The following is a 254,030-nucleotide window of genomic DNA, read 5'->3' as shown; positions in this document are numbered from 1 at the left end:
AATCTCACACTAGGATTTGTAATATCGAACTAAACGCCAATAATGGTACATAATCCATTGTCATAAACAAAAATCCGCATCTTTGTAAGTGTAATAACGAATCAAGCGCCACGAATAGTCGGTTAATTCTTTATTACAAAACATAACATATTTACTAACGTTTAAGATATCGAATTAAAAGGCATCATTTGTCAGGTAGCATCAGATTAAGCGCCAAATATGTCTCTTAATCCGGTATTCGGATCTTAACTCATGCATATCTTAAAAAATCATTAACGAATTAAGCGACATTTGATCGAAAACTTTTAAAATATAAATTATTTTTAAAAAATTTTAAACACATGTAAAAGTCTATTTACATTTGCATTAATATATTAAATATGAAACATGTCAGTACTATATTTTAGAAATAGTACCAAAAACAAATTTAAAATCTTTAAACCGATTTATCTCAAAACTACATTTTGGCGCTTAATCCGCTATTACATAACGCGGTCCATTTAAGGTAAAAATATATACCACAGCTTTGACCAACTAATATTTTTTATAATTAATGTTTTTAATTTTAATTTTACATTAATCACTTTGACATTTATGTCAAATTTCCGGTAAACGTTTACAGACTTGCCACTACTGTCGCTCGAGAATTTGTAAATATCCCCTCTACGTACGAGCTCACAGCGGATATCCTAATTTTGGCCAAAATTGACATTGATCGTTTTTCGTAGTGACCCTTTAATTACATTGCCAAATAAACTTGTTCGGTCTTCATTTAACGGGAAAAATATTACCAAAATATGGCTGTATTAATTGTTAATTCAATATAATGAACTGTTTTTAATGTTGAATGTTTTTATTTATTTTAAGCCATATGAGTTATACAGGGTGTCCCGAAAAGATTGGTCATAAATTATACCACACATTCTGGGGTCAAAAATAGTTCGACTGAACCTAACTTACCTTAGTACAAATATGCTCATAAAAAAAGTTACAACCCTTTAAAGTTACAAAATGAAAATCGATTTTTTTCAATATATCGAAAACTATTAGAGATTTTTTATTGAAAATGGACATTTATTATTCTTGTGGCAGGAACATCTTAAAACAAAATTATCGTGAAGTTTGTCCACCCCATAAAAATTTTATGGGGGTTTTGTTCCCTTAGACCCCCCCGAACTTTTATGTACGTTCCAATAATTTATTATTGTGATACCATTAGTTAAACACAACGTTTTTAAAACTTATTTGCCTCTTAGTATTTTTTCGATAATCCAGTTTTTATCGAGATGCGGCTTCATGGGGGTTTTGTTCCTTTAAAGCCCCCAAACGTTTGTGTACGTTCCAATTAAACTTTTATTGTGGTACCATTAGTTAAACACAGTGTTTTTAAAACTTTTTTGCCTCTTAGTCTTTTTTTGATAAGTCACCTTTTATCGAGATGTGGCTTCTTTTTCAAAATATACCTAAAATGCAAATTATAAATAAATTTTCAGATTATTAACAGGTCTCTATAATCGTACTTAACCATATACAAATATGTGGTGGATTCGATAAATATCCAAAATATGTCGATAAACACTGGCTAATTGAAAAAGTACTAAGAGGCAAAAAAGTCTTAAAAACATTGTGTTTAACTAATGGTACCACAATAATAATTTAATTAGAACATACACAAAAGTTTGGGGGGTTTAAAGGAACAAAACCCCCATAAAGTTTTTATGGGGTGCACAAATTTCACTTTAATTTTTTTATAAGATGTTGCTGCCATAAGAATGCCACATATATCCATTTTCAATAAAAAATTTCTAAGAGTTTTCGATATATGAAAAAAAATCGATTTTCATTTTGTAATTTCAAAGGGGTGTAATTTTTTTTGTGTGCACTATTGTATATAGGTAAGTGAGGTGCAATCAACTTATAGTCTAAGAGCTAGTGAACCCTCCGACTAACGGTCGTCCTGTAAGGCTAGAAATTTTTCTAGTGATAATTCATAGCACACCAAGGCTAAAAACCATGACCTGGCAGGCCTCAGCGGTGCACGTGTATCTACCAGGTGAATAGAAAAGTGCAAATTTAGGGGGTAAAATAAACTTTCTCCTGTAAGGTTTAAATTTAAGTATGTGTTTGAGTAAGTCATTTAGAAGAAATGTGTACAATGACAGGCAATTCTGAAGAGCATAAGACCTTGCCAGGCGAGGGGAAAGAGTAGGGGTGTTTCCTAAAATTATTCTCTTTGCATCGAACAAATTTTTTTTAGGTTTTTTGATACATTCCAAACAGAAAACGTCTTTAGTGATTTTTCTCTTAAGTTAATAGTTTTTGTTATATAAGCTATTGAAAATTTTGAAAATTGCGAAATCAGCCATTTTTAACCCTAAATCGGACATTTATCTAAAAATTTCAATGTTGCCAAGATACGTAGATATTCTTTAAACATTGATTGATGAAATCCCGAAGAGTTATTTACAATAAAATATCGAAAACCCCTTTGTTTTTTAATTGCTAATCAAGCGGGCGCGTCACTGTAGTATAAGTGAGGACGTTTGAGTTTGCATAAATTCATTATCTCGAGAATGGGCAAATTTCAAGAGAAATCCTCAGATAGGTCGATTTTTATTTTTGAATTAGGACTTTTTGGCATATATATAATACTAGTGACGTCATCCATCTGGGCGTGATGACGTCATCTATCTGAGCGTGATGACGTCATCCATCTGGGCGTGATGACGTAATCGATGATTTTTTTAAATAAGAGTAGGGGTTGCGTGATAGCTCATTTGAAAGGTTATTTAATTCTCTATTCAGTAATATAAACATTAACATAATTATTTATACAGGGTATACAAAAAAAAAATTCTTCTATTTGTCAAATTTAATCAAAGTTAATTTAATAAAAAAAATTTTTTTGTACACCCTGTATAAATAATTATATTAATGTTTATATTAGTGAATACAGAATTAATTAATTAATAATTTAATCAAAGTTAATTTAATAAAAAAAATTTTTTTGTACACCCTGTATAAATAATTATATTAATGTTTATATTAGTGAATAGAGAATTAAATAACCTTTCAAATGAGCTATCACACAACCCCTACTCTCTTTTAAAAAAATCATTGATTACGTCATCACCCTCAGATGGATGACGTCACTAGTATTACATACAGCGTGTCTACTTGAGTTGGAAACATATGGGAAACTTTTTTATTATTAATTTTACGAAAAAAAGTTATTCTTTATAAAAAGTTCTGCATGCCCCAAAACCTAAAATTCAATTATCAGATATCAAATTTTCTCAATATTATACGAGGTATGTCAAAAAATATGAATTTCGGCTAAGGGTAAAGTACCTTTATTTCTCTCAATATCGAAAATTCTTATGATAAAAAGTTGTTTGGAATTAAAAACTAAGATGAAATATGCAATTACATGCTTCTTATTGAAAAAAAAAAAAATTTTCTCAAATTTATGGATACCCGACATCGTTTTTAATTATTACAAATATCATAACTCGTTTATTATTCATTTTACGAAAAAAAGTTATTCTTCATAAAAAACTTTGCATGGTCTAAAATCTAAGACACAACCATGATATATCAACTTTTATTAATTTTATACGAGGTGTGTCAAAAAATATGAAATTCGCTCAATATTATAGCACCTTTATATTTCACAGTATTTCAATTAGAAGGATGTAATTGCATATTGACACATAGTTTTTAATTCTAAACAACTTTTTTAATAACCGTTTTCAATATTGTGAAAAATAAAGGTACTTTACTCTTGAGTGAAATTCATATTTTTTGACATAACTCGTATAAAATTAATAAAATGTCATATCTGTTGGTTGAATCTTCGGTCTTAGGACATACAGAGATTTTTATAAAGAATACCTTTTTTTCGTAAAAGTAATAATAAAAGAGTTATCGGATGTGTAATGAATAAAAACGAAGTTAGTATCAATAAATTTGAGAAAAATTTGGAAAATATTTTTTTCCAATTAGAAGCATGTAATTACATATTTGAGCTTGGTTTTTATTTCCAAACAACTTTTCATAATAAGAATTTTCGATATTGAGAGAAATAAAGGTACTTTACCCTTAGCCGAAATTCATATTTTTTGACATACCTCGTATAATATTGAGAAAATTTGATATCTGATAATTGAATCTTAGGTTTTGGGGCATGCAGAACTTTTTATAAAGAATAACTTTTTTTCGTAAAATTAATAATAAAAAAGTTTCCCATATGTTTCCAACTCAAGTAGACACGCTGTATATGCCAAAAAGTACTAATTTAAAAATAAAAATCGACCTGTCTGAGGATTTCTCTCAAATTTGCCCATTCTCGAGATAATGAATTTATGCCAACTCAAATGTCCTCACTTATACCACAGTGTCGCGCCCGCTTGATTAGTAATTAAAAAACAAAGGCGTTTCTGATATTGTATTTAAAAAAACTCTTTGGGATTTCATCAATCAATGTTTAAAGAATATCTACCTACCTTGGCAACTTTGAAATTTTTAGATAAATGTCCGATTTAGGGTTAAAAATGGCCGATTTCGCAATTTTCAAAATTTTCAATCGCTTATATAACAAAAACTATTAACTTAAGAGAAAAATCAGTAAAGACCTTTTCTGTTTGGAATTATTCAAAAAACCTAAAAAAAATTTGTTCGATGCAAAAAGAATAATTTTAGGAAAAACCCCTAATCTTTCCCCTCGCCTGGCAAGGTCTTATGCTCTTCAGAATCGCCTGTCATTGTAAACATTTCTTCTAAATGACTTACTCAAACACATACTTAAATTTAAACCTTACAGGAGAAAGTTTATTTTACCCCCTAAATGACATCGCACACATCTTATGGAAAATATAATGTCACTCAAATTCAATAAAATTTATATGAATAGATGCGTTTTAAATTAACGGTCAAATCTTATCATTGCGCCAACTCTATATTTTCAATAATAAGAGCAGAAATTGATATAAATAAATCTGAAATCAAATGGATACGTACATAAGCACCCAGAGCAATAATGATGGTAACTGACACTTTTACTGACTCAAAAAATGTGATTTCGATAAACTTTAATTGCAATTTGCGCCGTAATTAATCATAATTAAGAGTTGGCGCAATGATAAGATTTGGCCGTTAATTTAAAACGAATCTATTCATATAAATTTTATTGAATTATATTTTCCATAAGATGTGTGCGATGTCCTTTGCACTTTTCGATTCACCTGGTAGATACACGTGCACCGCTGAGGCCTGCCAGGTCATGGGTTTTAGCCTTGGTGTGCTATGAATTATCACTAGAAAAATTTCTAGCCTTACAGGACGACCGTTAGTTGGAGGGTTCACTAGCTCTTAGACTATTATTTTTGACCCCATAATCTGTGGTATAATTTATGACCAATCTTTTCGGGACACCCTGTATATTATGACAAGTAGACAGTTGTAAGTGCCATACAAGGTTTGATCAGTTGAGTCTGTATGAGGTGCTCATCAGCTGTATGATGGTCCCTTGCAGGTTGTACCGGTGCAATTAAACTAAGAGTCATTAATATTCAGATCAGCAGGGTGCTTTTCTTCAAGGTGTGAAATTCTATCAACAAGGGATCTACCTGTTTTTTGGAATGATCCCTTGTTTATTTAAGTACACATTTCCAATAATAGTACCCCAGTGAGCTGAATGTTAATGAATCTCTTAGTTTGATGATTGCAGAACTATACAACAATTTTAGTTGTTTATATTCTTTTACTTGTGGCTGTTTAATAATTTGCTAAAACTTCTTTCAGTTCTATTTTTTGTTATCAATTATTATTTTAACATTTAAGTTGTTATTAAACCTTCTCGGTACGGCACCGGTTTACACTGGTGTGGACAGTGCTTTCGTGTAAACTATGATATATTGTACATAAAAGTGATGAAATCGCATGTAACGCGATATCATTGACAAATTATAGGTATAAGACTGTAATATTATCACCCATAAAACATGCTTTAGCAAGTAATTTTAATTGTCAATGACTCATGTACTGAATGAATCAAGTCCTCTTTGTATTTGACTTGAGTCATTTCCTGTCTACCGGTCACCTAAAGTTTTAGCAGCTACAGTTGTTTCCCGCTGCGAAAAGGTTAACAATGATTTAGCTCCTCCCAATAAAATTAAACATAATGGTGAGTTAAAGGTTAAAATGGTCATTGAGTCATTATCATATCAAGTATGTCATCCGTTATTGGAGAAATGATTCCAATAGGCTGCATCTTTACTTAAGTACAAAAATATATCTAATATTTATAGAATCTATAAAAAAAGGTTTTTTTGTTACCAAGAAAGGATAACAATTGTGACAGAGTCTTGTGAAGAATTTTTATCTACTACAATATTGGGATCCACATTTCAAAAAAAAAGTGTGCAATAAGCCAAGAAAGCAAGGAGAGTGATATGCAATCAGAAAGTTTTGCATCTCATATACATAAAAAATATTGACGCTGGTTGTCTTTAAAGCAAGTGGATCACATGATAGATTTTGTTATACATGAGGCAACTCTGATGGCAATAGGGGAGCGAATAAAATCTATTCCAAAGTATTTAATTATCTGAAAAGTTAAATATTGTTAAAAAAAAAGTTGGTCTATGCCCATTGAACTGGCAAGTACCTAGCATTTTCGAGCAGGGAACCATGTTGCCCTTTGAGCATGTGTTCTATTATATCTAACAAAATTGACTTGTAGCCACCATGTTCTAGTAAAATAAGATATTTAAAATTATTTTATAGCATCCGCCCAAGAAACTTATTATTCTGACGATGATTAAAGTAATAATTGAAATGTCACCATGAATTTTAATTTAGTTATGGGTTTTATCTTTAAGTTTATTATTTTTATCAAATTCTTATTATGTCCTTTTTTCAAAATTATGCATTCTAAACCGGTCAAAATTCTTGAAATTATTACTTATGCTAATATAAGGAAATTATTATAAGGATTACCATAAATTTTAATTTTTGTGGAAATGGTCTATGTTTTATTTTTCACTTTTTCCTAAAAAATTCAAAAGGGTTCTTTTATTTTCATCATAACTTGCTTAATTTTAATGCTATTAACTTCTTCTGGAGCTCAGTTGAAAGGTATTCCAAATTACTTTGGCAGGTGCTTAGCAGGTATATTTTATAAAATGCATCGTTTTCCCGTTATTTAAGCTTGAATACTTAGATTTGAGTACTTGTCGAAAAAAATATACATTCAATTACTCGTAACTCACTTTGAATTAACATTAGTTTAGTTCCTTAAGTGAGGACTGTATTCAATTTTTTATTGTCTTCAATTTTGGTAATAATAACTTTTTTGTAGAAGATTATAGTTTTTGAGTTATATGTGAAAAACAGCTTTATAACATGCATTTTTTTACGAAAAAATAAAATCTTTGATCTTTAATAACTAAGTAAAAAGTATTATTGATTTATATAATAACTTTATGTAACAAATTTTGTTTAGAATTTGTCCCTCTATCAGTGGCGGCTTTTCTTTATGTGCTGCTGAGCTGCAGAACTACCAAACAACCATAGCAAATCTTAATTATTAAAGAATAATTAATATAGTTTTATTTCAAATCTGCCATATTATCATATTAAACATCAACTGTTAATAATAATTCACCAACAACGATGATTAATATTATTTTTTTTACGTATTTACTCCTCTAGTGAAACCGTATAATTTTTTTACGTATTTGGTGCTCCAGTGAAGCAATCTTTTTACGTATTTGCTGCTCCAGTGAAGCCGCGTCGATAACAACCGAAACACTGGCAGCGGTAAAATGCATTTATTAGGCAAACGGCGATCTTAGCCGATGTGCTTCGGCAATCGGCTGATTAACGGCCTCGGAAATGTGTTTGCGAGCTGCAATTCACGACAGTTATTCGTGACCGTTGCATCTGTGCCGTGTTTAGAAATTCTTAGGTTACAATTTTGTTTAATTTGTTTTGTTCGAGCGTGTTTAAAACAATGGAGTTTCAATTTAAATTAGGTGTAAATAAATTTCAAAAACTTCACTATCAACAACAGTTGATTATAAAAGAACGTGGCCGTCCTATGCCTGATCTTAATATTGAAGTGTCCGGTAAAAGCCGTGGAAAAACATATACGCGTAAATTTAATAAAGACATGTATCTACGAAATCAGTGGATTTGTGGATGTTCCGAAAAAAATGCTTTTTTCTGTTTTCCGTGTGCATTATTCGGCGCAGATAAAGAGGAAAAATTGTGGCGCGAGACAGGAGTGCGGGATCTAGTGCATTTAAGTGAAAAAATAAAGAAGCATGAAAACACGCAAACTCATATGAACAATGAAATGCGATTTGCATTATTTGGGAAACTTAATATACAGGCCCAACTTGACTCTGCTTATTGGATAAATATACAAAAACACAATGAAGAGGTGACGAAAAACAGGTATGTTTTGTCAAAAATAATTGACTGTATAAAATTCTGTGGGGCTTTTGAGCTCGCCTTACGAGGACACGATGAATCTGAAACATCAGATAACCCTGGAATTTTTCGTGGTTTAGTGAATTTTTCTGCTGAACTTGATAAAACACTTAGTGAACACCTTACAAATGCGACAATTTTCAAAGGTACCTCAAAAACAATACAAAATGATATTTTGGATTGCATGCTAGAAGTATACGCTGAGGAGATTTTAAACGAAATCAATGAAGCCCCATTTTTAGCAGTGATAGCTGATGAGACAACGGATGTTTCTATGAAATTTCAAATGGTCATTGTTTTTCGTTATGTAAAAAACGGTGCTCCAGTTGAAAGGTTTTGGACTTTTTTGCTTCCAGAAAAACATGATGCTGAAACCTTAGCTAACACAATTTTGAATGTTTTAGACCCAATATTAAAGAATAACAAAAATAAGCTCATTGCACAAAGTTATGACGGAGCAGCTGTTATGAGTGGGATACATGGCGGAGTGCAAACAATAATTAAGAGAAAATATGAAACTGCTCATTTTGTGCACTGTTACGCCCATCAATTGAATCTAATAATGTCAAGAGCATGTTCTATTAATTCCCAAGTACGCGTATTTTTTGGAGATTTACATGATATACCTGGATTTTTTAGTCATTCACCTCAAAGAATAGCTGTCTTAAATCAAATAGTTGGAAAAAATATTCCTCGTTCAATCCCTACACGCTGGAATTTCAATATTCGTACAGTAAATGTCGTTTACGAATATAGAGACTTTATTATTGAGTGTATGGAGCAACTAGAAGAAGAGTCAAATGCTATTACTTCCAAGGAAGCAAGAGGACTTAGACGTATTCTGGAAGATCAAAATTTTACTTTCTGGCTGACTGTTTTTCATTATATTATGCCACATGTTGACGTTTTGTACAATAATCTTCAAAAAAAGAACATGGACCCAACCGAAGCACAGAAAGCTATACATGTTTTTGAGCAAAGTATTAACAATGTCCGAAATAAAATAGACCCTATCATACATCAAGCTTCAAATTTAAATGCGGCGCCTAGTGTCCAAAAAAGGAAACGCCCAAATAACAGCCAACAGGATCACCGTATTGCCTGTCTAGAAGTTTGTGATGTTATTATAAACAATGCAAAAGAACGGTTTGCATATACAAATCATCTAGTTGCCGCAACACTTTTATCTTCAGAACATTTCGAAAAATATAATAATAAGTTTCCTGAAAATGAATTGGATTTAACTTGTACAGCTTATAACTTCTTTGATAAAAACCGTTTGCGAACAGAACTGTCAGTTTTGTATTCCAATATCGAGTGTAGAACATTAAAAGGTGCAGTGCCTTTACTAAAATTTATAATTTCTAATAATTTAGAGGACACATTAACAGAAACCAAAAAGTTGATACAAATTCTGGTGACTACGCCAATGACCACAGCAGAAGCTGAACGTAGTTTTTCAACTTTAAAACGGATCAAAACATTTTTAAGAAATTCAATGCGCGAAGACAGATTAACAGCCCTTTCCACACTCTCGATAGAAAAAAAGTTCATCGCTTCAATACCGAACTTTAACGATAAAGTAATCGAAAAGTTTGCGACAAAAAAGGACCGGCGTATTAATTTCCAATTTAGAAAAATGCAATAAATGTAAGTTAATCAGATTTTTATAGCATGTCGTTATTAGTTACTATTAATTAGTATTAAAGCTAATTTTATTGTTTTTGTTTTCGTATGTTATTCTATTTCTATTATTTTATATTGGCCGTGGTTCATGCAGCACACCCTATAGCAGATGTCACGAGCCGCCACTGCCCTCTATCCATTTGTGGTATTATTTTTAATATAACAATTTTCATCCCCGAGAAGGGATGGCATCCACCCCCAGGGTAAAAGCGCAAGTTGGCATCATGTCACCTTTGTTGCTTGAGGTATCCTCTCACTACTAACCAATTTTCATGAAAATTGATGGAGGTTCAACGAAATCAGAGGTGAAAACCTTCAGTAACTGTACTAATTGTGTGTAGTGTATGATGGAGATAAGTGCTTCAAATTTCCCTGTCTTCTATTATCGGTATGTTTTTGTTGTTCACTTCTTCTTTGAGTATTGGCAACCAAATTCTGATGCATTCTGCTGATAGATTCGCTACATATTTTTTTTCATTCACTAGGATGAGGGCCGCTTCTTTGATTTTTCTCTTTTTCATGTCTGTTTCCTTCATGACTATTGATGCATCTTTCCACCGTGGTCTGTGTTGATTATCCCAGGCATGCTTGCAGATCTGTGATTTGTCGAAATCCCTCTTTTTGATGTATGTTTCATGTTCGTGGATCCTACTAGGAATATTAGTCAAACTTTTCAGTGATGTTTATTCGACTGGTGATATCCCTGAAGATTGGTTAAAGTCCGAATTCATAACCCTACCAAAAAAACAACGTCCCAAAAAACTGTAGCGATTATAGAATGATAAGCCTTACGAGCCATACTTTGAAAATCTTTTTACGTATCATCCACAGTAGAATCAGAGATAAATGTGAAGACTAGGATGGAACACAATTTGGCTTCAGAAATGGACCGGGAACCCGGGACGCACTTTTTGCACTAAATGTATTATTGCAGAAATGCCGAGATCAAAGGAAAGACTTCTTTGCTGTATTTATTGACTATGAGAAGGCCTTTGATCGAGTACATCACAAATTAATTAAAATATTAAAGGATAAAAGAGTTGATAGTCAAGATGTACAAATCATAGAAAAATTACACTGGCGTCAAACAGCGACAGCTTGCATAAATGGAAAATCAACAGAAATATGCAAAATACAAAGAGGTGTAAGACAGGGTTGTATACTGTCACCACTGTTATTCAATTTATATTCAGATATAATATTTAAGGCAGCGCTGCATAATTTGGAATGGGGTGTGAAAGTTAATGGAATTCTGATAAATACAATCTCAGATATGCAGACGATACAGTTATTTTAAGTGATGATATGAATGGATTACAACACCTTTTAAATGCCATTGACACAGTGGGAAGAGAGTTTGGCCTAAACATAAACTGTTCAAAAACAAAATATGTGATATTTAGCCGTTTGGCCCATTAAGATTCACAGTTATATCGTCGGCTTAGGGACACACAAACCTAACTACATTTCGGGTAAGGGCGAACTTCCTATGATATTATCATAGGAAGTTCGCCGTGAAATGTAGTTAGGTTTGTGTGTCCCTAAGCCGACGATATGTTGATGGTCATATAATTCAAAGAGTACCCAGTTTTAAATATCTTGTTTGCCATATTACTGAACAACTAGATCCAGATAAAGAGATAAAATGCAGAATCGAGATAGCCTGCACGACATTTTTAAAAATGAGGTCATTCTTCTGTAATGATAACTTGCAACTTCAAATTTCGGTAGGCTGGAAGGGATTAAGTTTCTAGATATTATGAGATGATTCACTTGGCAAATATGTCTATTTAGAAATTTACGTTTTTAATTTTAAACACACAACGTAAAATAGTATAAAAATAACAGATTTTTACATAATATCAGATGACAAGATGGGGCCCCTAAGCGATTGGGGCCTCTGTTACGCCCCTGTGTATGATGGTCCCTTGCAGGTTGTACCGGTGCAATTAAACTAAGAGTCATTAATATTCAGATCAGCAGGGTGCTTTTCTTCAAGGTGTGAAATTCTATCAACAAGGGATCTACCTGTTTTTTGGAATGAACCCTTGTTTATTTAAGTACACATTTCCAATAATAGTGCCCCAGAGAGCTGAATATTAATGAATCTCTTAGTTTGATGATTGCAGAACTATACAACAATTTTAGTTGTTTATATTCTTTTACTTGTGGCTGTTTAATAATTTGCTAAAACTTCTTTCAGTTCTATTTTTTGTTATCAATTATTATTTTAACATTTAAGTTGTTATTAAACCTTCTCGGTACGGCACCGGTTTACACTGGTGTGGACAGTGCTTTCGTGTAAACTATGATATATTGTACATAAAAGTGATGAAATCGCATGTAACGCGATATCATTGACAAATTATAGGTATAAGACTGTAATATTATCACCCATAAAACATGCTTTAGCAAGTAATTTTAATTGTCAATGACTCATGTACTGAATGAATCAAGTCCTCTTTGTATTTGACTTGAGTAATTTCCTGTCTACCGGTCACCTAAAGTTTTAGCAGCTACAGTTGTTTCCCGCTGCGAAAAGGTTAACAGTGATTTAGCTCCTCCCAATAAAATTAAACATAATGGTGAGTTAAAGGTTAAAATGGTCATTGAGTCATTATCATATCAAGTGTGTCATCCATTATTGGAGAAATGATTCCAATAGGCTGTATCTTTACTTAAGTACAAAAATATATCTAATATTTATAGAATCTATAAAAAAAGGTTTTTCTTGTTACCAAGAAAGGATAACAATTGTGACAGAGTCTTGTGAAGAATTTTTATCTAAGTACTACAATATTGGGATCCACATTTCAAAAAAAAAAGTGTGCAATAAGCCAAGAAAGCAAGGAGAGTGATATGCAATCAGAAAGTTTTGCATCTCATATACATAAAAAATATTGACGCTGGTTGTCTTTAAAGCAAGTGGATCACATGATAGATTTTGTTATACATGAGGCAACTCTGATGGCAATAGGGGAGCGAATAAAATCTATTCCAAAGTATTTAATTATCTGAAAAGTTAAATATTGTTAAAAAAAAGTTGGTCTATGCCCATTGAACTGGCAAGTACCTAGCATTTTCGAGCAGGGAACCATGTTGCCCTTTGAGCATGTGTTCTATTATATCTAACAAAATTGACTTATAGCCACCATGTTCTAGTAAAATAAGATATTTAAACCATATATTACGGGGTTACCACTTTAAATAGTGTGCTAGTTTCAAACTACTCAGCAGAATGCACTGAAGATGTTCTGAATTAGAACAAAAACGTTTTGCAATCCATTTGGATGAGTTTTAAATAGTTTTTTAATAAACGATTTTATACCAGAATACAAGTTGAAGTTTTTTACTTCTGTATGAGTTTTTTATAAATATTGTTCTTTTGTGACAGTTGCCCTGGGCAAAATAAAAATCACCAAACGCTGGTAATGCTACACTATTTTGTCAAGGGATCTAAAACCGTGGAAAAACTAAATGTTACCTATTTGCTTCCAAATAGGTAACTTCTGTCCGTGGGACAGAATATGGGCGAAAGAAACCTGCAAGAGTGGTTAGACTGCGGTGCTACCTACCCGGGATTTGTGCATCTAACGGATGAAAACATCCTAAGAAAATGCTGAAGAGAAAAAGAGGAAAGTGATGAAGAACAGTAGCTTGTACCTAGTGGACAAGTGACTCACAAAGCAGCCTTGTGTCACGTGAATGAATTTCTAGAATACCTAGAGACAGTGACGGCTCTACCTAACTATACCTAACTAAAAATCTAGACAAATTTGCACTAGCCAAAAAAAAATCCGCCAAAAAAATCTAATTTAAGGCCCCATTTTTTTGACCATTTTTTATTTACTTTTATAATATCATCATAATTCACAATTTCATAATATCATATCATTTTAAAAATAGTTAGTCTAATTGTAAAAGTGTATTACCAAAGTTTGTGTCATTTATTTGTTAACAATTCTATCTCTGTAAATAGATATGCATATCAAAATAAATACAGATTTGAAGTTTTGCAGTCCATTCAGGTTGAAGGTTCACATTTTTTAAGATACTCAACTGAATTTTTTTAAAAATACGAAGCAAGTTTTCAATCCTAATAGCAAATAATTAATATTGAAAAATATCAAAAATCACTAAAAGATTTTTAAATTGAAAACTTACTGGTACATCCCCATGTATACGCCTCCAAGACTTCTACAATTTGCAAGTCATATGGATGCTGCAGTAAAGACGATAGGGAAGGAATTCTAAACCTTGCAATTCAAATCCCCCGTCTGCAGCCGGCTAGGAACTGAAAGATGCACCATAGTTACTCTACTGAGTAATACGAAAATAAAATAATAAAAATGTTTACCATTTTTATTCGGCTGCAATACGTAGGAAAAACAATCTTACTTTTTAATTAGAATAAGGAGTGCAGCCAGTCCCTTTAACTGCAGTTTTCTGCTCTTATTGGAGCGTCATCAGAAGGAACGTAGGCACTGTTCTCCTTAATCCAATCAAATTGCATCGAAAGGTTTTCCCAAATATTGCAGCCAAAGTGATGGTAATGGGTGGCTAGCGCCATCTGGCCGTAAAAATACGAAGCAAGTTTTCAATCCTAATAGCAAATAATTAATATTGAAAAATATCAAAAATCACTAAAAGATTTTTAAATTGAAAACTTACTGGTACATCCCCATGTATACGCCTCCAAGACTTCTACAATTTGCAAGTCATATGGATGCTGCAGTAAAGACGATAGGGAAGGAATTCTAAACCTTGCAATTCAAATCCCCCGTCTGCAGCCGGCTAGGAACTGAAAGATGCACCATAGTTACTCTACTGAGTAATACGAAAATAAAATAATAAAAATGTTTACCATTTTTATTCGGCTGCAATACGTAGGAAAAACAATCTTACTTTTTAATTAGAATAAGGAGTGCAGCCAGTCCCTTTAACTGCAGTTTTCTGCTCTTATTGGAGCGTCATCAGAAGGAACGTAGGCACTGTTCTCCTTAATCCAATCAAATTGCATCGAAAGGTTTTCCCAAATATTGCAGCCAAAGTGATGGTAATGGGTGGCTAGCGCCATCTGGCCGTAAAAATACGAAGCAAGTTTTCAATCCTAATAGCAAATAATTAATATTGAAAAATATCAAAAATCACTAAAAGATTTTTAAATTGAAAACTTACTGGTACATCCCCATGTATACTATAAATCTTTTAGTGATTTTTGATATTTTTCAATATTAATTATTTGCTATTAGGATTGAAAACTTGCTTCGTATTTTTACGGCCAGATGGCGCTAGCCACCCATTACCATCACTTTGGCTGCAATATTTGGGAAAACCTTTCGATGCAATTTGATTGGATTAAGGAGAACAGTGCCTACGTTCCTTCTGATGACGCTCCAATAAGAGCAGAAAACTGCAGTTAAAGGGACTGGCTGCACTCCTTATTCTAATTAAAAAGTAAGATTGTTTTTCCTACGTATTGCAGCCGAATAAAAATGGTAAACATTTTTATTATTTTATTTTCGTATTACTCAGTAGAGTAACTATGGTGCATCTTTCAGTTCCTAGCCGGCTGCAGACGGGGGATTTGAATTGCAAGGTTTAGAATTCCTTCCCTATCGTCTTTACTGCAGCATCCATATGACTTGCAAATTGTAGAAGTCTTGGAGGCGTATACATGGGGATGTACCAGTAAGTTTTCAATTTAAAAATCTTTTAGTGATTTTTGATATTTTTCAATATTAATTATTTGTTATTAGGATTGAAAACTTGCTTCGTATTTTTACGGCCAGATGGCGCTAGCCACCCATTACCATCACTTTGGCTGCAATATTTGGGAAAACCTTTCGATGCAATTTGATTGGATTAAGGAGAACAGTGCCTACGTTCCTTCTGATGACGCTCCAATAAGAGCAGAAAACTGCAGTTAAAGGGACTGGCTGCACGCCTTATTCTAATTAAAAAGTAAGATTGTTTTTCCTACGTATTGCAGCCGAATAAAAATGGTAAACATTTTTATTATTTTATTTTCGTATTACTCAGTAGAGTAACTATGGTGCATCTTTCAGTTCCTAGCCGGCTGCAGACGGGGGATTTGAATTGCAAGGTTTAGAATTTCTTCCCTATCGTCTTGACTGCAGCATCCATATGACTTGCAAATTGTAGAAGTCTTGGAGGCGTATACATGGGGATGTACCAGTAAGTTTTCAATTTAAAAATCTTTTAGTGATTTTTGATATTTTTCAATATTAATTATTTGCTATTAGGATTGAAAACTTGCTTCGAATTTTTACGGCCAGATGGCGCTAGCCACCCATTACCATCACTTTGGCTGCAATATTTGGGAAAACCTTTCGATGCAATTTGATTGGATTAAGGAGAACAGTGCCTACGTTCCTTCTGATGACGCTCCAATAAGAGCAGAAAATTGCAGTTAAAGGGACTGGCTGCACTCCTTATTCTAATTAAAAAGTAAGATTGTTTTTCCTACGTATTGCAGCCGAATAAAAATGGTAAACATTTTTATTATTTTATTTTCGTATTACTCAGTAGAGTAACTATGGTGCATCTTTCAGTTCCTAGCCGGCTGCAGACGGGGGATTTGAATTGCAAGGTTTAGAATTCCTTCCCTATCGTCTTTACTGCAGCATCCATATGACTTGCAAATTGTAGAAGTCTTGGAGGCGTATACATGGGGATGTACCAGTAAGTTTTCAATTTAAAAATCTTTTAGTGATTTTTGATATTTTTCAATATTAATTATTTGCTATTAGGATTGAAAACTTGCTTCGTATTTTTACGGCCAGATGGCGCTAGCCACCCATTACCATCACTTTGGCTGCAATATTTGGGAAAACCTTTCGATGCAATTTGATTGGATTAAGGAGAACAGTGCCTACGTTCCTTCTGATGACGCTCCAATAAGAGCAGAAAACTGCAGTTAAAGGGACTGGCTGCACTCCTTATTCTAATTAAAAAGTAAGATTGTTTTTCCTACGTATTGCAGCCGAATAAAAATGGTAAACATTTTTATTATTTTATTTTCGTATTACTCAGTAGAGTAACTATGGTGCATCTTTCAGTTCCTAGCCGGCTGCAGACGGGGGATTTGAATTGCAAGGTTTAGAATTCCTTCCCTATCGTCTTTACTGCAGCATCCATATGACTTGCAAATTGTAGAAGTCTTGGAGGCGTATACATGGGGATGTACCAGTAAGTTTTCAATTTAAAAATCTTTTAGTGATTTTTGATATTTTTCAATATTAATTATTTGCTATTAGGATTGAAAACTTGCTTCGTATTTTTACGGCCAGATGGCGCTAGCCACCCATTACCATCACTTTGGCTGCAATATTTGGGAAAACCTTTCGATGCAATTTGATTGGATTAAGGAGAACAGTGCCTACGTTCCTTCTGATGACGCTCCAATAAGAGCAGAAAACTGCAGTTAAAGGGACTGGCTGCACTCCTTATTCTAATTAAAAAGTAAGATTGTTTTTCCTACGTATTGCAGCCGAATAAAAATGGTAAACATTTTTATTATTTTATTTTCGTATTACTCAGTAGAGTAACTATGGTGCATCTTTCAGTTCCTAGCCGGCTGCAGACGGGGGATTTGAATTGCAAGGTTTAGAATTTCTTCCCTATCGTCTTGACTGCAGCATCCATATGACTTGCAAATTGTAGAAGTCTTGGAGGCGTATACATGGGGATGTACCAGTAAGTTTTCAATTTAAAAATCTTTTAGTGATTTTTGATATTTTTCAATATTAATTATTTGCTATTAGGATTGAAAACTTGCTTCGTATTTTTACGGCCAGATGGCGCTAGCCACCCATTACCATCACTTTGGCTGCAATATTTGGGAAAACCTTTCGATGCAATTTGATTGGATTAAGGAGAACAGTGCCTACGTTCCTTCTGATGACGCTCCAATAAGAGCAGAAAACTGCAGTTAAAGGGACTGGCTGCACTCCTTATTCTAATTAAAAAGTAAGATTGTTTTTCCTACGTATTGCAGCCGAATAAAAATGGTAAACATTTTTATTATTGAATTTTTTTAATTTTTAAACGCGGCCTACTGCAGAAATACAAAATACGGTAAATTACCGATTTGCTGGCCGGAGCTGCTTTGCCCAATCTCCGGGCAGCGTGTGCGTTAAGCGATAATGCAGCTCTAAGGAGACCGGGTCTCCTTAAACTACCATGCTTAAACGCTGCTGGGCTGGGCGGAGCATTAGCAAGTGAGATTTTCCGGCCAGCAGCCTCCTCTGCGATTTTAGGATCCTGACTACAGATAATGAAAAAACTAAAAGTGCGAATTTTGTGATGAAATTTGGTATGTGGGGTTAGAATATTATTTGGAATAACTTGTTCAAATAACTTTTTCCGATATCTCTAACGCGAAGCAAAATAGCATAGTAAACAAAACAGTGTAGCACGTGTAAAAAATTTATGGGGAGGCTAAGCCTCCCTTGCGTCCTCTGACCATCCGCCACTGCCTAGAGGGCCAAGACGATGCGCTACTTGCTGAAAAACTGATGCTGAATAAAGTGCAATATATTTATTTATTTATTTATTTACTACGGGATGTCCCCATTTTTACAAATAACAAAAATAAAGTATCCTAACTATAACACAAATACTAAACTAAGCATTAAATAATCATTAAATATTGTTAAACAAATGATTATAATTTAAGAAAATTAAATTTCCTGAAAATATTATTAAAATGAAAATCTCTGACAATATCAAATGAAATGAAGACTCCAAGGTAAAGATCACTCATCTTCGATTCCTAACATACTCAGTCAGGCAGTGCTTACCTAAATCTAATATCCAGCAGACCATAAGATTGACTAAAGTCATTTCCCAGTGTCTGATTCCTGTTCATTTGAGAGAAATTGCCATAATAGTTTGTCTGATAGTGTTTTATAGAAAATTCGGGCATGTCTCTAAGAATTCTAGTGCGACATCTAAAGTTAATAAGACTTAATAAATCAGAACAGTCGGTGGTATGGTCAAGTAGTTTATAGAGAAAAATTAAATCACATTTAGTTCTGTAGTCTTCTAAGGAACTGATATTTAGCCTTGACCTTAATTCCACCGAAGACATGTTCTTTAGGTTTAATCTATAAGCACAAATCCGGGGAAACTTATTTTGAATTTTTTCAAGGGTGTAAATATGGTTAAAATAGTATGGTGACCAAGTGACCATACTATAGAAGCATAAGACAGGATGCTACGGACGAAAGTAAGATATAAACTTCTATATGTGGGTACGGAAAGATCTTGAGAGTTTCTTGTGATAAAACCTAGATTACGGTATGCTTTATTTGACAAATTGTTAATGTGTGGGATAAATGACAAGGAACTGTCAAATAACACCCCCAAATCTTTTATTTCAGTTACTCTTGATAGAAGGCTTGTATTAATGTGATAGTCAAACACAACATTATTTTTAGATTTGCTAAAGGATATAACAAAACACTTATCTTTTTTCAACTGGAGACAATTGGAAAGAGACCAATTGTATAGAGAAGTCAAGTCTTCCTGGATCCTTAGACAATCAGACAGATTTGAAACTTTGAAATATAGCTTAAGGTCATCAGCAAATAGTAAAAACTGACAAACTTTTATTACCTCAGAAATATCATTAATAAACAAGTTAAAGAGAAGAGGACCCACATGTGAGCCTTGTGGGACCCTTGAATTGACCAAGATAGGAATCGAAAGTGAGCCCTTTATAAAAACAAACTGAACTCTTTCATCAAGATAACTAATCAACCATGAAAGAAACCACTCAGGAAAACCAATACATCTTAATTTAAATATGAGTAAAGAATGGATCACTGTGTCAAAGGCCTTCGAGAAATCAGTATAAATGGAGTCCACTTGGTACCCATCTTCGAAAGCCTTGACAATGTAATCATGATATCGCACCCTCAGTGCAAGACTGCAGTAAGTCAAAATAATTAAGTTTCGAGATAAAGACGATTTTGTTTATTTTCGTGCTAATATCGGTGAAATAAGACACAAGTTTTAAGAAAAATTAACATTTGATTATGATTTTGCATGCTTTTCAGCCTATATTACATTAACCAAAAATAGAAATTTAAATAATAGTATATTAAGTATGGAGAACGGTAAGGGTTTTATACCGATCGAAGACAATTGTTTGGAGGAGGAGCGGAGCGACGACTCCAATTATCGTCTGAGATCGGTTACCCTTAACGTTCGACATGCTTATAACGTTTTTTGCACGATTGATACCATTATAAATTATAAAATTAAACATTTTCGTCATATTGACTAGTTTCATTCATTTTATCAAGATAGATACTTTGGTTGTTAGGTAGTAACTAGGGTGCATAACAACAATGGAGAATTGAGTTTTTATTTAGTTGTCAATAATTTTAAGTACAATTTTGATTATTATAAATTAAAATATGAGCGAAAGTGAATTTGAAGAAATTGAACGGGCTTGGGAAGAAGGGTATTCCGCAATTATTCCCGAAAAATCCAAAATCCGTTATCAAAATACCTACCAAAGTTTTAAAAAATGGTGCGAAGGCAAGAATTTAAGAATCGAAGAAAAGACTATTGGCATATTTCGTTCAAAGACATATGCAGTTGAAAGCTCCTGGAAGCCTCTGGGCAGAATATTCAATGATTAAATCCACCGTTTTTCTTTATGATGGCATTGATATTTCCAAGTTTTCAACTTTGATCGCATATTTGAAGAGAAAAAATGTTGGCTATAGGCCTAAGAAAGGGAGCATTTTTACACGGGAGCAATTTGAAAAATTTCTGATGGGATTTCATTAAATAATTTAACAAATTGTACCATAAGTTTCAATATTAATAAATAATTCGTTAGTTTTCTTTATTCTTTCAAAAAATAAATTAAAATTAAGAGATTTTTTAACTCGACGGTAAGTGAATTACTTACCGTCGAGTTGGATTACTTACCGTCGAGTTGCTAGTAAATGTCACCTACTGACGTAAAATCTGTCACGGTAAATAGTCAAAAATGATCAATCGTGCAAAAAATAATATTAATGCAAAAAAAATTAAGAATTCCAAAGTTACAACACTTGCACGGAAAAAATTGTTAATCACTACACATTTAGTATTAGAATTTCAAAGTTGCAACAGTTTTGCACGGAGAAAATTGTAAAAGTGTAGACACATTTACTTTTACAGTAAAACCTGTGTTACCGGCCACCTGTGTTACCGGCCAAAATTCCCCAAACCAATTATGTATATCTAGACTACAAAAACTGGCAATACCGGCCACCTTTCTATATCGGCCAATAGTTCTTTCATTTTTAGTGGCCGTTGCTGACAGGTTTTACCGTAGTTGTTGTCCTATTCTCGTACATCATCTTGTGCCAAAATATTTTTATAAAAACTATGGTGGGCTTCTGGTATCATACCCGAATGGCATAAGTATACCAAATCTTTCTTTTTGGCCATTTGAATTTTTGGCTGTTCTTTGGCAAGTTTTCTGAGAATAGATATTTTTGACCTCTCAGTATTGTCAATACACAAGTTTTAAGATCACTGTTTTTCCTTTCATGAGAAAAAATACTTTTTGGTCGTAAATAATTAGTCTTAATTTATGTGGTTTTAATCCAATCTAACAAATAAATGGTCAAACGACATCGCACACATCTTATGGAAAATAAATATAATATCACACAAAGAAGGACATAAAATTTACATGAATAGATTGGTCTCGAAAATCTTTGTTTATTGTTTCAGCCGTTAATGGATTACGTAGACGCGCTGTATATAAAAATTAAACACCACAGATATATATATTAAAATAACAAATATCTTACTTTTTTCATTGCTTGTTATTGCTTGTTATCGAATCCGTTGCAATGTTCCCATGTTCCGTGCAAAAACGCAAAATAGTTAAACTGTTGTTATAATATTTAGCCCATTAAGCATTTGAAAGTTACTAAAGTTTTACAGGGGATAGATATGCATGTTTACAATCGAATTCCATGATTACTTCATTTTCATAAAATTTTGAGTTACTGCAGTCTTGCACTGAGGGTGCGATATAAAACAAGATTTGTAGACGTAGATTTACCCTGCCTAAATTCATGTTGCTCATTAATCAAGAGATTTCTACAGTGCCAAGTAAGATATTTGTTTAAAATTAATTCAAAAAGTTTGCGGATGGCAGATAACATAACAACAGGCCTATAATTTTTTATATTGTCTCTGTCACCGTTTTCAAATACCGGAGTTATATAACTGTCACGCCACTTACTAGGGAAGGTATGTAGTCTCAAAGATAAATTAAATAATACATGTAAAGGTTTAGATAAACTGTAGACACATCTTTTTAAAAATTGGAATGTTATCAGGGCCATAACTGGGTTTATCCTTGAGACCATTTATAGACTCAAATACTTCAGAAATTGAAAATTGAATAAACGGAATGTCGACCGAATTTTTTAATTTAAAATTGTAGTTACTTAAATTAACTTTGTCTGAGCGATAGACACTAGAGAAATGACTCGCATATAGAGTAAAGAAACACGTTTTCCACTCAAAGATCCAGAAAACTACTTTCAAAAAGTGTAAAAATGTAGGTACACATTCAAAATTGTAAATTAAAGCTTTAGGTGACACTATTTTTTTATTTTTGCATTTATGTATTTGACTTTAAGTTACGGCTTATCTGCGATTTTCGTTATCTGCTACAACCATGCCACTCAAACCCACATATAAATTGGAGTTGACTGTATATCATTTTTAAATGTAGATTTGTTTATTAATTTTTCCTGTTTCTATTTTAGAAATTCAAAATATCAACTAAGAGAAGACAAATTTTGGAAGAAGGGCCAATGACACCCAACTGTGCAAACACACCTTATACAAGACAAATTTTGGGTCGCACTCCAACAAAATTATATAGTCCCTTTGACATAGACAGTCCATATAACGCTACAACATACAACAAAGAAAACTTCCCCCCTAAGAAAGTTGCTTCTTGATTCATGAAATATTTTCAATAATTTGGTTGGACAGTTTTTGAGAGCATCACAGTATTAATTTGATTTATTGGTGTGTTAGAATTATTGAACGCTTTTTTTTTTGTTAATGGGACCTTATATTGTTCTCCATTTGTTTTTATTCGCATATTTGTGAAATTTGAGTATACATTTAGCGTTTTTTGTGTAGATGCAGACAAATTTTCTGGTTACATGAGTGTTCTTCTTGTCAATTTTTTCTTCTAATTATGCCATGCTCAGAATTTTCTTATAGTTTATTAAGTGTCTCTATTGTTAAATTTTGCACCCATCCACATTTTTTAACTTTCAAATTGTAATTCATATTAGCAGCTAATTATCCTAGATATATGTTTTTTTTATATTCCTTTTTATTTGTCGAAAATGCTAACAATTTGTGCATTGGACATATTATTGCACAGCGGGTAAATAATGAGCTTCAATTAATTTCGTAATTCAGTTGACATTTTGTTATGCTTTTTCTCATGAGGATCTTTCAGTGCGTCACAGTTTTTCGATTTCTTTCTAAGCATTAAATTGCATGTGACAGAAAAAAACGCACGTCGGTGATTACATTTCGTCGGTGACATTTATAACATTCTAGTTGTCAATAGATGGCGCTATAATCGAAAAAAAATTATTTGTAAAAAAATTTATAAGACTATACAAATCAAAGAAATTACCATTTTATAAATGCAATAAACACCATTGATTTGATTTTTATGCCAAATTGCAAATAAAATGTGACAACTGTCAGATTTAACTAAAATGTCATGTCACTAAAATGAATATTATCACGGACTTACCTTTTTTTCTATCATTTGTGACGCACTGAAAAATGCTCATGAAAAGAAGCGTATTACTCATTATTGGTTACTGATGCTGTTTCTGATCATGGTTATATTATTGTATGTGTTTTCATATCATTCTCGGTTTTTTGCTTTTTTGTTATATATAATCATTATTACTCTGAAATGTTTAAAACTTAATGGTAAAAATGTAGGTGGCAATTACAAATTTAGTGTAATAGTAGAACATTGAGGACCAAGTAACATTGAGAGTGTATGTGCAAAATTTTGGGCCAATGCTCTTTAAATGCATTAATTCTTTCGAATCCTGAGAACACTAATAAGTATTTTTGAAAAATTTAAATGCAGAATGAAAGATTACATTATTACCGAGGACCGAAAGTCCCTGAAAATTTCTACAGATAATATTTGAGTGTGATTTTTAATTTCAAATATCTTATGCAAAAGAAACTTTTTGTTTATTCTAAGAGACTTTCGGCTCTCGGTAATAATGTAATCTTTCATTCTGCGTTTAAATCTTTCAAAAATATCTATTAGTTTTTTCAGGATTCGAAAAAAATTGATGCATTTAAAAATCGTTGGCCCGAAATTTTGCGCCTACGCTCTTAAATTTTTTGTTAATGTCAAATTATAAAGGATTAGTGAAACCTAATAGCATTAAAGGATTGGTAATTATTTACAATGTTATAATAATTAATGTAAGGCTGAAATGCTTACATTTTATAAAAATGTTTATAATTAAGTTCTATTAAACAAACCTTAAAAAATGTGATAAACCATGAATGGTTTTTCAATAGTAAACTTATAATAGTTAGTATATAGGGTGTGCCATAATTATTAATTGTACAATACCTAAGAGGTGATTCTAGGCATTAAAATTTTTCTTTACCATTGTCGACCTTGAAGTGAAGTGCGGTCAGCCGCTAGTCCCACTGAGCTCTCCGATCGACTATATCTTACATACAAACGTTTAATTTAAATGCCAACTGTCACCATATTAACCTTAGGAAATGTCTAGATAAATATAAAACACCCTATGTAGTATTTATGTTTAAGTTATATTTTCGTAACATTCCTTTATAATTAATTTTTATTTATTTATTTACAAACTTGAGATGTTTGCAAAAATGTATGGTATAAAAAAAACAAAATTAATTGTAAAAAATATTGTGCTCTTTTGCTATTCCATCGTTCAATGTTTCTGTAACGTTGATTTACTAGTATAATAATAATTTGATTACGTTATTATGAACTGAAAGGTTTTTCTTGAAATCATGTCATTACTGACCATCTGGTGGTGTGTATGTATTCCTCTTGAAGGAAGAGTCCTAAAGTATTTAAACTGGATCCATTGTTTCCTCTTGGTCCAAAGAAAAGCCCCATTGATTTTAAAGCCAGTATGGAATGTGGCAAGGCTCATAAAAGTTACGGGTAACTTAAGGTTGAGAGAATAAGTCTTGAAATTTAGATTTCAAAAATACATTTTCTCAAACAGTTTTTCAGAAAATTGTATGAGCGATTTTAGTTGAATATTGAGTGAGTAAAAAATTGTGAATATATTATTTAGATACAGTCCATCTAATTTACTTACCGTTGCACGTCATTATCTACGCCAGAGATCTAAGTTGACATAGTTGCCAAAGTATAAAAAAATCCTGAATCCATTTTAAATCAAATATATCACATAATTATTGTAAACGTGGATTATACAACAACACAAATTAATATTCAATGTAAATAAGTAAAAACTTAAGAAATAGAGAACAAGAATTAAGTTATAATCTTGAGATTTGCAGTGCAAGCGTTTTTGCACAGCATTGCTAATAATAATTAAAAAACGGCTCCGAATTCTTGGCAAAAAGCCGGTAGGTTTCTTTGAATGTCTGCAATAACAACTAAAACAGTTGTCAGATACCTCGATTATTCCAAGTCGTTATAAAATTAGGTGAAATTTATATTTTTATAGTAGAGGATCTTTTTATAGTAAAGTAAATAATAAAAACAGTAAATATAATAAATAAAACAGATACTTATAGTAAAGAATATAAACAAATATGAAGTGTCATCACGGCAACTGTCAAATAAATGTTACCAATTTATTCTAAAATGTCACCTTCGTTCGATTACAGTTACAGTGTGATCCGAACAAATCTGCTTCATAAAAACGCTTTATAATCCATTTATACAAATTAAATTAAACATATTATTGTGTATTTCTTTAGGTTAACATTAATAGAAATCTTCAAATATTATTTTTACGCGTATATAATAAAATATGTCTAGTGGCTGTAATTCCAGTGTACTCGGCAAAGTGATTCTAAAAAAGAACACACCTACCGCCTAAATATTTCGTGTTGGTATCATGCGACGTCACAGGCTATGACGCGGATGACGTGCAACGGTTAGTAAATTAGACGAAGTATATGTTTACATCTGATCATTAGATGTAGCTGGTTTGCATCTAATATTAGTGTTAAATAATTAATTGTTAAAACTGTCACCTTTTTGTAATTCATAAACACTTTCATTGTAGTGTTAAATTTTACTAACCTTACGAATTGTTTCATGTAAATGCATTAGGTTGAAGTATTGTTCAAGCATATAGTTCAGTTCATGGCTGAAAGAGCTTCTTTGAAACACTTCCTACCTTCTATGTTGCAAAAATACCAGGTTTTTGTAAAAGGTATATTTTATAATATTTTAAAATACCCTAAATAAGGATCACAATACAAAACGTTTTCGGATTAAGAAATCCATTATCAGTGTTTAAAAGCCCTAAAATTAAGTACAACCTAATTAATTGAGATGAAAGTTAAAAAATTGACAGAGGTTTAAAAAAACAAGAGGCTATACTTTTGCATGCCTGAGCCACCAAAATGTATTCGGTAAAAACCCTTTAAATGTAAACGATTTAGTTGTTTTACATATTTATATAAAACTCATGTGATGTCAAAGATATGCCTGGATGTTACCCAGGGCAACACAAGGCTCTTCCCACGTGGTTGGAATTTTTTTGGAGAAAACCTCACATATTGTATTTCAATGGCCAACTGACAACTGAATTCAAGAGCAACCCAAAATGACATTAAGAACTGTCAATGTATCCTAGTTCTATGATTACTTCAGGCACAACGTTTAAACATTATTTTAATATTTAAGATAAAAAAACAGTATCAAATTTGATACTGTTGTCTTATCTTAAATATTAAAATAATCTTTAAACGTTGTGGCTGAAGTAATGATATAACTAGGTTACATTGACAGTTCTTAATGTCATTTTGGGTTGCTCTTGAATTCAGTTGTCAGTTGGCCATTGAAATACAATATGTGAGGTTTTCTCCAAAAAAATTCCAACCACGTGGGAAGAGCCCTGTGTTGCCCTGGGTAACATCCAGGCATATCTTTGACATCACATGAATTTTATATAAATATGTAAAACAACTAAATCGTTTACATTTAAAGGGTTTTTACCCAATACATTTTGGTGGCTCAGGCATGCAAAAGTATAGCCTCTTGTTTTTTTAAACCTCTGTCAATTTTTTAACTTTTATCTCAATTAATTAGGTTGTACTTAATTTTAGGGCTTTTAAACACTGATGATGGATTTCTTAATCCGAAAACGTTTTGTATTGTGATCCTTATTTAGGGTATTTTAAAATATTATAAAATATACCTTTTACAAAAATCTGGTATTTTTGTGATTTATGATATACAGCCAGCTACAGGAAGTTTATTTTCCTCGTGGATCCCTATGTTGCGTTTTTCAATGAAATTTGTCGACGGTTACCTACCAAAGTTGCATCTCTATTTTGAATGTAATATAATATTATGTTATAATGAATACCTCTTTGTAACGATTGATCTTAGCTTCATCTATTTTCCCTTAATTGTAGCAGCTAATATATTTCACGCCTAAATAAACATCTTAAATAAAAATGTTTAAGATGTCTATTTATATTTTTATATTTACTTCTTGAATATCATCTATCTATGTATATTGCGTCTTGTATTTATATATACCTATATTCAGATTGAATGTTTCGAGTTTGGATTGAAGTAGATGTCGATAATTAAATTTATAGTTTATTTTTGTACATCTACAAATTCGCTTTAATGCTATCGTTTGACGGATATGAAATGCATTACTTTTATTATAATTTTGTTCTATGTATTTAGAACGACATAACGATTATGAGATTTTTGTATTCTAGTGTAGCTTTTGTAATATATTTTTCTATATTTATCTACTACATTCGTGTTTTTCTATAACTCAACATTTTTATAATAATCTTGTGGTATAGCCACTTTCATTAACAAACACAAGAACGGATCCGAGAGCCCCCATGGCCCCTCCGAGAAATTAAAAAACATTTAAAATTTGTCGAGACAAATAACGATAAGTTGTGAATGTCTTTATGGCACTCAAAAGTATGTGAAAGTTGCCGTACAACTCACCATTTTAACCCTCATTTTAAAAAAATTTCCCAGACCCCCCAGTATCCTCCCCAAAAAAGTTCATGCCCCCTTGTCGGGGGATGGATCGGTTCTGGATCCACCCTTGAACAAACAACCGATATTGTGTGATAATAGCGAACATTTGTACATCTTATTAAAAAATAATCGAAAGAAAGAATTAATTGGTCATGGGACGACATGGATTGAAGCTTCACCCTTTGTAAAATATGTCAGGTTGATGTAGAAATAAATATATATATCGCTTCAAATTAAGCTATTAAATATCGCTAACGAATTACTAAAATATTCTGCAGCAGCAATGACAATGACTTAACAAAATCATAAAATACCGGAAAAATGGAGAAGGAGCGAACTAATTCTACTATTCATCAAAAGAAATAAAAACAGTCAGAAAATACAGAGGTATCAACTTGTTAAATTAATACTACATACTTACAATTAGAATTTTACAAAAACTAACGAATCAGAGGATAAGTTTAGCAGATGAACAACAGGGTTTTCGTGCTGGAAGATCGTGTACAGATGCAATATTCGTCATAAAGCAATTTATTCAGAAATCACTAGAATATGATAGACCAGCATTTCTATGTCTGATTGACTTGAAGAAAGCATTTGACAGAGTAAGACTCGTATAATAGATATCCATCTTCTGTATAGTAGAGAAATTCCTCTAAATATAAGAACTATTTAAAACATCTTCCAAAACAACAAAATGGAAGTCAGAATAGATGGACTACTTTACAGAACAAATAGACATGATCAGCGAAATACGACAAGAGCACTGATCGAGCCCTATTCTCTTCAATTTAATCATGAATGAAATCATCAAAAGCGTCAACAAAGGAATAGTCCAGAAAGCCACTGCGCATCCGCTAAAAAAAATATTCCGATTCGGATTTTTTGCACAATCTTACTCAAAAAGGACCCCTTTTAACAAATTTGCATGTTGCCAGGAACAAAAGTGGGTCAAAAATTTTTTAAACGTTTTTTTTTTTGTTTTTTTTTTCTAAAATTATTTTTTTTTGCATGGAACAAAGTTTTTTTAGGTTTTTTGGATCATTCCAAACAGAAAAAGTCTTTAGTGACTTTTCTCTAAAGTTGATAGTTTTAACATAAGCGATTAAAACTTGAAAAATTGCGAAATTGGCCATTTTTAACCCTCAAAAACTATGTGAAAAACTGAAAATTTGAATGTTGCCAAGGTAGGTAAATATTCTTTAAACATCGATTGATGAAATCCCGAAGAGTTTTTTGCAATACAATATTCAAAACTCCTTTGTTTTTTAATTGCTAATCAAGCGTGCGCGACACTATTTTCCACCGACAATATAGTGCAAATGACGGGAATAAATTCGTTATTTCGTAAACCAGCGACTTTAAGGAAAAATCCTGAAACGGGTCGATTTTTATTTTTAAGTTATGATATTGTGGCATATATGGTATACTAGTGACGTCATCCATCTGGGCGTGATGACGTAATCGATGATTTTTTTAAATGAGAATAGGGATCGTGTGCTAGCTAATTTGAAAGGTTCTTTCATTCTCTATTCAGTAATATAAACATTTATATAATTATTGATACAGGGTGTCTTTCTACTTCTTTTTTTGTCAAATAATTTAATTCAATAAAAATTTTTTGGACACCCTGTATAAATAATTATGTAAATGTTTACATTACTGAGTAGAGAATTGAAGAACCTTTCAAATGAGCTACCACACGACCCCTATTCTCATTTAAAAAAATCATCGATTACGTCATCACGCCCAGATGGATGACGTCACTAGTATACCATATATTCCACAATATCATAACTTAAAAATAAAAATCGATCTATTTCGGGATTTTTCCTTAAAGTCGCCGGTTTACGAAATAACGAATTTATTCCTGTCATTTGCACCATACTGTCGGTGGAAAATAGTGTCGCGCACGCTTGATTAGCAATTAAAAAACAAAGGTGTTTTGAATATTATATTGCAAAAAACTCTTCGGGATTTCATCAATCGATGTTTAAAGAATATCTGCCTACCTTGGCAACATTCAAATTTTCAGTTTTTCACATAGTTTTTGAGGGTTAAAAATGGCCAATTTCGCAATTTTTCAATTTTTAATCGCTTATATGTCAAAAACTATCAACTTTAGAGAAAAGTCACTAAAGATCTTTTCTGTTTGGAATGATCCAAAAAACCTAAAAAAAAAACTTTGGTCCAGGCAAAAAAAATAATTTTAGGAAAAAAACAAAAAACGTTTAAAACATTTTTGACCCACTTTTGGTCCTGGCAACATGCAAATTTGTTAAAAGGGGCCCTTTTTGAGTAAGATTGTGTAAAAAATCCGAATCGGAATATTTTTCCTAGCGGATGCGCAGTGGCTTCCTGGACTAGAAGAGGATACAGAATGGGAAAAAAAGTTGTAAAAATACTATGTTACGCTGACGATGCAATTATGAAATATATACAGTGCGTCCATAAAGTAACGCATAAATTCATTATTTCGTAAACCGGCGATATTAAGGAAAACTCCCGAAACAGGCCGATTTTTATTTTTAAATTCCGATTTTTTGGCATATATATCATACTAGTGACGTCATCCATCTGGGCATGATGACGTAATCGATGTTTTTTTAATGAGAATAGGGGTCATGTGACAGCTCATTTGAAAGGGTAATCAATTCTCTATTCACTAATATGTATAAACATTTACATATTTATTTATACAAGGTGTACAAAAAAACATTTTTTAATTAAAATAATTGAGACAAAAAGAAGAATGTATGTAATTTATTTAATTCAAAATACGTTTTACTGTTGTCAGAAAACAAGAAAAAAATGTTTATTTGACAAATAAATATTGTTTTTCGCTTAAATTCAATGTTAAAGCTGCCACCCACCTGTCTCTTGGCAGTTTGAACATTTCGTTTAAACGAAAATCAATGTTTATTTGTCAAATAAAATTTTTTTCTCTTTACTGATAGTAGTAAAATGCATTTTGAATTAAAATAAATTACATATATATTCTTTTTGTCTCACTTATTTTAATTAAAAAAATGTTTTTGAACACCCTATATAAATAATTATGTTAATGTTTATATTATTGGATAGAGAATTGAATACCCTTTAAAATGAGCTATCACATTACCCTGTTCCCATTTAAAAAAAAATCATCGATTACGTCATCACGCCCAGATGGATGACGTCACTAGTATGATATATATGCCAAAAAATCGTAATTTAAAAATAAAAATCGACCTGTTTTGGGATTTTTCCTTAAATTCGCCGGTTTACGAAATAACGAATTTATGCGTTACTTTATGGACGCACTGTATTGTGGAACAGGTTAAAAATTTGGAACGTCCCATATATTTTGTCGGACAGAACTTCCAATTGATTTGTTACCCTTCCATTAAACTCTTACGTAAATGTCAGACTGGTGTTTATCATTAACTGGTCATTTTAATGAGTGGAACACGAAGAACATGTCAAATGACAGGAATCATGTTGGTTAGTAATAGCAGTCTGATTTTTGCATGAGAGTTTAATGAAAGGGTAACAAATAAATTGGATGTTCTGTCCGACAAAATACATTTGACGTTTTCGTAGTCTGACGTTCCAAATTTTTAACAGGTTCCACAATTAAAATTTCCCCTGTTTCAGTGTTACATTTCAATATACATCAAAGTTTGTCCGACGAGACACCGTTAAGCTATTAACAAATTTTCAGCTTGCTGTTAATCAACTTTTTTGAAGTGAAAACTTCTTTTAGGACGTTATGCACTTTTTAGACGGGGAAAAAGCATTGAATTCGCGACGGTCATCGCTTTTTGTACGTTTATATTATGTGTATGTATATGTAGGTAAATTATGTAGAAGTAGTTAAATTTAAAATAAATGTAAAACCTATTTTTGGATGGGGAAAAAGGATTGATTTCGCGACCGTCATCGCTTCGGTGAAATAAACTTTGTACGTATGTATATATCTGCATAACTGAGTAACTTGGAACCATATGGGACTGCAACTTTTTTATTATCAATTGTACGAAAAAAAGTTACTCTTCATAAAGTGCTCTGCATGGTCTAAAACCTAAGATTCCATCATCAGATCTCAAATTTTATCAATAGTATACGAGGCATGGCAAAAATATGAATTTCGCTTAAGCGGAAAGTATCTAACTTTATAGTTCATAATATCAAAAATTGTTATTAAGAAAAGTAGTTTGGAATTAGAAATTATCTTATAATGTGCAATTACATTCTTCTATGTAATTGAAAAAAAAAATGAATTTTATTTTTCAAATTACGGATATCCAACATCATTTTTATTACGATACCTCCGTTATTATTAATTTTACGAAAAAAAGTTATTCTTTATAAATAGGTCCGCATAGTCTAACAACTAAGATCCAATTAAAAGATATCAAATTTTATCAATTTTGTACGAGGTATGTCAAAAAATATGAATTTCGCTCAAGAGTAAACAACCTTTATTTTTCAAGTAGAAGAATGTAATGTCACATTGAAACACAATTTTAAATTCTGAATAACTTTTTATAATGACAATTTTCAATATTGTGAAAAATAAAGGTACTTTACTCCTTAGCGAAATTCATATTTTTTGACACACCTCGTATACAATTGATAAAATTTGATATATTATAATTCTATCTTAATTATTGGACTATGTAGACCTTTTTATAAAGAATAACTTTTTTTGTAAAATTAATAATAACTGAGTTATCGTAATAAAAATGATGTTGGGTATCCGTAATTTCAAAAAAAAATCATTTTTTTTCAATTAGAAGAATGTAATTGCATACTAGGCTTAATCAACTTCAAAGAAACACAAGAAATAGCAGAGAAAAGAGAATATAAGCGACTAGAATATGCAGAAGAAAAAAAGAGAGGCTTTAAAAAAACAGGTACAAGAAATCCTAGAACATAATAACAACAGACACGACAGCAGACAATTCTATAAAAGAATAAAAGAAAGCACGCAGTCATTTAGACTAGAACAAAATTGACAATATGCAAAGACAAGGACGGAGAACTATTAACAGAGAAACGAAAAATTATAATGCGATGGAAAGAATGAGATTTAAGGAAAACCTAAATGCAGACAATGGAAATGATCAAAACGAGACAATATATTTTACGGCGGAGCAACCCATTGAAAATCCGAGTTATGAAGAAGTTTGACTGCTTATAATGGTTGGAGGAGGGATAGAGTGTGTACCCGAAGGAGCTTGCAAAGCAAGCGCAATAGGGTCCACACTATCCCTACTCCAATCATTATAACTGATCAGTGTTTAAAATATTTTTGAAGTGAAAACTTCTTTAGCGACGTTGTGCACGTTTTGGATGGGGAAAAAGCATTAAATTCGCGACCGTCATCGCTACGGCGAGATATTAGTAAATACAATAGGTTGAATTGCGCATAACTTCGAATGAAGTTATAATGGTTGGATAAGGATTAGAGTGTGTACCCGAAGGAGCTTATGAAGCAAGCTCATGAGGGGCCACACTATCCCTACTCCAATCATTATAACTGATTAATGTTTAAAGTATTTAAAATGAAAACTTCTTTAGCGACGTTGCGCACTTTTTGGATGGGAAAAAGCATTGAATTCGCGATCATCATCGCTACGGCAAGTTATTAGTAATTTATATACAATATGTTGAATTGCGTATAAGTTCGATGGAAGTTATAATAGGCGGAGGAGGGATAGAGTGTCTACCAGAAGGAGCTTGTGAAGCTAGCGCATGTGGGGGCACACTTCCTTATACTACAATCATTATAAGTGATTAGTATTTAAAGTATTTTTGAAGTGAAAACTTCTTTAGCTATGTTGTGCACTTTCTGGATGGGAAAAAATCATTGAATTCCGTTTCGACCGTTTATCGCTTCGCCGAAATAAATTCTGTAGGTATGTTTATGTATTATGTGTATGTATATATAAATAGTATGGGACGTACCCAGCACGTATATTGATATATAGGTATAGCACTTCTCTTTGGATGGGGAGAAAGCATTCATCTCGCGATCGTCATCGACACGACGTGATATTAGTAAATTATATACTATAGGTCGAATTGCGTATAAGTTCCACCGAAATTTTACTTCGTAAGAAGTTTTCACTTCTGTCGGCACTCACCCGATTGCCTTAAATTTTTTTTGGTACGCGGGATCCAGGCCTACAATAGGGCTTTTCATCTATTGTCATTTGTTTCGAGCTTCTGTCATATGTCACATAATATTAATATATCTCCGTCATACGTCTTTGGTTTGTATCATTGGTATATACCAATAACGTATGACGTAGATATAGTAATATTATGTGACACATGACAGAAGCTCGAAACAAATAGGTAATGACTGTGAATGAAAAGCCCTATAGTAATCAGCAAAAATAACCAACCAGATGTAAAATAGAAGTTTACGTGTCCAGCTACGAAGACCTGGACAAAGAAGTGAGAAATCAAGTACAAAAAGCAAATAGACTGGCAGGTTGCCTTAGTAACAATGTATGACGAAACTGACATATCAACACCGAGATGAAGTCAAGAATTTATGAAGCCAGTGTAAGACCAATAATGAGATATGCATCAGAAACAAGACCCGGCACAGCCACAACACAAAGACTGCTGGAAATGGCAGAGAGGAGAGTAATGAGAAAAATCGTTGGAAATACCTACGCTGATAGATCGGAAGAGGAGTGAAGACATGAGAGGAAAATGAAACGTACAGTGTATAAACGAATGGACACTAAATAGAAAACAGAATGGAATAACCACATAAGTAAGCAGTATGTTGGAGACCCGTGTGGTCAAAATAGCAAGAATAATTCTCACCAATCGGTAGAAGAACAATGTATGCTGATGATGAAGAGGAACGATGAATCAATGTGGCGAAAATGTGAATGCAAGTGGAGTAACAAAAAAGGATAACATTAAGAAATAATGTATGAGGGGAAGTCTAGAGGTGGCACCGGTCGTTGCCAAAATGAGGAAGCATCGGTTAGAATGGGTTTGGACATCTTCAACATCGAGACGTTAATCACCCATTAGTACGAAGAATTGCTGATCTGTAGGTTCCTGGAAGGAGTAGGAGAAAAATATCAAAGAAGACCTGGGGGGAGATGCTTAGGCAGGGCATGTCGGTAAAGGGGATCTATGTGATCCAAGATGGAATCTTTTCTTCTTCTTTGTGTGCCGTGCTTGTTTTCAAGCATTGGCTATCGTCGTATTAACAAACTGATGAAATGTTTCTCGGTCGGCAGCTGTATGAAACAATTCCTCGACCATTCGACCTGTCCATTGTCTAATGTTATGCAGCCAGAACAGTTGTTTTCTTCCAACCTAGTGTTTTTTCTTCGATTTTGCCCTGAATGATCAACCGGAGTAAGCGATATTTAGGTCCTCTCATTATATGACCGAAGTATTGAACCTTTCTAATTTGTATGATGTTGATCAATTCTCGCTCTTTGTGCATGGTCTCTAGCACACGTTCGTTGGATATGTGTGCTGTTCACGGGATTCCGAGCACGCGACGGTAACACCACAACTCAAATGCTTCTAATTTGTTAAGATTCTTCATTTTTATTGTCCAAGTTTCACATCCATAAATCAATACGGACCAGACGTAGCACTTCAATACTGCTAGACGTGTGGTAAATGACAGGCTTCTACTGCACCATACAGAAGGTCAGCTAATAAAGCTTTTTCGTTCAAGTTCTATTCTGGTTGAAATTTCCTCATCACTTTCAACCCTGCAGTAAATTCAGCTACCCAGATATCTAAAGTGTTCCACCCTTTCCAGGACTTTGTTATCTAATTTTAGTACTGAGTCTTCGATATTAATCTTTGCGACCACCGACCACCATCCATTTTGTTATCTTTGCGTTGATTATTAAGCCCTTGCAGTACATTCGTTGTTTACAGCGTTCAACAGGGTTTAAAGGTCTTCTAGACTCTCGCTGTCGGTACATAACAGTGTCGGTAACATAACACATCTCTGTCTGATACCACACGCTCAATAGAAACTGTAGCTGCGAAACTTCTTGGTCCTACTTAATACAAGCTGTCTGATTGTAGTAAAGATTTCTGAACAATCTAATGTAGTACGTGTCCAGACCAACTATAAGTCCAAGCATTGAAATAGTAATGTACGTGTGGTAGGTACTCTATCAAAGGCTTTTTCGAAATCTATAAAGCATACGTAAATATTTTTCCTAAACTCAATGCTCTTTTGTAAGAGTCTTCGCATGCAAAAAAGCTTCCCGAATACCAGATGGAACCTTATCTCTCTCTCTCTCTTGTCGTTTCCCCATTACTGAGGATCGTGATTTCTTCCAATATTCCTAACAATGTTTCTCCATTGGTCTCTATCTTTAGCTGCTCTAAGAGCTTCGCAGAATGAGTTTCCAGCTGAATGCTTTATTTGGTCAGACCATCTAGTTGGTGATCGTCCTCTTGATCTTCTCCCCGGAACGTTTCCAGAAACAATTAATCTCTCCAAACTGGCATCACCTCTGCGAACCACGTGACCAAAGAATTGCAGAATTCGTTGCAGACATATTGTGGACAGTCTTTTTTTAATACTGAGTTGGTTTAGAATGGAAACGTTTGTCCTATGAGCTGTCCAAGGTATGCGCAGCATTCTTCCCCAGCACCACATCTCAAAGGCATAAATTTTTTAGCGCTCGCATGCGCGAAGATTCCAAGTCTCTGCTCCGTATAGAAATATTGAGAATACAAGGGCATTCACCACGCTCATATTGATATTTTGAGAGATAGATCTGTCTTTCCAAACTTTAGTTAGGCGACTCGATCGCATTTTTTGCCATACCAATACGTATCCGCACTTCTGATTCACAGTTACCATCGTTAGTTATACTAGACCCGAGATAGACAAATGTGTTTACTATCTGGTATTCCTGTAACATGTTAGTCAGTTGAATAGTGTCAAATCTGTCGACCACCATTATTTTTGTCTTAGCTTTATTGATTTTCAGACCAACTTTATTGCTTTCGTACTCAACTCTTCGCAGAAGATCAAACATTTCTTGCTCTTTTGCTGCTATAAGTGTCGTATCATCAGCAAATCTTAAATTGGAGATTTTCCTACCAGCTACTGTTACTCCACCGGCCCATCCTTCTAAAACCATCCTAATGACATGTTCACCATAAATGTTAAATAAGTCAGGTAACAACACGCATCCTTGTCTAACACCTCTCTCGGTCTTGAATTGGTTTAAGAACTTCTGATCTAGTCGTACTGTCGCTATATTAGACTGGTACAGATTTTTAATAAGCGTCACCAGGTGTATTGGTGCGCCCATTTCTATTAAAATTGACCACGTATTTATCCAGCTTACACAATCAAATGCCTTTTGGTAGTCAACGAAGCATATAATCATAGGTACTTGAAATTCTCTAGAATTTTCAATGAGTTGTCTCAGGTTCAGGATTTGTTCCCTTGTACCTTTACCCTTTACAAACCCCGCTTGTTCCTGAGGTATTTGGTAATGTAGATTGGTTTTTAATCTGTTTTTGATGATATGTAACAAGATTTTACTAGCATGTGTTATTAGTGACAGTGTGCGGTAGTTTTCACATCTGGTAGTAGTTCCTTTTTTGTGTAGTGGGATATAAATTGAGGTACACCAATCAGATGGCCATTTTCCTGAATTCCAAACAGCGACACAGATAGAATGGATAATATATAATCCTTTGTCACCTAGTAACTGTAGTATTTCACATGGTATTGAATCAATGCCTGGGGATTTATTTCTCTTTAGTGATTTAATTGCATCGTTGACTTCAGCGAGTAAGACAGTAAGGTTCTCTAGCCCTAGCGTAGTCAGAAGGCCACTGATTTTCTGCTGATACCTCGTTATTTTTAGGTTTATTCCAACTCGATACAAAACCGTTCTTGAACGGTTACGAGTATGCGTAGTAACGAAAAATGTGTTACTGCGCATAATTATTTGTTATTGAGCATGCGCGTGACGATTCAAGGACGGTCTTGTATCGAGTTGGAACAAACCCTATATATAGCTCGCCACAGTATAGTTTCGCCATGTTTCCAATATTTCATCAGTATCGGTCTTTAAATTACCTTCCTTATCTATTACAGACCACGTTTGAGGTTTAAATTCTCTGGTAAGGAGTTTGATCTTCTGGAATAAGTCCGTCGGTTCATTTCGACAGCCATGTTCTTCCATCTCTCTGCAATGGAGAGAGATGGAATCTTATGGAGAAATGAAATTAGGAAAACCGATCTGGTATAGGGATAAAGGCAAAGAGATTCATGGTGAGATATTTCGCATTTTGACTTATCACAACAGTGTCCTCCGTATATCGTAGATTCCTGATGCTCTCACTATTGATTTCGTTGTAATCTCTTATTCCATTGATGGCTTTGCTGAAGATCATTTTCAAATATGTACCTACCTATTGAATAGTGTCAGTGGAAAAATTGTGCCTAGACGAATCTCCCATTTTATTACACATTCTTGTGATGTTTCGTTACCTAGACGGACAGTGGTGCTTTGTATATGTATAATTTTGTTTATTCTTATCTAGAAGAAACTAAACAAACATTACTTGAAGTTTGAAGAACTGCTAGTTACATATTTGTATTCTTAATATATCATTTATGTAAGATGGGCACCAGAGCTTTATCAAATATTTTCTTCTTCCAATGACGCTACAGAGCAAATTGATTACTGGTCTCCGATAATTTTTGTCCTATATACCCTATATATCCTCGACATTAATTTGATTTCTGTTTTTCTTCGTTCTGCTCTGTTAGTGCTTTTGTCACTTGTATGTTTAATTTAAGTCCAATCTTCTTGACTGCTCTTCTCAATTATTGTGAATATATTTCTGTCGCTTACCTACTTCACTCTACGTAAGATGGCAAGTTGAATACTGATTTGTTTGTACTGGTGATTTGCTCTTCCGACATTATTCTCTCTTATGATATTCAAGAGTCACATCGAACACTTGTAATGGATACGCTGATACGCGGAACACACATCGACAGTTGGAACCGTGGGATTCTCTCAAATTGCGCAGATGCCCCACCCAGTTCCTCCTCTCCGAAACAACACCGGCACACGGATATTTAAGGAGGCCGCAAGCAGAGATTCGTCCCCGAACAGGGAGAAGTTGGTTTTTTGCGGTTTCCCAACTTCATTGCACAATTATACCTGTTCGTCCCAAGAAAATAGCCGCAACTATTTTCTCCACTCGAACACTCACTGTCCACGCTGCGCTCATAAGCCACCTCCTGACCGCCCACGAGGGACGCAGGTTCGCCTGTCGTTGTACAATGGTTTCTAGGGAGACTGGTCGAGAGCAAAGCACGGACAGTACACGTAAATGTCTATGGAACCAACAACAATCCATCAAACTTTCTTCTCTGTTGTCTTCTTAGCCTTCTGGACACCACCGTCCGGCATAACCCAGGAATCCAAAAAACACCAGGATACAGGCACTTGCCCCAGTGTGTTTTTCGGACTGTTTGCTTTTGCTGCCAACATTTTACATTCACTACAAACCCTGAAGAGGACTAAATCCTAAACGGGGACAATCATTGAACGCATTTCTACATAGCATTATATCTATACACGCAAATCAAACAATGATAGTAGTAGAGATTCGACAGTCCTGAAACGACAGTTCTGGGCTCAAAATACCAGCCAAGCGAAGTGAGCTAGGCAGGCCGACCTGAGTAGCAAGGTGCACCGTACTGACGTGATTCGCAAACTTTTAGGCAGGCCAACTTGAGCCGCAAGGTGCACCGTAGTGAAGTGATTTGCGGCTTATAAGTAAACGGAGGCACGCGTAGTGAGCGGGCCCCCGATAAACGTATATATTTGAATAACATTGTTAATTTTGTTCTTCTTTTCCAGACGTCTACCCGGAGGAGGACTTCGCTGCGACGAATAGAATGAGATATAATTTTTTTATTTATTTTGTAAATAATTAGACTGAATAGATTTATTTTGTTTTAACCTGTGTTTTACTGAGTCTGTCGTCTTAGAAGAACTAACCATCACACACTGTTAAAGTGTTTTCACACTTCGCCTTGTTTTAGACCATAGATTATTTCAAACCTTTGGTAGGTACCCTCAAGGGTGCAATAGAATAAACAATAACCACAGTGCTCATAATGGTACAAGTACCTAATCGAAAAATTTAAGAAAAAAAAACTACGGTGCATTAGGTGGACACTTTGTTATTGCGAAGACTCTGCAAAAGGTTCGAGAACGGTTATATTGCGTGATCTGTAAACAGTGCTTGCGTTTATGGCCTTCGTTCTGATGCGCTTATAGATACTGGAAGCTCTGTCAGTTTGGTTAATGAAGACTTCGCTAAACTGTGCAAACTCCTTAGGAAGCCATTTACGCAGACTGTGTCTATGGTCTCATTATCACACACCTCTCAAGTTAAAGGTGTACCTAGTCAAAATATTAAAATTGGTGACCACTCCTATGACAACATTAATTTACTTATATACAGTGGGTGATCATATTATTAGAGCCACCTAGTAAAATTCAATGTTTTAGAGGAAGGGTATATAATTGAGCTGTTTCATATAATAATGGATTTGTTTCCATTTGGCTGTCTTGTTACACTTTATGAAAGTGCAATAAATAGTCTGACAATAGTGGCAACACGCATGTGTGGCAATGCGTAACTCAGATGCCATTGTTTGTCAGTGCTGCCCAGCCTAGCTTGCAACTCGTGTACCTATTATTTTGTATTCTTGGTGTTTAGAGTTATAATAAACTTTGCGAGTTTACATTGCTCTCTACTGATATTCTGACAGGCCTATAGTATTTTTTGTGAATTTAGTAAAAATTGCGCGTTCGTTACACTAGTGTTACCAGAACATAGGAAAATAGCAGAAATAAAAACTTAAATATTCAATACCAATCACTCCAACAGAAACATATCATCTATTTCTAAAGTTTTAAAGGTAACGTGGACCGTATAAAGAAAAAACTTACATACCATTATTAAACAAAAGTAAAATTTTCTGAGGTGGCTCTAATAATATGATAACCCACTGTAATAGTTAAAATCTCTGTGCTGATATGATAATTGGTCATGACGTTCTATCTAACCACTTAAGTCTAGAGTTTGAATTTGGAGGACCTATATGAAGTATTCAAGGTACAATATTTAGTGTAGTTGAAGTCTCAGCTCCTGCAGTTCCTATATTTTGTAACCTGACTTCAAATTGTAAACCATTCGCAGTAAAATCGCGCAGGCATATAGTGCTGAAGATCAGATTTTTATTAAAAATGAGATAAAGAAGCTTTTAAACGATGGCATTATTGAAGAAAGTCAATCAATCCCCTTGGAGAGCGCAAGTCCTTATCATCAAAAACGAAACTCACAAGAAGTGCCTCGTTATTGATTATTCTCAGACAGTCAATCGATCCACACAACTTAATGCGTATCCACTACCAAATATCGAGGAATTGGTTTCCAAAGTATCACAATTCACTGTCTTTAGTGCCATAGATTTTTAAAGTGGTGCATACCTACCTACTATCAGGTTTCAATACTTCAACAAAAAAAGCTGTACACAGCCTTTGAAGCCGCTGGTAAACTGTACCAATTTCATCGTATTCCGTTTACTGTTACCAATGGTGTAGCCAGTTTCCAAAGAAAAATCATAGGTTTTGCTTTATCATTTCACCAGTAGACCTCATAAGGTAACAATCCCTTGAACTGTTGTTGTAGTTCGATTGCAGACAGATTGGTTTTATGTTTATGAGTTGAAAAGGCGTGCAAAACCTGAAACCAGAAAATGAACTAACTCGAACACAACAAATGAAATTATCTTTAACATCCAAACAATTATTAAAAAATTACAAGATCAAAAAAAATTTATAGAATTCTTCTGGGTTAAAGCACACGTAGGAATAGCAAACAATGAAATTGCAGATAAAATTGCCAAAGAAAGCATAGAAATGGGGGAACAGATAAATTGCGAATTAACTACGGATGAACAAATAAACATATCAAAACATAAAATGATGAGAAAATGGTCCTACTTGTGGCAAGATACACCTTTACAAATCCAACACATTACACCAAACTAGAAACCAAATTGAGGAAAAAACCTTGGTACACTATTAGTAGAATGAAGTTTGGTCACGCATGGTATCCAGCACACTTATGTAGGTACATAAAATAAAAATACTTGAGAGTGCTTTGTGAAGTTTGTAATAAAATTGGTGACATGGACCACATCTTTTTTGATTGCAAAAAATATAGGGCTCAATCCAATGAGCTGTTCAGAAAACTTCTACAATTGAACATTGAAAGCCCATATAACATAATGTATCTTCTTGCTTTAGACAGAAAAGAGATTTACGATTGTTTGTTATACTTCGTCAGAATAACAAAAATACAAATTTCACAATACCTTTTGCTGCTACCTTATGTCTTTCCTTAATGTATATATACCTTATCTATCCGATGCCTACTTTTGATCGTTTATAAAATGCCCTGATCGGTCCCTGGGCGAGAAGAGTGTAATCCTTGTGTTAAATCCTTGTACTCTCTTTTACAAAATTTGTATCTGGCTGTGTGGGTTTTACCTTAAAGCAAAAAAAAACTAGAAAATAATCAACTGTAGAGGCTGTCGCTACAGACTTCAGAAAAAATCTCGCTACTACGAATATAACTTCTGCTGAAGTGTACTTCAGAAGACAGCTGTTATTCTATATTTTTAATGTTCACCACATTTTGTCAAATCGTGCTTCTGTCATGTACCTACACTTACAACCAACCCATCACAAAAAGGGGTTAGATAATGTTTCCTCAATGTTCCTACCATTTTTTTAACACACCTACCTGAATCCTGACGCTAAAAAAATTTTTAAGGCACTCGAGGGAGTGCCTTAGGAGGAGTTTATCGGAAAATCACTCCAAGCATGCTTCTCACAATCTTTTAATCCATATTTTCTAAATCTTTGGCAAAGCCAAATTTTTGATGTCATAATTACACATGATGTTCTTCAAATTAGTTAGAGCGCGCCATTTGTTATAGGTTGCCTTGTCTGTATAAGACTTCCTGGTCATCATATACAGCAAAGATCGAGGACCATCTTCTGCAGTATTCTTCCAACTTTAGGCTGCTGGTTTCGTAACTCGTCCAAGCGACCGAATTTCCTATTGAATACCGACGAGATTTATTTAGTAATCTCGAGGTCTTGAGCAACACAGTGGGCTAGAGAGTTTCCGGAACACCAAAATGATCTTGCTGAAATTTGTGGTCACGCCGAATCTAGTACTCTTTTTTTCTGCTTCTTCTTCTTCTTCTACGGCACTACAGCCCAAATTGAGCCTTGGCCTCCTTTATTTTTTGCCTCCACCTTTGTCTGTGGCTGCTCTTCTCCATACAGGGACTCCTAAAAGGGCTTGTGCGTCGCTGTTTACTGTGTCTTCCCAGCGCTTTCTTGGCTTTCCAACCAGTCTCTTTCCATGCATTCTAGCATTTAGTGCTCTTTTTGGTAGCCTATCTTCTATTCTTATCACATGTGCGGCCCATTGCAATCTTTGTATTCTAATGAAGTCTAACAGGGGTGTTTCCTTATAAAGTTGATAAAGCACGTTGTTGTATCGACTTCTAAAGATTCCGTTTTCCCTCACAGTTCCTAGTATTCTCCTCAGTACTTTCCTTTCGAATGTGTCGAGTTTGTTTTTGGATGTTTCTTTCAGGACCCATGCGTCACTACCATAGCATGCTATTGGTCGAGTTAAGCTTTTGTGGATTCTCATCTTTGTATTTCGGTGGACACTTTTAGACCGAAATATATGGGAGAGGGCAAAATAAGCTCTGTTTGCCTGCGCTATTCTCTTCCGTATTTCTCCATCTTCTGATCAGTCGGTATATATTTCTACCTACTCCCAGGTATGTAAACCTTCCAACCATTTCAATGTAATCTGCATGTATGTTTTGTGGGACTATATTTCTTCTCGTGTGTGTCATTATTTTTGTTTTTCTGTGTTAATTTCCAGACCTAGCCTTTTTGTTTGCGTTTTTAACTTTAACTCTGCGTATGTTTCCTCTGCTCCCGTTGATGTTCTACTCATAATATAATACCATCGGCATAAGCGGCCAGTTCAACCTTTCGGTTGGTCAGTAGCTTTCCTCGTCCAGTTTGCATTTGCCTAACTGCATAGGTACTCTAGTGCCAGGTTAAACAATGTTGAGGCCAGCCCATCTCCCTGCTGCTTTAGTCCCTGCGAAATTTTGAAAAAGCGTGTATTGTGGTTTTGTATTCGTAGGACATGCCCGAGTTTCATCCATTATGACTTTAATGAGTCTAATTAGCTTATGTGGTATTGCCAATTCAGCCAATATAGGGTGTCCCAAAAGTAGTGGAACGGTCGAATATTTCGCGAACTAAACATCGGATCGAAAAACTGAAAAATACGTGTTCAATCATTTTCAAAAATCTATCCAATGACACCAAACACCAACCCCCACTACACCCCCTGGAGGTGGGGTGGGGGGTAACTTTAAAATCTCAAATGGAAACCCCTAGTTTTTCTTTCAGATTTGGATTCGTTACGTAAAAGTAAGCAACTTTTATTCAAGACATGTGGATTTCGAACTGTGGATAGATGGCGCTATAATTGGGAAAAACAATTTATCCTGATACCATAGGTAAATTATAGAAACGGTCTAATATCTCGAGAAATACACTTCCAAATGAGAAACCAAAAAACAGGTTTTTAATATTTTTCGAAAACCTATCGATAGACACCAAAAATGACCCTTTAACCCACCCCCTGGAGACGGGGTGGGGGGTAAATTTAAAATCTTAAATAGCAACCCCCACTTTTTATGGCAGATTCGAATTCGTCATGAAAAAATAAGCAACATTTATTCGAAACATTTTTTATAATTGCTGATAAATGGCGCTAATAAATCGTATTTTTCCAATTAAAGCGCCATCTATCAACAATTCTAAAAAATGTTTCGAATAAATGTTACTTAATTTTTCATGACAAATCCGAATCTGTAATAAAAAGTGGGGGTTGCTATTTAAGATTTTAAAGTTACCCCCCACCTCACCTCCAGGGGGTGGGTTGGAGGGTCATGTTTAGTGTTATTCGATAGGTTTTCGAAAAGTATTAAAAACCTTTTTTTTGGTTTCTCATTTGGAAGTGTATTTCTCGAGGTATTAGACCGTTTCTATAATTTACCTATGGTATCAGCATAAATCGTTTTTCTCAATTATAGCGCCATCTATCCAAACTTCGAAAAAATGTCTTGAATAAAAGTTGCTTACTTTTACGTAACGAATCCAAATCTGCAAGAAAAACTAGGGGTATCCATTTGAGATTTAAAGTTACCCTCCACCCCACCTCCAGGGGGTGTAGTGAGGGTTGGTGTTTGGTGTCATTGGATAGATTTTTGAAAATGATTGAACACGTATTTTTCAGTTTTTCGATGCGATGTTTAGTTCGCGAAATATTCGACCGTTCCACTACTTTTGGGACACCCTGTAGTATAGTTTGTTCCTTTTGACTGAGTCGTATGCCTGTTTGAAGTCTACAAACACGTTGCGAACATCAATGTCGTGTTCCCATGATTTGCTCAAGATCTGCTTGACTGTAAATATTTGATCCAGTGCCGATCTTCCCCGTCGGATGCCCGTCTGATACTCTCCAATAATATTTTCTGCTAGTGGTTGAAGCCGCTCGTTTATAATATATCTACGTGAGGACTTTATATGCTTTATACGCCTTCTTTCAGCGTAATTTGACAAATTAATTAAAATCTGGCTGTCAGTCATCTTTTATCTCATGTTAAGGTGATACAGTAGCGATCAACAGGTAGCTAAAACGCGTTCCATGATTGCGGCTGTAATTTTGAATATTTTTTCGAGATATTTGGCACACGTATTCGTAATATAATAAAGAATGGCGGTACAGAGCCCAATTTGAAAAATATATTAATATGTGGAAATTACTCTGTAATTAAATACAATATTAAAAAAACGAGCCTGTACCGCCATTAAGAAGAACAAAAAAATACACTTTCTTCAAATAAACTTTTTTATCCGATGCCTAGATTTTGTGTCACTTTGGAATTACTAATGAAATAAAAAATTTTAGTAGTTCCAAAATGACACAAAATCTAGGCATCGGATAAAAAAGTTTATTTGAAGAAAGTGTATTTTTTTGTTTTTCTTAATGGCGGTACAGGCTCGTTTTTTTAATATTGCATTTAATTACAGAGTTATTTCCACATATTAATATATTTTTCAAATTGGGCTCTGTACCGCCATTCTTTATTATATTACGAATACGTGTGCCAAATATCTCGAAAAAATATTCAAAATTACAGCCGCGATCTTGGAACGCGTTTTGGCTACCTGTTGATGGCTACTGTTTCCTCTTAAAGGACTCATACTTACTTCGTTTCATTTGAACCAGCATAATATATGATGCAAGATGATTTAGATGAACAACTTTTTGTATACCTTTTGGAAACTTCCTAATTCTGTATATTACATCATTTATTTTCTTTTTAACTTCATACGGACATTGGGTCTTTGTGGTTTAGGAAACAACCTCGACGACGTTGTGGATTATAAAGCTAGATAAGATCACCTACTGCAATGCTTTCATTCTTGCATCGAGAAGGAATGAATCTGGATATGTTGTCTGCCAAGTTCATGAATGTCGTTCATTCATACCTTCAGGCGATCGACATATATATTTCGCCTGCAACATGTTCTTCGGAGGGTCTGCAGACAACCTCTAGGTCCAACGAACTTCACGACCCAAAATCAGGCAGGTTGGGGTCTGGGGGATCTGGGGGAAACCTGTAGTTTCATTCACGGCCGAGTGGTAGGCCATTAGAAATAAATGAATGTGCTGGTCTGATGCTTAGATACAACTTTGGACAAGTGTTTACCCATAGTTCGGTTCATCCTCTCGACCAATCCATCTGATTGAGGATGTATAGTCGTTTTGGTCTTATTGACACCAATTAATTTGCAAAAATTTTGGAAGAGGGTTGACTCAAAGTTTCGCTCTTGCCAAGGGAACACCAAATCGGCTGAAGAAGTCCTTAACAAGTACCTCTACAACACTAGCAGTTTCTTGATTTGGTAACGCATAGGTCTCTTGCGAGATTGGTATAACGTTGATACAAGCATGTTATTTAGGGTGGCAATGAATACAATTAAAATAGCTATGATGGTAACCAACGTTCTGAAAAGACATGGTACATGAAAAAGATAGCCCTCGGTCTATTTCGAAAAAAAATCGATGGCTACCTGGATATATTTATTTCCAGCATCGGTTTCTGGAAATGGGCCCGCAATGTCGATTGCTACTCTTTCCATAGGACTACCAACATTGTACTGTTTCATGGATACTCTCTTCTTACTGACTGGACCATTACTGGCTGCACCCAGTACACATTTCCGGCACCATCTTTCTACATCATCTTACTTATGGTACCTATGTAGATGTACCCATGATGTATCGATTACATTGACGGCCATGTTTTTTCGTCGCTGTCAGACATTTTAAACACTAAAACGTTCAAAAAGACTCTTAAGACTGAAAAATACTGAATACTTCTTAATAAATTTTCTTCACTAAACCTGTCAAGACACCAACTAACAAACAAAGCTGAGATGACGAGTGAGAGACGAATTTTATGGACTGTGTTGGTTTGCCCATGTTTAATGTTGACTATGTTGGGTTTCCCTGCAATAGAATAGATGTTTAAATCCTTGAATATCTCAGAACTCTGTTTGTTGTTCCCCTTGACGATTTGCCAAGATAACCGTTTATTTTTAATTTTTGGACTATGTTGGCTTTTTCCCTGTATACTTCAAATGCTTATAAACATTCTCATTCTAGTAAAAGAATTATTCTCGCACCCCGGCGGTAGATACCTACCCTAGGAACGGCCCTGTTCATCAGCATTCTTTAATACAGAAATTTTGTTTATTTTCTTCTGTTTTTAATGTTTTTAATTTTGTAATTTTACTTTTCAATATTTTCTCCCTTGTTATTCCCGAAAGTGCAGGAATGTTTAATTATTCAAAAACAAAAATATTCATGTAAGCCGGTTGAGGTTTATTGCGCAAGAAAAGAAAATAAAAAGAATACATGCAAAATGGTGATGCAACCATTGACATATTAAGCGTAGACAAGGCATATTCACTAAAAAAGCGTAACGCGGACACAGCATGGAAACAGTCTATCGGTGGTCTATCTATCTCTTTTAACCAAACGATCCCGCGCGTGTGACAGACAAAGATGGCTAGACCACTCAATCCTATGTCGGCGGTACACCTCGATGTATTGAGTGGCATATGACTAGCCGGGTCTATCCTTAACATGACTCTGGATACAACTGACGTTCAAAAGGGTTTTGATCAGCTGATTGGTGTTTAAATGAGCGCGCCAAATTCAAAATAATGCAGTAAAATGGGTATGTTTCCATGGCGAATATTGCAAACCGCAGCTACAGACACAAACTGTAAATACCCGATAACGCTCAGCCCAAAAACATTTCTAATCAATTCCGAGTAATACATCGAAAGCCACAAGAAATATCTACGGGAAACATGTTTTCTTTTTGTTTTAGTTACCTATTTATTAAAATGACAACATAGTGGTGAAACACGATAGAATAATGGTCTAGTTTTAGATTAAGTAATCACTTATTTCCTTGATAAGCCCCAATAAAAGTATATAAATACGAAGTGGGGATACAAGAAATTGTTAAGTTCAATTTTAAATACGCAACTTGTGGTTTCTATTCCATACAATTTCAGCAAAAACTCAAAAGATGTCTACAATAACAGCTGATCAAAAGCAAGCGTTAGATCAGCAAGCTGTCAACAATTTTCGTGAATATCTTCAAATTCCCTCGGTTCATCCTGATGTAGATTATGGTAAGTTTTAAACAAGTCCTTTCTAAATATTTTAGGTATATTTCTATTTTCTATATAGGTAATATTGGGGTTGTGTTGTTAATTGATTTCGGAATAAAAATAGGGAAATGCAGTGTGTTCAGATGTCAGTTGTTTGAAAATTTCCTTGGCTTGGCTTCACTTCGTGGGTGTGGAGTTTGTTCGATATATTAAGGAAATTTCTTTGATTCTTGTGTTGTACAAAGTTATTTCAAGCTTTTCTATCAGAAAATAGCTCGAGAAACTTGTGGTAAGTTATAGATTTCTTAAAAGCCATGTAAAATGCTAAGCAAGAGACATCATAAATAACTATATCAAACTGTGTTTTAGAATAGAATTAACAGGATATGCATCTATCTATTTGTTTCAATCTGTAGATCTTGAATTTTCTTTATATTATATTGTGTTCTTGGGTTATTTAGTTATTTTGATCATGACCACATAATTTTCCTAGTTTTTATTCTTTTGGTGAAAAAGTACCCTAAGTCTCTCCTTTCATAATTTTTCATTGTGTATCTGTTTTCCAAAATTTGTTCTCTTGGTCTCTTCTTTATAAGATGCATTGATTTATTTCAGGTAAGTCCTGTGATAAATGATAATTGTTAAGTTGTACTGAACTCCTCCTTGCTTTCTCTTTCCCTATTTAGAACTTATATGCAAGGTTTTTATCTAGCAGAGTTAACAAATCCACTAGAATCCTGGCCATTATGTATTTTTTATTCCAGGTAGTTACGAAGTATTAGATACTTTTTGATAATTTCTTTTGTACCATTCATTAGAAGGCTTACCATTTCAGTCAATGTACTGTACCCTGTACCACTCGTTCTTTCTTTTCTATCCAGTCTGTTCCAGGATGTTCTGGAACTTCTGAGGTAGGCCTTTCTGGAATGCTATGTACCTACTAAAATATTATAAATTTCAGAGTTTTATCTTATTATTAATTAAGCATTTAGAAGAAATCATGAAAGAAACTACCGAACTGTAAATCAACAGAAAGCAAATAACTGTTCTGTATGTACTTAAGTATATAAGTTACAGTTCAAGTTGATTACCCAGTTTCAACTCAACTGGTTTTAGTAAAAGTTGATTTTAAATATAAAATGAAGACTTTTATTTAACATAAAAGTAGACTCCAACTAGGAAAAGTATACTGTTATCAATGTCATTTAGTATGATTCTTTCCCAATCATTAGATCAACATTTACTAGTCAAAGTACACTCCAACTAGGATAAGTATATATGGGTCTAAAGTGTAGACTTAACTTTATCTGGATAAGAGATCATAAGAAGATAGTCTTATCCAGTCTAGCTAATATATCTGTGGAGATGAACAATAGATAAATATAACAGTTAAATAAATAATAGCTTGAATAAAATGTTTATTATTTATTGCTACATGGCAAATAGCGGTGGCATTTTGAATTGCATTTCACATTTTTGATCTTGCAGAAACATTTGCTGGGCATGTACTTTGTCTTGCAGGAGCATCTGAAAAATCCTCATCCACTTCATGATGATTGTGCTCTGCAACTGTTCTTAAGGCCACTTCTGTATCCATTGGGACTTTGGACATGAAAAGACCTGAAAAGATAAATATTTCATTTCAAAAAATCTTTAAAATGCCAATTGCTAAGTTTTAAAATTAATTTGTAGCTTCAAAAACTGTAAAATAAGGCACAGTCATTAATTGTTTGTAACTATTCTAAAAATCAACCTAGATATTTGTTATTGCACCCAAAGTTGTGTAGTGTAATCCTAAACAGACTCAAAATTTCAGATCTATTCGTCAATTAGTTCAAAAATAAAGATATGATCATTATATGCATACTGTTATTTTTTAAATTATTCTCCTGAGTATTGGCATCACAGCATATTATGAGCCAAAGCTTTCTTCAGAATAATAATTCTCCATTCGCCCTTATCTCCGGCAACTCTTCTTTATGCTCTAACTCCAATAAATTTTAAATCAGTGTTTAGGTTGCCTTCTGGCTCGTCCGATCAACCCTCTTCAGTCAAAAACTTATCTGACTGTGTTGCACCTCTTGCCTGATTACTTGCCCTATCAATCTAAGGCGGGCTACCCAAATGAATTTTACATCAGGTTCGCCAAAACTGCAACATAACTCAATGTTGTAACACCAGTTTCTGTTTACTAAGAAACCACAGACAGTTTTGATACATCTTACAACTACTAAAATAATTCAGAGAGTTTTTCTTTTTCTGTCTCCTAATCATCTCTTCTCACAGTATACCAAAAGACAGTAGTACATTACTAGACATACAAGACAGTAGACATTTTAATTCGCTTCTTCTTCTTCTTTTTTTCTTTTATATAGGTAGTACTGCCTGTTTTTCTTCAACAGTGCCTTTCATTTTGTCCCTAAATTATCATTCCATCTTTTCCTTGGGCGTTTTGTACTTCTGCCTAACAGTGACTTGTCCCTGGCTATTCTTACTATCTTTGATTCAGACATCCTGCTTATGTGTTGATTCCACTTTTCTTTTCTGTTCTTTACCCAGGTATTTATATTGTCTACCCCACATGTGCCTCTGATTTCCTCACTTCTTACCCTGTCCTGTAGTCCTTTTCCAGCAATATACCAAATATATATACCAAAGACAGTAGTACATTACAAGATATACAAGACAGTAGACATTTTAATTCACTTCTTCTTCTTCTTCTTTTTTTTTTCTTTTATATAGGCAGTACTGCCTGTTTTTCTTCAACAGTGCCTTTCATTTTGTCCCTAAATTGTCATTCCATCTTTTCCTTGGGCGTTTTATACTTCTACTGCCTAACGGTGACTTGTCCCTGGCTATTCTTACTATCCTTGATTCAGACATCCTGCTTGTGTGTTGATTCCACTCTTCTTTTCTGTCCTTTACCCAGGTATTTATATTGTCTACCCCACATATGCGTCTGATTTCCTCACTTCTTACCCTGTCCTGTAGGCCTTTTCCAGTAATCCTTCTTAAGATTTTCGTTTCGTTGGTCTCCAGATGTCTTTGTGTTTTGCTTTATCTGGTCTTGTTTCAGTTGTGTAAGTCATAACTGGTCTAGACCAGTTGTGACATTTTAATTCTCAATATTTTATAATTCAGGAGCACTGATGTCAGCTAAAACCTTATTTTTTTCTGTTAATAACATAACTTAAAAATATAAGTTAAGAATGGTGATATTTTTACATACAAGTAATAGGTACACTTCCCGTCATAAAAAACTGGTACACTTTTTTTCCCAATGTAAACCTGTATTCAGACTGGATACAATAGTTCGTGAATCACTTCGTTGTTGTTATAATAGATAACGGAATTGCACTAAATCTAAATACAAAAAATGATGTTTAAAAATGTATAAAGGTTTTAGATAGGTAATATTTTTATCACTACCAATTGACCATCATTGAAGAAACCTGGAAAAGCTTGGACGAAGATGAAAATTTATAACTAAATTTATTTCTCAGTGCCCAGAAGATTACAAGAAGTGATTAATAATAATGGAGCTATGACAAAATATTAATATTACAACAGCAGTTTCGAATTGTAATACGTATATTTAAATTCCACACTTGTTCACTGTAAAAGTTATTCTCATATTGTATTAATTTCAAATCAATTTTTTTATTTTTCACGTGTTTATTCTAGTATCCCATAACTCCATAGAGTTTTGTATTTACAGTACAATTTACGAGAAACTAATCACGCTTCTCGATTTTAATTTAAACATAATAATTTAAAGTTATGTCTACATAGATTTATTAACTGTCATTATTTTTGAATTGAAATATAAATTATAAAAAAACACGAATCAATGTATGGGTACTTAATTGAGATGACTGGCAACGTTGCCCTAGAAATTAGAATGACACATTTGACAAGATCAACTTACACAACTTGAAGAACGCGATTTTCGGTCAGAGATATGTCAACAAAAGATCTGGCTAGGGATATGCCACTCAATTGCATCCGGATGTAACACCAATATCAAGTACAGTGGTCTACAATAGGAAAAATGAAAGAATACCCATGAACGATCACATCAATCACTTATTTTGTATTTGCTCTCTTTTTCTATAACAAACGTTTGTCATTTATAGAAAAAGACAGCAAATACAAAATAAGTGATTGATGTGATCGTTCATGGGTATTCTTTCATTTTTCCGACTGTAGCTATCTTTGTCTGTCGTGCGAGTGTGAGCGTATTTACCAAGAGGTGGGAGTAATGGAACGACAGTGACACAGAGGTGGCAGCCATCATATGCTAGCTGCTAGAGAGAGAAAGCTAAGCGCCGGTAGAGAGAGATAGATAGACCACCGACAAGAACTGCTCCACGTTACGCTATTTTTCGGACCTGGTCTAATCTATTATGGTGTTATTATATCTATGTTTTCGGTTATAAGAGTTGTACCACCTTTTTCTGACGCGAAGTGTACATGCAAAAAAATGTGATAGGCGTAATAGGTCTGGATCCCGAGTATGAAAAAAAAGTTGATTAATAGCAAGCTGAAAATTTGTTAATAGCTTAAGGGTGTCTAGTCGGATAAACTTTGATATATTGGAACACTGGAACAGGGACAGTTTTAATTGTGGAACAGGTTAAAAATTTGGAACGGTCAGAACACAAAAACGGCACGTTTATTTTGTCCGACAGAACAGACTTAAACTCTCCGAACAGAGATTAAACTCTCATGCAAAAATCAGACTGCTATTTATCACCTGTCATAATTCCTGTCATTTGACATATTCTACATGTTCCACTCATTAAAACGCCCATTTAGTGATAAATAGCAGTCTGATTTTTGCATGAGAGTTTAATCTCTGTTTGGAGAGTTTGTCTGTTCTGTCGGATAAAATAAATGTGACGTTTTCGTGGTCTGACCATTCCAAATTTTTAACCTGTTCCACAGTAAAAACTTCCCCTGTTCCAGTGTTTGTCCGACTAGACACCCTTAAGCTATTAACAAATTTTCAGCTTGCTATTAATCAACTTTTTTTTTCATACGCGAGATCCAGACCTATAATAGTTTCTGCTAACATTGTTCGTATTGCTTCTGATATGTAGATTCATGGTAAAAATATAATTATTTTTATAAGATTTGTCCATCAATACAGCACTGTTATTCATAAAGATCAGAACAGCAGACAAATTTATAAGTCATTTATTAAAATAAGATACGAGATGGACAATAAAATGATGCTCAAGAAACAATAAAAAAGCAGGATGGCCACTGTAAAGGAAATGAACTAAAAAGTGGAAGATCTATCATAAGTGGATAAATGGCATCATAACATAATCACATAGTTGAAGTTGGACCATTCATACAATATCCAACAAGAAATAAAAAAAAGTTGAGACTCAAATATTGCCAAAAAAGATATTAAATTGGCAAAAATTGCGTATAAGTTATTTCCAAAATATGTAATGATGTAAAGAATGTGATACGTTTTTTGTTTCTGTGTAATAATTTTGCAATCTAGTTCTGTCAGAAAAATATTCAAAACTTTACAGTGCTGATGTTTTTGTATTAATGATGAATTAAATTGCTGATGTTTTTGTATATGGAAGAACAAATAATTTTTCAAACCCATTTTCAAAAATTAAAATTGATTAATTAGGTGAGTTTGTGGAATTGTTGAACAGGATTATAAGATTCATATCTTTTCATTTTTGTTTTTTATTTAATAGTTTTTTAATTAAGTCCTTATGTATTGTATTTTTACAGAACCATGTGTTACGTTCTTGGAAAAACAAGCAAAAAGTTTGGGTCTTCCTGCAAAGGTTATATCTGTGGTAGCTGGCAAACCAATTGTGATAATAACATGGCTTGGAAAGGAACCAAGTTTACCAGCCATTCTATTAAACAGCCATATGGATGTTGTGCCTGTATTCGAGGTAAGATTTTAGGTATTTTCTTTTTATGTTAAGGCTATGGGTACATAATTCGCAAATATTTTATGGCTATCCCTACCTTTTCTCTCTTTACATGGCAAATTACGTGTAGTAAAATTCACACTGGTATGTAGTACATATTACTAGAATGTCATTCTACTTGACAATGTCATAACTAGCTTAAAGAGATGGCTTTTGAATGTTCTTGGATAACTGTTATTTTTTGTATAATTGCAAATTATTAATTCAGTTAATAAATGTGATAATTTTTACACTAGCTATGTATTCAGTGATTGTAATAATTTATATGTACCTACAACAAAAACTAATACTCAATCGAGAAAAGAGGAAAAGTGTTATAGTGATTTTTAATAATATATTGTTACTATGGAACGCTTACAATTTTGAACATCTTTAACAACAAAATACTTGGATCCAGGGGCGTGCGGTGAAATTTGAAACAGGGGAAGCAATTTATAAAAAAATTGTAAAAACACCTATTTATAATGTAATTCAATACTTCTACCTGAACGAAAGTCTCGGTCATCAAAATTCTTAAACCTGTTTTCCATTCGTTGGCATATTTGATTTAAAATCTGATAATATAGTCGGCGGTAGCACGATTGGACATCTCCAACATTATCAGTGCGTATGCGTTTCCTTTTTAGGCTCAAAACTTCTTGTCATCATATTATTCCAGCATTTTTCAAAGTCATCTCTCTCCTTTTGTTAATAACATCTTGAAATTCGCAAATTACACAGAAACCAATCTCGTTTATCTGGCATTGCAATACATTAAATAAATTATCTGAGAATGGAAATATTTCTGGAAAAAGCAAAGTTAAAAAATTAAAATTAAAATAAGTTTTTAAACTATCCAAAAATCCTCTCGAGGTATTTATGGTTTCTGTATCCCACTTTCATATTTTTACCATTCTCCAAAACCCTAATACATATATATTTATAATATATTTATATAAATATATTTATAATATATATTTAGTATTTATAATGTAAATAATTCTATATATTTATTTATATAAATAATTAAATAAAATCAATCTTCATAATTCCACAAAATCAGTCGACGAAGCCCCTCATTGTCAAATGCTGGTAAATCCCATTTAAATTCACGAAAACAGCTCCTTGTATGCAACTGACAGAATTGCTTATAAGCGGTACATATGCTCGAAATTTGAACTGGTCACTCAGCGTGTAACCCCCGTGATTTTTACATGGGCCGAGAAGAAGCAAATTTGAAATCAGATTATCTGCCGACATGACTCCGAATACCGACGTAGAAATACGATCATGGCCTACGGGCCCGCGTACGGAAGGAAAGCTAGATATATGCAGCATTCAGCGCTGCTTATGAGAATTCCTTTGCTTTGTTGTTTACTGTATGACAAAAATAGAGTAAAATACGTTTTTATTTTATTACTTACTGCTTGTATTACATAATTAAATATTCTGGTATGCAACTTAAAATCTTGCTTATGTGTTTGTTCATTTTTTTTTAAATAATCTCAGTTACTCAGTTGGTACGGTATTACCTGCGGAAACCAAGGGAAGCAATGCTTCCCTTGCTTCCATGGACCGCACGCCCCTGCTTGGATCACAGAATATATCTTGATGTATTCTCTGCTTCTATCTTCCATAAATAATACACAATAAATAACTTTTTATAAAGTTCACCTCTTACATCAAGTATTTATCAAATACACTATATATCAATATTATTTAATCAACAACTAAAAATATTCCCGATTCATGTCAAATAATTATTTAAAATTGTCACGATTGTCAGTGTCTGACTGACAATATTCTATTCGACTAAGTGCGTTGTATGACAAAGATAGATTTGGAAAAATTACCACGGACATTGTGTTCATTTTTTTCGAATCCTGAAAAAACCAATAAATATTTTTGAAAAATCTAAACACAGAATGAAAGACTAAATTATTACCGAGGGCCGAAAGTCCCTTAGAATAAATAAAAAGTTTATTTTGAATGAGATATTTTAAATTAAATATAACACTAAATTTTCTCTTAGATTTTCACCCCTGTAACTTATTAAAATAAACATTATATAAGTTCTCCGGGACTTTCGGCCCTCGCTAATAACGTAATTTTTCATTCTGCGTTTAAATTTTTTAAAAATACTTATTAGTTTTCTCAGGATTCGAAAAAAATGAATCCCCATTTGAATAGCATTGCAGCCGAAAAAACGTACCGATCCTCTTAAGGTAGAATTCCGCACCAAGCGACCGAGACAGGAGACCGCGACAGGCGACAGATAGGCGAGGTCTCCCCACGACTGCTCTCAATGCAATTATATCAGGGTAGTTCTGCAGCCCGCGACCGAGACCAGCGACCAACTATCGTCTATCGCGACCTATCTGTCGCCTGTCGCGGTCTCCTGTCTCGGTCGCTTGGTGCGGAATTCTACCTTTAAGGGTAACGGAGAAAAATGCAAAATTTTGACACATGTCAAAATTTTCAATGTGTTTTACATGTATTAATTTTTTTCGAATCCTGAGAAAATTAATAAATATTTTTGAAAAATTTAAACTCTTACTAATGAAATAAAAAATTTTAGTAGTTCCAAAATGACACAAAATCTAGGCATCGGATAAAAAAGTTTATTTGAAGAAAGTGTATTTTTTTGTTCTTCTTAATGGCGGTACAGGCTCGTTTTTTAAATATTGTACTTAATTACAGAATAATTTCCACATATTAATATATTTTTCAAATTGGGCTCTGTACCGCCATTCTCTATTATATTACGAATACCTGTACCAAATATCTCGAAAAAATATTCAAAATTACAGCCGCAATCTTGGAACGCGTTTTCGCTACCTGTTGATCGCTACTGTTTCCTCTTAAAATACTACAGTCCCTGCTCAATCTATTAGACTCACCCTAGAAATATGAGTTTTTTAATTTCAAGAGTATTTTCAAACTGATACCGAACTGCTAAATGGGTTAAATAACAATTACTTAATAATCATGCTACATAATTAAGTTAAAATGGTGAAATTTTTTTTTTAATTTTGAAAACTTGACAGATGGTAATAGAACATGCTAAAAGTGGGCAATGAGTCGATTTTTTTTTCAACTTATAGTTTTTTAGTTAAATTAGTGATTGGCGTTCAATCTTCGTAAAATTTGCAGTGGTGAGTGTTAATATTGTTCCATATTAATGTAAGTTTTTCATTTGTTTGATTTATTTTAAGATATTAATTTAAATATGTTAATTTCTAAAAGATTAATATCTTCGATTTAAATTTTTTCATATGGGTGATTGTAAAAATCTTTCTGTTGAGCAAATCTCTTCTGTTACTGCTCTATTAGAAAATACCACATGTAGTCAAAGAGAAACAACCAAAAAATGTGGTGTATCTTATCTTAATCGTCAGTTCGAAGATTGATTCAAAAGAGATCGGTTTGGAGGGGTCGGTATGGCAGAAATATTTCAGTCACACCCGGAGGGCAACGAATTTTAAAGAATTTGGCTGTCAAACACAGAATAATCATCCATAGTGATATAAGGAATAAATTGGAAGAATCAGAGTGTTCAGTATCTGAGTCCACTGCATGCTGAAATTTGTAGAGTATGGATTCAAATGTCCTAGGCCAGTTAAGGCACAGCCCTAGGCCAAAACCATCACCACAAATGCTCAAGATACGCTTAATTTCGGCCAATTTGCATAAATATTATGTGACTACAGAGTTTTTATGCAAATTGGCCCAAACTAAGCGTTATTTGAGCATTTGTGGTGATAGTCGGTTGCTTGGTTGGTTCCTTAACTGGCCTATAACATTGGAATCCCATACTATACAAATTTCGGCGTGCAGTGGACTCAGATACTGAACACTCTGATTCTTCCAATTCATTCCTTATATCGCTATGGATGACTCTTCTGTGTTTTACAGCCAAATTTTTTAAAATTCGTTGCCCTCCGGGTGTGACTGAAATCTTTCTGCCATACCGACCCCTCCAAAACGATCTAACAGGATGTTTCTCTTTAAGTTTTTGACTTAACCTTCGAACTGACGATTAAGATACACCACATTTTTTGGCTATTTCTCTTTAACTACATGTGGTATTTTCTAATAGAGCAGTAACAGAAGAGATTTGCTTAACAGAAAGATCTTTACAATCACCCATATTAAAATATTTCAATCGAAGATATTCGTCTTTTAAAAACTAACATATTTAAATTATCTTAAAATAAATTAAACAAATTAAAAACTAACATTAACATGGAACAATATTAACACTTACCACTGCAAATTTTACGAAAATTGAACGCTAGTCACAAATTTAATTAAAAAACTAAAGTTGAAAAAAATCGACCCATTGTCCACTTTTAGCACATTCTATTACATACCATCTGTCAAGTTTTCAAAATGCAATAAAAATTTTTTATCATTTTTAACTTAATTATGTAGCACGATTATTAAGTAATTGTTATTTAACCCACTTAGCAGTCCCACATCACTTTGGAAATACTTTTAAGGTGCTTGAAATAAAAAAAACTCATATTTCTAGGGTGATTCTAATAAATTGAGCAGGGACCGTACATCAAAGATTATACAAAAAATGTGAATGGGACATCAGTGATTCTCAGTTCGGGTTTTTGACAAGGTTGAGGAACAAGAGAAGCAATAGTAACAACACAGGTGCTGGTCCAAAATTGTTATGACCAGAGGAAGGATGTGTTCCTATGCTTTTTAGATCACAAAAAAGCGCTTGATCGTGTCCAACACCACAAGTTAATGCAGATCCTCAATAAACTTGATATAGACCGAAAAGATGTAGGATGCATTGAAAACTTGTACTGGTTTCAAACGGCACGGGAACATGGCGTTTTGAAGACTGGGCATCAGACAGGGAAGTAAAATGTCACAAGGTTTAGAAAAAGTGAAGAAGGTACTGACTTGTTCAGAGTTCGATCTTCAACTGAGACTAAGGTTTACTAAGTGCTACGTATGGTCGGTGCTGCTATATGGCGTAGAGGGCTGGACAGCTGGACACTCAAAACGAGGGATATAAATCAAATTATAAGCTTTCGAAATGGGGCTTTATCGTCGTATCCTAAAGATACCATGTAGATGTCCTATGTCCTTAAAAGAATCAACCAAGAATGCCAACTTTTCGAAACCATCAAGAAAAGAAAAAGAGCGTATTTAGGTCACATCATACGAAAAGAAAAATACCAGTTCCTCCAACTTATAATCGAAGGTAAAATTCAAGGCAAGAGAGGACGCAAGAAAATGTCCTGGTTTCGAAACATAAGGCAATGGATAGGGTTTAACGACATACAATCTCTGATACATATTGCAAGAAACAGAGAGTTAATGGAAAATGTGATTGCTAACATCCATTAATGGATTGCATCTGAAGAAGAAGAATGAGTGTAAAAAAAGAGAAGAAAAGAAGAATCGTTTTTGCTCAATATCTCCATTTTCAACTTTTCGACAAAAATGATAACAACTAAAATTGTTGCACATGCGATTTCCTACAATGTTGCAAATGCGAAAAAAATTAATTTTTTGCAAATTTTGTTGTGTGGTTTTCGTTTTGAGTGACAAAGCAAAATTATTGTTTTTATCTTGTTTATTGTTAACTTTACGACACTAATGTACATAAACAAAAATGGAGAGAATAAAAATATATTTTATATTTGAATTTCTTTCAATTTTTAATTCATTAGATTCGTTTCTGTTTATGACCTGCTGCTGATGACGTCAGCGTCATAGGCGTAGCACCTTAAATTTTGATTATAGTACAAAAAATCAAAATTTTATAAAATATAACTCTCTCCCTTTTTGTTTATGTACATTTTATGTGGTAATGTTAATAATAAACGAGTTAATCCAATAATTATTATACTTAGTCACTATTTTCTCCCTTCTGAGAAATCGATAGCACCAAAAAATTTGGAAAGAAGAAATTGCAAAAAATCGCATTTATATAATTATAAAAGTCGACACGTCTCAGCGTTTTTTATTTTTTTTTTTAGACAGGGACAGAAATAATTTTCCACCCTGTATATAAACTAAATAGCATGTTAAAAGACATCTTATATCCATGTATTTTGGATAAATTATTTTATTTGTGGCCAATTGTTTTTCATTAATATTTACGAATAGTAATAAAATAACCTTTAATTATATGAAAAACCTTAAAATAAATCAAACCTAATTTCATAATAAACGAATCTAAACTTTGGATCGGAATCGTGTCAATGGCAAATCGATCTTCTTTTAAACATAATATAACGAAATTCAGGTTTGTTATTGGAACACAAATACACGCTGGCACCAAATCACCTTCGGAATTTTATTTTTATTCTCTTAATTTGAATGTCGTTAATGATCATTAAGGATTTACTATCGGGTTAAAACTTAAGGGGCTATCCTAGTGTAAAGGTACGAAATTCATATACTTTTTTCGAAATTTTTAAAATAAAAAATACTGTACCAATTGTTTTGAAAATTTGCTTGAGCATTTATTATGAAAAGAAGTACATGTAAAACAATTTTCGTAAAAAAATATTGAAAACTAAACGATTTATGCGCCATCTACTGGCACCGTGAAAATAAAAACATAGCTCCACTTAGAGATGGTACAGAATAGCATTTTTCTGTAATAGGTTGGAACCGAACCTATTGCAAACAAATAACTATTCCAGAAACCTAATGCGAGTTTCTGATTCCGAGGTGAAAAGACGATATATATCGATCGCTCTAGCTTGTTCCTAGTTGTGCCACTATTGTTTGCGCTGCATCAAATTTAAACGATCAAACTAGTGGGTACCTATAATTTGGTATTTTTAATCTAGAGGATGTATTTAATTTGATTTTTAAATATATCTATACTTCTTACGGTGTTTTTCCTACAATTCGTAATCTATAATAACAACTATTAAAACAAATTTTTCTTACATGTAATTATGGGTTTTTAAATTACCTAAAGTCGAGGTTTATTCAGAATTCGTTTATGCAAATGGCAAATGAAGACACTAAGTTATTAAAGAAGATAGGATCGATTAGATTATAGTCATGTAAATAAAAACATAATGCGAAAGATTAAAAATTTTAACAGTTTTAAATGACAACTATACGCGCCATAAATTAGAAATCTGTTACAGCCGTATCGACCTGAAATTCTTTTGAACCCATCACATTAAACAGATGTGAGAGGTTGGAATCGAAACAGACGCCGCCGATTCGTTTCTCTATGTCTATGGTACCTATTCCGAGAGATCAGTTCAAGTTTAATTTAAAATCTCTTGCCCGGTCGTTCCGGAAAGTGTACTCAACTACGAACGGCCGACGCAGGAATCGAAACCGATGCCGTCAAAGTTTTGTCACTTGTAATAGATACGTGGAATAGTCGATTGAAACATATTCCGACGTACCCGCTCCAGTTCCATCATGCCATCCCTAATCGAAACGAACGTAACCGATGCGTTCCCTGTGGCTTACGACGGTGGCTTTTTCGATGTCTAAATGGCTGTGCTAAAACTGGCTAAAACCTATTCCGAGCGAGAATCCAGTTCGAGTTTATTGTAAATTGCGGATTGCGGTCGATGCGGCGCCGCGCCGTTGGAATCGAAACCGATGCCGTCGACTTTTTGTCACTGGTGCGTGGAATAGACGATTGGAACCTATTCCGTGGTACCTGCTCCAGTTCCATCATACCATCTCTAGTCCACTGCTGCAGTGATTGGGACTAATAGAGATCCTGAAACATAAAATTTTAAAGTTATTGTTAAAATATGTTATTTTCTATACCATCAACTAGGGGTTTTTGATCGGATAAAAAATTTCAATTTGGCGGTTTTTGAAACTGAAAATGTTTTAGCTAATTTTAAAATTTTTTTTCAACACTTCGTCATTTTTCCAAATTTTAATATTTTTCAAAAATCCTAGTTGATGGTATAGGTATAGGAAATAACTCATATTTCAATAATCACTTTGAAATTTTATGTTTCAGGATCTCTATTAGTCCCAATCACTGCAGCAGTGGAGCCATGTTTTTATTTTCACGGTGCCAGTAGATAGCGCATAAATCGTTTAATTTTCAATATTTTTTTATGAAAATTGTTTTACATGTATTTCTTTTTATAATAAATGCTCATGCAAATTTTTAAAACAATGGGTAGAGTACTTTTTATTTCAGAAATTCCCAAAAAAGTATATGAATTTCGTACTTTTACACTAGGATAGCACCTTAACTATTTAAATATTTAAAATTTTAAAATTAATAACAAGTAATTGGACTTCGTAAGTCCTATTTTCACTCAAGAAAGTAGAATCTGAAGTCGAAAATTTAACTATTTGTGTTACTTTGCGTCGATTGTTATAATTTCACTAACTTTGTGTCATTTTTGCCAAACTTCCGGTCATAACTTTTTAACCGGAAATAAAGATTCAAGCTCGACTTATCAATACGCGTCTATTGATATATCACATGTACTATTTATGCGACTAATATGGCACTTCCGGTTATAACTTTTTAGCCGAAAATTATATAAAAACCAAAATTATACATTTGTTCCCATCTTCCTAAAGCACGTGGAATAATATATCGCTTGTACTATTTCGGCGACTTAGTATTTCCGGTTGCAACGTGCAACTTTAAAACCGGAATTCCAAGGTCAAATTGATAATCTCTAATACCATCTTCGCCTAGTGCCAAGCAAAAGTATTCGTATAATCGGGATATTCTAATAACCGGTCATTGGTTGCTAGTATATTTCCTCAATAGACCTCAAATTTCTATTCCTTAAACCGGGATATTCCCTTAACCGGTATTCTAATAAGCGGGTTCGACTGTATGTATGTTTGTTTAATTCAATAGTTATTTATGAAACAGTTCGTGAAATATGCTTTTTGCGAACGCACGAGATTTTTAGAGCACGAGCGACAACGGAGCGAGTGCTATACATCGCGTAAGTTCGCAAAAAGTACTTCACGCACAGTTTCATACAATATTTTATCTACGATAAACAAATAAAAAAACTGCAACTCTTCGTCACTGGAATTCATTTCTAGTCTACAATTTTTAGAACTTTGACATTTAAAAATTCTAACTACTTTCAAATCACAAAACTGTCAAAATTTTTGTTGTAAGTCATTGCTCATATTGTCATCACCATGACAACGCAAAAGTTAAGGATATTTGATTGTATGAAAGTGTGCCAAAAAACCCATTGAAAGTGTGCGAAAAAGTAAATCCCATTTAAAATACATTGTTACTTCACGCACACTTTAAACCCTTCACGCATTGATATCTATAATGACAGTTTTCACAAACTAAAAACTTATAATACATAATATGACATATAGTAGATAAAATACATTTTACTTCTGCCAGAAAACAGAAAACCATGTTTTATTTGAAAAATAAAGTTGCTGTCAACACTGGTAGCAAGTTCATCAGAAACTTGTAACGTAAAGACTAACATGCGGACTATGCGGTACGTGATACCGCAAGAACTGTACGTCAACTTAGCCCAAAGACTAAACCATATTAAAAATGCAGCAGTTGAGAGCAAGTACAATTACACACTTCTCACTACTTAAAGGTGCACAGATGGTGTTTTAGAATCCTCTTTAAAATACGTTTTACAACAAAATATATATTCGGTGCGGTATGGCATACCGCATGTCAGTGGTTAAAGTTTAAATTGTTGCTGCATACGTTGTAAATCATCTTCACTTTAAGAGATTAGTATTGCGTCGTCTACATAGTTGTCGTTTTGCGTCGTTTTCTCCACTTTGTATTCGTTTTTAGTTCTTAATATTTTTCTGACAATTAATTAGCTAAAACTAATTTGGGCTCAAAAGACAGCTAGTACATTCAGAAAACTATAATTTTCTTTTTAAGTATAATTTAATTGTCTTAATAAAAAAAAGAGAAACTGTGGAATGAAAATAGCTCATAAAAACTAATTACGACAGTAATAATAATAGACATAAAGACTTTATGGAAATTTTTGATAAAACACAAATATTATAAATATTTTATGTATAGGTAATTAGTTAATTACATTATTATTGAATGCATACTTAAAAATCTTAATAACAATAATTAATAACAACTTTAAAAGATATCAAAATAAAATTTAAACGGGAAAATTCCAGTGGTTGGTTTTATTACCTACCCTAGTTTTACCTTACTATGAAGTAAAAACTTCTTTTGTAAAATAGTATTAAAATATATTAAGAACTTTAAAATTCTATTTAGAGCCCATAATAATATATTCCATATAGAGCCCATCTTTTGCTCATATAGTAACTACATAAAAACTCATATTGTGAAATGTTTTAAATATTTTTAGTGTTTATTTTAATCTTATTTATGGTATGGGAGCCCAAGCGTCAGATTATTATAAGGGGAGACAGATGTACCTCTACCATATATTGGTTCTTAACACAGGGGAGTTCGTTAAGGGGGGTCCGAAAAAAAATATATCCTTAGAAATACTCGAAATTGTGAGATTAAGATAAGTTAAGTTATACATGCAAAAGAGTGTACATATATTTAAAAAATATGACGATTTGAGCGGGTTCAATATTCATCAAAAATCTATCGAATTAAACCAAACACGACCCCCCACGCAGAGGGGTGGGGGTAAATTAAAAATTTTAAATACGAACCCCGCGATATTTCGCGAAATGAACATCAGATCGAAAAACTTCAAAATACACTTATTCAATAATTTTTAAAAATCTATGAATGGTACCAAACATGACTTCCCACGGAGGTCGGAGGTTATTTTATAATCTTAAATAGGAGCTCCAAATTTTTATTGTAAATTTTAATCCTTTACGTAAAAATAAGCAACTTTTATTCGAGACATTTTTTCGAATTATGGATAGATGGCGCCATAATCGGAAAAAATGATTGTTGGAAATGAAAAATTAAATTAAAAAATGGAAAGTCCCCACTAAAATGGAAAACTTTACTTAACTTTTTTTGGTTTCATTACCTACTAATCACAACCAAATAGGTCCCCATAACGCTCGAGTGACTGCAGCATACTTTCCTCCCCTACTATTAATTTTATAAAAAATTGAAAAAGTGCTTACTTTCGAGCTTAATTTGCAATAGCTTTTTTGTTTATCCACATGTTTTAATTAAGAAAATTTCATTTTAACCTGGGAACAGTCGCGCTCTCTTCTGTAACGTAAGTAGTCGCGCGTTAGATTAAATCTAACAATACGAATTTAAAACAAATTTTTATTTTACAATATTTTTATTTACTTGTTATTTTAAAAATATTTATTTCTAACAATTTAAAAAAAAATTGTAGTAAAAGCTACACATTACTACAATCTTCGTCGATGCACTTACGAGTGAAAATTTTTCATTAAGTTCGTCACGGAAAAGTAAAATGTGTTAGATTTTTTCTGGCGCGACTGCTCCCGGGTTAAAGAGCAAGTTTTTTTCAAGAAAGTCGTCTGCCAAGCGTTTTCATCTACAATACGTTACAGGTTACAGTTGTTTCACAATATTGAAATGAATAAAAAAATGTCGCTCTTTTTGCTTAAATGTGTCGCAAATAAAAATTATGACGTAGTAAAAATTTCGGTACCCACGAGATATGGTACGCCTTTTTGTATTGACTTATCCCAGATACTCCAGTTAAAAATAGGTCTGTATTTTTCGATTTTTAAATGCTTCATTTCCTGAGGCAAAAGAAAAACTGTTAAAACGTAGATTGTAACAATTAAAAAATGAAGTTGGGTATAAATTTACTACAACTTAGATTGGATGTTTATTCCAATCACACTGATACTGTAAAACTAATTATGAATAAGTATAAATATTCTAAACTAGTATTATTTGGGGATTATAATCTACCAAATCTGATATGGGACGGTGAGACGACTGCTATAAATATAAGTAATGATACTGAAATTTTGTTTTGTGATGAGTTCAATTTTTTAGGATTGGGTCAATATAATTATTTTAAAAACCAGTATGACTCAATTCTTGATCTGTGTTTCTCTGATACTTATTTAAATCTAAAAAAAGCGGAAGCTTTAATGACGTGTGACAGGTATCATCCCTCACTTGAAGCATTAATATTATTTGATAATCGATATATCAGTTTGGAAACTAATATTTATTATAAATTTCACAAGGCGGATTATGGTGCCTTGAATAATTATTTGCTTCAGATCAATTGGATTGAGTTGTACTGTTTAGAGGATATAAATGACATTTTTAGATGCTTTTTATTCCATTATTTGGAACGCAATTGAACTTTTTGTACCAAAGATATCTGTAAAAAGATCGAATTTTCCTGTTTGGTTCTCATCTGAACTTAAGAGTAAAGTCATTGCCAAAAAGATTGCGCATAAAAAATATAAAACTACAAATAAGTATCACCACTATATTGAATTTAAAAATTTGAGAGATGAATGCTCATCACTCACTGAGCAGTCTTACAATGCTTACGTTTCAAAGATGGAAGTGAGAATAAATGAGAACGCTGGTGAATTTTGGAAGTTGATCAAAAATAAAACCAACGGACATGGTGCTCTCCCTGGCTCTATGTTTCTAGGTGAGGAAAGTGAGAATGACAAACAAAAAATAACAGAGTTGTTTGCGAAACATTTTGGTACTGTATACAGCACTTTTAATGGTAAATCTCTGGATAACCTGGAGAGTAATGAAATTTTCTCACAACAGCTGGAGGTGGAAATTAGTAACCTCGAAGTCACTTTTGACAATTTACTGAATGTGTTGTTGTCATTAAATGTCAATAAAGGGGCTGGCCCTGATTTGATACCGAATTTGTTCCTAAGAGAAAGTGCAGTGTCCTTGTGTGAACCATTAGTATATGTTCTTAATAAATCTCTCCAGACGGGAATTTTCCGGAACAGATGGCAACATTCCTTTGTGTGTCCTATTTTCAAGGCAGGAGATCATAGTGATATCAAAAATTATCGGCCAGTTTGTATTCAGTCAGCCTTATCTAAAGTATTTGAAAAAATGGTTTTGCCAAGTTTGGATAATTGTTTTAGGAACATTATTACGGACAACCAACATGGATTTGTAGGCGGACGTTCTACTCTCACTAACCTCTTTTTGTATATCGATAGTATAGGTACAGCAATGGATGAGGGTTACGAGGTGCACTCTATATACACCGATTTCAGTAAGGCCTTTGACCTACTAGATCATAATGTCTTAATTACAAAGCTGAGAAACTTTGGTATCACCGGTTCTTTATTAGCTTGGTTTACTTCGTATTTGCAAGGAAGAACATTGCAAGTAAGATCAGCAGGATGTGTTTCTAATGGATTTGAAGCCGTGTCAGGGGTTCCGCAGGGTTCCCATTTGGGTCCTAAGCTTTTTCTGTTGTTGGTAAATGATATTGGTAGGAACTTTAAATCTGAATATCTGATATTTGCAGACGACTTAAAGATATTTAAATGCATTAGGTCAGAATCTGATTGTGAGGGTTTGCAGAGAGACTTGGATTCTTTAATACATTGGTGCCAGGAAAATAATCTTAGATTGAATGCTTCGAAATGCTCATATATTATTTTTTCACGTAATAAGACCACCAGTGATTTTAAATACAAGATAGGAGATGTGGATTTATCTAGGGTTCAGGTAATTAAGGATTTTGGTGTGTTACTGGATAGTAAGCTAAGTTTCGTGGACCATTATGATGCCATTATTGCGCGTGCTAATCGGACATTAGGGTTAGTCATCAGAATGTCATATGATTTTAATAATTTGTTTGTAATTGTGAGATTGTTTTTGAGTTATGTTCGTTCATTACTAGAGTATTGTTTAGTGATTTGGAGTCTAAGTTATGAGAATCACAAATATCGAATTGAATCGATTCAAAATAAATTCGTTAAATATCTGCAGTATAGATTAGGTACTAGAGGAATGCAATTTAATTCCAGTCAGGTCATGCAGATGTTTCATTTGCACCGTCTAGAGGATCGCAGGCGACACTTTGACCTTAATTTCGTATTTAAGGTGTTAAATGGTATTATTGTTGCACCTAGCATTCTGGGTCGAATAGATTTTTATGTTCCAGCTAGGAATTTTAGAAGATGTCCCTTGCTATCCGCTAGATCGTGCAATACACGTCATGCAGAAAATATGCCTTTAAATAGAATTGTTTCTAGTGTAAATGAGTTTCCAAATATAGACTTTATGGGAGTCACACTAAATGCTTTTAAAAGGACTATTTCACGTGAATTATTTTAATTTGATTTTAATTTTTTGATGTCGTTAGTTTAATTGTAAGTAATGTAAGTTAACTTGTGTTCAATGTTTAATTTTGACTTTTAATTTTAATTGTAAAATGGAGTTTTCCGTCAATAAATATTAATTAATTAATTAACTTCTACAACTAAGATAATACGGACGTAACACAGTATTTTGATTAGAACAAGCTAGGTGGACAAAATTATTGAAGTTATACTTCTTTAGGCGCGATTGAGAGTAAATTTTTATTATCCCACGCGCCTGCGCACACCGACACTATGGTGATAGTCGCTAAATCTTTTAGGCTATATAGCGCAAATAAGGTGTGCATGAAAAGAATATATTAGTGTTTTTAGTAAATATATTTATAATAATTTTTGTGTCTTCGTCTTTGGATTTGTCTTCCTCGGGAGTAAGATAACAAGTATTATTGAAAATGTTTATTCAATTGATCTATTTGTCACCGTGATTGTAATTATGTCCGAGAAATGATCGTATGTAAATAGAACGGTGGTAGCTCATCGGTAGAGCAATCGCCTACAGATAGAGGTTCCGCGTTCAAATCCGGACAATTAAATTTTTTTTTTAATTTTTGGTATTCTTTTTGTTCTTTATAAAATTAGTCTAATATTTAAATACAATACAAAAAAAAAACTGTTTAAAGTAGATATATTGATTTCGTTGAAATCATAATAATAGAAGTATAACTTCTTACGTGCGTACAAAGTACACACACATTTTTTTTTTCATATAGGTACATATTTAAATTTTTATATAAAGCAATTAAATAATTTGATAATAAAATAAACTATTTTTACTAGTTAAAAAGTGAATCAAAGAGGTCTAAAGGCCTAGCGAATAAATAAAAAAATTTAAAATGTTTTTCCATATTTAATACATTGATGATGATATTTTATATATCGAAAACGTTCTGTGATTGATGTAGCCCTTGAAGAGATTTTAATAAAATTTTATAACTTTTATAAAGAATTTTTTAATAATTTTTTTAATTCAACAAATATACATATTTTGGAATAAAACATGGCAAAAATTCTTATCTAAAATTCTTCTTTTAGGTACTTGATGATTACAAAAATAATATTTTTTATTTGTGTTAGAGTAAAAATTATAAAAGACCTTTTTTGTTTCGAATGGATCCAAAAAATCTAAAATAATATCTACCTACCCGGGCCGAAAGAAATATAGTAGAATTTGTATAAAAAAAATAATTTATAATTATTAATTAATTATGTTCTGGACAAAATTATATCGGGCACCCCTTTTTTTTTTGTTAATTTTTAACATACTAAATTATATTAAATAATATTTATCCATTAAACAGATCAGTGAAGGTCGTTCTTATGGTTCCTCTACTATATGTAATATGAATATCATTTTGATTAAATCAACGACAATTTAACGAATGTATTTGTAAACAAGATATTATAGGTAATGCTTTCTGTAACGTTCAAGGCCTTGTAAAACATTAACAATTTACGAGATAGACCCAAGGACGTATCGATAAATTGTACACCTTGAAAAAGAACACGTTATACAAACTATTTTAAAACCCATTTGATTCCTCAGGATAAATGCTTTTTACACCCATTTAGATAATAAACGGACAAGAATCGATAGTTAGAATTAGTTCTTGGAAAAAGAATAACTGAAATAGATCATTAAATACTAGCTACAACATAAAGTTCTGGTCTAGTTACTTTATACGCCAGTCAATGAGAGCAAAAATAGAATATTACCTCCGAATTCTAATTCGAATCTTAATTCATGGATTTTAATGAAATTTTTTAAATAGCCTCTACTTACCTCCTAATTCAAATTCTACCCTAGGTCTAAAATTAAGTATTTTCGATGGGAAATAAGCCACAATTTTACAAAAAAAAATGTATTTATTAACGTTTCGACGCCCAAGTCGGGTGTCGATTAGAAAATACCACGATTAATAAGTCATTAACATATCTAGTTAGTACATATTTTATATTTTAGTATATTTATATAATATTTATGTATTATTAATATTAATTATAATTTAAAATAGCATATATACATTAAAGTCAGAATTTGGTATTAGTTTTGAGAGTAAACTAAATGTAAGCCCAAATGCTTACGATGTCGGGATAGTATCACGAAGTTTTTTTCCTGGTTTTCCCTCGTGATTTACTATGGAATCTCTAGCGTGAGAATTTTACTGCCATCGTTGCATTTGGTTGACTTTTTAAAGACAGATCATATGCTATGATTTTTTGGGGCGGATATTCTTGAGTTGGGGTTAATTTCATGTAATCGAATGAACTATCTTTTAGTAAAGTTATCCCAGGAACGCAACTCATCAATATTGGCAATATCATTATAAAGTCTTCTACTTTAAAATGTATAATACATGCCTGAATTGTCGATATAAATGAGTCAGATTAAATAGATTATTAGAATTTTTTTACTAAGCAACAACACTTTTGTTTATTTAGTATTATTTTGTATTTTGACAACGACACCCGACTCGGGCGTCGAAACGTTAATAATAAATTCATTTTTTTGGTAAAATTGTGGCTTATTTCCCATCGAAAATACTTAATTATAAAAATGCCACAAGGAAATAGCTTCAGAACAACCCGTGTTGAGCCCGTGATTAGCCCTGATTTATGAGCTATTTATGAGCTCTCATATTCCGCAAATTAAAAATTTTGAGCTCGTTCTACTGAGCAGGAATTTAATATTTTAGTGGGGGGGGGGCTGACTCAGCCCCCCCCCACTTAAATAAATTTAAATTATTTTAAGTACAACTCTCTCTTAAGCCGGGAATATGGGATTGTTTTCTTGCGAAGGGGTTTTAGCTCAATAGCCGAAATGCGCGTGATTTAAGAGTTTATTCTTAGAATATAAGCTATACGAATTAAACTACTATCAACTTTTTTGTAAAAACTTACAGTTTTTCAGTGATTTACGAAAAACCGCTTCAAAACATGCATTTTTTCACGAATAATTAAAATCTTTGATCTTTAATAACTTAAAAAGTATTGACTTATTTTAATAACTTTATATTACAAATATTGCTTATAATTTGTCCTTTTATTGATTTGTGCAGTTATTTTTTATAAAATAATTTTCACCCCCGTGAAGGGGCGGTATCCACCCTCAGGGTAAAGGCGCAAGGTGGCACCATGTCACCTTTGTTTCTTTAGGTATCCTCTAACCACTGACCAATTTTCGTGAAAATCGATGAAAGTTCACCGAAATTGAAGGTAATCGTTGATTTTTACCTTCAGTGACTGCACTATACAAAATAAATTGCAATTTACTGATCTAAATGCGCGTAATTTGGGAGCTCATAAATTATTAAATGATATGTAGTCGCCAAATAATTAATTTAATGCATTTTAAGTACAACTCTCTTAAGCCGGGAAGATGGGGTAGTTTTCTTGCGAAGGGGTTGTAGCTCAATAATCGAAATGCACGTGATTTAATACTTTATTCTTAGAATATAGCTATAGGAATTATATCCGCAATACGATATATTTTAAGTTTTCTCAGCATTTTTCTCTAAAGTTAAATCAATTAAAAGGTTGTTTGGGGGTGAAGGGATGAGCTCAAAAATCGAAACTATATCATTTCAAGAGCTCATAAATAGCTCGTAATTTTGAAACAAAAATAGGTTCAATATTCCTATTTTTAAGTAGTGGAAGTCAGCCCCCACTAAAATATTAAATTCCTGCTCAGTGGAACGAGCTCAAAATTTTTAATTTGCGGAATATGAGAGCTCATAAATAGCTCATAAATCAGGGCTATTTGTTTTTTAATTTTTGCAAGTGGGGGGGGGGGGGGCTGCTCAACACGGGTTTCAGAACAACACTACCCTATGTCGATTTGCGCTTATTATTTTTTAGAGGTGAAAACTGCCCCTCATTCCCAAAATTGAATGAAACTTGTTGTAACATAAATCCAAGTACTTTAGGCTTTAATAGCGTTTGATGAAGTTAAATAAAGGTACATTAGCTACATAATTTAACCCTTATAAACCACCCACCTCCACCAAAATTGTTAATAAAATGTACAAAAAAGTGTTTTTTTAATATTTTTAGTTTATTTAACATATTTATAATTTAAAACAATTTTATATCGGTATTTTGGGTCAATGCTATTTTTCTTTGTTTCATTTGTTAACCCTTAAAACAACCCATATCTTTATAAAATAAAAAAATACATTTGAACATATCATTTTATCTCTTTACTTACATAACACTGATTCTTTCTTGTTATTTACAATAATCTTTTTATAATCGTAGAAATAGAATGTTATTTATCATAATTTAGTAGGGTGTATAAATAGTAGCCAAACTTGCTGCCAAGTATGATAAGGATACGTCAATTGGTTTTAAAGTATGTACTGGGTAAAAATAGTTATTAGAGAGATTAAAAAGGTTAACGTTAATACCGTCTCAAGACGTTAATAACAGATAACGGTCTATTTCAACACAGGCATCAAGACAGTAATCGCAAATGCGGGGTTTAATGTTATTATGACAACCGACGTTTGAGATTAAATGTAACCTAGAAATTAATGTTGAGGAAGGAATACTATAAATGTTTTTTTATTAAAAAATTAATTTGGATACTGAGCAGGTTGACATGCATTTTAATTTTAATGATTTAACCAACAATAAATATAAATAATCATCCCAAATCCCAAATGTCAAATTAGCGTTAACGTTATTAGTGTCCCTTATTTCGACGTAAATAGCGGGCCACGTTATCCGGTATTAGCGTAACATTCACTCTGCGCTTGCGTACATGTCAAAATTATTAGCGTGCGATAAAAATGCCTTTGCGATATCTCTCTATTAACTTTTTAAATAAACACCTTGCAACTCAGTAACGAGCCACATTTTATTTAAGTGATTCGGGTTAAATCTTAATATTTTGCGGTCTAGAATCAGAGTTTGGACATTCTTAATGAAACCCGCTGTATAATTATATTTATAGACTATCAAGTAACTTAAAAGTAAAAGAGTAAAAAGTGTTCTTTTGGGAATATTATGTAGTATAAAAAATTATATCAAATACACTTTATAAAAGTTGTTGTTGACAACATTTAATATGTAAAAGATATATTTAATTAAAGCTAATTCATAATCTTTATTACAATTCAAGGGCACAAAACAGGTTATCTGTGTAGAGAATATAGTACTTAATACAACAATAAACATAACGATTTGTTGCCAAGTAATACGGTTATCTTATTAACAATAATCACCTAAGTTGTGTTAAATGTACCAATTATACACTCACCGGCACAATTAACCGCCCACCTTGTATTTTTTCCAATTTGCAGAAATTGTTAATCTCAGGAAAAGAAAACAAAATTTTTGAAAATTCGTTTATCAAGGGATGCATACCAGAAATCGACTGTTTAAAAATCTTTGAAGAAAATTAAAGCAAACATAATTTTGAAAATCGTAGTCTAATTCAAAAAAATTATGAGTATCAATAATGGGTGTTACCGCCTCTGGCCCTTTAGAACTTTTTGGAGCCGGTTCGTCAATCCATTCATTAGGTATATCTTGGATATCTTATTGGCACCGTGCAAGTTCGGCAAAGCGACCCCTATTTCTACGCTCTGCAACTTTATTCGCACTTTTAATTATATTGTCCAATTATATTAGTCCTGGTTACTGGATAATTGTCAAGGCCATAGCCCAAAAAAATAACAAGATGAAAAAATAAGATTCAGGTTATGTTATCAAAACGTAAATAATCGTATGTAGTAAATAAAATTAGTTATTAAAATGCATTACTGCAAGCAAAATACAATTAATTAAATTTACCTTTATATAATAATTGCATATCATATCAATATTGTGGAGCAATATATAATTTTTCTGCTTCAATGACAGAAGGTATGAAATAAACGTCAATTTGACAATTTCAATTGACAATATGAATTATTTAAGATAGTTGCAATATTTCTCCGCGACTCGCGCACAATCGTTTCTCGTTTCCCTTCCAAGTACTTGCACACCGTGAATTGGGGGATATTGTACCACTCCTCTACCGCAGTCGTCTTGACCTCTCCGAAGGATGTAGGGGTTGGTACTCTTGCTCTTACCCATTTTTTGAGGTTGTCAATTGGGTTAAGATCGGGACTGCGTGCCGGTCTGCACTGCAATTTCGAGATGACAGATTCATTTTTCAACCGAAGAGCAAGAGTACCAACCCCTACATCCTTCGGAGACCTTAAGACTACTGCGGTAGAGGAGTGGCACAATATCTCCCAATCGGATATACAGAATATCATGAATGGATTGCTGAACCGGCTCCAAGAAGTCCTAAGGACCAGAGGCGGCATATATGATGCCGCCTGGATTTTTATATACATAGTTTTAAAGTTTCAATTTAATGTATTTCTCTGTTATCACCATTTATTTGGTTTGGTTATATCATCGCGGTTTCCCACACTAAGAATTTTGAACGTGCGATGGTTGAAATGCACGATGACATTCCAATAGTGGCTCGAGAACCTTTCTCCCTTCACCGCCCTTCACCAAACATTTCAAGCCATCGCACGTTCAAAATTCTAAGTGCTGTTTCCCATTATAAGAATTTAAACGTGCGAGCGTTAGAACGCACGACAACATTCCAATGGTGGCTCATGTAATCATGGGCTGTTTCACATTATAAGAATTCTGAACGTGCGAGGGTTTTCTCGTGCGATAGTTTTGACGCACAATACGCACAATGAAGCCTTTTCACACAATAAGAATTGAGTCGCACGAAGATATTTTGCTGTGTTGTTTGGTATATTAAGTTTATTTACACTATATTATTATATAGAAATATATAAAGATAGAAACTTGACGAGAAATGCTTGGAATGGTGTATATGTGCACTTAACAGTGAATTTGACGAATTAGGTGATAAAGAAAAAAAAAATTTGGTAAGCACAGCAAAATTAATTATATGTTTCTGATAACAACAGTAATTAAAACTGCTAAGTATATTATAATAAACTTTATTTTACATACATAGTTGCAATTAACGTTGAGTATAGAGGGTGTTCCATCAATATGTGTGAATATAAAAATCTATAAATCGTATCTTTTTGCGTTCATAGGATGGATCCAATGAACTCGGTTCCTCTCATTTCTCTTTCTTCGACAATAAAGTAACCACAACGCTATAATGTGATTTCGCTCCATATAATATAACCATACCTTTTATTCTACGAAATTATATTTAGTTTTATAGGGTAAACGACTCGGAAGATTGGAGTAGGGCGGCCGTCGCGTCTTGCGTGAAATTATCTAAAAACAACATTTAAAACGAGGGGAAAAACATTTAAAAACGAGTGGACGACGGAGGGTCTTTTAAATTCTGTACATGAAAAACATAGATTGTAATGTTGTTCTGAAGCTATTTCCTTGTGGCATTGTTGTAATAAACTATACTAAATGGAAAATAAGCCACAATTTAACTAAAAAATGATTTTATTAACGTTTCGACGCCCAAATCGAATGTCAAAACGATAATAAAATACTTTTTTTAGTTAAATTGTGGCTTATTTCCCATTTAGAATAGTTTATTATATATATTGTATGAGCTAATCCAAGATCCCACAAATAACTTAGTAGAACAACGATTATAAAAACAAATTAAGATTTTTAATTAAAAACATAAGAAATAATAACTGACAAAATAGAAATTGCAAATGAATTAAATACGCATTACAGTACATTAGGACAAAAGTATGGACAAAAAATACCCATTTGTAATGATACATCGTAATGATACATATCAGACATCGTATCATGTACCGACCTCAGCTACAAAGTGTAAATAAAACTAATATACCAAACAACACAGCAAAATATCTTCGTGAGATTTAATTCTTATTGTGTGAAAAGGACAAGTGCGTCAAAACTACCGCAAGAGAAAACTCTTGCACGTTCAAGATTCTTATAATGTGAAACAGCACTTAGTGTTTATAAAGCTCTTTCCCATCAGTTCAATATTTGGTAATTGTGGTGGTCAAATAATATTCTCTTTATGTGACTAATGTACTCTAAACCAGCGGTGTTCAACCTTTTTGAGTCACGTATCACCTACAAACAGTTCTTTTTATTATTTTTGGTATCACCTATATTTTTAGATTGTATTATCAAGACTTACTAAGTACTACTATTTTAATTTTTTTGTGTTTTCTGTACCACCGCAAATAATGATATTTATCACCAGTCACGGTTCCCGGGAAGGGGGGTTATCGTGGGAGGTCTTGTCACTGAGAATTTTCCGGCGTCAACTTATTTCTTAATGATTCTTTAGTCAAAATTCACTGAAAGCGAAATCGCATCACGTTCTTTTTTTAATTAAGCGCGAAATGCATTTTTTCTGCACAAAGCTCTACTATTCCGTAGGTATTTTACTTCGTTTGAAATTCATATTGTATTTCCAATATTTTTTTTTCCTCAAAAACTATCAGAAGTAGTTTTGGGGACATTAATACATTAGCCGGATTTTTTTTCAGATTTTCTGACTACTCTAAGACCACTTTTTCAGGCTTTGAAAATGATTGTTTTACTTTTTTGACACTTTGAAACTCTTTTTCCGGGTGTGAGTATATAAATATATCTTATTCAATTTAATTATTAGTATATATATAAACACAGAATACAAGCTTAAATTAGGCGCCAATTTGAAAAATAAACTAATATACACTCACGGACAAAAACGTTGCATATTTTGAAATTAACGTATGAAATAAATAAATTTGTGCTGCCCCCAGTGTCATAGAAATAGGATTTCTTTTCAGAAACCGATGTTTTAATGTCTCATATAAATTGTATAATCGGATTTAAATTTAATGTGGGCTATATGGTGGCCAATATAATTTTTAAATTGAATCTCATCAAGGTAAGTATTCACTATTCTACCGACATTAAGACCTGCGTCATGGTACACGAATTTGTTATCCAATATGACTGGTAAATGGTAAAACATGATCTTCTAAAATGTTTTTAATGTACATATCAGCTGTCATTCACCCAATCATCTCCACAAGTTCAGTATCTCCTTACCAAGAAATACCACTCCATAGCACTATGCTGCCACCACCAAAATTAACCCTCTGTATGAGGTTACATCTGGCATACCGTTCACCATATGGAAGCAAGATTTACAAGACTTCGTCTACAGAAGAGTTGGCGAACAGTATGTCAGTTGTAACCTCATACTGAACGTTAGTTTTGGTGGTGGCGACATAGTGCTACGGAGTGGTATTGCTTTGAAAGGACATACCGAACACGTGAAGGTGATTAGGCGAATGTCAACTGATATGTACATTGAAAACATTTTAGAAGATCATGTTTTGCCATTTGAAAGCTATATTGGATATGACATATTGGTGCTAATCCACTTCTTCTTGTCGTCAGCATGATGAATACTTATCTTGATGAGATTCAATTTAAAAATTATATTGGCCAGTATATAGCCCAGATCAGATTTAAATCCGATTATAGTATTTATGTGATAGAAGGAATCCATAGGGAAATCGGAGAAAGAGGCTTGAACGAAGACATGTGCTACGATCGAGAGCAATGGCGATTGGGAATCGGAAGACGTCGTAGAACGTTATGAACCGATTATATATATATATATATATATATATATATATATATATATATATATATATATATATATATATATATATATATATATATATATTGTTATATTTCTATTTGATATGAAAATTAAATTTTGATAATTATAAACAGAATTCAATTTAATATAAAATATTTTCAATTTTCTCAACCACGGGCATATAAATTTAAAACAACCTGTATACAACAAATTGTTATATTTAATTTTAAGAAGTGATTAGAATAAGCGTACGAAACTCGGAACAATGTGCTTAGATAAACAAAGTGAATGACGCGTACCATTATCGTTCTTCTCGGAAGGTCGATCATTAGCCTATGCTAAATAAAACTCAGTGAAATAGATGATAGTTCATTATCGTTTTTCGCGGAAGGTTTCGATCATTAGCCTATGCTAAATAAGACTCATTTGAAAGAGAGAATAGGTCATTAAAATTTGTAAATAGTTAGAAAGTATTTTAGAATGGGAATTAAATATTTTCTTTTGAAATCCATTAAGCATATTTAGAAAGATTAAAAATTGGTTTTGAGGAATATTACGAATGAGAGTTGGTGGTGGAAGATTGATTTGTGAATCTGGAAGGGATATTTAGAAAGTAGGGGAATGGATGACAAAGTGAGATCAGAATGTTTTGAGCTGTCGAGAAGTGAAGTCGAGTAGTAGACGGTAGTGTTCGAGGAGTGAGAAAGCCGGTGTAGTTCCGTGAGTGTGGAGTATCTATCGTGGAACGAGAAGTAGGCCAGGTCGAGAGTAAAAGAACCTCCTTGAGCCCAGAGTGTCCCGGTAGCTGATAGCAGTTTCGAAAAAGGTAGAACACAGCATCACGACAAAAGCAGGAACGAGAGCTATTCGAGCTAGTTTTTCAAAGGAGAACATCACTGGAAGCCAGGACGAGGTTTGATCGCAGCCAAGGATAGCAGGAAAGGGTCTTGTGTGAGGACATTTTCAGTTCACCAGGAAAAGGTCAGTCTCATTTGTTTGGACATGAATGTATGGGTTTTCGTATTAAATTCCACATAAAAAATTGAATAACATAATCAATAATATCAGAAAAGCTTCATCAAACTTAAATAGAGTTGTTCCTAATAACTCCTAATAGTTAAATGTTAATAAAAACTTTCAATTGAAAACCAAAAGGAAATAAGATTCCCATTTGTAAATGTTATGTTTAAGAATAATAAGAAATAGCAAATATTAAGCATTGATTGCCTTTTAAATAAAATAAAAAATATTTTGATTATAATTGTAACCCATATGTGTATTTTTTTTCTCTTTTCTTTTCTATCCCGATTAGGAACCATTAAGAAATATTTAGAAGCCACGGAAGTAAGTAATTAATTTATAATTCGCCCTGAGATTGAAAACATATTGATATGTGATCTGGTTAATTAATTAGATTAGTATTAATACATTGATTAAATTAAGTAACATATAAGAATATTATCTCATATCAATAATCAAGATCACATCAATATATATAGTAATGTTTGAATAACGGCAATTCGGTCAGTTGAAAGAAAACTCTATTTGTTTTAAGTCTCAATATTTCGTCACTATTTGGTGACTTCTTCAGGAGAAAACTGCAAATTTATTAATATTAGACATGGACAAACTTAAATATTTCGATACTTACAACTATAAGAGTAAAAATTTAAATTTCTTTAACATTATTTTGAAAATTGATTTAGAAAATGACAGATTTTATTTTGACTTATTGGGGAGTTATGGTAACTGCAATATATTTTATATTAATAGAATGTTATCTGATATATACAATTTTTAGTGAATAGGTCAAAGTAAAAAAGGAAATTATACATTTACGAAATTTTAAGGTGGAAAGGTAATAGTAGAAAACTAAGAAAGGACCTAGAGTAAGTTAAATTGATTTATAAAATGTAATTGATGGTACTTCATGAGTTAGTGTAAGACTGGTATTTAGAAATTTAAATAAAATTGAGGTAGATTAACTATTAGAAGATAAATTGGGTAATTTGTTTATTTAAATGTTATGTATTAGTTAGAATATTACAGTAGATATTACTTAAATGGTTAGTGTCAGTCTTATAATTAATTGATTCTGGAGTTTTGTTAATATGTACCATCTCAAGGAAAAGTCGCTTTTTATAATTATCAACTTGTTCCAATATTTTTACATTATTAAAATCAAATTTATGTCCTGTATTTATGTGGTGATCTACTAAGGCACAACAGTTCTTTCTTATATTGCAGTCACTTTTATGTTGAGTGACACGTTGCTTAAGCCATTGTTTACTTTGACCAATATAACAACCTTGACATCCAATGCAATTTATTTTGTAAATTATGTTGCTCTTCAATGTGTTTGGAGTATTAGCTTTAGTTTTTGAGAACAAACTTGAATTTAGAAGTGGATTGTACTTAACTAATTTGATGTTGGGAAAAGTTTTTAAAAGTGGGACAATTTTGTCTGTTAAATTTTGGACATAAATTTAACAGACAAAATTGTCCCACTTTTAAAAACTTTTCCCAACATCAAATTAGTTAAGTACAATCCACTTCTAAATTCAAGTTTGTTCTCAAAAACTAAAGCTAATACTCCAAACACATTGAAGAGCAACATAATTTACAAAATAAATTGCATTGGATGTCAAGGTTGTTATATTGGTCAAAGTAAACAATGGCTTAAGCAACGTGTCACTCAACATAAAAGTGACTGCAATATAAGAAAGAACTGTTGTGCCTTAGTAGATCACCACATAAATACAGGACATAAATTTGATTTTAATAATGTAAAAATATTGGAACAAGTTGATAATTATAAAAAGCGACTTTTCCTTGAGATGGTACATATTAACAAAACTCCAGAATCAATTAATTATAAGACTGACACTAACCATTTAAGTAATATCTACTGTAATATTCTAACTAATACATAACATTTAAATAAACAAATTACCCAATTTATCTTCTAATAGTTAATCTACCTCAATTTTATTTAAATTTCTAAATACCAGTCTTACACTAACTCATGAAGTACCATCAATTACATTTTATAAATCAATTTAACTTACTCTAGGTCCTTTCTTAGTTTTCTACTATTACCTTTCCACCTTAAAATTTCGTAAATGTATAATTTCCTTTTTTACTTTGACCTATTCACTAAAAATTGTATATATCAGATAACATTCTATTAATATAAAATATATTGCAGGTACCATAACTCCCCAATAAGTCAAAATAAAATCTGTCATTTTCTAAATCAATTTTCAAAATAATGTTAAAGAAATTTAAATTTTTACTCTTATAGTTGTAAGTATCGAAATATTTAAGTTTGTCCATGTCTAATATTAATAAATTTGCAGTTTTCTCCTGAAGAAGTCACCAAATAGTGACGAAATATTGAGACTTAAAACAAATAGAGTTTTCTTTCAACTGACCGAATTGCCGTTATTCAAACATTACTATTTAACACAGTACGGTCGATAATATTTGTACAATATATATATATATATATATATATATATATATATATATATATATATATATATATATATATATATATATATATATATATATATATATATATAGTAATGTTTGAATAACGGCAATTCGGTCAGTTGAAAGAAAACTCTATTTGTTTTAAGTCTCAATATTTCGTCACTATTTGGTGACTTCTTCAAGAGAAAACTGCAAATTTATTAATATTAGACATGGACAAACTTAAATATTTCGATACTTACAACTATAAGAGTAAAAATTTAAATTTCTTTAACATTATTTTGAAAATTGATTTAGAAAATGACAGATTTTATTTTGACTTATTGGGGAGTTATGGTAACTGCAATATATTTTATATTAATAGAATGTTATCTGATATATACAATTTTTAGTGAATAGGTCAAAGTAAAAAAGGAAATTATACATTTACGAAATTTTAAGGTGGAAAGGTAATAGTAGAAAACTAAGAAAGGACCTAGAGTAAGTTAAATTGATTTATAAAATGTAATTGATGGTACTTCATGAGTTAGTATATTTATATCGAAATATTTAAGTTTGTCCATGTCTAATATTAATAAATTTGCAGTTTTCTCCTGAAGAAGTCACCAAATAGTGACGAAATATTGAGACTTAAAAAAAAATAGAGTTTTCTTTCAACTGACCGAATTGCCGTTATTCAAACATTACTATTTAACACAGTACGGTCGATAATATTTGTACAAATATATATATATATATATATATATATATATATATATATATATATATATATATATAATAAAGTATTTGATTTATTATCGACCGTTTATTATTTAAACAAAATTTTGGTATTTTTCGGGTTCTGTCGGTCAGGAATTAAAACAATTCTATTTTTTTGTCACTTAATATTTCGTCAACTGATTGTTGACTTCATCAGAAGTGCACTACAAATTTACAAGAAACAAAGGTATAAGCAACATAAGAAAAATTACATAAAACACTACTTACAATGTGGAATTGTTGACAAATGAACAAAACAAACATTGGTCACACACTCTTACAATTAGACTAACATTTTTGAAATGAAACAAATTAAATATAGATAAAATGATAAAAAAATGTACACTAATGACTAGTTTATGTGTATAGATAAAATAAGTATAATTGATAAATGTTGTATCAATAATCTAATTAAATAGATTGCAGAATATTGCAGTATATATTGCTGAGTTGGTTGGTGTCAGCCTTATAATTAATTACATTTTTTGTTTTTGTGATGTAACACATTTCGAGAAATAGCCTGTTTTTATAGTGTTGTACTGTTTGTAGTATTTCAACATTGGTGTAGTCAAACTGATGACCTGTGTTGATGCAGTGATCGACTACAGCGCATGTATTTTTATATTTCTGGCAGTCACTTTTGTGTTGAGTAATACGTTGTTTCAGCCATTGGCTTGTTTGTCCAATATAGCAACCGTCGCAGCCTAAACACGGTAGTTTATAGATCGTATTGGTTGTGTACATAGTTGGTGTATGATCTTTTACACGAGAGAATAAACTTTTGTTATTAATACAGCTGTACTTACCAATTCTGATATTAGAATGTGGTTTAAAGAGAGCCGTAATTTTGTTCGTGAGATTTTCAATAAAGGGTAATCTTCTGTATTTAAAATCTTGTGGAGCATCTCTATCCAATTGTCCATCATAATATTCGGAGTTGTAAATTAGTTGTTTTAATATAGACCTCGGGTAACCGTTGTTGATAAATATGTCAAATAGTTTGCGTTTATTGGTACTTAGGAACTGATCATCACATATATGTAGTATTCTATTTTTCATAGCAAGAACTGTACTATATTTTTGGTTTTTGGGGTGGTTGGATGAAAAATTTAAAAATCTTCCTGATGCAGTAGGTTTTTGATACCAATCTAGGATGACGTGATTGTCTTCTGTACGAATTACTTTTGTGTCCAAGAAGGGTACGCTGTTATTAGTTTCTCTTTCAACAGTGAATTGTATCTTACTATTGAAAGAATTGAAAGTGCTTAAGATGGTGTCGACCTGATTAATTGGTACGGAACAGATGATGTCATCGACATATTTATATAGGAAAGGCAGTGTGAATGGAAGGTTGGCTATGGTGTTTTCTATTAGATAATCTAAAACAATAAGTGCCAGTATATTGCTTATCGGACTACCCATAGGAGTTCCAAAGGTTTGACGATAAAATATGTTGTTGAATGAAAAGTAAGTATTTTTAAAAATGAATTTTAACAACGTCAAAAAATTGTCTCTAGTTAGAATTGTGTATGATGTTATTAGTTCCCATTTTAGATCTATAATTGAATATACTAAGTCTTCTGGAATATTAGTGAATAGAGAAATTGCATCTAGGGAAATTAAGACATGATTATTAGGCAGTTTTTTACCTCTGATCCTATTTACAAATGTGAACGTGTCTTTAACATTAAAATCTGTCATATCTTCAAAGGCATTCTGTAAGATGTTACATAAAAACTTTGATATATTATAAGTAACAGAATTTATTGAGCTAGTTATGGGACGTAGAGGGAAATTTTCTTTATGTACTTTTGGTAGACAGTACAGTTTTGGAAAGGACGAATTGTAGATAGTAAGTTCTTTTGCCTGTTGATCAGTAAGTTGTTTTTCGGATTTTAGTCTTTTTATTATATTGTTGAATGAAGTCTGTATTGATGATTTTTAGATTATCTAATAGAAAACACCATAGCCAACCTTCCATTCACACTGCCTTTCCTATATAAATATGTCGATGACATCATCTGTTCCGTACCAATTAATCAGGTCGACACCATCTTAAGCACTTTCAATTCTTTCAATAGTAAGATACAATTCACTGTTGAAAGAGAAACTAATAACAGCGTACCCTTCTTGGACACAAAAGTAATTCGTACAGAAGACAATCACGTCATCCTAGATTGGTATCAAAAACCTACTGCATCAGGAAGATTTTTAAATTTTTCATCCAACCACCCCAAAAACCAAAAATATAGTACAGTTCTTGCTATGAAAAATAGAATACTACATATATGTGATGATCAGTTCCTAAGTACCAATAAACGCAAACTATTTGACATATTTATCAACAACGGTTACCCGAGGTCTATATTAAAACAACTAATTTACAACTCCGAATATTATGATGGACAATTGGATAGAGATGCTCCACAAGATTTTAAATACAGAAGATTACCCTTTATTGAAAATCTCACGAACAAAATTACGGCTCTCTTTAAACCACATTCTAATATCAGAATTGGTAAGTACAGCTGTATTAATAACAAAAGTTTATTCTCTCGTGTAAAAGATCATACACCAACTATGTACACAACCAATACGATCTATAAACTACCGTGTTTAGGCTGCGACGGTTGCTATATTGGACAAACAAGCCAATGGCTGAAACAACGTATTACTCAACACAAAAGTGACTGCCAGAAATATAAAAATACATGCGCTGTAGTCGATCACTGCATCAACACAGGTCATCAGTTTGACTACACCAATGTTGAAATACTACAAACAGTACAACACTATAAAAACAGGCTATTTCTCGAAATGTGTTACATCACAAAAACAAAAAATGTAATTAATTATAAGGCTGACACCAACCAACTCAGCAATATATACTGCAATATTCTGCAATCTATTTAATTAGATTATTGATACAACATTTACCAATTATACTTATTTTATCTATACACATAAACTAGTCATTAGTGTACATTTTTTTATCATTTTATCTATATTTAATTTGTTTCATTTCAAAAATGTTAGTCTAATTGTAAGAGTGTGTGACCAATGTTTGTTTTGTTCATTTGTCAACAATTCCACATTGTAAGTAGTGTTTTATGTAATTTTTCTTATGTTGCTTATACCTTTGTTTCTTGTAAATTTGTAGTGCACTTCTGATGAAGTCAACAATCAGTTGACGAAATATTAAGTGACAAAAAAATAGAATTGTTTTAATTCCTGACCGACAGAACCCGAAAAATACCAAAATTTTGTTTATATATATATATATATATATATATATATATATATATATATATATATATATATATGTGTGATACTTTAAAAAATGGCATTCCGAAAATAAATCCTATTCCTATGATACAGGGGGGCTGAGATAGTAGCACAAAAAATTTCATTCCACATGCATATGCAATATTTTTGTCCGAGAGTATATAAGTGAGATACGTATTTTTGCACTATAGATGTTACAGGTAGAAATTCGATAACATACATACCTAATTATAATATAATATTATTTATTTATTATATAAATAAATATGCAGATATATGTTGACCACTAAATATTAACAATTATTAGAGATATTAGATGTATAATAAATTGGCAAACTGTTACAACATTTTTTGTACTGAAAAAGAAAACATTTTTTTTTAAATAATAATATTATTATGACATTATAATGCCATTTTAAATATACGTTCCATTATACCTTTGCACTAATTTTTTGTCGAATTCGACATGGTTATTGAATTTCTACCTGTAACACCTGTAATGCAAAAATACATACTTCTCTTATAGTTCATTTTTTAAATTGGCGCATAATTTAAGCTTGTATTTTGTCCTTATGTAATACATAATATATACTAATAATATCATTAAATTGAATAAAGTATATTTATATACTCACACCCGGAAAAAGAGCACTATCTCAAAAGCGTTTAAAACTGTTAAGAAAGTGAAAAAATAATTTTCAAAGCTTCAAAAAGTGGTCTTAGAGTAGTCAGAAAAATCTGAAAAAATTCAGGTTAATGTATTAATGTCACCAGAACTACTTCTGATAGTTTTTGAAAGAAAAAAATATTGGTAATACAATATGAATTTCAAACGATGTAAAATGCTTACGGAATAGTAGAGCTTTGTGCAGAAAAAAATGCATTTCGTGCTTAGTTAAAAAAAGAACGTGCTGCGATTTCGTTCTCAGTGAATTTTGACTAAAGAATCATTAAGAAATAACTTGACGCCGGAAAATTCCCAGTGACAAGACCTCCCACGATAACCCCCCTTCCCGGGAACGTGCAGTGGTACATGTAGAGTCCTTTTTATGAGCATTTTTCAGTGCGTCACAAATGATAGAAAAAAGGTAAGTCCGTGATAATACACATTTATTCTAACATGACATTTTAGTTAAATCTGACAGTTGTCATGGTATTTTCTTTGATTTGTATAGTCTTATAAATTGTACAGATTATATTCGTAGATATATTATATACTCATGGACAAAAATATTGCATATTTTATCTTCAATCGTTATTATTTGTTTATTTTTTATCTTTGAAATGTGAAGTATTTTTTTTATTTATTTATTTTTCTATTTATTTTATTTATTTATTTATTTGATGTATTTTATTTTATTAGAAATAAATAAATGGTTAAACATAGTCTTTATAACTGAATATGCAATAATGTTACAAATTAACAAACATTGCATAGTATGGAAAGTGTGCTCTGGCGACTTGACAATTCTTGTTTTGTTGAATTGTCAGTTAGAATATGTCAGTTGGAGAGTTTTATTTTTCGATTCTGCAGTTTTCTTGCTGATATGCCACATTAAAGCCAAGCGTCCACAGACCCGCATCGTACGCAACGGATTTTAGTTTGCCTTACAATGATTGCCGATAATGCGATCCGTACGATGCGGATCAGTGGACGCGGTTACATAAGTTTCTGTACAAGGCAAACTAAAATCCGTTGCGTACGATGCGGGTCTGTGGACGCTTGCCTTTAGTGAGGTAGTGTGTGCTAGAATTGTTACTTTAAGAAATGAGGGTTACAGACAAGAGGATATTGCGTGGATAGCGAATATCCATCAGTCGACTGTTTGTCGTATAGTAAAGCGATACAATGAGACTGGGTGAATACAAAAGGCGACCTGGTCAAGGACGAAAAAGATGTACAACGACAAGAGATGACCAATATTTAAGACTTAAATCTTTGCGAAATCGTACACTTACAGCTTCTTATCTCAAAAATTAATTACTGATCACAAGACAAGTTAATGTAAGTGCCAAAACTGTGACTCGAAGACTTAAAGAGGTTGGTTTGAATCCAAAACGGCCTGCCAGAGTTCCACTTCTTCTACCACGGCATAAAACTCAAAGGTTGCACTTTGCAAGAGCCCACGTTAACTGGAACGAACATCAATGGAGAAGAGTTCTTTTCACAGATGAAACGAGGATACAATTATGGAAGCCAGATGGACGTGATCGAGGATACAGAAGGTCTGGGGAACGTTTCGCAGAATGTAATCTTGAACAACATGTTAGTTTTGGTGGCGGTTCCATAATGCTATGGGGTGGCATTAGTTGGGAGAGTCGTACGGAACTTATTGAGGTGAATATTTGAATGAATGCTGACTGGTACATACGGAACATCCTTTAAGATCATGTTTTTCCTTATGCTGGCTTCATTGGGTATGATAACTTTGTGCTAATGCATGATAATGCCCGTGCACATACTGCAGGAACAGTCATACAATATCTTGAGGATGTTGGAGTTGAGGCTCTAGACTGGCCACCAATGAGCCCTGATGCAAATCCCATAGAACATAATATAGGACATCCTAAAAAGACGTATACGAGCAAAAAATCAAGCTCTAAACTCAATTGCAGAATTAAGAATTGCTGCACAGGAAGAATGGAATCGACTTCCGCAAGAACCCATCCAAGATATTCTGCGGAGCATGCCTAGAAGGTTGCAGGCAATCATTAGAGCTAGAGGAGGAAATACTTGGTTCTAAATTGTTACAATGTTGCCGAAAAAAATTGTTGTATTGTCGTTATTGTTTCTTTTTCTAATTAAATGTTATAAGCAAAATCAGACTATTTCATTAATTTTTCTACAAATTAGTTGTGACTCTGCAATATGCAAGTTACTTGACAATAAATATACGTAGGATAGTTCAGCTCAACTTATTTAGCAATAAAAAGTACAAAATTTTTTAAAAGGAAAAAGATATACTTCAAAAATAAAATATGCAATATTTTTGTCTGTGAGTGTATAATTCGTAAATAATTTTTTCTTCGATTATAGCGCCATCTATCGACAACTAGAATAACTAGAATAAATGTTATAAATGTCTGTACTCACAGACGTGCCTTTTTTTCTGTCACATACAATTTAATGCGTTAGAAAGAAATCAAAAAACTGTGACGCACTGAAAAATGCTCATGGAAAGGACTTTAGAAAATACCACAGATTGAGAACCGCTACTCTAAACTATGAAGCTGAAAATCTGAAGTCCCGTTTTTTTAATTTTAGGAGAAATGGACGTACAAGCCTTTCAGTGCCCATGTAGATGAAAAAGGTAATATTTATGCAAGAGGATCTCAGGACATGAAGTGTGTAGGAATTCAATATTTGGAAGCAATCAGAAGACTAAAATTACAGGGTGTTACTTTAAGGAGGACTATTCATGTTAGTTTTGTACCAGGTAAATTTAAATTCGCTTTTTTAAACAATTTTTGTTCTTAATTTACATCGGTTAAAATTAATTTTATAAACTCTAGGATAATTGTGCGTTACTATACAGATACCTTATAGTCTAAGAGCTAGTGAACCCTCCGACTAACGGTCGTCCTGTAAGGCTAGAAATTTTACCCCAGTTAATAGGGAAAAAAACATGAAAAAATGTTAAGCAGGGTTTTGAAGGTGCTAAACGGTAGATAAGAGATAAATGATGATAATTCCGTGAAGACGTACAGCTAATTTTTCTTCTTCTTTTTTTTAAACAGGTAAAAAGAATGACAAACTCAGTTTTTGACTATAAAACGTTTCTTGAAAATGTTAGAAAAAAATGTTTTAAATAAGTGTTGTAGATCTTAAAAAGTTCTTGAATTTGATAGTACTCATATTAATATACATAAACAATTGACCTAGATAATTGCAAATAACTCTCATTTTTGCACTAATTTTTAAATATTAATAACTTTACTTTTTACATAATGATATATAATTTAACTACTTTAAATTATGCCATTTAATGGTTTCTTTAAGTGCACTAAATTTCAACCAGATTGACCAAATAGTTTATAAGTTATTCAATTTGTTTATCCCAGAGAGCAATTGTTTATACAACTGTTCTTGCCCTAACAGTGAATCTAGAGATATTTAGCAAATCGCAATCAACTATCCGAGAGTCTACTTTTAAGATGCATTAAGAAAAAATTAACATTTTATTAAAATTGTTATTAAAAAACTCGTTTGAAAAAGACCCTACTTTCTAGGTTATAAACAATTTGAATAACTTTGACAGTTTTTATGTCACACGCTTGCATGTAGGCTCACTGAAAAGCTGGTGAAAAAATACATATTAAAAAAGAAAAAATAATTTTATATGACAAATAGGAATCAATTTAGTATTTTTTTTATAAATCAAATTTTGCATTGTTTATAAACATCTATATTTTACGATCCAGTTTATAGATTGCATATGCAGTTAAATAATAAAAACTTATGACCTGTTAAACTGATGGTACTCGTGAAACACCTCCAACGAAAGTGAAGGTGGGAATTGTTCAAGCTTCGCTTCCTTTTTTGGGAAAAAACTGCAATATATTATCACCTTCCATAGCATGCACAACCTTCTTTTTTAACTGGAGTAGCTCAAGAAAATACTAAAAATTGTGTAAATTTCACCTTGCACAATTGGAAAATCCCGTGAAAATCAATTAATTGAATTTTATTATAAAAGTTATTGAACTCTACAAGTATTCCTTAAAAATTATTTAAATTATTAATTAAAGTATATTTTTTATATAAATATAAAATAATTATAAATCAGTACAATACATTATTTTTTTTATTTGAAATAATTAAAAAGTATTTAAAAGTCCTTAATAGTTTTTAAAAAACTAATTTTTGTTTTATTTTGTTTTTGAATTGTTATGAAATGTTATTTAATTTAATGAAGCTATTAATATTTGTTTAGATAGGCATCTAATAAGTATAAATATGTAATATGTTTGCACTATTATTTAATTATGTATGTTAAGTTCAATAATTAGAATAAAATTCGTATATTTGTTTTGATAGTAATATATATATTTTAATAAATTCATATAATTAATTATAAAAATAAAAAAGTAAAACATTGTTTATGAATTTTAATTTGATTATTCTAGTGAACGTCTATAACTTCTAAATCGCTTCTCGGCAAGATACAGTTTATCCTCTACAAAGTCTGACTCGACATCGTCAAGAACCACTGCAGCGCGATTACAACATTTTTTCTCCTCTTCTTCCACTGCACAGTTTGTAAAAAGATCCGTACAGTTTATACCATATTTTTTACAGCCACATCTTGTACTTTTGCAACCCGTTGAACATTTACATGTAATTTGTTTTAATATCTCTTTAGGTATCAAACAATCTAAGGTGTAAATAGGTTCAAAACCCGTATCAGTTTTTTTCCATCCATACTGGGTAGCATCCAGTTTTTTACCTAACCAGTGTTAAACGCGAAGTACATGCTGATAACCTGCACCTTCTGTTGGGGGCAAATTTTCCAATTTAAAAGATTTTTTCCCTGTATTTCTTATAAATTGTAAAAAACGTAACTAATTTAATGCCAATATGTTATTATTTTTTTTATGTAACATCAATTGCAGCAGAATACAAAGCAACAATTATATCACATCCGTTTTTCATGATGTCCTCCTTGTTAGCATTCTCGTCATAAAAAATATTTATCAGATCTACAATTTCTGACGATGCAGTTAATAATTTGAATTTTCCTTGATTAAAAAAGAGGAAGTTGTATCACACTCAGTAAAAATATATAAGAACCCAACGTATTTTCTTAGATGAGAATGTTTAAAACTATTACAACTATAATAGATAGATTTTCCTTTTGCGCCTTTTTTTCAAAATATATGTTATTGTCCGGAGCATAGAGTTGCGTCAATATTATGAGTATTCTTGTTCTCATGATCATTTTTCAGTGCGTCACAGTTTTTCGATTTCTCTCTAATACATTAAGTTAGATGAGACGAAAAAAGCGGTAGCTCCGTGATTAAACACAAAAAGAATGCAGCATTATAATGGTTATACATATACATAAGATGTCTATTCTTAACCTACGTTTGATTCGTTGATATTTAGAATGCGCGTTTTTTCTAGCCAATCAAATACACGTATTACGAACATTTGACGAAAACTTCGTCCATTTTGGCCATTTTTTAGAAGTGTCAAAGAGTCAAGTGACGGTTATTATTCAGGTCATTATTTTGTGTACCTATCATTTTGAAATTTCGAATTCGACTTCCCTTGTGTTTCACAACGTTTTTGTGCATTATTTTGTGTTTTGGTTTAGAATTTAGTTCGTTAAAAGTTAGTCATTGGCGTGAGGAGGCTAGAGACATTCAAGATGTACCGAAGAGTGCTAAATATCTCATGAGTAGGTAGAATAGCCAACGTGGAGGTAATGAGACTTACGCATAAGGAACGAGAAAAACTAACAAATAAGAAGAAAACTGAGATATATGGGACAAGTGATGAGAGATGTACATATATCTAATACTCCAGATAATTATGCAAGAAAAAGATCCATAGTAAGGAGACGTAACTCATGGCTGAAGAACCTTAGGGACTGGTTTGGATGTAATAACAATGAATTATTTAGAGACGCGGTTTCAGAAATAAAGATCTCTCTGATGATTGCCAACTTTTGAAGCGGAGACAGCACCTAGAGAAGAAAATAAAAACATAGTTTATGGATAGTTTTGTGTCATTTTTTGTTTCCATATTTATAAATTTAATTAACAATATTGTTTACTTTTTAATTTTATTCCCCTTTATAAAAAATACCTACATGTTAACATATTGTGTAAAAATCAAATCTACTAAATTACTAATTAGTTTAATTCCACAAGCTTTTCACCTATGGCTAAGTACGATTCTGGCATCTGTCAGATTCGTCAATAATTACATGAAATAAGTCTCGACACACCCAATACAGTATATGACGTCATAATTAATGACGCACTGAAAAATGATCATGAGAACAAGAATATATCAGTATCATTACCAATTATTACAATGGTCTTGTTAGTTTCATATGTATGTTAGTGAAGAGCTGTCTGCACTATTAATACGTCTGTATCTTCATCTGCTACTTTAGTTCGGTACCCAGATTTGTTGAGCTCTGCACATAAAAGTTGAATCAATTGCTTTTTATTTTTACTAACTGCCAAAAATATTTTTTGTTTTATGGATAAGATCGTGTTTTCAACCAATTTATTTTCTGGGCCTGAGCTAATTATTATTGTATATTTATATAAATAATATTCTTTAATTAGTAAAATATAAGTAATTCTTACGAGAAATTATTGTAAAATTAAAGCAAGTAATAGCAATTAAACTGCAAATTTTTTCAACATGTTTCAAATTGGGATTCCATTCTAAAAAATAAAACGAAGCTATTCTCACCTTCACATTTGTTGGCGGTGTTTCACGAGTACCATCAGTTTAATGAGTCATGACTTTTTATTTTTTTTACTGCATATGCAATCTATAAACTGGATCGTAAAATATAGACTTTCTTAAACAACTTATTCAATTTTCAGCTCTTAATGTTTATAAAAAATGGAAATATGATTTATTGAAAAAAAAATTCTAACTCGATTTCTATTAGTCATATAAAATCCACTTTATTATTTTAATGTGTATATTTTCACCAGCTTTTCAGTGAGCCTACATATGAGCGTGTAACGTAAAAACTGTCAAAGTTATTCTAATTGTTTATAACCTAAACTCTCTTTTTCAGGCGGTTTTTTTAACAACAATTTTGATAAAATCTTAAAACATTTTCAATACATCTTAAAACTAAAGTCTCAAATAATCGATTGCGATTTGTAAAATATCTCTAGAGTCACTGTTAGGGCAAGAACAGTTGTTTAAACAATTGCTGTCTGGGATAAACAAATTGAATAACTTATAAACTATTTGGTCGATCTGGTTGAAATTTAGCTCACTAAAATAACCCATTAATTGGCATAATTTAAAGTAGTTAAATTAAATATCGTTGTGCAAAAAATACAGTTATTAATATTTAAAAATTAGTGCAAAAATGAGAGTTTTTTACAATTATCTCGGTCAATTGTTTATATATTGCAATATGTGTCACACCAAATTGAAGAACTTTTTAAGGTCTATAATATTTATTTGAAACATTTTTCTCTAAAATGGATAAGAAACGTTTTATAGTAAAAAAACTTAGTTTTTCATTCTTTATAACTGTTTTAAAAAAAGAAGAAGAAAAATTAGCTGTACGTCTTCACGGAATTATCATCATTTATACCTCATCTATCGCTTAAAACCTTCAAAACCCTGCTTAACATTTTTACGTGAAATCGATGATTTTTTTCCCTATTAACTGGTGTATTTGTATAGTGATAATTCATAGCACACCAAGGCTAAAAACCATGACCTGGAAGGCATCAGCCGTGCACGTGTATCTACCAGGTGAATCGAAAAGTGCATAGTTTAGGGGTAAAATAAACTTTCTCCTGTAAGGTTTAAATTTAAGTATGTGTTTGAGTAAGTCATTTAAAAGAAATGTGTACAACGACAGGCGATTCTGAAGAGCATAAGACCTTGCCAGGCGAGGGGAAAGATTAGGGGTTTTCCTAAAATTATTTTTTTTGCATCGAACAAATTTTTTTTTAGGTTTTTTGAATCATTCCAAACAGAAAAGGTCTTTAGTGATTTTTCTCTTAAGAGGCTACAGTAGCGATCAACAGGTAGTCACAAACGCGTTCCAAGATTGCGGCTCTAATTTTAAATATTTTGTCGAGATATTTGGCACACATATTCGTAATATAATAAAGAATGGCGGTACAGAGCCCAATTTCAGAAGTATGTTAGTACGTGGAAATTACTCTGTAACTAAATAAAATATTGAAAAAAGGAGCCTGTACCGCCATTAAGAAGAAAAAAATAATAAACTTTCTTCAAATAAACTTTTTTATCCCATGCCTAGATTTTGTGCAATCTTGGAACTACTAAAATTTTTTATTTCTAATAAGAAATCGAACATATTATAACTAAATAACTAATTAGGCAACATAGAGAAATTATCACTGTCATTTTGACAAACCTGCGTTAGATTTTCTCTAATCTGTTCTGTCATCTTTATCTATATCTGTTCAGTGCAGTAGTGTGTTAATTTAAGAATTCGTTATTGTTGTTTCAGAGGAAAGAAGTGTTTATTGATAGTTAATTTATTATTATATTTGTTGTTGTATAAGTTGTTGGCCTCTTTGAAAGAATAGATTGTTGTTAAGTGTGAGTTTTAGTTATATGTAGGTAGGTAAGTATATTTTACGTAAAAATATTTCGAATTCTAATGCGAGTATATAAAGTTTTAGGAGGATTTTTTATTCTTAAAATATTATCAATAGTTTAACAAAATGGAAAAAGTAAATCAAACAAAAAATAAAGTGAAACCTTCCAAGAAAAAGTCCATTAAAAACCGTGCCAAAATTATGCGAAAATCGAAATTTGTTTCGCTTCACAACAAAAAATTATTATTTATTATTGTTTTATTATTAGATATTTCATGCACATACCTTTCTAAATACTTATCTTAACATAAAATTTTCACCCATTTTGGGTTATTTTCATAAATATGTATTTATTAATAATAAAATCGTTTTCTATTACTTCCATTTAGCGCGACTATGATATTGTCAAAATATTAATCTTAGAAAATGTCAAAGATTACCACTGTTGCCAAAGTTTATGATACTATATCCCGAAGTTATATTTTGTTGCCATCTGTTGATTGCTACTGTTTACTCTTAAGTTAATAGTTTTTGTTATATAAGCGATTGAAATCGGACATTTATCTAAAAATTTCAAAGTTGCCAAGGTAGGTAGATATTCTTTAAACATTGATTGATGAAATCCCAAAGAGTTTTTTGCAATACAATATCGGAAATCCCCTTTGTTTTTTAATTACTAATCAAGCGGGCGCGACACTGTAGTATAAGTGAGGACGTTTGAGTTGGCATAAATTCATTATCTCAAGAATGGGAAAATTTCAAGAGAAATCCTCAGACAGGTCGATTTTTATTTTTAAATTAGGACTTTTTGGCATATATATAATACTAGTGACGTCATCCATCTGAGCCTGATGACGTAATCGATGATTTTTAAATGAGAGTAGTAGTTGTGTGATAGCTCATTTGAAATGTTATTTAATTCCCTATTCACTAATATAAACATCAACATAATTATTTATACAGGGTGTACAAAAAATTTTTTTTATTAAATTAACTTTGATTAAATTTGACAAATAGAAGAAAAAAATTTTTTGTACACCCTGTATAAATAATTACGTTAATGTTTATATTACTGAATAGAAAATTAAATAACCTTTCAAATGAGCTATCACACAACCCCTACTCTTATATAAAAAAATCATCGATTACGTCATCACGCCCAGATGGATGACGTCACTAGTATTATATATATGCCAAAAAGTCCTAATTCAAAAATAAAAATCGACCTGTCTGAGGATTTCTCTTGAAATTTGCCCATTGTCGAGATAATGAATTTATGAAAACTCAAACGTCCTCACTTATACTACAGTGTCGCGCCCGCTTGATTAGCAATTAAAAAAACAAAGGGGTTTTCGATATTTTATTGCATAAAACTCTTCGGAATTTCATCAATCAATGTTTAAAGAATATCTACGTACCTTGGCAACATTGAAATTTTTAGATAAATGTCCGATTTAGGGTTAAAAATATCCGATTTCGCAATTTTCAAAATTTTCAATCTCTTATATAACAAAAACTATTAACTTAAGAGAAAAATCACTATAGACATTTTCTGTTTGGAATGATTCAAAAAACCTAAAAAAAATTTGTTCGATGCAAAAAAAATAATTTTAGGAAAAACCCCTAATCTTTCCCCTCGCCTGGCAAGTTCTTATGCTCTTCAGAATCTCCTGTCATTGTACACATTTCTTCTAAATGACTTACTCAAACACATACTTAAATTTAAACCTTACAACGTGCACGGCTGATGCCTGCCAGGTCATGGCTTTTAGCCTTGGTGTGCTATGAATTATCACTAGACAAATTTCTAGCCTTACAGGACGACCGTTAGTCGGAGGGTTCACTAGCTCTTAGACTATTACTACTTTTATAACTATGTATTAAAGCTTTATAATAACACTGACACTGTCATCTTAGCCGAAAATATTGAAGATTTTCAGTGAATAGCGGAGTATGATCAAGATACGGTCTAACAATGAAGATCAAGAAGACAAAATTTATGCGAATATCTAAAACTCGAAGGAATAACGAGAATCTCCTCGTAAACGGAACCAATGTCGAACTAGCAGACCAATATGCATATCTTGGAACCAATGATCAACTTCACAAATGATTACTTCCAGGAAATTAAAATTACTTAAAATACAGGGTGATTGATTAGTGGGGTAAAGCTCAATAGATCCGCTGTAGTAATAGATATCAATAAAAGTTAATAAAAAAAGTTTTAGCCACCTTTGAGCTTCACATTACAAAATTAGTTAAAATGTTACAGGGTGTTAGATAACACAGTGGCAGACCAAACTTATGTTTTTTTAAATGGAACACCCTATATTTTATTATAAATTCGAAATCCTGTTAACTTCTCCATCACAAAAATATAAAGGTTTGCTATGTTATGTTATACAGGGTACCTATTTACAAAGTTATTATTTACCAATTTTTTATGAAAGTTCAACTCCCTGTATAAATAAAAATAAGCAAAACAGCAATGGTTTATTAATGCCATAAAGTAGTGTTTAATTGTCTTTACAAAATGTATTTTGTGTTTGTGTGTTTTTTTGCAAAATTTATTACAATTTTCTTTCTTTATTTGTTACATTTACATAAAAAAGTAGTTTTTAATTGTTTCAAAAATGTTGCATGTCGTGGTTGTGTCTTTTTTTTGTAGAATGTATTACTAATAAATTATTTTTATTTCTTTATTTGCTACATTGTTACATTGATTACCGGATTGATATCAGTAATCGTCAATTGTCAATTCAGTCATGGCTTAATTAAAATTTAGATAAATTTAGACACCTAAAATAATTTGCTCTGAAAAATGAAAATATCTCGAAAACTAATAAATTTAGACATAGTACATAGTTATATAAAAATTAAAGTACGGTAATGTTACTTTTCAATAATGATATAAAATACAGGGTGTTCCATTTGACATTACTGAGAAAATAATGTACTTGCGTTTTGACTCACCCTGTATTTGATATAAAGAAAATTAGCAATCTCAAAAATTCTTGAAAATTTTGACAATAAATAAAAAAACATTGCTGTTGTGCTTATTTTTATTTATACAGGGAGTTGAACTTGTTACGATTTTCATACAAAATTGGTTATAACTTTGTAAATACCCTGTATAACATAACAAACCTTTATATTTTTGTGATGGAGAGTTAACAGGATTTCGAATATAAAATAAAATACAGGGTGTTCCATTTAAAAAAACATAAGTTTGGTCTGCTACTGTGTTATCGAACAATCTGTAACATTCTAACTAATTTTGTAATGTGAAGCTCAAAGTTGGCTACAATTTTTGTTATTAACTTTTATTGCTATCTATTACTATAGCGGATCTATTGAGCTTTACACCACTAATCAATCACCCTGTAGAAAAGGCTAGGTTGGCTAGGTGCTATGTTTTCTCGACTTTGTTTTATGAAGTGGAAGCTTGAACTTCGAATGCGTCATCAATGAAAAAATTGGAATCATTCGAGTTGTGGGTGTACAGATGAATTCTGAAAATATCATGGACAGAACATGTCACAAACAAAGATATTCTGAGAAAGATGAATAAAGAAATGGAAGTCTTAAATACAATCAAAATAAGAAAATTTGAATATCTCAGACATATTACACATGTAGAGAGATATAACTTGCTCCAATTCATTATACAGGGAAAGATCCAAGGAAAAAGAAGCATAGGGAGACGTAGAACATCATGGCTGCACAACCTGAGAGAATGGTACGGATGTACATCCGATGAACTTTTCAGAGCAGCCGTCTCTAAAGGCCGAATAGTTATAATGACTGCCGACCTCCTTCACGAAGATGGCACTTGAAGAAGAAGATTAAAGCTTGAATAATCGTTACAAGGTTTTCAATTAAAAAACTCCATATTAGTAAATATAAAGTCCAAAGAATAATAATTTTGTTTTTATATAATGCTATATGTAATCTAGGTTATAATTTAAACGTTTTTAATATATGTATCTGTGTTCACTCGGCTTTGTTTTAGTGCTACTCTCTATATTGGTCAATCTGTGTAAGTCTAACTGAATCATATAGTGTAGGAAACAGAGGTTGAACCTTGCAAAATGGACACAAGTCCGGTTTAATTTTTTTCTGGTGTATTAAGGGGTGCTTATTATAGGACTAACTTTTTCTGAAAAAATTTCGCCCCGGAATCCCCCTTTTCACCCCTTTAAAGGGGGTAATTTGTGGTTTTTGCGGAACGTAGCCCTTCCTGTACCTTTTACAAAAAATTTCTTTTATAGAAATATAAAGAGGACTATATTTTCTACGATTTGTTTTCAACAGCATATGTCTATCATCCACCGTTTAGCGGGGGTAGCGCCCCAAATTTGACAAGTTTTTAAAAAAGATGTTTTAAAAAAAAAAAATTTTTCCCTAACTGTAACGGAAATTAAGAAGAAATCTAACCGCAATTATTCGCAAATAATTGATTGATTTTTTGGTATAGGTTTCACTTAAGGGTAGTTACCCTTTTTTTAATTACAGGGTGTTATATTTTAAAAAACCCATTTTTATACCATCTGAACCGTTTATGCTAGAGTTTAAAGACTTTCAACGATTACCCATGTACTGGTGCTATTTACAAATTTGTATAATGCACCCCCATTTTTTTCCCGGAACCACCCCAAAAAAAAAGAAGAATTAATAAATAAAGTGATTTTCTTGGAATCCTTCGCACACAATGCCCTTTATTAATATGCTTCATATATCATTTTGTGCACGTTATTATTACCCATGCATGGACACCAAAAGCGATTTGCTACTGCAACCCCTGCAGCCAAAAAAAAAATAAATAAAATGGAAGGTTGAATTTTTTTTTTGTTTTTTGCTTTTTGATCCATATGGGCATATGCTTCATCAATAGTGCTTTTCAAAAATATATATGGTTATTGCAACATCTCTGCGGAAACCACCCCTATCCTTGAAAATATACTGCAAAAACTACCCCTATCCCTTGGCGAGGATGTTTTTACGATTTTCTCATTACCTATGCCTTCCTTTTAAACAAAAGTTTTACAATAATAAAGACCACTATTTACTCTAAAAATTAGGTCCTATTCATTTTTTTCGTATAAGCAACCGTTACGACACAGTGGCGCCGTAAACCTCATATATGCTTTGGCAGGCTCCAGTTTTTGTTTTCTTTTTCGTCATCTGTTTGTTTTATTGATAAAGTACTTATGTAAAATAAAACAACACAGTGTAACCTACAAATTATGACCTATGCACATTTTACGGTATTTGCGCCCCAAAGCCACAGTGGTGGCTCAAAATCAATTTTTGCATATTTTCGCCACCTACACGTATTTTATTGCATTAATGCTACCTTAATAGCACAATATTCACCCTTAAGTGGTCGCTAAGTACTGGAGTATCCAGGAAGGGGTGATGGGGGGTGATCACCCCCCCCCTCTCAAACCAAGTGATATTATATTTAAAGATTATAAAAAATTCATTTATTTTTATAGAAATACTTATATTATATTATTATTTTTATAAAAATGGCGTACTTTTTATTCTTTAGCGACAGTGGCGGATCCAGCATCGTTAAGAGGGGGGTGCCAATTGGTTAAATTTCTATAAAAATAAATGAATATTTTTATAAACTTTTAAACTTTTTTTTATCTCAATAATTTAGTTAATTAATTTTAGTATAAGTTAATAGAAAATTTTATTTCTAAATATAATATCACTTGGTTTGAGAGGGTGGGGGTGATCACCCCCAGCTTCCCTCCCTGGATCCGCCACTGCTTAGCGACCACTTAGGGTTGAATATTGTGCTATTAAGGTAGCATTAATGCAATAAAATGCGTGTAGGTTGCGAAAATATGCAAAAATTGATTTTGGGCCACCACTGTGGCTTTGGGGCGCAAAGATTGTAAAATGTGGTTAAGTCATAATTTGTAGGTTACACTGTGTTGTTTTATTTTACATAAGTACTTTATCAATAAAACGAACAGATGACGAAAAAAAAAAACAAAAACTGGAGCCCGCCAAAGCATATATGAGGTTTACGGCGCCACTGTGCCGTAACGGTTGCTTATACGAAAAAAATGAATAGGACCTAATTTTTAGAGTAAATAGTGGTCTTTAACCTTGTATAAGTTTTGTTTAAAAATAATGCATAGGTAATGAGAAAATCGTAAAAACGTGCTCGCCAAGGGATAGGGGTAGTTTCTGCAGTATATTTTCAAGGATAGGGGTGGTTTCCGCAGGGAGGTTGCAATAACCATATATATTTTTGAAAAGCACTATTGATGAAGCATATGGCCATATGGATCAAAAGGCAAAAAACAAAAAAAAATTTTCAACCCCCCACTTTATTTATTTTTTTTTTGGCTACAGGGGTTGCACTAGGAAATCGCTTTTGGTGTCCATGTATGGGTAATAATAACGTGCACAAAATGGTGTATGAAGCATATTAATAAAGGGCATTGTATGTGAAGGATTCCAAGAAAATCACTTTATTTATTAATTTTTCTTTTTTTTTGGGTGGTTCCGGGGAAAAATGGGGGTGCATTATACAAATTTGTAAATAGCACCAGTACATGGGTAATCGCTGAAAATCTTTTTACTCTAGCATAAACAGTTCAGATGGTATAAAGAGGGGTTTTTTAAAATGTAACACCCTGTAATTAAAAAATCAGCAATTACCCTTAAGTGAAACCTATACCAAAAAATCAATCAATTATTTGTGAATAATTGCGGTAGGATTTCTTCTTAATTTCCGTTACAGTTAGGGAAAAATATATATTTTTTTAAAACTTGTCAACTTTGGGGCGCTACCCTTGCTAAACGGTGGATGATAGACATATGCTGTTGGAAATAAATCGTAGAAAATATAGTCTTCTTCATATTTCTATAAAAGAAATTTTTTGTAAAAGGTACAGGAAGGGCTACGTTCCGCAAAAACCACAAATTACCCCCTTTAAAGGGGTGAAAAGGGGGGTTCCGGGGCGAAATTTTTTCAGAAAAAGTTAGCCTTATAATAAGCACCCCTTGATATACCCGAAAAAAAATAAAACCGGACTTGTGTCCATTTTGCAAGGTTCAACCTTTGTTTCCTACACTAATAAGCCTCAAGTGAAAATGATTTTGCACATTTTTATGAGGCGAGATTGTTTTGAGTTTAAACAAAATGTGAATCTTAAACTATTGTTAAAAGTTAGATAAGTAAGTCATAGAAAATGCCCGACGTGTATAAACACGTCCCTGGTATACAGGGTGTAACAAAAATACAGGTCATAAATTAAATCACATATTCTGGGACCCAAAATAGTTCGATTGAACCTGACTTACCTTAGTACCAATGTGCACATAAAAAAAGTTACAGCCCTTTGAAGTTACAAAATGAAAATCGATTTTTTCAAATATATCGAAACCTATTAGAGATTTTTTAACGAAAATGGACATGTGGCAATCCTATGGCAGGAACATCTTAAAGAAAAATTATAGTGAAATTTGTGTGGTTTTGTTCCCTTAAACCCCCCCAAACTTTTGTGTACGTTCCAATTAAATTATTATTGCGGTACCATTAGTTCAATTCAATATTTTTAAAACTTTTTTGGCTCTTAATATTTTTTCGATCAGGCAGTTTTTATCGAGTTGCGTCTTCTTTTTTAATATGTTTACATAAAAATTTTATGGGGGTTTTGTTCCTTTAAACCCCCCAAATGTTTGTGTACTTTCCAATTAAACTATTACTGCGATAAAATTAGTTAAACACAGTGTCTTTAAAACTTTTTTCCTCTTTGTATTTTTACGATAAGGCACCTTTTATCGAGATGTGGCTTCTTTTTTAATATGGTTCAAAATATATCTAAAAATGTAAATCATAAATAAATTTTCATATTATTACTAAGTCTCCATTATCGTACTTAACCATATACAAATATGTGGTGGATTTGACAAATATTCAAAATATCTCGATAAAAACTCGACTCTTCGAAAAAGTACCAAGAGGCAAAAAAGTTTTTAAAACATTGTGTTTAACTAATGGTACTACAATAATAATTAAATTGGAACGTACACAAAAGTTTGGGTGGGTTTAAAGGAACAAAATCCCCATAAAACTTTTATAGGGTGTCTAAAATTCACTATAATTTTTTCCTAAGATACTACTGCCATAAGAATGCCACATGTACATTTTCAATAAAATATCTCAAATTGTTTTCGATATATTGGAAAAAAATCGATTTCTATTTTGTAAATTCAAAGGGCTGTAACTTTTTTTATGTGCACATTGGTACTAAGGTAAGTCAGGTTCAATCGAACTATTTTGGGTCCCAGAATATGTGATTAAATTTATGACCTGTATTTTTGTTACACCCTGTATTATTTGTGTTGCGCATTGTACCAAAGTAACCTCTTAATTGGACTAAAGGATGAAAATACAAATCGGAAAATAAAATTTTTTAATTTGAATTTTTCTTATTAGAACAGATTAGTTTATGTAGTTGGTTATTAAAGTACTTTTTTACGTTAACCCATTAAGCGCTATTGATGCAAAACGCAACATTTTGAAAGGAATTTTTTTTGATAACTAAGTATTATTTTCTTAGAAAATGTTTTATGTGTTTTAATTCTTAAAGGTTTAATGATATTGAAATATATTTTATAGAACAAAGAACCCCGCAGAAACCTTATGGGAAATGGCTCCCAGCCAAATGCTCTGAAACTTTGGGTTCTGGTAGTCCTTGATGTGTAGAACAAAAGACTCACTGGGCGCGTAGCTCCAAAAAATCATGGTTTTAAGATATAAGCCTCTGAAGTTATAGGTACAGTGAGGACATTTGAGTTGGAATATATTCATTTTCACGAGAATGGGCGACTCTGGAGATAAATTACGAATCAGATCGATTTTTATTTTTAAATTATAATTTTTTGGCATATTTATATATCATGCTAGTGACGTCATCCATCTGGGCGTGATGATGCAATCGATGATTTTTTTAAATAAGAATAGTGGTCGTGTGATAGCTCATTTGAAAGGTTATTCAATTCTTTATTCACTAATATAAACATTAACATAATTATTTATACAGGGTGCCCAATTTTTTTTTAATTAAATTAATTGAGACAAAAAGAAGAATGTATATAATTGATTTGATAAATAAATATTGTTTTTCGCTTAAATTCAATATTAAAGCTGCCACCCACCTGCCTCTTAGCAGTTTGAACATTTAATTTAAGCGAAAAGCAATGTTTATTTTTCAAATTAACATTTTTTTCTGTTTTCTGACAGCAGTAAAATGTATTTCGAATTAAATAAATTATATACATTCTTCTTCTTGTCTCAATTAATTTAATTCAAAAAATTTTTTGGGCACCCTGTATAAATAATTATGTTAATGTTTATATTAGTGAATAGAGAATTGTATAACCTTTCAAATGAGCTATCACACGACCCTTATTTTTATTTAAAAAAATCATCGATTGCGTCATCACGCCCAGATGGATGACGTCACTAGTATGATATATATGCCAAAAAATTATTTAAAAATAAAAATTTACCTGATTCGTAATGTATCTCTATTCCAACTCAAACATCCTCACTGTACCTATAACTTCAGAGGTTTATATCTTAAAACCATGATTTTCTGGAGCTATGCGCCCATTGAGTCTTTTGTTCTACACATCAAGGACTACCAGAACCCAAAGTTTTAGAGCATTTGACAGAGAACCATTTCCCATAAGGTTTCTGCGGGGTCCTTTATTTAATTGTTTATAATTTATAAAAGACTTACTTTAGAAATTTTTTACATTGTCCGTCATGACCATATAATCTTCTTGTAAAATTTTCACTTTTGATTAGAGGGCATGGAATTTTTTCAGTAGAGGGCACTATAGTTGAGGATATTGAAAGAAAACAGCTCATGGTATAGGCATGTGAGCCGAATGGAGGACGAAAGATTGCCTAAAAAAACTATGATGTGGCAACCCCCAGAGAAGAAAAAACAAGGAAGACCACCACAGAGCTGGAATCTGGGAGTTAGGAAAGCGATTAGCGCTCGAAATCTAAATGAAGACCTAACTCAGGACAGAATACAGTGGCGTTTGGGAGTCGGACAACGTCGTAAGACGTTATGAAACCGAATATAAATATATTTATAAAATTTTCACTTTGCTTATGTATAATATAATGGTTTACATGATTTTTATAAAGTATAAACTACAGATTTAGCAATAACCAAACAAAAAAATTTAATAATTTTATCAAAAAAAAGTTACATTCGTTCAAATTTAATGTTGCGTTTTCACATCAATGGCGGAATCTGTTAATAAATTAATGAAATACACTTTTATGGATTATGAGATTTATTTCAAAATTATAAGTACGAAAGTAGTAAAACTAAATAAAATATTTCTAAAAAACTATAAAATATTCCAATTTATGGAAGCTGTCAAAACATGTAGAGTGTAAATGTACATTGCACTTTTGACACATATATGGTTTGGCTTTTACATTGTCTGCATCTTCTTATTGACTTTTCAGGGTGCCGTATTACGATGAATGTGGTTCACTTTTGTTAGTTCTCATTTCTTTCGGTAATTCTGAATTTGTTGGCCTTCCTCGTCCTTTGGATTTAGAAGCTGATGTGAGGTGGCAGAGCCTGGGATCGGCATCTATGCAGCCGAGCCAGGTGAGGGAGTTGCCTTTTAAGAGACTTGTGGCTTTCTGTGAGGCCATAAGGTTTCTGGGGGATTAGACGTTCGGGGTGGCATCGGCAGGAGGAGCTCAGATTTGCAGATTCTGCACATTCCGCTGATTCTGATAGACATGGGAGCCCGGTGCAGCCTGGGTCCCAGAAACGCCGAAGACCAGGTTCTTATGGACCTGGTCCGTAAGATAGGGGTGATACAATGAACCCGCCGTAGGAGGTCTAAGTGTCTGAAGGGCTCACAAGTGGGCCCTGTCCCGACGACGTACCATAACCATAATATGTGCCCCAAAAGTGCAAGGCACATGTACACCCTGCATGTTTTAAGAGCTTTCATACATTGTAATATTAAAGAGAGGCAGCGCTGAAAAATCTCTTTGAATTTTCTAAAGCTAAATTTTTCACAGTTGATTACTGTGATTGTGTAGAGAAACATACTCCGGTCAGTCAAGCGAAACGTAGAACAGGGGTTACTGAGAGGGTATCAAAGTTGCTTTCCTACGAAGGTAATTAAATCCATTTACTAAGGCTGAAAATCAGTACACACATTCTAAATTAAATATAAGTAAAAGTTATTATAGTCGGTCAGCTGTATGACGGGACAGAGCCGGTCGATCGGCCCCAGTGAATGTACAGGGGTATTCACTATATTTTGACCCCCTTGTAAACTGCTTTATTTACAGAATTAGAAAAAAATGTAAAATATTATTCGATTTTTAAATTACCATTTTTTTGACATATATACCGTACTAGTGACGTCATCAATCTGGGCGTGATGCCGTAATCGACTATTTTTTTAAATGAGAATAGGGGTCGTGTGCTAGCTCATTTGAAAGGTTATTCAATTCTCTATACAGTACTGTAAACATTAAGATCATTATTTATACAGGGTGTCCAAATTTTTTTTTAATTATTAATTAATCAATTAATTTAATAAAAAAAAATTTTTGGACACCCTGTATAATTAATCATGTTGATGTTTATATTACTGAATAGGGAATTGAATAACCTTTCAAGTGAGCTAGCACTCGACCCCTATTCCCATTTAAAAAAATAGTCGATTACGTCATCACGCCCAAATGGATGACGGCACTAGTACGATATATATGTAAAAAAATGATAATTTAAAAATCGAATAACTTTTGTATTATACATTTTTTTCTAATTCTGTAAATAAAGCAGTTTACAAGGGGGTCAAAATATAGTGAATAACCCTGTACATTCACTGGGGTCGATCGACCGGCTCTGTCCCGTCATACAGCTGACCGACTATAATAACTTTTATTTATATTTCATTTAGAATGTGTGTACTGATTTTCAGCCTTAGTAAATGGATTTAATTACCTTCGTAGGAAAGCAACTTTGATACCCTCTCAGTAACCCCTGTTCTACGTTTCGCTTGACCGACCGCAGTATGTTTCTCTACACAATCACAGTAATCAACCGTGAAAAATCTAGCTTTAGTAAATTCAAAGAGATTTTTCAGCGCTGCCTCTTGACTATAAGTTTTATAGTGTTTTTAGAAATTGATGGTGCAGAATGGAAACTTCTATGTCAAAAACCTCAGTTTTTCAGGAGGAAGAAGTAACTCTCTAAAATTCCCGAAAAACTGAGGTTTTTGACATAGAAGGTTTTCATTTCCATAGAAATATCATTTCTAATTGTATTAAGAAATCAATTGCTGTGAAATAATTGGCCCAGAAGCTATTTTAGAGAGTTATACTTTTGTACTTTTAATTTGGAAATAAATCTCATAATCCATAAAAGTGTATTTTATCAATTTCTTAACAGATTCCGCCGTTGATGCGAAAACGCAACATAATTTTTTAAGAACACCCAATTTAAAAATTGTAACTTAAAAAAAATTATCAAAATTTGTTTTTTAAATACCATAAATAACTAAGCCTAATATAATTTTTATAAAAAATTGACATATTTCATAACTTGGTGGTTAATGGGTTAACTAAAACAACTAAATAATTTATTACTTTTAGATGAGGAAACTGGAGGTGTCGATGGAATGAAAGCATTTGTCAAAACTAATGATTTCAAAAATTTAAACATAGGATTTGCCTTAGACGAAGGTATGGCAAGCCCTACTAATGAGTACCCCGTATTTTATGCAGAAAGAATAATTTGGCGTAAGTATTTAGCGTTATATATTGACATATATACTGTTATGTAAGTGTTTACTAAGCAAAAACAAAAATTAATTAAACAACTAAATGGTATATGTTCCAAGAGGAGAGAAGATAAGAATATGTATTGGGACCGTGCAAGTTCGGAAAAGCTTTTTTCGCACTTTTAATTATATTGGCCAATCATATTGGTCCTGGTTGCTGGATAATTGCCAAGGCCGTAGCCCAAAAAAAATATAAGAAGCAAAAGTAAGATTTAGGTTATGTTATTAAAAGGTAAACAATTGTATGTAGTACATAAAATTAATTATTAAAATGCAGTATTGCAAGCAAAATACATTTAATTAAATTTATTTTATATAATAATTGCATATCATATCAGTATTGTGAGTAACATATAATTTTCCTTCTTCAATGACAGTAGGTATGAAATATACGTCAATTTGACAATTTCAATTGACAATATGAATTATTTAAGAAAGTTGCAAGATTTCTCCGCTATTCGCGCACGATCTTTTCTCGTATCCCCTCCAAGTACTTGCACACCGCGAATAATGCAGTTTTAAATGTATGTAATACATCGAATGACAAGTCACGTCAAATTAAGTCTGTTCCGTTTTCTCTTCTGTCAAATAGCTTATTGTTTAAAATTGTAGGATTTCAACAACTGGCCATTAGACGTGAACTTCTGTTATAGTCGGTTCGTTAAACTCAGACCCAACTGGCTAGTGATTTTAGTAAGTAATTTCGCCAATTTGGTAAAAGTGGCAAAAAAAATTACTAAATGATTAATAATTACTAAATAGTTAGTAATTTTGCCAATTTTGGTAAAATTGGCCAAAAACAAAAAATACCTACTAAAATTATAGGTCTGGATCCCGCGTATGAAAAGAAAGTTGATTAATAGCAAGCTGAAAATTTGTTAATAGCTTAAGGGGGTCCAGTCGGATAAACTTTGATATATGGGAACACTGGGACAGGTACAGTTTTAATTGTGGAACAGGTTAAAAATTTGGAACGGTCAGACCATGAAAACGGCACATTTATTTTGTTCGACAGAATAGACTTAAACTCTCCGAACAGAGATTAAACACTCATGCAAAAATCAGATTGCTATTTATCACCTGTCATAATTCCTGTCATTTGACATATTCTACATGTTCCACTCATTAAAACACCCATTTGGTGATAAATAGCAGTCTGATTTTTACATGAGAGTTTAATCTCTGTTCGGACAGTTTAAGTCTGTTCTGTCAGACAAAATACATGTGCCGTTTTCGTGGTCTGACCGTTCCAAATTTTTAACCTGTTCCACAATTAAAACTTCCCCTGTTCCAGTGTTCCCATATATCAAAGTTTTTCTGACTAGACACCCTTAAGCTATTAACAAATTTTCAGCTTGCTATTAATCAACTTTTTTTCATACGCGGGATCCAGACCTATTACTAGCGAGTTGTGTCTGAGTTTAGCGAACCGACTATACCCGATTTCTTTTATTAAATACACATATCCCACTTCTTTCAATGAAAACAATCAGCGTCTTTTGATGTTAAATTTTGTTCCATAATCCGTTGTTTTTTTGGTTCATAATGTATTCCATAATTTGTCCGTATTTACAATCCCATATAACGATAATACATGTAACTTTCCCACACCTATTGGGACCATGCAAGTTCGGCAAAGCGACACCTGGTTTCTACGCTCAGCAACATTTTTCGCACTTTTAATTATATTGTCCAATTATATTAGTCCTGGTTACTGGATAATTGTCAAGGCCATAGTCCAAAAAAAATAATAGTAAAAAATAAGATTCAGGTTATGTTATTAAAATGCAGTACTGCAAGCAAAATACAATTAATTAAATGTACCTTTATGTAATAATTGCATATCATATCAATATTGTGGAGCAATATATAATTTTTCTTCTTCAATGACAGTAGGTATGAAATATACGTCAATTTGATAATTTCAACTGACAATATGAATTATTTAAGAAAGTTGCAAGTTGCAATATTTCTCTGCTATTCGCGCACGATCGTTTCTCGTATCCCCTCCAAGTACTTGCACACCGCGAATATACAACATGCTGCCAATGCTGCCCCAAATCATAACAGACGCAGAACATTTGACTTTCCTTGTGAGACAGTCGGGATAGAAAGCTTAATTTTTTTCTTTCGCTATGATGTTAAAAGTGGATTTTCTTTAGCCTGAAAAAAAAGAAATTTGTCAAAAACAAGTCGTACTATTTTTTTCAACTATAGAACTTAGTTTGTAAATCCCAAATCCTAATTTGTTGGCCTCTCGGTGACATCTAGAAACGTGACTTCCAACAACGTTATTGCACAAAACACTTAACTTCATATAAACTGCAGGGTAATTTTTCACTATAGTCGGTTCGCTAAACTCAGACGCAACTGGCTAGATATTTTAGTCGATATTTTTTTTGTTTTTTGCCAATTTTGCAAAAATTGGCAAAATTACTAACTATTTAGTGATTATTAACTATTTAGTGATTATTAACTATTTAGTAATTATTTTTTGCCAATTTTACTAAAATTGGCAAAATTACCGACTAAAATATCTAGAAAGTTGCGTCTGAGTTTAGCGAACAGACTATATAGTACCCTTCGATCTGTTTCGATTATTTTATTTTTTCGTACATTTCTAAGTTTTATCACGACCGAACCTATCGTTTTGTATCTTCTGACTATATTTCTTACGCAATACCGTGATCATTGCAACATATTCGCGATTTCCAAATTGTATTTTCCAGAATAAAAAAATCACAATGATTGAACAAATTTTCTCATCGATAACTTTACCTCAACCCGTTTTAAAATCCACAAACGGCAAGAAGCTTTACTGTATTAGAAAATACATTTGTTATTGCATTAATTACAATTATTTTAATGTCATTTTTCCTTTGCTACCTTTGGTCTTAAGGTAATTATGAAAAAATCGATTTGGTGATTTTAAGACACTGTACCTATCTAATGTGCTTTACAGAATTGAAATTGGACTATTTAAGCGGCCTCAAGAATATTTTAAAATTATAAACATTTTTTTGGCTTATTAACAAATAGAATATCTCGGGAAATATTAAATTAAATCAAACGGTATTGGAAAAAAGCGGCAGGACGCTTCTATTAAAAGAAAAAACGTTTAATTGTGATGAGTGGTTCCTGAGATACAACCGGTCAAAGTTGACCGGCATTTATGGCAAAGATACAAACAATAGGATCATAATTTTTGAACCATCACCTTTTTATTTCGGTCTCTTTCTCCACACCAATTTTCATATCTTTAACAATACTCATAACATATATTATTATAATAAAAACTATCGATATTACGAGTGACAATTGTCAAAAATAGCAAAATTCCAATCAAAAATTAGGTTGGAGAAAATGTAATCTCAAAGTTCAAAATCGGTATACGTTAAAAAATGCCTTTTCTCAGCTTCCCATGGAGCAATTTTCTTTATTCTTTTTTTGTTCCCAAGTAACTCGAGTAGAGCCATCTAACTAACGCATTATTAAATGTCAAAGTTGCTTTTGTTTTGTTACAAAAGGTACACTTGTAGTAAGTTTATCTAAAAAAGTCTACAACTGGAAAAAATATGTAGTTCTATTATTTTGTAAATAAATTAATGTATTATAACAAAACAAAAGCAACTTGGACATTAATAATGCATTAGTTAGATGGTTCTACTTGAGTTACTTGGGAACAAAAAAAGAATGAAGAAAATTGCTCCATGGGAAGCCGAGAAAATGCATTTTTTAACGTATACCGATTTTGAACTTTGAGATTACATTTTCTCCAACCTAATTTTTGATTGGAATTTTGCTATTTTTGGCAATTTTCACTCGTAATATCGATAGTTTTTATTATAATAATATATGTTATGAGTATTTTAAAGATATGAAAATTGGTGTGGAGAAAGAGGACAAAAATAAAAAGGTGACGGTTCGAAAATTATGATCCCATTGTTTATATCTTTGCCGTAAATGCCGGTCAACTTTGACCGCTTGTCTCTCTAGAACCACTCATCACAATTAAACGTTTTTTGAAGTTATACTTCTTTAGGCACGAGGGTGAATTTTTACATTCCCTGGCGCATGCGCACACCGACACGTGTGCGTGAAAAGAATATATTATTAGTGTTTTTAGTAAATACCTATATTTATTATAATTTTTATGTCTGTGAATTTGTCTTCCTCTTTATAATTATTATTGAAAATGTTTATTTTCAATTAATGTATCTGTCACCGTGATTGTAATTATGTCCGAGAAATGATCGACTGAATACAAAAGCGGTGGTAGCTGATCGGTAGAGCATTCGCCTAGGGATCGAGAGGTTCGAATCCTGACAAAGTCATATCTTTTTTTTTAATTTTTGGTATTCTTTTTGTTCTTTCTAAAATTAGTTTAATATTTAAATACAATACACAAAAACTGTTTAAAGTAGATAGGTATATTGATTTCGTTGAAATCATAATATGAAGTTAGATTATATTATAATAGAAATATAACTTCTTACATGTGTACAAAGTACACACACATTCTTTTTCTTTTAAAAGAAGCGTCCTGCGGCTTTTTTCCAATACCTTTTTAATAATTTAATATTTCCCGAGATATTCTATTTGTTGATAAGCCAAAAAATTGTTTATAATTTTAAAATATTCATGAGGCCGCTTAAATAGTCCAATTTCAATTTTGTAAAGTAAATTAGATAGATACAATATCTTTTTATACAAAAATCATAGTTATTCTTATGTATCATAATTATTGTGGTTATTATAGCGATCGTAAATTTTTAATTAACAATTTAATTGTTGCTAAACTGTTCATTCAATTTCCATCGGCTTCTGGAATTATAATCTATACGAAAAGAGCTTTTATATTACCAAGTTATTTAATTATTGATAAACAATTACTTATCTAAAATTTTAGTTGAAAATTAAAGATTTTGTTGGAAAAGCCCGCATTTTCCGGGGAAAATTTTCGTCGAAGTAAATCGGGAAACACACGTCTCTATGCAGAATTTAATTACGGTGAATTTTTATTTGGGTGTTTTTGCTGTAAAGTTAAAATCTTTGGAGTTATAGAGCAAAACTTGAAAAAAAAACACAATTTTCGGGCGCCATCATAATATTCGATTCCAGCAATAAAATTGCTGGTAAATAACTTTTCCTTGTGTTTTGCTAATTAGCCCAGAGTACTAGAAGTCAACAAAGGAAAACCAAATACTTGTGCATTGGAAGACAACAATAAGATCCCATATTAGACAGCAAAACCACGTTAAAGCACTGCTACTACTACAAATATCTGGGTATCAATATTTCGCACGATGGATCAGTAGACAGAGCCATAAAAGAAAGAAATACGACAGGTAGAAAATCCATTACAATGTTCAACAGTATTTTATGGAACCAATCCATCGACAAAGGAAATAAAAAGAATAAAAATTAGACTAGAGTACCGTTTAATGCTAATTCAATTCACTCTCGAATTTTGACGGTTCCAATTTTGCAATGCACTCCTGAGACAAAGTTTTGAATGCGCGACGATAACCACCAATCACGGCAAATACGCAACGATGACGACCAATCACGGCAAATGCCCGACGATAACGACCAATCAAGGCAAACGTAGGATGCCGCTGACTGTCGTTAATCTGCGCAAATGACTACAATTTTTTATGCGCCGTCACCAAAATAGAAAGTAGAGAACAAAGGATTTTCGCGGAGTGACTGAGTCTTTAGCAATATACTGTGACTATAGTAAAAAGTATCACTCTATATAGTTGTGAGGTATTGCCACTGAAAGAAAAAAATTGGTAACGCCGAGAACAACAGAAATGGTTTTTTTGGAGAAGAGTGACAGGAATATCTAGAAGAGAAAGGAGTAACAACGATCGCATCAGAGAAATAATGGGAATCACACGAACAGTCACAAGTGACTTATCAACAAAATAACTTAACTGGTTTGGACATTTACAAATAATGGATGAACAACGAATGCCAAAGGAAAAAAATAAAATGGCAACCAGAAGACAAGAGAAAATGAGGTAGACCGAGAACAAGTTGAAGAGAAGAAATAGATGTTATAAACTGACATGTAGTAATATTTATCACACATACAGTCGGAAAAATGAAAGAATACCCATGAACGAACATATAAAACACGCTGTATTTTCCTGTCACCGTGTCTCAAAGAAAATTGTCCAGTGGAAATACATGTAACAATAATTGTTACATGTACTTGCGCTGGCCAATTTTTTGTGTGACACGGTGACAGGAAAATACAGCGTGTTTTATATGTTCGTTCATGGGTATTCTTTCATTTTTCCTACTGTACATTCGTTTCATATGTTATTAGATTTAGTAGTATGTATACTACCTTCTAGTAATATTGCCTTAAATGAAAAACATTAAGTTATTAGTGAAAAATTATAGCAAGTTACAAAAACAGTTCAATCTAATTTTATTTTTTTAGAAATGCATATTCATTGTCCCGGACACCCAGGACATGGGTCTTTATTGTTGGAAAACACCGCTGGAGAAAAAGTTGCGCATTTTTTAAATAAATTATATGAATTTAGGAAAACACAACAACAAAAATTGAAAGAAAATCCTAATTTTACAATTGGAGATGTAACGACTGTCAATTTAACCCAAGTACAGGTAATGTTTATGTTTTCTTTAGAGATAAGACCCCGTGCACTTATATTATCATCATCTTGGTGCTACAGAACTTAGAGAGCCTCGACCTAGATACTTAAAGTCTTCTACTTGTGTAATGATCTCATTATTTATATAGCTTTACATTTATATTTTCTTGAGTTTTCGATATTACTAAAGCTTATATTTTTCAATATTTATTTTCATCCCAATTTCTTAAAAGCTTCATTCCACACATTCACATTCACTTGCAAGTCTTCTGATTTTGCTACAATGGCAGCTATGTACGCCGTTGCCTCCGCTTGGCGGCGCTAGTATAGTTGGGGGTCAACGTTTTGACAATTCGTAAAGTTTGTATATGGTGTTTTTGTTTACGATTTAATAAATTATGACACAAAATACGGATCTTGGACTGTTTGTACGTTGAAAAACGAATTGAGGAGAAGGAATGCGAGAGTTACTGGAAAAAAGGGAGCCCTTTAACAGCCTCTACTGTTTATATAGCTATCTATTTCTTAACTGCCCTGTCCCAGTTTCTTAGTCTCTTGTTGCCACAAGATCAAATTTATATTTTTTGGCTTCGTTTACTAGATGCTTCAGTTTTTCTTCCTAGAATGATCCTCTTATATTCCACGTCGCTATTTTAACTAGTTCTTCTTTATTGCCATTATCTCGTTTATTATTTTTCGATTCTTATTTTCATTTTCTTTGGCGGGTCATCTTTGTTGGGTCTCCTAATAGTGCATTCAATTCTAGTTTTTTGCAATGTCTTCCTCTATTCTTTCCAGCTGCTCCTTTTCTTTATTCCATTTCCATAATTCATTGTTTATTGTCAGCCTTTGGTATTCTGTTTGTGTGCTATTTCCTTTGATTTTCTCTTCCTTAGCAATTCTTCTTATTTTGGACATTATTTCCCTTTCCGTCCTTCGTCAGATCATCATTGATGTATATTCTTTCTCTCAGTTGCTTGAGTTTCATCTTATTTTGCATTACTTTGGTCTTTTCTGTCTTGCTATCCATATCTACCAAATATATTTTGTCTCCCAGCTTTCTTGCTTCATTAACGTTTACTTTTACTCGCATTTCCTTTTCTATGAATTTTTCTACCTCATTCCCTAGCAAGAGTGGTTGATCGGTGTCAATCTGCAGTCATTGAATCACAATATTTTTCCTTCTTCCCTCTCTTTCTAATTTTTGTACTCTTTCATTGGAGATCTTTAGTTAATTTCGTAATTGATTAATATCTTGAAGCGCCTTTTCATTAATAAATTTCAGTTCTTCCATTTTTTTTGGATATTCTTTTTGCTGGAAGGCGAGAGTTACTGGAGAAAAGGAAGCCGTTATCGAAGGGTAAGCTGTATTAATCATCGTCTTAATATTTTATTTCTAAGCTCAGACCAAAATAAAAATATTCATGTTGATCTGACTTTTATAGTGAAGTATTTGATTTTTTACAGTCGGATCCAGGGGCAATACGTAATAGGGTGGAACGAAAAATTCGAAGTCATTATTTTTTATGGGGCTAGTGCGAAAAAGTTGTGTTTTGATGTATAGTAAAACTGTAAGAAATCTTTTTTGTATTGGAACCTATCTTCAGGTTCCATATTAAATTAAAATTTTTGAGAATAACAAAAAAAATTTAAAAATTTATTTTTTTATCAGTTCTTTGAATCTAAATAATTGTTTTATGATACAATATTCATTTTAAGATTGGTAGTCTGATTTTGTGTTAAAAACGGCATAATATTTCTAGACTGCAACCTTGAACGAATAAAGCCATCCCTTGATTCTGGTCCACAACCAGTAGCTGATGCTTCAGTTACTAACTTAACAGTTCTTTCCACGGATTTTGTATGACAAGGGCAGTTTAAGACCTCTATGTTGTTGTAATTCCCAGAATCAATCATATCCCTTACATCTTCATTAGAAATATGTTTTAGGGAAGGAGGAGCCATAACTTTGAATCCAGAAATAGAAATTAAGTCATTATAATCTGCAGCACTAAAATTTAATGTTGGTATTTTGAATCTTCGGATCTTTTTTTTTTCTGACTTTCTCTAGCTTTCGACACTCTGCGCGTAGTCCCATATATGTTTTCGTTCATCTTTCATCATACCGAGTAATACATTTTCGGGATGGGCAAAATAAGCATTCCTTTGAATAATGGCATCGACATTTTTTTTTTGGTCAACTGGTAGAAATCGTGAATAATGGATCATTCGCCATAAATGTTTTGAACCATCAGAACAGCTAGGATACAGTTTTATATAGAACCAAACTGGTGCATACACTTTTTGGATGAAACTTACTAACATAATTAATTTAGGGCTGGGACATTCAGTTCCAACATACAATCGAAGCAACCGATTATCAACTGTCAGCCACCTTGCGTGTGATATTTTCCAGGTTTTTGAAGGCTCAAATCATTAGGACATTTTCCCGCAGCAACTGCTTGACTGATTTGGTACAAGTACTTCTGATCGGTACTAAGGTCTGTTGTTTCTAATAATATTGCTAGGTTGTTTTCTATTGCGACAAAATCGACAACAGCCTTCTCTTCACAGCGTTCCAGAAGTTTCCCTATTGACCCTGAAAAACCAAGTGGTCCACTGGTGCGTCCATCTAACTGTTGAATTAAATGACGTAGAGGTAGCTCATTGCAATGAAATAAGCGTTACTAGCCATTGAAGTGAAGTGTCGCAGTATTTGTGACGTAGATGGTTGGACTGTAACTGTTGACAAAGGAGCAATGAATTCTTCTTCATGATCATCTGCATCAGAAGAATTTGAGTCAGACAAGCTCCTATTCTCCTTTTCATGAACATTTTTCAGTGCGTCACAAATTATAGAAAAAAAGGTAAGTCCGTGATAATACACATTTATGACATTTATTCTAACGTGACATTTTAGTTAAATCTGACAGTTGTCAAATTTTATTTTCAATTTGGAATAAAACCAAATCAATTGTGTCTATTGCATTTATAAAATGGTATTTTCTTTCATTTGTATAGTCTTATAAATTGTACAGATTATATTGATAATATTATTATTTTATTTAATAAATAATTCTTTTTTGATTATGGCGCCATCTATCGACAACTAGAATAATCACCGAACTAGAATAATTACCGAAGTATTCCCAGACGTGCCTTTTTTTCTGTCACATACAATTTAATGCGTTAGAGAGAAATCGAAAAACTGTGACGCACTGAAAGATGATCATGAGAAAAAGAATACTTATGGAAGGATTAGAGAAATCAATGGTACATGCTTTAAGAACAATTTCGTCAGTATTATATTTTTGAGAACTTGCCTTTGTCTTCATGCTTCTTTCCATTTTCTTTCTTATTGCTGCAGATGTTGCAATATCCACTGATCCAATTACCATTTTTCGACAGGATCGTTGATCTTGAAGAAAAATTCGCTCATTTTGTGGTACTTTCTTGATTTTATTACAAGTACACACACAGTTCCAGTCATGTTGCACTTGCAAGCCGCAATATTCAATAACTTTTTACACTCCTTTCGAAACTGGCAATTTTTTTCTATTTATGAATCAGATGCTTGTTGAGTTTTTGTGTACCTATCGCTTAAGATTTTGATACTCTGTATAAATATTTTTAATCATATCTTGAATGCACTTATGCGATAATGTTGAAATAGAAGATTTTATTCATATTTGTTCTACTTTCGTTGCAATGGCATTCAAGACGTCGGCGATAGATGGATCTTTATTATTATTTGTCAACTTAAGTTCATTACGAATAAAGAGAAAGCACTTTATAATGTCACACTTAGTTGGTAAAACACGATCATTGAAATTTGATCAGAGCCATATTGATTTTTTCGACAAAAATAATTTTTTTGTTTTTTCATTTTTCAAATCCAATATGGAACCTCAAGATATTTTTTTATTTCAAAATGCTCTCGCATCAATTGTTTTCATCACCTGACACAACTTTTAAACGGTAGCTACAAGAATTTTTCTTTTCTTTTATTTTTTTGACCTTTTTCGTTCCACCCTAATACGTAATCTGTTTCAACAAAATGTTTATTGCAGATATGTGCATTTATTGTCAGAAGATATTTATCCCTTCTTATTGCTCCAATCAACTTTTTTCTCATCAAACTATCTTTGGGCAACCTGTATCCTGATGTTCTCAATAAGCACAAAGGCACAGCACAACATTGAGGCCTTTTATTTTCTCAAATTAAATTCACACAGTGAAACAAATGTGCAATATTTACTTAGAAATAGATTGATTTGAATAGTTGACGTAAGTTGACGTGACCTCCAACTACACAAGCGCCATCTACGTTGAGCTTTCCAGATTAGCTGCCATTGCCAGGTCATCGGCATATATCAACTGTGACACGTATACTTGTCGAAGTTTATACACCCTTGCCCTAGTTCTGTTTACCTTACCCCTGCACTCTTTTGCAATTTCGTCCATTAGAGTGATGAATAACAAATAACTCAAAACACCTAAACACCACCTTGTGTTACACCTGTCCTTGTGTAGAATTTTAGAGATGTTCGTTCTTACATTATTGCGTGTACATTTATATAATATATCGTGGTGCACGATCAAATGCTTTTTCCAAGTCCACAAAACAGAGAAACAACTTATTGTTATGCTTTAGGACTTTTTCTGCTGTCTCACTTCTGCTTCTTTTTCTCTAATATTATTTCGTAGATTTTACTAGCAACTACCAACAATGATATTCCCCTGTAGTTAGAACACTTATGTTTATCACCTTTTTTGTGTAATGGGAGAATAGTTGCAAGAGTGTATGCTATGTATACTAGGTATACATCCGGTATGCCAACAGCTCCTTATGATCTTCCATAGTAATTGTAATCCTTCTCCTTCCATATATTTAATTAGCTCAACCGTAATATTATCGTGTCCTGCAGCCTTGTAGGCCTGGATCCCGCGTACCAAAAAAAGTTGATTAATAGCAAGCTGACAATTTCTTAATAGCTTAACGGTGTCTCGTCGGACAAACTTTGATGTAATGGAACACTGGAATACGGAAAGTTGTAATTGTGGAACAGGTTAAAAATTTGGAACGTCAGACTACGAAAACGTCCCATATATTTTGTCGCACAGAGCTTCCAATCGATTTGTTGCCCTTTCATTAAACCCTCATGCAAAAATCAGACTGGTATTTATCACCAACTCTGCATTTTAATAAGTCCGACACACAGAACATGTCAAATGACAGGAATTATGACAGGAATTCAATTGGAAGTTCTGTCCGACAAAATACATGGAATGTTTTCGTAGTCTGACGTTCCAAATGTTTAACCTGTTCCACAATTAAAACTTCCCCTGTTCCAGTATTCCCGTACATCAAAGTTTGTCCGACTAGACACCGTTAGGCTATTAAAAAATTTTCAGCTTGCTATTAATCAATTTTTTTTTGGTACGCGGGATCTATGCCATTTTTTAATTTTAAAACTGCTTCCCTGAATTCTTATGTCATCATCATGTTGTTGTTCATTTAAATTGTACTGCACCTTGTCATTACCTATTTCGTTGCTGTTTCCTGTTAATAATTCCATAAAATGTTCTCGTCATCTTTCGGTAATCCCTTCATATTTTTTAATAATGGTGTTTATACGTCCATGGTTACCCTCTTTATTCTCTAAAACTGTTTCTGATTTCTTTTGTCCTAGATTTTATAGGGTTCTATAGATAGAGCAACTTCGCATTACCCTTACTATCAATTTCCATTTTATTTTCAAATTCTTCTCATTGACGATTCTTAGCTTCTTAATTTTATCTTTCACCAGTATTCTCTGTTTTCTGTATTCATCAAGCGGTACCTTTCAGATTACACCACATACTTTACTCTAAGTTGCATTCACCAGCTCCTTAAAAATATTTCGTAATATTTTTATATCCTCCTCATTTTTCCAATTTGTTTTTTGTACATCTTCATATAATTTACGACAGTATTATTTCCTAATATTATGATAGCTTTAATATTCTTAAAAAAAAACTGTAAATGTTCAATTTTTTAGGGTGGTGTTCAACCAAATGTAATCCCTCCCGAATACATTCTAACTGTTGATGCTCGCATATCAATTACAACGTGTTTAAAGAAGTTCGAAGAAATGGTTAATAAATGGTGTAGTGAAGCAGGACAGGGAGTTTATGTTGAATTCGAACAAAAACAGCATTTGGTTACACCTACAAAAGTTGACAATTCCAATTCCTATTGGATAGCATTCAAATCAGCGGCTGATGAACTGTAAGTATTCTGAATTATAATTGATTTATGGGCTAGTATAGTAGTATTGTTTGTGGTTTGACATGTAATGGTAAAGGTATTTCCAGTATTTACATATACTTTGAATGTGCCATAAAACTAATATTGTGATAAGCTCATTACTCAAATGCGGGAAAAAATGTGTAAAAGTCAGAGGACAAGGAAGGTCTTGGAATGAGGTGAAGACCTTAGCGCATAATAGAACTCAATAGCAGGTTTTCATTGAAGCTCTATGACTAAGAGGAGCATAAAACTTCAGTGAAAACGCGCTATCGAGTTCAATTATGCGCCAAGGGATTCACCTCATTCCAAGAATTTCCTCGACCTGTTATCTTGTTGAACTCCCTTTCAGGCGCCTTATATTATGTATTGCTTGTCATGTCAAATTCTTGTTTTAATTTGGACTTCATTTCTTATTGTATCCAGTTGAATTAAAATCGGTAATAACTTTATTTTAGGAATATAGTGTGCCAAAGCCAATTGGAATACATTCTTTATTTCGCGAATGAGCGATTTTGGAAATAAATCGCGAAACAGGTCGATTTTTATTTTTAAGTTATAGTTTTGTATCATATACAGGGTGTTTGGTAAAGAATGGGCCATGGCCTAACCTTAGATTCCTGAGGTTAAAATAGGTCGATTTAAGCTAACTTACCTTAGTACGAAAGTTGATAATAACAGAAATACAGGGTGTCAAAGTTAAACTTTTATTTTATTTATTTTTGAATGTCCTGACAGGCATGAGATAACAACACAAAATTTGGTAAGTGGGGGTCTTTTAGGACGGTAAACTTGAATTCCCCATCAAAAATTGTATATTATCCAGAAGGCGCCACATACGCCTTTCAGCGCTCATTTAATACGTTCAATTTTTTTATCTCCCACTCTACATAATTTTGAAATAAAAAAAACTTTTATTACTCTATTATTTTTACTTAAAAAGGGTATACTACATGTATCTCGCTAAACTCAACCGTTTTCGAGATAAACGCATTTTAAATCTACTATGCAAAATTAAATTTTTGAATTTCATTGTAGTTACTAAAAACAATTTGACATATCCTTGTCATACTTACCAGCAAGTGTAAGTACTATACACTAGGGTGGAGCGTAAATTTATTTTTTCGAATTTCATTTTCGCGGGGTGCGGAATTGATGCGTCTTTCATTTTCGAATGAAAAACTTAGATGACTTTTTTCGTATTTTCAGTCTGAAAAGTGCCCCACAGTGATTAAAATTTTGGAATTTTGTAAAAGAAAAATTTTCTAAAAAAAATTCGATAGAGTCAACGATAATTCATTTATTTAAGCTATTAGGACTATAATATGAAAAAAAAAGAAAAATAGTCAATACAAAGTAAAAAAAAAATGTTTACAAATTGAAGAATAACATAAAAACTCATTGTGAATGATAGTATTGCTTAGTATCAAATTTAGGCATAAAAAGGCATGATTTGAGCTTATTGTTAATGAATCCGCCTCTCCTCCGTGACCCACAGACGGCAGCACTTGCTTCTGTAACTAATTTGACACACCTTTTAGAGGATTGTGTGTGACACGGAATTTTTCCGTGATGGCCTATGATGGCCTGAGATATCCTTTCGGTACTTAAATTCTTCGTAAGTGGAGGTTCTGTCTTGGTTTTCCAATCTATCATATCGATGTAATCATCAGCATCCATATTTAAAGTAGGTACTTGGAAAATATGTAAGGCTCCTATGTATGATGTCTCTCTGATCTTCAATATTCTGCGAGTGCAACTTCTCTGACGTACTGTCTGTTGTCGGCTAACATTCCTAGTAGTAGATTCTCTGAATGTCCAAAGAATGCATTTCTCTGTATGACTGGGACAATAACATTCTTCAAGTGGTTTGGCAAATAGCGCGACAGTTTTATCGTATCATATAAATGTTTGGCACCAAAAATACAAATTGGCCTAGTCTTGATCCTGAACCACATAGGAGCATAGACTGTTAAAATAAATGTGCTTAGTATAATTAGGTTTTCTGACGGAGTTTGGCTTGAGACATATAATCTCAATATCCGATTAACCATTGTCAACCATCTAGGGTGAACTAGTTTACCAGGATTTTTTTTTACAAAATTTTCATCACAATGTCCACTATTGATATACTGACATATTTGTAGTATAGTTAATCGGTGCTTAATTCCTGTGTCGATTTGGTAATATCGGGCAACGTACATTTAATTGCATGAAACGGAACAATGGGTAATACTTCACAGTTAGTAGCTGCCTTGCCAATGGGACCTGTGAAACCTTTTGGTCCACTTCTAGTGTCATCTAGATGTTGAAAAAGATGACGCAATGTCAGTTCATTGGCGTGTAGTTGGCATATGAACCATTGGAGTGGAGGTGGAAAGTTTATTTCCAACAAACGAATAACGCCACCTTTAACGACAGTCCCATCACAACCAACAGCCATTATTTGATTTACATCGATAGAGTTCGAGGAAAGAAATGTCAGAATAGAGTTACAAAGTAGTCCTAGCTTTAGAACGAGTTTTCGAACTCTATTTCTGTCTATAACCCGTGATGAATCGTTTTCAGTAATGAGACCAATGTCGTGGAAAGCTGCAGAAATGATTGCTACTCCAGCACGATCTGAAACCCCATAACGATCTAATGTTCTGGCAACAACCGGAAATGTGACATCAGTCATTGTGAGTGAAGAAGTGGAAATAATCGATTGCGATTGAAAGTCCTCAATTTCACCGTTTTTGTTTAATGTATCTGGCTGTTGAACATTCGGTGTATCTTTGAAGTTGTAGATAATCTAGAAGTACTAGGAATGGATTCCACCATGATACTATAAATAACAAGATAATATATTGCACATTCGGAAGTCGTGACGTAACTGGAGACCGGCAAGTTCGTAATGGTTCGTAATCATTCGTAATGTCCGATTAGTTTGAATTGTTCGCGGTTGTAAGCTAAGTGTATTTTGTATTTTATTTTTGACAGTTATTTTGACAGGAATCTCGACAGTAAATTTTTTTCGAATACATTGAAGTTTAATGTTATTTAGCTAATTGAATAATTTCATCACAGAATGCATACAAATCCCATTTAACTTTAACAAGAATTCAGATTCAACTTCCGGTCTCCAGTTACGTAATCATGCGCAAACTCGGACATATTTGCGCAAACGAGAAGATACTATCTCGTTATTTATAGTATCATGGATTCCACCCCTATTTGCAAGACTATCTGTTCTTCACGTTGCTCTTGTTGGTGTAATCTATGTAAATCCATCTCAATTTTTTTCGTCGCTTCACGATCTAAACTATTAATCATTATTTATATATATATATATATATATATATATATATATATATATATATATATATAAAACAAGGTTGAACTATTGGGGTAGCAGCAATCTCAAAGAAAACTCTTTATAATAGTTCCAAGCTTTCGAAAATGTTTATTTTCATCATCAGGGATATATATATATATATATATATATATATATATATATATATATATATATATATATAATTATCATCTAGTCTGTTCGTTGGTCGATTAAGAAATTTCGATCAGGTATTGGAGTCTTTCGGTTTCTAGGACAGTTGCAATCTCTGAACTCCAAACATTTGCAAGTTGCAATATCAAACAATTTCTTGCTATCCTCACCAAATCTAATAGCTTCTCTTTGTAACCGTCTTCGTCCTTCCTGCCTTCATAAGGTTTCAATAATGTTATATACTTATCGTGGAAAACTATAATAAGTCTAGCGAATATTGTTTTACTTACTTATAATTGAAATTGAGTGGGAGAGTGAAGGACGACTCCTGTGGCAGGTTATAACTCTTTGGTTGCAGCCATGATACTATAAATAACGAGATAGTATCTTCCCGTAGCGCAAATACGTCCGAGTTCGCGCATGACTACGTAACTGTAGACCGGAAGTTGAATTTGAATTCTTGTTAAAGTTAAATGGGATTTGTATGCATTATGTGATGAAATTATTCAGTTAGTAAAATAACATTGAACTTCAATGTATTCGAAAAAAAAATTAGTGTCGAGATTCCTGTGAAAATAACTGTCAAAGATAAAATATAAAATATAAAATACACTTAGCTTACAACCGCGAACAATTCAAACTAATCGAACATTACGAACCATTACGAACACGAACTTGCGGGTCTCCAGTGACGTCACGACTTCCGGATGTGCAATATATTATCTTGTTATTTATAGTATCATGGTTGCAGCGTTAGGTCGGGGTTGGCGCGAAATTCAAAATAGATCAATTTAAGTAGCGCCTGGGGCAGTTATTCTGATAAAAATAGAAATAAGTGTTATTGAAGTTTTCGATTCATATCCTAGAAGCGAATTGATACCGCACCCCGCGTAGGTAAAAATGCAAAAAAAAAATTTTCAAATTTCAAAATTTTAATCACGTTGGGACAGATGTTAGAGTCATAATATAAAAAAAGACAATTAACTTTTCCAATCCTTTCCCACAGTAGCGTCGATTCCGCACCCCGCGTTTGTAAAAATTATTATTTCATTTTTCTCCATATAACAGCGCTCCACTCTACTATACACCCTACTAAATTGTATTAAACAAACGTTTCTAGCTACTACCAGAGGCGTACGACGGGGGAAAGTGAATGGTTGACCCTTCCCAAATTCTACGCCACTGGAAGAATTGCTATTTTAGTGCAATTTTTGGATTCTCCAATACTTTATATGTCAATAATATACTCTTCATTTGAAGTTGAAATAAGTATCTCAAAAACTAATGACTTGATCGTTACAAGTGAAGAGTTTATTATTTTCATAGAAAGTATTGGATAATCTAAAAATTATGCTAAAATGGCAGTTTCGTCAGTGGCGTAGAATTTGGGAAGGGTCAACCATTTACTATCCCGTGTCGTACGCCTCTGGTAGTAACCATAAACGATTATTTAACATAATTTAGTAGGGTGTACAATACCTACTCTTTCTACCAAGTATGATAAGGTTATGTCAAATAGTTTTAAAGTATTGTTCTGAAGCTATTTTCTTGTGGCATTTTTTAATCAACTATTTTCAATGGGAAATAAGTTTTAAAGTACCGGGTACAAATAGTTCTTCAAGTTTTAAATAAAGAATGAATTAAAAAAAATAATACTTTAAAACTATTTGACATATCCGTGTCATACTTGGCAGAAAGTGTACATACTGTACACCCTACTTAGTTATGCTAAATAATCTTTTCCGGCTACCACCAGAGGCGTACGACAGGGGAAAGTGAATGGTTGACCCTTCCCTTTCCCCCCGGCGTACGCCTCTGGTAGTAGTCAGAAACGTTTGCTTAACACAATTTAGAAGGGTGTACAGTACTTACAATTTCTGCCAAGTATGACAAGGATATGTCAAATGGTTTTTAGTAACTACAATGAAATGCAAAAAATTGAATTGTGCATCGTAGATTTAAAATGCGTTTATCTCGAAAACGGTTGAGTTTAGGTATATGAAAGACGTATACCTTTTTTAAGTAAAACTAATAGGAGAATAAAAATTTTAATGTCAAAATTATGCAGTGTGAGGGATAAAAAAAATTGAACGTAATGAATGAGTGCTGAAAGGCGTATGTGGCGTCCTCTGGGCAATACATAATTTTTGGTAGGGAATTTAGTTTTCTCGACCCAAAAACCCCCACATACCAAATTTCATGTTGTTATCTCATACCTGTCAGGAAATATTCAATAATAAATAAAAAAAAAGATTAACTTTGACACCCTGTATCTCGGTTATTATAAACTTTGTACTAAGGTAAGTTAGCTTAAATCGGCCTATTTTAACCTCAGGAACCTGAGGTTAAGCTATGGCCCATTCTTTACCAAACACCCTGTATATGCCAAAAAATCATAATTTAAAAATAAAAATCGACCTGTTTTTGAATTTATTTCCAAAATCACTCATTCACGATGTAATGAATTTATTCCATAGTAACTTGACTGAAACGAAAAGTGCGATACGGTTGCCCACTCAGCTAGTTCGACATCAAAATTTTTAATTTCAAACGCATTCAGTAGGAAATGCAAAAGATCTGCTGCTTTGAAGTGAAGGCTACAAACGAAATAGAGCTGGCAAATTCTTTTTTATAAAGCAGTTCTGTTTAATTTTTTTAAAATCATCGTAAAGTACCAACATCATCAGTGGTACTACAACTCTGATTTAGCGTCAACCTTTTTGTTCTATCAGTCTTGACCTATATTTATTCCTATTCCTCTTATTTTTACATCCACGTTATCTGCTATCTTTTATAAGAACTCAAAATTGTATCGCCTACTCAGACGCTGTTTTCACAGCTTGCACTAACTATTCTTAGATCTTTCATTCGTAGGTGAGCAGATCATTACCTGTTTTAGAAATTGTCTGTTTCCAATCCATATGCCAGCACTGGTAGAATGTGAATAATTTTTCGTGAGCCGCAATAAACATTTATTTAAAAAGTGTAAAAAGGTATTAAATTTTTCTCTCAGTGTTTGGATTTCACGAATTTTAAAGTGAAATAAAATGGTTCACATCGTTGTTTCAAATATGCAAATAATTCTACAAGCAGCCTTTACTATTGCAGGATACTGCGATCCTTCATCATCTTTCCATCCTTTTCTGGGACGGCCTACTGGTCTTCTACCGTCTGTTCTATAAAAAAACACTGTCATCAACACTCTGTTGCCATCTGATCTTACCACATGACCTGTCCATGTTATGCGGTTAGCTTTTATATGTATTGTATGATGATGTTTTCAGTACCATACAGTCACCAATTCAGCTTTGCGACACATTCTCCACTCTCCTGTCAATTCATCTCTTTGAGGGCCAAATATCATTCTGAGAACTTTCCTTTCCTGCTGGTGAAAATCAGCACCATATTTATTTCCCGCTCATGTAGAGTCCATGTTTCAGTTCCATTTGTAATAATTGGGCGAATAATTGGCATGCACAATCTTAATGTAGATTTGTCTTTTCACCAGCTTAGATCTTAATAATGATGATAGGGATTATAATGTTCTATTCCACGCAGCCATCTGTGATTACCACCACTAGATTCTTAAACTCTTTTACTACTTCGAAGTTGTAGTCATTAATAGTTATGGTCTGCTTAACTCTTGGTCTTGTATAAGCCAAATTGAATAGCAACGGTGACACGGGGACTCCTTGTCTAAGTCCTGATGTTACACTTAGATCGGTTTCACCAACAACAAATAAATCATCGAATAAAATTTACATTATTAGTGTATTATTTACATTAGTGTATTAGACGTTTTTATATTTTTATTTTGTTTCAATATAATTTTGATAATTTTAAGTTAAACTGACGAATTTACTGTCTTATAGATATTTACAGTGAAACTTACCAATTAATCCGAAGAGTAAATATTTATTTGATAAATCAATAAAATAAGTCTTACTTGACGTTAGTAAAATTGAGAAATGTCAGTTTATTGGTCGAATAACTTTAATCATAGAATAAACTACTATTTGTCGTTGGTGAAACCGGCCATTGTCTTTTATATTTGTTGACAGTAATTTAAGACATTTTGAAACACCAAAATTAAAAGAAATGCAGGTACATTTATTGAGAGCCACAAATAATCCTTCAAGAGTCACGTGTGGCTCGCGAGCCACAGTTTGGCCACACCTGTATGTTAGTTTATTTTTTGGCTTAAGTGTTTGTTTTTTTAGATCGTTCCTTAATCGAAAGTAACGCCTGCCCGTTTGTAGTATCTTTCAATGTCTAATTATCACTGCATGCATTGTCCTAAAAAACTAGGTTTTTGATCAGTGTTTCTATATTTGGTTGTGGTATTCGTATTTGGCATCATTCTTCTTCACGTGCCGTAGAAGAATTGTCCGATGTTGCCGATTATTGGTGCAAAGGTGTCTCGATCTTCTGTCAAATGGAATAATATTATCCTGTCTTTGATATTCAAGTCCATTCACAAAATGTTTTTTAGCCAAGAAACCTGTTTTCTTCCTACAACTCTCCGACCTTCTATTTTGCCTTTAAGAATTAGTTGTAATGTTCTATATCGAATTCTCCTCGATATATTTATGTTTCAGATATATGTCCGGTGTTTAACAGTGTTTAATAATTTTCTATATTTGTATACTTCCTCATTAGCTTTCCTTGCTGTCTTCAACATCCGTCTATATGAATCCACATTTCTAATTCTTCAATTCCTCTGTTATTTGTCATTCACCACTTGTTTCAGCCTTTGATAATGATGTGGTAGATTTAGTTAAGTATCTTGTTCTTGAGAGGCTTAATTCCATTCGTATAGATACTGATCATACTTAAATACTGTGTACAGTTACTCTAAAAAATTTATTTTTGATCAGTAATGCTAGGATATGTTTACCATTACGTATTATTATACATAGTGTGACCAACTTCAATTCAGTTGAATCCGGGACAAGGCTGAAAAAAATACCTGAAATCCGGGACTTTTCAAAGAAAATCGTGCAATTTTTTTTTCAGAAGACGATAATTGTAATACAGAAACGAAAAAAAGTCCGCCCTTTTAGTTTTCGTAGAACTATAATACCACGATATAAAATGCATGCATTTTGGATGTGGTATTAGTATGTATTACACTCTAGAAATTGTCCACTTTTTTTCGTCCCACCATTTCAATTTGATGTGAATTCTTAGAAGAATAACGTATTCAAAATTTCAAAATAGAATTTTACCAAAACGTTGAAAATTCGGATGGCCCGGAAGCCTTTTCCGGGATGCCGGGACACGACTTCGTAATTCGGGCCATGTCGCGGATTTTTCGGGCTAGTTGGTCACACTAATTATACAGCTTAAAATTTTCATTTCTGCTTTAAAAACATTTTAAATATTTATTCCATGAAACATCTAAGAATAGGCTCATTGCTATAATGTGTATCATGTGTTAGTGTCAAGTGTTCTCAATGACAGAATCATCACAACTAATCTCTCGGATGGATGTATGCATTAATTATTTACATAAACCACGCAAGGATTTTTTTATTGAAAAAAGATCGCCTTTTGGGTTTGCTTGGAACAAGTAATAAAAACTTTAAAATGTAAAATATGATACAATCAGTCACTGATAAGGGAAATAACTTGTAGGGATTTATCATAAGTATTTGAGAGTATTTAGTTTTAATAAAGACATTCTTTAAATTTCTTCTTTTGAACATTACAGGCCGCGATTTTAGTAGCTTAGTGGTGTTACAATGATTTTCAATTGTTGAAATATATTCTTTTCTGATGCCAGATTAAACCGTTATGACGCCACTTCATACTAAGTTGTGCATATAAATATATAAATTAGCTCTTCAGGCCTAGTTAGCTCACGTCTTGGTGGATTATTTTTTCCAACCTTTATGTCTGGTTGCACCAACAGATCTTAAGCTCCAGCTTAGAGCCCAGCTCAGCTTATAGCTAGGGCTGCCTGCAGTCTAACTTACGTTGAACTATAATTTTCGATTCTTATCTTATTATAAATTATATATATTATTATATAAAATAAAATTATGTTGAATAATCTAGTACAAATATAAATAAGCAAAATTATTGGCTAATACTCGTAAAGTGGATGTGAATTTAAATGGAAATATATAAAATGATAAAGGGTCATCATTCCATACATTTCTGGGCAACTATATACACCGGTGTTTCGGCCTAATTGGACCTCATCAGTATAGTGTAGCAAGTTAAAAAAGTTGTATGTTAACTTGTAAAAGGATCGCTACAGGAGCAATGTTACCATTTTTGGTCATATTGTTAGAAGACCCGCATATCGCAAGGCTACAACTAACACTGCCAAGGAGGTAAGGCTACCTGAGAAAATGAAAAGCCATAACATTATTAAATAAAATGATGTTGAATAATCGAGTACAAATATAAATAAGCAAAATTATTGGCTAATACTCGTAAAGTGAATGTGAATTTAAATGGAAATATTATATAAAATGATGAACGGTATCATTCCATACAAGTTACCATACAACTTTTTTTAACTTGCTACACTATACTGATGAGATGAGGTCCAATTAGGCCGAAACACGTGTAGGTCTGGATCCCGCGTATGAAAAAAAAGTTGATTAATAGCAAGCTGAAAATTTGTTAATAGCTTACGGGTGCCTAGTCGGACAAACTTTGATATATGGGAACACTGGAACAGGGGAAGTTTTAATTGTGGAACAGGTTAAAAATTTGGAACGGTCAGACCACGAAAACGGCACATGTATTTTGTCCGACAGAACAGACTTAAACTCTCCGAACAGAGATTAAACTCTCATGCAAAAATCAGACTGCTATTCATCACCAAATGGGCATTTTAATGAGTGGAACATGTAGAATATGTCAAATGATAGGAATTATGACAGGTGATAAATAGCAGTCTGATTTTTGCATGAGAGTTTAATCTCTGTTGGGAGAGTTTAAGTCTATTCTGTCGGACAAAATAAACGTGTCGTTTTCGTGGTCTGGCCGTTCCAAATTTTTAACCTGTTCCACAATTAAAATTGCCCCTGTTCCAGTGTTCCCATATATCAAAGTTTATCCGACTAGACACCCTTAAGCTATTAACAAATTTTCAGCTTGCTATTAATCAACTTTTTTTTCATACGCGGGATCCAGACCTAGTGTATATAGTTGCCCAGAAATGTATGGAATGATGACCCTTCAGCATTTTATATATTTCGATTTAAATTCACATTCACTTTACGAGTACATATTAGCCAATAATTTTGCTTATTTATATTCATATTTGTACTCGATTATTCAACATCATTTTATTTAGGGCAGGTTGTTCGAACGCTAATCAAAAATGATCATTATCAAATATTTAATTACTGTCACCAACTGTCAATGTCAACTTTGTTTGGGTTGCTGAAAACATAATTATGGATTACAATTATGAAATTATTTAATCAATTATGTTAATAATTGTTATGTTAATTGATTAACTAATCTCATAATTATATCAATTATGTTTTCAGCAACCCAATCAAAGTTGACATTGACAGTTGGTGACAGTAATTAAATATTTGATAGTGATCATTGTTGATTAGCGTTCGAACAACCGGCCCTTAATAATGTTATGGCTTTTCATTTTCTCAGGTAGCCTTACCTCCTTCTCAGTGTTAGTTGTAGCCTTGCGATATGCGAGTCTTCTAACAATATGACCCAAAATGGTAACATTGCTCCTGTAGTGATCCTTTTACAAGTTAACAATATAGTCCAAATAATGAAGCTTAAAATAGGACGAAACCTCGCAATTTTTACAGAATGGATCGATTTGTTTAAAAATTTGAGAATAAGTAGTGGATAGTCCAAGGATCAAAATCTACGTCATGCCGAAAGGCGCTTTTACCATGGGGGTGGTTGCCACCCCATCTCGGGGTGGAAATTTTTTATTATATTTTAATCGCAAAAGTTGGTAAAAACGTTCATTCTAAGCAAAAAACGTTCCATACATTTTTTTGGTAAAATTGATGGTTTTCGATTTTTTCGCTATCGAAAGTGTTAGTTTTATATCGAAAAAATCAAAGTTTTTAATAAGTTTTCTGCTCAAAAAGTTTTCGTTTTATCAAAACAACTTTACCTAACAAAAATGTACTTTTTGAAAAAATAAACAAAACCATTTTTTAAAATTTTCTTTAAGACTAATAGTAATCGAGCTATACTTTATTATATGTGGGCTCTTCTTCGTCAAATGCTAAATATTGTAGTTTCAAAGTCAATAGACGGGAAAACTATGCATTTTTCGAGGACAACTTGTTCAAACTAATTTAAAGTACTTAAAAATATCTATCTCCAGAAATAAAAAAAGTCTCTAGCTCAAAAATTAAGTGACTTATGATGAAAAGAATGTCAGTCCCCATTTTTTTCAGCGAATTTTCGCAAGCAACCTCCCAATCACCACCCTAACAAAAATTAGTCATTAACCTTATTTGGTCTTTTTATTTATGTATTATTAATAGGTTCTAGAAGTTTGACCGGCTTAGCATGATTAGTTTAAAAAAAAATGGAGTTAAAAGCGAATAACGAATTTTTGTAGTTTGGAAAAAAATGGCATTTTCTTCAGAATAGCAAGATTAGCATCAGAGATACGAAAAAATGTTTAAATATATAATTGTAGCTTATTTAATTCCCAAGAACCTGGTTTGCAAAAATTTTTTGTACGGCAACAATTAAGTGAGCTATTGACAATTTAAAAACCCTTTAAAAGTCACCTCTTTTTGCGACTGAGGATTTTAAAAAGATTTAATATTAATAGACTTATAGATCTTGCAAAAATTTACAAAATTATTTTTTACCAAACTTTCTAAGATAAAAAATAAAAAGTTACGGTTAAAAAATCAAGATATTTTTTTGAAAAAAAAAAGGAGAAATCCAATTGGAAGCATAATAATGTAAGTTGGCGGTGTTTTTTAGTCATTGGCCTTATTCAGTCTTATTTATTTATGTATTATTAATAGATTCTAGAAGTTTGACTGGCTTAGAATGATTAATCTAAAAAAAAACTGGAGGTAAAAGCGAATAACGAATTGTAGTTTGGTAAAAATGCCATTTTCTTCAGAATAGAAAGATTAGCATGAGAGATACGAAAAAATGGTTCAATATAAAATTGTAGGTTATTTAATTCCCAAGAAATTGGTTTGAAAAAAATTTTTCTACGGCAAAAATTGAGTGAACGGTAAATGAGTAGGTATATTGAAAAACATTGATTTTTTCTATACAAAACTAACACTTTCGATAGCGAATAAATCGAAAACTATTAATTTTATCAAAAAAATGTATAGAACATTTTTTGCTTAGAATGAATGTTTTATCAACTTTTGCGGTCAAAATATAATAAAAAATTTCCACCCCCGAGATGGGGTAGCAACCACCCCCATGGTAAAAGCGCCTTTCGGAATCATATAGATTTTGATCCTTGGACTATCCACTACTTATTCTCAAATTTTCAAACAAATCGATCCATTCTGTAAAAATTGCGAGGTGAAAAGCTTCGGTTCCTGGCCTAACGACAACTTTTTTAACTTGCTCCACTATACTGTTGAGGTCCAATTAGGCCGAAATACGTGTATATAGATGCCCAGAAATGTATGGAATGATGACCCTTCATCATTTTATATATTTCCATTTAAATTCACATTCACTTTACGAGTATTAGCCAATAATTTTGCTTATTTATATTATTATATTATACATATTATATTATAATTATATTATATATATTATATTACAATTATATTATATTAATACTTATCTTATTTTCTTCTTAAGCTTAACATCTGTTGGTAGAACCAGGTACTAGTGTTTCTTGCTTTATTTTTCCACTTAATTTTTCCACTTAAAACAGGTTTAATTCTACCTTTTTTGTTTTTTTCTCCGATTGCTCCATTTGATATTATTTTAGGTCTCCGGCACATTTTGGATGTGACCATATCTGCCTTTATTACTCATAAAATAGTTCTGAAACCATAGTGAAAGTAGAATAGAAGAACTGTGTGTATAGGATGTTATTCCACAGAATTCGCCAGCTCTCTGAGGCAATAGTTAGGCAACACTTTTCCCTTTGTACCATGTATCTTTCTGGTTTTTCTCATACAATTAAGTTCTCGGTTTTTTCTAAGGCCGCATTTGGTGTACTCCTCTTCTAGTTTGCTAAGCATATAGACTATGTCTTATATAGACTATATCTTATCTTGTGAGCGGCCGTAACGTAACGGCATAATCGCTGGCTTCATACGCCAGTGCACGTGGGTTCGAGCCCTGCCAAAGACACAATTTTTCATTTCTAAAAATGATACGAACCGTCTCACCGTGCCTCGGAGAGCACGTTAAGCCGTCGGTCCCCGTGGGCTAGTGTACATCGACACTAGTTACTTGAAACAGGGTTAAAGATTTAAATGGCGCCGGAACAATCCGAAAGGATCTCCCCGGCAAAAATGCCGTAAGATATTATTATTATTATTATTATGACTTATCTTATTTTTCAACTAGAATGGCTTGGACATCAACGAAGTGTATAGTGTATAATCTCTCGTCTTCGATTGGAATCAATACTTTCTTCTCCACAGTGAGAGGGCCTGATATATTTTCTTGAAGAGTGTAGGTGCTATTCAGCAGTCTTACTTTAGAGAAAACATCTGTCTCCTTTTTTGTAGATGTTGTTAATAATGTGGTTTTGTCTACTTCGGTAGTAAGTCATGTTCTTTTAGAATAAGGTGTACACATTTTTTAGAGTTCTTATTGCATCTTCGACTTCTTGTACTGTTATTTCATCGTCAGCATCGTATTCCATTTCATAATATGTTGTTGTGACGGTATCATGAATTTGTGGTCTTGTTTCAGTCAGAAGTTATGAGTTATGTTTGATCCAAGGTCTCTTCTATAAATACAAACTTTACTCGTTTCTTTGTCTTTATTCTCAGCAGTGGCGGCTCGTGATTTTTATAATAGGGGAGGCTTTAATTATAATATATCTATCCAAAAATATAATTTAAGTCCCTATTTGTTTTTGACCATTTTTTATCTGTGTGTCGCATAAGATGAAGACAGCCCTATATTTCGGCTATCAAAATACATACAGATTTGCAGTTTTGCACTATCATACAGGTTGAAGGTTCACATTTGTTAAGATACTCAACTAAAATGATTTTGATAAACGCGAATCCACAAACAAGGTAAATTTCTGATATTTTGCTTCGCGTTAGAGATATCGAAAAACGTTATTTGAACAGTTTGTTCCAAATATTATTCTAACTCCATATACCAAATTTCATGACAAAATTCTCACTTCGTTATTTGTAGTCAGGACCCTGTCCTGGTGGTCCCGAGAACGTCCGCGCAGCGCGGCAGCGTTTAAGGAGACCGGCGGCAGCGTTTAAGGAGACCCGGTCTACTTAAACGCTGCATTATCGCTTAAGCACACGCTGCCCGGAGATTTAGCAAGTGAGGCTGGCCAGCCGGCAGCTTCCTTCTCGGGACCACCAATTTTAGGGTCCTGACTACAAATAACGAAAAAACTAAAAGTGAGAATTTTGTCATGAAATTTGGTAGGTGGTGTCAGATTAATATTTGGAAGAACTTGTTCAAATAACTTTTTTTCGATAACTTTAACGCGAAGCAAAATAGCAAAGTAAACAAAACAGTGTAGCGTGTGTAAAAAAATTTATGGGGAGGCTAAGCCTCCCTTGCCTCCTCTGAACAGCCGCCACTGTTTTTACTGTTTTCTGAGAAGTGGGATGAATCATATGAAAGTGACTTTGTTTTTAGTGTTGACATTAGTAACAAAATAAATCGATCTACTATTAGTTATTTCCCCCTTCATATTTAGTGTCCATGTATATTCGTGTTTCCACACATACCATATAATATGTAAATATAAGTTTTTCTCATTTCAGTCATTTCAAAGCTTTTGTGTTAATTAACCTTCTATTATTTTAAACAATTTTTCATCGGCCACCCAATCAATTTTGTTTTTCTTTTAATTTTTTCCAGCGGCTTGAAACTAAAAACCCAAGTTTTTCCTGGCGGTACCGACAGTCGGTACGTTAGGAACGCGGGAATCCCAGCGATAGGATTTTCGCCGATCTCCAACACGCCCGTATTGTTGCACGACAACGATGAGTATTTAAATACTGACGTATTCTTGAGAGGAATCGAGGCATACGTTAAAATTGTTCCTAAAATTGCCAATATAGCAGACAAAACTGGATAAAAACCAAAAGACCCGTCGTTTTATAATGAACATTTTATAACGTAACATGAAAGTAACACATAGGTATTTTATAAAGTTTTTGAACGGCTTGACTATGTACATTTTCATTTTTTTATTTAATGACTTACAAAATATTAAAAACAATAACTTACAAATGAGAAAAGACAAAAATTACCTTTTTTGGGTCGGAATGCAGAATCCTTGGTAACAATCTATTGTCTGAGTTTTTTACAATTTATAAAGCAAACAGACCGATAAATAGCAGACATGGGAGAATCTACAATTTGCATTCATCACCTATCCGCTTATTTAGGTAAATAATTCTGTATCCTTAGTAGGTACTCAAATATGAGTAAAATAAAATAAGGAAAGACAGCTTTAGATTTAATTTGATTCAGGGGCCACCACCTTCGGTTGACATAATATGGTTCTTCTTTTTAGAGTCATCAGAACCGCCTCACCACAGGCGATGATGGTCATCTGATGGTGGTGGCCCCTGAGTCCATTTAAATCTAAAGCTGTCTTTCCTTAATAACTTACAGTTAAACTAAAAATTGTCAAGAAGAGTAAAAGTTGTCACTTTTTGAAGTTATAATTCTTTAGGCACGAGGGTGAATTTTTACATTCCCTGGCGCATGCGCACACCGACAGTATATTCAACTATTTTTAATGGGAATAAGCCACAATTTTACCAAAAAAATGATTTTATTAACATTTCGAAGCCCAAATCGGGTTTCGTTGTCAAAATACAAAATACTACTAAAATAAACAAAAATGTTGTTGCTAAGTAACAAAATTCTCTAATAATTTATTTAATCTGACTCATTTATATTGGCAATTCAGACGTATATTATATATTTTAAAGTAGAAGACTTTAAAATGATATCGCCAATATTTATGAGTTGCGTTCCTGGGACGACTTTACTAAAAGATAGTTCATTCGATTACATGAAATCAATCCCAACTCAAGAATATCCGTCACAAAAAAAATCATAGCATGTGATCTGTCTTTAAAAAGACAACCAAATGCAACGATGACGGTAATATTCTCGCGTTAGAGATTCCCTAGTAAATCACGAGGGAAACCAGGAAAAGAAACCTCGTGATACTATCCCGACATCGTAAGTATTTAGTCTTACATTTAATTTACCTTCAAATAACGAATACCAAATTCTGACTTTAATATGTTTAAATTATCAATAATATTAATAATACATAGATATTATTTTCTTGTAAAAATGTGCTTCATTTTTGGTTATTTCACGTTAAAGTATTCCATTTGGAATTTATATGAACCTATTTTTCATTAGCTACAACTCTGCTTCTGCTAGGTATAGAGACGTGATATATGCCCCATTTTTTAAAATTTTCTACAGGCTATATTTTTGCTAAGAATGTTTTTTCGACAAAATACTTACTATTTGAGTTATTTGCGAAAAACCGTCTAAAAACGTGGGTATTTTGTTGAAAAATGAACATATTCACTGGCAAATAACTCGAAAAGTATTGACTTAGTGAAAAAACTCTGTAGAACAAAAGTTACTTAAAATTAGTCAGTTTATCCATTTCCGGACTTACTTTGGACGAATATTTTTTCACCCCCAAGAGGAGGTGAAAACCACCCCCAGGGAAAAGCACATATCGGCACAACTTGTTAGCTATGTGTATGCCAAATTTCATGTCAATCCAAGCGGTTCTTTAAAATTTTGAGGTTTTACAATATTTTACCGTTAAAGAACATACTAAAAGTGAAATGGTTTCGTGTGACTATTCAAATTAATTTTGGAAATGTACTTCGATGCCATCGTCGCATTCGTTTAAATCGTCTTTATGTCATCAAAGCTTACTCTGTCGTCACACTTTAAACAGCATTTTTAGTTTTTGATACACGAGAAAGTCACAGTTTACTCTTTCGGAATTGTATGGAGACTGACGGAGTTCCGATAGTAACATGTTATTAAAATCACTTTATCAATTTTTATCTTTTCTCGGTTATCAGTTTTTATTACATAGTATATAAATTATTATTATCACTGAATACATAGTTAGTTAAAAATAACCCTATTAATTTAATTAATTAATGATTTAAGCAATTAAGAAGTAACAATTTTCCAAGAATATTCATAACAATAAAAATGTATACCATTTTTATTCAGTTGCAATGCGAACCCAAAACTGTCTTAATTTTCACTTAGACCAGAGAGCGCAAACCAGCATTCTAATCGACGATTTCGCCTATTATTAGAGGCTCATCAGAGAATGCATAGATTGCTATCTCTGACCCAAGTTAAAATCATCTAGTAATCTAGTCTCTTATTCCCCGCATTGCAACTAACGTGATGGTAGTGGTACTCTGGGCTAATTAGCAAAATTCATGGAAAAGTTATTTACCAGCAATTTTATTGCTGGAATCGAATTATAAGATCCTATATATTAATAATATAGGTATGCAAAGTCCGCAGATAGTGTGCTACTTTTTTTATAAACAAAATGGCGCCGACAAATCGTATTTTTTTCAATTATTGCTCTATAACTCCGAAGATTTTAACTTTACAACTAAAACACCTTAATAAAAATTCACCGCAATTAAATTCTGCATAGAGATATGTTTTTCACGATTTGCTCCGACGAAAATTTTCCTCGGAAAATGCGGGTTTTCCTAACAAAAACTCTAATTTTCAAATAAAGTTTTAGGTAAGTAATTATTAATCAATAATTAAACAACTTAGTGACATCAAAGCTTTCTGGGTATAGATTGTAATTCCAGAAGCCGGTGAAAATTAAACGAATATTTTAGCAACAATTCAATTGTTAATTAACAAATTACGATCGCAATAATAACCAAAATAATCATGATACATTGATCAAACTTATAAAGATTATAAAGATGAGATGCTTATTTAATATTTTATCGACAAAATATAAATTTTTCTTTTTTTTGCATAATCTGTAAATTTTGAAAAAAAAAATAGTTATAATACGCTGGTCTAATTAGTAAAGTACAAAGAAAGGTTATTTACCAGCAATTTTATTGCTGGAATCGAATTATAAGATCCTATATATTATTAATATAGGTATGCAAAGTCCGCATATAGTGTGCTACTTTTTTTTATAAACAAAATGGCGCCGACAAATCGTATTTTTTTCAATTATTGCTCTATAACTCCGAAGATTTTAACTTTACACCAAAAACACTCAAATAAAAATTCACCCCAATTTAATTCTGCATAGAGGCATGTTTTTCCAGATTTGCTCCGACGAAAGTTTTCCTCGGAAAATGTGGGTTTTCCCAACAAAATCTCGAATTTTCAAATAAATTTTTTGGGCCAGTAATTATTTATCAATAATTATATAGCTTGGTGAAATAAAAGCTTTCTTGTTATAGATTATAAATTCAGAAGCCGGTAAAAATGAAACGAACATTTTAGCAACAATTCAATTGTTAATTAACAATTTACAGTCGCAATAACAACCAAAATAATCATGAGACATTGATCAAACTTAGAAACATTATAAAGGTGTGATGCCTATTTAATATTTTGTCGACAAAATATAAATTTTTCATTTTTTTGCATAATCTTTAAATGTTTAAAAAAATTGTTATAAACAAATTAACATTTCTCAGAAATTGTTTATTATATTCTAATTTAAAAAAATACTTAAAATGCGTATTTCATAGGTCTTGAAAATGAATGCTTTAAAAAAATTTTCCAACCATTTGCAAAAAAGTTATGAAGCAGCAAAGTAAATATACGAAAACTCCGTTGTTTATAATTTGTTTTAATTGTTTCAAAGCTTAAAAGTGAGTCTATGGTACAACCTAATTACTCACAAAGAATGTCAAAAATTAGTGCAATTTGTTATATTTTAATCAAAGATTAAAAATACTTTTTTTTGTAATTTTTAGCGCAAACGTAGGCCTGATACAGAGTCGGAGCTAAAATGTTCACTCGAAGCGACTGACACGCAGCATGCATTATTTATTAAAAGTGTACATCACGCGGCTGGTCGTCGCTCAGAGTGAAAATTTTAGCTACAGTACTGTGTTACTCTACTTTCGCGCGTGTAAATTACAAAAAAATATATTTATAATCTTTAATTAATATATAACCATTAAACTGAGATCGATATTTTTTTTGTAAATAATTAGCTTGTACTTTAAACTCACTTCTACGCTTTGAAAGAATTAAAAAAATATATAAACACAGTAGTAATCGTATGTTTACTTATTGTTCATAACTTTTTTACAAATGGTTGCAAAAAAGTTTTAAAGCATTCATTTTAAAGATATTTAAAATGCACATTTTAGCTATTTTTTAAAATTATAATATAATAAAAACTTTCTGAGAAACGGTAATTTGTTTATAACTATTTTTTTTAAAACATTTAAAGATTATGCAAAAAAATAAAAAATTCATATTTTGCCGACAAAATATTAAATAGACATCTCATCTTTATAAGATTTCAAAGCTTGATCAGTGTATCATAATTATTTTGGTTATTATTGCGACCGTAAATTATTAATTAACAATTGAATTGTTGCTAAAATATTCGTTTAATTTTCATCAGCTTCTGTAACTATAATCTAAACCAAAAAGGCTTTTAAGTCACCAAATTATTTAATTATTGGTAGATAATTACTTATCTAAAACTTTATTTGAAAATTAAAGATTTGTTGGGAAAACCCGCATTTTCCGAGGAAAATTTTCGTCGTAGCAGATCGGGAAAAACGCGTCTCTATGCAGAATTTAATCACGGTGAATTTTTATTTGGGTATTTTTGTTGTAAAGTTAAAATCTTCGGAGTTATAGAGCAATAATTGAAAAAAACACGATTTTCGTGCGCCATTTTGTTTATAAAAAAAGTAGCACACTATCTGAGGACTTTGCATATTATTAATATATACAATCATAAGATTCGATTCCAGCAATAAAATTGCTGGTAAATAACTTTTCCCAAAAATGGCCTATTCTCCGGTAATCAGCCCAGACTATAGGTGCAATGCGGGGACTAATAGACTCGATGATTTTAACTTGGGTCAGAGATAGCAACCTATGCATTCTCTGATGAGCCTCTAATAAGAGGCGAAATCGTCGATTAGAGTGCTGGTTTGCGCTCTCTGGTCTAAGTGAAAATTAAGACAGTTTTCTATTAGTATTACTCCTATTGAGTAACTAGGTCCATTTTCTGTTGAAATTTACCACGCTGAACAGACGTGACGTTACAAAATGCGACGAACGCAAAAAAGGCAATATACAGATTTTTAGAAACATACTATATTTTAATTAATAAAGATAAAGGTGTGATGTAACATCTTGTTACAGTTCATGTATTTGTCTAAGTTATTGTTTCTTAAATATTTGTATTTTATTCGTATTAGGTAGTAAAAAGCCAGTTTATTCTTAGTTGCTTGTTACGTCATGAAGTGTTTATTGTAATACATTTTAGAGTTAAATAAAAAGATAATATATATTTTTTGGAATTGTAAAATTTTATTGACTGTTTCGTTTTGAGAGATTTATTTGTGGTTGAGAAATAAATATTATATTATAAAATATACGTTCATTAAAATCCTTAAAATAACTAAACCTTGTTTAGAACATCAGGTTAAACTTTATTTTAAGCTAAAAATATAAATTACTATGCATATTTCTTATTACGAATAATCTATATATTTATATGAAATATGGTTGTTTATTTAAATTATTCAAAATTTAAAGTTTTTCTGATGGAAAAAAATTGGAGAAGATGAATAAAGTATAAAAATCCGTACAGGAATTTCGAATGCCAAGAAAGTGATAGGCGTCAAACAAAACAACAAACTTCCCAAAGATTCCTAAATATTGGAAAAGTAACAAAACTATATTGAAAATAAAGACAATCTAAGAGGTTCTAATAACTCGCGAACAGTGGAACGTGTGTAGCAATAATATTCAAGAAGCAGCATGCAACATCCTAGGATCACAAATACCTTCACAACGTAATGGCTGCTTCGATGCTAATAAAAATAACAATGCATATAAATTTTTGCATAAAAAAAACCGACAAAAAGAACAGACTTGTAATTAATAAAATTCTATAAAATACTAAATAATAAAAAACAAGGAGAGACAAATAGTCAGCAAATAGGAAGAAGTATTAAATAGATGTGTTGATGAATGCTTAAAAAACTGCTCTCCGCGTAAGGAGAAGGCAAAACAGCGTTACATTAATGAGCTAGAAACAATACACCATTTTAACACGTTGACGGACAGAATAGACGTCTAATTTCCATTGATGTAATGTGACACAACGTCTAGGCCCGGCGCAAATTGAACCTAAGCCAGACACAACCTGCGCCGGTGGGACGGGTGACCCGTGCATTTATTTTTCTAGCGTGCCGCATATTGAACACAACGTAACCCAACCGTTGGCTATCGACCTGGCGAATAGAGACAGGCAAAATCAGTGCGGACATGTAACGGTTACTTTTGATACCGGTTCTCAGTGGTACTGAGTACAAATACTGATTACAAAATACTGATGTATTTTGGAAATTGGTATTTCCGTACTTGTAACTAGTAACGTTTTAAAAATATCTTACACGTCCCTAGTAGTCGTAGCGGTATGACTTTCGAAAACATCGAATTTGTTCATAAGCGGAAGCATAAAAATGTAATATGTAATAAACAAAAATGTAATATGCCGACAAGTTGAATTTGAGGGTAATACGATATTTTTATCGATCACGGTTTTAAGTAACATGAAATTTTTCTAATAATGTGTTTTTGTAAAGGCATAACTTTGATTATTAATTTCGTATCGCCGCTTATTTAGTCTACCAAAAGTTATCAGAGTTTAATGACAAAGACAACGCAGTTTTCACTCGGGGTGTTGACTATGCTAATATTTTTATTTATCATAATAAATTGTACTTAGGTACCATCCGTATTCATTTCAGATAAGTCCATCTCGTAAAAAAAAACAAGTAAAAATAAACATCTGGCGGTGCGTCACGCGTCCCACGGCCGAAGAAAACTGTACGCCGATGACAAACGTTCCCAAGCGAGACCTGCGAACGAATGCAGTGATAGTAGGATGCGCAGAACTGTCTACGCAGTTAGCCGGTGCAGGTTGTGTCTCGCTTAGGTTCAATTTGCGCCGGGCCCTATAGGCGTTGCATTTTTCTCTATTCTACTTTGCAAAATACATATAGTGTCACAACACTTGCTTATACATTTGACGCACTGTCCGTCAACGTGTTAATATTTTTCAATACAAGACCTTCAGGGTGCAATTCTTCTTTGGTGATATTCCATAATATGTTCCTTCATTTCTCTCTATCTTTTGCCATTCTCACACTCTTCGACAGTGAAAAATCTATGGTTGCAACAATGTGGTCCACGTATATTGTGTGCCTCTATTTACGAGTTTTTAGTTTAGTTTTTGAGCCTCGTAGTTTAGTTTTAACATTTCCCTATATGCAAAGCTTCTCGAAATCTTCGAAAATCTTCCCCTAAATAGTCTAATATTTGTTTTTTCAGTTGCCTTATTAGTCTTTTATTGATTTTTGGTTGCTTAGTATTGGCCCATTTGTTCTCTAGACTACTCAGGAAATTCAAACATTCCTCTCTTACATAACATATCTAATGCATCTATGATATTTATATTTCTCTTTGAGAGTCCAACATCCATCAGTACATAGAAACCTGGGACAACCAAGCTTCTTACAAGTTTGATTTTGGTGTTGACAGACACTTATTTCATGACTTTTCCTATTTTTTGTTAATTTAGCCGTAGCTTTTTTGCAATCGCTGATCCTAGCTTTATTTCTTCAGTGCACACTCCGGAATTTGTCATAAAGAACCCTAAATACACAAAAAGATCTACAACGGGAATACTGTTGATTTCTGACGAACGACATTGATTTTTATTAGGTCTGTCTATGATTGTGATCCCGCCGTTGTACTGACAACGATACAATAGCACACCTAAAGAATAGCTTAGAAAGAAAGATGACAGTCTTTTTTCGCAGTGAGTGGCCCGCTGAAAATCTGAATTTGGTTCGACCGTCCTCTTTAAGGCTAATTTTTCTTAGGACGGGACGTGGAAGAATCGTGGCATATGAAAGATATTGGCTAGTTTATAGTACACAGGGACGAGCGACAACGGGGACGTGTACCGTCTATTGTTCCACGTACACGCCCCGTCCTGACATAAAGCCGGATTTTACCCAGGAACAAAATGAAATACAGTTCAATATATCCGTTCAATTGCTCATTCGGAGAAACTTTTTGTGTTACCAAGAATATTTTTGTGTTAAGGCAAATTATCAAAGAAACCAAATCAATGTAATGAGCAGCTCATGATGACGTACAAAAAAAATATTAAGTTATGAACAAATTCAACATCCCCAGCACGTCAATAAGACTTGCGAAGGCTACTAGACGTAATTATCGGACAGTACAAACACACGACCAACGTCCACAAACATTTAAAACACATATCAGACTAAGATAGAGTATTGCATAGACTAGGCAAACAATGAGAACTTTTTCAACACAGTGAAAGTTGGAAAACATCATACCTAGACCACATACTGAGAAATAATAAGTACCAATATGCTCAACTAATAGTGAAAGGAAAAGATTTAGGAAAAGAGAGGACGAAAAAAGAAAATACTTTCGTGGTTAAGAAACATCCGACAATGGGCAGGGCTAAATTTTGAACAGCTAATAAGAACAGCTGAAGACAGAGAAGCGTTTGCCATTGTTGTAGTAGCCAACCTCCATTGATGAGAGGGCACTTTAAGAAGAAGAAAGACTATTTATTTAACAATTTAACGGTACCCCATTGATCCTACTGCCTTTGGGTTCTCCATCCATTGATCTCATCGATGCAGGCCACCAAAGCAAAAACTACAACATGAAATATAATTATATTGGCCTACCATCATGGACAGTTTTAGTCCATCTGTGAACCAAAATTAAGTATCCAAATGATTAGGACTTTTTGTTCTGTAGATGGTATAATAGTGATAATTTTCTCGGTGAAGATTAATTTTGGTGTCTTCATATCTGAGTTCACCCGAAAGATGGATTCTGTAAGTATACGTGATGGACGTTGAGGGGTGACTCATATTTTTTTGCAGAAATTACTTGGAATTAACTCATATAATAATAACTGAGTTATCCTGCCACTCAAAAAGGCCCGGAACATTGTTTAAATAATCAAAATGTAAAAAAATAAAGGAAAAATTCGATTTTTTTCTTAGATTTTTGATTATAACTTTAAAAGCATTCATTTCCGAGAAAAGTCACACTAGCATAAAAGTTGAGTAATTAAATTTCATACAACATAAGATTGGTTAAAATTTTTAAAAATTGTCACCCTTGTTGCAAAATAGCAATAATTGTGAAAAAACCATAAAAAACAAGTATTCGCATTTTACGTTTTTCAACCAAATATGCTACACTTAGGACCTTCATATTTCACCCAGAAATACTTTAGCGTATAGTAAAACAATACTGTAAATTTCATTAAGATCGGTTCAATAGATTTTGCAAAATAAATTTTGCAATCCAGCTTCCGCAAAAAAATTGCATTTTTTCAAAATGTTGCAGAACTAAAAATAAAACAGATAGCAAGTTGAAATTCTTTTTACGTATAGAAGAATACTGTACCTTTCATTTGCAATTTGCAAAATTAAAATCGGTTAACTACCACGGGGTCAGGAATTTTTTTAAATAAACATTAATTTTTGTTGCTACGCGCAGGACAGCGTATATATTTGCTCTGATTGAGCATTCCAATGACCTGTCAAAAATTATCGAATATTGCATTGTTAAGTTGGTGTTTTAGTTTTTATTGTTGAGAACAAAAGTAAGTTGATACTTCTTGTAGCTTGTGCTTGTAGTGACTTTTTAAATAGTTTTTAAAAGCAACAGGTATTTAAGTGCAAATATTTTAGCATTGTAATGAAAAATTATATACTCTATTTGGAAAATGTAAAATGTTCGATTCACACAAGTTAATTTCCACCAAAATTTCTACCAATCTTTATCTAATATATTAGTTTCTTACCCTATATTTTGTTGTACATATTTTAATATTTTAATTTCACAAAAATCAAACTAATTTGATTATTGTTTGTGAAATATTGTTTAAACAATTGCATATGTTTAAAAATAATAAACTGTTATTCTCTATGTTAAAATATATGGAAAAAGAAAGTTTTTGCTAAAAAAAGTATTATTGCAAAGGACAGAGTATTTGTTTTTATTTTGCAATAAACAAATTTATTTAATTATATCCAAATGTACTAAAAATTAAAATTTATCAATCATTATCAAAGGTCATTGGAATGCCCAATCAGAGTAAACGTATCCGCTATCCTGCGCCTAACGCCAAAAATTAATGTTTATTTAAAAAAATTCCTGACGCCGTGGTAGTTAACCGATTTTAATTTTGCAAATTGCAAATGAAAGGTACACTATTCTTCTATTTGTAAAAAAACTTTCAACTTGCTGTCTGCTTTACTTTCAGTCCTGCAACATTTTGAAAAAAGAAAATTTTTTGCGAAAGCTAGATTGTAAAATTTATTTTGCAAAATTTACTGAACCGATCTTAATGAAATTCACAGTGTTGTGTTACTATATCACAAAATTTTTCTGGGTGAAATATGAAGGTCCTAAGTGTAGAATAAATGGTTGAAAAACGTAAAATGCGAATACTTGTTTTTTTATGGTTTTTTCGCAATTATTGCTATTTTGCAACAAGGGTGACAATTTTTAAAATTATTAGTCAATCCTATATTGTAGGAAATTTAATTGCGCAACTTTTATGTCAGTACAACTTTTCTCGGAAATAAATACTTTTATAGTTATAATTAAAAAACGAAGAAAAAAATCGAATTTTTCCTTAATTGTTTGACATTTTGATTATTTAAGCAATGTTCCGGACCTTTTTGAGTGGGAGGATAACTCTAGTCAGTCGTTCGAGTGAGCGTGTACGAGCAACACGTTCGCAGAGCAGCCGATACTGAAATCGGCGCGTCGGGGTCTCGACCACGTGGTGAAGAATTTGTTGGAAAATTGTGAAATAATTGGCTTGCTGATCTTTTTAGATCAACTGTGAGTAAGACACAGTCAAGCAGGCCAATATTTCTCGGTTGGAAAACGAAATAGAAGAAAAATCTGTATCCTGGATGTGACTAGCCCTGGAAACTTGCATTTATTGAGTTTTCAAGGAGGTTACACTCCTAGATACAGGTAGAGACGAAGAAAGCGGGCCTAGTGCCCTCGGGATATAACTGTGCCTCCGCAGGAATGACACTGTAAGGAGTGGAATTATAGAAACCACTTCGTGCAGAAACGGACACCTGGGTCAGTTATTGAGAACAGCAAGAGGAACCCTACTTATCGCAAATTAAGTAGTGAGACAACCGTGAAGGTCCCTGGGACGGCACCCAGAACTTGGTTGGACAGCGGTCCAACCAAAGGAAAAAAACAGATTCGTCTAAATAGTTAATCCTGATAAGTCGATGGACAATCTTTCGTCCACTGAGCTCCATACTTACGATTTAATTGACATCACCCATTCACAACCCTCACCCATCCCAAGGACAGAGTCAGTGACTGACATAGCCACTACTCCAGTCCAAAATCCCACACACAGCCCGAATCTCTCGATCATAAACGAAGACTCCGAAATGGAGGATATAAACTCAGATTCTTCTATCAAAGAAAATATCGAAGAAAATATCAGAAACCCAGAAGGCTATCAGCTAGACGACCCTGATGATTTCACAGACGAAAGTAACCCTGCATCCCCTCAGGATAGACAAAATGGTTTGGAAATACCCCCTCAGGGAACAAGTAATGAAACAGAACCACTTCTAGACGCTGGATACGACAGCAGAAGATGTGACGGGAAGAAACCCAATAAAAGGCCTTGTAGCAGTCCAGATTCAGATAGAGGACAACCAGACCTGGCCAACACGGTCCAGCAACTAATGGTACAGCTGGATAGAAGGGACAAAGAGGCAAAAGCAGAACAACGTGAGTTCAAGGAAATACTCGAAAAAAGAGAAGCAGAAAATAAGCGCGAACAACAATCGCTCAGAGAACTGATAACTGAATTAAGAGCCATTATAGGTACAAAAGACAACGAAGCCAGACAAATGATGAGTCAGATTATGGAACTGACTAAAACAATCCAAGAATTGACGAATAAACAGACAGTAACCATAACAAGTATAGAAAACGAAATGACTTGGGAACCAACAGAAAATGGTTCAACACACGAAGTAGGACACGCCTCCAACGCTAAAGACACGCCCTACAAAAATAAAGCTTATGAAAACGCAGTCCTGGTAAAAAGGAAAAAACAGGAAGTTACTGAAAGAATAATGCCTAACAAAAAGGCAAGACAAGAAGTAGATGAAAAACCAATCGAAAAGACAACAAAAGACACAGACAATAAAAAAGCAGAAAAGCATAAGGCAGACGAAAATACCGAAGATGATGGCTTCACAATAGTGAAAACAACAAACAAAAGGAAAAATAAGAACAAAGCTGATAAAGAAAACCCAGCTAAACAGCAAAAAGCCTCGACAGAACAAGATAACGACAAAAAGAACGAAAAAACAAATGAAAAAAAGAGTCCAGAAAATCAAACGGCCGAAGCCTCAACTCAAGGGGAAACTACACAACAAAAAAGTACCCGAAAACCGCCAGCAATAATATTAAAAACAGTAGCGGCTGGCCAAGATATACTAAACGAGGGTGCAAAACGAGGCATCATTACAGAGAACAAGTTTGCAAAGTCCGGTAGAAGCATTGTAATACAGACCAAAAATAGAGAGGACTACCACGGTATGCTGAAAATTCTAGAAAACATGGGAAATCAGATAGAGTATATAGCATATCCTCTGGACGAAGACATCGACAGGACAAAAAGAGTCGTTATAAGAGGTCTGACAATCTGGACAAACATAGACAACCTAGGAGACGAAATAATCAACCTAGGAATTAAAATAGCGAGGCTGAACAGAATGACGTCGAAAAAAGACGGCAGAGAGCTCCCTCTGTACATGCTCACGTACTATGAGAGTGATATAGAAAAATTAAGGAAAATCACCAACCTATGTCACATGAAAGTTGTTCTAGAAGACGAACACAAAAATAAAAGCGAAGTTTTGCAGTGTTACAACTGCCAGAACTTCTTCCACGGCTCCAGGGCATGCAAATGTTATTCACGTTGTGTAAAATGTGGTGAAAACCATGCCACAAGAAACTGTACCAAAGAAAGCGACACACCAGCAAAATGCGCAAACTGTGGTGAGGCACATACAGCTAGCTACAGAGGCTGCAAAAATGCACCTAAGAAAAAGGGTAGCACAAAACAACAAATACCCAGAGACATAGCCACACATAATGTACAAACAAAAACAAACATTAGCTATGCCGCGGCTACACAAGGAAAGAAAGATACGACACTTACAGAAAACAACGTACTAGCAGCGGTACAGGAACAAATGAAAATGTTCACAAGCATGTGTGAACAAATGACACAGATGTTTCATGCACTGGGGCTAGCTAAAAACGTTTAATGTCGGAACAGTTGGTGGATTTACGAGTTGGGTCATGGAATTCTGGCGGCTTACGTCGAAAGCTAAACATACTTGACGAGTTTATCAACAGACTCGATATAGATGTCATGGCGCTGCAGGAAACTAAACTTACAGAAAAAGTAAAAACTAAGTTCCCGGGCTATGACATCTATAGAAAAGACCATAGATCTCTCTCGGGGGGCACGGCCATTATGGTTAAAAAAGGAATAAAACACCAACACATTCCGACTCCAGATGGTCTGGTCACCCTAGAAGCATCAATAGTTCGGATCATTGCGGCTGACGAAGCGCTGAAAATAGCCTCAGTGTACGTCAGACCGCAGGATCCGATCTTCGCAGAAGATCTAAACCTAATACTAGACTCAGACGAGCCAACAGTCATCATAGGCGACCTAAACGCGAGATCTCCCAACTGGTTTTACAGAAAAACAAATCGAAATGGTAAACAACTTTGTGGCTATCTAGAAAGAAAAGAAAACACCTTTGCAATCGGACCAGTTAAACCAACACACTTCCAAGGATTAACAGCAACTTACTTGGACATTGCAATCATACATAATATAAGACAACAATACGAGATAGAAACAGTAGATGAGGGAGACAGTAGTCACAACCCAATCATCCTGACCCTTGGTGCATTAGAACTTAATCACACACAACCATACAAGAAGAAAAAGACAAACTGGTCTAATTTCAAAAGAGTCACTAGCGAAAACATAGGAGACATTCCAAACATCAAGAACAAAAGGGAACTAGAAGACAGCGTGATTAAGTTAGAACAAACAATACAGAATGCCATAACAGTCAGCACCAAAGAAGAAACAACAACAATCAAAAGAGGTAGGTTCAAAGACATATCAGATGAACTAAAGGAACTAATACAAGAGAAGAATAGAAAAAGAAGAAGAGCCTACAGAACAAGGGATCAGGAAGACAAAAGAATTGCAAATGAACTGGACCGAGAAGTTAAAAAACAGCTGGAAAACCATAGAAACGAATGCTGGAACAAATATATCCAAGAACTAGATCCAAATAAATCCGGGTTCTGGAAGGTATCAAAAATATTAAGAAATGAAAGGAAACCAATACCTGCCCTACACGGACAGCAGGGCTTAGTATACACAGAAGAAGAAAAGGCAGAAGTAATGAAAGACACCCTAGAAGTGGGTAATGAGCAAAACTTCCACGAAAACGAAGATATTGACTTTACAATAGAAGTAGAAAATAATGCAAAAAGAATAAGTAGAAGAATGGGAAGAATAAACCTAGAACACACGTCTCCTGAAGAAATTAAAGAATTAATAAAAAAGACAAATGCAAAAAAAGCGCCAGGGCCTGACAACATAACAAACAGAGCGCTAAAAAACCTGCCAACAAAAACAATAGTCTATATTACGAACATTGTAAACAGTATACTAAGATTAAGATACTTCCCGGATAGATGGAAAGAAGCAAATGTTATTATGATAGGAAAACCGGGGAAAAATGGGACCTTTCCACAAAACTATAGACCAATAAGCTTACTACCAGCGATAAGCAAAATAGTGGAAAGAGTAATCCTGAAAAGACTAAAAGAAGAATCAGAAGCATTAGGAACTATCCCAGAATCGCAGTTTGGATTTAGATCAAGGCATTCATGCGAATTACAAGTATTAAGATTAACTGAATATATAACAAAAGGATTCAACGAAAAAATGTATACAGCGGCAGCTTTCCTTGACGTAAGTAAGGCCTTTGACAAAGTTTGGCATGAAGGACTACTGCACAAAATGCATGAAAATGGTTACAGTGAGGCGATGACATGCCTCCTTGCGTCATACCTTGCGAACCGTAGGTTCAGAGTTCGGATAGGGTCCACCCTGTCCGGGGTCGGAACCATGGAGGCAGGTGTGCCCCAGGGGGCGGTGCTGTCACCTTATCTGTACACCATATACACAGCAGACACACCAACAGTCCCACGAACCCTACTAAGCCTATATGCAGACGACACAGCAATAGCAGCTAGTAGTAGCGACCCAAACCTAGCCAGGAATCACCTACAAAGAGCCCTAAACCAACTGCAAAAATGGTGCATAAAATGGAAAATAGCACTAAACCCCGATAAAACACAGGCAGTAGTATTTCAATATAGAAAAGGCAGACCAGAAAGACAACTAACAATGAACAATACCCTGATAGAATGGAACAACCAAGTGAAATATCTAGGGGTCACACTAGACAAAAAACTTACATATACGGAACACGTAAAACAAACGGTCTATAAAGCTAAAGCCTTAAGAAGTCAACTCAGCCACCTGATAGGAAGTAGGAGTAAATTAAAATTTAAAACGAAGATCAGGATGGCTAATAGTATAATAATACCAACATTAACATATGCATCTGCAGCATGGGGATACACATGCAAATCAAACAGAAAGAAAATTCAAACAATACAAAACCAGATAATAAGAGACGCCCTAAATGTACCTAAATATGTACCGATAAAATATCTTTATAACAAAGACACAAAGCAGAAAAAGATCCTTAGAACGATGGATGAAAAAGCATATGCAATATTCAACGAAATAAGAGACCATCCAAATAGAATACTAAGAGAGTTGACAGAATACGATGAAAATATACGTACTACACACAGAAGGCCTAAACATCAAATAACAGGATATAGGGATGTCCCAGAAGAAGAATAAATAACGAACTCATGAAAAAATAGAAAGTCACAAAGTCGTAGGATCATGCAAAATAGAAGTGGGAAAAAAAAAAAAAAATAGCATACGAAACTTCTATCTAGCCTTCAGCTCTATAAAATATTAGTACTGGCAAAATCAAGGAGACAACAACATAAAATGAAATAATGGACCCATCAGGCCCATTATTCAAGCCACTTAGGCTATAGGCCCATCAGGCAGGTCAATGAGAGACCTAGCGCGATCCTGATCATTGAGACCGTGTCCGGCAAGCACGAGCTTGGTGATCAGACCTGCGGCTGCCCAGCTGGCGAGGAGAACAATACGAAAGTATTGTCAAATTGGCAGCTGTGTGGCCGACACACACAGAGGCTCCGAGCGGAGAGACGCCAATCTAGGTTGGTGTCTCCCCGCTGGGAGCACACACTTAGGGACTCCAGTCCAAAATCATGTTAACAATAGTAAATTCAGTAAAGTAAATAGGGAGAAAAGCTAATTAGCTACCCCTTGAGATAGGTGGCTTAACCACAACCAAGAATAGACGGAGGGTGTTATCATTACCCAATCACCCGAAGTAAAAGTTCAGCCTCCCCCTCGTATTCACGTATGGGGGAGGGGTGGAGGAAAAAAAAAGCCTGGGGGTCAGGCGGGTACCGATCCAAATGATTCGCTCTTTGGGGCGTGACCTGTCTGATTTTCGGACATGCAGGTTCCGTCGACTGGTCGGCGGTACACGCATGTTCCTAGAGGCAGGGTTGAACGCGTGTGTGTGTGTGTGTGTGTGGAGGATAACTCAACTATTATTATATGAGTTATTTTCAAGCAATTTAATTGTGCAAAAAAAATATGAGTCACCTCTCAACGTCCAAATGCACTAATATTTTTATAGATGCGCCTGGTCTAGTATAGTCCCAGTAGTATTTATGTTCCAAGCATTGTTTGCTTTAAATCTCAGGATGTTCATAAAGTCTACCTATACTCTGGGCTAATTAGCAAAATACAAGGAAAAGTTATTTACCAGCAATTTTATTGCTGGAATCGAATCTTATTATTGTATGTATTAATAATATAGATATGCAAAGTCCGCAGATAGTGTGCTACTTTTTTTATAAACAAAATGGCGCCCGAAAATCGTGTTTTTTTTTTCAATTTTTGCTCTATAACTCCAAAGATTTTAACTTTAGACCAAAAACACTCAAATAAAAATTCACCGCAATTAAATTCTGCATAGAGACGTGTTTTTTCTGATTTACTTCGACGAAAACTTTCCCCGGAAAAAGCGGGTTTTTCCAACAAAATCTTTAATTTTCAACTAAACTTTTAGATAAGTAGTTGTTAATCAATAATTAAATAACTTGGTAGCGTAAAAGACCTTTCCATATATATTATAATTCCAGAAGTCTATGGAAATTGAATGAACAGTTTAGCAACAATTAAAATGTTGATTAAAAATTTACGGTCGCTATAATAACGACAATAATACTGATGCGTAAGAATAACTATGATTTTTTCATAAAAAGATAGTATACCTATCTAATGTACTGTACAGAATTGAAATTGGACTATTTAAGCGGCCTCGGGAATATTTTAAAATTATAAACAATGTTTTGGTTTATAAACAAATAGAATATCTCGGGAAATATTAAACTAAATTAAATTGTGAAAACGGTATTCGAAAGACAGCGGCAGCACGCTTCTTTTAAAAGAAAAACGTTTAATTATGACGAGTAGTTCCTGAGATACAACCGGTCAAATTTGACCGGAATTTACGGCAAAGATATAAACAATAGGATCATAATTTTCAAACTATCACCTTTTTTATTTTTCTTCTCTTTCTCCGCACCAATTTTCATATCTTTAAAATCCTCATAACATATATTATTATAATAAAAACTGTCGATAATACGTGTGAAAATTGCCAAAAATAGCGAAATTCCAATCAAAAATTAGGTTGGAGAAAATGTAACCCTCAAAGTTCAAAATCGGTATACGTTAACAAAATGCATTTTCTCGGCTTCCCATGGAGCAATTTCCTTCATTCTTTTTTTGTTCCCTAATAGCTCGAGTAGAGCCATCGAACTAATGCATTATTAAATGTCAACCTTGCTTTTGTTTTGTTATAATAGATTAATTTATTTATAAGAACAGAAAATTACATATTTTTTCCAGTTGTAGGCTTTTTTTTTAGATAAACTTACTACAAGTGCACCTTTTAAAGTTAAAAACATAAATATTCTCATTTGAAAGCTGTATAATTATTTAAACAATTTTTATTTAAACAAATTAAAATATTTTGTTATAATAAATAAATTAATTTATTATAACAAAACAAAAGCAAGTTTGACATTTAATAATGCGTTAGTTCGATGGCTATACTCGAGTTACTTGGGAACAAAAAAAGAATGAAGGAAATTGCTTCATGGGAAGCCGAGAAAATGCATTTTTTAACGTATACCGATTTTGAACTTTGAGGGTTACATTTTCTCCAACCTAATTTTTGATTGGAATTTTGCTATTTTTGGCAATTTTCACACGTATTATCGATGGTTTTTATTATAATAATATATGTTATGAGAGTTTTAAAGATATGAAAATTGGTGTGGAGAAAGAGGACAAAAATAAAAAGGTGATGGTTTGGAAATTATGATCCTATTGTTTATATCTTTGCCGTAAATTCCGGTCAACTTTGACCGGTTGTATCTCAGGAACTACTAATCATAATTAAACTTTTTTCCTTTTAAAAGAAGCATTCTACCGCTGCCTTTCGAATACCGTTTTCACAATTTAATTTAGTTTAATATTTCCCGAGATATTCTATTTGTTTATAAGCCAAAAAATTGTTTATAATTTTAAAATATTTCTGAGGCCGCTTAAATAGTCCAATTTCAATTCTGTAAAGTACATTAGATAGGTATAGTGTCTTTTTATGAAAAAATTATTATTCTTAGGCACCATAATTATTGTCGTTATTATAGCGACCGTAAATTTTTAAATAACATTTCAATTGTTGCTAAACTGTTCATTCAATTTCCATCGGCTTCTGGAATTATAATATATACGGAAAGGGCTTTTACGTTACCAAGTTATTTAATTATTGATTAACAACTACTTATCTAAAAGTTTAGTTGAAAATTAAAGATTTTGTTGGAAAACCCCGCTTTTTCCGGGGAAAGTTTTCGTCGAAGTAAATCAGAAAAAACACGTCTCTATGCAGAATTTAATTGGGGTGAATTTTTATTTGAGTGTTTTTGGTCTAAAGTTAAAATATTTGGAGTTATAGAGCAAAAATTGAAAAAAAACACGATTTTCGGGCGCCATTTTGTTTATAAAAAAAGTAGCACACTATCTGCGGACTTTGCATATCTATATTATTAATATATACAATCATAAGATTCGATTCCAGCAATAAAATTGCTGGTAAATAACTTTTCCCAAAAATGGCCTATTTTCCGATAATCAGCCCAGACTACTACGAAATTTATAACGCCAGAGGGAAAGACTTGTGATAGCCTCTAAAGATGCTGTTCTTGTACTATTCTTTAAGGGGTTAGGCGCAAAATCTTGCGCCAATGCTATTTAAATGCATTCATTTTTTTTTAATCCTGAGACAACTATTAAGTATTTTTGAAAAATTTAAACACAGGATGAAAGATTTTATTATTACCGAGGGCTCTAAGTCCCTGAAAACCTCTATATATTTTTTTAATAAGTTACTCACGATTCGAAAAAAATTAAAAGATTTCAAACACATAGGCGCGAAATTTTGCGCCTACGCTTAAGTGTGGGCCCAAGACCTATTTTTTCTCATGTGGATCGTGAACCTTATTTATTTAATTCTGAGTGTAATATATTGTCACTTTTAATTACATAGTCACAATTAAACTTTGATTACTAGTTGATGACAAAGTATTGAAATTATAACATAAAAAATAATGACGCATACCTATGGCATTTTGTGAATTTCATTTACGAATTATTTGATGTATGATGGATTGAGATGATGACGTGGATTTATTGTCCATTTAAACTGTATCCTTCAAAGATAAGGGCATTACTCATTACAAAAGAATTATTTTATCATAAGATGCAATATTCAAAATGACTGACGAAAGATAAAGGCGACATTTATTGTTTAAAATTCATAAGATGGACGTGCGATGAGCGATATAAACTTGGAGTCTATACTACATTCACTCTCGCGAGATTTTTTTTGAGACATTCGGAATAGGAAACGTACAACACAAAAATTCCTACCTCACACTATTAACTGCTAAAATCAACTCAAATCAACTTAATCTTTCATTAAAAAAAGAAGAATTATTAGAAATAGTGGGAGTATCTACTAATCTCATAACATTTTGTGAAGTTTATTTCTACAAAATATTTTTATTTTGTACAATAAATAATTTTCTCATTTGCTATCAATACATTATAATGGTTTAAATAAATAAATATTGATTGGTGTAAGGTTTATGTTATTTTTATGTCTGTTTACTATTAATAATATTGGATATGAGCAGGTGCGTTGGTTTTGTAGTAATTTCCAGTCACTTCTGACAACTGAATTTTTCAAAAAAGAAATTACTAACGTCTGTGTCAAAAAAAATCTCGCGAGAGCGAATGTAGTATATTAAAAAAATTGAAGTTGTTCTGAAGCTATTTCCTTGTGGCATTTTTATGATTCACTATTTAGATGGGAAATAAGCCACAATTAAATTGAAAACATAATTTTATTAACGTTTCGAATCCCAAATCGGGTTTCGTTGTCAAAATACAAAATAATGCTAAAATAAACAAAAATGTTGTTGCTAAGTAAAAAAATTCTTTTAATAATTTATTTAATCTGACTCATTTATATTGGCAATTCAGACTTATATTATACATTTTAAAGTAGAAGACTTTAAAACGATATCGCCAATATTTATGAGTTGCGTTCCTGGGACGACTTTACTAAAAGATAGTTCATTCGATTACATGAAATCAATCCCAACTCAAGAATATCCGTCACAAAAAATCATAGCATGTGATCTGTCTTTAAAAAGACAACCAAATGCAACGCTGACATTGAAAATTCTCTCGTTAGAGATTCCATAGTAAATCACGAGGGAAAACCAGGAAAAAACCTCTTGATACTATCCCGATATCGTAAGTATTTGGTCTTACATTTAATTTACTTTCAAAAAACTAATACCAAATTCTGACTTTAATATGTTTAAATTATAAATAATATTAATAATACATAGATATACAATAAGTAATACTAAAATATAAAATTTGATATGTTATTGACTTACTAATCGTGGTATTTTCTTTCTATTGACTACCTCTTTCAGTATGGGTAACCACATCCTACTGCATTCTACCCAGGAATTTTGAAACAATTGGTTTCATGTAGCATAATTAGAGCCGCTTCTTTGATTTTTCTCTTTTTACTATCTGATTCTTTCAGGACTATACTTGAATCTCTCCACTGAACTCTATGTTCATTATCCCATATTCATTATTATTATATAAAAGGACTATCCGAGAAACAATAGGAAATAAATTCAACATTTCATTCAAAACAACAAACACATTGAGATCTGATTAAAGGGCAAGATCCCATTGAGGGCAAGATTTGATTAAACTATATGCTCGAAATCTGCCTTTTATCCCTATAAATTACATTGAGATCTATTCTATCCAAAACTAAACCTAACAATGAACAAGAAAGAACAAAGAATTGCATTTATAAAATACCTTGTGAATGCGAACAATTTTATTTAGTTCAGTGGAGAGATTCAAGTATAGTCCTGAAAGAATCAGATAGTAAAAAGAGAAAAATCAAAGAAGCCGCTCTAATTATGCTAAATGAAACCAATTGTGTCGCAAATTCCTCGGTAGAATGCAGTAGGATGTGGTTACCCATACTGAAAGAGGAAGTCAAAAGAAAGAAAATACCACGATTAGTAAGTCAATAACATATCGAGTTCGTACAAATTTTATATTTTAGTATTACTTATTGTATATCTATGTATTATTAATATTATTTATAATTTAAACATATTAAAGTCAGAATTTGGTATTAGTTTTTTGAAAGTAAATTAAATGTAAGACCAAATACTTACGATGTCGGGATAGTATCACGAGGTTTTTTTCCTGGTTTTCCCTCTTGATTTACTATGGAATGTCTAACGCGAGAATTTTTACTGTCATCGTTGCATTTGGTTGTCTTTTTAAAGACAGATCACATGCTATGATTTTTTTGTGACGGATATTCTTAAGTTGGGATTGATTTCATGTAATCGAATGAACTATCTTTTATTAAAGTCGTCCTAGGAACGCAACTCATAAATATTGGCGATATTATTTTAAAGTTTTCTACTTTAAAATGTATAATATACGTCTGAATTGCCAATATAAATGAGTCAGATTAAATAAATTATTAGAAGATTTTTTTTACTTAGCAACAACATTTTTGTTTATTTTAGTAATATTTTGTATTTTGACAACGAAACCCGATTTGGGCTTCGAAACGTTAATAAAATTATTTTATCAATTTAATTGTGGCTTATTTCCCATCTAAATAGTTAATAAAAAAATTGAATATGTTAATCTCAACAGAATAACACAAAATTTCGGCAATTCGGCAATCTTTGGGTCATCACAGACCATTTATGAAGTACATAATATGTAGTAGAGTTAGTAAGACCTAAGTTTCCAAAAAGCAGTGTACTACTGAAGAAATATGTATTACATTTGTTACACCAACTGGATATAAATTAAAACATAATTTCACAATATCAACGTGAAAGTAGGAACTATAAAAAAATAAAGAAGTCCGGCACAGGACACATGACACAATTTTACACCCAAGTGGTTTGGTTATACATAATGCAATGAGTTTTATGCATGATAGAAATCAACCACAACTAAGAATAAAAAATCTTCTCTAAACATGTGGTTGGTTATTGAAGAAGAAACTGACTTCCTCGTGACAACCAGTGGAAAAGGATTGAAAACAAAAAGAAAACTCAAACAGAATGTGGTCCGCTTACTGGAAATAACAGTTTGGCTTATAATCGTCCACGTATCAATTAAATCATCGTATTCTCCCTGAGAAAAATGTTACCCTGAAATTATTTTAACGACGATCGTTACATAAAAATAGAAACAAAAAACTAAGCTTTCAATCTAATAGCACATAAAACAACATCAAAAAATGTTATTCTACATCCTACCAGATTGAAAACAATGGGAACCTTCTCTGGTAACACCTCCGAGGCTTCTACAATTTGCAAGCCATAACGGATGATGAGACTAAGGAAGATGAGGGAATTTTACAATTTATAATTCACGTCCCATCTGCTCAGCGCGGTAAAGTTGAAATGAAATTGAAAATGGTTATTCATTTTTAAAAATAGAAACGTTTATTGCCTTTATTAAGTGTGTACCTTGCATAATATGGAATATTATTTTCTTCTGCGTTGCTGTGTCATCGTTCCGCTTCTCCATCGTTTACTTTGTGGAACCGCATCCTCTTCAGCTACTTGATTTATATGCTACTGATCTCCTGGACGTCTTTTTCTCTATAATCTTGACTTTACAGTATAAGGAACATAGGCAATGCAGTCCTTATGAGATTTTTTAGTGAGGTGATGCCGATTTTATCAAAAAGAGTTTGTAATCGAACATTAGAGAGATTAACTTAAAACTGTTTTAGAAAGGCAATCATATGCGTTTAAGTTTATTTCATATACTATACTCATTACGCATATGAATCCCAAAATTGTAGATTGCCTTTCTAAAAGAGATTTAATTTAATCTCTAATGTTCGATTACAAATTCTTTTTGATAAAATCGTGATCACCACGCTAAAAACTCTCATAAGGACTGCCTATAGGACATTGTCTATGTTCTTTATACTGTAAAGTCAAGGTCGGACGGACTATAGGTACCATTCTGGAGATACTAGAGACACCGTACCTACGTACCTCCTTGCTCATTTGTTCCAAGGCAACTTTTGTACTATCCAGACATCGTTACAAAAGTGCTTCTATAACTATGCTAACTATGCTTGTATAACTTTTTTATGCGCATTTTCATCATTCGTATCCTCCGGAGGCGGTAATTCGAAAATCTAGATAATAAAACCCTAGTGCCCAGGTCAGTCCAACGAGTACTTCATTTGGCCGAATACTTAAAATGACAACGAAACCGTCACTGGGAACACATACATACACTACATACGACATGGGATTCCCGGATTAGAGTGTTCTCATATCCGAAAATTAAAGAAGTCACGCCTCGTGGAGAAAGTACATCCCTCTGACCCACAAAGCTACCCCATCACCCCCCAACGTAGACATAACAATTTTTTTTAACAATTTTACTTGTTAAATTTGAATGCTCTGAAAAATGGGACATCCGAGTGGCCTTTCTGCGGTGATGCCGATTTAATATGGGTGGCATTATGCGCCTTTCCTCCTTTATTTTACCTTTCTTTTTGTGAATCCTCGAGAGTTGCCTCTTCTCCAAATGTGTGCCAGTTCAGTGAGCCAGTGACATTGGTTTTTGACCTTGGTCACTGGCTCTACGCAGTAGGGTTTTGTATGTACCGGACGATCGACTGCCGATTTGGTGTTTGCTTTCCTCGCCAGCCGACTACCCGGATGGTCTGGTCGCCAAGCACGTGCTTAACGGTACGCGGTCTCAGTGCTCCGGAATCGCGGTTGCTTCATCTGGAGTACCTTGGGGGAAAAATTGTGGCCTCTTTTGGATGAACTAAAACTCCTGGAAAGAAATTTATTAAATGCTGTAAAGTAGTAGTGTTTAAAACCTGGGGGTTGTCTATAGTGCCCTTACATGCCTGGTGTAAGTGTTTTTGTATTTGCGTTTCTTTAATAAAACTATCCTTTTTTTCATAAAACTGACTATCCTATTTGATTAACAAACCTATTCCAACTACAGTAGAGCGTCGATTATCCGAACGTCGATCAACCGAACGACCGGTTATCCGAACTCCCGCCTCCCGCGCCCCGCACTCGAGTACTGAGCAAGCGTTAGTAACTAACTTAAAATATCTTCAATTTTCTTCAATTGTGTATCCAAAAATATGTTGTTGCAAAGACTGCACTTTTTTGTTTAATTGCTATTTGTCATTATCAAGGTATGTATAAACAAATATACAATTATGTAAATATGGTTTTTATTCACTTGTGGATAAATATGTATGACAATCTCAATATATTTCGATTATCCGAACAAATCGGTTTTCCGAACACCCATGTCCCCCAATTAGTTCGGATAATCGACGCTCTACTGTACTTCACTTGCCATGTCCAGTGCAATGCCAACCTATGTTGTTTCGTAATATGTAATAAAAACCTTTTCATGTTTTACTCTTCGTATTGATATCCGATACCTTACTAGTTGCCGGTCTGTTTTTGTCTTAGTCCATCAAGTTCCTTAAACTTTCATTCGGATGATTTCTTAGTTCGTTGAAAATTCAGTAAGTACTCTTTTATATTCATTTTATCTAGGCTGCTTACCTATTTGGTTTCTCATGTGGGAATGTTCACAGCCTCTCTTATAGTGTGGTTATGTGCTAGGTACTTAAATATTCTTCCTGTTGGTTTTATAGGTTTTGCCTCAAGCTACTGATCTATATGTTATGGCTGGTATGATAATGCTGTTAACCATTCTTAGCTTCGTTTTCAGGCCTAACTTGCTATAACTTTCAATACGACAATCACAATTTTTGTTAGAACAGTCTGAGGATGATGCGATGACGATGAATCATCATCTTTTTGTTGGAGAGTATTTTGTTTACTGCGCAGGTGCGTGGGCAATATGTGACGGTTTTTCGTTGTTTGGAATAAATCCTTCATAACCAATACATTAATAATACTTACTTATTATCCAACGTTTTTTATAGCAAATAAAATTACTTAGTGTATGTATTCTAAATAATTAGAGCTTTTATTTTAAAACATGTACCTTTTATAAAATTTATGTTTTATAATTTTAAACTATAAATTTTACAATTATAAAAGTTTAATGTAAAATTTTTCGTAGCAATTATATGTATTTTTTTTATTTTTTATTATACACAGTATCCGCTTCTGCACCTGACCAAAAACAAAATATGGGAAGCACCATTTCTTCCTTATTTTTTCTAGTGGCATAACTCTCAGACCTCAAGTATTCTATGGAGCTACCGATTGCCGCTATATTCGAACTGTGGGTCTCCCCGCAATAGGATTTTCACCGATTAATAACACGCCAATATTAGCCCACGACAACGATGAGTTCCTAAACACTGCAACTTTTCTAAAAGGCATTGATTATTACCAGAAGATTTTAGAAAAAATTGCTAATCTTGCCGGATATTTCAAGAAGAATGAAAAACGTCTGAAAATGTGATTTTCTAGTAATTTTTACAGAGCTATTAGGTATGAAAAAGTTTTTTTTTGTATATTCAAGTAGTTTACAACATGTTTACATTGGTGCATGTTTTTAATTACTGGTTGATCTATTATTGTGCATGTTTTGGTATAAGTACTTACATTTTGAAACTAATGTATGCAGAAAAAAAACATTTTTTTATATACGTTTTGGTTGAATCAAATAAAGAGAGAATTTTTAAAAACATTAGGAATATGAACTATACGACATTATGATCCAGATATACGACATTATGATCCAGAATCCAGATATCCTTTTAATTTTTTAATATAATGTAGTGGTTTTATATTGTATCCTATATTTTTCTTCCAAATTATTTTTATTTTGTCTCTGCTGTTTTCGTTACTTGTTAATTTGTTGGTGAGTTCTATGTAGTTAATAGTAAGTAGCTCCTTCTATGTAATTCCTCTAAGAAAATTTAACCCTGCATTGGTGCCTGTGTGAAACTTATGTGCTTGGTGTAGTGGTGTCTGACATACCCCATGGCACAATACATCTCACACTCGTTGTCATTTTATTGTAATCGTAAATGTGAGTTTGCTTATATTTTTGTCATCAGTTCAGGCATCAGTTTTGTTGTCAGCGAAGAACTCCAACCTCGAATAAATATAATTGATATACAGTTTCGATAAAATGGTTTCGAAGTTATTCCACAAAAATTAGGGAAACCCATGACTTTCGTATATTTTTCATATACAGTCCGTCTAATATACTTACCGTTGCACGTCATTATCTACATCAGAGATCTAAGTTGACATTGTTGCCCAATTACAAAAAATTCTTGAATTCATTTTAAATCAAATATATCACATAATTTTTGCGAACTGGATTTAACAACAAAGCAAATTAATATTCAATGTAAATAAATAAAAACATTAGAAATAGAAAACAAGAATTAAGCTATAATCTTACGTTAAACTAAATAATAAAAACAATAAATACATATAATAAAACAAATATTTATAGTAAAGAATAAAAACAAACCTGAAGTGTCAATACCGCAACTGTCAAATAAATGTTACCAATTTATGCCAAAACGTCACCTTCGTTCGATTACAGTTACAGTGTGTTCCGAATAAATGTGCTTCATAAAAACGCTTCATAATCCATTTATACAAATTAAATGAAACATATTATTGTATATTTCTTTAAGTTAACATTAATAAAAATCTTCAAATATTATTTCTAAGCTTATATAATAAAATATGTCTAGTAGCTGTAATTCCAGTGTACTCGGCAAATGATTCTAAAAAAGAAGACACCTACCGCCTAAATATTTCGTGTTGGTATCATGTGACGTGACGGGCTATGACGCGGATGACGTGCAACGGTAAGTATATTAGACGGAGTATATTTAATTTTTAAACATCAAATATTAATCTACGAGGCCGGTCCCATAAGTACTGAGCCCACAAAAGAAAAGTGCAAGTTTTGGAAAAGTGATGATTTATTTCTCAACAAGTTTCCGTTTATCTCGATACACTTGATCCAGCGAAGCTCCAACCAATTTTAACTTCTCTGAAAAATACGTCTTCTTGAAGCTTGCAAAGTACGCTTCCGTGGCGGTGATGACATCGTAATTCGACTCGAATTTTTTCCCAGCGAGTGGCTTTTTCAAGTTAGGAAAAGAAGTCGCGTGGAACCAAATCTGGAGAATACGGTGGAGGGGCAGCAGTTCGTAGACCAATTTGGCGCGGTGGCAATGGAGGGAGGTGTGAGCCGGTATGTTTTTATGGGTGACAGAGCAATTTTTATTGCCCTAATAATTCGGCATAATAGAGCTCTGTGACCATCTTGCGCTTCTCCAGGTAGTTGATGCAGATTGTAGATTATACCTTGTGAATCTCAGAAAATGGTGGCCGCCTCCTTTCCGGCCGATGGGAGCACGCTCGCCGGAAGTCCATTGTTTTGACTGTTCCTTGGTCTCTTGTGTGTAATAGTGGATCAATGTTTCGTAGGTAGGTATATCCGAAGCTAGGTGCTAGTTATATCCGGAGCGCGTAGGCCAGGATATGACCTATTTGTATTTTCATTGTAGCTTTCTTATAAATATTATGTATGAGCATTCTGTATCGAGAATCTATCCTGCAGTTGTTCATAGCTTTGCCCAAAGTTCTATGGAGTCGAATGCCTTTTCATAATCAACGAAGCCAATGTATAAGTTCAAGTGATATTCATTGGCTTTCTCTATTAGCGTTCTGACTGTAAGAAGATGATCCGCTGTACTGTAACCCTTTCGGAATCCTGCCTGCTCTACCGGTTGATAGCTATCAAGCTTCGAGGATAGCCTATTAGTTATTACTCTTATAAACAGTTAGTTCTTCAGATCTCCCCTGTCTCCTTTTTTGAAGAGAATTATTGTCAAGCTTTCTTTCCAATCATCTGGGACTTCTCCTTTGTGAAGGCATTCGTTGAAAAGATTTTTCAATTCTTCGAGAATAATTTCTTTCCCCTCCTTTAACATTTCGGCAAGTATTCCATCTGGGCCCGGAGCCTTATTGTTCTTTAGTTGTGCCATAGCTTGTTTTATTTCGAAGGATTCTATATTAGGGAGTACTTCTGAGTTCACATTTATTATCTTTTTCTTAAGATTTTCCTTTGCTGTGTTATCTGGGTCTTTGTTTGAGAAATATAAATCACGGTAAAATGTTTGTGTAACTTTTAGGATTTTGTTCTTTTCTCTTGTTTCTTTTCCATCTTTATCTTTTAATGAGATTATTAGAGGCTTTCCTATGTTTGGTCTTACGCATTTTAGGCCTCGATTCTTTTCTATAATTTTTTCTACCTTGTTTTCATTGTAGATCCTTAAGTCTTCCTTTACTCCCTTCTTTATTTGTTTATTCAATTCTTTGAAACCGTCGGTGTTTCGCTTTCCTTCGCTTAGAAATAGGCGTCTCTTTTCCATCAACCGTTTTGTTCCAACGCTTATTTTGTCTTCTTTACTTTTCGTTTTCTTTGCCACAGTCAGGCCTGCTTTCAAGAGCTTTCGTTGCATTTCTCTATTAATTGTGTTCATGTCGGTATTTTCTTGTTGATAATATCCTACAAATTCTTCTCTTAAGACTTCTCTGTACTCATCTCCCTTCTGTCGGATTTGAGATGCCTGCTGTGTCATATATCTGATGCACCTTCAATCGGCGGTCTGCCAATACGAGATCGTAGATTTCTTGCCACGATATCGTTCATTGTAGCCGTTTTCAGGCATTTGGGTGTGATTCATCAAAAACCGGCATATGCGACCACGTTGAAACTCAAAACCAACTTTTGACGGTCACCATCGATAGAGAAGAGTCACCTGTACAGCACCCAAGCGCTCTTTGATGCACGATTTTTCTTCCTAAAACCAGAATCTAATCATCGACAATATTGTTCTTTTTTCATTTTTCTAAAATTCGCGGACATACCCACTTCCACACGAGGTCAAAAAAAACTACGAGTCCGATACGGCTGAAATTTTGACAGCTGTCTAGGACTAGGATAATGTACTGCAGGATAGTGAATTTCCCTTGCGATAGAGGCGCCATCTTGCGGTGAGGCTAAGTGCTTATCGGATCTCCGTCGTATTTTACTTGATTTATTATCGATGTATACATTATACACCATTAGAGCCTCCATCAATTCAAGAAGTACGGGATGGAATAAAACACCTAAAAAATAATAAATCTCCAGGAAGTGATGGTATATCCACGGAACTTATTAAATATGCAGGCGCTACTCTGACTAATCAAATATATAACATAATACTGAGAGCCTGGAATGAGGAACAAATCCCGAAAGAGTGGTGTATTGGAATCGTTTGCCCGCTACACAAAAAGGGTGATCAATTGGAATGTAGAAACTATAGGGGAATAACCCTCCTTAATACAGCTTACAAAATATTTTTGAGTATCTTATATGGTCGCCTAAGTGCACATTTAGAGGAGCTATTTGGAGAATATCAAAGTGGTTTTAGACCGGGTCGATCAACAACAGACCAGATCTTTGTGCTAAGGCAAATACTGGAAAAAACCAATGAATTCAATATCGACACATATGTAACATCTTTTCGTAGATTTTAAATCGGCCTATGATAGTGTGCTAAGAAATAAATTGTATGAAGCCATGGATGAATTCCACATCCCTGATAAACTGATAAGATTGGTTAAGGCTACAATGCGTAAAGTCGTTTGCAAAGTCGAAATACAGGGCGAACAATCACAGGCGTTTGAAACGAATGTTGGGCTGCGACAGGGAGATGCGCTGGCGTGTCTCCTCTTCAACATAGCTCTGGAAAAGGCGGTCAGAGATGCACGAATAGACAACAGAGGAAATATTTTTAATAAATCATCCCAAATTTTGGCATATGCAGATGACGTGGACCTAGTTGCCCGCAAAACACGCAAACTAGAAGAAATGTATACCACCTATTCAAATGCCTCAAAAAATATGGGCCTGAAAGTAAACGAGGAGAAAACTAAGATGTTGGCATAAACACCCAACAATAGAAACAGAAACATCGGTCACCAATTCACTGTTGATAACTCTACCTTTGAAGTGGTGGACAAATTCACATACTTAGGCTCCCTGATCACCAACGAGAACGTCATGACGGAAGAAATCAAGCGAAGGATAATTCTAGCGAACAAATGCTATTTTGGACTGAGTAGACATATGAGAAGCAGAAACTTAAGCCAAAAAACAAAAATAACGATATACAAAACCCTTATACAACCAGTGTTGACATATGGATCGGAGACTTGGACCATCTCCAAGGCAGATGAAAACCTTCTGCTTATATTTGAACGAAGGATCCTGAGAGTAATATTCGGTGGCATCTGTGAAAATGGTAGTTGGAGGAGGAGGTACAACTACGAGGTATACCACAGATATAAACATATTTGGTGGTAAAGACGTAGTATCTCTTATAAGAATAGGAAGACTAAGATGGGCAGGACATCTAGCAAGATCACAACATAACAACCCTCCTAGAAGAATTCTTATGTCACAACCTGTGGGAAGTTGAAATAGGGGTAAGCCAAAACTTAGATGGAAGGATGGTGTAGATGAGGATGGGAGAAAAATAGGCGCAGCAAACTGGCAACGGTTGGAAATTGATAGGACTGACTGGCGTAATAGACTTAAGAAGGTCGAGGCTCTTTCATAGGGCTGTAGCACCATTGATGATGATGATTATCGATGTATAACTTTATTTAAAATACCTGTTACTTTGCCTTGCCTTGCATTACGCCTTGTTTATTATCAGAGTGCTTAATTTTCTTTAATTGTCAGGCAGAGACGTGATAACATATCAACAAAATTTGAATGCATGCAAAGTAATTATTTTTAGTCATAGAGTTGAGAAAGATTAAAATAAAAAAAATAAAGTCTGCTATAAAAATAGTATGTATATAGGCATATTATGTAGGAATAGTACGTATACAGGAATAGTATATAGGGATATTTCTATAACGGGCAAATGACTGTTGGTCTCACATTTATTAGTGCATGAAGGCAATGCATGATAACTTATGTAGTAATTTATAATGCATTATAGTGGTAAGTGCAAGATAGTAATTATGAGAACGTTTATGGGATTGTCAAATGTGTTTAAAGGTGTATTATTAGATATTATTATCATACATAATTATATTTGCCAAGTTTTGATAAATTGTTGTATCTATTTATCGAATATATCTAATTTTCAGTTATAAGTGTTTTCAGTTTTCAGTGCAAAGATAGAAAAAGAGGCGTTTTGATAATATACAAGCTGTACCTCAATTTAAAAATAATTTAAACAATTTTACTAAATTTTACTAAAGACGGAATAAAAAAATAGGAATACATTTATAATTGGAAGACCATCAATAAATATAATAAGTCATTTTTTTGATGGAATGTCCTATATTTTTTTAATCATTTTGCACGGTGAATATACATAACATAAGATTAAAGAATCGATATCTTGAAGATATTAAGAAAATATAATTTTTTTTTTCAAAGAAGTTAAGGAGATACAAGATACATTTTGCAACGTTACATTTATAGAAAGAAAAAGTTTATTGTTAATTGATCGTGTCTAGGTTACGTGTCGGATCGTGTCTAGGGTGCTTGGAGGCGGATGCTGGGGGAAGCAAGGTTCGACTTGGGCTGTAGCTCTATTGGAAACAGAGGAAACATGTCACATATTAGCTTTTAATCACCGTTCTAGTTAAAACAAAGAACATTGTAAACAAAATAAAATTCTCGTAAGAAATAAGAATTTCTCACCATAAAATGAAATTTATTATTAAAAAAATTATTGAGTTGTTTCTTTAACTACCCAACTGAATAATGGTTCAACAACTGTTTCAAACCAAACCATGATAAATGAATCCCCACTTGTTTTCCAGTATGACGGCGTTTTGACCCCAAAACTTCGATATTCTTCAGTATTGGCTCTTCTATATTTTGTGTTGTTTCATGAAGATGACAATACTGTTTGATGAGGAAAAATAATTTGTAGTCGTAATATCAGCAGAATTATGTGTAGAACAATCATTCTGCAAATTCTGCAATCTTTCAATAAAAAATGAACCAACATTTTTAGACCAATGATTCCACATTACAAATTGAATTTCTGGGGAAACTGTATTCTTATGGGAATATCTAAATCCTGATTCTACGTAAACCAATATATTATATTATGTTATTCTCATTTTGTTCGGCTTTTATGAAAAAGATTTTCCGCCCGTAAATAAAATTTTCTTCAATCACATAAAGAGCATTGGTAGAATAAGAATGTGCTCATGCTCATTACGATAGAGTAGATTAAAATTAACTTTGTATAATATACTTCATAAAACTATTAACAAATAGATTTTTATAATTGTTTCTAGCCATACAAGCGTTTCCTCAATGGAATATGCATCTTATTTAGATACTAATTTTTTATATTAGTAGATTCTGCTCGTATCACTAAACTATCCTATCATATAGGCCTGGATCCCGCGTACCAAAAAAAGTTTATTAATAGCAAGGTAAAAATTTGTTAATAGCTAAATGGCTTGATTACACGTAACGAGTACAATGACAATGGCGAGACAGCAAACTGTTACTACGCCGAGACAGTGGTGAGGGCGAGAGATGGTTTATACGTATTTGGCAATTTTTTAATTTGGAGGCGAGTCAGTTCAGTTTCGATTCACAAAAACAAGGAGTAGTGTACTTATGGATCGTAAAGCTAACATTAAAAATATATCATACGTCTTATATTACTGCTTATACAAGAATTGACGGATATACTATGAGAAGGAGATAAGCGTCTTTAAACTATTATAGACAATGGATTTTAAGAAGACCAAATCTCGCTGCTCCCAATTTCCTCGATTCATTGATTTTTCTTGTCTATACAGTCGAACACGCTTATTAGAATACCGGTTATAGAAATATCCCGGTTTAAGGAATATAAATTTGAGGTACAGAAACGGTTTTACTAGCCACTAATGATCGGTTATTAGAATATCCCGGTTATAGGAATACTTTTGCTTGGCACGAATACTATTCCAATAAGCGGGTTCGACGGTATATCGAATTTAAATTTTTTATTTTATTTGACTTCTTTAGTTTTAAAACCAGTTCAGTTTTATTTATTTCTTCTACAATCGATATGTTACCGTTAAAACCCGATTTCAGTTAAAACCCGAATTTACTAGGAAAAACTAGTTTTAACTATGCGCTTTAGACAATTCTAGTTTTAGCTAGTCAAAACTAGATTTGACTGCTACATTCAGTTAAAACTAGAAATCCCTAACGGATTTCATTTAGAGTAGTTTATGCTAGTTCAAAATAGCTTTTTTGGAATTACTGGTGAATACCAGTTAAAATTGTTGCAAGAGACAAGTATGTATTACGGCTTGTTCGGGGTAGTGTTAATGACGAAGGCGGCCGGTCGGTAGCAAAATAGTGTGTGAAACTGTTGATTGTTTTGCATCGTTTTTACTGGTTATTATTACACCACTATGTATTATTCACCATTAGTGATAATATCGAAGATCGGATTGAGAGCAGAGATATAAGAACGTGAAAAGAACGTGTTTTGGAAATGATTTTACAATGGAAGAGACAGAGAAGAAAGAAAGTCACTACAATGTTGTGAGCAAAAGCATATATAATAAATTAATGGTCGAAGTACAAGATGCGGAACTGTCTGCCAAGAAGACACCATTACAAATTCGAAGACTAAAATGATTTAGAATTGTTGAAGTTGGCGAAAAAAAAAAGTTAGCTTCTAAAATTGATTAATCAAATATGTACCTGTCGAAAATATTTCACATAGCTGTTCACGTGGGTTCAAAATGGTTTGACTCAGCCCTGTTGTCTTTTTAAAATAAAAAAGAATTTAGATGTAATTTATTCAATTTATGGGGTTGTTATACCCGATATCTGTGGCTTTTGCCCAGGATCTATATCTATGTTTATTATTGTGTCGTTTAGCAATTGCTCTTCTATGAAGGTTTTATAAGAGGACGAAGCTCTAATGATGGCACGTTATGTGTTGAAAGTACTTAGCCTATGATAAAATATTTTTTACACACTATCAATTTTTTTGAGAACATACACTCGTTTGCCGGTTTGACTTACTTAGAAGTGTGTACAAGTCTTACAGTCTTTTCCAATTCGAAAATATTTTTGGCATAATTGAAGCAGCCCATCTTGCTATTTTTCATGGAAATCAGGATAGGTTGAAGACTGAAACCGCCAGGAAATAGGCAAATATAACTTTTTATTGATATGATCAATATTTTTATAACAATGTGTGAAACTTGCCAACGGAAGAAGAGTAAATATAATAACGAAGAGAGGTCTTGTGTCCAAACCTATATTGCATTCAGAAATGAATAGTCGCTGTCAGATAGATTTGACCGACATGCAATCACAAGAAAATCGCATATAAACTACTCTAAATGAAATCCGTTCGCGATTTCTAGTTTTAACTGAATTTAGCAATCAAATCTAGTTTTGACTAGTTAAAACTAGAATTGTCTAAAGCGCTTAGTTAAAACTAGTTGTTCCTAGTAAATTCGGGTTTTAACTGAAATCGGGTTTTAACGGTAACAGATACATATGCTGCATCACGTTTTTGTTTATTTTTATACTCAAAAGATTTGAAATTTGATAAGCACGAGTGTGACTTATCTATATAATTGAACTAAACTTTATTGTCCTATCTGAGTTCAATTTGTTAGCTATTTTTGAGAATCACAAATCATATTGATTAACATAAGTCGTCTCTTCTGATGAAGTAGTAATATGTACAATTATACAGCGAGTGTTGTTTACACGTACCTAGTGGATTGGCGAGTATACGATTGAAGGGTGGGAGGTCGAAGACTCGGCCTAGTAAATAGAACAAGGTCCGAGTAACTGTCTCGCCATATGACCGGGTCGAGTGCTCGGCCAAGTACTCGTTAGTATGTTTATACGAAACGAGCACTCGGCCGAGAACACTGTCTCGCTACAATACTCGTTACGTGTAATCAAGGTCTAACAGTGTCTAGTCGGACAAACTTTGAAGTACGGGAACACTGGAAGTTTTAATTGTGGAACAGGTTACAGGTTTCGAACGTCAGACTACAAAAACGTCCCATGTATTTTGTCTTACAGAACTTCCAATTGATTTGTTACCCTTTCATTAAACACTCAAGCAAAAATCAAACTGCTATTAATTTATCATCAACATAATTCCAGTCATTTGACATGTTCTACGTGTTGGACTTATTAAAATGCCCAACATGTTTGTCGGACAAACATTTTTTCATATATTATATAAAGTTTGCTACTGAATAATCTTAAACACAACCTGCTAGTTTTCACAATTATTAAATTGTCAGAATGACAAGTTCCACAATTAAAATCACGTTCCACAATTAAAACTTCCCATGTTCCAGTGTTCCCATCCATCAAAGTTTGTCCGACTAGACACCGTTAAGCTATTATAAAAAAAATGACAAATTTTCAGCTTGCTATTAATAAACTTTTTTTGGTACGCTGGATCCAGGCCTAATATTATGTCTCCGATATTTTATGGAGACTAACTAATAAATATTAATTATACAACTACAGTAGACATTAGGTAATATAATGAATTAATAATTTTGTTTTCCAGAGGAATGAGACTGGTTCCCTTAGTTTGTCCAGCGAAGTCAGATATGACCTTTGTGCGAGATTTGGGAATCCCTGCTATTGGATTCTCGCCTATGAGTAACACGGAACCTTTATTGCATCGTTTTAATGAGCATCTACACCGAGACACGTTTTTGAAGGGTATTAATATATATTGCCACTTAATACAAGCTTTGGCCAAATGCAAATGAACATTCCGCTAGGTCGGAATATTTTCTTATACAATTTTAAATGTGTAGGCTTACACTATTGATATACATTTATGCCAACGATAGATGTTTTGATCTTCACCAAAGGTGCTAGTCAGAGTTGGTGGTCAACTTAACCTATTTATATGAAACAACGTCCTCAAAAACTTGGGAATTGACTATGAACTTTGAACACATCAACTGCTGCTACTTTAAATTTTAGGGTGACTAGTTATGTTCACATGTGTTAACTTCTCATTCTAACATTTTTTCTTACGCCTGTACTACAACTGTTCTTTTAACCTTTTTTTCAGTTTTCTAATATTTTGTGAAACGTTTGGTTCTTCATATTTTTTCTTGTAGAAAATATGCAGATGACTTTGCTATAAGATGCAGATTTGCAGAAATATTTCTAGAAGTGTCCTCTTAGATTCACATAAATGCTTGTTTGAATGTGTGATATCTGATTTTATAATCTTGTATATTTTGATATGCTGATATGTACTATTTTCATTTTAAGTAATTAGGGTCCGGTATTAACAGCACTCAGACGGCCATCTTATGTTTTATATGCAGTTCTGTTACGTGCTCTAAGTCAGTGCTAAGTAGTCGCATGAAAATAATTTACAGTATGCAGCAGGGTTATGAATTCACGCCGTCAGTTTTTTGGAAACCTAACTCTTCTTCTTTTTCTTCATTAAAAATCTGTTTTTTGGTTTCTCATTTGGAAGTGTATTTCGTGAGATATTAGACCGTTTCTATAATTTACCTATGGGATCAGGATAAATCGTTTTTCCCAATTTTAGCGCCATCTATCCATAGTTCGAAAAAATGTCTTGAATAAAAGTTGACTACTTTTACGTAAAGAATCCAAATTTGCAAGAAAAACTGGGGGTTTCTATTTGAGATTTTAAAGTTACCCCCCACCCCACCTCCAGGGGATGTAATGGGGATTGGTGTTCGGTGTCATTGGATAGATTTTTGAAAATGGTTGAACACGTATTTTTCAGTTTTTTGATCCGATCTTTAGTTCGCGAAACATTCGACCGTTCCGCTACTTTTGGGACACCCTATATAAGCTGTTCTTATAGTACTGGTACTAGTTCATTATTTTCTGGAACATAGAAAAGATGTGTTTAATATGATCACTCATGCCGCTCATGGGTAATCTTTCATTTTTCCTACTATACAGGGTGTTTCATTAATAATTGTCCATATAGTAACTGGAGAAACCTTAGCACAAAATACGAAGATTTAACGTAAAACTCTTAAATAAAATGTGGTCCCTTACTGAGTTACAGGGTGTTTTATCTAAAAATTTAAAAATTATTTTTGCCCAGCATTTTAAAACTATTCGACGTATCCTTTTCATACTTGGCAGAAAGTGCGACTACTATACACCCTACTAAATTATGATAAACAAACGTTTCTAGCTACTACCAGAGGCGTACGACAGGGGATAGTGAATGGTTGACCCTTCTCAAATTCTACGCCACTGGAGAAATTACTATTTTAGTGCCCTTTTTAGATTCTCCAATACTTTCTATGTAAATAATATACTCTTCTTTGGTAACGATAAAGTTATTAGTTTTCGAGATATTTGAAGTTAAATATGAAACGGCACAGTTATTTTGATTAATTTATGATATGATTCATATATGATTAAAATTTAAAAATTATTTTTGTACCTAGTACTTTAAAACTATTTGGCGTATCCTTATCATACTTGGCAGAAAGTGTAGGTACTGTACACCCTACTAAATTAAGATAAATAAACGTTTCTAGCTACTACCAGAGGCGTACGATGGGGGATAGTGGCTGGTTGACCCTTCCCAAATTCTACGCCACTGACGAAATTGCTATTTTAGTGTAATTTTTTGATTTTTCAGTACTTATTATTTAAATAATATATTCTTCATTCGGAACGATAAAATGATTAGTTTTCGAGATACTTGAAATTAAAAATGAAGCGACACAATACATTAATCAAAATAACCGTGTCGTTTCATTTTTAACTTCAAAGATCTCAAAAACTAATGACTTTATCGTTACGAATGAAGAGTATATTATTTTTAGAGAAAGTATTGGAGAATCCAATAATTGAACTAAAATAGCAATTCCGCCAGTGGCGTAGAATTTGGAAAGGGTCAACCATTCACTTTTCCCCATTGTACGCCTCTGGTAATAGTCAGAAACATTTGTTTAACATAATTTAGCAGTTTGTACAGTACCTATACTTCCTGCCCAGTATGAAAAGGATACGTCGAATAGTTTTAAAATGCTGAGCAAAAATAATTTTTAAATTTTTAGATAAAACACCCTGTAACTCAGTAAGGAACCACATTTTATTTAAGAGTTTTACGTTAAATCTTTGTATTTTGAGCTAAGGTTTCTCCAGTTACTATATGGACAATTATTAATCAAACACCCTGTATGTATTATACACTTCAACAATTTCGATCTAACTTCCATCTAAGTCGATTGTGTTATTTTCATTTGTCATCACTTTTGTTTTATGTAATAAACCGATTTTCGCAGATTCTTGAAGCTGTAGGCATATACTTCATTCACAGAACGTTGTTTGTAAGGTTTGACGTAAGACCTTTTTCTAATTTTATTTGCAGGCTTTAAAACTGATCTCCTTATTTTGGTGCCTATTCCTTTCGAATATTGGTGATCATTCTGGCTCTTGAAAAAACTGATCTAAAACTCTGAAATGTTTCTGAGGAGCTTTAAATAATGTGCCATGGCAATAGGTTGGGAAGTTTAAATTTTTTAGGTTCAAGACGGACGTAACGTAAAAAATGACGGCGTGACGTTGCACATTCGAAGCCTACAGCGGTTTTTGCCGCAATCTCATAATGGTGGCCCATTTATAAAAAATGAAATGGATATCAAGCTTTTAATTTAAAATGACCATTAACTCTTTCCGTATCCAAAATAAAAGTTAAAATAAAAATTTAAATCAGCTTATTATGGTGTTTTCTTTTTTTATATAACCTTATAGAGCATGTTCGTTATTTTTTATAGTATTTTGCAAATAAATAAGTTTAAAAATCTTAAAATGTATTTCTCATTCGAAAGATGTACGTACCTACACATTAGAAAAAATTAGGAATACTGGGATAAACAAAGACGGGGACATGGATGTCAGAATAATAAAGTTTGAAGGAATTACTGTACAATACATTGCAAGTATATCATTAAACAGTAACTACTGAAGTGTACTATTAGTAGTAGTTACCATAGACTGAAATAGTGACAAGAATGAAAGCAAATACACTGGGGTGCAAAATTAACCGGACACCTTAACAATGTGTCATTTTTGATGTCTCTAATTTCTTAAAGCGGTTGTCCGATTTAAGTGATTTTTTTAATATATTACAGCCTTATTCTTTAGCAATATCGCTGTAATAGTATTGTTGCTGAACAGTTAAAGTTTCATTGTATACCGGGTGTATCAATCAAACTGTGTTTTTTTCTCAAAGTTCGCATCACCCTGTGGAATATTCTAGCATTTATAAAATACTAACTATAGCCTCATGTTTTATCAATATTTTGTTTTTTGATTCATTCGCTTAAAAATTAGGTACTTTAACAAAGCCATGTTTTTCATCAATACAGCGTGTTTTTAATTAATAATTGGCAAACTTTAAGGGGTAATTATGCATGAAAAAATAATGACAGTTTGCTTTATCAACGATATTATGTCTGCAAATGCTTCGTTTCTGAGATAGGGGGTGTTGAAAGTTTTCTTACAAACTGATGATTTATTTATTGCTTTAAAACCGGTTGAGATATGCAAATGAAATTTGGTGGGTTTTAAGAAGTAGTTATTGCACATTTTTTGACACATAAGTAAGAATTTAATATTCACCATTGGCGCGCATACGGGTAATATTAGGGCTTATATTACCCGTATGCGCGCCAATGGTGAATATTAAATTCTTACGTGTATGTCAACAAATGTACAATAACTACGTCTTAACACCCACCAAATTTCATTTGCATATCTCAACTGGTTTTTAAGCAATAAATAAATGGTCAGTTTGTAAGAAAAATTTCAACACCTATCTCAGAAATTAAGCATTTGCGGACATAGATTTATAAAGCAAACTGTCATTATTTTTTCATGTAGAATTACCCCTTAAAGTTTGTCGCACTTATTTAGAAACATCCTGTATTGATAAAGAACATGGCTAGTTGTTAACTTGCCTAACTTTTTTATAATCCTACTTAAGCGAATGAATCAAAAAACAGAATGTTGCGAAAACATAAGGCTATACATAATTGGGTTTTAATTTGAGTATTTTATAAATGCTAGAATATGCCACAGGGTGATGCGAAGTTTAAGAAAAAACCCGTTGGTACACCCGGTATGCAATGAAAATTTACCTGTTCAGTCACAATATTATTACAGCGATATTGATAAGGAATAAGGCTATAACATATTAAAAAATCACTTAAATCGGACAACAGGTTTAGGAAATTCGAGACATAAAAAATGACCCATTTTTAAGGAGTCCGGTTAATTTTGCACCCCAGTGTATGTTTATAATCCATGAATCTTTTTAGTCAATTATTTGATTGAGATTTCACTGAATTTCTGATTTATCTTTTAATCCTAAAATTGTATACCTACTCAATTTAGGGTAAAAAGGGTATTTTAACTAGGTTTAAGTTTTCGGAGACGTTATAGTAGGTATTTGATTTTCTTTTTTTTTTTCAAAAAGCTAATGTAGTAGTTTAAAATTCTAAGTGAATATGCTACTTAGACTAAAACATGCTGGTGTCTGATCGACTTATGGATGAGCAGTACGGCAAGAGATGAGGGCTTGCAGCTCGGTGTTACTAATCCATTGGTCCTTAACAGAAACGCCTCCCCTTTCCACGGCCTCGTCCACTTCATCCCTCTTTCGAGTCCAATTCTGGAGCTGTTTTGTTTGTTTAAATTCTCCACTCTCGTAAGTCATTACATTATGTAGCAAGGTGTTATTATGGTCTTTGTATTTCTGGTAATCTGTCTCCCATCATGGTACCCCGTTGATTTGTTGCATTCCTGTTCTTGTCTGTGCTAATCTGTTAATTTTCTCTTGCTCAACCGTTCCCTTCTTTTGAGATTATGAATCCTAAGTGGATATTTTTTCAGTGCCGTTAAATTTCCAACTTTTTCATTTGTTTTTGTTCTGTTCTTAAGTATTCGGTCTTTTCTAGCTATATTTCTAGTCCATTTTTGTCTTGTATGCGTCTTCTAATTTTCATTGGTCGTCTGCAAAACCTAACGTGTACAAGAAGTCGTCTCATATTAGTATTTCTCTTATGTAACTTATCTATAACTCTTATCCTATCGTTGTATAGGATTTTTACGGCTTCTACACTGCGGTGCAAAAAAATCGATCCACTAAAAATTTGGTCATTTTTGATGTTTCGAATTTCCTAAACCTGTTGTCCGATTTAAGTGATTTTTTTACCTCGTTATAGCCTTATTCATTGACAATATCGCTGTAATAATATTGTTGCTAGACCGTTAAACTGTCATTATATACCGGGTGTGCGAATCAAAGTGTGTTTTTTTCTCAAAGTTCGCATCATTCTCTGGACTATTCTAGCATTTATAAAATACCGAAATTAAAACCCAACTGTAGCCTCAGGTTTTCTTAACATTTTGTCTTTCGATTCATTCGCTTATGTTATATAATAAAAAAGTTCGGTACTTTAACAACTGGCCATGTTCGTCGTCAGTACCTGCAGGGTATTTCTAAATAAGTGCGGCAAACTTTAAAGGGTAATTTTACATGAGAAAATAATGACAATTTGCTTTATAATCATATGTCCGCAAACGCTTCGTTTCCGAGATACGGGATGTTCAATTACTTTTTACAAACTGACGATTTATTTATTGCTTTAAAACCAGTTGATATATGCAGATCAAATTCGGTGGGCTTTAAGACGTAGTTATTGCACATTTTTTGACATACAATTAAGAATTTAATATTCACCATTGGCGCGCAAACGGGTATTATGACCGATAATATTACCCGTATGCACGCCAATGGTGAATACAAAAATTCTTAATTGTATGTCAAAAAATGTGCAATAACTACGTCTTAAAACCCACCAAATTTGATTTGCATATCTCAACTGGTTTTAAAGCAATAAATAAATCGTCAGTTTGTAAAAAGAAATTGAACATCCCGTATCTCGGAAACGAAGCGTTTGCGGACATATGATTATAAAGCAAATTGTCATTATTTTATCATGTAAAATTACCCCTAAAGTTTGTCGCACTTATTTAGAAACATCCTGTACTGATGACGAACATAGCCAGTTGTTAAAGTACCTAACTTTTTTATTATCCAACATAAGGGAATGAATCGAAAGACTAAATGTTAACAAAGCCTGAGGCTATAGTTGGGTTTTAATTTTCAGTATTTTATAAATGCTAGAATAGTCCACAGGGTGATGCGAACTTTGAGAAAGTTAACACAGGTTGATTCATACACCCGGTATACAATGACAGTTTAACTGTCTAGCAACAATATTATTACAGAGATATTGTGAATGAATAAGGCTATAACGTGGTAAAAAAAAATCACGTAAATCGGACATGTTTGGAAAATTCACAACACCAAAGATGACCAAATTTTTAGTGGATAGATTTTTTTGCACCGCAATGTATTAACTTCTAAGTTTTCCTGATTTTTTAGATTTTTCTGGGTCATACGCCTTTTTAAATCAATGGGTGTCACGTGTACCGGCCTATTTTTTGACATTCTTTTCTCGACTACTTGGAGTGTGTGTATGTGGTCTAGGAAGGATCTGTATGATTTGTTTTGCGAAATCCATCTATAAAACTATAAACCATTAAATTGTTTTTTCTTTGTATTTTCGTTAGGTAGCTCTTGTTCTTTAATTGTTTATTTTTTTACTACAGATTTCTTTAAACGCATTCTTAATTAAATTCTTTGGTCGCTAGAGAGATATTTTAATTTAGTGCTATCTTGGTTTCAATTGAACAGCTATTTTGTTATCTTTGTTGCAAACTGCAAGACGAATTCCAGCATGCCTCGATAATACTTTTCTTACTAATGAATCTCGCCACCTTTACCAACTTCTTACTTTTGTTGAATCTTTCGAATTCACCATTTCTTATTATTCAAGTCAAAGAGTACTTTTCAAAGATATCTAATAGGTATTTATAAAAAATAGTTTTAGAGAATATTAAAATAATTTGTAGTTATTCTAACGTGTAATGTACTTTGCTACATTTAATCACCGAATAAAATACATTCTAAGATTATTGTGATTAGTACCTTTTTACTTGGTAATAAAACTGGAAGTTGCTTAAATAGTTTCTGCTTATTATCCGGTTTTTCTATGTAAATAAAAATTATACCTTACTCCCCTCGTATATTTCAAAATGGACCTGACCGTTTCGGAAATCGATTATTCAGTTTTATGTTTAAAATTATATTCCTTGTAGTTTTATTGTAGTATTTATTTTAAATTTAAACTGCTTTTACAAAAATTTCATGAAATATATTATATTTTGTATGCATTAAACTCAACTTGCAAAATAAATTGAATTAGGGAATTTTTAAATTTCCGCGGCTGCCATGACAGTATTTAAGACAGCCGTTCCCGGCAAAACGGAAAGTTTACAAACGAATTCCATCCTACTTCTCAGTTATTACATGATAATACTTCATGATTAGGATACCAATTTGTTTCTAATTTATTGGATAAAAATTTGTTATTACAATAAAAACATGATATCGTTTAGTTTACTCAGAATTTAAGGTTAAATTAAATGTCAAGCGCCATTGCCATGTGCGAGTAGCTCGATGTAGTTGATGGCAGTTTCGGTTTTTTCGCCCCGACCAATCAGATTCGCGCGGGAAACACTCGTGACTTGCGTAGACCAATAGAGAGCGGGCGATTTGAATTCCCTCTTCGTCTTTGTAGGCTCCCAAGAAGTTTTGTTGTTACATTCGCTGGGTGTACAGTGCTGTCAGTGAAAATACTATTTTTGCCCGATTTTGATGAAAATACAAATAGACACAACGAAAATAGTAAACAAACATAATCGGTAAGTACAATTATAATTTTTATTAATTTCTTCGCGTCCATTTCTGTTAAAAAATACGATAAAAACGAATAAATTGTTTTCTAATGGTTTCCAATCACAATGGACTCGACCCAGCAAACGAATCCCGCTCTTTCAAACGAACGCATGTTATCTTATCGTATTAGTATGTTGGAAAGGTTTTATTTTTATAATAGTAATGTTTTCATGTAGTTGATAATTGCATAACCGGCTAATGATAATAAACAATAATAACAATTGTTTTCAGTTACCAACGAAACAGGGTACACCCACTTCGTATCATTGTAACCTTTTAATGTATTTGCCTATTGTAGGAATAAATTACGTATTTATGTAAAAATTAATCTTACTATAAAGTACTAACATGTTACCATTTTTAATAGGAGGCATTTAAATACCCATGTTATTTATTTTACGTCTAGGCGGGAAGAATATCGAGACTTCAAGGTCAAATGGAAGTTAGTTTTGATACAAATCGATGCCTTTCGAGAAGGAAGCATTGCCCTCCCAAACTAGCCGACTCGATACTCAATAATTACTGTCTCGAGCATGATCTAATCTAAGTAAAGTAGATGTCCTGTAATTTCTAACAAAATTGTGTTTGTTTCATAAACATAAATCAGTTTATTTAACCTGCTGTTTTGTTTACATTTACGCAAAAATAAGTTGCCGGCAGGTGCATGAGCACAAGCACCATAAGGTGAATTTCGATCTTTCTGAATAAAAGCACCAGAAAGTCCATTGTCTGGTTTCACTTTTGTATCAAATCAAAAGAAATAACTTTTTGTTATGTTTCAAATCTTTGTCCTCCTCTCATGTTATTGTTTGGAATTTTATTTCGCTATTTGCTTTACAAAATTAGTAAAATTATCTTTAAAAGGTGTTGTTTATTTTGTTAAAATTTGCCGTATTTATGAACTAAGGTAAAAATTCGTTTTTTTATTCAGTAATAAAAATAAATATTGCAGGGGACATAGTTATTTCACCATAAAAAAACAATATAAAATTCCTATAAATATAGTCGGCATTCGGCTCTTGCACCCTTTTGGTTGATGTTCTGTTCCCCTCGATCGGAGTGAAAAGCAGCCATCTGCCAGGTACAGTTCCGACCATGAAAATACTGTACGTGGTTGTCCTCTCTTCGTATTTCTCGCATATTTGAGATCCGGATGGCGGATGGGTTATTTATTAGTCCAGCCTGTATTGTCGCCCCCGTTAGGTAAATTATTCCGATTCGATTTTTTTGGTACAAACTTACTCAAAATTGGTCCTTCTAACAAATCCACATGGTGCTAGGCGGTACCGTGGTCGAAAAATTTAAACAATAATTCACAAAAATAATTTTCACTTAGAACAATTTTTTTTAGATCATTGGATCATTCTGAGCAAAAAAGGTGATTTTTCTCTAAAATTGATTGGTGTGTTATACGCGATTTAAAGTTTAAAAAATGCGAAAATGGCTATTTTCAAGGCTTAATAATAACTCGGTTAAAAATTATTATATATTATTATGAAAGTCAGAAAGTCACCAAATCAAAGTTTAAGTGCCCTCTACAAGATCCTGAAGAAATTTGCTGGGGTCACAGTAACGTCTAACGCCGTTAATTATCGCATTATTTGCCATCTCTGTGCTAACGGCGTATTGAGGCGGCCGTCACTGTGAGTGCGAATGAGATGTGCCATTGGACTGCCGGAATGGTGAATCTCTTTCGCACTCACCATTGACGGCCGCCTAATATGCGCTTAGTGCTCATCGTTTATAATTAAAAATTACCGCTTAGTAATATAATAATGACAAATGACCCCGCAGAAACCTTATGGGAAATGGTTCTCTGTCAAATGCTCTGAAACTTTGGGTTCTGGTATAGACAAGGCGAAAACGGCGGGTTCGAAGGGAAAATATTCCCATGAGATTTTTTTGCATAATCACATTCGTGAGACATCCCAGAATAAGGTTCGAGAAGTCGCCCACGTGAAAAGTGGGCAAATTTTTTTTTAACAATTTTTTTTAATCAAATTGCAAGAATAAATATTTTTGGCCCGAACAATTTTTTCTTTAATTTTTTGGACCATTCTGGACAAATAAGGTCTCTTATAATTTTTCTCTAAAGTTGATCGTTTTCGACTTATAAGCAATTTAAAATTGAAAAAAACGAAAAATGGCCATTTTCAAGGCTTAATAACTCGGTTAAAAGTTATTATTACGAAAGTCAATATATGACTAAATTAAAGTTTAAAGCCCCTCCTACAAGATCCTGAAGAAATTTTTGTCATTTTTTTACTAAGCTGTTATTTTTAAGTAATAATAAGCGCCATGCACGTGTTCGGTGGCTGTAAATGCTGAGTGCGAGAGAGAAGCCATTCCAGCAGTCCAATTGTGCATCTTACTCGCACTCACATTTACAGCCGCATCAATACGATCTAACCGCTCATTGTTATTAATTAAAAATAACAGCTTAGTAGTAAATTAATGACACAGATTTCTTCAGGATCATGTAGCGGCGACTTTAAACTTTGATTTAGTCACTTTCTGACTTTCATAATAATAATTTTTAACAGAGTTTTAAAGTCTTAAAAATGGCCGTTTTCGCGTTTTTCAAATTTTAAATTGCTTATAACTCGAAAAAGATCAACTTTAGAGAAAAATTATAAGAGACCTTTTTTGTCCAGAATGGTCCAAAAAAACCTAAAAAAAATTAGTGCGGTCCAAAATTATGATTTTTGCAATTTGATTAAAAAAAATTGGCCCACTTTTCACGGGGGCGACTTCTTGAACATTATTCTGGGATGTCTCACGAATGTGATTATGCAAAAATATCTCATGGGAATATTTTTCCCAACGAACCCGCCGTTTCCACCTTGTCTTTGATGTGTAGAACAAAAGACTCAATAAGCCCCTCGCTCCAAAAAATCATGGTTTTAAGATATAAGCCTCTGAAGTTATAGGTACAGGAGTTGGAAATTCATTTTCACGAAAATGGCGGCTCTGGTGATAAATTACGAATCAGGTCGATTTTTATTTTTAAATTATAATTTTTTGGCATATATATCATACTAGTGACGTCATGCATCTGGGCGTGATGACGCAATCGATGATTTTTTTTAAATACGAATAGGGGGTCGTGTGATAGCTCATTTGAAAGGTTATTCAATTCTCTATTCACTAATTATTAACATAATTATTTATACTGTGTGCCCAAAATTTTTTTTGAATTAATTGAGACAGAAAGAAGAATGTATGTAATTTATTTAATTCGAAATACATTTTACTGCTGTCGGAAACCAGAAAAAAATGTTAATTTGAAAAAAAAAACATTGCTTTTCGCTTAAATTAAATGTTCAAACTGTTAAGGGACAGGTGGGTGGCAGCTTTAATATTGAATTTAAGCGAAAAACAATATTTATTTATCAAATAAACATTTTTTCCTGTTTTCGGACAGCAGTAAAATGTATTTCGAATTAAATAAATTATGTACATTTTTCTTTTTATGTTAATTAATTTAATTCAAAAAAAATTTTTGGGCACCCTGTATAAATAATTATGTCAATGTTTATATTATTGAATAGAGAATTGGATAGCCTTTCAAACGAGCTATCACACGACCCCTATTCTTATTTAAAGAAATCATAGATTGCGTCATCACGCCCAGATGGATGACGTCACTAGTATGATATACAGTATGTCCCTGTAAGTTGTATCCATCTGGAAACTTTTTTATTATTAATTTTACGAAAAAAAGTTATTCTTCATAAAAAGCTCTGCATGGTCCAAAACCTAAGATTCAATCATCAGATATTAAATTTTATGAATATTATACGAGATATGTCAAAAAGTTTGAATTTCACGCAAGAGTAAAGTAGCTTTATTTTTCACAATATTGAAAATTGCTATTATGAAAAGTTGTTTGGAATTAAAAACAATATTTTAATATGCAATTACATCCTTGTAATTTAAAAAAAAATTTGAAAAATTTGAAAAATTATGGATAACAATTTCTGTTATTTCAATTCTTATAGGTAACTCTTTTATTATTAATTTTACGAAAAAAAGTGATACATACTTAATAAAAAGTTCTTCATGGTCTAAAACCTAAGATACAACCATCTTATATCAAATTTTATCAATTTTATACGAGGTATGTCAAAAAAGATAAATTTAGATCAAAAGTAAAGTACCTTTATAGTTCAGAATATTTCAATTAGAAGAATATAATTACATACTGAAACATAGTTTTTAATTCTAAATAACTTTTCATAATAACAATTTTCGATATTGTGAAAAATAAAGGTATTTTACTCTTGTGCGAAATTCATATTTTTTGACATACCTCGTATAAAATTGATAAAATTTGACATAAGATGGTTGTATTTTAGGTTTTAGACAATTCAGAACTTTTGATTAAGGATCACTTTTTATCGTAAAATTAATAATAAAAGAGTTATCAGAATTGAAATAACTGAAAATAATGTAGTTATAGTTATCCATAATTTTTCAAAAAAAAAATAATTTCAATTAGAAGGATGTCATTGCATATTAGAATACAGTTTTGAATTCCAAACAACTTTTCATAATAGCAATTTTCAATATTGTGAAAAATAAAGCTACTTTACTCTTTAGTGAAATTCAAACTTTTTGACACACCTCGTATAATATTAATAAAATTTAATATTTGATGGTTGAATCTTAGGTTTTGGATCATGCAGAGCTTTTTATGAAGAATAACTTTTTTTCGTAAAATTAATAATAAAAAAGTTTTGCATATGGATACAACTTACAGGGACATACCGTATATTCCAAAAAATTATAATTTAAAAATAAAAATCTACCTGATTCTTAATTTATCTCCAGAGCCGTCCATTTTCGTGGAAATGAATTTATTCCAACTCAAACGTCCCCACTGTACCTATAACTTCAGAGGCTTATATCTTAAAACCATGATTTTTTGGAGTGAGGGGCCCATTAAGTTTTTTGTTCTACACATCAAGGCCTACCAGAACCCAAAGTTTCAGAGCATTTGACAGAGAGCCATTTCCCATAAAGTTTCTGCGGGGTCCTTTCTTTGGGATCTTATAGGGGGACTTGTAAACTCTGATTTGGTCACTTCCTGACTTTCATAATAATAATAATTTTTAACCGAGTTATTAAGCCTTGAAGATGGCTATTTCCGCTTTTTTCAGATATTAAATCGCGTATAACTCGACAACAATCAATTTTAGAGAAAAATCACAAGAGAACTTTTTTGTTTAAAAAAAAGATGTTTAAAAAAAAATTTGTTCGAAGTGAAAAAATTATTTTTGTGAATTTGTTTAAAAAAAATTGTTTAAACTATTTTTCGACCACGGCACCGCCCGGCACCCTGTGGATATGTTATAAGGACCTCTTTTTGAGTAAGTTTGTGCAAAAAAATCGAATCTGAATAATTTTTTACCTAACGGGGGCGACGATACAGTCTGGACTATATCGTCATGTGACTGAAATAGGTAGAGATGGTTTGGGCCTGTGTAGCTGGTATTATTGATTTTTAAAGAGATTTTGATTTAAAATGAATAATACAATTTATGATTTAGGGCAATTTAAATGCAATTATGTACACATAAAATTTTCCGTTAATTTTTCGTTTTTAAAACTTTGTGTAATAGAAAATGTCTCTTCACGGGATTTTCTTCTCATTGAGATTTACAGACATTTCCCTGATATTCAGTCACGGCTTTTTCTATTCCTATCTAAAATATGAAGTTGAACGGAATAATTTTTGTCTCGCCCTGTTAACCCTTTCCTGCAAGTCGTTGACATTGATAATTCCTTTTTTAAATTTATTTACTACTTTGCGTAAAAGTCTTAATAAGTCCAATCGTTATAGTTATTTTCCTAACAAGTGCAGAAAGTCATACTTTTCCGCACGCGACTGCAGTTTGCCGAACGGCAAGCAGTCGAGTGCGGAAAAGAGACTTTCTGCAAGCGTTATGAACAATATTTTTCTACGAGTCTTTAAAAAAATGACCAAATCTTAATCAAATAATTTAATCAATATGAAAATACATACATAAATTAATTCTTTGACAAGGTTGTCAAAACCAAACTTTCAACATAATTGGTTAGCATGACGACGATCTTGGTTTCCATGACGACGATTCAAAACCACTGTTATTGTCTACTGATTTGACTTTCGAATATTATGTCAAAATTATTTTATTTCATCGAATTCTCGCGTAAATTTCATTAAACATGAACACAATAAGATATATTTGAAATAAATTAGTAAATAATATCTAAATATTAGTTTATTGCATGTATTATAATTACTTTAGGCCATATTAACATATCTAAATTAACACGCGTGCGGAAAAGTAAAACGCGTGCGTAAAAGTAACACGCGTGCGGAAAAGTAAAACTTTCTAAACTAAAACGCGTGCGCCAAAGTAGACATTCTTGCACGCTCGTAGAAAAAAAATGTAACAAGATGTTTTAACTCAATAGTCCAGTCGTCAGAGACAAAAATTCCACTGAACCTTAAAAAAATCATAGGAACAAGCTACTAAAACAGAAAAAATGTTTAAATTAGGCCATAATTTTTCTATCTTCAGTGCTGAAGCCATAGCAATTTATGAGGCCTTGCAATATTTTAAAGAATCAGAAAATATATATGCAACAACTATTTCCGATTCACTCTCTGTTCTTCTTGCTATTCAAACTATAGATTTTCCCAATAACAATTCAAATATTTATATCCTACTAATTAAGAAAATCCTTTTGAAATACATAAAAATAAAAGAAGAGTGAACTTTTTATGGGTTAAGGCTCATATTGGGACCGTGCAAGTTCGGCAGAGCGACACCTGGTTTCTACGCTCAGCAACATTATTCGCACTTTTAATTATATTGGCCAATTATATTAGTCCTGCAGTGCTTACTGGATAATTGTCAAGGCCATAGTCCAAAAAAATAATAAGAAAAAATAAGATTCAGGTTATGTTATTAAAACGTAAACCTTTGTATGTAGTAAATAAAATTAGTTATTAAAATGTAGTACTGCAAGCAAAATACAATTAATTAAATTTACCTTTATATAATAATTGCATATTATATCAATATATAATTTTTCCTCTTCAATGACAGTAGGTATGAAATATACGTCAATTTGACAATTTCAATTGACAATATGAATTATTTAAGAAAGTTGCAAGTTGCAATATTTCTCCGCTGTTCGCGCACGATCGTTTCTCGTATCCCCTCCAAGTATTTGCACACCGCGAATAGGACTAACGCATAATGAATATGTTGATAATTTGACTAAAAAAGCTTTTGAGTATGGTACTTCAAATAATCGTAAGTTTTGCATATCTGATTTAGTTAACACTATTAAGCATCGAGTTAAAAATCAGTGAAGTCTGAGTGAAGCTGAATTTTGTCGAGAATGTCAATTTTGGGACGTTCTTAGCAAAATTTAGCTTGTTCTTGTCGTTTTTAGAGATCAATCTCGGTCGACTGGGCTACAGCAATTCTTTAAAATTATATTTTATAAAGACCTCCCAAAATAGTTTGTAATTTTAAAAATAAAATTTAACACTACACCATAAAGATACAAGTAAAAAAATAGTAGATAGTCTTACTACCAAAATTTTTTAAATTAAACTTTATAAAAAATTGGTGTACAATTCTAAAAATAAAATTTAACACTACACCATAAAGATATAAGTTAAAAACATAGTCTTAGGTACTACCAATTTTTTTTTTAGATTAGACTTTATAAAAATTTGGTGAATCTTCTACTCAGTATCTTGTAGGATTCAGGAAATTCAGTTTGTTGTGTGTAGTAGTATGTTCTGCTACATCTTATGTTTAGTTTTCTCTTAGTTTATTCCTTGACTGGAGTCTTCATAGGTTTGTAGATGGATTTAATGTCATGTCTTGCTAAGATTTTGCTGATTCTAACTCATAATATTTTAAATAAAGCTTTACCATTGGTTCTTGTTGTTTGTCATTGATGCAGTTGGCTCTTTTTGGATATGGATATGTTGGTTTCTGGATGTCTCTTGGAACATAATCTTTCTGTCCCCAACCGAGATAATTCAATCTTCTTTTGACATCATAACCCTGGATGGGTCTTTGCCTGTCTAGCTGCGTTCATTCATAGAATTCAGTTTGTCTTACATGTCATCCAATCTTCTCGTTGTAGTTTTTTGTCTTACTAACAGCTTCCATCGTAATATCTTCTTTAATTTTTTATTTTGTCTGTAAACATGTCTCAGCCATGCTAGTCTCTGACTTTTAACAAATCGTACAATATCGTACCCTTCATTCAATTCATTATTCTTGTCCTTTGAAATAATTAAATTTTCTCTTTTCGATTCATTATTGCTTTCTTTTGGTTATGATTGTGAATTGTGATTCGAGTTATTCATTAAATGATGGTCTGTTCCATAGTTAACTGGATTTTAGGGGGAATTTAAGACATTTTAAGTTCACTGTCCTTACTACGGCTCCATAGCACAAAAGTCTTATTCAAATAATGGAACCAACCAACCATGATAACCATGTACCTTTACACAAAACACTGGATGTGAAATTCTACATGCCTTTAGAGTGTCAATGCCAAACACTACTTTAATATCGGTATTAGAAGGGAGATTTTATTCTTCTTTCCATTTGGTAATGAGTTTTAACCTTTATTTTCTTGTTCTATTTGAGAAAGACCTGTTGAGTACCACAATGTAACCTTTAACAAAAGCAACAAATATGCTGACAAAAATACTAAATATACCAGACCAAAAGAATGATTCAGAATACAAGGATATTGCAAGATATACAACAAGGATATCTTCGTCCTAATCTGTTAACTGTGTAACTGCCATAATTTTCTGAAAATGAGTTATTAATAATAATAGAGTTTATTTGTAATAATAGTGTTTGTTACGGCCATGTATCTCAAAAAGTCCCTAATTATCGTTTAAAAAAGGTAGCACATTCATATTTTACCAGATGAGTAAATAGCGACCTCTTCGTATACACTGTATTTCCCTTGTCGCCAAATTTAGTACGAAAAATGCGTAACTCCCTAGTTTGTCATCCCACACTACAAGAAAAAGTTGGGTGGTAAGTAATATTAAATACTTATTAAACAATATACAAAATGTTAGTAATATGTGTATGTATCTATAAAATATTTCCGTTTTACCCATCCTATCTTTTAAAATGGGAGATACATAGTATTCTCATTAGGCTTTGGAGAGATAGTTTTTTGTGTCTCCTGTAAAATTTGGATAAATCGAGTTACGCAGTTTACACATTAGGTCGATGATATACAACAGAAATAAAATGACAGACAAAACATACTCAATTGAAATAACAATTATTATTTTTTTGTATGTCAAAAAAATGCGCAATACCTATCTACCTTTTAAAACCCACCAAAATGCATTTGCATATCTGAACCGGTTTTAGAGCAAAACATAAATCATCAGTTTGTATAAAAAATTTCAACATCCCATATCTCGGAAACGAAGCATTTTGTGGACATACGTTTATAGAGCAAACTGTCATTATTTTTTTGATGCAGAATTACTCCGAAGTTTGTCGCACTTATTTAGAAACACCCTGTCTAAATGAAGAAGGTATTACAATGTATAAGGTAACAGAGTGTGCAAGGTTTTTAGAACATTCAAAGGATTGTGAGGAGTGTGAACAGGGGAAAGGCCAGGTCGATTTGTAATCAAACTTCTTACTGTTTAAGCTACCACTGATTCTAATTTCAACAAATAAATTTTCAAATTTTTTGTGTATTTAAGTTCACTTTTTTTTATTTATACCATAGAATATCATTTGACATATTTACATAATAAAAGCTGCTCTTTGAATATATTATTTCACTGCATATATTATTTACAGTATCTTGAATCTTTAAGTAGCAAAAACAAATCTTTAAATTTACATCAAAAATAGATTGTACCTCACAATTTTATTGGATACACTTCAGTTTTTTCCAAAAATTTTATTAATTTTATACAAAAATCTTTATTTATAAGAAACCGTCCTCACGATGCGAAGTTACGACGTTTCGGTCCTGAATCGAACGTAGTACCGCCAATAATAAGATCCCTCCATTTAATAAAACCTAAGGAAATTTATGATTGTAACTTAACGTTGGTAAAAAATAAAAGATTATACAATTAATATTAAAAAGATTATGAATCACTTTTTAAGGTTTTTTGTAATTGTCCAAAAAAAAAAGAAAAAATATATAATTGGCGCAGTTGGTAGTAGGATATTCGGGATCGATACGTGGAACAAAGTATCGATGTAACGGTGAATCGAATCTAATAACTTTGGAGTGATTACGGAGTGAATTCTCCAATTTCAGACTATCCGTCCATAGAGAACCATACAACTACCTAAACTTGGGAAATTAGAAAAAATCTACCAGTTCGACAAGGCAGTTTATTGGCAGAGGCATTGCTGAACATTCAGGCAGAATACTCTAGTGGTACGACATCTTACCTTATTTTTATGTAAGTGCATTTTGTTTATGTATCTAAATTATTTCTTAATATGCTTCAACTGACTGGCAAGTATGATGGGGTTTTAAATAGTGTTTTCAATGGAATAACGAATTTTGTATCTTCTTTATAAAGTTTTTCCCATGAAATCAGTTATATTTTAAAAAATTAGGATAACATAATTTGAGGAATGTCTGCAATTGGTACAACTGCTCCTTCATCTGCAGATGCCTGTCTAAGTATTGTACATAGTTTGATGTGTCATAGACAAGGCGGAGAGAGTGAAGGTTTTGCAAAGAGAGCTATAGAATCATTGGTGAAAAAATTGAAAGAAAAGCGGGATGAATTAGATTCATTGATTACTGCTATAACTACTAGTGGTGCTCATCCCAGTAAATGTGTGACTATTCAAAGAACTTTAGATGGTAGGTTACAAGTTGCAGGTAGAAAAGGATTCCCTCATGTCATATATGCAAGAATCTGGAGGTGGCCAGATTTACACAAAAACGAATTAAAGCATGTTAAATATTGCCAATTTGCATTTGACTTGAAATGCGATTCAGTTTGTGTTAATCCTTATCATTACGAGAGAGTTGTTTCTCCAGGAATTGATCTCTCAGGTTTAACACTTCAATCAGGAACACCAAGACTTGTAAAGGATGAATACACACCTGGAGTTGTTCCTGGAAGTAGTATGGATATTGATGCCGATATTGGTATTAAGTTCTCACAAACTGTACAACATCATCCACCACAACAAAATTTTACATTGAGTGGATTGCAGTCACCTCCTACAAATCAAAACCAAGTCCAAGTACAACAAACCATAGGACAAGAACCTATTTCTCAAAGTTTAGCAAATAATTCTCCAGTTTCCTGCCATATTCCGAAAAACGAGTTTAGCAACACAAACAGTACAAAAGTAGTTGCTTCAAATACAAACGGTACAGTTTTAACTACTCCGTCAATAAATACAATTGGACAAAATTTCACTGTTGCCAGTGGATCTTGGAATACTTCGAGTACTTTAACATACACAAAATCAATGCAACCACCAGACAATAGAAATCACACTGCTTATTGGGTAAATTCACCTGGTCAAATAAATTCAGATGGTAATATAGGCGGTTTATTATCCACTCAACCTGCACCTGAATATTGGTGTTCTGTAGCATATTTTGAGTTAGACACTCAAGTTGGAGAAACGTTCAAAGTGCCATCAAATTGCCCAAATGTCACTGTAGATGGATATGTGGATCCTTCAGGCGGAAATAGATTTTGTCTCGGCGCATTAAGTAATGTGCACCGAACTGAACATAGTGAAAGAGCGAGACTTCATATTGGTAAAGGGGTACAATTGGATCTCAGAGGGGAAGGAGATGTGTGGTTAAGATGTTTAAGTGATCATTCAGTTTTTGTACAAAGTTATTATTTGGATAGAGAGGCGGGACGACAACCTGGAGATGCTGTTCACAAAATTTATCCTGGAGCTTACATCAAAGTATTCGATTTAAGACAATGCCATCATCAAATGACCACACAAGCTGCCACTGCACAAGCAGCTGCTGCAGCTCAAGCTGCAGCTGTTGCGGGACATATTCCAGGACCGCATTCGGTGGGTGGAATTGCACCAGCTATAAGTTTATCCGCCGCAAGTGGTATCGGAGTGGATGATTTACGGCGGCTTTGTATCTTAAGGTTAAGTTTTGTAAAAGGTTGGGGACCTGATTATCCTCGACAATCGATAAAAGAAACTCCATGTTGGATAGAAGTTCACCTTCATCGGGCTCTACAGCTTCTTGATGAAGTTCTTCATACAATGCCAATTGATGGACCGAGACAATAAAGTGATAATTGGATTGATATTTTGTCTATTTCCCATTTTTTTTATAAATAGTCAGGAATGCAAAGTAGAAATTACTGGGCATATTGAAAACAAGAGTTTTGGAACATTTGGCGACATATGAAAAGTTTTGTTAACTATATAGTGATGAGTGCGATAATAACCGGCAAAATAACGGAAAACATAATACGTTGTGATATAAAAAGAGATGAAACTAGTAGAGATGGGAAATTATTAATATAAACACAGATAATTTACCTACGTTTTATTGATAGTTTCCCACCTTTAAACCTATCACAGTCAAACTGTCATAGGAGACTTTTATAAAGTTCTTCTGTCACAGTGGCAGTTGTCAAACTCCTCCGATACGTCTAAAGGTGGGAAACTATCAATATAACGTAAATTTATAGGTTTATATTGATAATTTCCCACATCTACTAGTTTCATATCTTTTTATTACACAACGTATTATGTTTTCCGTCTTTTGCGTTATTTTGCCGGTTATTAGCGCACTCATCACTGTAGACAACATAGTTAGGAACCAACAGTAGAACATAATATGAAATGACCCAGTACAGTGAATTGTTCCAATCAAGATATGTATTTCCATTTTGTTTCTGTTGCTTACGTAAAAATCAGATTTACGAAGATCTTATGAACTCGAACTCGACTATACTGTCAGTTGATTATTAATGAATTTTTTTGACCACAAATTTCGTTGTTTTTTGCGTTTTTAAATTAAGTTTCTGTTAAAAAACTGCATAATTTTCAGGAATGTTTTGTCTTTCAAATTTTCAAATTACAGAATGATTCGCTAAATACTCGTATCACACATCTATAGTATGTCGGTAGAAGTAGTGTAGACTCAGGTAACGACAAAACTTTTCGCGTCTGAAGGATGAAGCGACCGCTGATAGAATAAAAGGCCGTTCTCACAGCCTCCAAAAATGCTTGAAGGATGTTTTGTTAAGTCTGTCTACGATGCATCTCATCAAAATTAATGATTGTATTCATTGATTGTTTTTTAATTACTTAATAAGATTATATTTTAATTTCAAATACATTATGTTTGAATATTTTGTTCGTTTTTAACCCCTTCTTATGGTCAAGATCAGTTTAAAGCAGCAGTTCATATTAAACAAATGCACTTTACATTAGAAGACGGTAACTGTCTAAAAATAAAACCACAATATTACTTTTCCAAATACTTGAAAAAGTGTAAGCCTTTTACGCCTTGCTAATCTTATCCTGTGAACAACTAAGTGAAAAGAAAATACTTGCGAAAAGAAAGAAATAGTTGCTATAATAAAGTGATACTTCAAAATACTGCACTAGAAAAATCAATTCTTCGCTGTTGAGTATTACACACCTATCAAATGCAGATGAACTAAGAAAACTACCTTTTCAAAATCAGAACTATTCAGTACTCAAGAACATTCAGTATTGGGAATGATCAGAATACCCATATTTAAGGATGGTCAGTCTAATGATGATACACTTAATATGTCTAGACAGATGTGAGGTATCAAGACATTAAGTTCCAGACCTTTCTGCGACGCCGTTTTCAGTGTTTGCCCATTTGAAGTTTTTGATGCTGATGTATATACTGTATTAGAGTGTTAAAAGTTTATTACTGTGAAAGATAATTTTACAAATAATAAAACAATACCATTATAGCTATGTAGTAGTCGTAGTTTGTCACAGTCACATTTTATTAGTTATTGTATTTTACTATTATGTTTATTTGTATATATATTTATACATAGATCTATAAATTTTATAACTTACGCAATAAATTTGATTTTTACAAACGCTTCATTGGTTTCGCCCATATGATTCAAGTAAAAGGTATGGATAAATTCTTAATGGACAAATTATGCCAATAGATTCTTCCACACGGAACATCTGTAGACAGTCAAAGTCAAAATAATAGTAAAATTATTACGGCACTTCATATATTATTAAGGGCATGGGCGCAAATATTTTACGGCTATCCCTACTTTTTCTGTCTTTACACGGCAAATTACGTGTAGTAAAATTCTCACTGGTATGGATATGTAAACATTACTTGACAAATGTCTTGACAAATTAACTTTAAAGAGATAGCTTTTGAATGTTCTTGGATAACTGTCACGTGTAAAATTGCATCGTTAATTCGGTTAATTAATATGATAATTTTTTCACTAACTATGTATTCAGTGATTGTAAAATAATGTATGTATATACTTTACAACAAAAACTAATACTCAATCGAGAAAAGAGGAGAAGTGATAAAGTGATTTTTTAATAATATATTGTTACTATGGAACGCTTACAATTTTGAACATCTTTAACAACAAAATACTTGGATCACAGAATATATCCTGCTGTATTCTCTGCTTGGATCTTCCATAAATAATAAAAAATACCTAAGTAACTTTTTATTAAGTTCACGTCTTAAATCAATTATCAAATACACTTAGTCCAAGTAATGAAGCTTAAAATAGGACAAAACCTCACAATTTTTACAGAATGGATCGATTTGCTTGAAATTTTGAGAATAAGTAGTGGATAGTCCAAGGATCAAAATCTATATCATGCCGAAAGGCGCTTTTACCTACCCCCCATCTCGGGGGTGGACATTTTTTATTATATTTTAATTGCAAAAGTTGGCAAAAACGTTTATTCTAAGCAAAAAACGTTGTATACATTTTTTTTGATAAAATTGATAGTTTTCGATTTATTCGGTATCGAAGGTGTTAGTTTTATATTGAAAAAATCAATGTTTTTAATAGGTTTTCTGCTATAACCCCAAAAGTTTTCGTTTTATCAAAACAGCTTTACTTAACAAAAATGTACAGCTGGTTCCTAAAAAAACTGATACGACTCTTTGTAAGATTTGATCATTTTGAGCAGTGTATTAAATACCGACCAATCAAATTTTGATTGGTCTGACATTATATTATATTTATTATGACAGACAAATAATAAAATAAACAAACAGCTGATTACATACTATGTTATTTCATAAATTGTAATAATTATTAAGGTCTAAATTCTGATATTATTTTGAATTCCTGCATTTTGTAAAGAGTATATAGGTAAATGATAGTTTTTACATAAAATAGGGTTGTTGTTATTATTTTTAATATTATTAAGGAATAAAACAAACGACTTAACTCAACAATATATTAAAGTAAGAATTGTTTTAAAACTGTTGTTCTGCTTACGTTAAAATGGTATGCTATGGCAGATAGTGACAAAACATCTTCAAATTTCGTTACAATTCTTGCTTTTAGTTCTTTCCTAGCATGTGGAGCCATTTTTTGAGGTTGAATAGAATAAGTTATCTGACAAATTTTTAGATTTGGCAGTGACAATGACAGTATGGAAATAACAAATTTTAGCCTTCAAAATACACTGCTCAATTTTCTACAAAATACGCTTTAAAGTCGTATCAGTTTTTTTAGGAACCAGCTGTACTTTTTAAAAAATAAACAGAACCGTTTTTTTTATTTCCTTTAAGACCAATAGTAATCGAGCTATACTTTATTATATGTTGGCTCTTTTTCGTCAAATGCTAAATATTGTAGTTTCAAAGTCAAAAGACGGGAAAACTATGCTTTTTTCGAGGACAACTTGTTTAAACTAATTTAAAGTACTTAAAAATGTATATCTCCAGAAATAAAAAAAAGTCTCTAGCTCAAACATTACATGACTTATAATGAAAAGAATGTCAGTCCCTATTTTTTTTAGCGAAAAAGTGATCGCAAGCAACCCCCTAATCACCACCCTAATTAAAATTAGTCATTGACCTTATTTGGTTTTCTTTATTTATGTATTATTATTAGTTTCTAGAAGTTTGACCAGCCTAGATAATTAGTTTAAAAAAAAAATGGAGTTAAAAGCGAATAACGAATCTTTGTAGTTTGGGAAATAATGACCTTTTCTTCAGAATAGCAAGATTAGCATCATAGATACGAAAAAATGTTTAAATATGAAATTGTAGCTTATTTAATTCCCAAGAACCTGGTTTGCAAAACATTTTTCTACGGCAAAAACTGAGTGACCTATTGACAATTAAAACTTGTAATAACATGCAAAAACCACCTTTACCAACTCTTTTAAAGTCACCTCTTTTTGCGACTGAGGATTTAAAAAAAAATTAATATTAATAGGCTTATAGATCTTGTAGAAACCTACAAAATTTTGTTTAACAAACTTTCTAAGATATAAAAAAGTTACGGTTAAAAAATCAATATATTTATTTGAAAAAAAAAAGGAGAAAACCAATTGGAAGCATAATAATGTAAGTTAACGGTGTTTTTAGTCATTGGACTTATTGATTCCTATTTATTTATGTATTATTTATAGATTCTAGAAGTTTGACTGGCTTCTGATTAGTTTTTAAAAAACTGTAGTTAAAAGAGAATAACGAATTTTTGTAGTTTGGTAAAAAAATGCCATTTTCTTCAGAATAGAAAGATTAGCAGCAGAGATACGAAAAAATGTTTCAATATAAAATGTAGGTTATTTAATTCCCAAGAACTTGGCTTGAAAAAATACTCCCGATGCCATGACAAATATTTAAAATTGTCACTGTCTTGTCACTATATTCTATTCTATTCTATTCGACTCAGTGCGTTGTATGACAAAGATAGCGAATGTTTGATTTGGAAAATATCACCACGTTCATTTTTTTCAAATCCTGAAAAAAACTAATAAATATTTTTAAAAAATTTAAACGTAGAATGAAAGACTAAAATTATTATCGAGGACCGAAAGTCCCTTAGAATAAATAAAGTGTCTTTTGAATGAGATATCTGAAATTAAAAATCACACTAAATTTTCTCTTACTTTTTCACCCCTGTACCTTATTAAAATAAACATTACAGAAGTTTTCAGGGACTTTCGGCCCTCGGTAAGAACGTAATATTTCATTCTACGTTTACATTTTTCAAAAATACTTATTAGTTTTCTCAGGATTCGAAAACAATGAATCCCATTTAAATAGCATTGGAGCCGAAACTACGTACCCATCCCTTAAGGTATAGTATATTCCACGAATTTGCAACTATTTTGAATTAGGGATGAAAGCTATGAAACGGTCCGCTGCACTGAGAAAGTTAATAGCAAATTCTCTCAATACATATTTAAAGCACGTTGAAGACAAACAAACATGTGGTTCTGATAATGTATTTTACATTCATTTAAAGAAATATACAATAAGAGAGAGAGCTTTACTTTTCCATCTTTGTTTTTGCAGAAATAACACCTAGTTTGCTTTACTAAATTTGTGGGATGGTGTGTTGTTAGGTCATTAACTTCAACTTTCATTTAACCCTGGAAGATCACACCTATTTTTTTTTAAATAAACCGCACACATGGGTGTCAGATACCCAATGATTTTTTGTGAAGAAATAAAAACAAAGTAAATATTTTATGATTTCCAGAAACTCTCTAATCACTATTGAATGCATACGAATAATTAAATCAATAATTTTATTTTCTCTCTCTTAATTGTAGTAACACAAAAGAAAAAAATAATAAAAATACCTAAAATAATTAAAAAACATTTTCTAAAAAACCGGTAACATAATTCAAAATATTTTAATTTAACAACAAAATGGTCTTTCTAAATAAAATATAACACCTTTTGATTATAGAACTCATATTCATTCTTAGTCAGGTATTTCAGTTTCACTCATTTTAGTAACTACATTCATAAGACAGTGTGGATCTATGCTCCAGGCATTATGCTTTATAGCAAGCCGAGCATGAACGCTTTGCTTTTCCATCTTTGCCTTTGCATAAATAACACCTAGTTTGTTTTACTAAATTTGTGGGATGTTGTGTTGTTAGGTCATTAACTTGAACGCACACTTGATCGCAAACCTCACACATGGGTGCTACATATGCTAGCCTATATTCAATAAATTCTCGTGATTGGAAATATTGCTCAAATGAGACCGCAACTACACACCCGTCCTTGGCAGACTAGAGACTGAATTTACATAAAGCAGCATTACCATTGAAATGCAGCTGCGCAAGTTACATGCAGTTAAGTGTCGCGATGGGTATCTCACACCCAAGTGTGAGCTTCCAGGGTTAAAGAAATATACAATAAGAGAGAGAGAGAGCTTTGCTTTTCCATCTTTGTCTTTGCAGAAATAACACCTAGTTTGCTTTACTAAATTTGTGGGGTGTTGTGTTGTTAGGTCATTAACTTGAACGCACACTTGATCGCAAACCTCACACATGGGTGCTACCTACATACCCTAGCCTGTATTCAATAAATTTTCGTGATTGGAAATATTGCTCAAATGAGACTACAACTACACACCCGTCCTTGGCAGACTGGAGACTCAATTTACATAAAGCAGCATTACCATTGAAATGCAGCTGCGCAAGCTACATGCAGTTAAGGTCTTGTTTAGATAGGGCGGTTTGCCAACGTAAACGTCGCGATTAACCTTTTTAAACGCTGGTAAACCGCGTAAAACTCGCGGTTGCATATGTACGATGATGAGCGGTTGCATTTGTTTCTATGTTAACTTGAACCGCGGCGGTTGGGTTTTTCAGGTAAACCGCGACGTCGACGTTGGCAAACCACCTGCATATAAACAAGCCCTTAAGTGTCGCGATGGGTATCTCACACCCAAGTGTGAGCTTCCAGGGTTAAGTATATAATATGTAATTAGTGCGCAAATAATTCCAAATTATTAATTTTTGTATGTCATTAGTACGCAAATAATTCCAAATTATTAAAAATAGATTAAGGCAGGCTGTGTTTTTATTTTGATATTCTCGTCAACTTATCAGAATTTATAAGTATTATGTTTAAATATAAACAACGTAATATTTGCGTTTATTTTTATCTATCCAGTTTTATACACATCGGTGTTATTATTTTTTAAAAATAACTTAGAAGTTGAGCGTATCTAATTTTCTTGATTTAAATAAAAGTTCATTGACCTCATAATCGGCAAATTTGCAAGTATGTATGTAGTTGTTCCTATTTAAATAAACTTCAAAACCAAGGTCAAAGTAACAATAAAAAATATAAAAAACACTCCAGCAAAAAATCTTTAGGTCGATGTTTTAAATAACGTACCTATCTCTTTTGTTTTAACTTTTCCTCAAAGGTATAAAACGTGATGGATGAATTGCGTGGGAATTACGAGGTGGTGGTACAAAGCCCGATACAGTGTGGCTATAAAAAAATATCTTTCATTGTAGTACCATAAAAATGACTATTTATTAATGATCTTAAAAATTGTACTGGATTTGGGCAAGTTTCTTCTCCTGCATTGTTTTGGAGTGTTTAAAAAAATATTTATAATATAAAATAGATAGGCTTCAGGTATACAATTCAGATAGAGATGAAAGACATTTACAAATTGTATAAGATGTAAGAACCATGTAAGTTCAAGAAAGGAACATGAGTAGATCAATTTTGGAATTCAATATAGACACTATAGGGCGGTCCAATAAGTACTTAGCCTTTAAAAGAAAAACGAAAATTTTGGAAAAGTGGCGATTTATTTCTGAATGTAGTCTCCTTTTATCTCGATACACTTTACCCAACGATGCCCACCTTCTTCAATCTGTCTGAAAAATACCTTTTCTCGAGGTCTTCAAAGTATGTTTTCGTGGCGATGTTGAACTCTTTATTCGACCTTCAATTTCGGGCTGATTTTTCTTAAATTCGTCGTCGAATCGGACTAATAATGCGGCATAGTAATGCTCTGTGATCGTTTTGCCCTTTTCCAGGAAGTGGATATAGATCACGCCTCATGAATCCCAGAAAATGGTGGTCATCGCCTTTCCGGCCGATTGGACAGTCTTCGCCCTCCTCGGAGCACGTTCTCGGGGTGGCGTCCACTGTATCGACTGTTCCTTGGAGTCTGGTGGAAGTATGTTTCCTTGACGGTTATAAAACAACGTAGGAACTCATTTGGATTACGCTGAATCAGCATCAGACACTGCTCTGAGTTGGTATCATGGTTGCGTTTATTGTTTGAAGTTAGAAAATGCGACAGCCATCGCGCCGACAGTTTTTTTATGTCCAAAATTTCATACAGCTTATGACCCACGAGATCTTTTTAGATGCCTACTGTCTCAGCTATCTCACGCACCTTCACTCTGCGGTCTACCAATACGAGATTGTGGATTTCTTTCACGTTATCCTCAGTGGTAGCCGTTTTCGGGGCACCTGGGAGTGACTTCATCAAAACCCGACGTGCTACCACGTTGAAACTCTCTAAACAATTTTTTGACGGTTTCCATAGAAGAAGAGGAGTCACCGCTTACAGCATTCAAGAGCTTTTTGATTTCGCTGCTGGATTTCCCTTCTAATAACAAGAGTCGAACGGTGGCGCCCAAAATCCCGACGGCCAAAACACTGACACGCCAGAATCCCGACACACCAGAATCCCGACAGGCCAAAATCCCGACATGCAACAATCCTCGCATAAGCAAAATCCCGCCAACTACATTTTGAATATTTTTTATTGTTTCCTTTTCAAATGCAATACCAAATCATATTATAGAGTATTGAAATTGAAAAATTAATTACTTACTAATAAGTTCGGGTACTAATTATTATGTATTTTAAAACAAAAAAATATTAAACACCATTTTATAATATAAAAGCTATACTTGCTGAAATAGAAGGTTGTAAGAGACATGATAATATCAATCTGTTATATGAAAGTAAACTTGACTTTCAGGATTTGGTTATACATATATATTATTGGACTATTTTGCAAAATAAATAATTTAATTCATATACCCATGTTAGAAATTTTATTTAGAAAATTAGTTCATATTAAATGGTAAATACTTATGGCCATAAACAAAAAACCATAAATAAATGTAATTATATGTTAAAAAGGAACTTATCAAACCTGTCTGGATTCTGGCGTGTCGGTATTTTGGCTGTCGAGATTTTGGCTGTCGGGATTTTGGGGTAGACCCGAGTCGAATCAGCGACTGATATTGCTCTTGTTTCATTTTTCTAAAATCCCCAAACACGCTCGCTTACACACACGGTCAAAACAAAACTGCGAGTCGGATTTGGCTGATATTTTGACATAGGTCGTCTACTGTCTACTAGAATGTATTACACGGGTTGCTCATGTTCTCTCAACTGTCATCAATACGACTAACTTCACGCGTAACTTTGATACGAGAATTATATAAAAAAATGCATTGAAATCCAGATCCCCTAATTTTTTGAGCGTTATAAAGTGAGTACAAAGACATACATATTTCTTTTTTTGTAATTACAGCTTCAATTTACCATACACTTCTCGTAGACTCTGCCGATAAGGTAGAGTCGTGTTGGGGAAAGCTCGCGTGCCCGTGTTAAGGCCCATTTATACATATCAGGCAGGGCCGTGTCCGTTCCGTGTTAAGACAGGTCCCGGTAAAAAAACAATGTGTACTCTTATGAGTATATTTATACGTTGGCGTTTCCCTGACGGGGCCCGTCCGGGCTCGGTCTGAAATTAATCCCAGCCGATATTTTTGCTGTCGGCACTGGCGATGCACGAAAATGACACGGATCGCAGGGACTTGTATAAACACGATTTTATTGTTTTGTGAACGCGACTGCTGGAAAACAGACAAGCAATAGATATTGTGAGGTGAGATCTTCTATCCAAGCCGAAATATTTTCAACTATCTTTTACACAGAGATATGTAATAACGTTTTCCTCTCTTAAGGCCCATTTATACATATCAGGGCCGTGTCCGTTCCGTGTTAAGACAGGGCCCGGTCCAAAAAAAAAAACAATATGTACTCTTATGAGCATATTTTATACATTGGCGTTTGCCGGACGGGCCCCGTCCGGGCCCGGTCTGAAATTAATCCCAGCCGATATTTTTGCTGTCGGCACTGGCGATGCACGAAAATGACACGGATCGCAGAGACTTGTATAAACACGATTTTATTGTTTTGTGAACGCGACTGCTGGAAAACAGACAAGCAATAGATATTGTGAGGTGAGATCTTCTATCCAAGCCGACGATATTTTCAACTATCTTTTACACAGAGATATGTAATAACGTTTTCCTCTCTTATTCGGCCCGGTACGCACACTGCCACAACCCGGTTGTGTATGTAAATATTGCATTAAAATTACCCGGACTCGGCACTGACCCGGAACGGACACGGCCCGGGTATGTATAAATGGGCCTTTATTCGGCCCGGTACGCACACTGCCACAACCCGGTTGTATGTAAATATTGCATTAAAAATACCCGGACTCGGCACTGACCCGGAACGGACACGGCCCGGGTATGTATAAATGGGCCTTTATTGGGACCGTGCAAGTTCGGCAAAGCGACCTCTATTTCTACGCTCTGTACTTTTATTCGCACTTTTAATTATACTGGCCAATTATATTAGTCCTGGTTGCTGGATAATTGTCAAGACCATAGTCCAAAAAAATAATAAGAAGAAAAAATAAGATGCAGGTTATGTTTAGGAAACGTAAACAATTGTATGTAGTAAATAAAATCAGTTATTAAAATGCAGTACTGCAAGCAAAATACAATTAATTAAATTTACCTTTATATAATAATTGCATATCATATCAATATTGTGGAGCAATATATAATTTTTCTGCGTCAATGACAGAAGGTATGAAATATACGTCAATTTGACAATTTCAATTGACAATATGAATTATTTAAGATAGTTGCAATATTTCTCCGAGACTCGCGCACGGTCGTTTCTCGTTTCCCTTTCCAAGTACTTGCACACCGCGAATACGGGCACGCCAGGTATTACAGGATGGTAAATTTCTCTTACGACAGTGACGCCATCGAGCGGAGAGGCTAAGTACTTATCGGACCACCCACGTATAATAGCTAACACAATTTATAGAACGAGAGCTGGTAGACTATCTTTTGCAATTCAGCAATCGTTGTGTTACGGGAATACTATGCGCTCCTTTCTTCTGCAGATTGTCCGGACTATCACTTAATTTTGGAATTAAACAGAACAACTGACGTGTACTCTTTTATTATATCAGAAAAAAACTACCACTACCTCTTTTAGCAATTTAATAACTCGACTTACTGGACTCAACTGAACTTGAACTGTTCTTTCTAAAACAAAATTAGTAGGCTGTTTTATTTACAATTATTTAACGATGTGGATTTGAGTACAAGAGTTTGCACTCAAATATTAATATGAACATAGCGAATACAGATAGATATGAAGTATTAGACAAATAAACTAAATAAACGGTTTATTTTAAATAAGACAAACATTTATGAAGCGTATTGTAAACAACAGGTATACCAGGTAACTAAAAATACATAGGGGTGGGTACTAAACTGTATAATGTGTAGATATATTACAGTTGGATACTCTATACCTAGTGTGACCAACTAGCCCGAAAAATCCGGGACATGGCCCGAACTACGAAGTCATGTCCCGGACAAGGCTTCCGGGCATCCGAATTTTCAACGTTTTGGTAAAATTCTATTTTGAAAATTTGAATACGTTATTCTTCTAAGAATTCGCATCAAACTGAATTGGTAGGACGAAAAAAAATCGACAATCTTTAGAGTGTAATACTAATACCACATCCAAAACGCATGCGTTTTATATCGTGGTATTATAGTTCTACGAAAACTAAAACTATGGACTTTTTTTTTCGTTTCTGTATTTTAATTGTCTTGTGAAAACAAATGGCCCGATTTTCATTGAAATGTCCCGGATTTTGGGTATTTTTTTCAGCCTTGTCCCGGATTCGACTCAATTGGAGTTGGTCACACTATCTATACCACAATTTATAGAACGAGAGCTGGTAGACATTTTTGTTTATGATTTACAAAAAAACATTTGAGATAAGTTGAAATTTGGTAGAGTATTATTCATAATAAAAAAATACTACTTCTATAGTCCGTCCCACCTTGACTTTACACTACAGGGAACACAGGCAATGCAGTCCATATGAGAGTTTTTAGCGCGCTGATGCCGATTTTATCAAAAAGAATTTGTAATCGAACATTAGAGAGATTAAATTAAAACTAGTTTAGAAAGACAATCTACAATTTGAGGATTCGTATGCGTTTAAGTTTATTTGATATACTATAGTTATTACGCATATGAATCCTAAAATTGTAGATTGCCTTTCTAAAACCGTTTTAATTTAATCTCTCTTAGTGCGGCAGATTCGTGCAAATATTATAAGAATTGTGAATTTAATGATAGAAGCACATAATTTGGGCCACATATACTACGCATATAAAGGTTCAAATTCAGATACGAGGCCATCCTAGATCTTGCCTTTTACAAAAATGGCGGGCATTCAAAATGGCGACGATACATATGTGACTAATAGCACGATAACTTTTATACGAGACGTCAGATTTCAACCAAATTTGGTATATGGGTTCTTCATTTGATGTATAAGATCGACTTCCTGAACCGGAAGAATCGGTTTACCAAAAATTGTGTTTTTCCTGATTTTTTATATAAAAATATGTTATTTTTTTTCAAATCTTTCACCCTGTATATATAACTTTTTCAAAAAGGTAATACCGGTATTGAAAAGAGCGTAAAAATATTTTTTAGAAAATATTTTGAACTTTTATAAAAATTATCGTGCATTTAAGGGTAGAAGCATATAATTTGACCACATATACTACACATATAAACGTTCAAATTTAGATACGATGCCATCTCAGATTTCGCCTCTTACAAAAACGGCGGGCATTCAAAATGGCGACTATACATATGTGACTAATTAGCACGATAACTTTTGAACGAATAGTCCGATTTAAACCAAATTTGGGATATAGGTTCTTTTTTTGATGTATAAGATCGAGCTCTTGATCCGGAAGAGTCGGTTTACCAGAAGTTGTGTTTTTCCTGATTTTTTTTGTAAAAATATGTTGTTTATTTTTTCAATTCTTTCACCCTGTATATATTAACTTTTCAAAAAGGTAATACCGGCGTTAAAAAGAGCGTAAAAATATTTTTTAGGAAATGTTTTGAACTCTTTAGTTATATTAATTACCATTTAATAAAAATGCTTAATATAACGTATCTTCACATTTAGGTACCTACACTGAACCAAAAAAGTATGTAAATATAATGAAAAAAACATTGATTCAAAAACGGGGAGCATTAATTTTCGTCCAAACATCAGTATCATTGCTCCAATGTAAGTAGATACATTAACTAATGCTCAAAAACGTTAATTTTTATGAATTAGTACGTTCATTCAATGTACTTTCTAGTTAAGAATCAATTTATCGGTATATTGAATCAATGTATCGGTACATTGAATCAATGTATCGGTACATTAATTCTTAACTAGAAAGTACATTGAATGAACGTACTAATTCATACAAGTTAATGTTTTGAGCATTAGTTGATGTATCTACTTACATTGGACCAACGATACTGATCTTTGAACGAAAATGAATGCTCCCCGTTTTTGAATCAATGCTTTTTTCATTATATTTACGTACTTTTTTGGTTCAGTGAATGTCATCTTCATGTATATTTGTATATAACATACAAATAGTTAATAAGTAAACAAAATTACGACTTAATATCTACATAAATATTACAAATATAGGTTGAAGCAACGATTTTTTGCCTAAGTATCTATAAGTTTAAAGAAAAAAAAACATATATTATTAATTAACACAAACAACTTTTTATAATGTAATTTGGAAAAAACTGAATAACTAAATACAACAGAAATTGATTATTCTTATAAAATGTATAAAAATATATATTTATATTATATAAAAAATGTATACCTGATAACATCTCCATAAATACAACATCTCTCTGGGATCAATTATCACCACACATACAAAAAACAAATGGTTCAATGGCATTTTTCTTTGATTTCAAAAATCTAATATGATCTTCGACTTCTTGCTGGGTGTTCCCGATGTAAGAATGATTAGGTACTGGAAATCTCTGATGGTATATTTTATTGTATATTTGGTTGTCCAAAGATCTTCTTTTAACCATTTTATTAGTTCATACAAAATATCGATGTAGAACCCAAAGAAGAACTGCATGTTAGCCATCTACAATTTATATTAATAATTATTATAAAAAAATAAATCTAAATAGTGAACATAGTTGTATTTTTGGGTATCACTTTTTTTATAGAAATATTTTAATTTATCCTGAAATAAATTGTGTTCGAATGTGTCGAATTAGCTTTTGACAAAATTTACAGAGAACAAAAATTAATTTTTCGTTTATTATAAATTAAATGAAAATAGTTTCTGTCCTTGTGGGATCGGTACTCACCGGAGGGACCGCAGACGTTCGGATACAATTAGCGTCTCTTTGCAAAGACAATGACGTCGACTTTGCGAAGTAACAAGACACTTACTCAACACACACACTACACATTACACCTGAGTTAGTGATAAGTTATACAATTACGTGGCTAAAGGTTCTAGTTCTAAACCAAGGCCAGAATCAGAGAAAAAAAAATTAATTAATACTAGATATGCAGGATTGAATAATGAAATATGTACTTAATATGGCCTTCTGCTTCTTGGCGAAGCTGCTGGACCTAGTAATGAGGGGAATTGTGTGGCGAAGGTTTAAAGGCGCATCAGAACATAAGAATCTTAAGCAACACCTATCCACAGCATCTTCCTGAGCAACATAAATTAGTAGCACCAGTAAAAATCAATCGATAACATGTTGTGGTGAAGAAATAATTGAACAAATAAGGAATGGGATTCAAAGTGCAAATTATTACTAATATTTAAAGAAACGACCGACGTATTCCACGTGGAACAGCTTTCTTTAAATTTGAGATACCTACATACACAAAACAACATTCGTGAAGACATTGTCAAATAATTAGTGAAAATCAATAAAGTGGGGAAGAACAAGGCCTGGCAGGAGAAGCATTGGGAAAAATAAATATTAAACTTGTTAAAAGAACAGCACTTGGATCCGAAGAAATGTGTAGGAATCGGTACGGACTTTAAATACTTTAATAACGATACATTTTCAATGTCTTTATGGCACTCAAAAGTTTGTGAAAAGTGCCTTAAAACTTACCATTGTAACCCTAATTTTTATTAAAAATTATCCCCAGACCCCTGTGTACCCCTCCCCAAAAAAGTTCATAGCCCCTCCCGAAAATCGGTCCTGGATCCGCCCTTGGGGGGTCGGGGAGTTCTGTCGTGTCGAAGTTGGGACGTATGTAGGCGTAGGCCCTTTTAAAATGAACATGTGGAATAAACCATGGTTTTAATTACATACTTTTATTAAGCATAACAATGTTTTGTGTTGATTCAATTTAAACAAGTCTCAGTTATTATCTCAAGTCTTTCTTGATGAAAGTATTTTGTATTATTTAGTAACAAACATTGGTAGGTATTTTAAATAATATGATCTAACTGCACATGCCATATATAAGCAAGAAATTAGTTGTCATAATAAATAAGAGAACGTTAGGAATTCTAAATACACGTAATTGTTAGCATAACAATAAAAATGAAATAACAATTACATTCTCCTGCAATAAAAATTGTAAAATGTTAAGTAGGTACTTACACATTTACGGTACATATATGATATTGATTATGGAACCAACACCGTATTTTACAATGTTTTGACGTAGATTTCGAACTCAAAGCTATTCTGTAATAACTGATAATAATTTCTGGTGATAAACTTATTGAAAAGTAGTACATTCGATTCTCTTGTTCTACGATAAAATTCGTTGTTATACAAAGATTAATACAACGGAAATATGTTGAACATCCATTTGAAGTCAAAAACTTAACGGCTTTAATTAAAAAATAACCTACATATACGTACCTATAACAGTTTCCATATCGGCTTGCTTGACAGAAAATACATCCGAATGTATATTTAGATTTTCAAGTTTTTTCTAAAATATATACTTGCCTACATGAGTTCAATCACATTACGAGTAGATGCTATTATTTATATTAGAATATTGGAGGATATTAAAAAATAGACAGATGTTTCTAGATTTCCTAATCTTGAAACTTTCGATGTTTTATTTGAAATAACTAGGTAGTTGGTAGCTAAAAACTGGAGCAGATACATGTCGAGGGCTATGTTAATAAAGAGAAGAGTTTGATCATGCATAATAAACAAAAAATTGTTTGTCAATAGGTAAATGGAAACAATTGTAAAGTAACATTTAAAGTTTAAACTAATGATAAAAAATAACACCTTTCTATGCCCCAGATTTTTGTTTATATTCCTACAGAATCTTTATTCTAGAGCATCATGTCAACAGCAATGGACATGTTCCTAAGCGCAACAGACTCGTTGTCGTTCACAGATATCTTAGATATAGATATAAAATCTGAAATAGATACACTAGTTGGGGGACACAACGACTTCTCAGGATTTAACTTTAACGACATGCCTCCTTTAGAAATCGAAGATGTGCATGATATAAAATGGTTCAATTCCAACTCGAATCATTCTAATTTAGATTTCAGTGGAGAAGACGGTCCCACTATGGTCAACCCTAACGCTGTAATGCCCGTTATGTCCTTAGCACAAAGTATCAGGTGAGTTAATATAGTATATTTTAAAAAATACCATTAATTAAAAAATCGCTTTTGCATTATGTATCTTATTTTCGTATTTGATTCACCTTTTAGGTCACCATCTCCTACACTAAAAGAAAGCCACTTAACTTTCTCGCCTGCTACTATTAAAATAGCAGCTATAAAACCAGATAATCCAACAGTTAAGAAAGACTTAACCTGTAAATTAGAAGAAGTAGTCGAGAAGAAGCCTGTGATTAAGACAATTACGAAAGTGACACCAATCTTAGCCAAACCTGCTGTAAAAACTATCACCAAGGCACCAACTTTACTTACTTTTAGGTAATTATTTATAATTCGTATATTGTGCACACATTATTTTTATACTTCGTTTAAGTAGAAATCGCAACTATTTCTACTTGACTAGCGTTCTTAGGTATTTTGTAATACACATTGGGCGCCCTCTAATGCCCTTAAGAAAAGGGACATATTAATGTCAAGCTAGTAGGTGGCTTCTAGAAAATCCAGATGGCACTAGTCAGTGAATGACTGCATGATCGTGTATTAATCACCAATATACAAAAGGATATATTCTTCACCTCGTCTTTCAAGCAAGTTCTGTCTGAAGAGCTAAAAATAGCGAAACATTTGTCACAGAATGGCGGGTTAGATGAGGTGTGAATATTTCTTTTTGATTTGAAATAACAATGTAAATAAGTACAGTCGGAAAAATGAAAGAATACCCATGAACGATCATATCAAGCACATATTTTGGATTTGCTGCCTTTTTCTATAAATAACAAACGAGAGAGATATATTATTAAGTGTTGTCTACTAAGCAAAAGCGTTATCCAAGACATACGCAGTTACATACAGTCGGAAAAATGAAAGAATACCCATGAACGAACATATAAAACACGCTGTATTTTCCTGTCACCGTGTCACAAAGAAAATTGCCCAGCGCAAGTATATGTAATAATAATTATTACATGTACTTGCGCTGGCCAATTTTTTGTATGACACGGTGACAGGAAAATACAGCGTGTTTTATATGTTCGTTCATGGGTATTCTTTCATTTTTCCTACTGTATTTATAATTGACAGAGTGAGACGGCGATACAATTGTTCAACGTAGTTATATTAATTTAGTAAAAAATTTAAACTCACACTTGACTATTTCTGTACTTGTAATGTCATTCTTAGAAATACATTCAACATCAGTAGAGGTAATGATTGTATAAACTACTATTCAAGTAATCGTGTTGGTCAACTATAATCTGACAGATTCAATTTCTGTCACTTTGACAGTGAAACTGGGTAAGTTCGGTAGAGTTTATAAATTTTAATAATCAGTAGTATTTACTTGAATAAACTCAGTTCTTTTAAAAGCTATTTTGATATTATATTGTATTTTTGGTTTGGTAAGTATTTATTTAATTAAAATAAGTCAATAAAATTTGTAAGTAATCATTTGTCAATATGGTTAACTTCTGTCGTGAGTTTGCCAAACGTGTACAATATTACTCTGACGTTTCATTCATAGTGTATAAAATTACAGATTAGTATATTTTTACGAATGTACATTTATTTGCAGATACTATCTGGAAAATGATCTGGATACCAAATGATCTGAATTCATTAATACTCTGGGCTAATTAGCAAAATTCATGGAAAAGTTATTTACCAGCAATTTTATTGCTGGAATCGGATTATAAGATCCTATATAATAATAATATAGGCATGCAAAGTCCGCATATAGTGTGCTACTTTTTTTATAAACAAAATGGCGCCGACAAATCGTATTTTTTTCAATTATTGCTCTATAACTCCGAAGATTTTAACTTTACAACAAAAACACCCAAATAAAAATTCACCGCAATTAAATTCTGCACAGAGATATGTTTTTCCCGATTTGCTCCGACAAAAATTTTCCTCGGAAAATGCGGGTTTTCCTAACAAAAACTCTAATTTTCAAATAAAGTTTCATCAAAGCTTTCTTGGTATATATTGTAATTCCAGAAGCCGGTGAAAATTAAACGAATATTTTAGCAACAATTCAATTGTTAATTAACAATTTACGATCGCAACAATAACCAAAATAATCATGATACATTGATCAAACTTATAAAGATTATAAAGATGAGATGCTTATTTAATATTTTATCGACAAAATATAAATTTTTCGTTTTTTTGCATAATCTTTAAATTTTGAAAAAAAAAATAGTTATAATACGCTGGTCTAATTAGTAAAGTACAAAGAAAGGTTATTTACCAGCAATTTTATTGCTGGAATCGAATATTATGATCCTATATATTAATAATATAGGTATGCAAAGTCCGCAGATAGTGTGCTACTTTTTTTATTAACAAAATGGCGCCCCCAAATCGTGTTTTTTTCAATTATTGTTCTATACCTCCGAAGATTTTAACTTTACACCAAAAACCAATTTAATTCTACATAGAGGTATGTTTTCCCGATTTGCTCCGACGAAAATTTTTCTCGGAAAATGTGGGTTTTCCCAACAAAATCTCGAATTTTCAAATAAATTTTTTGGGTAAGTAATTATTTATCAATAATTAAATAACTTGGTGAAATAAAAGCTTTCTTGGTATATATTATAACTGCAGAAGCCGGTGAAAATTAAACGAATATTTTAGCAACAATTCAATTGGTAAATAACAATTTACAATCGCAATAACAACAAAAATAATCATTAGACATTGATCAAACTTAGAAATATTATAAATATGTGATGCCTATTTAATATTTTGTCGACAAAATATAAATTTTTCATTTTTTTGCATAATCTTTAAATGTTAAAAAAAAATAGTTATAATCAAATAACATTTCTCAGAAATTGTTTATTATATTCTAATTTTAAAAAAATACTTAAAATGCGTATTTCAAAGGTCTTGAAAATGAATGCTTTAAAATTTTTTTCCAACCATTTGCAAAAAAGTTATGAAACAGCAAAGTAAATATACGATTGCTCCGTTGTTTATAATTTGTTTTAATTGTTTCAAAGCTTAAAAGTGAGTCTGTGGTACAATCTAATTACTCACAAAGAATATCAAATATTAGTTCAATGGTTATATTTTAATCAAAGATTAAAAATACTTTTTTGTAATTTTTAGCGCGAAAGTAGGTTTGATACAGAGCCGGAGCTAAAATGTTCACTCGAAGCGACTGACACGCAGCATACATAATACAATAATTTTATTTATTAAGTGTACGTCGCGAGGCGGTTCCCTGGCGCCTAATATTTCAAATTATGTATGTATCAGCGCAAATAAGTCATTAGAAGAATATATTCGTGTTTTTAGTAAATGTATTATTTATTATAATTTTTGTGTCTTTGGATTTGTCTTCCTCGGGAATAAAATATTTTATAATAATAGTAAGTATGTTTATTTTAAATTTTAAAGTATTTTTATACTTCACTATTTGTCAATATGTATGAGAAATCTTGTAACATGTCAACGCAAAGGGAGTATAGCTCAGTGGTAGAGCCACAGTATAAAGAGGGACAGTACAACCACTCTCCGAAAAATTGGAAGTAAAATCTGTAGTCGCGCATGGCGACCGCGCAATGTTGGCAGTCGCTTTTGCCCCACTCTCGCATTGCTATTCGCATAGAAACGTATGGCTTTTAACTGGGAAAACCCGCATCTACCACTGGTTAATTACCAATTGCGTACTGCCGGTATTACTTCCTGAGATCAAAGCGCCGACAGAAGAGTGACTTTACTGTGGAATCTCTATATACTGTGGTAGAGCGTTCGACCGGAGATCGAGAGGTCCCCGGTTCAAATCTGTGTGTTATCTAACTTTTTTTTATTTTTAGTATTGTTTTAATAAAAAATTTTGGAAAGTAGTAAGTAAAAATTAGTTTAATCTTTAAGTACAAATAACCTGTTGAAAGTATATTTATTTCGTTGAAATCATATAATAGAAGTATAACTTCTTACGTGCGTACAAAGTACACACACATTCTTTTTTTTTTAATTCCTGTTACTATTTACGTCCGGCAACTTTAAAATGGAGAAATTCATAATACTATATTTGCTTACTCATTATTTTTGTATTATTAATCTATATCAAATAATTAATTACGGTGGTAAAAGTAACATTTATTACCAATAAATATATACCTAGGTATGTATTATCAGAAAAAGAATAACATCACAAAAAATTTTTGACACATTTACGTAGCGAAAAATCGTACGGTGTGGTAGTAGTCACATCCGTTTTTTTACAATACATATTAACTTAGTTTAGACGTTGTTTTGACTAGAAATTTTTGATTTGATTCGTATACATATCATCGATGAGGCATGGGTATGTATTCTTTCATTTTTCCAACTGTATATTTCATTTATTCTTTCACATTTAATTTTTTGATGTCACTTTTCAAATTATACCTACCAGAGACTCACCCTAGACAGAATACGAAAAAAATGTTACAAGCACCTCATTCCACAATAAGAAGTACCGGCCAAGTCCTCGCACTAACAGAACACATTGAAGAGACTTCGTAGAAAAAAAATATAACTGGTTTTTTCGTAAATATGACAACAGAACAGCACATTAATTTTGACCTGATATAGGCAAATTTTATTTTTAGAAATTTAGTGAATAACAGAAACGTTAGCGAAAAGTTAGTCTTATTACCTTTTTCGGAACTTCTGAGAGAATGGTCATAGCAACTATAATTGAAAATCAAAAGTATACTTAAATTTGACTTGTTTTGACGTTTTTTTCTTAAGATGCTACAGTAGCGCGCCATCAAAACGGAAAACGCGTTCCAAGATTGCGACTTTAATTTTGAATATTTTGTCGAGATATTTGGCACACATATTCGTTATTAAAGAATGGCGGTAAAGAGCCCAATTTGAGAAATATGTTAGTATGTGGAAATTACTCTATAATTAAATACAGTATTAAAAAAACGAGCCTGTACCGCCATTAAGAAGAACAAAAAAATACACTTTCTTCAAATAAACTTTTTTATCCCATCCATAGATTTTGTGTGATATTGGAATTACTAAAATTTTTTATACAAAATACACTTTCTTCAAATAAACTTTTTTATCCCATCCATAGATTTTGTGTGATATTGGAATTACTAAAATTTTTTATTTCTAACAAGAAAGCGAACATATTATAACTAACAACTGTCACTGTCATTTTGACAAACCTGCGTGACATTTCTAAGTGTAATAGTCCGATTCTCTTACCTGTTCTGTTTTCTGTATCGATCTTATGTTCAGTGCAGTAGTGCATTATTTTAAGAATTCGTTAGTGTTGATTCATAGGAAAGTAGTGTTTATTTATAATTAATTTATTATATTTTTGTGTAATAGAACTAAGTTGTTGGGCTCTTTGAAAAAATAGATTATACCACAGGCTGTGGGTGAAAAAAGGTGTTATAATTCAGGAATTTTTGAAACCTATCAGGTGTTGTAAAGGACGATGCTAGGAATAACTTCTACTAAAATGTAACCAAAAATTTTAGGTTTTTTATTTATGACGTTTTTCATTTGTTAAATTTGCAATTTTTAAAGTTATTAAAAAATGCTTTATTTTTGATTTTTAAAAAAGTTTCTGTCATCAAAAGTAAGCAAGTTACGGTCAAAATAAAGTCGGTCTCTTTTTTTTTGGGTAAAAAAAAAACTCGGGAATTTCACCCCCTAATTACCACCTTAACGACGTTCTACACCTTCTTCAAAGAATTAAAGATTTGCATGAAATTTTAGTATGTTATAGTTTACTTCAAAAAACTAAGACTTGATTTTTTAAAAATTGTTTTACCGTGCCGTTTAATTATTATTAAGGGTAAAAGTTAAGTTTTAACATGGGCTCTTATGGGAATTCTTAAAAAGTTAATAACTTTTGACCCAAATTTACGATTTTTAATTATTTGTGCTTAAATTAAAGGTTTTTTTGTTAGGAATAACATATTAAAAAATGAGGATTGTTTACCGTACCATTTATTTTTAATTTATTTATTATAATTAATTCCGTAATTTATTCCGTAATTTCCGTAATTTATTATAATTTATTTTTATAAAGTATTCAATACTGAAACATATGATTTGAGTATTCTGCTATAAATGCATTGTTACCAACTTTCGCTTGCATATAAGTTTCCCCCCTTTCCTCTGAGAGGCATACCCCGCAACGAAGGTGTAGAACGTCGTTTAATCAAATTAATCGTTACCGCTTCACACGTTACTTTACTTGTGTATTATTTATATGACCTGTAAGTATCATCAGTTCAAAGGGCTTATTTAAAAAAAAAATTGGTTTTAAAGTAAATATTTTTTAATAACTTAAAATTCATTAGTTATACCAAAAATCGGAAGGAGTAAAAAATGTAGATTTTTCCTTTCTGAATATTTTGTTACAAATTGGTGAAGATATGGCTGTTCAAAATTTGCATACACTCGTGATTATTAACTACTTCAACTCATCTCAATTATGTACAGCCCCTTCAAAATTAAGCACTTTGAACCGATGAAACTTACCGATCATATAAACAATACACGAGTAAAGCAACTTGTGAATTGGTAACGATTAATTTCATTTGGGATGCTAATTAGGAGGTGATTTTCACGATATTTTTACCAAAAAAAGGGACCAACTTTATTTTGGGCGTAACTTCCTTACATTTAATGCTAGAAACTTTTTAAAAAAACAAAAAAAAAAAACTTTATAAACTTTTTTTAATAACTTTAAAAAGTTAAAATGAGTTTCCCCCAAAAAGTGCTTCATTTTTTAGTTATTTCACTTTGAAATATTCGATTTAGAATGTGGTGAGTATGAACCTATTTTTATTACTTATAATTCTTCTTTTACTGGATCTGTGGATCTCATCCGTACACAATTTTTTTTCACTTTTTTATGGGCTATGAAGTTTATTTTCGATAAAATACTTACTTTTTGAGCTATTTGCAAAAAAACATCCAAAAACGTGTTTTCTTTTGTTGGACAATGAACGTATTTAATCGAATAACTCGAAAAGTATTAACTTGGCGAAAAAATGCTATATAACAAAAGTTGCTTAGAATTAGTGAGTTTATCCATTTCCGGTCTTATTTTGAACGTATATTTTTTCATCCCCCATAAGGGGCCAAACTCACCCCAGGGCAAAAGCACACATCGGCCAAATATCATTTTTCTTTGATATGTTATCTATGTGTATGCCAGATTTCATGTCAATCCAACCCAGACAACCAAATAACGTTCACAAAACGTTGAAAAGACATCATAATTATCACCAAACCACGTCAGTTTGTCACGTTTTTTCGACGTCGAAAGTCACGTGAATATGTCCCACCATAACTGACGTCATTTTTATCACGATTTAAATACGTGATATAAAAAACGTAGTTTTTATGTCGTTTTTTAGATTATTTTTCATTTTATGGTTTTAAAAATACACAATAATTATTTGTATGGGCATTGTTGGTATTGCAATTTTTCATTTAACTGTTTAAAATTTAGCTTATAGGCTAAAAGTAAAACCAAATGGGAGACTATAACATGCATAGAATTACAATACCCTCAATGCAACATTATAGAATTTTCACTTTTTATATAGGTATACTTACTGTGTCAAAATTGAAACAACATATAAACTAATAAATAATTTATTAACAAATTAATTTAATTAAACTAGATAACACATAATTAGTTATTAGTTCATTAACAGAAAATAATCACCAAAACAAAACAAAACACATAACCTCAAACCGTTTTCAAGAAGAACTATTTATTACATTAAACTAACTCACTTGAGAAAAACAAATAAAAATCTCGTAATTAACACGTTTCTTCAACTAAAAATCTAAATGAAAACTCTTATTTTATCACACAAATCACGTAAACAATAAATGAAAAATTTCTTATGACACTTTAAGCTTATAAACGTCAATATACAACATTACTATAAGCATTATCTCGTTAAGCTCCTCCCATTTTTGTGACGTCAGACTTGGGCTGTCTGAAATGAAAACGTGTTTTTAAACGTATTTTAACGTCATTAATCTTACGTATTTAAAATCTACAAAAGACGTTTATACGACGTAATGTTCAAACACGTGTATATTATTCAACCAAAAGCTGACGTTTCCTCGACGTTATTGACGTCACTTGGTTGCCTGGGAAGTGGTTCTTTAAAATTTGGAGCAAAAACCGAGATTCAATGTACTATTAGTTGCTAAGGGCAACCGATACAATAAATCACAGTCGTAAAGAAAAATAAATCGCCACTTCACTTTAAAAATAATTTTTAATTATCAAATGTAATTTTCTTTAAAATAAGTTTTATTTTAAGATAATATAAGTCTTTCTTTAGTCAATGACTGAGAAATAATTTCTTAATTGTTATAAATAAAGTCACTATGATTTAAGAAAACAAAAACAGTTTCCTCTACTTCAGTCGGCCGTAGAAAATTTTTATTTTGTTTTAAATGTTCGTTTTGTCTTCAGCAACAGTAAAATATGTAAGTTAGAAACTCATAGGATGTACAGGGGCCGCTTCAGGTCTAAATGTTTATAACGAAATTTGCCCCCTTATTTTCAAACTCGAAATAAGAGGTTGAAAAATGTTTTATGCATTTACTTACATAAGAATATGAAAATATAAGTCTTTAGAAGGAGAGTGGATCTAGGACTAACTCTTTACGATTTTTTTTCTCAAAAAGTTATAGCCTTCGACATTTGACTTCTCGAGATAAACAATTTGTAATATCTAAGCAATTTTTAATATCTGTTCACCAATCGGGCTTTACAAATTTTTTTTATGTTTGAAATTGAAACGTCTTCATTTTAAATTCATAAAGAATACAAGAAAGTTATTTTAACAATAAATAATGCAATTGCACGGCCATTTTGAACCTTTCGCAGGCTGTTTTGCAATAACTAATTAACGAAAATAAACTTGTCATAGCTCAAATTGTAGGTTTTTTCATTTACTACAACTTTCTGTTTAAAAGTTTTTCTCTAAAATGAATGTCCTAAGCTGCAAAATGAAAAATCTTTAAAAAATGCAAATTTAACAAATGAAAAACGTCATAAATAAAAAACCTCCTAAAATTTTTGGGTACATTTTATTAGAAGTTATTCCTGGAAAACACCTGATAGGTTTCAAAAATTCCTGAATTATATCCTGAAATCGACCTATTTTTCACCCACAGCTGGACTATTATTAATTGTCAGTTTTGTAGTTTAGTATATTTTACGTAAAAATATTTCGAATTATAATGCGAATATATAAAGTTTTAGGAGGATTTTTTATTCTAGAAATATCAGTAGTTGGAAATTTAAATTTTTCTTACGCTTTTAATAAAATTTCCACCTATTTTGTTTTATTCCTATAAATATTTATTTACTAATAATAATATTGTTGTCTATTACTTCATTTAGCGAGCCTATGAGTATAAATTGTCACAATTATTGATCTTAGATATTGTCAAATATTCCCATTGTTGCCATAGATTCGCAGAACTTTCGATAAAGGGTATGATACTATCTCCCGAAGTTATATTGATGACGCGCTACTGTTGCCTCTTAAAACTTTTAAAAAGATGTTTACGAGTCTTTCAAGGATAGTTATCGTATAAAGGTTCTACTTAACAAAATTTTTTTCTTTTAGAAATACTGTAAATCGAACCATAGGGACACCTATAAACATTACACAGGTTAACAACATTGCAACCATACGAACTGTGGCTCCATCTACGATTAACCGCAAAATTCTCAATGGTAGGCCATTATATGATGATGAAGAACGAGCATTTCCAAAACCAGCTTACAGTTACAGTTGTTTAATAGCTATGGCCTTGAAAAACAGTAGATCTGGTAGCTTACCCGTTTCTGAAATCTACAACTTCATGTGCAGACATTTTCCTTATTTCAAAACTGCTCCCAATGGTTGGAAGAATTCGGTGAGGCACAATTTGTCTTTAAATAAATGTTTTGAGAAAATAGAGAAACCTGCATTGAATGGTGCTCAACGAAAGGGATGTTTATGGGCAATGAATCCTGCTAAAATAAGTAAGATGGATGAAGAGGTGCAAAAATGGTCAAGGAAAGATCCACATGCTATCAAACGGGCAATGGTAAATCCTGGTAAGTTGAAGTATTTTTACTTGATATATCCTTATTGAAAAAAGGCTCTATCGATTTCATATCATTTTTGTCAATTCATTTATTTTAGTGTTATGAGTCTCTGGCATAAAGAATAAACAGATAGTACCTTTATTATATTAACTAGGAAGATGTCTCATTGATTACATTTATTTTTTATAGAGCATCTAGAAGCGCTGGAACGAGGAGAGATGAAATTTTCATGTTCCTATGATGAGGGAGATAATTTCGGTGATTCTTGCGGCAGTGCTGAAGAACAAAGTGAAGGCTCAGACTCTGAACAGGAACAAGAAGTTGATGTTGCGAATGTTGCCAACACCCAATACGAATATATACAAGTTAAGGAAGAGGATATATCTGATCTAGACATCGAAGTAAGTATATAAATTGCAATATTTATTTTGGATATTGATTTCTAGAAGCTGGTCAAGGTACTTCCGAACCACCCTTCTCGCAATGAAGTAGTTTCTAATCCATGGTTCTCCATGTTTCATTATTTAGCATATTACGCCAGTCAATGGGAGCAAGATTCGGATATTACCTCAGAATTCTATCCTGCATGGATTTTAATGAAATTTTGGGACTAGCCTCTACTTATCTCCTAATTCAAAGTCCACCCTATGCCGATGTGTGCTTTTATCTTGGGAGTAGTTCCCACCCCTTTTAAGGGGTGGAACATTTTTTGGTTAAAATTACCACGGAATTCGCTAGATAACCTAATTCTAAGCAAAAACTGTTCTATAATTTTTTTTGCAAACTCTATACTTTTTGAGTTATTCGAGGTTGAAAATTATCCATTTTCATTGAAACATAATACCTTTTCGAACGGTTTTTTGCGAATATCTTAAAAGCTATGCATCTAACTAAAAAAACTATATCAAACTATTTTTGTAGGTTATAAAAAAACAAAGAGATACTTGCCTTCATAAATCTTCTAGTTAAAATACAAAAAGGGATAGGTGAAAATAGTTTGTTTTTTGGTACATTCTTAAAATGGTGTATTCAACTTGTCTATTCAATGGTGTAATTGTCTATTCAAATGGTCTATTCAATGGTGTAATAAAAGAGAAACGGTCGATTTTAGGTGTACAATGCTACTAATATCTTTTGTAGTGCTTGAAAATGTCTTTAAAATGAGCTGTATTAAAGGTCCATTACATTAAAACTAAGCGTGATATGCTGCAAACAAAATTGATAAAACTAATGTATTTTAAGAAAAAATGAGAAGTAATTTTAGCCCCCATCCACCAAAATGTAAATGCATCGTTTTCCTTCTACAATACCTTTTATTATAGTGTTATTTCTATGTTCACAAAGGTGGACGGGTTTAAAATGAATGGTTAAAAAAAAAAGATCAAATTATAGAGCGCATTTTTAAATTTTCTTAAAAATCTTCCTTTTTCTCCTTGTAATTTCAAAATGATAAGAGATACAGTAATGAAAAATAAAAACGAAATTTTTATCAGAAAAAACTCTACATTTTTGTGTGGTATCTTTTTTCGTATCTCTTATCATTTTCTAGTTATATGGAGAAAAAGGAAGATTTTTAAAAAAATTTAAAAATGTGCTTTATAATTTCATCTTATTTTTTTCAAAAACCATTCATTTAAAACCAGTCCAACTTTTTGAACATGGAAATAACGCTATAATAAAAAGTATTGTAGAAGGAAAACGTATATTTAAATTCTCATGGATGAGGGGTTAAATATACTTCTCATTTCTTCTTAAAGTACATTAATCATCAATTTTTTGCAGAATATCTCGCTTAGTTTGAATGTAATCGACATTTAGTATTGCTCATTTTAAAGGCATTTTCAAGCACTACAAAAGTTATTATTGTTTGTTTTTTGTCTAATTTTGTTTATTGGTCCAACCGCAGGCAAGTTTACTCCACCGTTATTAAATTTTGACACTAATGACATTTATGAAATTTTGGCACTTCTGTCATTTTATAGGTTAATTAAGTATATCGGCGATTTTTTGTGTTTTCTGCATTATTCCTTTAATTTTTAGATTTTTAGTCTACTTTTATATAAAAACAGTTGTTTTTAGAACTCTTTAGCGATGTGTTAGTATGATATAATATGTATGGATTATCATCGAAAGCTGATATAATCAAAGAAAAAAGAAGATGAATTTGGTGACTTTTCTAGTAACTTGTGAATCTGTCTTTTTAGTTTACTCCTCTTGGTTAAAAAATCAACTATAGTATCATTATACACCTAAAATTGACCGTTTCTCTGTTATTTCAAGTTGAATGCACTGATTTGAGCATGCAGCAAAAAAAAAACTCTTCTTACTTACCATATCCCTCTTTGTATTTTAACTAGAAGATTTATGAAGCAACGAATCTTTGTTTTTTTTTTATAACTTACAGAAATATTTTATATAGTTTTTTTGTTAGATGCATAGTTTGTAAGGTATTCGCAAAAATCCGTCCGAAAATGTGTCATTTTTAAATGAAAATGGCCAATTTTCAACCACGAATAACTCAAAAAGTATTGAGTTTTCAAAAAAAAATTATGGAACAGTTTTTGCTTAAAATTAGGTTATCTAGCCTCTTCTGTAGCTATTTTAACCAAAACATTTTTCACCCCCAAAAAGGGGTGGGAACCACCCCCAAGATAAAAGCGCACATCGGCATAGGGTAGACTTTGTTTTTTGAGTTATTCCCTACTTACTGTGAACATATCAAGTAAATCGATGTAGTAGGATGGAATTCGGAGCCAAATACCCTCATTGACTGTCCTATATAGATATTGTATTTTATTTGTCTAGTGTCCGTTTCTTTTTTGGCATTGACAATTTTTTGTTGAAACTTGGTACCACAAAGTGATCTGAGTCAATAAGTCTTCGCCCATTGTCATTAGTAACATCGTGATGGCTGTGTTTACCAATAAATATAATCTTGGAACATATCTCTTTTCGTATATGAGCGTTGTCCCCAATGAATATTTATTATTTTAATATAGTTTTTGGCACAGGATGGTATAGGTAATGCATTTTGACAAAGGCTATGACCTTATAACGAGGTTCCGAACTCGTAGGTAGGAGCGGCAATGGTATTAGGTATCATGCATGTTCTTTTTTATGCTTAATACCGGTTCCTGTCCATCATATCTCTTGAATGACTGCAATGTCTACTATGTCTAAAGGGAGCGTTCAAGTATTACGTAACGCGATTTTTGACCACTCCCCCCCTGCGTAACGCACTTTAATGGGCGTTTAACTATTGCGTAACGCAATTTTTGACCCCCCCACCTGCGTTACCTAATACTTGAACGGTCCCAAAGTCCAATAGGGACGTTTGCGCGATCTGAAAGGTGTACGTGACAAATTACTAATCCCTGTCAAAAAATCCCCACAAATCATTCCTGGACAAAAAATCCCTAGAAATAATCCCCGAAAAAAAATTCCCGTCAAATAATCCCCACAAATTTTTTTGGACAAAATATCCGCACAAAAAATTCCGGTCAAAAAATGTCCAAGAAATACCTATTTGCTGCCGAATAGTTCTCAAAAGTTTTCCCGCGAACGCAATCGATGCAAATGTTTTTTAGCCTCAATGCATGAGAGTATAGCAATCGCCATGAAACCGTTTTTCGGCACGAAAATTATGTTTAGCAAATTATTACGCATGGATTGTAATTTCGATTACCAGATTTAGAATTCCAATTGCCTATTTCAACTAGTTTTCCCCAGTACGGATTCATGCCGAAAACTTCAAATTTTACATGACAAAAGAGTGAGTTTTTTCAAAAATCACGGAAAATATGGGGAATGCGCTAAGGCTGTGTAAATCATGTAATTATTTGAATAAATAATCTTTTTCTTACTCTGCTTTGAATCTATTCAAAACATTGTCTATTCGTAATGATAACTGCTGGTCCTGAACACGGTAATTTTTATTGTAATGTAAAAAACCTGTTATTCCTAAAACTTTTGAGAACTATTTGACAGAAAATATTTATTAAGGATTTTTTGTCCGGAATTTTTTGTGTGGGGATTTTTTTGTCGGGCGATTTTTTTGTCGGGTGATTTTTTGTGGGGATTTTTTGTCCAGAAATAATTTAAAGTGAATGAAACGCATAAATCAGGATAATTATTATTTTAATTTTGCAAAATTCAAATTAATACTTAATAAGGTATTTAATTTTGGGTTCTATAGCAGTTGTGGAAGGGTTCAACATTACTACACGCTTGATGATAGTGTAAGACTTATATGATGCTTTTCATCAGCTCCAGAACAAGGTTTTCTTTCCGGAACAGTCTCAGAAGGCTACGACACATCTGACCGTTTGAATTGATAAATTGATTCTATCGAAACATTAATATCACTTGCTATGGTAATTGCAGAGCCCCTTTCTCAACTAACGTTGAAGCATGAACCTTCTCTTCATTTGTGATTTTCTTTCGCCCCATAGTTTTTACTTCCAATTTTTCAAGAAGTTTCACATGGACTACTTGTATAAAGCCAATTGTATGTACAGTACAAACGCACAGAATAAACTAATGAAAATAAGCGGTCATTAGTACGTCATCACCTCTCCCCTCAAATGCTAAACTGGATCAGACAGAACGCATGCAATTTTTTTTCCGAATTTAGTTATTTATTTGGCAATGTAAAGATTTTTTTGCCGGCACTGTATTTTTGTCCTATGTTCATCTGGTAACCCCAACAATCGGCATTCGCCAGGTTACACAAACTTCACTTTTACTCAACGACACGTTTTTTTTTAGGTTTCGGATGCTTATGAAGAAATAGAAGATGACCAGGAGATGTTAAGAGTAGAAGTGGCGCTAGCTCAAAAAGAATTATTAGAATATGAACGTACCTTAAATAACAAGAGGCGGAGGACGTACATATTACAGCGCTAGGTAAACCACTATTAAGTACATCATTGGGTATTTAGAAAAACATAACCTAAATTCTCAGTGTATCTTTTTTGTAAGGGAAAAATGCGAAGCTGTGTCTGATGGTGATATATATAAAAAAAACTTTGTAAATAATTGTAATAACCTTTCTCCTGCCTATATAACTGTTTAGGAATTAGTAAGTTAAGTGTTGGTTTTAAAAATACAACAAGACTGCCAATTCTGACAATGATGTTTTAAGTAACTTTTGGTGTCGTGTATGTCTATCAACTAGTCCTGTCGCCAGGGGGGGTACAACGGCCTCCTTAATTCAGATGGACTTACCCAAGTTTTTTTTATGTATTTTGACCCGTAGAACAAGAATTTTTTGGGTAACAGTTGATCCGGATGTCGATAAGATTGTTATAAACAAAGAACTTGAGGAATTACATAGCAGCGATTTTTCGCAAAACAATACATTTTTTTGTATTTTTTGGGTGATTCTCAGCAAAAAATGGTCTTGCAAGTTTTTTCGTAGGATGCATAGTTTTCGAGATAAACGCGGTTGAACTTTCAAAAAATCGAAAAAGTGCAATTTTTGAACCGGAATAACTTTTGATTAAACAATAAAATAGCAATTCTGCTTACTGCATTTGAAAGTTCAAGTCAAATTACATCGGTTTTGATTATTTTCATTGCTAAAAGTTAAGTTTTTATTTGTCAAACAAAGCTATAAACACATACACTGTTACTAATAAACGAAGTATAAAAGTTATACTGAGAATAAATCAGGTATAGGCAAAATCACTACCAATAAACATGGAATAACTTAGGTATAGGTTATACTTGGTATAAGAATTTAGTCGCAAGTTTATTCGCGGTGTGCAAGTACTTGGAAAGGGAAACGAGAAACGACCGTGCGCGAGTCGCGGAGAAATATTGCATCTATCTTAAATAATTCATATTGTCAATTGAAATTGTCAAATTGACGTATATTTCATACCTTCTGTCAGTGACGCAGAAAAATTATATATTGCTCCACAATATTGATATGTTATGCAATTATTATATAAAGGTAAATTTAATTAATTGTATTTTGCTTGCAGTACTACATTTTAATAACTGATTTTATTTACTACATACAATTGTTTACGTTTGCTAAACATAACCTGCATCTTATTTTTTCTTCTTATTATTTTTTTGGACTATGGTCTTGACAATTATCCAGCGGACTAATATAATTGGCCAATATAATTAAAAGTGCGAATAAAAGTACAGAGCGTAGAAATAGAGGTCGCTTTGCCGAACTTGCACGGTCCCAATACCGACCCACACCCTTGTTTAAGTCTGGTATAACCTATTTTATGACTGTCAAAGTCATCAGAGACAAAAATATATTATTTTTTGATTTGTTTTGTGAGTAGATATATAATAAAAAAATGTGTTTAAGAGGTATTGCGGCTAACGAGGAAGTTGATAATTTAATTAACATGATGGAAAATACACGAAAAAGGAAAACTTTCAAAGAAAGCATAAATTCTTTTTCAAACAAAACAGAATAAAAATCCGGTTTCCTAAAGATGATGTAAGATTTTTAGAAAAATTAGTAGGTGATTCACTTATTGTGAACAAGCGAGAAGGAGGCTTATCCTCCACTCTACAAGAAAAATAAGGTCTTTATTTTCTATAATATGTAGAAAATCTCTCAGAATATTCTTCAAAATATGCTGAAATTAACATATTTACATTGCATTTATAAGTCAAATAAATAAAGTTTACTTTTTCTTCACTTTCCCATTTAATGTAACGTTCTGTTTTATTTGAAGCCATTTTATGAAATGCTCAAACTTAACATACAACATACGAAATAACGATTTATTACAATACAGCAGAAAATACAAAGTTCCTTTTATTCGAAGTCATTTTATGAAATGCTCAAACTCAACATACAATATAAGAAATAACGATTTATTAAAATATAGCAGAGAATACAACGGCCATAGTCCATCAAAAAATATGTAATCTACATATTTTTTGAGTTTATACGACTCATAAAGGGAAAAGCAACTGCGGGTAGTTCATCAAAAAATGACGGAATTTGGTATATTATTTGTAGAGAAAAGTCAAAATTGACATATTTTACCCAATATATCGTTGTTTTATGCATTTGTGTAGAAGATTGCGAAGTTGCCAAACTAATATTTCGGAATAAAGTGGGAATACTTATAACTAACTTATACGGAGTTTATTGGTAACAAATTATTTTTGTATTATATCTACCTTATACTTAGAATAACTATTCTAGATATAAATACGGAATAACCTTAGAATACGAGTGTTTTATTAGTAAGGCAGTTAGTGTTTCCCGTGCCAAATGCATGCGTTTTAATGTACTTAATATACGTAGAAATTCTGTATTCGCGCCTACTCGTTCGATTTCAAATTAGAAATGCATTGAAAACACCATTCAATCACTATGTGTTTATAGCTTTATTTAACAATAAAAAAATTATTTTTTAGCAATGAAAATAATCAAAGCCGATATAATTTGACATGAACTTTCAAATGCAGTAAGCAGAATTGCTATTTTATTTTTCAATCAAAAGTTATTCGGGTTCAAAAATTTCAATTTTTCGATTTTTTAAAAGTTCAACCTCGTTTATGTCGAAAACTATGCATCCTACGAAAAAACTTGTAAAAACATTTTTTGCTTAGAATGACTCAAAATATACAAAAAAATGTTTTGTTTGGCGAAAAATCGCTGTTACGTGATTCCTCAAGTTCTTTGTTTATAACAATCTTATCGACATCCGGATCGACTGTTACCCAAAAAATTCGTGTTCTACGGGTCAAAATACATAAAGAAAACTTGGGTAAGTCCATCTGAATTAAGGAGGCCGTTGTACCCCTACTGACGACAGGACTAAACGGACAGAAAGAGTAAATATCCTAATATTGCTTTTTAAAAGTGGACATTGGTACTATTTCCCTTTTTACTTAGAGATGTTACCAAATTCTCACCAACTAAAATGAATTTGATGATTTATTCTTTTTGTCCTCCCATTTTATTATTTTTTTAATCTACTCGAATGTATTTCACAGTTTCTGAACATTTTCCTTTATTTCTAGATATGGTTGCACACATTTAAATTTCAAATTCTAATTTTCACTCAATCGCCCGGCTCACTCAATATTGAAGAATAGTAGAGCAAGCTATCTAAGGGTTTGCATACTACGGAGAGCAATGGATTGTATCCCCGCTCCAACCCTTGTTCCCTGGTATTTATATTCGTGAATTCTCGCATTTAAAATAATGTATTTATTTTACATAGCGATCGATAATATAGTTTCGATCATAGTTCACGAATATAACGAATATAAATACCAGGGAGCAAGGGTCGGAGCGAGGATACAATCCATTGCTCTCCGTAGTGAGCACAACTTAAGAGACTAGTTAATATTCTGCTTGCGGGGTGCTATTGTTCGATGTGTGAAATTACATAAACAAGGGATCATTTTATAAAACAGGAAGATCCCTTGTTTATGGGGTTATACCATACACAGATAAATACTTCGAACAATAGCACACCACTGAGCTGAATATTAATGAGTCTTTTAGATAACTGGTACTCTTTAAATGGTTGTTGGGTTACATAACATAATATTATATATTAATAATTAAGCTGATACACAGAATGAGTGATTGAAAACGGTCCAGCCTAGCTTAACACAGGCTTTGCATTTAATTTTTGAGAGGTAATATGTATATATTGTTACAGTTCAAGTTGATTATCCAGTTGGAGTTGACTATTCCTAGTTCGAGTCAACTCAAACGGCTGGTTTTAGTAAAAGTTGATTATAAATATAAAATAAATATTTTTATTCAACATTTACTAGTAAAAGTAGACTCTAACTAGAAAAAGTATACTTCCCAAGGCAATTTAGTAAGAGTTGATTCACACAAACAACCGATTCTAGAAATTAAATGTTACTGGATATGGTCAAATCGTGATAAGTAGTTGAAACGGTCAAAACAAAGAGACGCACACTCATCAAAAAAGCACGTGAGATTATACTCATATAATCTACATTTACTGAATCGATCCAGGCATAGTCAACTCAAGCTAGTAAGAGTTGATTCTATTTTTCCCGCGATCTACTTTTACTAACAAGGGTTAGGAAGAGTCTACTTCAACTAGTAAAAGTTGAATTAAATTTTTCAAATCAACTTTTACTGCTCGTTTTAGTTGGGAGTTGACTCGAACTAGGAATGGTCAACTCCAAATGAGAATCAAGTCAAAATGAATTATTTTCTTTTGTTTGCTATTTGGTATAGTATGGTCAATATACTATAAGTTTAGTCCAATCCTTTTCATTTCTGTGGTTCATGTTACAAGTTTACTTTACTTTATTCTTACGCTTGCAAAATAAGTTTATTTTTTATACTAATATTTAAATAAATAAAATATCTTTAATTTCTTAAAAAGCTATTTTCTAGTTCTTTTAATCGGTAGTATGACTAAATCAAAAGGCATTACGAAATAAAAAAAAAAACAAGCAAAAAAATTTCCAAAGTGAACATTTTTACATACTTATTCAAAAATATTTTATTACGGACCTAAATGTAGTAAATTAAATGAATTTGTCTAACTTTTGAACTCTAATTCATGAATGTGGCGATATATTTTAGTCGATGTGTCCTACAAAAAAAATGTGGGGCCAAGTCGGCAGAACTAGGTGGTCATCTCATCGTTTTGTTTGTGTATGTATATAATTTGAAAACAAGACAGTATCCAATATATTAATGATTACCAGCTTTTTGCAACCATAACTAGAAATGATTTCTCGTGTAATCGTGTTTGAATGGAATAGAGATGGACTGTGGCAATTTCGTGATGACAGCTTTACATAATTACCGTGTAAGTAACAGTTACTATATAACTACTTATAAAAATATAAAATTTAGATGTTTAACGATCAAATTAGTTAAAAATTTAGATTTATTTATTCATTTACATTATTTAATTCTGAGTAATAGAATATTGAATCTTGTATATCAGAATTCATTATAAATCTCAACGTTGTAGTTGAGAATTTCAATAAATTTTGTAAGTGAATGAAGATACTATCGTGTAGCTTAATTAAGCATAGAGCGTGCAGTAGAAATATTTAGTTTTCTAAAAGAAATCATGGCATAAACTTAGCTAAACTTAAGGTTGTAAAAAAGTTAAAAGAAAGCATAGAATAAATGTTTGTATACGACGTTTTTCAAGAAGTAACATCACTGAATCCGTCAATCACAGACAGCTTTTTGCCGTTGTAGGCTTCTCAGGTAGATTACAATTCAGTGGATGTTCGATCAAGCTGTCATCGTAAGTTTGTAGACTTAATAGAACTGTGCCTTGGCTCCTCACTGTTCATTAACTGAAAGCATGCCTGTCTATAAAACACCTACTTCACATTCGAAAGGGACCAGTTCAATCACAAGTATTAGTTTTTACGTATATTTTCAGGTCGAGTTTCATTCAGATTATTGAGGAAATAATGTCACATTACGCCTAAAATTATTTTTATGTTAAAAATTAAATAGAGATGCACCTCTAAAAATTTATAACAAGACAACTATCTAAATTACAAATCAAAGTGACTATTAAACAATAAACATAATATTCACTTTTGTCAGTCATTCACTATTCACTTATAGTCAAACGCTAACAGAATAATTATGTTTTTTTAATGAGTTTCTTAATATAACAGATGTAATACAGTGATGGGCGCGCTAATAACCAGCAAAATAACGGAAAAGATGGAAATATAATACATTGTGAAATAAAAAGGGATGAAACTAGTAGAGGTGGAAATTATCGATATAAACGTATAAATTAACGTTACATTACATTACATGTTTCTCACCTTTAGACGTATGTGACAGGAGTATTTTATAAAATTTTCCTGTCACAGTGAAAGGTGTCATACTCCTCCGATATCAATTTATTTACATTGGGCATTGAAAAGATCTTCCACAGACAAATTTGTAATTATTCTGTTTGCCCTTTCTGAAATAATTAAAACATTTGCCTCATACTGCATAGAATATTCACTGCACTTAGTTTATTTCAGGTATTCAATTAGTTAAATTGTGTCTGTATTATTGGCGTTATTTGAAAATCATTAAATAATTAAATAATGTTAAATATAATAAATAATTAAATGAGTATAGCAGACTACCCTGCTATAATCCCAAAGCCGGGGTAGCAGTATAAAACGGGAGACTATTATTATTATTATATTGTATTAATAATCTTGAATGAAACTCTACAAAAATTACCATAACAATTACTAATTTAATGTTTTTTTTTACTTAAATCTCGCAATTGTGATATATAAACCCATGTTTTCATGGCCTGTTACAAGTGTAAGGGGATTTGCAATCATTTTTGTTCTAATTAGAATTTCAGATAATATTTAAGAGATGTTTGTATTAAAGCAGTTTCTGTAGGTTTTGATCGAGAGCAGCGAAAAGTTTTAACATTTTTTAAAAGTATTGATAGTCTATTCCTACCAAGTAAAGGAACAAAATTTTTTTCTGACTCGATGACTTCAATTCAAATTAAATTTATTCTTTGTATTACATACACTGACTCTATAGTCCCCTACCTGTATTACAGTAGACTCCCTTTATAACGAGAACTCAAATGGCGGACTGATTACCTCGTTATAAGCGGATCTCGTTATATCAGACAACAATAATATTGTGCATACCACCACCACTGAAATGTTTTGATGCCTCTTACGTAGTTTATTAGGTGTCATGGTTGACTTAACAATGAAATTTGGCCATCGTAAATTGTAAATTTCCTACAATATTCAATATCGGTCGATAGATAAACAAGAAGGAAGAAGTTTATTACCGGCGGGGGAATTTATTACAGCACTGGTCTCAATAAGCACACAGATGTTGGCATTCCTGTATACAGGCAGTTATGGTATTTATTTATGGCCATCACCACTCCAAAAACATATTCTTCGATTTCATTTTTCCTCGTTTTAACCAAAATATAAAGGTGTTATAGTTTAATAGGAATTTCATGGGACATCTAGTATACCTCGTTATAAGAGAAATCTCGTAATACCCGTGTTCGTTATAGAGAGAGTATACTAACTGTCTTTTGACCTGAAACTAAATTTAATTCTTTAATTTTTTCGCAGAATTTTTTAAAGTTAGGAGAAAATACAACGTTTCAATTCACCCCCGTATAATCCCATGCAAACAAAATTTTTTGTTACCGGAATAATAACAAACGGTATCAATACATTTATCTACAAACTGATGCAAGAATCTTGAAAATCGGAGTACAAATAATAAATTATTGTCAAACTTAATAAAAAATTTTGGGTGGCGGAATTTTGTGCCGGTGAGTGTATAATTCTTATTAATGCCACTTTATATAAACTTCCAAGACTTCGCCCCGCATAAACTACAAGAATAAAAAACCACTAAACGCCGTAAAAATAAGTGGCGCATACAATATTCCAGCTACAAAAGATCTAATATGAATATTACGTGTCGCGAAAATGTATTTTCATTTTAATGCAAAATAAAATTTTAGTTTTATTTTAAACGATTTTTCCATAATATTTGCTAAATTTTAAGTAAAACGCGCCACAAAAGAGTAACTTTGATACAGTTTGAATTTTGAAACTCTTGTGGCGCGTTTACTTCAAATTTAGCAAATATTATGGAAAAATCGTTTAAAATAAAACTAAAATTTTATTTTGCATCAAAATGAAAATACATTTTCGCGCCACGTAATATTCATATCAGATCTTTTGTAGCTGGAATATTGTATGCGCCACTCATTTTTACGGCGTTTAGCGGTTTTTTATTCTTGTATCATGAGTTTTTGAAAGTTTTTTATAAATTAAATGTATGAAGTTGAATACAATTTTTCTCGATTACACGTTAAGCTTTATAACTGGTCGCATTATCTCCAAAATGATCTAGTGTCCATCGAATGTACACTAGATTTTTTTTCTATTCGAAATACAGTAGAACCCCGCAAATCCGAACCCCGCAAATCCGAACTTTCGGCAAATCCGAACCAACGGAAAGTGAAATTTTTTTTAAAAATTCAAAATAAAAATTTAAAAACATGTTTATTATATGTACAGAGAACCAGAAAATTTAACAATGTAAAATTAATAGGAATTTGGACATGTGAAATTTATTAAAAATAAATACACCTAGTACATACTTATAAAAACTTAAACACAATCAATAAAGGAATGTGCATAATACACATTTCCCATGGTATACTATGAACGAAAACATTGAAAAAGATAAGAAACATGAGAAACATAGTGTAATCAATATCCAGATTACAAATTAAATGAATCATTTATTACATAACCGAATTCCCATGTCCCGTGACTAAACAAAACTGCTGGCGTTAGCGATTTAATATTTCAGTGATCTAAACTTTTTTTAGTGATCTAAATATTTTTCAGCTTTAGAATATTGGAGGCATAAACGTGCGGATAAAGTTTCATAAAGGGATCGGTGGCAGTTCAAATCTTTTAAAAATCATCTTCGTTAGCTTCTTAGGCTAACTTTCGGATAATCCGAACTTTTCGGAATCCGAACAGGCTGTCCCCCCAATTAGTTCGGATTTGCGGGGTTACTGTATATTGAAAAAAAATATTGGGATGGCCGGTTAATGAACTCGGATTGCCCGTTGCCAGATCAAATTTAGCGTCGTAACCACTACAACTACATAAACCATTTCGGGAATAATGTTTAATTTTATTAAGGCCGTGTCCCACCATCAAATAATTTGATCAAACTTGACAGTTAGTGACACAAAGTGACAGTTAGTGACGTCATATCCTGAGTGTTCATTGTGGATAATAATGAAAAATTTTAATTTTAAGTAAAGTATAAACAAGTTAGACAACACAATACAAAAAATTTGATCAAACTAGACTGATAGTGAGAGCACAGATTTTTAGAATTTCAAAAAACTGCAATTGTGACGTCACTTTGACGTACTTCCGCAGTTTGCTCAAACTGTTTGATCAAATTATTTGATGGTGAGACGCGGCCTTTATACTTTTGTAGCTTAATAACTTGTAAACGGCTTAACCGATTTTGATCACTAAACATGAGTTTGAAACGTCACAAGTCACAAACTATACCGGTTCTGAATCGGCCCTGACCCCCTCTTCAAACACAGAAAAAAATTCAGATCGGTTTAACTTTTCCAGTCACATACATACATATCCACAAACATTTTTCCTTTTTTAAATAGAAATTGAGTCATATTTCTGAGCTCGGTATCTTTTGAATGGTATAACCGATTTTCAAAATTAGACATGCGTTGGAAAGGTAATGATCAGTACTATTAGAAGCCTCAGAGGTGGGACTTAAATTTTCGAAGTTTTTGGGAGTTTTGGGGACGAGAACGAAAAGCAGGCCCTAAATAGGAAGAGCCGTAAAATCTACACCCTTAGACCAAAATGGATTGTTGACATATGAATGGATAAGTCTTTTCCTGAACTTTAAGATGGGAGTTGGCACAATTTTCAATTCCGTCAGATTTAGAAAATCGAAAATTTCGTGTATATATAGTGTCGCGTGTAGGGGGGTGTGGGTGTGCGCCACTGGCGAGAACTGCCGTTCTCTGGTAATATTAATTCAATTTAGGCTTCGTCGCCAGAATATTTTGTATTAATAAAACGAATAGTTGAACGAGAACACTCTTTAATAATTGTTAAAAACATGCTTTAGGGTTGATTTATGTTCGGATAAGGCGTGCACGATACATGCCGTAGATCAATAGAAAATGCACGTCGCGGGCACTCCCCGGTGTCGCCCCGTTCTGTTGTATGATAAACTAGCCAATGCTTTTCATATCAGACGATTCTTCAACAGTTCCCTTAAGACAGCCGTGTCGTTAATGTCCTCGTCCTAACAAATTTAGCTTAATCGATCAAAAGCTGTAGAAAATGCTTTAGATGTTTTTATATGTCTGTGTGAGGTGTAGGTAGAAGTGATGTGTTAAATTAGATACGTTTAATTAAACAAATGACGAGTCTTGTTTGCTTAATTCAACATGGTTTGGAAAATTTTTAGGACAATCAAATAAATTCTATAGAAGAGATAAACCTTTTATAGTAAAGAAACGATATATTTTAGGCATATTTAGAGATACCTTTACTAATAGTATACATATATGTCTTAATACTTGTCTCTTAGAGATGTTATAGATTTGAAACTTTTGAGTTATGCAACGTTATTAAATAGTAATTCTGCTAGGCGTTATGAATTTTGTATTCAAGTTATTATTTTTTTTATAGTTTTTTATTTTTTAATTTTTTTTTCTTTTTAAAATGATAATTATTATTCTTACAGTAATAATCAGTTTAATTTCTTTCATTTTACTAAAAATTTTTTCTATATATGGACGGGATTCTGCAGAAAGGATCCAAACCACGCTTTGTTAAAACTGATATATTAGCCAAAAACTTTAAGATAAAATTTAAAATTCTCTATTAACAATAATTATGATTTAACATTACAATCGTTAATATTGTACCGATTCTAATGTTAAACCATAATTATTGTTAACCTTTCGGAACTAACATAAGTTTTCTGAACTTTAAAGCTAACATCAGTCTCAGAGACGGACATAAAAATGTTTCCATTGACACACTTTCAAGCGTAGGATTGTGTTTACTCTTTAAAGAAGTGAAAATAAACATGAATGATACATATTTTTAATTTATTAAGCCTCTTAAACATTAGCAAAATACCAAAGAAAATAAAAACAATTATATAACATTTCATTTGTGAAAAACAAGCTAAATTTTTCCACTGCTGTTTTCTTGTACCTAGCTTCACCTTATACTCCTGGCAATTGAGATACTAAATTGTCAGCACGTTTTTCGTTAATATAAATATTTTTTCATCGAGTATGTCACGCCCAACATCGGTCTCAGACAAAATTTGCCGATAATTGCATAATCACTTGACACCGAAGATTCAAACTTCAACACTAAAAACAGGCACCTGAATCAGGCAGCTACTGATGGCGGCGAAGATACATAACGAACAATTTGGATATAATCGTAAAAACTCTTAGTGGTCCGTCTCACACACCGAATGTTAGTCACGGAAGGTTAATAGAGTATGTATTTTAAATTTTATCCTAAAGTTTTTGGCTAATATCTCAGTTTAAACAAAGTGTGGGTTGGATCCTTTCTGCAGAATTCCGTCCATATAGTGTTCCACATTAAATCAATAACATTCATCCTGCTTGACATGTATTAATTATTTCACTTCCAAAATCTGAGAATATATAGGTACCTAATATGGATTATATATACTAGGCTTGTTCATTTGAAACGCATCTTTGACCCAGAAAAAAATTACCGGTAAACATTTCTACAAATAATTACCACTATATTTAAGGCACATATTATGTCATCGTTTCACCAACCGATACATACTCTGTTTAAAGAGTTCTTGTGGATGTAGGTTGAAGATTTCTTTTACGACATTTTGTATTTTTTGTCCCTCTAAAAACAATTACCTTTTAACGCTATTTTTAGTAGCCTTAAGATGTGATAATACTAGAGAAATAAATCGGAACTATTCGGTGGATGCTCTAATAACCTCTATCTGTTGTAGATTTAACAAGCGACATAAGACCAAGCATTGTCGTGCAGAAGAATGACCACGTAAGAGCTTTTCTTGATGGTTTCGTCCTATTGCTTGATGAACCTTATTTAAAGTTTCATTATACAGGTTATTGTTGAAAAAAATTTTAACATGACCTTGCCCATAGAATGTTGAAATTTTTATGTCCGCACACTGATTATATTATATTATTTGGACGGATTTTTAAGAACAAACGCGATTTTGTCGCAATACTCAAAATCAAATACAAATGATAGGAAGTGATCAGAGTGACGTTTACAAACGTAACTAACATTTCAGAGCATCAGTTAAGTGTCAAAATTGTTTCCAAGGCTAACCTGACCAAAGATACGTTTCAATTGAACAAGCTTATAATACGTAAAAAAATAATTGTAAACCCTACATACTATAATGATGAAAGTAACAGCTATTGAACAGTAGATGGCACTGTTTTCAATATATGGGGCGTATCATACTTATCAGGGTTAAACATACTTCTTTCACCTCTTTTTATCTCTTTTGTGGATAGGCCCAAGGAATATTTAGACAATTATTATAACAGGAGAGAAAGATTAAAATACAACAAAAAATTGAGTAACGGACTGTTTCCCTAAAGACAATGGGGTTGTCTGCTGTATTATGTCAAGTTATACAGGGTGTAACAAAAGGGCAGGTCATAAATTAACAACACATATTTTGGGACCAAGAATAGTTCGATAGGTTGATTGAAAATGGACACTTATCATTCTTATGATAGAAACATCTTTAAAAAAAATCAAACACTTATTTGTAAATGGTAATTATAGAGACCTGGTAGTAAGATGAAAATTTTTTTTTGGTATACATATTTACGTTTTTTTTTTTGGTATACATATTTGAAATATATGTATTAAAAAGAAGCCACATCTCGATAAAAACTGGATTATCGAAAATTTACTAAGAGGCAAAAAAGTTTTAAAACAGTGTGTGTAACTAATGGTACCACAATAATAATTTAATTGTAACGTACACAAAAGTTCGGTGTGGTTTAAGGGAACAAAACCCCATAAAATTATTATGGGGTGGACAAATCTCACTGTTATTTTTTTAAAGATGGTCCTGCCATAAGAATGCCATATGTCCATTTTCAATAAAAAATCTCAATAGTTTTCGATATATTAAAAAAAAATCGATTTTTAATAACTTCAAAGGGCTGTAACTTCTTTATGTGCACATTTGTACTAAGGTAAGTTAGGGTCAATCGAACTATTTTTGGTCCCAGAATATGTGATTTAATTTATGACTTGCCTTTTTGTTACTGACGGTATTTTGAACCTAAAATATCTCATTTCTGTTAGTATTTTTCAACTTTATAAATGTAATGAAATTTATGATGTAAATTTTGCGCAGGATTTGCGAAGAAAAATGTTTTTATATGAAAAGTAGTAAAAATAAAATTACCCATGGCAGAATCATGTTGATATTACCAGGTCGGTAATACTTACAAAAAAAAAAAACATCATTGGCTTCATATACTTACATGACGTTAAATTAATGTCAAATACATATTTTGTGTATTCTTCTAATAGTTTTTGTTATATATGAGCTGATGTAGCTATTTATTCCTCGGGCTATATAAATAAAACTTTAAATTTCTGATAGAAATACAATTACCATATTCTTTTGTATACACTTCTCCAAGAAATTAGCGCACCATCTTAAAATTGGAACATTTTTGATTTCTCGAATTTCATAAACCTGTTGTCCGATTTGAGTGATTTTTTTAATATGTTATATTATTCTTTAAAAATATTACTGTAATAATGTTGTTGCTATACAGGTAAATGTCATTGCATACTGGGTCTAACAATCATACTGTGCTTTTTTTCTCAAAGTTAGGATCACCCTGTGGAATATTCTAGCATTTATAAAATATTTAAATTAAAACTCAATTGTAGCCTTAGGCTTTCTTAACATTTTGTTTTTTGATTCATTCGCTTATGTTCGATAATAAAATAGATACATTTATGTAGTTTTATATTACAAATGAGGTTTGCTATTTGGTCTTGATCAATATCATTCCAAATCACGAGAACTACTGTTTCTACCTCTTGTAAGATTCTAGGAGATGGCAAATGATGTCGTAGTCTTCTGCCAATTATGTCTCACAAATGTTCGATCGAGTTAAAATCTGGCCTATGCGGTGGCCAATTCAAAGTCCGAAAATTTATGTGTTGTAAATATTCGGTTAGTTTGTGCAACGTGAGGTCCTGTATTACCGTGCATTAGCAAAAAATTGTTACTAATATAAGTAGCCAATATCATGGTAGTTAAGTACTTCGCTATGTAAGGTCACGACTTTAACACACTTTAACGCACTTACACAAAAAAAAACAACAAATACACTTAAGGACTTAATTGAAACTGTTAATATACCCTATTCCATGAACATACGTCTGTTGTGGATTATCTCGACAACGAATATTTTACTGTGCAAATTATGAAGAACGAAAGTAAAGTGCAAAATACATTGTTGTTTATTGAAACAATTATTAGAGCCATTTACTTTCGCACTTCTTATGTTGCACACTAAAATATGCGTTCTCGCGATAATCCAACACAGCCGTATATTCGTGGAATAGCCCATAATAAATCTACTAATATTCACAACTAACCAGGCACTTTTTGACGGTTAACAATTTAACATTTATCAAATTGTTAATTTCTCACAGCCTACTTTAGGCTAGTTTATTAAACTAAGCAGGTAATGAGGATATATTGATGAAAAACAATGCTATTTGTTAAATTACCTACCTAACTTTTTTATTGTCCAACATAAGCGAACGAATAAAAAAAAAACGAAAGAAAACACAGTATGATTGTTACACCCGGTATACAATGACAATTTACCTGTCTAGCAACAATATTGTTACAGCGATATTGTTAAATAAGGCTATAACATACTAAAAAATCACTTAAATCGGACAATGGGTTTAGGAAATTCGAGACATCAAAAATGATCCATTTTTAGGATGGCGCGTTAATTTATCGGAGAAGTGTATATTTTTTTTCTATCCCCATTTTTGTGGCCTGAATTGATAATATTTCAAAATTGACAATTTCATTTAAGTAAATCAGTCAGGCCATTTTTCATCACAACTTCCGGTTTTCAGATGTTCAATTTCCAATCCTAATACATACTATTAATTATTACCTGTTTTCTTAAACACGTAAAATGTCAGTACTGCGTTAACTTGTTTAAGAAGGAATTATTATGTAGCCTTCTTGTAGTTTTACATTATAGCCCAAGAATACAACCATATTTTTAGTATTTTAAAAACATTTTTGCACATTACCTAATTTGTTTGTTATATTTAATTCAAATATGCATATTCATTTGTTTAATAAAAAAGTATTTTTTTAAAACTGTCGACTGGGTTAATTAAATTCTGAATGGGATTCGTATTTTCTTATTGGACATATTTATTCCTAGAGCAATTTAGAGTGAATTTTAATTTGTGATACATATTAATCAGAAGTACATAAATAGATTTGCGTGTTTTTATAAATTTTGGGGTCGAGTATCCCGAAAGTAACAGTTCATTAAAATATAATGTAGAAAATAGTATCGTTACTTTGTAGAGAATTGACTGACTATGTGATTTTTTAGAAACTTTATTATTGGTTTCTCGAAAGTCACCAATTAGGATTATATTCAATTGTGTATATTTTTTCTTTTAATATATAGTGTAACAGTATTTGTAATAAGTCCATGTACAAATTTTGTTAGTATTAAGGTTATATTTGGTAAATAAAATGTGATTTTTCATACTTAAAGTGCTTGTTTTATGTCAAACCTGTTCGAACTACATTTTTCCATCCTTGGATTTTTCTCCTTAATATAGAACTTAAAATAATTGAGACCCTCAGAGCAACAGTGGCCTAACCACAAATTGGGTGTTTTTAGATTACTATATCAATAAAAGTAGCAGCATTAAATTTTCGGATTAACAGAGGCCAACACAACCTACCTCTATATTTGGCTAGATGGCGCTACATGATTTGTAGCGCTATCCCATAAACATAATGGAAATACGAATGCAAAGATTTTGCATTTATCTCAAAACTTCGTTTTTGGGCTTAGGCCACTGTTGCACTGATAGCCTCAATTAAAGAGATGGAAGATGATATAACAAATACGAGCCCCTTCCCATTTCAGTTGGCCCACCTTTGGAATTTGCAATTTATGACGATTACCATAAACAAGTAATAATCAACATATTTTTTTAAGTTCCCATATTAATTATTACTGCATTTTTTACTAATATTTATTGAAAACATTACCCTTATGTTTTTTATTTATTTCAAACAATAATAAAAAAATCGCTAAATAGTGGCTTTTGATTCAATTACATCAACATACATTGATTTTTTCATAATTATCTTAAAATCAGAGTTAGGCTATGGAAAATGATATCAAAACAATTGACAATTAATGTCAAATAGATTTTGTGATAATAGGTTTGTTCTAGCAAACAGTCAAACTAGTCAGAAACCGTCAGCAAACAGTTGGTCAGTGAGAGAACATAATAGGTCTTGGGCCCACATATAAAATTATTATTTATGGCCACACCGTTGAAACTTTTTGTACTTGTTATTTGGGTGGAGTCGGACAAATTTGGAGCTTGGCGCATTATGGTAGTGGGGCGTTAGTCTGTCAAGCGGTGACGAAATTGTCAATTTTATGCAAGAAAAAAATTTATAACCACACTGGTCATTTTATTTTAATCAATGGTTTTTATCATATAAACAGCGAAAACAATTTTGTCGGACAAAAATATTGGGCTATATGACGCGTCGGACACGCTAAATATGTCAAATTTATGAAAAAAATAAATTTATTACCACATGGATAATTTTAACTGAATCTACCATAAAACCTTTTTACAATATTTTGGTAACCTTGTCGGACAATTTTCACGGGGCATATGCGCAGTCGGATGCGCCGAAGATGTCACATTTCCTGAAATTTTTGTATTTACAACCATTTTTCCGACAAAAATAGGTTATAAGTAATTATATTCTAAATCAAAAAATCTAAGTGTCGGACCAAAATGTTGGGGCAAACGAACAGAAAACTTAATTCTTTTAGGCTATCGACGAAGAGGTATTGTCAAAAAAATTTTAACACAGTTTTTCTCGGTTATTTTTGAATCGAATTAGCTGAAAATTGGTACACACACGAAGTACAACATTTAAAAGGGCACGACGTAGAGCTGTACCCAAAATTTTCCGACGAGGGAAAATTTAGGAAAAATTGTGATATGAAAATTTGTGCACATACTCCTCGAACAATGACAAACATCGTTCTGTAGTTTTTCTTCGAATTTAAAAAAAAATTCCGACAAGAGGGAAAATTTTGGAAAGTTCTCTACGTTACGCCCTTATAAATATTATAAGGAGTATTTCTACAAATTTTCAATTTGATCTATGTAGAGCTAACAGAGAAAAATTGTTTACAGTTCGCTTTGGCCTCCTTGATGCTTATTATTTTTTTATATCCCAGAGAACGGCTGTTCATAGGCCTTATTCTTTAGCAATATCCCTGCAATAATATTGTTGGTACACACATAATTTTTCATTGCAAACCTAGTGTATGAATCAAACTGTGTTTTTTTCTCAAAGTTCGCATCACCCTGTGGAATATTCTGGCATTTATAAAATACTGAAATAAAAACCCAACTATAGTCTGAGGTTTTCTTAACATTCTGTTTATTGGTTCATTCGTTTATGTTGGATAATAAAAAAGTTTGGTACTTTAACAACTAGCCATGTTCTTCATCAATACACGGTATGTCTAAATAAGTATGACAAACTTTAAGGAGTAATTCTGCATAACAAAATAAAGTCAGTTTGCTTTACGAGAAAAACGTATGTCCACAAATGCTTCTTTTCCGAGATAGGGGGTGTTGAAGTTTTTCTGACAAACTGACTATTTATTGATTTAAAACCGGTTGAGATATGCAAATGAAATTTGGTGAGTTTTAAGAGGTAGATATTGCACATTTTTTAACTACAGTTAAGAATTTAATATTCACCATTGGCGCGCATACGGGTAATATGAGCCGAAAAATACGTAATATAATATGAAGTCAAGAATGTATAAAAATTACTTTTTTTTTAAATTGTACCAAAACGCCCCATTATTTTTGTCCGACAAGTAATCCAATATGCATTACACATGTAAAAAAACAGTACAAAATAAAAATAACATCTGTGGTAATAAATAAAAAATTCCAGGAAATTGACATCTTCGGCGCATCCGACTGCGCATATGCCCCGTGAAAATTGTCCGACAAGGTTACCACATTATTGTAAAAAGGTTTTATGGTAGATACCGTTAAAATTATCCATGTGGTAATAAATTTATTATTTTCATAAATTTGACATATTTAGAGTGTCCGACGCGTCATATGCCCCGATATTTTTGTCCGACAAAATTGTTTTCGCTGTTTATATGATAAAAACCATTGATTAAAATAAAATGACCAATGTGGTTATAAATTTTTTTCTTGCATAAAATTGACAACTTCGTGACCGCTTGACAGACAAACGCCCCACTGCCATAATGCGCTAAGCTCCAAATTTGTCCGACTCCACCCAAATAACACGTACAAAAAGTTTCAACGGTGTGGTTATAAATAATAATTTTATATGTGGGCCTAAGACCTATAATACAGTCACCAGTGCTATCCCCTCCATTCGCTGATGGTTTCAAACCGTTTGAAACTGATGCTAGAACAAACCTAATGGTAGGGGAGCCCAAGCGGGGATTTTTGCAGTTACTCGAGCGCGTCAGATTAGCATATAGGGAGAAACCTGGTACCATGCAGATGTACCTCTACCATATATTGGCTCTTAGCACAGGGGAGTTCGTTAAGGGGGGACCGAAAAAAAAATCTATACTTAAAAAAACTCGAAATTGTCAGATTAAGATAAGGTAAGTTAAGTACATGCAAAAGAGTGTATATTTCAAAAATCTGACGATTTGAGCCGGGCGTAAGGAAATGAGTGAGTCCCAAAATTTCACAAGAAAAAAGCGAATATTTCGCGAAACGAATGACAGATCGAAAAACTAAAAAATACCTGACCAATATTTTTTTTAAATCTATCAAATGATACCAAACACGACTTGCCACGGAGAGGGGTGGGGGGTAAATTTAATATTTTAAATACGAATCCCGCGATATTTCGCGAAATGAAAATCAGATCGAGACTTATTCAATATTTTTGAAAAATCTATCGAATGGCACCAAACACGACCCCCCATGGATGTGGGGTGGGGGGTTACTTTAAAATCTTAAATAGGAGCCCTCAATTTTTATTGCCGATTTGGATTCCTTACGTAAAAATAAGTAACTTTTATTCGAAACATTTTTTCAAATTATGGATAGATGGCGTTATAATAGGAAAAAACGATTGTTGGAAATGGAAAATTAAATTAAAAAAATGGCAAGCGCCCACTAAAATGGAAAACTTTACTTAACTTATTTTGGTTTTAGGACCTACTCTTCACAACCCAATAGGTCCCCAAAGCGCTCGAGTGACTGCACATTTAGCATACTTTGCTCCCCTACCATAATATAAAGCCTATTGCCGTTTGTCGGGATAAAGTCATCGATGGGAATGAGTGAAGGTAAAGTTATGGATGAGAACATTTGTTCAATCATCAATAGATTTTTTAATTCTCGAAAATCGCGAATATGTTTCAATTGTCACAGTAGAATGTAAGAAATATATAGTTGTTAGGAAATAGGTACAAAACCTCAGGTTTTGTCATAACAAAACCTATAAATGTAGGAAAAAGTAAAATAAGCGAAGCAGATAGAAGGGGATTAAGACGCATTATAGTGAAAAACGGACGCGACGTGTAACGTATCTAGATTTAAGTAGTTTTGGAGTAAACATGTAGATCGACATGTCAATGAGAGATCCACAAATTAAGATTTTCTACTTACAAAGTGATTGATAAAGTTAAAAAAATCAATACGAATTCTTTGTGAAAATTTTAATTTTATCTCAGACTAACGAAAATTCAGTCTTAACATTACAACACAAGAAAAATAAGTTAAAACGGTCAAAAGAGCATTGAGGTTGGACAAATTCACTAAGCACAATGCAATGGATTGATGAATCCAGATTTGAAGTTTGTGTTGGAGTCGAGTTATACGCAGGAAAAGTAAATCTTTTCAGCTTAATGTTTTAACAGAAAAGTCAAATTTCCTACGTTTATCATGGTCTGGGGCAGCATGTCATCGAATAGTTTGGAAAAATTGCATTTTATCGATGGAATTTTAAATACTGGCAAATATTATTTGAAGGTTTTTAAAATATTTCTTAGCGATTGTGGAACAAAGTCGTTTCAATAAGTTTAAATTAGTGAAATATTTTGTCTTCCAACGAGATAGCGCAGGTTGCCACACCTCAAAAAGAGTTTAAACTGGATTGGTGACCACGGTATACTACTTCTGGAATACGTTTCTAAGAGTCCCGAGTTGTCCCCAAGAAAAACATTTGCGCCTCTTTTTTACGCGAAATAAAAAAACATTGAGGAATCATCCTGCTAGATCCGTCAAAGAATTGAAACAAAACTTTAAAAAATATGGGATCCATTTACACCAGTGTGTTGTCAGAACTTTATAAAAACTATGCCTCGAAGAATTTTGAATCTAATTAAAAATAAAAAAGATGTCGCTTAGTTGTAAATTTCCACATTTGTTTTGTTAAAATTAGATATTTTTTGCGTTTTTTTAAATTTGTTATTATTCTGTTAAATAATCGTTCTTATTACATAATTTAAAACATATTTTGTATACTTCTGAAAATCCAAAAATTATCGATAAATTAAAACTTTCAAAGTTTAGGTATGCTGGACTTTTGTTTTGTTCTATAAAATTGGATTTTCTTTTAAATATACATTGGGCCAACTGATATGGGAAAGTGCTCGTACACACACCGGCAAAATTAAAGGAACACTTTAAAAATGGGACATGTTTGATGTCTCGAATCTCCTAAACCAGTTGTCCGATTTGAGTGATTTTTTTGGTATGTTGTAGCCTGATTATTTAAGTATATCACTGTAATAATATCGTTGCTAGATAGGTAGATGTCATTTTATATCGGGTGTAACAATCATACTGTGTTTTTTCGTTGAAGTTCGGAACACCCTGTGGAATATTCTAGCCTATATAAAATATTGAAATTAAAACTGTGCTGTAGCCTTAAGCTTTCTTAACATTTTCTTTTTTGATTTATTTGCTTATGTTGGATAATAAAAAAGTTAGGTGCTTTAACAACTAGCCATGTTCTTCATCAATACAGGGTGATTCTAAATAAGTGAAAAACTTTAAGGGGTAATTCTGCATGAAAAAATAATGACAGTTTACTTTATAAACATATGTCCGCAAATGCTTCGTTTCCGAGATACGGGACGTTGAATATTTTCTTGCAAACTGACGATTTATTTATTGCTCTAAAGCCGGTTGAGATATGCAAATAAATTTTGGTGGGTTTTAAGAGGTACCTAGTTATTGCGCATTTTTTGACATACAAGAATTTTATATTCACCATTGGCGTGCATACGGGATATATCTAAAATGGTTTTTCAGTGCTGTTTTTGTGACGGTACGCGCCGGTACCGTACCGGCACCTCTTGGGACAAAAAATACAAAAACAACAAAATTATAGACAAATTCCTGAATTTATCCCTTGTTTCCAAATAGCTTTAAAACGCCCTTATTGAGGGTAAATTTTAAAAGTTTTCCCCTGGGCGGACCCCCCTTATGAACACTTCCCAGGCCCCCCGGAACATTGCGTACCGGCACCTATATTGTTACATAAACAGCACTGGTTATACCCATATGCACGCCAATGTTAAATATAAAATTCTTGTATGCCAAAAAATCAATAACTACCTCTTAAAACTTACCAAATTTCATTTGCATATCTCAACCGGTTTTAGAGCAATAAATAAATCATCAGTTTGCAAGAAAAAATTCAACATCCCGTATCTCGGAAACGAAGCATTTGCGGACATATGTTTAAAAAGTAAACTGTCATTATTTTTTCATGCATAATTACCCCTTAAAGTTTGTTGCATTTATTTAAAAACACCCTGTATTGATGAAGAACATGGCTAGTTGTTAAAGCACCTAACTTTTTTGTTATCCAACATATGCAAATGAATCAAAAAATAAAATGTTAAGAAAGCTTAAGGCTACAATGCGGTTTTAATTTCAATATTTTTTATATGCTAGAATACTCCACAGGGTGTTCCGAACTTTAAGGAAAAAACACAGTATGATTGTAATACCCGGTATAAAATGACATTTACCTATCTAGCAACAATATTATTACACCGATATTCTTAAATCATAAGGCTACAACATACTAAAAAAATCACTCAAATCGGACAACTGGTTTAGAAGATTCGAGACATCAAACATGCCCCATTTTTAAGGTGTTCCTTTAATTTTGCCGGTGTGTATCTTCCTATATTTCGTTGTTGATAATTTTATCAATACAGTAGACTCCCTCTATAACGAGAACTGAAATGGAGGACTAATTACCTCGTTATAAGCGGATCTCGTTATATCAGACAACAATAATATTGAAATGTTTTGATGCCTCTTACGTAGTTTATTAGGTGTCGATGGTCGACCTGAACAATGAGACTTCGTAACCATCGTAAATGACAGGAATTATGTTGATGATAACTAGCAGTCTAATTTTTGCATGAGCTTAATGAAAGGGTAAAAAAAGCAATGGGAAGTTCTGTCCGACATTATTCATGGAACGTTTTTGTAGTTCTACGTTCGAAACCTGTAAGATATAGACGGTATCGAACGTCGAACTACGAAAACGTTCCATATATTTTGTCGGACAGAACTTCCAATTGATTTTTTACCCTTCCATTAAACTCTTATACAAAAATCAGACTGCTGCTAGTTATCACCAACATAATTCCTGTCATTTGACATGTTCTACGCTACGTGTCGGAGAAATTAAAAACTTATATCAAGAAGTACAAAATGAGAAAAAGGGTTACCAAAGAGAACCTGTATTACTACAAAAACAAAAATGGAAGGAATTTAGTAAGCGACGAAGAAATACTGAACAGATGGAAAGAATACTTCGAAGAGCCTCTAAATGAAATACCCACAACAGAAGAAGAACTGAAGGAAAATACTGATCAAGAAGAAACAGGAAAGACCGCCCAACGAAAAAGAAATAATAGAGAAACTAAAAAAAATAAGAGCCCAGGAAAGGATGAAGCAACGGCTTTAAATATGGAGGACCAGTACTAATTAAGGCATTTGGAAAAGTTGCTAAAAGAAATATGGGAACAAGAACACATAGCAAAAGAATGGACTGAAACCACACTGTGACCAATTCACAAAAAAGGCGACAAAAGTAGGCCGTAACTACAGGGGAATAGCGCTACTATAAACGACAAGATAACACAAAAGAGATAACGTCATACAGTTGATCCCAAACCCCTTTTTTCAGTGCGTTATTAATTTTGACGTCATATCATAGACTGAGCCTACTCTCCGCGCTTCCTGACGACAAAATCTCTTTGGCAGGTTTGCGGTATCTCTTTCTAGCACATTGTATCGAGAAACTAAGTGGTGGCATAGGCAGGGAAGGGGAGGACTACTGTCGCAGCTTTACCATGCGTAAGAGTGAAACAGCACCGAGCCAAAAAAAAAGATCGTGTCGTCACTTCGCTCTGAATGACACTCTGTCTATGTTAATATATATGTCTGTGTGTCCTATATGATTTCAAAAATGTCGAGAATCGCTGCATGACATTTTAGTTAAATCTGACAGTTGTCAGAATATTTATATTTACGTTTATATAAGGTTTGTTTTAGCAAACAGTCAAACTAGTCAGAAACCGTCAGCAAACAGTTGGTCAGTGAGAGAACATAATACAGTCACCAGTGCTATCCCCTCTACTCTCGCTGGTCCACTATTCGCTGATGGTTTCCAGTACCGCCGCTAGGGTATAAGGCGCCCGCCTGCAAAACTAGCATAGGTGCACTTAGATTTTTTAAAATTAGTATTTTGTATAACACCAGAACAAAAAAAAGCTCATTTTGGCGCTCTCCAAACAGGAGCGCCCGCCTGCAGTGCATCCCTTGGAGGCCCGTTATCGCCGGCCCTGATGGTTTCAAACCGTTTGAAACTGATGCTAGAACAAACCTATAAATATCAATCTTGATAGAAATATTTGCCAGAATATTAATGTTTAAAATATTTTAAGGAAAAAATAAATAAATATAGAATACAATTTCACTATACAATGTCCTAATATACCAATGATAAAATATTTATATTTACGTCGTTGACAAATTTATAACCTAGAATTACAAAATTGTCATTTTATCCGTTAATATTGTAAAAGTACTGTCACGTTATATTACTTTTGTTTCAAATTATCTTTATTCGCATCATGGATTGGTTTTAGAGTAGGTACTGCTAATTTTCAACCAATTAGGTTTACATCTCTGTATAGGTAAGTCGCTTTGATATGGAAATACCTGCCCTTCAACGAATACCTACATAATTTTCGAAGTTTTATGTATAATAATCACGGACGCACCTTTTTTTCTGTCACTTCGAGCTTAATGCATTAGAGCGAATTTGACAAACTATGACGCACTGAAAAAAGGGTTTGGGATCCACTGTAGGGAGAATATCAATTTGGATTCAGAAGAGGACACAGCACAGTGGATCAAATTTTCCTACTGCGTGAAATACAAGCGGAAAGCTATGAATACGGGAAATTTATAGTGGCCATATTTATCGACTTTAAACAAGCTTTTGACAGAAAGACAAGACACTATGTGAAATTGAAATTAGTGAAAAATTAAAAAAACAATAAAAGTGACACTCAGAGAAACAGAGAATAGGTTTAATATAAATGGAAAAGAAACAGATAAGTTTAGGGTAACTGAAAGGGTGCGACAAAAAGACCCACTGTCATCATTGTTGTTCAGTATCCTTCTCTAAACTATCATCAGAGAAGCCGAAATTACAAGGACAGGATTTGAATATCAACGAAAACACCAATGATTAGCATTCGCTGATGACATAGTACATGATAGCCCGAAGTAAACAAGAATTAAAAGAAATACTAAAAATAGGAAGTGTAGTTCAGGAACCGAAGCTCTTCACCTCGCAATTTTTACAAAATGGATCGATTTGCTTGAAAATTTGAGAATAAATAGTGGATAGTCCATGGATCAAAATCTATATCATGCCAAAAGGCGTTTTCGCCATGGGGGTGGTTGCCACCACATGTCGGGGGTGGAAATTTTTATTATATTTTAATCGCAAAAGTTGGTAAAAACGTTCATTCTAAGCAAAAAATGTTCTATACATTTTTTTGATAAAATTAATAGTTTTCGATTTATTCGCTATCGAAAGTGTTAGTTTTATATCGAAAAATCATTGTTTTTAATCAGTTTTCTGCTAATAACTCAAAAACTTTTCATCATTTTTCATATAGTTCATCATTTCAAAAACTTTTCGTTTTATCAAAACAACTTTACTTAACAAAAAAATGTACATTTTGAGACCAATAGTAATCGAGCTATACTTTATTATATGTTAGCTCTTCTTCGTCAAATGCTAAATATTGTAATTTCAAAGTCAAAAGACGGGAAAACTATGCATTTTTCGAGGATAACGTATGAAAACTAATTTAAGTATTTAAAAAAATCTATCGCCAAAAATAAAAAAAAAACCCTAGCTCAAAAATTAAGTGACTTATAATGGAAAGAATGTCAGTCCCTATTTTTTTCAGCGAAAAAGTGATCGGAAACCACTCCCTAATTACCACCCTAATTAAAATTAGTCATTGACCTTATTCGGTCTTGTCTTCTTTATTTATGTATTATTAATAGATTCTAGAAGTTTGACTGGCTTAGAACGATTAGTTTTAAAAAAACTGGAGTTAAAATCGAATAAAGAATTTTTGTAGTTTGGTAAAAAATGGTCTTTTTTTCAGAATAGAAAGATTAGCATCAGATATACGAAAAAATGTTTAGATATTAAATTGTAGCTCATTTAATTCTCAAGAACATGGTTTGCAAAAATTTTTTCTACGGCAATAATTGAGTGAGCTATTGGTAATTAAAACTTGTAATAACATGCAAAAACCATCTTTACCAACCCTTTCAAAGTCGCCTCTTTTTGCGATTGAGGGTTTTCAAAGGATTTAATATTATGGATATTGTATTTATGGATTATTATGGATATTGCCTTATGGATATTGTAAAAGCCTACAAAATTCTTTTTTACCAAACTTTCTAAAATAAAAAATAAATAAGTTACGGTTAAAAAACCAATATAAAATATTATTTTTTTGAAAAAAAAAAAAATGGAGAAATCCAGTTGGAAGCATAATAAGTGCCGGCGCAAATTGATCCTAAGCCAGACACAATCTGGCACCGGCGAGTTGCGTAGAGTTCTGCGCATCCTAATATCAGTGAATACAGTGCCAGGTCTACACATGCGAACGTTTGTCATCGAAACACAGTTTTCTGGTGTCGTGGGACGCGTGACTCAATTCTCAGATGTGGTTTTGGTTTCGAGATGGACGTAGAGAAGCTAATAGAACTCGTTCGGAATGATCCCTTTGTATATGATACCAGTCACAAGGATTACATGAGGACGAAACTTAAGGACGAAGTATGGGAGAAAATCGGAAATGAACTTAATACGAATGGTAAGTACAATTTACTGTGATAAATAAATATTAGTACAATATAATCAAAACCCAACACCGTTTTGTCATTAAAATTCTAATAACTTTATTAGGTACCTACTCGTAGACAAAATAAACGGCGATAACAGATATGCCTTTACAAGAATACATTATTAGAAAAAAAAGGTTACTTAAAACGAATAGGCCCGGATCCCGCGTAACAAAAAAAGTTGATTAATAGCAAGCTGAAAATATGTTAATAGCGTAACGATGTCTAGTCGGACAAACTTTATTGTATGGGAACACTGGAACAGGGGTAGATTTAATTGTGGAACAGGTTAAAGATTTGGAACGTCAGACTACAAAAACTTCCCATGTATTTTATCGGACAGAACTTCCAATTGATTTCTTACCCTTTCATTAAACTCTCATGCTAAAATTAGACTGCTATTTATCACCTGTCATAATTCCTGTCATTTGACATGTTCAGTTGGTGATAAATACCAGTCTGATTTTTACATGAGAGTTTAATGAAAGGGTAACAAATCAATTGGAAGTTCTGTCCGACAAAATACATGGGACGTTTTCGTAGTATGACGTTCCAAATTTTTAACCTGTTCCACAATTGAAACTTCCCCTGTTTCAGTTTCAGTGTTCCCGTACATCAAAGTTTGTCTGACACCGTTAAGCTATTAACAAATTTTCAGCTTGCTATTAATCAACTTTTTGTTGGTACGCGGGATCCAGGTCTAGAAATACAATGTCACAAATGATGGCGTAATCCCTTTTCTATAGGTATAAAAATTTTGTAAATATCATTCATTTCTTAAATCTACACAACATTATCATTAAAAATGATTCATTATTAAAAAGCGTTAAGCATATCTATGAATATCGCATTACCCTTAA

At 32.7% G+C, this 254,030-nt stretch overlaps 2 protein-coding genes and 1 long non-coding RNA gene across 7 annotated transcripts; 2 read left to right on the top strand and 1 right to left on the bottom strand.

Annotated features, from left to right (window-relative positions):
- Positions 1 to 48,990: 48,990 nt before the first annotated feature.
- LOC114336237 (aminoacylase-1) lies at positions 48,991 to 177,664 on the top strand. Of its 4 annotated transcripts, XM_028286562.2 has the most exons (8): positions 48,991 to 49,455; positions 55,198 to 55,367; positions 90,074 to 90,245; positions 108,782 to 108,928; positions 115,424 to 115,611; positions 121,640 to 121,869; positions 164,078 to 164,350; positions 174,487 to 177,664. In XM_028286562.2, the coding sequence occupies exons 1-7, from the start codon at positions 49,350 to 49,352 to the stop codon at positions 164,319 to 164,321; spliced, it is 1,257 nt and encodes a 418-aa protein (XP_028142363.1). In that variant the 5' UTR covers positions 48,991 to 49,349; the 3' UTR covers positions 164,322 to 164,350; positions 174,487 to 177,664. The 4 variants fall into 4 exon arrangements, with proteins under 4 accessions (XP_028142363.1, XP_028142365.1, XP_028142367.1 ...); XM_028286564.2 differs by lacking the exon at positions 164,078 to 164,350; XM_028286566.2 differs by lacking the exon at positions 174,487 to 177,664 and having other exon boundaries at positions 48,995 to 49,455; positions 164,012 to 164,203.
- Positions 177,665 to 182,180: 4,516 nt separating this feature from the next.
- Positions 182,181 to 234,217, top strand: LOC114336235 (mothers against decapentaplegic homolog 4-like). 2 transcript variants are annotated; one of them, XM_028286561.2, is made up of 6 exons: positions 182,181 to 182,780; positions 211,387 to 211,682; positions 211,776 to 212,003; positions 221,321 to 221,796; positions 221,977 to 222,188; positions 226,555 to 234,217. In XM_028286561.2, the coding sequence occupies exons 2-6, from the start codon at positions 211,393 to 211,395 to the stop codon at positions 226,690 to 226,692; spliced, it is 1,344 nt and encodes a 447-aa protein (XP_028142362.1). In that variant the 5' UTR covers positions 182,181 to 182,780; positions 211,387 to 211,392; the 3' UTR covers positions 226,693 to 234,217. The 2 variants fall into 2 exon arrangements, with proteins under 2 accessions (XP_028142362.1, XP_028142361.1); XM_028286560.2 differs by lacking the exons at positions 211,387 to 211,682; positions 211,776 to 212,003; positions 221,321 to 221,796; positions 221,977 to 222,188; positions 226,555 to 234,217 and adding an exon at positions 193,156 to 196,948 and having other exon boundaries at positions 182,192 to 182,780.
- On the bottom strand, positions 206,059 to 211,119 carry LOC126880351 (uncharacterized). The gene is made up of 3 exons (XR_007696575.1): positions 210,685 to 211,119; positions 208,908 to 209,186; positions 206,059 to 206,231 (listed from the first exon to the last, which is right to left on the bottom strand). It is a non-coding gene; the product is annotated as an uncharacterized LOC126880351 (long non-coding RNA).
- Positions 234,218 to 254,030: the final 19,813 nt, after the last annotated feature.

Source organism: Diabrotica virgifera, chromosome 2 (genome assembly GCF_917563875.1).
Source record: "Diabrotica virgifera virgifera chromosome 2, PGI_DIABVI_V3a".
In the NCBI taxonomy this organism is placed as follows: Eukaryota; Metazoa; Arthropoda; class Insecta; order Coleoptera; family Chrysomelidae; genus Diabrotica; species Diabrotica virgifera.
Note: the sequence above shows the minus strand (reverse complement) of the source record. Positions and strands in the feature narration are given on the sequence as shown.

Excerpts from the sequence above, each read along its gene's own strand:
- LOC114336237 (XM_028286562.2), top strand. The coding sequence starts at position 49,350 with ATGTCTACAATAACAGCTGATCAAAAGCAAGCGTTAGATCAGCAAGCT. Across the intron at positions 49,456-55,197 it reads TCATCCTGATGTAGATTATG|AACCATGTGTTACGTTCTTG; the intron begins GTAAGTTTTAAA and ends GTATTTTTACAG. Across the intron at positions 108,929-115,423 it reads TGCAGAAAGAATAATTTGGC|AAATGCATATTCATTGTCCC; the intron begins GTAAGTATTTAG and ends TTATTTTTTTAG.
- LOC114336235 (XM_028286560.2), top strand. The coding sequence starts at position 193,482 with ATGTCTGCAATTGGTACAACTGCTCCTTCATCTGCAGATGCCTGTCTA.